Raw genomic sequence first — 288,358 nt, forward strand, 5'->3', positions numbered from 1 at the left:
ATCGCCTAAGCGATATGGATTTTCTGTTAAATAACGTTTAGTATTATATTTTATGTACATCCCTAAAGAACATAAATAAATATCTGTTTTACGAGTATTGAAAAAAAAATGTGCAAACCTGGCCAATGGTTTGTTACTACCCCCATTTCTCTTTTCCCTGTTATTACGCTGGTAAGCAATATATTGTATATACAGTTATTAAATATCTCTAAATAATATTTAATAAATAATTAATCGTTTATAAAACCTAAACATAATAAACAAATACTAGGTCTATACATATGAAACTGGCGTTCTGTATCGGAAGAACAAACATTTTAATTAATCAAAGTATGTACCATTGATATCTATACACTTTTGCCATCTAATTGGTAGTTCAAAAAAACATGCGGATGAGAATAAAAAAAACAGAGTTGAATTTTTTACCTCGCAAGAGTTTATCCAAATTTAGAATAAAATACTGTATTTTTTTATAATTTATTATTACAGTATGTTACATTTTAATTACCTTTTTACATTATTTGTATTGTAAAATTTAAGATAATGTATATTTAATAAATAATAAAAAAGGGATTGCGTACAATGTACACATGTCAGAAGTGAAACTACTTTGTAAATGAATTATTACTAAGGTAAAAGCCCCAATAGATCATGTATGTATGATCACTCCATGTATTTGTATATCTGTATTCACAATGTATACGTGTATAAATAAATAAAGAATCGGCGTTTACTGCACAAGACCTTATGAAACAGAATTGCCATCTAAAGTTCTAATATGTTACTACTAAACGAAAACATAAACCAATAGCATGATTTTTTCTCGATCTCCCTTAAACTCTCTCTCGATGTTTCTCACTTGCTTGATCCTTCTCGCTCCGTGGCTATTTGCTTCAAGCTACGTCCCGTCTATTTGCTAAGCCCTTTCTCACTCACTCTCAATCGGTCTTAATAGCTCTCTCCCTTTTTCTTCGACAAAAACGCTGCACATATTCGTGACGCTAACATTATTATTATTGCGTTTCATACGCAAAAAAATTTACCCTCATGAGCCTAAAGAAGTTTCACATCAAAAATTAAATTTTTAAATATTGTTATAGGACGAAAGTAAAGAAAAAAATAAGAACTTACTGCCGTGGCAGAAGGAAACTACCTCCATTTCTTGAGAGAAGTACGCTGAAATCCTCCAGCTAAATTTAATTATAATTTGGCGGATATCGACCAAAAAGGCCGCAATAGGTTGGGAGTGCTTAATCTCAAGATGAGTTATAGATCTGCCGGATATATTACAAAGGCGCTTTGTAAAAGTTAGATAAAACTTAAATAATTTTTATGTAAGTGGAACGTACTGAAGCAACTCCGGACCATAAAAGTCGTTTTAGAAGTAAGTCGCCTTGACTTACTATTTCTCTTTCACTATTTAGACGCCTATAATAAATATATCTCCATACGGCCGGCCTTAAATAAATAATTGTTTGACTATAAATCCTTATTTATTTTTATATTCAAACTGCTAAAGTAATCATAACAATCAAATATACAGTATTTACAATTTAAATCTTAGATATATAACGATGAAATGTGATATTTTACCATTTCTAGCTTAATTTTAAAACGGTTTATTTATTCATTCAAGCCTTTATAACTTGTACAAATTTCCAATATTATCTTTATTCAAAATTCGACTGAATTTCTACTGATTTCTGCTTCGTCACGAATTATAATTTATTCTGAATATTCGAGACTGGACGAAGCTTGTGAAAGCTGTGTAAAAATATAGATACGATGAATCCATTATGGTTTAAGAGAAAACAACTTGTTTTGTTAAATTTAAGTTAAAATTGCACGTAACGAACTTGCGTGGTGTAAGAAAGTTTAACCTCTATGCAATTAAACTCTAGACCACGTATTTATTGAGAATGAAACTGTATCTGCGACCTTTATATTTAGGAAATTATGTAATTTAGCGAATATTTTAGCTAGTTCATATATTTTAAGCAACAAAAGCATTATCATTTTCCTTGATGTGGCGAGATTTATCCCTTATCATAATTGGTGGTGGAGGGCCTTGGATTGACATGATAGCAGGATTCAGCTACTATTTTAAAAGCTTATGTTTTATATGCGGTAGGTACTTCTGCTTACAACAGAGAACAGAATAATAGTATGACCTTTTATTTACTATACAAATTTAATTTTATGTATAGTTTAGAACAAATTCTTTAAAAATAAAAGATAAATGTTGCGAATTGCAGTTAATATGTACAATGTAAAAACCTAAAAACTAATAGGCATTTCTCCATACAAAGCACTAAAATATTGCCTATATGCAAAACCACTTCACGACTACCAAATCATCCATATAATATCGTTTAATTAATATAAGCAGATAGGAATGAAGGAGGAATTTAGAACAATTTGCATAAACTAGTTGGGATTAAATTATTTGATCATTCATGTCATTCGTGGTGTATTAATTAGTTTGACGATATGGCCGATTGTTAAGCCATATTAATTTGATATAAGTATATCACGTCTACCATAACAGGGGGAAATTGCGATCATTAGGGGAGATTGCGATTTTCATACCCTGAGGTCGTGGGTTCGAATGACGGCTGTGCAAAATGGATTTTGATATTTAGACTTAACACGGTGTCAGTCAGACTAAATACTGGTAAAATATTCATTATTTATTTATTTAAGTGTAAAATCTAACGTGTAACATAGGTGCCACTGAATTATGCATGTATTTACATCCAAATAAAATATTAACACTTATTACTATACTGTATATAAAGTGACCAAAGGTATAAAAGCAATCCGTAGCCAAGTCAATATATTCTTATAAGATTTTTATTATTATTATCATTGTTTTTATATTACGAAATCTAAAACCGTATTTATAGGTGATAATGAAGTATCTTGATATAATAACACATTAATTCTATTTAAAAGCCATCAGGAGTAATAAGCATAAATCTTCTTTGGTCTCATATGCCTTTGAGAAGAATTACCGTAGACTGTTCTCACATCAGTAGAGAATAACAAGTTACAAATGAAATTCTAAGGCGCAATCTCGGTATCATATACCTAGTAATTTAAATTTCAAGTAACAATTTCATTACGACGTAATATTAAACAACTATACGAGTATCTAAGTATATTTCATAGATTCATATTATATATGTTGTAATCTATATAATATAGCAATAGAAGTGAAGAGACTTTTTCAATTTTCTCTAAAATACAACAATTAATAAAATCATTACACATTAACAAAATCACATTTCTACAAACAAAATAATTAAAAGCAGAATGTAAAATGCTATTTATACGAAAATGAATAAAACAATGTAAATATAGCATTAAAATATTAAATGCGGTAACAAATCAACCGGATATTGTCAAATACCAACATCATTTGGAGCCGCTAATTAACATTATTGAATATTTTTGGATAATTTATTAATATAGTGTCTGCGCACGGTCTTGCTTAGGTATTTTAAAGTTTTCGACGTCCAGTATTACATTCGACTCTAAACCTTGAAGTCGATTTCCGGGACGAAAAAATTAACCATATATTAATAAATGTTGGATGTTTCAAGAAAACACGTTTTTACCGAATTCAAGCTATGTATTATTATAAACTTAAACCTTACCGTGTCACTGTGACCACGCACACTGTAAAGCACGCGAAACGTTGGAAGAAATTTAAAATTATGTAAAATAATTATAAGTTTATATATAATAAATATCTTCAAGCCCGTAAAAAACTGTTTTCTTTAAATGTGTAAAAGCTATGTTAACAAAAGACAATACTAAATGTTGAATAGTATAAATATTTTTTCTATAACCCAACCGAATTATTTCTGATTGGTTAAAGCAGCGTTGAGCTTAATGGGCCTGTGACTCAGTGCGTGTGAGGCAGTGCGCTTGGATCATGGCTGTGCTCCAATGGACATTCCATGTGCGTGTTTAACACTCGGTAAATTACGGCAAAGAAATACATCGTGAGGATACAAAAAATATACGGTGTTAACAGGAGGCCGATCACCTACTTGCCTATTAAAATGTTATTATGAAACAGATACAGAAATCTGAGGTCTTGACGTAAAAGATTGTAGCACTGGCTTTTTTAAAAACTAATCGCAGTTTTTTTTAATTTATTAAAATTTCACTTACAGATATAATTGGTGTAAAGGTCTTTTCAAGCAAACATAGTCTTTGTTACGAACTAACTAGTATTTTAGAAGTTTAGTAACATACAAGAATTGTTCATATTCACATCCAAATGAAAGACTAACACTCAAGTTAATTGTCGTGTTTTCTTTGCGACATTTGCAATTCAGATTGCCTCAGACTCAGGATTCATGGTGACGATAGGATGTTTATTATTCAGTAAGATATCAAAGGAGGAAACTGGTTTGTGGCAAAGGGAAGTACCCGTTTTGAATTTTGTTTGCTTTGGAGTGTTAAGACGTACGAGGACCAAATGTTAAGGCATTTTAGAGGATTTTGGGTAAAATAGGTAAAATTTTATAGCCATCTTGATAGAATTTGCACTAGATTGGTGAATAGTTAAACGTGTTTGCTATATAAGAAATATGACTTTACACAGTCTACACACATACACATTAATTAAACATATACATTTTGTTATATTTTAATATATATTTAATTAAATTTTTTAAGAAACATATTCTTAAGAAGTTTGCCACAATTACGCATTTGCAATGGAACATCTCCCCCAAGAGGGACGGTCGAGTCGGAGTAGGGAGGAGATCATAAAAAACGTTGTGACTCATGCGCACGGGCATTACCTTTGTTTAAGTTTGACTGTTTACGTAAAATTAATGAAATGAATTATAGTGAATTAAGTCATCATTGGAGTGTTTAATATTCTACCCTAAGAACTATATCGACTAGCCCTTACAATTTCAACTAGCAAGTATAAAAGTAAAACATGAAATAAAAAAACAAAACTAAATAGAAACTTTAACCTCATTAAGAGCCTGATACACACAATTATGTTAAGTAGGAAGATTGTTGTAAAATATATCCAATAGTCATTGATGTTAGAAATTAATTTTGTTTTGATTAATTAGGTACAGAAGACTTTTAGTTCTAGTAACTCTAGGATCACAAAGAAAGGAAAATTTTGCAACAAGGTCACTATGAGTATTTAAGTTAAATATTTTATACAAATAATTAAGATCAATTGGAGAAGTCACGTCGGATTTTTAGGGTATCTAACTAGAAGTAGTAAGTAGTAGTAGTAATATAAGTCGAAATTAACTATTATAAATGTGTTTATCTATTATGAGTACATATGCAATGTGTAAGATGTGGGGACCCTTTAAACTAAACCTCTGTTAAAAAGACCTGTGTCAGGGATCCCAGCTCTTCCGCCACAAAATTAATTATAAATTTCTTTATAATTAATTTTGTGACTTAATATATATATTTAGTTTAATTACATCTTTTATTTTTGCTCTTGATTTTTTTAACTATTTTCAACACCCAGTGAGTACATGAGTGAGTGTGTGGGTGCAAGTGAGTGAGTGATGAATGAAATGTATTCGGTCTCAGAAGCATCTCCAAACAACTTTTGTTTTGTAAAAAGTTACTGTACTTTGGACGTTTGTAAAATACGTGAAATAAACATGTGCAATTTGGACATTCTATAAATATGGTTTAGTAATGTAGATATAATGGAGAGACTGGGTCTACGGGTTTCAAACAAGAATCTGAGGCAAAGGTCGTAACTGTTAGATGTACCGCGCGCACAGTCCAACTTCGTTAGCGAGGCGCCACTCACGCAAGCGATACACGTAATTAATAAGATTTCTGTCGAGGTAGGTAGGGGGTTAGGTATTTAAATTTAAAATTATCGGTATAGGTATTATGCATAGTAACATAGAAAACATTTTTTTATAGATTTTAATTTGGTTAATCAATATTAGTTACCTTCAAGAATTATAGTGGTCATAAAAAATTTTGATACACTTTTTTTAAATAAGTTTTGTCTTTATATTCAAATTCAAAAATAATTTATTCAATAACACAATGTATAATTATGAACGCCAATAAAGAAATACATATTAAATGTATTGTATTGTCTTGTAATCTATCTCTCAAATCAAGGGCGTAGAACGGACGAGAAGAAATGGCAATAAACTCTTTTTAATCGCCAAGTTTTTTGTTTTACAAAATGTTTGTAACCAGCTGCAACCATAAAACCATGTTCCACGTGATATCTTAAGTAATTAGCAATAATCAACTAAGATTTGTCCTCTATCAGCAGTAGGCATGGTGAAATAGGAGCACGCGCTTATATTCCCGTGGGAACAACACGCAAACTAACTAACATCACCGCATACACGTATTAACTGTAACTATTATATGAGAAATATATAGTAACTTAAGTTTTATGATCTCAGACACGTTTGATCAAATTTTTTCCTTATATTTTTATTATTAGTAATAAAATATACCTTAGCCTTTAATTAGTAATTAAATATAAGTAATTATTTATGGTTATTATTGGTTTAAGAAGTGGGAGGTGGAGTTTAAGAAGAAACATTTTCGCCCAAATTGAATTTCGTCTAATAAAACGATAATAATTTCATATTTCAAAAGAAAAAGTCCCATACAAAAAGTTTATCCAAAAGCATACGTGAGGGAGAATGGAGAAAGTTGGACAACTTTTAACAGGCGTCCGTCAAATTCTAACTCGGGCAAACTGTTGCCCGAGGACTTTTAGTTTATACTTGAGTAATTTTTATTACTTCTTTATGGTATTTTAATCTTGTACTGGATATAAAAATAAATTAACTTCTATTAAATGAAGTCGCTTACAATTACAATCTTTTCGATCCATACTTTCTAAGTGAATACTTTGAATGTATTGCTTATAAACCTTTTTTTAAATACACAAAAATTGATTTTATCCTAGTTTGACAGTCTTGTTACTTTCTGGTTGCTCTATAGCGTTTCGGTTCTCTCATGGTTTCTTGCTCTCTCTCTCTCTCTCTCGCTAAAACCAATTCCGAGGGAGTATCCTATCTAAACACTTGATATGTAGTTTTAGTATTTAAGAATGCATTAGTAATAAATAATTCTTGTTTTTATTAACCGATTATAAACTGAGTAAAAAATACTTACTCCAATAATTTATGCAAAAATAAATGACTTAAGAGTTAAGTACACGTACCGACAAGGCTAACTGTAAAATTCATAATACTATTTTTTATCAAATTCGCTTTATATCTGAAAATACAATCATTAATTAATTATAATTTTACAAAATATTACCAGTACTTGGAAACTTTAAGCAAAGCATACGTGTGCGTACGTAATCTGTGCACACATTTGTGTATTATTGTGCGGGTTGTGGTATTTCAGTGCAGTGGCGAGTCTTAATAGAGATGAGAGCCCAAAGCCAGTTGGTGTATAAGATTCAACTCCTAAAATCTGATAAGTCCCATGTTCAATGATTTAGTTAACAGCCTACTAAATGTATTTGATCTGGTTTGAGTAGCATTTAGTTGGCAAATAAAGCGGTCACTGACTGAAACGCTCGTGTGGCGTCAACTTTCCAACTTCCAATTTAAGTTTCCAAATTAAAGTTGGTCAGTTTTGGTAATTGGTTTAAATACTATTTTCAATTAGAAATATAGAGATTACCAACAATTTTATAAAGATTTTCTTCGTATTAAAGAAACACGCTGTTGTTTGTGCAACGCGAGGTTAATCAAACCCGTGTTAACTAACTTAGGGGTTAATTTAAATCCAAAGATAATCTATGAACTTAAATTTGTCTTCATATATTTAAGAGATTTAAAAAAATATTCTGGAAGGCAGACTTTGTAACTCCACCCGTTTTACCTCTGTCGTTCACAACTAAGCGCCAGATTTTGCCGTGGTGCACTATGTGGAACCAGATACCCACTGCAGTATTTTTAAACCAATTCAACTTACGGTTCTTCAAGAAAAGAGCGCACTAATTTTTAAAACACCGACAACGCACTCGCGAGCCCTCTGCCATTGAGCATCCTGGCCGTTTACTTGTTATTTAAAAGTAATTATTATAATTATAAAAAAATACATATTCACCGGTTGCTATGTAAAGATGTATTTAAAAAAAAATATATTCATTACTATGAGCGAATAAAATACTTGTTCATTGGAGTAGAAACATAATGAGGCATGTCTTAGATATTATTATTATATATTTTTATTATTCCCAGCGAATATTTAATATTATCGGGACTTACTATAACTATTTTATATTAAGAATACAATCCCCTAAAGCAATTGTTCCAATCCGATTTTTATTCGAAGGTTAAGCAGCTTATCAGCAAACTAAATTCAATTTGAAGACGCTTTTTCATTAAAGTTAGATTAGATTATAGTCTTATAATCTTAATAATTTATTCAACACAAACAAAAGACAGTCTAGACGGTAGTAGTCAATAAAGTCAGAGACTTAGACATAAATTAATTGTGGTTGTGTATTCAATAACCAGTGGTTATTATAACTTTATTAATTATTCTGAACTAGCCTTATTTGATTTAAGTACACAAGAGGCTTGTTAGCTTAATAATATTGTGAATTCGAATGAAAGTCTACAGTCAATTTTCAATCAATGTCTATAACGCTAATGGAGAATCCAGCAAGATTACTCTGCAATATAAATGGCCAATTTCAATTCTATATTACATTTTATTGACATCATTCCTTTGTAAGACGACGTTATAATTATTGGAAAAGAAAGGATTTGTTAAATAGTGCTAATTGTGTCTATAATTGGAAATCTATATCAGTTTTACTGAGTAGCACTGCCGTTCTTAGATATTTTTCTTCTATTGACATTTATTTTAAATGCATATTATTTAGTAAAATGATAAAAACGAATCACAGTACACTGGCTGGTAATAGATGAAAGAAGATAACTAAATTCGAAAAACAATTAAGAAAGTGAACAATTTGTGAGCTAAATATAGAAGTATCAGAAAAGGATTATATTACAAACAATATCACGCTTCACAATACTAATAGGATGGAGGTTCTTAATTAATTTGGTTTTATGCGCGTGTAAGCTTTTTACGCTCATAAATTGTCCCTGATAATAATTGTATGTACCTTGTGTCTTACCAACATAATTATTTTATTTTATGAGACATGACGCGGCGTAATAAAGAAAGACGTCGTGCTTTATAAATAGAAGTTGGGGATGGTATAAGTAGCAAGTAAAAATACTCAATAATCATGAATAACAGTAACAGTTAAATCACAGTAAGTGAGGAACAGCAGTCTAAATCTTTTTATAAATAGTTTATTTACAAGAAATTAATTTGACAAGTAAGAAGTGACTTTAAACCCTTTTTAGGTTTTTATAGTTCAAATATGTAATGGATTATATATTTAAGATTTCAACAAGTATTGATATTTTGTACTAGTACTGACTTGTATTGTACTAGCTAAAACACTCAATATAATTTATTACACCAAGATTAAAGCATTGTATTTTATTTTAACTTTTTGGATTATAGTAGACTAGTATACAGATACTATAAGTATACTACCTAGTATTGTCACAGTCACAGTCCCTACATACCTGTGATTTAATATCTAACAAATAAAGGCAAATATTAAGATTACCTAAAGCAATAAAACCGGGACGATATTTTCTATGTTGGTAAAAAATAAACAAATCCGTATTAGGGAGAACATGTTCAAGATTTGTTCAGTAAATCATCTCGTTCCAATTTTAAAAAGTAATCCAGCGGTCGCCTTTTTGAGTCCTTTTATAAGTGCGGATTTCTGTGGGTTAATAAAATGGCATTGAATAAAGAATTTTATATAAAATGGCCACATATTTTAATCATTGCTTTTTAAATATTATTGTATGTATGTGTGAACCAGTACTACAACCTTGGCCTCAGATTTCTGTATCTATTGTATGATTATGTATTTTTCTTAATAGGCAAGTAGTAATCGGCTTTATGTGCCTGACATGCAGTCGACTTTTTTTTTGGTCAAAGCCTTGAATCTTGATGTCATTGTTGCACAGCCATAATTTGAACGCGCGATCCTGAGGATCCAGAGGCACATTAGACTTACACTGTTTTTCTTATATTTCCTTTAAATGTGAGAAGGAAATAGTGTTATTCGATATGAAAAAAGTAATATTTTTATGGAATAATGGCGAAGACAGGTATTTTAATATTGTCCTAACAATTTTATTTTAATAAAAATAAGTTTAGTGGTTTAAAATAAGGAAGTTTTCCCTAGTACACGACCTAAAATTGTTTAAAAAGCGAGAAAACTTCTTCATTAAAGGCTGGGAACGCTGGACGCTAAAATGAATCTCAGCCAGATTGCCAAATAAAAAAGTTATAAAATGCCTTTGCAGGATTGAAAGCTGTATTAATAAATTTCTGTCCTTGAATTATCACTTACTAAATTTTCAATGTGCAGTATTAACAGGTATATTTTATAAAGATTTTCTTGAACGATTTGTTAGCAAAATATTAGCATATATAAATTCAATGATAATTAAATGGTTTTCTAAGATCAAAACAGTAGGTGAGTCTAGAATGCGTATTTAAAAACTTTTATTGGTGTTTAAATTACCTCACATTTTTTTATATATTGTTTAAAAATACGCAAACTTATTGTTTGCTGACAATAAGCAAACGAACAGGAGGCTCACCTGATGTTAGTGACAAAGTACTACCAGTAGTACCAGTGGATACTCTCAATGTCAATGGGCTCGCGAGTGCGTCGCCGGCCTTTTAAGATTTGGTACGCTCTATTCACCAAGGACCCTAAGTCGAATTGGGTCAAAAAATACTTCAGTGGGTAGCGGAAACGTCGTATTCAAAATAATGAAACTAGACTCCTGAACTTCAAACCAGTTTTGCTATCGTTAATTTGATCAGAGTAAATTATTTGCACAAATATAAACTTCTGATGGTAATTTTGAGTTTATACTTGCTTCCTTACTTTAGGCAAAAGTTCGTTACGTTCTCAAAATATGCCTTATAGAGCTATGACGGTACGAACATTACTCTATTATACTTCAACACAACCGTTAAAAAAATGCCTAACTAATTACAATTTTATTGCTTCCTGTCCTATAAAAACAATCTCTCAACTGGACCAATTTCAACCTCTACGTAATATTATTAAGTTATATATACCTATAAGAGGCTGAACTCTAAAATTATTGCCTCAGACAAGATCAGTTCAGATAGAGATCTAACATGTTGTCTGGTTTTAATGTTATTAATTTCTCGATGTTAACACATTCGTTTTTATACACAGAATATCAAATACTAATTAATATACATAGTTTGTGACTACTTATAAGCATAATTTCCAATTCTGACATTGAGAATTCTGTTTCAAAAGAAAACAAACAGCTCAAACGAAACAGAATTGTGTCAGCAAATAGTCCCTTATTTATCAGGATTGGAATTAATTAACGCAACACACGGCTCGGAGACATTTCGGCACCCGCTTTAAATTTATTTCAGTAAGCATTGCTCACTCATAGGCCTAAAAGGGTCTTGTGAAATAAGATTGAGAATCTTTGTATTCACTTGTAACCACTGTTTTATCGTATGGTATGAGTTTTCTCGTATTAAATACAAACGGAAGATACGGGCTAATTTTGAGCAAAATTAGAAACAAATAAGACGTTAATCGGAATAAACGTTAACAAAAATAACGGTAATAGTAATATACCTACACAAGACATGAGTTCCTGGGCAAACTATGCAGTTTTGAATAAATTTTCTTAATTAAATTGGTATATCTTGAATAAAAATATTTTAGTTAATATATTATAATAGTGAGAATAAATAATAAAACATACAAAACATACGCCAATACAGCTATCTAAATAAAATCAATGGCGATAGGTTTGGGACTCAGATTTCTGTATCTGTTTCATGATCGTTTTTTAATCAAATGGACAGGTAGGTGATCAGCTTTCTGTGCCTGACGCACGCCGTCGACTTTTTGGGTCATGATGTTTTCCTTCACCATTCGAGGGAGTGTTAAATGCACACATAGAAAGAAAGTACATTGGTGCACACCCGGGAATCGAACCTACGACTTCAGGGATGAGAATCGCACGCTGAAACCAACACTACAATAAAGATAAAAATAAAGCTATATCAATCTTATATATATATATATTTGAAATCAATAAACATGTTTTGCTTTGCATGTGTGCAGTGTTAATTAATAAAACAATAAGGAATTATAATTTTTCTATATTTTTCGTAGATAATTAAGCCCATGTTCGTAGCAACTCGTTACATAACCAAACGTGTAGAACAAGCTACGGGTATCTAAGTCGTAGAACTACGTAGTACAAGATCTTACAGCATTTAATTCCTGTGCAAGACCATGGATGGCATTTGTTAATATATGGGAAATATATTAGTTTGTATAGTAAATGTTATTAAGTATATTGTAATACAGCAACAACCGGGTTAAGTGTAGCGCTTAAGTTTGACTCTCCCTGGATTTATTTTTTAAATAGGACTGTGGAGCAATGGTATTTCTTGATTTAAAATAAAATTTCTAATGAAATCCCCAACCAAGGAATTAAGCTATATATAAAGAATCAATGAAAATTTAACGTATTTCTTTCGCCAATTCTTGTTAACATTTTGTATTATAGAAAGGATGACATCGTTTTATCAAAGCGAAATGCAAATGCAACCTGTGATTTGTAATACTTAAAGCGCAATTGCTTGCGAAAGTGCAAGCTGAACACTTATCAACTTCCTCTACATAAGGCGACAGTTACAAAGCTTTTGTGTTCACGTGTGAACACTTCTTTACAGTTTACACTAGTTTCAATGTTCAGTCTGCTTCTAGCCATCGCTTGGGATGGTCGCGTTGATGTAATGTTCTTATTGTGAATGCGAAAGTTGCGTGCTTATTTACTTGATCTGTTTTGGATACTATTACGGATGTGTGGAGGAAATAAGGTAAATATAGTGAATTTGTTTAATTAAGGAATTTGAACATTACTTTTATATTAAAATTGTTTGAAATACGTATATTTAAGAAAATAATGTAGTTTACATGTAATATCTGTTGCAACCTTTACGGTACGCTACATGTATTTTTATAACAACCACTATAACCGGTATTAGCATAAACTCAACGCAGTATGGTTTACCTAATAGTCATTTAGAGATACAAAATTGTAAAATAATAACTCTTCAACTATTAATGTACACTATTAAAATGTAAACTTCATTTAAAGCATAAAGGTATGTTGGAATTGAACAGAAATTTCCCTCATTACTTTTACATGTCTCGAAATTATTCCTTCTGACATGTGTAAAGAAGATTGAAGCGTATGTTCTGTTTTCTACTTTCAATATTTTTTTTCTTTTTTGTGTAAAATTTGAGGATTTTTCTTATGTATGAATTATTAATTATATACGTTATGTTATTATGTTTTCAGTTGAATTTACGTTATAGATACGATGTATTTTAAAGTATTTAAAAGCTTTTTAAACGATTTTTCAATTATTAACTATTACTTCAACGTAATGAATAATTATTTTAAATAATAGAAATTTATTATTGGCTTCATACTGAATAAATTGTTTGCCAGAGTGAGTTTTGAGAGTGCTAAAAGCAACTTGGGTGAAGGTCTTCCAGTTCTTGTACCACACATAAATTTTGTGCCTTACTTTTCCAGTCTCTTACTTCTTTGCTATTTCATCTCTCGAATGGAGAAAACGTTAGCAGCCACCAGAACCTACCTCCACCACCCGCCGGAAAGCTATATTTTTTCATTTATTTATTTCAACCGAAGCGCATATAACGCAAAAAATGGTATATAAAGACGAAACCGAACACATTGCAACAGCGTACGAATTCTTCATAGGTCGGCAAAGCTAGCGAGACATAAATGTAAGTATCAATGGCTGGCAGTATCTGTGAGTGTTTATTTTCATTAGATTATATTCATAAAGTGTTCTCGTTTGCACTTCTTTCAAATAATGTATACGAGCTCCCAGCCACATATTTAGCTTCGTTGGTAAATGCACATTAATCATTTGTGTTTAAAAAATATTTAAAGAAGCTTATACTTTTGTACAAATAAAATAAATAACCTACTCATTTTCTTTTACTATAAAATTACATCATTAATAGATATGCAAGCAGACTATATCTATAATAAATTAAATAGGCTGCTTAACATCTATCCGTTTACCGTCTACAATCTAAAAATACGACTAAACGACTGGCTTATAAATACATCCTACGCAATGTTAGTGCTTCTTCTGAGACCTAGTATGTAGTTACACACTTTATTCATTCACTCACTGACTCACTCACTCACACATTTGCACCCACACACTCACTCATGCACTCAAGCATGTTGATAACAGTTGAAAAATCAAAAATAAAAATAAATAAAATAAAAGATGTAATTCAATTATATATTAATATATTTTAAGGAATGTATAATTAAGTTTGTTATGGAAGAGCTGGGAAGCCTGACATAGGTATTTTTTACTTCAAAGGGTTCCCATTATAATCCATATGTACTTAAAATGAATAAACAGATTTTTATTTTTAATCATTTTATTTTTTAATATATAAATTCTGGGGGCGACTCCTGCTCTTAGAATAAAAGTATATATCGCAAGGAAACCATCATGTCTCAGATGGGTTAATCATCTGCTTGTCTTAATGAGTGTGTTTTGCCAATCCATTATTGTTACACGATTATTAACTGCTATATTCAGGCAAAGTCTATTCATTGATATTGAGGGATGGGATAAACAAAATAATATCCATGTTCCGACATGGACAGAATACTCAATATATTATTTCTGAATGCAGTACTTCATGCCAATATCATTTAAGCGAATATGACATTGACATGCCGGTTTGTTGAGCATTTGTGTAAATAATAAATATTAAGCTTAGTTTTTTACTATTTCGATGGTGAGTCAGATTTATATTATTAAACTTACATTAATTAACACATAAAATTTACGTCTTTTTAAGTGGCTTAAGTTAATTATCGTTTTTTTTTTATCGAATCATTTTTATTATTATTAAGAGTGTTTCGAACTTTTTAAGTTCGACAGTATTTTGACTTTCCCAAAAGTTAAATTAATCAATAACTAATTCAATTAGCGAACAAGAAAACATCCTAATGGAGACGAATTGAAAGAATTTTCCGAACAATAGATGTCTCTTTAATTTAACGCCTACAAAAGCCTTCTGTCCCGAGAGAGAAAGAAATTCGCTTTTTTCTCTTACAATAATAATGATTTCCGTGTCCCCAAAAACTTTAGTTCAATTGGACAAATTAGCTCTTTTATTTTTCGAGAAATTGAAGGTGGCTGATTTCTTAATTTTTGCCTTAATAACTACTACTACTAGCAGTTATTTCTAAAATAATTAAAATGAGAAAGATGGGTAAATTTCGTTGATCATAACAATTAATTTACGGCATTTCATATATATTTATAGTAGTAATTTAAAGTATTAACTTAGAATAGGAGACGAATCTTAGCCGTGCATAAAAAAAATGATCTTTGGGATACATTAGGTCTTAGAAGTAAATAAAAGTTTTATAAAGTAGCTTTATTTTGTGAATCAAAATGAGTTTCATGTATGAAAATATTAAGTTTATGTATTTTGATATAAAATTGTGAAAAAATATATTCTACAGTAAGTTATTAGCAAGATAGCTTGTCTATAAATTAAAATTTTTATGTTCATATTAAATATATACACATAAAAATTACGCAAGCCGAATTGCATTTCGAATCTACAGAGACCTTTACGTATTTTGGCATGACTCTAAGGTTTTAAAAAACGAACACAAACTACTCTCAAACACACACACACACCCATTCACATACTCATACTCATGCATTCACGTTTACATAATGTCTTTCATGACATGTGTTTGATTAGTTGCAACAATAAATCTTTACTTAAAAAAATGGTTTAAACATGCAGCATGTATCATGGAATAATTGTTATCTAGTTACCTACCAATTTTTGCCGCGCACAACCGCTATGTGGAACTAGCTGCCCACTAAAGTATTTCCGAATCAATTCGACTTAGGGTGCTTGGTGAAAAGAGCGTACCAATTCTTAAAAGGCCGGTAACGCTGTCGCGATCCCTTTGCCATTGAGAGTGTCCATGGTCGGCGGTATCACTTAATCTCAGGTAAGCCTCCTGCCCGTTTGCCCACTGTACTACTGTACTATAAAAAACCAGGGGCTAGTGATAGACTAGAATAGACTAGAATTTTGTAACAACCATTTTTCTGCCATGATAAAGTTTTATTTTAATTTTACATTTCTTATTTCGCTTATAATGGAACCCGCCATGTGCATTACACCTCATGGATTCTAGTAGTAGATTCTAATACATAAATAAAATAAAGTGTTGTATATCTCCCCTACACAAAAGATAGAATCCGAAGGAAATAAAATAATAGAAACACATTTTACGTCGAAAAACGAAGACAATTCAATAATCTTTTAAGTACGAAACAGTGTAACGGAAAACGATAGTTACAATAGTGACAGAATCCTCCCCTTCATTATTAAATAGGAGGGTAGAGACGCACAGGGTTGTCTAATTAAGTTTAAAGAAAATACATAGTCTTTAAAATAATAATATGTATATACATTGTTACAAAAACGAGTTAATAAATATTTGTGAAAAATTACAAGATAATTTATAATTTTAGATATGCATGTATTGTATTGGAAAAGCTTTTATCATTACCCATCCTTTCGTTTCCATCTTTATTTTTTTATCTTTATTTATTTATTTAAAGAACCAAGAAGGCTACACATAAGAAAAAAATTCTTTGTGTTTGCCTGGAAAAGGTCGATCGAAAGCGATAACGCTGCCCGTTGCCGTCATTATTTAAGTGTTATTATTTTACTAGTTTTGTAATGAAATTAAGAAGTTAAGTAAAATTAATAAATAATGTGTGAACTCAATAATAGGTGCACGTGAACAAACATAATACTTATAATATGCTGGCCTCACTTAGTGGGCAACATTTTGTATTCACAGCACTGATTTTCAGTTAAGACAGAGGGGATACTTGGTCTAGAACATACTAACAAATTATAGCTAAAATAAAATAAACTAAATAAAATAAAATAAAATAAAATAAAGCTAAAATAACTAACTAAAACAGAGATAAGTACAGAAAACTGATCCGTGTTTCTTACAATGTCCTGTCTACTTTCACCGTAAAAGCGAGTGTAAAATGCGCACATATACAAAGTTCATTGGGGCACAGCCGGGATTTGAACTTACGACCTCAGGGATGAGAGTTGCACACTCAAGCAAAGCGCCATCTGTCATATTTGGTTTAAATCTCTAATCAACAAAATGCGTTTTTGCCAGAAAATATATGACTTTGAAATGATTGTGATTTTTTACATTTGTATGTTTAGAAAATCTTTTCAAATTGTGTTAAAACAGAAAATAGATAGATAGAGCAATCAGAGTAATGGCTGTTTGTCTTATATGAGATAAATTTTTCTATTCAATTACGCTGTGTCAACCCTACCATCACAGATTACACTGACGACGCCTTAACTAGATTCTTTTGTGACGCTCGTTCTCTAGTCGTCGGAATCGCATTAGGGGAGTTGCGATTTGTTAAATCACTTATTGGCTCGGTTAGTGTAACATGCGAAGGATTGTAGCAGCCCTTATTTTTCACCCCTCTAAGACGCAATTAAGCGTATTTCAAATTAATAATATTATTTCACAGTATTTCTATGAGGAGATAAAAAAGTGGTTTATTTGTTTTTTTTTAATGTATTTGTTTCTGTATTTCCACATAATTATTTATCTTAAAAGTTACGACTAATGCGATAGATCTACACAATAATACATCGATAATTTTAGAATTAAAATACATTAAAAAATATATCGTATTCAGGTAGTTTCATGGATAACACTTAAAGTGGGATGTGTTTACTATTCATTGGGAGAGTCGTAATTTTCAGGAATTCCTAAAAATAATATTATAAGGAATAAATAAATAATTTATAACAACGAAAACAATATTTCGTTTTTTCTGGTATTTACGAAAGCTTATATGGTTACATTCTGTATTAGAGAATCTGCAATAGCCTGCCCATGACTGCACTACATAGATTAAGTCTTAAAAAAGCCAACGTGGGCGTGGCTATTCCAAACCAATGTAAGCAGTTTCAAAGTATATGAAGTAATCTGTACAATATTCTAATTTCAAAATTTTCTTACATAAGTATTTATAACGAATATTTGGTTAGGCCTGTTAACAGCACAGACGATGAGAACTTGGAGAAACTGATCGTGGTTGGTAACACAGAAGGCCATGATCTCGTGGCCGTTCACCAGCCAGATGGACCGATAAATGAAATACACAGCGTCCTCAAAACTAAACGAATACAATGTTATAAGAGAGGCGCTGGTCAGAAACCGGTGGAAACAGATCCGCTACAGTTGTTTCTAACTACGACGCTCAGACATGATCTACTGACTGAATAGAGAGCCAGCTTGTGGTAGGCTATATTAATAAATTGACAGGAAGTCTTACGAACAAGCCTACAATGCCTTGCCGACGAAGGCACCTATGAAGTATATGTAGTACTGAAAACTATATATATGTACGGAAATTTACAATACATATGGTTTTATGATATACTCAGCTGTAAATTTTTAATACTTTCGTTTTATACAGTCTAGATTTTACAGCTAGCAACATCGCTTTGAAGTTTGCAGCGCGCTATAAAATGGTCTTAATAAAATATCGAAAATATTTCTCCAATTCGAATAGGAAAACTTTAAGAAATCTCTTAACTGGAATTAAACGGAACAACTTTTTCAATACTTTGATATGTATTGTGTTTGATATGTTTGATACAGTCTTGCCTTTATATATATAGAAATAGATATCTTTTTTTACTCTCCTTAACAAACAAATTTTAAATCTACGATAAGTTTTAATAACAAATAAAACAGAACAGTGTTGACCTAGAGGCATCAGGGTGCGGCTCTCATCCCTGAGGTCGTAGGTTCGATCCCGGCTGTTCACCAATGAACTTTCTTTCTATGCATTTAAAATTCACTCGAACTGTAAAGGAAACAGCGTAAGGAAACCGGCTTGCCTTAGACCCAAAAATTCGTCGGCGTATTTCAGGCTTTTTCAGCCATCATATGATGATGAAACAAATACATAAATCTGAGGCCCAGAACTGAAAGAAACGTCACTGATTTTTTTTATTTTTTTATAATACGTATTCTATACAAAAAACTGTTTTAAGATTGAAGAAGATAAATCTATATTAGATGAACATCTACAATACAATTACAAGCCAAATTAGTAAGTGAAGTGTACTAACGTAGATATATTTATATGAGGTCCTTACATATGAAATTGGCGTTTTTCATACTGGCCACTTTGACCTCAAATATCTCCTCTTTGGTTAGGAATTTCAAATTCAAATTTGTACAGCTATTTACTCATGTATTTATGCTTCGATGACCGTCATTCATTTGTTTTTTTTCTCCTGATTGTTTTCTGTTTGCGTCACTCATTTTACAAAATGGAAAACTTAAAGTATTGCATTATTTACGAGTACGAGTGGCACTAGTGCTGCGGAAACGACTCGAAGGGTGAATGATGTGTATGGCGGTCATGTTGAAAAGAAAACACAGTTCGTTTTTGGTTCCAACGTTTTCGTTCTGGAAATTTCGACCTGCAGAACAAGCCCCGTGGACTGCCTGAGACCCAAGTTGATAATGAAGTATTGAAGGCTATTGTGGAAGCGGATCCATCGCAAACCACGTCCGAGTTAGCTGCAGGCGGTGTTAGTGATAAAACTGTTTTAATTCACTTGAAGTAAATTGGGAAGATTAAAAAGCTTGAAAGGAGGGTACCTCACGAATTGACTGAAGCAAACCGGCAAACGCGCGTCGACTGAACCGGCACAATAATAAAGGTATTTTAAACCGAATCATTACCTGTGATAAAAAATGGATTCTTTACGATAATCGGAAGCGCTCAGCGCAATGGTTGGATCCTGGCCAGCCAGCCAAATCCTGCCCCAAGCGAAAATTAACCCCAAATAAGTTACTTGTAAGCGTTTGGTGGACTAGGGCCGGTAATGTTCATTGCAGTTTTCTCAAATCTGGCCAGACTATTACGGCTGATGTCTATTGTCAGTAATTGCAAACCATGATGGAAAAGCTAGCGGCTAAACAACCTAGGCTAGTCAATCGCTCCACGCCACTGCTACTTCGCGACAACGCTAGACCACACACTGCACAACAGACGGCTACCAAATTAGAAGAGCTTCAATTGGAATGTCTAAGACATCATCCGTACTCCCCGGACCTTGCTCCAACAGATTACCTTTTTTTTCGAAATTTGGACAACTTCTTGCAAGGGAAAAAATTTAACTCCGATGGGGCAGTCCAAATCGCCTTCACAGATTTTATTGATTCCCGTCCGACTGTTTTTTTTTAGAAAAGGGATCAATGAACTACCTATGAGATTGCAAAAGTGCATAGAAAACAATGGTTACATACTTTGATTAATTAAATATATTATATTTAAAAATCGACTTTTTGTTCCTCCCATACAAAACGCCAATTTCATATGTAAGGACCTAATATATAAGAAAGTCCTGGCTGCTGCGTCATAATGTCCTAGACAGTGTTCTATCCCATGGAGTGACTATAAAATGTTTTACAATTTATGTATTATATTAAAAATGTTCCAAAAGTTAGATAATAGTTGTATTTCCTCTCCATCTCTCATTGGGAATTGGGATTACAGCGAAGTTTATATCGTATTTTATAAAAGATGGCGCAATTTTCAGTGGCTTTGCGATTGTTCCCACGGGACCTACAGAAGTGCTCAGCTATTGCACTGTTTTATCTTTCAACTTCATATTACATCAGGAAACAATAACGGTTCTAGGTTTTAAAGCAAAATAATATTGTTAATTTAAGTCTAGCATATATTATGTATACCTAGCTAGTATTGGCTTAATGGTTTCAGCGTCCGATTTTTTTGTTGGGAATCTCGCTGTTGATCTTTACAGCTCAGCTCAGGCTTCTTTAGCGAGAGCAGCTCGGCCGGAATACATTGTCTGACACGAGTAGGTTTGAATGACTGCTGTCCAGCAATTTACTTTCTGTTTTTACAGTACAGTGCATGTCAAACACAGAACTCTCACCATCACTTCAATTTCACGATCACTTTTTTTTCTAAGTCACAAGCAGGTGTTAAGCATCATCAAAATACAGAAAAAATTCAACAGGAGGATTTGAATTCAGTTATTCACTTTTCAAAACACTGGTTTAGACTTATTATTTCTACGTTTTTACTTAATTTTATTCAAAATTAATTACAGAGAACAACTTTAAAATGGATGTAATGATAGTCTAAGTATTTCATTTCAATCACAATAATTCCATTAAAAGTCCGTTTCAATTTCAGTCGAATTCTGTTATAACACTCAACGGCTCAAGATTTAGTCAAATTAGGGTCGATGCCTCTTTCTTCACAACGTGCAATTTTCATTTGAATTACCTGAGGCGTACAGTTCAAAGTTGTATGTAAGATGTTTCCGTCTCGAGAAAAATTAAAGCTGGCTTTTGTTGTCCCCGAGTTGTTCGGACTTTTGTGGCCTCAAGATAACATGGGATTCTGACAGACATCTACCGGACATTGTTACAAGTTAGCCGAGTTTAAACTGTTGTAAGAATTTTCCTCCAATGTTTATCTCAACATAATGTAATTTATTTTACTTTGAATTTAAATAATGGCCATATTTTATGAATGTATTTTAATACCTTGGCTAGTTTTTAAAGTAATTAGTATTCACTTATATATGTATATACGTAGATAGGACATATACGTAGGACAATAAATAAATTATTATTATATCAGATCTACGACGAACTTAGTTACATCATTGCCAATTTACTTTTAGTGAGTGAAAAGAAATTTATATATAGAGATGGTAGAGGATAATAATAATAAATATCGTAATACATGAAGGTCGTGCTGCCAGTACCATAAGGTACACTGCCACAGGGACAACTTTTTAAATTCGGATTAATTTTCTAATTATAAATTATTATTACATAATAATATTTATAATTAGATATTATGTAGGCTAAGAATATTATTAATACTGAATGTGTTGTAAATAAAATAATATTATTATAATCTATTTCAATATTTGTGTTGCACTTTCACAACAATATTCTGTGCAAGACTATAATAATGACTTGTTTACTGTATGATAATAGTTTTGTCTCTTTCGATTGACTTAGAGCGTTAAAGAAAAAACAGACATGAAACTTATTACTATGAACATAACCAGGTCAAGTCAGGCTAATGTAAGACAATATGAGACAATAAGCTTGTCTTTTATTTCCTATAAATCCTTTTTATGTAATTATGACAGTAACATGTAGATATGAAACCTTTTCATATCATCTAGGTCACAGTCTGCATCTGAGTATTGTTTTGTAAGGAATCTTCTGCGTCATTAAAAAAGAATAATGCAATTTCTCGTTTGAAACGTCATTCGCAAGATGAGCCTGAATTTTCTTTTACATTGCTTTTTGTGTTATGAGCTTATAGTTTGTGTTACGTAGAAGAAAATATAGTGTTGTGTGTTTTAACTATAAAAGTTGTCTTAACGCACAATTACCAAATATCGTTTTAAATATGTATTTATTTAAAGAAAACACTAAAAAATCATCATAACCTTGGCGACAATCCCAGTTAGATATTATCTGAAATTAGTCTTTGATCAGTTTTATTTTTTAGAAATGTAGATTATCAGCCTGTACCTGACATCTGTCGACCATTTTGATTTTAAGACATACCGGCCGGAACGATACAAAAAATGGATTAAAAAAAGTCTTACTACAGGATTTTAGATAATAATGTCAAGTTATTCTCGAAAAAGTCTTTGCAAATCTCATACTTATTTCGTTGGTATTTTTTATACAGCTAATACTTTTCAACTATGTATTAAGAAAATGTTATTAATGATTTTAAGTTACACCTAGTCTCTATTCTCTTTGTTCCCAAACTAATAGAATTTCTCCAAATCCTTACGGCTGATAATATTGTGTACCTTTCTTCCTGGTAAGAAGATATTATAACGAGGTATGTACTCAGGACTTATTATTCTAGTATAAAATTGTGTATCAACGGCCACCGAACCTTTCTTTGTGGTACACTAAGAAAGAAAGAGATCTCTCAAGAGACTTTCTGTGTTCATTTGATCAGATTTCTTGCTTTGTACCTCAATAAAATACTTATGAGGATTATCTGAGGAGAGGATTGGCTAAACTCACCTTAATGTATACGCAGCTCCATAATTTTTATGTCACACAAAAAATTCACAATTGTTGCGTAGTCATTTCATATTTTTTCTTTGGTATGATTGCCTGAATTACCTTATTAATAACAAATGGCATTTAAAAGGTATTTTAAACTGGAAATGACAATATTAAAGACGGGAAATTAAAAATTACTTACACATTCACTGTAGCAGTATGTTTTAATTTGCTCTAATTTCCTCTAAGGCCCGTCAATTTCGAATTTTATATAATTGACGGCTAATTAAGACCCTGAAATTAAAAGAAACGTAAAACAGAAAATGGTTTTTAATTTGATGAAACAACTTTTTAATTGAGGGGAGGATAATTGAGTGTTTCTTTATGATTTTAACCTGTACTCGGAGTTGTTAATTAAATTAAGTAGTATTGATATATCAAAATAATGATGAAAAATAATTTCCAAATAGTAAATGGCTGATACAAGGACCTGCCTTGTATCACTATGGTGGACTTATGTAACAAATGATTTTTGAATTTACGCACATTACGTATGAAATAATATTACTCACTATTTATCTTTAGTGATGACTAAAGTAAATTGATATATTTTACTCAACTACCTACTTGTCTTAAATGGTATATATTGTGCCAAATAGTTTGCTAAGCAAGATGTTTGAACGGCTTTTCTTAAAGTCACTAGCAATTTTTTTTAATTATAACTAAGGGTTGGTGAGAATGTGAGGGGTGGCAGCGAGAGCCTTGTAGTTGGGCGCAAGTGTTATTATTATTATATTACCCTATATTATTATAATCTATCTTCACCTTATGATGCAGAAAGTATTAAAGGCCGAGAAAGTAACTTGTCCGTTAAAAACATATATAGAAACAAACAAAAAAATATTTTCTTCGTGGAGATTAATTTGGTTTTATGAAGTATAAAATAATTTTGTATTGACTAAAATCAATCATTAAATTTCAACAATTTTCATATTACTAACCGCAATTACAAATTTTCATATCAAGAAAATTAAACAATATTGTGTACCGTTTGTGAAATTGTTTCATTTATTATATCTTATTTAATATAATATTTGACTAAACGTAGACATTCATTTAAACGTATATTACTTGTCGTCTCACGGCGCGTCAAATTATTTCATACACTTTATACGTAAATTCAAAAATGATTTGTTACATAATACATAATGAATTTATTTGCTGGAAATGTTCGTCGAAATTTATTTCTCAATAAGTCATTAAATTAGATGCTTATATATAATCTTAATATATAACTTGATAAGCCAAGTCAAGCAATACTTGCTTGACGAAAATATTGATGGGTATCCTTTGATCGATTAACAGGATTACCTTTATTATAAGAAAAGTGATCTACTTTTTTTAACTTTAGTATAAAATTAGATGTATGTCTTACCATGTGTCACATACGGCTCCCAGACTGGAGCATTATCTCAGAAACATCTTTTAAAGTTGAGAACATGCCAAAGAGGAATATAAAGAAGCATGGTTACACTGAGACATCCCAAAAGAGCAGAGATAATGTTAACGGCCAAAGTAGAGGATAAAATGAAAAAAAGGCAATTGAAATGACTGGACACATGACGAAAAATAGCAGGTTGAAATAGTCAAAATTATTGCAGACTGACTACCAGGATATGGAAAAAAGAAAGACAGAGCAAGAGATGGGCGGACGATTTAAAGAGAAATGAGGCACAAGTTGGACAGGAAGAGCTGAATAAAATAATAGAAAATAATAGAAGAAGCTGGTAAAGAAGACAGGCCTATGTGTCACAAGACACGTTGATCACCAAAACCAGGACAGAATTTTATCTGAAAAGTTAGGTTATAACTAAAACAAATATTTAAACATATTATACTGGGTGTCAGGAATAAAATATTAATCATAATAATAATAAAATTATTTAAAAATAATCTAGAAAGACCTAAAAATGTTATGTTCAATTGAGTTAATAAGACGCCAATTTGCTAAATAAAATATAATTTCAAAGAACGAAGCAATTGATCATTCGGGACATCAAACCCACGCCTTATCGAGTGCAAGACTGGTATGGTAATGAATAAATTTGCGTGGGGAACGATTTGATTGGAGTCAATATTTTCCTTCAAAGAAAAGCCAGGAAAACGCAATTATCGGTTGCTCTCCATCTTCTTTTAATGTACGTGTGGAAATGTATTTTCACAGCGGCTTTTCTGTTTTATTGCCATGAAATATTCTCTGCATTTTTATTTACGTATTATTACGGTCTTCTTTGCGTGGAATAATTAGAACCTTCTAAGGACTGCGCATTGTAGCTACGTGCATCGTATATGAAAAAACATTATTGCACGTTGTGGAGATAATAACGAATTTGTATGTTAACTTTTACTGATAATTTTGCCTCCGTAGGACAGGAGACCTACTATAACATCAGCTTAATGCTGGTTCATGACTAACTACCATATATAATATATATACATAACATAACTGAAACTATATTTCTAAGCGGTGATTACATGACTTTAGTCTCCAAGCAGTCGCAACCAAAACTGCATTACAAAACAACATAAATATACCAATTTTAGAAGGGCATTATTTTATGGCACAACATTAAAAAGTGACAAGTGTTGTCTTTGAGGTGATTTGGGGGTGAGAATGTGAAACAAAAGAGGAAATGATTTGTTTTCGATTCTGATTGGTGATTAGCATCTTCAATACGCGTTGACGTGTTCATTTTTCGTTTTACAGTCTCAATCACCGGTCTTGAATTTCCCTACCGCCTTCTAAGTTGTATTCATTCATTCATTTCATTAAAAAAAGAGTAGCGGAGAGTCTATTGCCAGTTCTTCTTTTCCGTTCTACGCCCTTTATTTGAGAACTGGCAGTAAATGTAAAATTCATAAGTGTACATTGTGTTACTTATATAAATTTGATTGATTCATGATTAATGATTAATTGACTTTAATCATTATCTGAGGAGTATTTTCCATAGGCGCATTTGTATGTAATATTGCTTTGTTAAAAATTTGTTACTGGTTTACTATATTAGTACACGCGTGAACCAAAAACATTATTATGAAAGTAAGTCTTCTTAAATCTCGCCTTCGTCGTTTAATGGGGTATAAAAATAATAGTCACGCGATCAAAGTATTACATCATCCCTAAGTTAAATTGTTAGGGAAAGGACGAAAAGGCTTTGAGAGCATTCTTCAGCGACAAGGGATCATTTGTCAAATAAAAATAATATCCCTTAAAATATTATAAATTTGTATGGAATGTTTAAGGTATATATAATAATTTGATTATTTTAGAATTTTTATTATCTTGTTACGTAAACGTTATATATTTTAACATTTTATTATTTCAAGTTGTTTCATAAGCTGCCATTGTGTCAGGGGTTAAATACAGTTCTCAGTAGGCTTCTTTAAATAGAAGAAACTTGATGAACAACAGTAGAAGTAGTGGTCGTAAGGGGAGGGTGTGCGTCATCTATTTTCGCACGTTGGGATGGCCCGCCAGCGTTTGTGCGCTTCATTTGGTGTATCATTATATCTGGGGTGTAAGCCAGCACCTTGGGGAAATGTGTGGACTGTAACTTTGTAGTTTAACTCGTACTAGTGAATATCAAGAGCATTGCTCTTGGCACATTGTTTTTGGACTTCCGACCGGTTGGACTTCCGACATCCAACTGGCGTGGACCAAAACTGGTGGGCTCAGGGCGTGCCCCCGGTTCAATTTTTGAATCGGTTACGACCGGTGTTGTGTATTTTTATTATTATTATTATTATTATTATTTTTTATATATATACATTTGTAATGCTCTGCATATGGTGGATGGCCTGCTGTCTGCCGGTGGCTGCGATAAGCAGTTTCCGGGTGGGTTTCGACTCTCCATTGGGCAACCTGTTACCTCCTGCGTGTGTCGTTGTCATGTCTAGCGGCATGCTTGTGGCCAGGGGGGCTTGCCTTAATTGGGCAGCCTTGAGAGAAAGGAAAATCTCAATTAAAAAACCCTTAAATTCCCGACATTGGGGCGCCTTGTAGGTTTTGCGCGGTGTCGGTTGCCTGTGTTTACAGGTGGCTGGTGAGTAAAGTCAGTCGCTAGCGGCCATCCCTCGGATACCTCTCATCCTCCGAGTGGTATAAGGGTTACCTAGGTGCAGGGGGCACCACCTGGGTGGACTATGTTTTTCCCCCATTGAAAAAAAATATTATGAAATGACAACAAGAAATAATCTAAAAAACAAAAAAACCAAATCAAAAGAAGATGTTAGTGTGGAGATGCCGTGTGATGCGGCTGAGCAGGAAGCTGGAGTGGCAATGGCGGGCGATCATTTTGTTTTGCCAGCGCCCCCCGGTGATATTATGTTGGAGTGCCCTGAGATGTCGGATTCTTCCACATACTCAGGTGTTGTAGCAAGGGAGTCTTTGACAGGTTCATCGCGGTTTTGGAGCTCCCGGAAGCGTTTCAGAGAAGTCGCTGACACCGATTCAGATATCGCAAGAGAGGCGTCTTCAAAGATAACGCGGCGTAAAGGCAGAGGTCGGCCATCCACTAAGGGCGAGAATGTGGATTCGGTTGCTACTAACAAGTCTGCCAAGTTAAAAGAATCAAGAGCTGAGAAAAAGGCTCGAGAGGAACAAGAGCTTTTAGCATTGGAAATTCAAGCTCGAGAAACACGATGCAGTTTATCTTCTGTCTTGGTATCGGAACAGGGCGAGGATATGTCATTGGATTTAGTAAAGAGGATTGAGGCTAGCCTGGGAGTTGTTGAAAAGGTTGCCACAAAATCGTCCAATATCAAAGGACAATGGGTCCATATGGCAAAAAATGCCATTGCGGACATGCGGAAGGATATTGGGGTACTTGCTCAACGTTCAGTTTCTGAGGAAACTCGATCTCTGCGTGAAGACAACGAGCGCCTTAAAAAGCAAATTGAGATACTCCAGCAGGATATGACGGATCTTCGGAAACATATTGGAGTTAATTCAAAGGAGCCATTGCTTACTCCTTCTCTCCTCGAGGAATTTGAGGCGAATTTGATGCACCGTATCGGGGATAGATTAAATGCGCGGATTGAGAGTCTTGAGCCTAGGCTTAATCCTGCATCTGTATTAAGGCCTTCTCTAGCTGCGGACCGATGCAAGATCGTTAGGCCGCCTAGATTTGAGCCAGATCAATCCCAGAATATTAGGCAGGTGAATAGCAGAGGCTTGGTGCAAGCAGCATCTACTGATTTGCCCCAAGTACCATCCTCTATTTCAAAAAAGAAGAAAAATAAAAGAATTGCAGGAGATGAAATAATGGCCATTGAAAAGGTATCTGCTATTGCCCAGCCCTCGCTTCTGCAATTGGCTTCCAACCTTTCTAAAGAGCATTGGTTGATTGTTGGGAAAGGAAAGAAAAGAAAAAAGAAGAAAAGGGAAAGGTCGGGTGCTGTGTTAGCTCAACCAATAGTAACAGGTTTTCAGGCACCAGTTAAAAAGCCAAGACTGCGTACGCCCCGTACAGCTGCTGTTGTTGTAACTGTTCCGGCGGAAATTCTGAAAAAAGGCGTAACATATGCGGAGGCTATTAAAGAAGCGAAAGGACAGATTAGGCTAGAGGAGTTGGGAATTGAAGCAGTTAGGTTTAGACGTGCCGCAACTGGTGCTGCCATTATACAAGTCACTGTTGAAGGTGGAGGAGGAGAGAAAGCAGATGTTCTGGCTAAAAAATTAAGGGAGTGCTATGGTACGAAGGGTATCCTTGTGTCGAGACCTGTTAAATCTGTTGAAGTAAGAGTATCAAGCTTAGACGATTCTGTTACTGCTGACGAAGTAAAATACGCTGTGTGTAAGAAAGGGGAGTGCTCATCCGATCATGTTAGAGTTGGTGAAGTTCGTCAAGATAAGACGGGTCTCTTTGCGGTGTGGGTGAAATGCCCGGTGGAAGCTGCAAAGAAACTGTCTGAAGGTCGTCTGCTTGTAGGCTGGTCTTCAGCTAGGGTGACGGTGCTGCAACAACGAGAACTAAGGTGCTTCCGCTGTTTGCAAGCTGGTCATGTTGCAGCTCGTTGTACGGCGGAAATAGACCGTAGTAAGTCTTGTTACCGGTGTGGCCAGCCAGGTCATCGTGCGTCTGTTTGTTCATCCAAACCGCAATGTCCTCTGTGTATTGCGGCTGGTAAAACAGCGGATCATCGACTGGGGGGGATCATCGACAGCTTGTACTGCTCCCAGTCAAAAGTTGCCGAGAAGATTCAACACGAAGGTTTCAGTAGAACAATCTTTGTGCAGTGACACGTTCTACGTTGGATCTACGTTTTATTCAATCTAACCTGAACCACTGTGCAAGTGCTCAAGACCTTTTAATTCAGAGTTTGACACAGTGGATCTTTAATATAGGGATTGTTTCAGAATCATACATGGTTCCAGGTAAAAACAACTGGGTCGGTGACCGTGATGGTCTTGTTGCGATTTTTATAAATGATGTCAACTTGCTGTCAGTTGCTTCAACAATGCAGGGTAGAGGTTGTGTTGCTTTAAAAATTGGAAGAATTGCAGTTGTCGGTGCTTATTTTTCCCCTAATAAAACGCTTGCTGAATTTGAAACGTTTTTGTCCGAACTGGGCTGTCTTATTTCATGGTGTCGACCGCTCGATCTTATTGTCGCTGGAGATTTCAATGCTAAATCTACAGTGTGGGGGTCTCCAGTAACTGATGAACGTGGTGACGCTTTGTTGGATTGGCTAGCTGCTCAAAATTTGGTGTCTCTGAATCGGGGTAATGTTCAGACTTGCGTACGTGTGAATGGTGGCTCTATTGTGGACGTTACTTTTTGAAGTCCTGCACTTGCAAGTTATGTTTATAGATGGAGGGTGTTGTCAGATGTTGAAACTTTATCAGACCACAAGTACATTCGCTTTGACATCAATGATTCTTCTGTAAGTATTCCGGGTCCTGCTCCATCTGAGATAGGTCCTAGATGGTCCCGAAAAAATCTAGACAAAGATGCGCTTTTCGAGGTACCGTTAGTAGAAGCTTGGAATCCCAAATCTTCAAATATTACGATTGATTCTGAGGTGGAATGGTTTAGGAACTCACTCACTCGTATCGGTGACGTTGCTATGCCCCGGATCGGTCCCATCTCACCTAAGCAAAGCGTCTATCGGTGGTCATCCGAACTAGCCCAACTATGAGCGGAGTGTGTTAAGGCACGTCGCCAGTACACGCGTTTTAGAAGAAGACATCTCAGTTACCGTGATCAGGACGAAGAGGCAAGTTTATATTCTTCTTATCAAGCAGCAAAAAGGGCTCTTCGGATGGAAATAGCTGAAGCAAAGGATAGGGCATGGAAGGAGCTCCTGAACTCCTTGGATCGTGATATGTGGGGGCGACCATATAATATTGTCATGAGTAAACTCCGTCCCTGGAGGCCGCCGCTAACATCCACAATGGAGCCAACGTTTCTTGAGATGGTTGTTACATGGCTGTTTCCTTGTGATTCTATTCCTTTTATTAATGTCGACTTTGATCGTTCAGAGGATATTTCTGAGGTGTCAGAGGGTGAGTTAGGGGCAGGTATTTTTAAAATTCAAAACAAAAGAACCGCTCCTGGTCCTGATGGATTGCATAGAACGGTTTTGGCCCAATCTCTTAATAATGGTTTATCTAACAGATTTCGAGATCTCCTTTCTGATCTTTTGAGGAACGGCATATTCCCTAGTAGCTGGAAAGTCGGTCAATTGCTTCTTCTTAGGAAGTTCGGGAAACCGGTAGATTCACCTTCGGCGTATCGACCTATTGTTTTACTTCCTGAGGTGGGAAAACTGTTTGAGCGAATAATTGTCTCGCGCCTCGAGAAGCATCTTCTGATCGTTGGTCCAAATCTGTCTGATTCTCAATTCGGTTTTCGGCGTGCTCGCTCTACAATTGATGCCTTAGCTAGGTTAAGGGACTTGTGCGAAGAAACTGTCTCTGGTGGTGGGGTTGTGTTGGCGGTTTCGCTAGATATTGCAAATGCATTCAATACTATTCCCTGGAGAGCGATTATGGACGGTCTCTTTTATCATGGTGTGCCTGTTTACTTACGACATGTAGTGGGAGCTTATCTCTCTGAACGATCGATCATATATCCAAGTCGGGAAGGTTGGAGATGTTATCAGGTTCGATGTGGAGTTCCCCAAGGGTCGGTTCTTGGGCCCCTTTTGTGGAACATTGGATTTGATGCAGTCCTTCGAGGTAGACTGATGCCAGGAGTAGGCTTAATATGTTATGCTGACGATACCCTTGTGACGGCCAAGGGATGTAATTATCAAGAGGCGAGTTTGTTAGCTGCTGCTGGAGTAGAACAAGTAGTGACTCATATAAGGCGACTTGGTCTTCGAGTGGCTTTACAAAAATCTGAAGTCATTTGTTTTGCTAGGAGGTCTCCATCTAGAGGCGCTGAAATAATTGTAGATTGCGTTCATATGGCAGTAAAGTCGACTTTGAAATACCTCGAGTTGGTTCTCGATGCCCGTTGGACTTTCAAAGCTCATTTTGCAGCCCTGGCACCCAAGCTTGAGTCAACTGCAATGGCTTTGGGTCGTATAATGCCAAATATCGGTGGGCCAGGCGAGGGCTGTAGGCTTCTTTATGCTGGTGTAGTACGTGCGAAAGCTCTTTATGGTTGTCCGATATGGGCGGATAAGTTGACATTTTACAACAAAGGTATACTGAGGCGGTCACAGCGTAAAGTTGCCATTAGAATTGCATGGGCATACCGTACAGTATCCTGTGATGCAGCATGTGTCATAGCCGCCACTCCACCTTGGCACTTGGTAGCTCTGGCTTTGGGAGACATTTTTTGGAGAAGAGCTGAAGCCAGGAGTGGTGGTTTTGACCCACCTCTGGAGGTAGTCAAGGTGTGGAAGAAGGAGTATCGCCGCTTAATTTTGCAAGAATGGAGGGAAGAGTTAAGTGAATGCCGGTTTGGTTTACATACCGTTGATCTTATTCGTCCCTTTTTGAAACACTGGGTGGACCGACGGTGGGGATCGCTTTCCTATCGGCTCGTGCAGGTTCTCTTTGGCCATGGATGCTTCGGAAGTTATCTGCATCGAATCGTTGGAAGAGAGGCGACACCCGCTTGTCATCATTGTGACTGTTTAGATGATACGGTGAGGCATACAGTGGAGGAGTGTCCGGCTTGGGACTACTTTCGCTCGGTGCTTGCTGATAGCATTGATGGCAATCTGTCGCTTCCACTAATTATTCAAAGAATGGTAGAAGCTGACAATGACGGTCCTTGGAATGCCTTCAAGGCTTTTTGTGAGGCCGTCATGAGTCAGAAAGAGAATGCGGAGCGTCAGCGTGAAAATGATTCAGATGCTCCGCCAGTAAGGAAACGACGACCGGGGCAGCGACGCCGTGTTTTCGCACGTCTGCCCTAAGTTAAGATTTGGAAGATTTGTGTGTGAGAGGAGTCATGTGGCATTGTGGCATTCGCGTTTGGCGGGGGTAAGGATAGGGCTCAGCTGTTACCTGCCGTCGCCCTTTGGCGAGCTGAAGTCATCCGTCAGGTTTTAGTGGGTAGGGTTTATTAAGTCTGACTCCCACATAATCCCTGCTGGTGTAAAATACCGTAGGGATATGCGTAAAAGCATTTCCTGACGAAAAAAAAAAAAAAAGGGGTTAAATACTCGATCAAATTAAATTTCAAATTGTTAAGGAGGGTTTTATAGCCCTAGTTCATAATAAACCTCAAAAATTATTTTATTCATATAGCTAAGCAAGTACGCTTATGAACAGAAAAAATGTTAAATTGATTCTAAATTTACATTTACCACCAGTTCGCAAGTCAAGGGCGTAGAGCGAGCAAGATCAACTGGCAAGAAATTTTCCGTCGCTCTTATTAATCGCTAAGTTTTTAGTCATACAAATTGTTTGGACTGGAGCTAATCAATCCCTTCAATCAAGGATTAGGATCATTAAAATAATTGTCAAATTTATAAAAATACATTATTGATTAATTATGGTAAGCTGAGCTTCACAAACCTCACATTATGTCCGACATCCGTGGTACGGATTTCATATCACACTTTTGAGCTTGTGCAATCGAATCCAACACGTTTTCTTTTCTACACGCAGTTATTTGGAATAGAGCAGTTTTGACCCAGTGGCTTCAGCGTGCGTCTCTCATGCCTGTGGTCGTAGTTTCGATCCCCGGTTGTGCACCAATGGACTATCTATGTACGCATTTAATAATCGCTCGAACGGTAAATGAAAACATCGTTAGGAAAACGGCTTCCCTTAAGCCCATAAAGTCATTCATTCACTCACAGTTCATTTCAACAAGTTAGATTTCGTAAATCGTGCTGTTATGATTTCACCAAGTAACATATTAATATGAAAAGTTGAAATAAATTAACATAAAATAGTTATAGTCGGTATTTGCTTGTTACATTCAACAATTATTTAATAGAGTTATTAAAATAAATCCAACAAAAAATAAAATCCATTTTATGAAATGATTTTGCGATACGCAAAATTAATTGAACGTGTCCCGAATGAGGAGACTCTGAGGCAGACAGTTTTTAATAAAATGTCGGTTTCAATTTATACGACATTTTTAAATATCGCTTAATAAGAATGCTTTGTAACGGAGATTTATTAAATGTTTAATAATGCCGCTTAGTATTTTTTTCTTGTGTATTATTTAATGTTGAAATTCATAATCCATATCAGATAGATATGACATATGTACTGCCATCCTTATTAGAGAATGGGTAAGTACTGTATAAGACAGAGTCGGACTTCTTTGTATAATTTGAACGCTTTGGATTTGTTTCCGTACAGAAGAGCAGAATAGAAGAACATTGGAAAATTGACGATAAAATTATACAATATAAAATGTTCATGCATTTCGTAACTGTGTAAAACTAAGGATAATCAACCAATTCGACTTTGGGTCCTTTAAGAAAAGAGCGTACCAATTCTTAAAAGGCCGACAACGCAGTCGCGAGCCCTGGCAATGAGAGTGTCCATGGGTGGCGGTATCACTTAACATCAGGTGAGCCTCTTGCCCGATTGCCCCTGTTCGATAAAAAAATCAAGCTACTTAAACACAAAATTTATTTTTGTGTTAATATCTTAATGAAGTCACATTTATATTTAATTTGTACAGACTACTATGACATACATTGACTGTAAAGGGGCACGGGATCAGCTAATAGTTGATCTATCTGACCTTTGTTAGATTATAAAATTTACTATAGTTGAGTTTGTCGTGTTCATATTGTTACGAGCTAAAGGATTGGATAGAAAAGTAGATCCGTAAATCTCTTCAAGGGTTTATTTTTAAATAAATCATCTTTAAAAGAAATTGTATCTCCTAAACAACGAAAAATTGTAGAACACAAGTGGGGATTATACTCTTTTTTGGTACACTCTCTATATCATTGGGAATAATCTTTAACGATGTCCGAGAGCTTTCTAGACAGGAGTGGTACTGAGTAGCTGTTCTACTATCCTTATCGCACAATTCTAGAACGTACAAATGCACATCGCTCCGTTCAATTCGAATAGCGTTCTATAATGTTCACTGAGGCTTCGAAAAGGTTCCGATCTTCCCTCTCTTTCCGCGTATCAGTCCTTCTTTATTTCATACCAAGAAAGCTCACTCTAGAATATTCCTTTATCTTTATAGTCATGAAAACCGTTTACCTGAAAACTTTAACATTCGACTAAATTTGCACTGGAGGCTTTTTCATCTGGAATGTCTCTATGACATGGCTGGCTGTCCTCCTGGCCATAAATCATATTTAAGCTTGCTGAAAACGTATCTGACTTTTGGAAAAATCGACAAACGTTTCGATCAACCCATTTTCGTAACAATATGGTTATAATATATGGTTAATTTTAATACAGTTTATATGATAGGGGTGAACGGGCAAGAGGCTTATCTGATATTAAGTGATACCGCCGCCCATGGACACTCTCAACGCCAGTGATTCGCGAGTGCGTTTCCGAATTAAGAAGAAATCTTTTTATTAATTACTTAAGATCAGAGAGAAAAAACTGGGCATTTAAAATGAGTGGCGGTGAGTTTATTGCCAGTTCTTCTCTTCCGTTCTCCCTTGATTTGAGAACTAGCATTAAATGTAAAATGGGAAGCATTTCATATACATTTCCTTCTTTGACGTTCATACGTGTACATTGTGTTACCTATATGAATTTATGAGTTTGAATTATATTAATAGAATTCTTCTTAATTCCGTTTCGTTGTTTTTTGTTAATTTACCAACAAAATACGACCACGAAGAATTCATTTTCTATTACAATATCTATTAGATTTGAGGTATTACGTACGTTACCTTATTCTGTAATAATTTTCAAAGACGTCTTAACCGCGTTTATAACTTATGAAGTGCACCGAGAAAATTCAAACTAACACCCGTAAGTTTCAAAGAAAAGACGTACATCGCTCTGTAAAGTTGGCTCGTAAAACATACGAGGTCGCCTTTTGATAGCGCATTTACATCTGAATCATAAAAGTTGTTTAGTGATATAACTTGACTCAAGACAGATTTCTCTCGATATATAATAAGGTTAAAAGAAGTAAAAACATAAATAATATTAGATGAGAGGAGTATTAAAAACATAAAATATCATCACATCACACCATTATCGTACGCTGTCATTACATTACAGTCCATCTGCCAAAAAACTTCGCAGGCGTACATGAAATGGGTCCACTACTACTACGTAATTCCCGGATCTCAGAAGCGCTCCGATATCTTTACTAATAATATAAAGAGGAAACATTTGTGTTTTGTATATATGTTTGTAATGTTTTCACACAAAAAAAATATTTTACTATTAGAAAGCTGCATTTGCACTGACTGTCATAGGCTATATTACATTTTTAAAAAAGTTCTACCCATATTATAAAGTTCTACAAAAATTCCCTAATATTCTAGAACAAATTTGTACGTTTTGACAAAGAATTAGTCTCGCTATTCAAAGGGTTAACGCTGCCAGTATCTTCTGAACCTTGCCGAAAGGGACTCCTTTTAATATTTCGTTATTATATAATATTTTAAGGTTAGAGCAGTGTTGGCCTAGTGGCTTCAGCGTGCGATGCTCATCCCTGAGATCGTAGGTTCGATCCCCCGGGGTGCACCAATGGATTTTCTTCTATGTGCGCATTTAACATCAGCTCGAACGGTGAAGAAAAACATCGTGAGGAAACCGGCCTGTGTTAAAACCAAAAAGTGGACGGCGTGCGTCTGGCACAGAAGGCTCATTACCTATTATTGACAAATGATGATGAGACAGATACATCAATCTGAGGCCCAGACCTAAGTAGGTTGTAGCGCCATTGATTTTTATATATTTTAAGGTTAGTTATTGTATTTTGTTATATTAATTTATGTTAGCAGTATTATGTTATTTTTATTTTATTTAGAATAAAAAAAATGTATATCTATGCTATTTGGTATAATTTATTAATACTTAAGTGCATTTTGGGGTCGATAATATGTAATATCTTTAAAAAAGGATTAAAATATAACATTTACCAAGTTGAATCCGTTTAACTCAGAAATGCTTTCAAAAACCCGAGCCCTGTCAGGTTTCAGTCGAATAGAATTCGTAGCTTACCAGCTTAATCCGATCTTCGAACTGCAATCGACGTGCCATATCGGATGGAAGGTTTTCTAGGAAATTCTTTAAAGACTAATAGTTTTCGGGTATTAAAACGCTACAGCATGGGTACATATGTGTATTTAGGGGGAAATTTATAGTAAGTGGTGGTCCAAGGCTATTGCAGCGTGGATTAGAAATTTTGGAAACAAAATGCTGTCTGAATGAAAAGTAAAATGCTGAGCGATGAAGCGAGAAAATTTTTGTTACATTATATCGACTATTTGAAGCCGGCCGCATCAGACTGTGTGTCTGTCTGCCTGTACTCGATAATATCAAAAGCTACCAAATGGATTTTTGTACTGTTTTCACCAATAATGTGAACCAATATCGCTTGCCCCGGCGAACAAAGTCGCAAAAAAAGAAAAAAATACTATTATTACTAGGATACTAAGTACATTACATTTATAATTGTATATATAAATGAAAGCTCATTTCTTTCCTACTCTACGATTTATGCAATGTTGTTATGTATTTAGTGTAAATAAATAAATATATATTACAGGAAATCATCTAAAAAGCAAAAGCGTTTATGATTGTTTCAATGTTATAAACATTGAATAAGAGAGAAGAACGAATGTTAAAACACAATAATATCTTATCACTCCTTTCGCGAAAATATTATGACCTTGGAGAAACAGGGATGCATTATTGCCACTGCGTTTTTAACTGCAGCATTAAAATATAAAAAAAATATGTTTATTATTGAACACAAGATACAAGTATCACTTATGCAAAGAAGACAGAGGATGTAGGCCGAGAGAAAAAGTCAGCGTAAAAAGCTCTCGGTACTCTTTTAAAATATCAAATAAAACTTATTTTAAAACAAATATCGCAAATAATTTGGAGTAGCCTATCTAGCACTAGTCCCAGGCCATTTTATCAACTAGATAATCGATAACTTTGTAGTAAGGCTTTTTAGCCACAGCTTTTCTTTAATGCATTCCTTAAATTTATTAAAAGGCAGAGATAAAAGAGCCACTGGGATTTTATTAAAGAAGAGTATCCCTTTTCCCAAGAAATAATGACTAACTTTAGATAGTCAAGTACGGGGAAATTGCAGCCTGCGTTTGTTCCGAATATTAACGCGTATGTTCTATTGTAGTAAACTTATCACTATTTTTGTAAACATACATAATATTTTCATAATATAAATTTCCTACATTTTAAATTTCCTCTACCTTTACAGCTATGTAGTAGAATTACAATCTAAGCTAAAACTATCTTTATGGTTGTTGCAATTGTAGGGTAGGTAAAATTAGATAAACGAGTATTACTAGCATTTTGCACAAAATACTATCCGTAGAAGAAATTCCTCGTGTTTTTTATAGTAAAATATCAATCAAAACCCAAAGAAGTCAAAAGTGAGAAAAAAAGTCGTATTAGTGCTTTACAACTTTGTTCCCTGAGACATACAATATATATATACACATAGTAAAAATTTAATTAAACCAATATTGTTAAAAACATCACAAAAACTCTCGCAAGTCTCTGGGGAATTTAATTTTAATCATCTACTTCGAATACTTTCCATTTATTTATAATTATAAATATTTTTAGTAAGTAACATTGATACAAAAATTTCTTAATGAATTGTAGCTTTTCGATTCAACGTGTTGTTACGCAACGCCGTCAACTATTAAATAGTTGTTAATTTAAAGATCTAGAAATATTGTCATATGCAATAAACACCTGTATTAACGGTTTTGAAATATGAAGATTCTTCTAAATTATAGAGACAACGGAAGCTAATACTTTTCGTTCCAACATAATATATTACATTTAATAATAATAACTGAATTTGTCTATTAAATAGTCTTTAATTTGAACATTTTTTTAATATTGTCATATGAAATAAACAACTGTATTAACGATTTTGAACTAATTTGACTTTGATGTTGTTACTTTATTTACTCAGATTGCAAGAAGGCTCACAAGTGTGTTGCTTGTAGGAATTGGTACGCTCTTGTCTTGAAATACCCTAAGTCGAATTGGTTCAAAAATACTTCAGTTACTTAATTAAATATTTTCAATACTTCCGATATATTGAAAAGTTATTGTAAATTAATGTTATTTTAAATGCTGTTTAAGCGTCTGTTGATATTGATTAATAATAATTTAATTCATCATGAGTAAAATAAAGTTTTACAATTACATTTGTAAGTTATTCTGTGTATTATGCTGGTTATGCATCGCTCCAATCGAGAATCAGTCTATATGATTTTATAAACGATTCGGATCAGTAGTAAAATACGGATACGATATCTTAAGCTCTGGTTATTTGACCTCTATATGAGGTAATCAATACATAATATACGTTATTCTCTTATCTATGTATATTAAGTACTATTCAAAGAAGCACAAATTTAACACGCATTTTATAGTTAGTTATTGTAAAAGTAATCATGTAGTAGTTGAATTAATTATTTATACACACAATGTGAATCCAACACTTCGTATAATTATAGATTAAAGCTTCTCAGAAAGACACTAGATTTTACCTTTGTCCGCATTGCGATCGTAAACGCTGGCTATAAAAGGACATTTTAAGTTATTCAATTTCAAGCTTTCCCGTTAACCTGTTACTCCTGAAAAGTAATTTAACAAATTACGCTCCTTCAAGAACGTATCGTCACAGTCTACAAGTAAATTCAAGCCTAGTTTGTGCAGTCTGGAAACTATTTCTATAATTAATATTGAATCTGATGAAATGGTTTTAATTTGATTTGACTGCCAAATTTGGTTTAAAAAATAACTATGAACACGACCGGGTTCCATTAACAAAATGTTTTCAGATATTCATACTGGCGTGCAGTTTGCGGAATAAATTAATTCTCGAAATAGGCTCGTTTTAATGGCTCAGTTTTATAAAAGTTATTCCGACTCCGTCGCCATGGAAAGTGTTCAGTGTAATAACTCAATTAAATATGGATTATATATACATTCGTTTTTAAATTTATGTATACTACAACCTCTCCCCCAGCAACAATATAAACATACAAAAATGCAATCAAGAATGAGAAAAACACTTGTCTGCGTTTTCGCCTAATTTACTGATATATACTTCTTTTCTGACAAACAAGAAAATAAACTAAGAGTATGTCAGAATAGTATCGAAAGGTGTGTTCTAGGTCTGAAATTGAAATATAGGGTAAAACTAGAAGAAATGTCCTTTGACATGACAAAGTTTAAAAATGTTGTTACTTCTAGTAAAAGTAAAAGATTGAAATGAAAATGGACAGGACACATTATGAGAGAAGATAAAGATAAATGGACGAAGAAAGTGACGGAATGGCTTTTTCGCTATAACAAAAGAAAACGAGGAAGACAAATAAAAAGATGGGAAGATGATGTGCTGAGGGTAGCTCGTCCTATGTGGATGCGTAAAGCTAGAACCAGAGAAGAGTGGAAGTCCTTAGAGGAGGCCTATGTCCAAGGACAAGCTGTTTAAAGAAAACCAACCGGCTTGCCGATTAATTATCAGTACAATTTTTTTATTTTTTATTTTAGTATTATTATTTTTTGTATTTCACGTTTCTTTTGTACTATGTGTGAAAAACTACAGCAATAAAGGCTTTTTACTATTTATAATTATTATACTTCTTTTCTATCTTAATTTTGTTGTTTGTTTTAAGTCTCGTAACTCGGTATTTATTAAAACATACTTTCAATAAAAAATATGTCATATATTGAAAGTATTACTTTTAATAATAACATGTGTTTAAAATTTTCATCACTAAAGCCTTATTTAAAGGAGATTTACGAAACAAACCCACAAAGGCTCGTAACAATAATAATTCATAGCTTAAAAAACTTGTCTCAGGATGTTAAAACTGTATTTCAGGAGCCTATGATTTCCCAATTACTATGTCTCCTACATTAAAAACTTTTAATTATCATTTAATAATAAAGAATATAAATAAATATTTTGTTTATAGACAATGAGGGAATCGAGTAATGCAATTAAATGTAATTTAATTAATTAATTAAGTTTATAATACGCCAAGTTAATATAAATTCATATATTGCATATAATTAAGCAGATTTTTCATAGTTAATTGCTTCTGTCAGTACGCGGTTGCACTTATGAGCTAAAATTGCTACGCGTTGGAATATGCTGCTTTAAAAAATCTGTAAAAAAAGTGCTGGAAACGTGTAGTCTAGTTCTTCTAGACTATTTCTAGAACCAATAGTAGAGCAGAAGTTTCGTTATATCTAAGTTTGCGTTGAAAAATTATTGTGTTAAAAACTTTCCTAATATAATATTTTTCTATACGGGTCAAACGTCTAAGCTGACAGGACTCGGATCTCACTCTAAGCAACTTTACAAGATTAGGATTTTTAAAAGCATTCCTGTGTGCGTGTCTGTCAACGTGGATTTAGTGCTTCACTGTTTTAAAGCTCTCACAATTTTGTTGGCAATGTTAAATTTAAAATTCTTATACTATTTTCGACGTTCAAAAATGTTCTGTTATAAATATTTATATTAATATTGTGTGGCTTATGGTGCGTTAAAATAAAACGTGTTTAACCGCGAAAAGTGTTTCATTTAAGTGTCATTTAAATCCATTATTGTTGGAGTTTGAATATGTAAATAATGGTAGTCAACACTTGTCACATGTTAAGAAAAAGTTTTAGTTTAGAATATTGGAATATCTGTTTAGATTTTATATAAAAATATTGTTTTCTGTTACTTGTTAGGACTTCTCTATTATACGCGGTAGATGTAACATTTTAGTGATATTAAACCTAAATTATTGTGAATATTTAAAAGTGTGTAATGTTACTAATATATATATTAAAAATGAAGAGAGTGTTTTTAAAATAGCCCCCTCGCCTCCAGAGCTCAGTCCCAAATTTAGAAACCTCCAACAATTATTATTGGTATTTTTTTAAATTGTTACTTTAATAATGCCTTATCATCAGCGTAACAATCACATACTTTAAGTTAAAGGTAGGTTGAATCTGAAGCTAATAGGTGGCAAACGGGCGGGAGGCTCACCTGATGTTAAGTGATACACACACAGCTAAAAGGCTCGCAAGGCGTGGCCTTTTCATTATTATTAAGGCAACCACTTACTACTTAAGATAATAACTTATTAATTTACGGAAAAACAATTGTGAAGATAAAAACATGTTGAATAAAATTATAAAAAGGATAAAAGAAATTGGCAGATGATGGAAAATGAAAAGCAGATTTAGCTCAGTCGCTAGATGGCAGTAAAAAGGATTAAATACTAATATAATAATGTAAAAAAGACCACAGTCAAGCCACCAGTACAATATATAAAACCATTAAAGCCCAATAATAAAACTTACTCAAATATTCACACGCTTATTGAGTTAGTGGAATGAATTAAAATATAGTCCATGTAAACTATTTTAATATTCAGTTTTATTTAACAGCCTTTAATGCACCGAGTGAGCTTATTTTATAGAGCTTTGTATAAACTGCTCTATTTACGGAAGCACTGAAGTTGTATGGTATTACAGTAATTTACTTTGTAAAGCTTTTATTATAATTTTTTTATGTCTTTTTGTAATACAAAATATATTTGCACTGAACTTGTTTTAGTTCATTTCAGAAAATATAAAATACGATATGATAAGCAAGCGTCCTCCTAAAACACGCGTGCTTTGTTGACTATTTATAGAAGAATCAATCAATATATTTCAATGAATATTAGTGGAAAATAAACTTAGTATTTGCGGGAGCTATCCTGCGTATGATGGCCACCAAGTAAGAGAATTATATAGAATTATTAAAGTTAGTTTCATTAATTATTCTTTTGCAATGCATGTTTCAGACGGATTAAATTGTGTTTGTTATTTTTTGAGAATTTTATATTATATTGGAATTAACGTTTATGTCTTACCATGTCCTTTTTATTTAATTTACTTTAACAATAATATATTATTATTATTTTATAAAAATACTAAAACATTTATTTTACACTTTCTATAAGAAGTTAGTAGATTAAATGCTTTACCTAATTCCTTTTAAGAGCTCCTGAAGGAGACATCATACTTAAGCGAAGTGCTGTAGTTAAAAATGAATAACAATTAAAGCAATTATCGTTAAACAAACTACATGCTGTAATTTTCTTCAAGTTTTAAGCAAAAAGTTTACTGGCCTAGTTATATCAATTACTTCCAGTCTACTTTCGACATTTAGATGTTTGAAGTTGACTTGTGTATACAATATTGGTATGGTGGACTGGTGTATACGATAAACAAAAATTCTTAAACAGATATAAATTAACTCATTCTATTTAGCACATTAATATAAATTAAAAATAATCTAATCAATTTACCAGTTATTAAATCTGTAAATAAAATAAAGCTTAGGTACTGAAGATTTACAAAGCCTTGAACTTGTTACAGATATCTTATTTTTACGAATCAGTCAGGAACAATCATTGTTCCTTGTTTTATAGAACAGACTAGTGGACACTATTAATAGCGCGAGTGCGATGCTGGCTTTTTAATAATTGGTATGCTCTGTTCGTAAAGTCAAATTGGTTCTGAGATACTCCAGCTAGTAGCTGGTGCCACTTAGTGGTGGTGCGAGGCAAAAACTGCCTTAAAAACACTTAGTTATTGAACAATTGTTGATTATGATTAAAGATTAGAAAAAATTGTGAAGCGTTGAAGAAGGTTCTTGCAGTTACGTTGCTTTGAAAAACGAACCGAGGGTGTGAAAATGTTAAGTGAGACGAAACGACAGCACGTTCTGTTTGATTGTGAACTGTCAATAGAATCTCTCGTCCAATAAGCACGAACAAGCGTTATGATACCTCATGATATTATGTCCATTTGTCCCATTACAATCACATACATTTCCCTTATTTGACTCGGACCTTTCCCCTGTTTGCTGGAGAGCCTTAATATTTTGGCACGATCAGACAAAGCCATACTTATTCTTTCTGGAGTTAGCCATGGGTTTGTCTGCAGCGTTATAAATTACAACTTCACATGCTAAACACATTTATTATGTATTTTGAATAAGCTTATAAATGAGTGAACACTAATTAAATCTTTATAGTTCTTTATATAATTAAATTTCGCATTAGAATTGAAAGTTAGTCCTGTCACTCCTAAATAAAAGTAGCAGAACAAAAGAGTCAGGCAAACTTAGAGCTAATACAAAAGGAAGCCCAATATAACATTTCTGTTAATGTTCGTGTTAACAAACTACGCTCGACTTTGGTAATTGTTTTATTCGCAAAAGTTTCCGTTCAATATAAAACTGTGAAACACCTTACTAGGAACTGAGTCTGTGCTGATGGAAAAACTTGGCTGGATCGGGTGTCCATAAGATACCTACAAACTATATAATTCCTCAAGTTTACTGTATAGTTCTGATATTTTTCCCATTTTTAGGCAGTTTTTGCCGTATACAACGAACACGTGAAACCAGATGCCTACTTAAGTACTGAACCAATTCAACTTGGGTCCTTCAAGAAAATAATTCTTAAAAGGCCGGCAACGCACGCGAGCCCTTTGACATTGGGAGTGTCCATGGGCGGTATCAATTAACATCAGGTGAGCCTCTTGCCCGTTTCCCCCTTGTTCTATAAAAATAAATATTGAAAAATATATATCGTCTTCTTCAGCAGCAATCTTCATTCATGAAGATCGTGTTAGTGGCGCCTCACAATTATAAAATATACAGGACAGGAAAGAAAAATTTACTGCTAAAGAGCTTCTCCAAAACAGTTATTAATCCAAGTAGCGGATAGCTATGTCCTCTGTAAGATTTACTACGAAACAAAAGTAGTTTATAGACAGAATTAGCTAGTTATCTGTATTCATAATTCATTCATTGAGACTTAATGGTTGAACACAATGCTAGACTACTCCTGTATAATTATTCAATAAGATTTCTGTGTAAAAAATAACTTAGAAGATATACTATACGGATGATGAAACATTGTGGGTAACATCAACATTGTCAACATCGGGCTTTGAGCAAGGACCTCAAGCATCCCATTCCAACTAGTACTTCATAAATGTACGCGTATGATAATATTTATTAAAATATTTTAATGAAAGATATAACTGGGTTTTGAGAGATGTACGTTTATTGCCTGCGGGCATTCTTCTATTTATTTAACATCAGACGTTGTTTTAGGAATTTGTAACAGCGTTCATGTCATTTAATTTACTCTAATGTATTCGGAATTTTAATATCTTTTTGTTTGAGTCACAGTCACTGTGACTCAGCATCCTATGTATGGATAAAAACAAAATGAATCGACATGATTTTCTTGGATGTATTCAAGTGGATTCAAGAATATTTAGATATAAAGTTTTTTTTATTTAGTTACATGTCTACAGGACAACGTCAGTCGGGTCTGCTAGTAAGCTATAACAATATAGTTAGCTATTTGGCAGGTGCTGCAGACGTATTCATCTATATATATTTATTTTATTTATTTACACTTCGTTACACTACAATATACAAAAAAAAGATATATAAATATCTATATTGATATTATGATGCATATTTCCCTTGGTCACGGACCGGTTTCGCTAATTCTTTGTTTGTTGTGTTTGTTTATTTGAAAGTTCTTATCAAAGGAAAAAATAAAAAAATTGCGCGGAAAATTATAAAATTTAAGAATACTTAACCACCGTATTAAGTAATCATGACTTTTGTTACGATAGCAATTTTTTTTTCAGTGCAAAGCGCTTTTAAAATTCAAACTTTTTTCATGTAACCTTTGACCAAACATTGACAGAATGCGTGCCATGTAAGAAAAATGAATATCGTTTAAAACAAATGCTGCGATCGGATTTATTTATTCATAAAATACATATAAAATAATTACAGTCACTAATTGATTGTATCATTAATCTTGAAAATCCATGTTTTTTCACATGGCGGCCAGTTATATGTCGCCAGAAAAACAAACAAATAATGTTGTATGTCATAAAGCATTTTTAGTTAATTATTCCAATTCGAAATCAATATTTATAGTTAAGACAGGACAACGTCTGTCGGGTCCACTAGTTAATTCAATAAAATTTAATATTATGATCTATCAACTTACCACTGTCATGTGTGTTATTATTTATTATTTTATTATTGTGTAACACACAAGACACTGACAGTGACATTTATAACAACATAACATGTGTATGTACAAATAAGTAGTATCATAGCTGTCGAAAATAATGTGATGATTATTAATACATGGTTACCCTACATAACGAGAATGTTAGTTTACAAATAAAGTAGTAGAAAGACTCCGTTTTATCAAATTCATTTTATCCATTACACGGGTCCGCGGCTCTTTGTGGTGAAGTTAGAGGCCATTTGAATACAATCATAATGGACTAGTTTGTTTGCTTTGTATTGAAGAGGCAACGTCATTGCTTTCATGATATATTGGGACGTATATTACACTGTTATTTTCGGAAAGGATACCATTGAAAATACTTCACTTACACAAGTAGTTGCTAAGGGTCTAAAAGGATACTTAAGCTTGCTACGTCAAAGCTTTGCTACGGTGCTTGCTACGATTTTCGTAGCATCACACGACGCATACATCATATTATTTACTAATAACAGTCCAGTGGTCTTCAAAGGGTCTTGGACTAAGATTGAACCTTTTTTAATTTATAGAATAAATCTTTTATAGAATAAATGGACGGCTTATTTTTGGGCTTAAAATAGACCGGTTTATTTTCACAGAAATAATACATTTGGGGAAAAATGAACGATTTCAGAGTTAATTAATATAGACCTTAACGTTCTTCCTTAGAGTTCTTAACAAATATATAAGCTGGATATAATGTTTGCAAACAAGTTTAGGCATATATAACGATTATATAAGCGTATAGAGATTAGTACACTACATTTTATTAAGCATGAAAAAAAAGTGAAGCCGACATTTTCTATATCCTAAAATTAACAACCAGGCGTAGTAAGCCGATCATCTACTTGCCTATGAAATATAATTATCAAATATTCAAATACAGTGCCGCTGGATCATTAAATCACTAAATATGATAAAAAATAAATTTAAAATTGCGTTGTTTTGTTTCAGGTACATTTAGACCTTCGTATATTATATGATCTACTTAAAAAGCAGGTAAATTATATAGGTTTATTTTTCTACATTCTAGAGAAAATGTATACCTTAATGTGTATACGTGAAAAAACCAGAGCACTTTCAATCTGGAAAATGATTCAAAATTGAATAAAATACGAATTTCCGTCACCTGCGCCTCACTTATACTGGTTTATGTCCACTTCCTTTGAGCTTACCCTTGGGACCGTCCGGACTGGGCAATTTCACAGATTGTACGTTTATTTTGATAATTAAACTAGGCTCTGCTCGGCAGTAGGAACAGATCAAAGGATGTCGTTTAAGACAGTTGGTCACTTGATCCCAAAATTTGTTATAAATACTATCTACTTTTATATTACAAAAGCAAAAAGAATTAATTATTTAAAATAACTTTTTTTGTCAATTTTCGAATCAAATATTAAATATAAACTTTATTTCATAAAACTGTCACAATTAAACATGATTAAATCCATTTAAATATATTTACCATAATATAAAGTTCATAAATTATTCTTCTATTTATTCATTTGTTTAAGCTTAAAAGCTTTCAACTTAAATAATATAGAACTGACAAAACGAACCGTTAACCTTGTAAAACATTAGAAACGTATGCAGGCCACTTGATATCATGTCAGTGCGCTTGTGAGGTCATGGCAATTTATCACCGGTTTTATGACAAATTAAACAAGATTTGTCGACGCAAAGCGATAGATTTGGATAAGAGGATTCTATTGTGACCCAGCTTTACACTGGGACTTGTATATGAATTTGGTTATAAAAAGACATACATATAAAATATGTATATTTTATTTTTTAAGTCTGATTCATTGATTGCCCCTCTATTGGATAATGCGTCTGTTTGAGCATTACCCAATATGCTTTAAGTATTGTCTTATATCTCGTATATCCACAACTAAAATTTACTTGTATTGCAAGTAAACAAATATGTTAAAAAATCAACGACTAATTTAAATCTAAATAAACGTAAAGAATTGTATTTTAAATTTAAATAACAGGTTTAAATAAATTAAGGTAGCCTAAATTAAGATTGATATGGTATGTTTTAAAAAAACATAGGGAAGAAATAATCAATAAATAATAATTAAATACATCTAAGTTGACTTATTTGGGTGTATTGAGTGGTATATAAGTCAGGGTACGTACTCGAGGGTGTGAGAGGGGTGTGCTTATAATGCAGGTTTATTTAGCACTATAGATATCTCAATACAAGAAGTATTTGCATAAAGCGTATTCCGCTTAAACAATTCGTAGTCATTGCATGGAACGTGAATGTGCAAAGCATGACTACGAGTCTGGTAACAGGTATACAGGTACAAGGATGTAGTAGCACTATATCGTATTGTTTTCGAGATTTTTTTAGAGACTAGACTATCAATTTTGAAATCAGAATTTCATCTAAATGCTATTATGCCTATTACTCTAGCTTTCCACAAATAAATAAAAATATTATATATTCATATTCACCTATGTGTGAAAATGAAAATTAAGTTTTTTCCCATAATATGTTTAAAAGTTTACTTTACTCACCAATTTCAAACTCGATAGAAGTGTAAAGTTGAAACATTTAAAAATCCTAAAATTTAAAATGTCGAATCTACCCACTGATAAAAACTAGTTTAAATGCAAATCGTTTAGGAGGAACAAAAGAAAATGGCAACGTAAAAAGAGGAAGTTTTTAAAGCCGTCTAAATTAAAGTCTTCGTGAAAAGACGTATTGATAAAACCTTATATCAGATAAGCGGCTTTTTTACTCGTGTGATACTGTAATGTTTAGGGGTTTTTCATCTAATCCGAGAATAATGTCATTCAACTAGGGTGACATGAAAAGCGACACCTTTGACCGGATCCTCGACTAATATTACTTAATATAATTTATTACATCTAACCTGACAGCTACAGCAGTGTTGGCCTACTGGTTTCAGCGTGCGACTCTAATCCCTGAGGTCGTAGGTTTGACTCCGGCTGTGCACCAATGAACTTTCTGTCTAAGTGCGCATTTACCATTCTAACGGTAGAAGAAAACATCGCGAGGAAACCGGCTTGCTTGACAAATGATCTTATAGGAGATATAAAAATCTGAAAAACAGTGCTAAAAATAGTGTAGCGCCATTGGTAATAATAACAATAACATCTAAGCACAAAGGTATTTAGATATTCTAAAAGAAATATATACAATATTTATAAGTAAAGGTAATGTTTATAATAACTTAATGAACTGTTTTATAATGAAAACATCTTTGGATATATAACGCCATTAAATTTATAGGTGTTTATGATAAGGTAGGTACAGAGTTTAGACAAAACTTATAACTGGGTGCTGTGAAACTTGTCTTGGACAGTTTTCTCAGAAAATGTCGGAGCAGTTGAAGCACGCCCCAGTTCTAAGCTTTTACTGAAAATCCGAAAACAACAAACTTATACTGAAATGGTTTAAAACCGCTAACAATTATATAAGTGTTTGTCTGTCTGTTTTTGTTACGATTATGCTATTTTCTTTCCGACTTTACAGAAGACATTCTCAATTTCATACAAAAGTTTATATAGCTTCGGCCCGATAGATAAAAACATTTCTCATCTGCATTCCAATACCTCTATTTATCTTATGGATAAATTATAAAACGTTTTTTGATAATATTCCAATAAATTCATTTTATTTGGAACGTGGTATGAAGTTGTCCCCGTTAAATTAGTACGGGAATATTTGAAAGTCAGCCAAAACCAAGTCAGAATTTTAGACAAAATTATCATTGTAACAATGAACTTTACTGACAATTAATTAAGTAGGCAATTCATTTTTATTTTCGATTATAAGTGTAGATAATATACATTATATCCTAATATTACATACAAAGATTGTGTTTTGATTTGGAAGCTATGTAAATCGTATTCAAGATGGAGGATCAGTTACGTAAACATATAAAAGTTCGCGTTTATGTTCGATAAAGTTAATAAAAATAAACTTAACGACGGATGGGACGGATTCTCCTTTCTAGTGGGAGTGAAATGCTGTTGCGAAACCATAACGAAAGCCCGCGAACTGGTGTGACACAGAACACTACTCTCGAAGTTTCCAGCATGTAAGCTCGCTGAGAAGTTTTGCATCTTAATTTCTAGCTTTCTCGCTCATCGGAGCAAGAAGGTCGTTATCGACGGTGCATGGTCCAACCTTTAACCCGTTAATGGACAAGGACACATCCTACATCTGACCCTATTTTGCATATCAATGATATATTCCAACTTAGCATATTTTCTATCCAGACGTCAGCACTAGGGATACTCTTTATACTGGCTGGGCAGGTATGTCTTGGGCAGTTGTCGCAGGGAGCAAACTTGTGTCTGAAGTTGAAACTCTGCTACGTGGAGTCTCGAACCGGGTTAGACTAAATCTATTTCAATTGAACCCGAAGAAGATACAAGTTTCCGCGTTTTCCACTAAAAAACACTCCTCTTTTCGAAGACACCCTTTAAAGCCTCAGGTAGCATCGGAATACTGGGCGTTGACATGTCGAATGACGTTCAGTTGAATAGCAAATAAATAAGTAAACAAATACATTAAAATTAAATTTAAATTTTTCGAGTGTTTTTATTTTAAATAACCAGTTAAATATAACTGAAGTAAAAACACACAAATTACGCAGTACTAAATGCATAGAATACTGTCACTAATTACTTTCTTTTACGCGTACTTTACACAGTACTTTATCACTTATCTTCCGTATTCGCACGTTTATCTCTTCGATGTTAATCATAATCGTACTCGGAACTGAATGGACTTTAAAAAAAATAGAATCTCGATGTTGGCCTGAGAGCCTTGAAAGCTCAGCTGGGGCTGTTTTGGCGACCGTAGTTCAGCTAGAGTAGGATTTTTTCGGAGCTAAGCTTGGACCGTCGCGGGGCAGTCTATCCCCTGGGTGGAAGGTCATTTTAGATAGTTAGCGAAGTCCGAAGTAAAAGCCTTCCCTGATGAAGGCGCTTTTTACCCTAATTTATGCTTTGCCGTATGTTAATTTTACAGTAGCATCCGGATCCTTCAGAACCTCCTACAAGGCCTTTTCTGTCGGGAAGGGGTAATAAATGATGCTTTTGCTGTTTGTGTTTAGCCTTATCGAAGTGGCATGCGGACCCCAACTGATCCATTGGGCCATGGTAGGGAGCTCCAGATTGTGGTTGAGATTGACATTCCTCCCGTAGAAAGGCGCCCCGATTGACTCGTTGCGCTTCTGTCCGCTTATATCTCCCTGGAAATATTATCGTGAACGATATTCGAGAATATTCTGGTCGGGGGTGTATAGTGATTTATCCTTCTCATTGTATTTTTCATACATAATTTCGTCCTTGTCGTATGGAATTTAAGAATCAGTCTTGCTTCGAGTAGTTACTTATGTTTCCTCTCTTTCGCGCTAGAATGTCATCAAATGTTCATCAAAGAGGTATAACCAGTTCTGAAAACGTCCAAATTCGGGATTTCCTGAAATTTTACCATGTGACTACAGCCGCCTGAAAATTAGGGTAACTTAATACAACTTCCAATATTCTGGTATGCAATCGAGCCATTCTTGGAACGGCCGTAAATCACAGACTGCTGAAAACGTCTCTAAGCTGTAGGAAAATCAAGAAACATTTGAGTCAACCTGTCTTCGTAACAATACATTTACATTACATTTCCAAAAAAAAGAGAAGAAACAAAAACTTTAACTTGTTAAGATTGATCAACCCTTTACCGAACATATCAAGCTCTGTATAAGTAAATTGATTTTCAATTTTTCTTTAGTTTACTGTAGTTTGGCGAAGTCTTCATAATTTAAATATATTTCTAATTAAGTGATTCGTTTTCTATGTATATAGAACAAAGTCCAGTGGAGTTATTTGTAACTCGAGAACTGCTTGATTCAAGGTTTATTTTTCATTGGATTCGTCTTTCGAACAAAAAAATATATTAAAATATCGGAATTGCTCCGACATTATCTCAACTGTATACACAAGAAATACGACGACAACTACACCAAATTACAAATACAAATAATTATATTAATTCAGACAATCAGACAGAATATTGTCAGAAAACTTTAATATGATAAAATATCCTTATGAGGCATAGTAATAGACTATATAAGATAATGTACGATCAATTGAATGCGGATGAATACGCAGAACTGACGCTGAGAGATGTCAAATAAAAGTAACTAGTGAAATAAGCAATATACGTATATGTATACAATATACGTAAAATCCGCAAACAAAGTTACTCTACCAAGAATCTTTCTTGATGTATGGAATAACTTTAAAACTCAAAGTATGAATACATTTCTTATTCTTTATGTGTTTGATATTCCTATTCTTTACTGTTTGCAATGTTTTTGATTATGTTTAAAGAATACATGAAAGGATTTGTAGAATATTATTATTATATTAGTATGAATATTTCTGTTGTACTTAAAAATGAACCAATTGGACTATATCAATTATCAATTCATCTTAAATCCAGTTTAGTCAATTAAACAATAATACAATTAAATAGTTTCAGTCCTTTAAAATATTACTTAAACTTCACCACTATATGTGTAATGAATTAGTTATTTTCATGCCGATCACTAGACGGCGATTATTGCAGTTACAACAGGGTATTATTGTTATTCCTAGCGGATTGTATATACTGGTGACTGTTTCTCTAAGTATTCTATTCACAGGAGATTCCCTTGCGCTAGTTGCGGGAAATCCTATTCTCGTCTCGTAAGAGCGGAGCTGTTAAGGCCCTTAAAGCCAACAGCAAAATTCCATTAAAAAAAGAACTACAAAACTACATTCAAATAATCACACAATAAATCCGCGGTTCTTGCCAATACAACCCGTCCTTTGCTGCGAGATTATAATACAAAAAAAAATTATCGATTTTCTGAGGTATTGAATTATGCCAATGAAAATATAATCTTATATAAAACTAACTTATTATTATAATAATATGACATATAAGCTTTTGTTACACTTATTTTTCTGATTTTATTATTGACTTTTCTACTTTTACGTATTTTATATTAATTATTTTGCAGAAATGCCCTCACTGTCCAAGGGTAAGCTCATGATAGTTACACGTGAGACCACGCCCTAGCTTTAACATTTATTAAAATGTAAAAAAAAATCTGTTGTTATTCAGTTGTAATCAGCATTTGAATAACAATAATACTGATTAAAAGAAGAACACAATAATACTCACACAGCAGGTAACATCGTTTAATTTCCATATTTTCTTTGCCATTTCTAAAAGTAATTTCATAATAAGTTAAAAACTTTAATCGGACTTAACAATTTATACAAAAACACTATTAAATTCGTAAGCTACACTAAAAATTTCATAAGAAGCACTGGAAATTCAGGAACACACCGGAACTGCTTAATGCAAACAGAAGGAATCTTTATTAAGTTTTGCGATTCAGGACAAAGAGGTGAATGTAAATTCGTGTAGTGTTAAAGATATAGGTCAAAGAAACTCCGAGTTGAGGATACAGAAGAACGCATAAATTATATTTTATACTAAGTTTTGGAATTAAGTAGTGTTTTAAGTTCGAAGCGTGGAGCTTAGAAAGCGCGCTTTTCATGATTTTGAATTATTATAATTACTTAGTTTTTTGCGTGTTTGTGTTAATATATTTTTGTTCGAATTTACAACAGAAGGTCGTTTTATATATTATTACGTGAGTACTTTATATTTTAATTGAGCTTGTTGTTTATCTAATAAATGTGTTTAAGAACAAAGTTATATGTAAATTTTAGCGATGTTTTTTGCGACCAATCACTTTAACATTGTGACTTTGTTAAACAGTCTATATTATTTTAAATTCAGAGAATATAAAAAGTATATGAATTTTAATCTCGTGGTCCTGTAACACTACAGGACCTCTGTCGGGACCTTAACAAATTAAACTTTAAAAAAATTAAATCTAAACCATTCTCGAATCCACTTGAACAAATAAAGATTATTTATAATTATGTATAATAATTACTAACACACGCACAAGGGATTTTTATATAAATATTTAAGTTAAGTTAATGCAAAAGATATATATATATAATATCATAGTCCCATTTTGATTCCCGCATTTTAGCGAGATAATCGATTTGGCTTGGTACGAAAGGATAGCTGCAATATTTCAGTTATAATTTTATTTTAGTTCCTAATATGTTTAATAATATATTCAAAATTATATTACATACTATGCCTGTCAACTTGTTAAACAGCTATGTCAGCTTCTCAACAGTACTCAAGTCGTCAATAAGCCTAATGGAAAATGAATCTTCGGAGATTTAAGCTACTTGAAGTGATGGACTATTTTGTGACACTAAATATAGAACTTTTCAATCTTCTTAAAGCTCAGATAGAATCTAAGATTAATAAATATTGAGAAGATTAACAATTGTCTAACGAATTACGAGTTAGCACTGACTTCCAAAATTTGTTTAATAAGATCATTGTGCCCATTTATATTAAATAACTAATGAACACCTCAAAAACTCAATTACCTCCGATTTTGTCCCCTTTGGAGCAGACTCTTGGGCCGTGGGGTTCTAGTGCACAGGCGCTCATTAAAGATTTAAGTTGGTGCGTGGTAGATAGTACCACTGACCCCAGAGCTGGTGCGTTTCTCGCTCAACGAATAAGTATCGCAAAACAGCGGGGAAATGCTGCCAGCGTTAGAGGTACACTCCCAGATGGACCAAACTTTTCAAATTTGTTTTAATTTTATTAATTTTTAATTATTTTTATTATAACTTTGTAGGTAAAAATCATCGTAAATACTGTATATTTGATTGTTATGTTTAGGTTTTATTTAAATAAAATTCCCACTTTATACATTTTAATCTTTTACAAATACAAAGTTGATACAAAAAAAAAAAAATTGTTGTAAATGCTAGGTCTAAAATCAGAAATATCTTCCAAATTCCTTCTACAAAAACCAACCTAGAAGTCCAAGCGATTCGGTTTGAGAGAAAGCATTGTTAGGTGCCTATCTGGAACTTAATTCGCTGTTTTGCTAATGTTTTTTTGTATTATATTTTTAAATTGTATTTTTTTTTAATTTTTAATGTATTTTTTAAAACACTTGTATGCAGTATATTAAGAACAATGTATGGTGTGGTAAGATTTAATAAAATAAATAAATGCTTTTTACTGAATTTGGGCAAGGGTTTTTGTATAGTGTAATTTCCGAAAAAAGGATAAATAAGCAGTGTAATAAGAATTACTTTTTGAGAGAATCGAGAACATTTTCACCTTTAACTATGTTTTTGTAAGCACTAATCAACCATAGAGGTTCACGTGGTACAAAAACTCAATATTAAAGTGGAGATTGTTATTGGTAGTAGAGTACCGGTGCTCTACAGTACTCTATGGTATCAATTACATTATGACGCGGACTGTGCATATAGGTCGAGAAAACTAGGAACACGTCCAAGCTTAAGGGTTGATTGTAGGACTGCACTCGACTTAAACAAAACTTTACATTTTCTAAAGCTTTTTAAATTCTTTGCTTACATTTTAAAAATATTTTACGTGAACGGCTGAATGGCGGAGATGTAAATTGGAGATAATACAGGTTTTATTTCTTTTTAAGATAACTAATTGTTGTATTACTTTAATAATATTCAAATTCAAAATCACTTATTCATATATTTAACATAATGTGTAACACTTATGAACTTCAAAAACAGAAATGTTATTTTTACTGCCAGTTCTCAAATCAAGGGCGTCGAACAGAAGAGAAGAACTGATAATAAACTCTCCGCCACTCTTTAATCGCCAAGTTTTTATTTTACACAACGATTGTAAGCTGCAACCATTACACCATGTTCCACATGATATCTTAAGTAATTAATAATAATAAAATAAATTAAAAACAACGATTTGTCCTTTATCGCTGATAGCAAAAGGCAAAAGGCATGATGAAATTCCTATTTATGCTATGCGTGCTCTTACACGCACTTACATTCTCGTGGGAACAACACGCAAATATGTAGTCGAAATAACTAATATCACCGCATACACGAATTCAAGTATGACCAGTCACCACATGTAGCACCCGTTCACGAGTATTACGCATGGCCAGCCATCGTCCCCTCGCCATATTTTAGGGAGAGAGACAATATCTACTAATACATCTTTGGACTACATATATATTATTAATATATTTATGATGAATTCCATTGCATAAGCCCATTTACTGCAACGTTAGTTGTGGTTAAGATTTTACCTCTTCTGGTCGTGCGTTTTCAGCCCGGTCCACGAACTTTTATTGCTATGTTCTAAATCAACTTAAATCGAAATAAAAATCGATGAAATTAAAAAAAAAAAAAAAAAGTAAATTTTTCTATACATTTAAAAAAAAATTTAAAATCACAGCAAAACCATTTTAGAGCTATGTTTAGAGACTTAAATTGTTAAATTAAAGTGACAATCGTAAGTATATGAAATATCCATAAATCAGGCATTTTCAATTGAATGAAGAACCGAGTCACTCTCGTTCGTGCGATATAATCGTTCACTCCAATCAATTCGTTTGAATGATAAATGATGCTCCGAGGATCTGAGACACTTTTTTAATTGCGTACGCAAATTTTACTGGCATTTAAATTCTTTTTTTCATCGGATTTTTACTAAGAAATTTTCTGGTACATTGTATATTGATCATTTTTGTTTTTGTTCATATTTAGTGCTTGAATAATTCATTCAGTCACTCCACTGGCTCTGCGATACGAAAAGTGTCTCGGTCACAAGTTTTTCAGGAAGCACCGACAACGGGTGTCTTATACCACTCGCCAATTTGCTGGCTTTCAGCTGCAGCTAGTCCTCCTCTATTCTGTCGAAAGCTACATATGAGTATATATTTTTAAATGTAATCTCAAAGAAGCGGTTGTATATTGTTTGCATTACTACCTCGGACGGCGAGGCAGAATACGAAATTTAACCCATATAGACATAGACATAATATTTATTACTAACAAAACACACACACAGAAAAACATAAAATAACAATAATAAAAATATAAAAATAATAGAGAGATAACAATTTTTTAAAGAAAAAGGTTTAACTGTGTAATGCGTGTGTGATGTGGTTGTAATTGGCCCTGGCTCAGTATTTTCACGTCGATGTCCGTCTTTCTACAACTGAGCGTTGTTTAAGGCAGTTTTTGCCGCGTACCACTACTATACACCTACCCTCCAAACTTATTCGACTTAGGGTCTTTCAAGAAAAGAGCGTACCGCTCACGTACGATAGCACACTCGCGAGTCCTCTGTTGTTGAGAATGTCCATGGCCATTATGTATTTAGCTACTAGCAGGGACTAGCTCAGTATAAAGTACTCATGAACCATCATAATTCAGTAAGAAACTAGTATTTTTGTAGTTAAATTAATATATTCTATAGATTTTATAACAAAGGATCAATGCAGCCACAAAATGTCGCCACACAGCGCACGTGTAGCATACAGAACAATATAAAACTTATATAAAATGCAGTTACCGCGAATTGTATTGTTCAAAATATTTCACACTATTGTGTGGAATACTAATGTATGGGAGACTTTCATTATGATGTTTCTATTGAGAATTGAGGAAAATATTACTGCAAAACTTACATCTTATGCGCTTAACGCTGGGACTATTTAAATGTTCCAGTCAGCATTGCTTGGTGAACGCCCAGGGTCAGTTATTTAAGTTTGAAGTATGAGACAATAATTGTTTCGAATTGGTAGGTAATCTCCAACTTAGGAGCAGGCACTAACCAAACTCACTCATCGTAGATTTGATTTGACCTGTGTCTGTGATGCTTGAATTAAAAACAATAAATATGTCTTTATCCATCACTATAAATTTAATGGCAGTTTCAGGACAGTATTGGATTCAGCGTGTAACGATCATCCCTGAGGTCACTCTTTCTAAGTGTATTTAACATTCACTCGAACGCTGAAGGAAAACATTGCCATAGACCCAAAAAGTCGACGGCGTGTCTCACAGGCACAGGAGGCTGATCGCTGACTTGCCTATTAGATTGAAAAAAGATCATGAAACAGATGCAGAAATCTGAGGCCCAGACCTAAAAAGGTTGTAGTGCCACTGTTTTTTTTTTAAATATAATGGTTGACTCTAATTTAAAACATAACACAATATCGATACAAAAAAATCATCTCTAACTTTTGCCTAATTTCGGTTTTATTCACTCATGGCGAGTATTGTGGAGCCAAAACATAATTGAATTAGAGCACATTTAGTTGGCTGAGTGCTACTCGATTTTATTAAATATTGTATATTTTACGAGATTTAAATAATTAAATAAAAAGCACGTTGTTCCGCCAAATACTGTACCGTCCGTCTCACCTCACGCTTTTGATTTGGATTTTATAATACTATTACCAATTGTATTTGCCAGGGGAATTTTTAGAATGCTCTAAAAATAACACTTAGCACCCCAAGATCTATCAGTTTCATGAATTTATAATTAAGGAAATACAAACTAACTATTGCTATATGTGTATGTTTTTTTTTACTTTTTCTCGATCTACTCACCTGCAACATAATTGCATATACATATCCAGGTATCTTTTTTATATTTTACCTTCGGTAATATTATTATTTACAATATATATATATATGTTCTGGGTTTGTACCTATTACTGACGAATGTTTTTGTAAGGCAACGATAAACTCAACCGACACTTTCTAAGAAGCGTCTTCTATCAGAGAGAAAACATTATTTCGTAAATACATATTTGTAATTTCAGAAATATTGATGATCTAAATTATTTTAACTCGCTCGATGGTCACATTTTTAATTGACTCCTTCGTTCCACTTGGATTGTGTTTTTTATATTACCTTTTTTGCCAATTACATTTGTTAGTACTTTCGTACTCAATTTTATAACTTTTTAGTGTTTGAAAAAATAAAAAAAGACAGAGGGTTTAGGCTGAGAGAAGAAGTCGATGTAAAAAAAACTCTCTCTACTCTTTTAAAATAGCAAATCATTGTACAAAATGGGAACACTTATTTTAAAACAAATATCGCAAATTTATTAGATGTAGCCTGTCTAGCACTAGTCCCAGGCCCTTTTATCAACTAGATTATCGTTAACTTTATAGTAAGCCTTTTTACACAGTTTTGACTATTGACTATATGACTATTGTAAAGCAATGTATCAGAAGGTTATCAGTCTAACCTCTCTTATTGTTTCCAAATTCTCCATATCCTTTCTAAGGATATATCGAGAATGGGTTCGTACTCAGGACTTATTATCTCAGTATAAAATTGTGTATCGACAGCCACAGAAGCGTTATTTGTGGTAGAAATCCTGTTCATACTAAAATCAATCGGTAATGTTAGAAAACCAGTTGTTATACAAATCTATAACTTATTTACTAGACAATAAGTACCAATACTTTGTTTAAAATCAAATACAATATGACATATACATATTGTTTAAAAATGAAATTGATATATTCAGTTGAATTTATTGACCTGGAAGAGCATTATTAATAGCAGAAATAGTTCACTGCGGTTCATTTGCGGTTTGAAAGTGTATTATTTTAATGAATTCCGATACTTACATTGATAATTTAAAACCTTGGGTAAGTGCAATTAGTTTAAGTGACAGAAGTGACCTGTTTATTGGCAGTATGTGTAAAATATTTGTATGGACATTTTTATTTTACATATTTTTAGTATATAAGTAGGAGAATTGTATTTTTATTATTTAAATAAGGTTTTTTATTAATTTATTTATACGTTCTAAAACAACGTGTGTAAAATTAAACAAGAAATTACGACATCACACATACACATCACATATATTAGAACATAGCTAGCAAGGGAAACAAAATTACAGGCAACTTTTTTTTATTTTAAAAAACAAAAAACTGAAACTAATTTATATTGAGAGCATGATAAACAAAGTAACGGTAAGTTGGATGATTCACATATGATATCATTAATATTAGTAATTTAGTCTGAGAATTGATTAATTATCGTGATTCATGTGCACTTTTTACTTTTTGTTTTTCATGTATCCTTTTTTAGTACAGATGTTTTTTTTTCCTGTTTAGTTTTGTCTTAATAACTAAATAAATAATGTGTAATATGTATTTTTGCACTTCTTGCCTACCTTATCTAATTTAATACATATTTTTTTCTTTTCTCACAGTGGTTGCCTGGAAATGATCGCTAGAAAGCGATAAGGCCGCCAGTTGCCCTCCTTTAAATTTAATTATGTTCACTTTTTATATTATGTGCAACGAAGTATTTATATATAAATAAGTCGTAAGAGCGAAATAGAAGATTCACTGGACCATTAAAAGAGGCAGGTAAGCGAGCCGTAGGTATGTATATATGTATTAATTTAATCAAATTACTAAAAAACTAAATGAGAATTTTACCAGTGTTGTATGTATGTTTGTGGACTCAGTTTCCGCACCGTGCGTACTACTGTTGTATATTAAACCCACTTCCTGGCACTAGCACTTCTATAAAATTGCATACGCTAGTTTAAGTTACTAAAATATCATATTTAATTAATTATAGACCCTTTTTTTAATGAGTTGAAAATACGCTTACGCAGGCCCGTACCTAGTTTGACATTGGGCTGGGTTTACACTCAAAGGGTCTACATTCAGAGGGACAGCAAGACCCTACTCACTAAACACCTCAGCCCTCCACATCCTTAAGATGGCCCCTCCAGATTAAAATAATCGATTTCTTCTCTTCGTTGTTAATTTTATTCATACGTTTTGACAAAATATTGATCTTAAATCTATGGAGACTATTGAAATATAAGCAGGGAAACCTTCATACTTATTTATCAATAGAAAACGTCTAAATGGTATCAAACTACGATTTAAACGTTATTGAATTACGCGATAAGCTATCCTCTTAACAAATAATTTGAAAGGGAAAATTCCGTCTAATAAATCGTTATCGTTATTATAGATATTGTATGGGATCCAAACTTTAACAAAAGTATTAATGAAATTTGTCTCAATATTTGCGTTTTGTCCGTTATTTCAATGTCCTCTTGAAGATAATTTTGGATTTAACATGATTTCATTATCAAATTTTACAAATTCATTTTGAGAAACTTCATTAAATTTCAACAGTAGAAATAATTTTTGCACGTGTTTTCAAAATAATTAAAATAACCAGTGGCGGTACCTTTTAGGCCAGGGATTCAGATTCAGAGGCGAGTAGGTAGACCTCTGGTGGTGCCTGCCATCATCGACGTCGACTTCCTCACGATGATTTCCTTAGCCAAACCACACGTGTTAAATGTGCAGGTAGAAGGCACTTTGTTGCTCAGCCAAGATTCGAACCTATAACCAGCGATGAGAGTTGCATTCTCAAACCACTAGTCCACTAGCGTAAGCATCCTATGTAGGGCTTTGGAAACAGATCGTAAATCAATTGACTTGTACCAAGTTCCGGCTCAGAAAAATGAACAAAAATCGATTTTAATATTATTATACACCCTTTGACCGGATATCCGGATATTTTATCTGAAACAATGTTGTAAACCCAGGTCACCACTGAAACTGTTAATTCTATTTCACGAGTTTACCGAACAATTGAAACGAAACAAAACGTCAAAGAGTAGTTTGAAACGGAATTAAGTAACACGTATGTAGGGTGACCATAATCTGTTATTAGTAAATGTTAATATTAAACTATGTCAGTTATAATTTACTTTGTTATTACATTATATAACCGATCGCATGATTAATGCATGAAACAAATTAGGATTTTCTTTTACCCTCAGGACTCTTTCAGGTTCAGTAATCTTAATATAATGTCTCATCACACTTTTATGCCAATTCGATGCAATAATTATTTATTGAAGCCTACCTGAACCACTAAGCTAAGGGAACAGTTCGGAACTCCTTGTACTAACTTATGGAATAAATAAATTTATGGAAATACATTTTTTACATTATTTTTTCATATAAAATTGTATGTATGTCAAATACACCGGGCGTGTTCTACACTAAAATGATATAAGATTAATATTATTACTAAAATATCAATGTAAAATTGTTAAACTATATTACATAACGAAACAAACCATAAACTATCTTGTTATCTGTGACACATACATAGCAGTATGTGATCACGCATACTCTTACAGACTCATACTAAAGATTAATTGAAATAATACATGGTAACGCAAGCAACTGCTCCCTACCTCACCCATGAATACTGTTAGTAATATTATTAGCTATGTAGATGGGGCGTACCTCGCGAGACGCGTAATATAAATAAGTTTATTTTAGGTACAATTATCTTTTTAGTGTTTTAGAGTAGCGTTGGTCTAGTGGCTTCAGCTTGCAAAATTCCATACCGGCTGTGCACCAATGCACTTTCTTTCTATGTGTTATATAGGGTGTCTCAGTAAGAGTGCACTTAATTTATTGTTTTTTTATTTTTATTTTTTTAATATTCGCTCGAACGGGTAGAACAACATCGTGATAATACCGGCTTGTCTTAGACCCAAAAAGCCGCCGGCGTCTGTCAGACTTAGGAGGCAGATCACCTACTAGTCTATTAGATTGAGGAATGATCATGAAACAGTCATTATATATGTGTATATATATATATATTCTGTTATTACATATCTGTGTATTACAGAATTTTAGTAAGAAACATACAATACAAGAAAACAAGAAGAGTATACAAGAAAATATAAGAGAAAGAAAAACGTCCCTGAACGCTATGGCATAAAAAAGTAATATAAAATACATGGTAACACTACACGCATAGAGATGAGTGTGATATTTGAAGGTAGAAACAGAGCGAGTAGGACTGAGAATATTCAATACTCAATAAATTGTCTGAGGAAAACGTTTGTGCTTATTTATGCTTAATAATGAAAGCACTGTACTGAAAGCGTAGGTGTAAATTAGTAAATAAATAAATAATCAAAATATGAGTACATAATTTGTTAATTTTTTTACTAAAATTCAGATTATTACATTATTTTTGTCAGTTAAAAAATATTTAAATAACTTGTTACGATATTCAGTTAAGTTGTTACGTATCAGATATAATAAATAATACTTTTTAGTCCACGTGGATGAGTTATGTTAAAAAAAAACAACGTACGTAAGACTAGTAATTCGGTCATAGCCATGTTTATGACGGATTTTAGTGGTAAAATTAATTATGAAACGTATTTATTTTTATAAATTTATTTGTTTTCATTCGAGAATTACATGAAAAATTTAATTATTTCTCTTTTAAGTCTCTTTCTTAATTCAGATTTATAAAAATTATTAGGTAACACCTCAATTGCACATCGCGCAAGGTTAGTGGCAGTGGGCTCTAGGGAAGTCGCTCATGGCTGTCAACAATGATGTGCATTATCATTCGCCAATCACAGGCAACCTTTTGGACCCTGAATCACTTCGCATTGCCATCAACCCTCGCTTAGGAGTGCCCATATGTACACCCTGTGGCTTTGAAGTTAGTACCCTTGATTTAGTTCCCTTTGGAGTAGAGACTCTTGGGTCGTGGTCAAATGCACAGGGGCTAATTCAATAAATTATTTTATTTTTAAGCTATTAAGTAAGCGCTTGGTAGTACCGGTGGCCACGGAGCTGGTGTTTTCCTCACTCATTAAATAAGTACTCACTCACTCAATCGCAATACAGTGAGGAAATGCTACCAGCATTAAAGGTACACTGCCACAGGTACCAAGCTTTAAAAACTTTGTTTTAGTTTTCTATTTGTCAGTTTTTAATTATTATTATTACACATATATTTGATTTGAAATAAATATTTTTTTAAAAATGATGTTCAAGTCTAAACATTTAGCTTAAAACTCTTAGGTTTAACAATAACGTTTATAAAAATCACAGTAGTAGGTTCATTGTCTATAAATAGGTAACTAGACCAGAACGCAATATTTGAAGACTCAAGTTTATGCAAAGCTTAAAACCCATTTCGATCAATGGCTATTGTTACCGGCACTCCATGAAATACCTTGGACAGCTGTTGTCGACGTTACACAACTGTGAATTAGCTTTAACGTTCCACGCTTAAACTATTTAGGTTTTAGAAATTACTGAGACATTCGTCGTAAGGGATTTTGCGGCCTTTGTTTGATTTCGGTCAGCCATGAACTTCGTTTATACTTCAGCCTTTATTATAGTTCAAAGACAATAAAACCGTCGTTTGTCACACACACATCAAAGCAAATAATTCCTTTTTTATATTAGTAGAATATCAGCATTATTATTTAGAATTACATTTACTAACATTTCCATTTTAAAAGGCCAGATGGCCATATGTGTATGGCAATATTAGTGAGCTCACAAATCAGCAGGACGGTCATAGTAATCAAAATCAGTAGGCGCACCGCGTATCTTAAGCAACTAAAATACGGTGAGTACTCTTAAATTTAAGTTGTAGCCTTACTGGGTATATTTATCTCAGTTAGTAACATAACAGATATAAAACAGTGATAAGACGAAAAATATATATAAATTGGATCAAAAGAATTCACTAATCCTATTTAGAGTAACACAGAAATACTCTTACGAAATATGTAACCGAGAAACACTAAATTTTCTTTGTGGCAAAATAAAGAACTTTGGCTTTGATGTCACTGATGTGAGAGTTTTGTGTTTTATGTTGTGCAGTTAATAGTCTTTGGTTAGCAAGTCGTGTCAAATAAATAGTTTTAATAAACATACTATATTTCAAGTGAATACTATCAGTGTCAGCTCTGTTTAACTACACTGAAGGAATTGTGGATATTGGCGTTATAGAGAGTTGTCGTGAAATGCATAGAAAAACATCAGAATAAGAAAAAGTTTCTATTGCGCGTATCAGTAACAAATTTTCATCAATACACAGTGATTTTGTTTTACAAGCCATTTTTACAATTTGAAAAATATGATAACGTATAGATAATCCATGACTTCTACTTTTAGTCATGGTCAACAACAGTCTACATGGGCAAGAAATCTCAATTTGTAAACAAAAGAAATCTTGTAGAATTATAATCGAACGTACGGTTTCGTTATACGTCTATTACAATTTATAAGAGCAGTGTAGGCCTAGTAGCTGCAGCGTGTGACTCTCATCCCTGAGGTTGTAGGTCCGTTCGGTCGTAGGATAGAGTCCCGGCTGTGCACCAATGGACTTCCTATCTATGCGCAACTGCAGGCTGATCACCTACATGCCTATTAGATTGACAAATAATCATTATTTAGATACTTAAATTTGAGGCGCAGATCTAAAAAGGTTGTAGAGCCTCTGTGTTATTTTGTGTTTGAAGTGAATGTTCTTTATCGGCGTTGGAAAAAAAACTACCGTCACATTTTTGGGTTACGCGTCACATATTTTCCGTTACGTGCCATATTTTTCTTGTCTCTACCACGGTTGATTCGAAGAGATTCGAAGCCATTAATAACAAAAATATATAATAACGATAACAATGTTAGTAAAAAATCTATTACAATTAATGAAATTCTGTAATAATCTTAGTAGTAATAAGGTATCTATGATAATAAAATCGTTTTGTTAAACTTTATTTAACCAATTTCTGTAAAGTTGCATATAGCAGATCATTTTTGGAAAGATAAGATTATAAAGAAGTTTCACTTCTTACGTATGTACACTAGTACACGCACAAATTTTTATCTTTTAGACAAACGTCATATTTTTTTTAGGACTTATAGATATATAAAATGTGACATGCCTCTTGTGTGGAGCACTATCCTGATATATTTTATAAATGGACTTGTCGAGTCGTGAAGTAGATGTTTGCTTGATTATTTATAGAAAGAAATGAAGAATATATTCAAATATCTTAACAATATTTGTGCTTTACTGGCGAATCAATAAGGAAGATGGCTTGGATTTTATTTATCGATGCGCTTAAGTATTTCTTAACCCTCTTTGGAGGTTGTTTTTCCATACAGCACCCACAAGCAATAAACCGAACTCAAATAAAATTAACTCGTTCAGCCCAAAATGCGCTTAACATTTTATTATTCGCTCACAAAGATCGCGATTCAGCCGCTTTATTGTGGCAATAAATTATAACGTATCACGGTTTTATGTCTCTCTTAACGCGTTAAGACAATGTCCCATATAGGGTTGTCAATTTTGAAAATATTCATAATACACAAAAGCTACTTGGTATGATTATTGTAATTCAATAGTACATACTCGTTAATATAATCAATACGATAACATTAATTTTTTTTTATATCATTAATGTAAACGTTTAAAGTATATTTTTGGGTACTAGGTTTTATAAAATATAATTAACGGACTCCAAATGTATTAAGCGATCTTATTAGTTCTTTGGTGACAAAAAAAAATTCACGTCCAATTTATAAGTATACTTTAAATTTGAAGTCGGGTTAAATGTAAAATTATTTTCTGGTCACCCTAGCCATAAGAATTATCGCACTCCTGTCTTGCTCAAGTTGGGCAGTAAAAGTGTGTTGGCATGTAAACATGAGGAGGTAGTTCATTGTTATGTCATACTTCCTAGATAAAGTGAATATATATAAAATATACTATAGAAAACAGTGAATATAATATGATAATGAGTGAAACATTCTATGTTTTGGTTTGCCCCTATAGGGATACAAATGTTTTAAACAGAGACAGGACGACTTACTTGGAATGATTCTTAGATCTGTTATAGATGTAAGATGCATTTTTATTCTTTGAAAATAAAATAATATTTCAAATACACCTACACGGCCGAGGGTCATAATTATAAATAAATCATTTTAATGCGTTATTCTGTTTAAAGAAGTGTTTACGTATATCTATATATGTATATTTTTGTTCACTTTGCTTTACAGGTTTTTAAATGAAATAATATATATTTTTTGTAATATTGTAATTTGTTAGCAAAATTTTACGACTTTAATCTACAAAAAAAACAGATGAAAAACATGACTTCGATTTTAGAATAGAACTGATATTTCTTTTATTAATATTTAGAAAAAAAAATATTGCTTATTACTGATAATCTAAAATAGCATAGTGGTGTAAAACATTATATATTGTAATATGCTTCATACTAAAATGTTTCATCTTTTTACAAAGTTATATACATTGTAATAAACATATAATGTGGACGTATTGATGGCACAAATCTTTTTCGAAGACAAACGATCTCTATAAAATAATAAATGTCGCTTTTATTGCCATTTCGGCAAGTTCACATCTAATGGACGTTAATGTGTATAATGGCCGAATAATTGGTGATTCAGATCAATTTTGTTCGTACTAGTTACTGATATATATGAAGTCAGTAAGTTGAACCTGTATATTTAAGGTATTGTAAGAATTGGATAGACGTGGAATCGACTAACGGTGGGGGTCTTACCTGATACGACCTCTAACTATTGAAAGTAAGAGTGTACTCCTCCCTCAAAGGCCGGCAACGCACCCACTAAAAATGGGTGTCCATGGGCTGCGATGACTATTTTTTGGGGTGTCCCGTGTGCTCGTTTGGCCCCTTTTATATAATAAAAAGGATATATTGTTTATATAGGTATGCATGTTTATACATTTGTCAGAATATGCACTCTGAAGAATGCTCCGTAGAACTACGCATTTTCGATCATTTTCCTTCTGCCTGAGTTGTGTAGCTGTGATGTGGGCTGGGATGACCCCAGGTGCCGCACTCCATGATTTGGTTCGTCGTTCCTTATAAAACAGCAAACGAGTGGAACTTGCCCCCTTATATCTTATATACCCCTACGCAGTATGATATGGGTACATTCAAGCGGCGATAGACGTGTCATCCATTAGGCCACATCTCACTTAACATCAGGTGGGTTTGTGGCCAAACGGTTATGTGTTAAATAACAAATTAATAAAATTATTATCTTGTGTACAAGTCGAGTTTTCATCGCAGTCGCTTCAGTAGTTTTAAAATTATATTATTATATTCACGGTTTTGTTCGGGGTACGCGGATGGTTATATGAACCTTGCCTGCATCCTGCATTATTCGAAGTCCTCCTTGTCAGACTAAACTTTGTAGTGTTGCTTACTTGACCATCGGCAAATATGTATCAAGAAGTTAATCCTAAAGTTCATTGGCAATAAAACCAATTTTTTTAATAGGAGGCAAATGGGCAGCAGGCTCACCGCATGGTATGTGATACCCGCCCATGGGCACTCATATTGTCAGAAGGCCCGCAGCGTCTCAAAAATATCAGTTTCAAATCTGTTGTGTACATATTTAAAATTGTACTTAATTAGCATGATCTGTGCCTGTACATACACCGTCGACTTTTCCAGTTTCCTCACGATGTTAAATGCGGACATTGAAAGTGCATTGGTACTCAACCTAGGAATGAGAGGCCAACGCTGCTTTTGCCTATAAAATACTAAGACATATCTCTTTGCACAATCATAGTTTTTACAAAAACTTGCATCAATTACTAACAGTTATATCAACAGCGTTCATGTCTCTTGCCAATTGAATGCATCCGTCACAGATGACGTCACAAAACGAGCACGGCCAATAATGACACGGTTCATTGACCCCAGTCCTTTGTCCGTCGGTACTGCGACAATTGCATTTGCGCTTCTATAAGTTTCAGTAACGAATTTTGTAGTATTCTGAATTTTAGAAATCTCAATGGCAATGGCAGTAATACTAAGTGTATTACTGCCATTGAGATTTCTTAAAGATAACAATGACACAAACTTTGCTTTCTTTCAACTGTCAAGTCAAATTATGTATACGAACAAATGAGAAGTTTAGTCAAAGCGGTCCATTAGGCTGGTTTATTTTTAAATTAGAAGGTTTGTATTTTTACTATAATACTGCCTCTTTAGAATATATAAATATATCGGGTCAACACATTATATATAAAAGCACTTCATAATATTTGTAAATATTTAGTTAAAATCGCTTAAATAACGTATCAAAATTAAACTCTAAATAGAACATGCATTTGGTGACGCTAAAGTTTCCTAAGCCTGTTTTCACACGATACATCCTCTATTTAATGAAAATAAAGTTTAAACTTTAAGCTCATACAGTTAGGAGTTACCGCAGCTCAATGCTTTGAAATTTTATCTGAGCTTGTAGCAACTTTTAATATGCTAGTTATATTGTTAGTACACGGTAATCTCTTAGAAACTAGAGCTTGTAGTAAATTAGAAACGTATAATGACCGAGATTGAAAATTTCCCTTTAAAATATTATTTTTATTTAGAAAAAGGTTTAATATTTGCTTAAAATCTTTTATTGTTTCTATATACCCACATTTGTCAAAGGACTCCTCCAACTGGCGGCTTTTTTTCTGGCAACTATGTTTTTTTTTCTTGTAAAACAAAATTATCATGGTCATGTGTCCTTAATGTCAAACTTCTGCTATAATTTGATAAAAATATAAATAAATAAATCAGTGGCACTTTGTAGGTTCAGACCTTCGATTTCTGTATCTGTTTCATGATCATTTGTCAATTTAATAGGCATGTAAGTGATCAGCCTCCTGTGCTTTTACATTCCGACGACCTTTTGAGTCTAAGACAAGCGGATTTCCTCACGATGTTTTCCTTCACCGTTCAAAGGAAAATATTTTATATGTTGCAGTTGCATAACTATGTAAAACAACATAATGGTCAGGAAATAGTTTACCGGTACTTACCATAGAAGTACGACAATCAAAAAACTTAGAGCTTACAAAAGCTTCAAAGCTTTGTTTGCTATCGGTGACTGTTGCAGTAATTGTAGCCTTCGGTTTAAACACATCACAATAGACTTAAACACCTTTTAGGAAAATGGGACGCATTATTTATGTTCAAGTTATGATTAAAAACTAGATGTATTAGTTAGTAGATTAAACTGTTAAATATAAAAAGCTCACAATTGTTTAAAAAATCAAGCTTATTTAAACAATTGTGAGCCATCACGCCTAGCAGATTATTTTATATAGTTAATATGGACAAAATATTGTTTATTACCGCAATTAAATATGGCATAATCATGAGCATTTCTCATTCTTCTTCTTCATTCATTCATCTTCATTTGAAACTCTGTATATAGCGGATTCATTTTTTATCCCCACTAAGCGCTTCAATCTAGGGTTTTACGGTCCGCTAAACAGAATGGCTAGAATGTGCAAACTGCTGCAGGGCCCGAACGATCTGCATATTCTTCGGACCGCCCATCCGATTATAGAAAGAACATTCTGTTCTCACCCTCTTAGATTCCTTTAGGAGCGTATGTTTCGTGACCACCCAATGACCCCTTTAAAGATTAAACGCAAATGTTTTTTTTATAGTTTTATTATTCTTTTTTTTTATTTGTGAAGCTCCAAGATATACTATCTTTGGATGCCATTAAAAATCATTTATGCTGGTGACTGCAACTTGAAGCTGAGCTAAACTCGTTAATTGGCTAATGTTTTTGAGTTTTCGAATTTTTATTTTTGTGTTTGTTGCTTACCTATTAGTGTTATCAAGTATGAATACAAATACAGTGTAAACTTCATGTAACGTACCACGACTTAAAGAAATGATACACGCTACATAGCATTATACTCACTATAAACAACGACACCAATGAAATACTTAAAAATATTTTTTAGAAATTGGGATTTTTCACGAATATACCTCAATATCGTAAGATATTAATAAAATAAGTTAAAAAATACAACATAGTACTGGTACAGTAAAATACGTCAAACAAAAATAACACACTATACGCAATCAGTTCAGTTAAGAATTGTATTGTATGTAACTACTAACACTAGCCTGAAATAAACTTTTTCTTTTTTTTAATACAGATTTCTTCTTTTTTATTAACGACAACACTTTGTGACATCAAAATACGCACCGTCCCATGAGTATCGATACAGAGTTTACATTGTATTCTATGGTTATTAAGCAAATTATGTACTGCAAAACACTGCACACATAGTATATACGAACGGTACGAACTGTCTGATACAATTCCAAACACATTCCTCGAATCACTATCAAAATTGCATTTAGAACATCAATGTACACGAGTATATAAGGTCGTGACATTTGATCTAATTTATATATTTTATATGTAAATTGAGTTATATCTCGTGGCTACCCAATGAAACTTGCTTGTATACTTGCGCTTATCGAATGTACTTTTGCATTTTTCCTACAGAGGACCTAAATCAGAAAGAGCTTCTCTACATTGTCCCAATGGATTTAGCAATTTTAATAGTTTGCAATACTCAATTGTCGACAATGAACTTTTGAATTTTAACAAAAATTGGAGCATTTGAGTAAGTTAATGCTTACAATAAATTTATATTTAATTTATTTGAAAAAATATATTGCAAAAATGTTATAGTGGTATAATCTAAAGTACGCATATTTGGCCACACATATTGGCGTAAATGAAATTTTACATAGAAGTTACATGGATGTAACATATGTCGTTTGCATAATTAATTAAAAATCTTTATAATAAGAAATTTTATTTTGTCAAATTTATCAAAGCCATAAAAAGACAAAGTAATTTTAAACCAGCTACTTCTTATTCAAAGAAGCGTCTTAAATAATCAATTACCAACGTATGCTGTACAAGGCTCAAATACAACCTCATCTCTGGGCTGGTGCTCCCAAATACCAGCTTCTTCCTTTTGAACAAATTCAGCAATCAATGTGACAATCTTCAACATATTATCGGCTTGATTCTCTCTCTCTACGCAGAGACATTGCGTCTCTGTGCTTTTTCTTCAAAGTGTACTGTGAGTGTCAAGAAGAATTTTTTGGGTTGATCCCTCCTGCCTCGTTTCAACACCGCACGAGACGTATCAATGCAAAATTTCATCAACATCACCTTGACGGCTGGAAGTCTTCTACAGTCCGTTGCGAACTAGCAAACTGTAGAATCGACTCCTTGGAATCGACTGTCTTCCATGTGAGATAAGACCTACAACTAATCGATGTAAGATTATACTCCTCCCTCAAAGGCCGGCAACGCACCCACTAGAAATACACATTCCTTGGGTGCGATCACCACACTTTATGGGCGTCCCATAGGCTCGTTTGCCTTTGTATTATATAAATATATATAAAATGCTAGTTAACTACGTAATTTTTATATATATTTCTAATAATACTTCTTTATTAAAAGTTATTAAGAGGTTAATAAATTGAATTTAAAAATTATATTCGTAGTTAAGTTTTAATCTACACTTCATTATATTTTTTTTTCGTTAAGACAAAAATCCTGCTAAAGCTTTATCCTTAATAACTTAAGCAAGCGTTAATCGACAACGAAAATATTAAAATCTTTAATACAAAGAGAGAAGCAGTAATTTTATACTTAATACAAGAGCATAAGGTCGAAATTTAATGTTATACTTTAAATATTTAATTAAATTTTCTCTTATTATTTTCAGACAAAATGGATTGATATAGCATAAGTATATTTTAGGTTTAGCTATACGTTTTTTATAACTTAAATTATTCCACTAAAGTTAATTCTGTTACGAAATTATTTTCTGAAAACATTTATAAGCTAACGTAGATATGTCAAGGCTATTTTGGATAAAATACGGGTCAAATTTGTAAAAATTACTTACCAATATAACTTTATAGAACAACGGTCGTTTTTTAAATTAATATTTACGTTGATTTTTTTCCGCGAATATGATTATAATCTACTTGCCAAAGTCAAACATATGCATAATGTCTGCTAAAAATTGCTCAAGGGTTAAAAATACCAATAAGATTCCTTATATAGCGCACGCATCTACAAAACAAGTCCACTTTTTAAAGTGTTATCTGATATGTTGTAACCTAATTCTGGCTTCATAGATTTAGTTTTATTTGTATGTCTGTTTTATATTCACTGTATAAGTAATTTAAAAAAATATTTTTTTAAATTTTACTACTAATTATGTGTGCGTAGTCAGATCACAAGATATAAATGTTCTGGAGTCACATTGCATACAAAGAACGCCTCGATAATTGTGCGTATATATCTTTACAGACATGTTAAAGTCGCGCCTGTTGCTGGATCATGCTACAAAAAATCAATATATAAACTATGAACAATACATCTGAAGTTATACATTTGAACACGCTCCAGTGTTAGCCTAAAAATATATTGTATTACACTAGGACTGCGTTGGTACTCTGTAACTTCTTATAAATTTGGGCTTTAGTACCGTGCGCTCTCAAATTTCATATAACGCTATGCTTTGTATCCAAAAATGCGGCAGTTCAGGGAAAACCTTTGTAAAGATTCAACATTTATTGAACAAATCTGTTACTTACATAACATAAATTTATTCTCATTGGGGTAATAGATATAAATACGTTATCTCTTCAGAGATCTCGTTATACTCTAGATACTCCTAAGAGATCTTGAGATACAAACAGATGCGGTACTTTCACGGATTTGTCGAGTGCTATTTATTGAAAGGAAATGAATCAACGAGCAATTGATAGAGAAGATGTACTCGTTATATTTCTTCAAAGATTTGTAATTTTAAATGTGTAAAGGCTACTGAAACACACATAAATCCTTTTCAATAATATAACTTTGTTAAGTATAGATTTAATATGTAATAATTAACATTTATTAATATGTTAAGTTCACTTAAAGAATATTTCGTTTATAGTTGTTATATGTAATGAAACGTTATGGGTTATTAGGCAAAGTAAACTAAATGAAATTTCGGGAGTTTGGGTGTCTACCTTAGTCTACCTTATTAGCTAAAATATGACCCTTAAACTAAATAAAATCCCATAAAGTTCACCAGTACGATAATAATTTCAGATTAAGTTAACCCATTTTAATGAACGAATCTCCGGTAGTTGTGACATCTTATACTTATTCATAATAAGCCAGTGGCGTTACCACCCAAATTGGAACGTGGCCTAAATTGCGTCCGATCACTGAAAGTGATCAGCCTTCTTTTTCATTTCATGTCTTCTGTGAAACAGGTCAGGAAGATTTTTAGTTTTAAGACGGTTTTCTCACGATTGTTGCCTTTACCGTAGGAGAGCTAATTGCGCGTTGAAAGACAATTTCACTTGCACACTGCTGTGATCCGAACGCATGATCTCAAGGATGAGGTTAGCACACTTAATCCACTAGGCCAACACTCTTTTGAATTAGGTATGAATGAAACAAAGAAGTCAATCATACCTAATTCAAAATAATATACCCTTTTCTAAATAAAAAAAATTCCGTCTAATGAACTTGAAATCAACGGGATAGATCTGATAGATTGCGTCAATCAGTCGTCGAAACGAGGCGAAATAATAATATCCAGTGACGTCACAGGCTATCTCAAACGACGGATTGGGGTAATTTGTCTGTCTGTATCTACTGACCTGCTTTACTTTTTATGTGATTTGGAGATATTCCATTTGAGTAGACTTTGGACGATTTTAAGAGATACTTCATTCGAGAGTTTCAAAATGTTTAGTGCTTGGACCATTTGAAAACAAATGAACGTGACAGGTTCTTGAACTATTTGTTGTATGTTTATTTATTTATTCACATTTTGTTAATTTATTTAAGAATATATAATACATAAATACACGGTGGATTCTTGTCGTATCTTTACAGGTTCAGGGTTAGACAAAGTGTTGCCTGTGCTTGTAGCAATACAGCTGAAAAGACGGTGTTACGTGTTCTGACCGACAGTCCAATGTATGGTGTATGTTCTAATGTCGTAACTAAACAAGCTATGGGCATAAAAGTAACAGAGACGATTTTAAGGGAAATAATGTTCATTATTAGGTTAAGAGGCATCTTCTTGGAATTTGCTGTAACAGTCATAAAAAAAGTTGTTAATAGAAATGGAAAGTAGTGTTTAATCATCCGGGTTATCATTACCAGACGTAAGCTATTTAACACCTCCGACGACTATCTAGTCGGGGAATTATCTAGAATTGTATATATATATACATACAAATTATAAGGCAACGGCTTTATCGCTAAGCGATCTCTTCCAAGGGAAAAAACTAAACTAAAGAAGAAATATAATGGATAAAATGCAAGAAGTGCATAACCAAATACCCAAAATATAATAATACATTAAACAATGTGTGTGTGTACTAGTGTACACACGTAAGAAGTGAAACTTCTTTATGACCTTATATATGCAACTTTACAGAAAATGGTAAAATAAAGTTTAACAAAAGGCTTTTATTATCATAGACATGAATACAATTATTTCATTTTACCTTATTACTACTAAGATTATTACAGAATTTCATTAATTCTAATGGAATTGTTACTATCATTGTTATCGTTATTATATATTTTTGTTATTAATGGCTTCGAATCTCTTCGAATAAATCGTTGTAGAGACAAAAATATTATGGCGCGTAGCGGCAAAATGTGACGCGTAACCATAAAATGTGACGGTATTTTTTTTACAACGCCGATAAAGAAGTTTCACTTCAAAAATACTTTTATGTAGTTCATTTTCTCTCTTCTTTCTTTCTACATCTATGTAAGGATGGATCAATGGACAGTAGATTATATAACATTATGCATAATCAATTTACGAACTTCGACGAAACCACTGCGGTTGGATTCGACTCGACTTCCATGATTTACATGGAAATTGAGTCTGAATATATGCATAACGCCTTTATTTCAGTGCAATAAAGTTGAATATCGAGTGGTTATGCAGTGTCAATTATGGAGATGATATAGGTCTTATGCTAGTGGCATAAAGTTTAGAGTTGTATTTAGACTGTTCTAATGCTGACCCGGCAATAAACGCGTGGCTCTGTGGTTTTGAGCTTTGACAAATTGTATGATATACAAACAACACACGTTAGTTGGGTTAATTAGAATATTACAATTTGGTAATGAGGTCCTGCTATGTAGAAGGGAAGAGACTCTAAGAAAAAGTACTTATTAATTTGGTTTAAACAATCGTAATAGAGTTTGTAAATCTAAGGCACCTGTAGTGAACTGAATTCTAAAAGGACTAAAAGGTTCTGTTCGTCATAATTTTTCGAAAAATAAAAGTCCTAAAGTTTTTGTTTACTCGAGTATATTTGATAAAACTTCTTAAAGGGATCCGACGCGTCCTTTTTTAATTAATTATTAGGTCCTAATTAAATTGGGAGGAACAAAAAGCAGGGTTATAAAAAAATATATATTTTATAAACCAAGTATGATCCTTTACTAAAAAAATACATTCAGATGGGAATCAATAAAATCTTTGGGGACGGTGTCGACTGCCCCATTTGACTTGAATTTTTTACCTTGCAATTTTACGGAGCAATTTACTTGGATCTGCTTCTATAAAATAAGAGATATTTCCAGAAAGAAATCGTTTGAACCAATAACGCACTGTGTTTTCTTTTACGACACAGGCGCCATTAATCATTAATCATTAAATCATTAATCCTTCAAACCGTTTCTGCAGCACTGGTGCCACGGTGGAACTCGTACTCGTAAATAACGCGATATTTCATGATTTCCATTTTATAGAATGACGTAAAGAAAAAAAAAATTAAAACGGGAAACTGAAATGAATCATGGTTTGAATTTGGAACTCCTATAATAGGGAAAATTTTCTGAATCTAAGACATGCCAGTTTCTTGCCACTCATTTTTCTTTACTGTACTATACTGGGGTTCGTACTTTTGACCTCATAGATCACAATATACCGTTGGAATCACTACGATAAATAAATATCCTATCATGCGCTATCAAAGTTATTCCGACCGAATTATATTTACAACTTTAAGACTTTTCGGACAGGCTCTCGACAAAAGGGCTCGTAGGAGACCCTGACACGTCTTAACGGATCAGGATGTTTCAATCAAAGCCACACGTGCAAAGCAAATTCAGACTAGGGTATAAAACCGCCTTTGCCGTGGAAGACGTGGTTCCTTGCTTCCTACCTCGCTCACTCTAGTGAGCTTCCGTAAATGCCATTGAGGCGATTTATCAGTGACCACTCCGTGATGGCCCAAGCAGGAGTCTGAGTCTCACAGAAGACGCCCTTGCTAGTCAAGATAAAAGCCCATTCCAAAAAAAAAAACGTACTGAAGTGGTTACACTGACACACACTTTTTTCTCTTTTCTCCACACACAAAAAGGCGATACTGCACATAGCTTTAAAGCACAAAAAATTAAGAAATATGTTGTTATCATTACATCTGTTTATGCTATATGAAAATACTAAATAATTCATAATATTATCACATAGCATAATCTTGTATGATAGCACTGTATATCAAGCATATTACTTAAGACTGAGGGCACTTCAAAGGCTTGCAAACAGTGGCTTGATCAAACATCTATAGAGCCTTTGATAACACTAATATGTAATGGAAAGCAAAGTGATATATGAACAACAAGAAGGTATATATGTAAAATGCATGCTGTTAAATGTTTTTTTTATTTAAAGTTTTTAGTGTAAACATATATTTTTTTGGTAGTTATTTGACGGCACGTAACTCTTCAATACATAATGGAAGTACTCTTAATTAATAATTATTACCAGTTTTCGATAACAAGAGAATAATAAAAAGAACAGAAAAGGAAACCTTTCGGTCTACTGAACCGAAGCATAAATCTTATGTAATCAAACACTAACTGGAGTTAATTGAATTTAAATCGTTATATCATAGTTCCTACAAAATATATAATAATAAAGGCAAAATTTTTGATTTATTTCTGATACTAGGTCCATATGCATTCAATTACATTTACTTTTCAATAATCTATGTTAGTTACACTATATCGTTAGTTGTAAGATTTAGGTTTATAAATATGTTTTTGTTATGTAGGATAATCGGTGTGGTTACGATCTATTTATTTGACTTTTATTGTACGAAATATATGTATAAATTCAAATAAGCAATTGAGAAATGAATCAGCAAAAATTTTGCTCTAAAAGTCAGTGAAACTGATATCATTATAAACTTTGCAAAAATTGTTTACGGAATAACTTTCAACATTTCGGATAACTGCAAATAAACTTATTTTTGAACTACATAGTTTCAAACGTGTTTTGAGCTTTGATAAGTCACACGCCAACTGGGCATCACAAAATCGTTATCCGAATCGTATAACCATCACAAAATCGTACTCATAACATTTGTTAATTCAAAACCGTATAAAACATAAAGCTATACACAGTCAAGTTGAAGGAGCTGACCCTGGAAAGAGTATAACACGTTCATTTATCCGTATTGCGATGAATGTTGTTTAATTGCAACATGCAATCTATATCTTTTACCCAAAACTCGAAATAGTATATTTCTTTACAAGTGCGCAAGCTTGTCATTGCAAAGAGTTCCGACAAATGTCTACCCGAGTTGACAGTCGAAACTAGTTGCAATGACAGTTCCGCACCTGTACTGAACAACTATTTTTAATACAGTTGCGAAAAAATTAGGCAATTGAATAAAACTATTCGCTTTTTTTCTCTTCTCTCCACTCTCCTAGATATGTCTCCGACTTTTTGACTTTTCCGGTAAAATGTTCTCCGAAGGATTTTGTGCAATTATACTGAGTTCGGGTGGTGTTAATTGAAATAAAATATCGTCGAAATTACTCATTTTGTGCAACAAACAACTAAACTCGCAATAACATTTTACGGCGCCAACCGTAAAATGCGATTTTTTTTGTTTTCTTCACCCATTCTGGGTAAGCAAAGGGAACTATGCCTGTAAGTCTTCAATATAATTTTTTTATTGATATGAAACGAAAATGAAATTTAATGAGATGAAATGAAATGAAACCTAACCTAACTCATTAAATCTGATATTGAAACAAATTAGTAGCTTCTTTTTAGAAATAGTTGCATGAATCATAAAAACTTCGTGTTTGGTTTTTTCTTTTTAATAGTCATTGTTTTGACAGGGGGGAAAGAAAACGCCCGAGTGTGAAAAAGGTAAAGAAAAAGCTCGAGTATGTAATATCTTCCTGCAATCCACTGTATTTAAAAAATAATTCCACGTGAAGGATAGTTCTGAGGTCAGGCGTTGTAGCTACACATGTAATTCTTTTATGACAATGAAAAACTGTTCAACTGAATTTGGAATTTGGCGTGTATAATATAATATATATGTTCATAACTTTTCCGTCTATGGACTAATGATCCACAACTGATAAACAATTGATCCAAATGATCTGGCTCAGCTGCGACATGATCTCATAGAAAGGGTCTTGTAATACGACGGATGGTTCAGGTCCTTTAGGGACCTATATTACGCGATATGCGAAATTAAATCAGAAAGGTAATGGATACTCTACAGGCTTCGGGTCGCTCAATCAAGAAGTAATATCTTATGTTAAAATAGTATCTTATAAATTGTCTTTATTTTACTATCAGAAAAATGAATAGCAGTTGACAAATGATAGTGTTCGGTTGATCTATAAATATTGACTATATGGAAAGTTTCCATAAATGAAAAAAAAATCTATACTTCTGCCCCATCTGAGGGACATATAAGCGTAGGTCAAGTAAATTATGTTATGAATAAAAGCATCACTCTCTACTGCTGGGTTGATAAAACGATTCAATTTCCAATCCAGACTCCAGGATTTGTGTAAGGTTAGGTAATTTTCATACCTACTATTAATTCCTTTCTCGGAGCATAAAAAATACATTTCTAAATGACGGGAAGGCCAGGTTCTGGAAGGATTTGTTGCAAAGGAAAAGTAGGTTTAATGTTATAATTATTAATTTATTTTATGCAATTGAAATTGTTCTAATGACCAAATGCAATATTTAGCAATGTAGAAATTCTTTGCAAGTCAAAGAATAAGCAACATTTTGTTGTTTTAAAGACTTCTTTACAATAATGTAAATATTTCCAACACACAAATATACAAATTCAATAATTAATTTATATAATATACAGTATTTACACTTCTCTTAACCCACATAGTAATAATAAAGATAATTCAAACTTAAATAATTTATGGTGTTAAAGGTACACTGCCACAGGGACCAAACTTTTAAAATTTGTTTTAATTGTATTTGTAATAATTAATTATTTAATTAAAAATGTATAAATATGAAACTAAAACAAACTTAAAAACTGTACTTTTAATGTTGGTAGCATCTTTGCTGTATTGCGATACTTTTCGCTGAGCTAGGAAAACACCAGCTACTATCTACTAGCAGACAACTTAAATCTTTAATTAGCGCCTGAGCAGTGAGCACATTATTATTACTATGTAGAATAATAACATTGTAAATACTGTATATAATAGTTCATATTATATAATGCACTGAAAGGAATCAGCGGCCATCTTTATTTATTGACATGTTCATTTTAAAACATTCCATTTGGATTTTATAAAGGATATTTATTTTTCTATAGTCATTCCGAGGCTTTCTAAGAATTAGATTATTATGATTTCTAAGAAATCCATTTCGTATTTGACCTTTACGTGTTAATGGAAGTACAATATACATGTTTGTTATATAAGTCTATTTCTAGTACAACTGATTTAAAGCAAACCTTTTGTCAGTTCACTGGACAGACTATTAAAGAGGTCCGTGATGTGTAGTTATGTCTTTAAAAATCAAGTGTAATAGGAAATTTTATAACAGATCCATCTAGTAAAAGAATAAGGAACTATTGACCCATTTATCAAATTATTCTTCCATAAGAAACACGATGTATGTATTGTTTATGTTTCGATAAACTAATGCTGGAGCTTAAACCTTACAAGACTTCTTTAGTTAAACTGTCAATTTTAACTATTATTATTTTTTCGGGCTTACTAACTGTTGTGGTCTCTGGCAGAATGACCATCGCTGTGCAATACGTCTTTCACATCTCATAATAATACCTTATTCCGTTTTTTCTTTCCATATTTGTTGTTATTTTGACTTTAATTATTATTAGTTTGTGTGTTACATTAATAAATGTAAATGTTTATTTTTTAAAGCTATGCTTAAGATTCGCTTTAACCGATGATCCGAAAAACACAAGCTATGACTCCCTTATGTTCTCGTTCATATATATGTAGTATTACATCATCATAGATATCTCAAGTCGCTTTTCCCTTTATCCTATAAAATATATTTAATAAATGTCGGTGGCTGAGTTATATTTAGTATTGTTTGATTCTATCAATTTTAAATCCAATATAGCTAGAAAGCTAGTTCCATAATTTTATATTATTGGAAATACATATACTCGATATATTATTAAATTAGTAGAATTAATTACAGATTGTCTACTTTGATTAGGGCTTTGTGAGTGTAATATAATACGAAGTCAGTATGAAAACGTATTTTACATTATGAATGGCTGTTACTAGCTGATAATAATCAGTAACAAGTTTATAGATATTTAGTATTTATTATTGCTAGGTAACGAGCGATTTAAGCATTGGTAGAACATTCGGAATTGGTATATCAATCGTTAATGCCTTAGTAACCGTTAACATGTAATGATTGAGTTTGAGTTCTTTCTCAGGCGTATGATTTTAAATCATCAATATTTCAGTTTTTGACAAGTTTGTGGACTTAGCGGTTGAATAACAATAAAAAAAATTATTAGGCACTAAACCATATAATAAACCATATAAATTTTGTTGGATACATCTTAATTATATGCCACGTTTAAGTAGCCAGCGTGTGCTTTAACAGGAAAAAATATGCCATATTATTTATTTATATATTAACATGAGTAAAAATGTAATAAATTAGATAAGATAGGCAAGAAATGCAAAAATACATATTAAACATAGTTATTAAGACAAAACTAAACCGGAACAAAAACAAATTAAACTGAAAAAAGGATACATGAAAAACAAAAAGTAAAAATTTCACATGAATCACGATAATTAAAGATATAATATTATTACAAATAATATATTTAAAATTATAAGATTATTACTTGGTTCTACGGAGATTCTCGTGTGAGAGTCTATAATACTTGAATGTATCACCTTGTTAATACAAGGTGAGCAAGTAATAAACTAACGATAACCCCGGCATTAGGGATTGATACCAGCATTTGCATAATACAAATTAATGATAGACTTAGTTGTATTTGCATAAACTTGGTGTTAAGGCCTATGCCGTTTGGAGAATAAACATTTTTTTAACAAATAAATACACGAATTATTTACATTAATTTATATATTCATTTGGCAATCGTGGTCAGGAGTTTGATTTTAATGTATTAGTTGCATAAAACATAGAAATTTTAAACATTAAGAAGAGATTTATATTTGTGTCTTAACACGAGAAATATTAGATATAAATTCACGAGTACCTTATTTATAATAACGTTTTTATTATATTCTTTATTTTCAGGTGCAAATTATTTGAGGTATATAAATAAATACGTACGTTCATACGTACACACCAACTAAGGCCTATCGCCATCTTGTTTCACGCCAGCTCGCTGTATTCAATAGGATTGCAAGTTCTAACTATGGTAACACAATGTTTTGTGTTGGCATAAAGTTATAATACAGAAATTGTTCGAAATACATAATTTCAATTTAATTTTTTTTATGAGGGTGATCGTCACATTTATTAGTTGAGTCATTGTTGATATTTACTCGGGTTACGTTAGACACATTTTTATTTTGATATGTACCTTTTTGTTAATTATAATTGATAATAGTTACGTCCACTATTTATAATGTTATAGTGAGTGTTTAGTGCGTTTTTGAGAACTATTGTGAGGCAAAGTATTAGCATCAGTCTAACCTCTCTTTGATCCCAAACTAATAGAATTTCTCAAAATCCTTACGGATGATAATATTGTGTGTCTTTATTCCAGGACTTATTATTCTAGTATAAGATTGTGTATCGGCGGCCATCGAACCGTTCTTTGTGGTACAGAAATAGTAGTTCATCAACATAGTAATAATAAAAATAAAATTAAAACAAATTTAAAATGTTAGGTTTTGTGGCAGTATTGTACCTTTAACGCTGGCAGCATTTCCTCGCTGTACTGCGATACTTATTCGTCCAAAGGTAGAAAACAATCAACTAAGTTTCATCATCATCAACATTTTAAGTTTATTACTTTTTAGCATTATATAAATACAGTTTTATAATTAACTATATGCAATCACTGCTAGCATCATATCATATGATTATGACCAATGTAATTTAGTTCATTGCGATATCAAACGCACCGTTATCGCTTAGAAGGCTTGGTACTGAAGTCGACGTTATTTCTGCGTTGATTAATATTTCGTTTAATTATGCTGGGTATAAACTGTTATGACTGCCTGAAAGCAGTTTTAATTACCGGCATTGGTATTGATAGTAGTGTTGGACAGTGGCTTTAGCGTCCACCTTTCAAACCTGTGCTCATCTCGAAGGACGCTGGAGTGTCACCCCTTCTTTGACATCCGAGTCTTCTCTCACTTCTTTGTGATTTGAAGCGTTGTTTCTTGTAAAAACAGCAGAGGAGTGAACCTCCTTGACCCCTTCCATCTTCCCTTATCATGGGTTTATCTAAGCGGCGGCTAAATAGGCGTCTCCTAGACTGGCTTGCCCAGCAATTGGCTGCATCACTTAACATCAGGAGGAGTTGTGGCCAAATATTAGGTGTGTGGCACAGAAACTTAATTACCTAGTAGCATATTAGAATCATAATCACGAAAGAGATGTAAAAATCAGAGGCTAAAACCAAGGGTGTAACTCCTTACTGGTTTTTTTTTGCTTCAGCAACTTCTTAAAGAAAATACACCAAATTACTATGAAAATAATGCTATGAGAGTAATTACATTACATTTATGTTTGTGCAAAGTGCTGAACTAGAAGCAGGAAACGAGACGTTTGTGTGAGTCCTTGCACTCGACTTTAACAAAGACTTAAGCTGGAACTTTCTTGTTTATTGAATGCTTGGCTCTTGTTAATTAAATTTAATATACAATATGTATATTCATAATTGACCCGCTTGGTCATATTCGTGTTGTTGGGATTCAGACAGTTTTAATTCCGGTAATTTGACTTCTTTATAAGATATTGTAATGACGTCTTTAAAATTTTAAAACAATTTTAACGTAATTTTTACAAACAAGATGTGTAGACCGACCATCAAAATACTGCAAACATCTCAAAGCAATGTTTGATTAAGAACTTAATTTTCAGTAACTTCCGAGTCCTATTGGTTGAATAGTTCTATCGTTGCCACGTCGCAGCAGTCGTACTTAATTAATTATCGAATATAAACTTTTAAGTGGTACATTTCACCTATGCTTATCTTCCAGGAGAAGATGCTAGTACTTGTTCAACTACAGTTATCTTTTACAATTTTAAGCAATGGTAAAGAAGCCACATTTCTCCTTACAATACTACAATTTTAATGCATTTGTTTACGTAGTTTTCAGATATATTAGATTAAAATGGACACTATTGGACGTTATCATTTAGATAAGATTCAAATGTTCAGAACTTATTAAAGAAAAATATTGAGTTTGCAAATAAATTTTCAAGTTAAAAATAGTTAGTTTGTAGAGTTATATTAACTATTGGCGAGTCAGTATGGCCTTATACGTTTGATACAACGTCTACAAGAAAGCATTTTCAACTTCTCTGAAAGTTCTCGGTGTATAGGCTACCATCGAAACAAACCAATCAATTTCAATACATTCACTAAATACGCGTAATTCCTTACACAATAAATCATTTTCCCAATGGAGATGGATCGCAATTTTCCGAATAATGACTTTGATGTCGACTACAGAAAATTTAAGTATCAATGTTGTTATTTTATAAAACTTCATTTCATTTCTGTTGGAAATTATATTATGAATTCTGTAACATACATAGAACATTGGTGTCCGTTTGACATATGGAGATGTTTTAATGTCATCGTGATCTAATTGCCTAATAGGAATAGTCAAAGTCAGGTAGTCAACTGTATACAGGCATCTGAATGATGAATCTGCTATGGACTTTGTTGGGTGTAGTGTTAGGTATATACCTAGGGTAGGTTCGTAGTTTCGATGCCTGGCTGTGCAGCAATAAACTTTCTTTCTATGTTCACCTTTAACATTCGCTTGAACTGTAAAGGATAACATCGTGAGGAAACCGGCTTGCCTTAGACCGAAAACGTGTCAGGCACAGGAGGCTGATCATCTTTTTGCGTATTAGATTAACAAATGATCATGAAACAGATACGGAAATCTGGGGCGCAGACCTAAAAAAGATTGTAGTGACACTGATTTTATATACTGAGGGTAGCCATAGTATTAAAATTCCTCAATCGTACAATCTTCTTGGAAGCCAAAATGAAGTGATCACAAGTTCAAGATAAAGGGTTTATATAAGATTCTGAAAATTCAAACTATATTTTACACGACAAAGATAAAATTTATAATCCTTTTTAAAAATGCAGAAAATGCGAAGACGTTTCAATTTCAGTTCAACTTTGTTATTAGCTACATTCAGCAGCTGAAGATTTAGTCAAATTAGGGTCGATTCAAGAAATTCTGCTTTGTACGCAAACTTAGACTTTATGACTCGGTAGTAAGATTCATAATAGGGAAAAAGTAGAAATGTTTCCATGTCGCGGAAATATGAGACGTTGAGTTTTGTTGGCTCTGCGCTTCGTCCGTTTCCGCTGACCCCAAGACCTTTTAAACATAGAATATCAACAAAAGACAATAATAAACACACTAATTGCTTTCCTAAGATTTAATATAATGTACATATAATTGCAAATTGATCGTGATAGTGAGTTTAGTGTATTTAGCGATCATTTTGTTCATGGAAACTCAAACGAATTATATGTTTGACAAAACTTTTGTATTATGATACGTTGCTTTGAAAGTTTAAGGCTATTCCTAGCCATGATAAAAAAAATTTAATACTAAGAATAAATGATACTATCTAGTCAATATATTCTTGAAGCCATGTTGTATCTTCAAAAAAATACAAATGATTTTAAAACAATTGGTGACGTTTAATAATTCTCGAAACAGAACTAATCTAAGAGTACGTCCAGAAGATAAACCACACCTTGTCTGGAAATTGTATCTGGTTTTTAAATTTGTATTTGTTTTTGAGATTGATTTGCTCCAGTTGAAATACTTATTGCTCTGTCTTACAAACATTTTTATGACTACGAACTTGGCGATTAAAAAGAGTGGCGGAGAGTTTTTTTTGCCAGTTTTTTTCGCCCGCTCTACGCCCTTGACGAACTGGTAGTAAATGTAAATTTAGAATTTAACATCTTTTCTGTTGACGTTCATAAGTGTACTTGGTTACCTATATGAATATAGATGTTTTGGGTTTGGGTTGAATTCGCATACAATAATTATTATTGAAAAACTTAAATATGTTGTCCAACACTACATATCCATATATATTAATCAGGCATTGACATACAACGTATACATATAATAAAAACCCTCAAGATATTTTTCAATAATGTAATATTTTGTATATTGAACGAATCTATAGTTTGTATTTAAAAGTTGCATCCAGTTAATGTCAAAATAAAAATAAAGCTGTTAATCAATCAAATGGTTTTTTGTTTTAAAAAGAATAGTAATGTGTTAGAATTTTAGCTGAAATTCAGGCAGATTCAGCTGTCAATCTGGTGCTGAGCTGTGGTTTGACGTTTCAGATTGACCGATGCCTCGGGCCAGACGCTAGATTAATGAAGGAAATACAGTGGCTGTTACGAATTCTGATCCCTTATAGATTGACGGTTCATATATTCCAATAAGAGATGTTAAGATTTGTATCGCAGAACAAGATTGTTAACATATAAAAATAATCAGGCTTGCACATAATACACTTAATTGAACTTAACTGTTTAAAATATTAATAAAGATTATTTGATTTTCTTATTTGGTGATTACGTCAACAGTTACTATTTACTTTTATAGAATAGAACATATGCGCAATGTTGATACTCGGAACAAACACAGGCTACTAAAGTTAGTAGTACCCGTACTAGACTATCTAAAGTTAGTAATTCTTTTTTGGGAAAATGGAAAATTCTTCTTTAATAAAATCCTAGAGGCTCTTTTACCTCTGTTTTTAATAAATTTAAGAATTGTAGTAAAGAAAAGCTGTTTGAAAAGGCTTACTACAAAGTTAAAGATTATCTCATTGGTAAATGGGCCTGGGACTAGTGCTAGACAGGCAACTTTTAATTAATTTTCTATATATATTTAAAATAAGTGTTGCTTGATGATTTGCTATTTACGAGTACCGAGAGTTTTTTACGCCGGCTTTTTCTCTCGGCCTTCATCCACTGTCTTATTTGCCGATGAGTAGGGATGTCTATCTATTCAAATTTATTGTCATTTAAGGAACTAACATAGTTATGGTATTTATCGGAATCGACATCAACTACAATTTATACGTAGAACTTCCAGCCGTATCATTGACGTTCTTAAGCAGAGCGCTTTGAATTTCATTCAAGAACCAAGAATTTATTGAACCATTTCTCACTCGCAAGTATTTCCCAATCGAATACAGAGGAGCCTTCAAGAAGCGTATAGTTAAAGCCTGGCAGAACAAGCGTTTTTCCTCTCTCCTACAAAAACTGCTAAAAACTAACCCTGACGGACGTTTTAGAATACAACCAGTTCATCTAGGTCACAACTTATATTGTTTTATGCAAGGAAAGTTCTCTAGTCTGCCTCATTAAAACGAAATAACAGTTTCTCGACACTTTGTGCTGACCTTTGCTTATTTATTAAGATTTCTTAAAGTAAAATCTCGTATATTTTTACACTATTTTTACAGTACTATAAAGATATTAAAATTTATTATGTAATCTATATTAGAACTGTAATAGTTGTACATAAAGGTCGCTTATATATTTTTTGTAGGAGAACACAAAGAATAGCAGAGTGTTAACTCCTTTGTCAACTTATTTTCGGACTTGGATAGATCAGATTTATGGAGATCTAAATATAGATATTGGATTCTTTATAGTTCATTCGTGTAATGTTCAAATAATTTTTGTTTGGTACCAACTTTTTTTGAAATACCAGCGGAATGCGGAATGCCAGTTTAGGAGTACTACAAAATAAACTCTATTTCTATATTTACACTCCACAGATAATAAATCTAAAAAGCAGGGATACCAGATGTCAATATTATAAAATTAATCATTTTAAGATTATGCCATATAATCGCAGCAATAGATGGCGTTAATATGGCACGAACTTTTATGATTTACTTACATTCGTCAACTTAACAAAAAATATAAAAATAATGTTATTTTTAAAATAATAAATTTATTTTTTTCTAACGAAAAACACAATCTTGTCTTACACGAGACTAACAATAATGCAAATCTAATTTTAAAAATCACACACCTAATTAACAAACACCGTACGAGCGGTTTTAATTCAAAATTTCATCAACATCACCTTATGGCTGGAAGTATTCCACGGTCCGCTTCACAAGACACTTTCTTTTGCAAACTAGCAAAATGTGTAATAGCCCGGTGGGTATTCTCTTGGAGTTTCGACATCCAATTGTTTAAAGATACAGAATACTCCTCCCTCAAAGGCTGGAAAAGCACCTATTAAAATAATTGTCCATTGGCTGCGGTAACTGCCCTTTAGGGCGTCCCGTAGGCTCGTTTATATATTCTATATACTATACTATTAAAATATCATGAAGGAAGAAATTAAATAGGAAAAACAAGTTAAATGTATATAATGCGAAATATCATCGTCACATAGCAACTAATTACCGGCTATGGGTTGAATTATTGTCTATTTAATGAATATTCTAAAATAGCTTTCACTACCTTCTACAAAATGCTAAATAATTGAAGACTTGTCTTAGTATTCGAGTCCTCATTAATAAATGTAGAATAAATTCTCAAACGAGTTTCTGAAGTCGATTATAAATTGCTTGAGATTTGTCTGGATGAAGTTCAGCATAGTTTCGAAGGATAAAAATTACAAAAGAACGGACAAGGGTCTAGAAATCGTTAATTATATTGTACACTTCGGTTTTTCTATAGTTACATAAAAAAATTCTACTTCAGTATGAAAATTATAAAATCAGTTACATAGTTTCATACATAGACGAAATAGATTTTTGTTTAGTTCACAGATTTTCGTAATCCCATATATTTAATAAAAGATTTATTACTTTTGCAAGAATAGAAAAATTTATTCATACAAATTCTTAAAAAATAATACTTAAAGAATTTAGCCTCTTGTGTTGCTAGATTACATTCCTAAATATCTTTTATACGTTTCATATCTCATTCGTTGAGACTTTTTAGAAGCATTTCCATGCAAACGTAATAACAATGCTTTTGTCTTTGTAGTATAATATAATTAATGTTTATAGTGTACGGCGAGCAGTGTTGGCCAAGTGGCTTCAGCGTGCGACTCTCATTCCTGAGGTCGTAGGTTCGATCCCCGGCTGTGCACATTTAACATTCTCTCAAACGGTGAAGGAAAACATCGTGATGAAACTGGCTGGCCTGAGACCCTAAAAGTCGACGGCCTGATCACCTTTTTTTATATCTGAGGTGGAAATGCATTTGCGCATCCCCTGTCCTCAAAGGTTGCAGGGGTATGTGGGACTCGACCCATGCCAAAATCTCTGCTATTCAGAGACAATGGTGAACAATACCCACTAAAACCACCTCGAGTTGTTCTACAAAGCCGCGTTACAGAGGCTCCGGGGTCGCTGTCGCATTCTACGGGGACTTCAACAGCATGTTACACTCAAAAACCTCCGTTGCAGTACATACTACATAGGAGGTAGGAGATGGGCATATCCTCTTATATTTACTCCGCTACTCTGCTGTCTCCTTCTGTAGCATAACATGCTTACAGAAGGATACCACTGCATTCCATACCTCGTCACTGCCGACCATTTTATCTACAACACAAGGCAAAGCAAGGTTACTACCCAACTCAAAACAAATATTATGATGTAGCTGAGACCACTGCGGACAATCCTCCAACGTTTGCTGTGCAGTGTCATCACTTGCGCCACACTCCAAGCAGCTCGGTGTTGGGTCCCGCTGCATGAAGGCTGATCACCTACTTACCTATTAGATTAACAATTAAACATGTATCAGACACAGAAATCTGAGACCCAGACATAAAAAGGTTGTAGTGTCACTGATTTATTGACGTGTACATTACTGTATTTAATTCCTTAATATTAGTTCACACACAATGGTAATATAATCTTTTTAAAGCGATTTGTACTAAATAAATCTTTCTTTGTATCGTCGAAAAATCATTTGAAACAAAATAATATATAATCTGAAATGGGGTGATAGGGCAGGTAATGATAGGTGGAAGTTACCCCATAGTATTATTGTTTTAACATAAACAACATTACTGAAGAATCAATTGTTTTTATTTATTTTCATAAAGAAATTTATTAAGATATATATATGTATATATATATCTGTGTGAAATGTCTTGTTACCAACATATTAGTAGGTTTAGTTTCAATTGTAGTACAAAAACGATTCACAAAAATATTGTTATGAAATGTTAATCGTGAACGATTAATAATCAAATAAATCAATCAAATGCGTAGGAAACGCAAGAATGGTCGCTCGACAGACGTGGTTGGGCTGATGAACACGTAAAAACGGAAACTGAAACCTATATTGAGGCTAAAGGCAAATCATACTATGTATGAAATGATATCTAAAAATTGTAAGACCGGAATAATCGTTGCATAATCAAATCAAATTCTATCAAAAAAAAAAAATCTATTATAGTCTACAAACTTTTCAGCCCACTTAATAAAAAGAGGCATTGTCCCTATATATTTTTTAAAATCACCATTCACAATTATCTTCACAACAATATTATACATGTAAACGCATGCAAAAAATAAATTATATTTTTTATTATTTTTATGGTCCTTTTCACGGATTTCAGGATCTGTTTCGTAACTGTTTTTCATTATACAAGTCACTTACAACACTGTCAACCTCCTGTGCCTGAGATACGCCGTTGATTTTTTGGCTATAAAGCATTTAGATTTCCTGGTTACGTATATATTTTCCTACACCGTTCGATTGCTAAATATAGACAGAAAGTCTATTGGTTAATAATATAAACGCTTTTAGTGTCTGATTGAATTGAAGAATATCACTTCAATATGTATTAAATTGTACTTTTTTTTTCAGATAACTTGTTTAAAATGAGCCTGTCTTTGTCACACAAGCTACTACAGTTCTAAGGTATGTTGTATAGCTCGTAAAATTTATATATTTAAACACAAATTTGGAAACTTTTCTATGGAATTTTACAAATTTCTAGGATTTTATAAACTAGTGAACTGGGAAATCGTCTGCCACAACTTTAAGTTTTTCAAGACTTCTTTGGAAATAACGACAAAGTAGTATTCTCTTCGAATGCTATAGTTCTTCCAAGTTCGATGGCCAAAGCGGTATCTAAACGGTATATAGTAGTAAGGGACATACGTGGAGAAAAAAAATATTAATTCAATTTTTATTTGATTATCGAAACTGAAATCTACAAAAAAAACGTATTTTATTTATTTTTAAACTTCATCGTTATAGTTATCAGTTGAGCGAGTTCAGTTCGTGGTAACCATATTTTTATAGAGAGCACGGTGCGTTGGATTCGCACTTCGAATAAACACGAAACTTTGCAGCGTGCATGACTAAAAAAGCAGGCAAATTTTCAGTTAATATTAACTGGTGCATTTAAATAAATAACCGACTCGTTTTCCTGGTTATTACCTGATTTTGGTGATCTATAAAAACCTAAAGACAAGTGGCCAAAATTTCCATCTTTCACCTGAATAAGATAAACGGATGACGGTAAAAAGGATTTCGGTAAAGCATACTTTTTACATGTATGTAAATATTGCCATAACCGAAAAGTTTAGCCCTTAACTTTCTCTTTATCTTTAAAATACAATCAAAACGACATTCCAAAAATATAAAATTATACAACAAATTTATAATGCCGCTTTATCGGTACACGATTTATCAACTCTTTAATTATTTAATTTTTCAATTGCTTCGGTGAACCATAACATTTTTTAACAAATTGCATTCAATTTATATATAAATAATTCCTCCAGATCATCCGTAATGGAATTAATGTAACATAATACCTATCTATCACTTTTCTAAAGCCAATTATAGTATTTTGTTTCCTTATCCCAGACTTGGATTAGATCGATCACAATTGGATTACCAATAAGCCGATACATTTGTTTTCATTTATATGTTGTAATCAACCATGGTCCGTTGGTATAGCTCTCAAAATAATAAGTGGCAATATTACATTTTTATATTCAAAGTAACGAAACTAAAATGTATATAAAACTTGTAATAAAATAAATGAAGCGCTAAAAAATCGTAAATAGTTTGATCCCTTACTGGTAACGCTAAGTGAGGAAAGCACTTCTGGACACCTAACAGAAACTAAATGAAATATTTTAAAACAGCCTGTGTCAAGGGCTAAATTTAATAATGGATACTTGGTAGTCCTTAAAATATGAAGGCCGAGGGCAGTCAAATCATTATTCAGACTGGCCCCTTATAGATAGACTACACAAGCACAAGCGTCTTTACAGAGACAGAAGTACACTCCGTTTAAATCATGGCCAATCCCCAGTTCGTTTTCTCCTTTAAATTCATTAAAACTTGCAATTCTCGATATACCTTATATTTTATCAATACATAAGCCGCAGACCTCATGTTCAATAGTTTCACCACCAACGTTAATGAACTAATCTAAAAAATTCCATCACAAACTTAAACAGCAGATTTTAAAACTACCAAGATTCCTGTAAAGTTTAACGATCAGTCATGCAGAAATTTCATTGATAGTTTATAAGTCCGCGAAACTTGAGAATTCTTTCTGAGAATTGTGTTATTATTTTATGCTAATTCTAAAACATAATAATTTTTTTATATACTTGATTTTCTTGTGGCTTGGAATAACAGAGCAACAGAGGAATATCCTGGTGGCTAATAAAAGGCAACGATATAATGAGGTTAAATAATTGTTTTATTTTTAAAAGATTGGCCATCTGCGGTGCATACCAGTTTTGTTACGATGTTTTCTTTCACCATACGAGCAAGTCGGGACTTCAACGCACGCTTAGAGTTGAAAATACTTAACCTCTAACACGGATCAATATAAAAGTATATCGATTTTAGCATAATGCGTTATACAAAGATTCTCAAACCCTTTATGTAAATATTATTTGCCCAGCTTTTCCAATTCTATACCGAGTAATACAATTTAACCAAAGTGTCTACCTACTATCGTTGTATTACTCAAAATATTGACTAATTATATACTAATACCTTAACCTTTTTGAACCACTTCCGAAATGCAAAAATATATCACGTCATAATATGTTGTATTCGAAACTTCTAAAAAGTGGAGCATCGACGGCTGTGTCTCACCAAACGTGTATAGAAGTTTATGAAGCACGTCGCCGTTGGAAACTTTGAAACTGCCCCTAAATATACGCCACGGCTGTCCAAAAGAATCTGTTTATAACAAATCTAACTGGCCAATTTATAAAACATTAAAAATAAGTAATATTTACATTTGTAATACCGTTACTAAACTTGATTATTTTGTTATTAAAAGATTTATAATTGTATTAACGCAGTCTGATTATAACTCGTGTCACTGATAACTGACATATATCAACTATAACATTACAATTAGACAGAAATACATTTCAATATACAAGCCCATGCGTTTAATAACTGTGCACTTTGGGCGAAGTTTTTATTTTCTTAATTTAGTCGTAACTTCTCGGGATTTGGTATTGTCAGTCTTTAAATAAAGGAGATCAAATCGTTGATTTTAATATATACGAGATTCGCTTTACTTACTGTAGTTACACATATATTCTATTCTTTTAGTGCCTCTCCATTACTGGAGGTTCACCGTCAGTCTCTTGTCTTGTCCTGTACCAGATGATGCAACTCTTCGCAATAATGGTCCCCTCCATAACGTTGCATAGCCATGATTTCTTTATTCTACTAGCATGTCGTTTACCGTGGATTTTTTTACCCATTATAGTTAGTTGAAAGAGACGGTAGCGGTGATGGCGCAACACGTGGTCCACTTACTTATTACTAAATTAGTCTCTATTCATTTAACATTAATCATAACAATTAAAACGTGTAACTACAACTATTTCATCTCTTAGTTGAATTTTTTTAATAAAATGTACGTGGGTAACGCTAAAAATGTTTAGAACTGGCCAGTTAGAACATTGCTAATGATTTTTTTTTTTTAATTTCAAATTTAGAACTCTTTCGTAACCTAATATCGTTTATTGCATTCATTTGTGATTTGTTTTTGTAAATTGGTGGCAAATCTAAAACTCTTGTTACACTTGAAAATGAACCTAATTCGAGAAAATTTTCAGTCAATGATTTATTATGACTTTCGTTTCGTTGTTGTTGAGTAAGCCTTGTGGGCTTACTCACAAACAACAAAGCTATGATAGGCTGCGATTAGCATTTCTTAATGAAGCCCCATCTCGTTCCACTATTTCCACTGTTTAAGGAGTTTAAGCGTGGACGTAGCAATCTTAATGATGATCCGAAGAGCGACTACTGAAAATAACGAAGGAAAAACGGGTGACCTATCAGCTGATACGGGCAAGCCTAGAAATTGGTATGAGTCAAGTTCAAAAATATTACACGAACATTTAGGTGTTAGGACACCTTCGCATGGACTTTTATCGCTAAATGTTAGATAAGTTCAACAGTGGTGACTCAAATACTATATTTGACATTCTCACAGGTGATGAAAGCTCTCAAGGATATATTGCTACAAACCCGAAACCAAAAGACAATCAGCTCAGTGGGTGTTTATTATCGAGGTTTGGCTAACTAAGGTAAAGAAAGGAAGAAGTCAAGAAAAAAAGTTGATTGCCTCATTCTTTAGTCGAATAGGTCATTTCACGACAACGACAGTTGTGCTAGAAGATGGAAGGACAGTTACTGTAGACGGGTATGTCAATCGCTGTTTGCCTGTTGTATCGGAAAAAAATCGACAGCAGCGGCCTCGAAGCAGGATCCTTCTTCACCATGACAATGCTTCAGCGCAATCCGCAAAACCTATGATTGACTATGGCAGGTGTCGAGATAATCAGTCATCCGGCATACAGATGACCTGACCTGGCACCTTGTGACTTTCATTTATTCCCAAGAGCTAAAGATAAAATTCGAGGTATTCGCTTTACGAGCCCTGAAGATGCAGTGAAAGCATACAAAACGCCTAGAAGAGACCCCTAAGGAAGAATGGGCCCACTACTTTTCTCAGTGGTTCCATCAAATGCAACGATGTGTAGAGAGGAACGGAGATTACATAGAAAAACAATAAAAGTATTGGCAACTTTCTACATTAAGCCGATTTTCTAAACATTTTCAGTGTTACCTAGGTATAACTAAAGTTAATACTTTTATTCAAGTGTCCAGTGTAACATTTTCCTCTTGAGCCTAATTTAAACAGATTGTGTAGACTGTATAATGTTCTAAACTCTGATAAAACTGTTAATGTGAACTCCTCATTGTTCGTAAACTTACACGGCCCGCTGTAAGGAGCGTAACTTTTTTTAATGACTTTTGTTATACAAATAGAGTTCCAGGAGATTTTTCAAATTCTATTGAATGTTTTAGTTCCCAAGTAACTGTTTTGAATGTATTTTTAATGTTATTTTTATAAAATATCCGATTTAGAATTCAAACAATTATGACATGTAATAAATGGTGAAATAATTATTCCACCGTAGCGTTTATCGTCTGCACAGCGATTTCCTTGACGAAAACACTTAAAGTTTGAACGACGAAATTATATTGAGTTTGAATGTCTGTTTGATCTACTTTTATGATAACTTTAATGTCTATTAGCTGAAAGGACGTGGAAATTATTTGTTGAAATGTTTGTAGACTTAAGCTTCACTTGGATTATGATGATTAATTGCGAGCTAATTATTAACTCCGAGCAGTAATTTATTTTCTTACTTATTTTACTGTGCGTCTTGGTATGGCTCGTAATAAAATACTTAGGTGACTGATATTCATAAGAGGTCTCCGGAGACCGGTCCTGTGTCCTTTATTAATGAATAGTTGTAAAATTACCTAGTCCAGTCATAAGCTCTGTTCCAAATGAATTAATGCATTTTTTTTTAAATGAAGTAATGTAATATTATTAAAATGTGTACCTACTATATTTATTAAAGTAAAAAATATTATATTCGAAATAGCCACCTTTGGCTTTTATACCGGCCTTTAATTTGTTTGGCCACGAATTTACGCACTGTTACCGACAGGAATTTCGCCACTGCTTGCTCAAAATTCGTCGTAACCCCATTAGGCAGCCAATATTTTATCGTGAGAAATAACGATTCCCGCTAGGACTCTGTCGTGTATTATAAAACAAGACCCCGAAGCTTTGTGCTTATCGTCGATATATAGGACATGCCCTTAATCAATCTTTACAATTAAAGAGAGTGGATCGATCGTCTTTCTTGCTACGGACCCAGAATTCAAAACCATAAGTGAGCACTGGTGGCAACGGATTCTTACAGTACATAACAAGCTTAGTATTCTTTCTGATAAGACGCAATATAAAATATTATATAAGGCCAAAGTAGCAGCGCTTTGCTATTTACATAATAAAATAAACAAATAAAAATATCTTATCAGTCAGTTAATCTTTACAGTGCAATTGCCGAGGCATACCAGAAGGTTATCATTGGATACTTGTGTGTTAAATGACATATAACTATAAAAAGACAAACAATCTAACGTGATGACTTTTTTTGTGTTAGATCAATAAATTTAATTATCAACTGAAATCTTTACCTTTTCACCGAATTAACCAAAAAAGGTTAAATATTTTATTTCTCATTCGTATTCGATTCATACGCAAATTTTTATCGCATATTTCACAATTTTTATTTATCATTTTGAGATTTTTTTTACGTGATAGAATCACTAACACACTATTAAAGTTTTTGAAGCTTAGTTTAGTTTTCAGAATCAATTGTCGATTTCAATTTATATTATTATAAAAGTCAAGAAAAGAACGTACCAATTCTTAAAAATCCGCAAACTCACTTATGAGCCTTCTGGCAATGCAAGTGTCCATGGGCGGCAGTATCACTTAGCATCTGGTAAGCCTCCTACCTGTTTGCCCCCTATAACTTAAAAATGTAAATAGTATAGTAGTTATAAGATCTCATACCTATTAAAAACATAACTTAAAACAAATCAGTAATTCCTTGCCCAAAATAAGCCATAATTTTTTTAACATTTTAGCATTACAATTTTGATTTTTGCCTATATTTTAAACTATTTTCTATAATTAACTTTAACGATTAAGTTTCTGAAAATACACGAAGGAAATAAACTATAGGTTCCGTCAGAAGAAATATTGGAACGAGTCCAAAACGGTGATTGTTGAATTTCATGTTGTGGTCTTAAGTTTACAAAGTTTATTAAAAAGATTTGTGATACCCTTTTAATATATAAAGTTTTTTTAATGATTTATAATAATAAAACAGGGTCACAACAGCGCTACGGATGTTGCCGCTATTGATGGCCTATTAAGGAGGTTAATACATTTTTTTAACAAGTATGCCTAATACACGTGGTCGGCAAAAAAACTTCTTTCCCGATTAAAAGGCGGTTTATCGACGTTTTTCTTTACCGTATGAACGAAAAGCAAAATACCATCTGTATCACCTCGATTTACGTCGTTTTACAACTATGTAGAACTAGCTGCCCACTAAAGTATGTCTGAACGAATTAGACTTAAAGTCCTTCAAGAATAGAGCGTACCAATTCTTAAATGGCTGGTAACGCACTTGCGTTTGGTAATGTGAGTGTCTATGGGCGGCGTATTATCAGATGAGCCTCCTGCCCGTTTGCTTCCTATTACTTTAAAAAAACATATATCATTAATATAAAACTCCAGTATTGCCCGATTTAGAAAGTTAAATACCAAAGTATCGAGAATACTAGTACTCAGTTTTGAAAGGACAAACGTACAGTTGATACAGGAGACGATTTGTATGACTCAAGATACGTTGATGATTTTTAGCTTCACTCAACAGGAAAAAGTGATATAGATCGATATAATATTCTATATATAACGCTCATTTATTTACATGAGAAAATTAATATGTATTTACAAACGAGATACACGTCACCATCAGCCGTCCCAGTCTACTAGGTTCACTCTGACAATCTTCTCTTGTCTTTAATGCCCTTTTGAATATGTTAAACGCGCTAATATTGCGAATTTTAGACGGTAATTAATTAAATAATTGCACACCCTCATACTTAATAGAGTCCTTCAAATAATTTGTACGCAGCTTCGGCAAGATAAGCAAACTCGTCGACGAGTATGGCATTTTGTGGTGCGTTTGATTTTTCTAAATTATAAGCTACTATGTACAGAGTTATTTTTTTTTAAATAAAGATATAGGTGCTATAAACATACAGTTGCTTACTTGTCATAATTTTGGTATCTTGTTCGATTAAAAATTTAATTAAAAGAAAAATTGTGTCTAAATAGTACTTTTATTAATTTATTATTAAATACAATCTATATAAAGATCGATTTAACGTATAACTTCTAAACTAACTATTCGAAATTAATTCTTTTACGGTTTCTTTAAGATGACGTCAGGTCTTAAACGCAGTCAGCATTGCTATATTGAATTTACACTGTGAAAGGCAACCTCATAATGCACTCTTTCATTTATATAAGTTTCCCAGGTACAAATTAACCCTTTTCATCTGTTAAAACTTAACAATGTTTCCATTCCCTTGAGCACTTTGTGATTTTGAAATTGTTATTTATGAATAAAATTTAATCTGCTTTTATTCAAATGTACACATTATAATAATATAATATGTATGTGTATGTAACTAATATTAATTTCTGTCTTTGTTTTGGAATTTATATTATTTTCATAATTGATATTGCTTTGTTTTAATGTTGATGCTCCCGTGATGGATACTTATCTGTTTACTAGGAAATTATTAAGAATCGTAATTCAATACTAACAATAGCATGGTTACGTCTTTTAAAAAATCTGAGGTAATGTTGATTGTTTATGTATAAGGAATTTATTTAATTTAAATATAGCCTTAGCCCCGTCTCACCTTCCTCGGACAATCAAAAATGCTGGGGTGGCCGCAGAGCAAGCGATAAATATTTCCCCTAACTTTGATTTTGTAGTGGTTCATGTGTAGTGTAGTTCAGTAGATAGTTCCGGCGACCCCAGAGTTGGTGCTTTCCTTAACGAATGAGTATTGCAATACCGCTAGAAAATACTGTTAGTGTTAAAGGTACCAAACTTGAATAAGTTTAGTAAAGAAATTGAATAATTGCTTTTTAATCTGAAATTTAAATTGTAATGGTTTGGTCATTTAACATGGTACCTGGACAGCAGAAGGACGTTAAATACAGCATAATGGAAGGGAACACCCAGGAAAAGAAAAGTGGGCAGGCCAAAAAGACGGTCAGCTGATGACTTAATAGAAATAGCAGGAAAATACTGGCAGACTATTGACATACATAGAGCTATCTGGAAGGGTTGGAGAAGGCCCTTTCCCCAAGAGGGGTTCATATCCATTATCCAAATGTATTATTATGTTAAGCTGCTAATAATAAACTCAAATTTTCATTATTCTCCATAGATACATGAATTATGTTGTCTAACAATAATCTAAAGATTTTCGAAAGCCATTCAGCGCAATAATAGTTGAAAACTAGCATTTGAGTGAACTTGTTAAGTCGTCGATAGTGATCGTTCAGTTCTAATCTCGTTCATTTGCCTCATTCACTCATTAATTTGGTTCAGTCGTTCAATTAGTGATGCTCAATTAAAATATCTGCAAACTTGTTTACATTGATGCATATAGGTTTTCTACTTAATCTGTTATAGTTATTTATAAAATGATATAGAATCTACTCTCACTTTCTTCAGTCGATAATTCATGTCTGTCGTGCTTAGAAAGGGAATATCAGACAATTTGTTGCGGTTACTGTCCAGCATCTCTCTTGTAACAGTGTATAGTGTAGTACATCTTTCACTTCACCGTAAAAGTATGTTATAATGGCGGACATAGAAAATTCCTATCTACTAGTAGATATTGGCTAATATAGGTCTTTAAAAAAAGAACGTTGTAAAAAGTGCAAAACATTGATGAAGCCTGTAAAACCATTTTACGGGTATTGCTGGACGGAAAAAAGCTCGCGAATTGTTTTGTTAAAATATATTTCGACGTGTTTCTTTGACCGCGAACATGACGCGTTTTGCCAATGCTGGACTATGTGAAGCATTCATTTTTATAGACAGAAATTTGATTGTTGTTTTACAAAATACAATTTGTGTTGGAGTAATTTTTTAACACTCTCTCAACCCTGAGGTCCTAATCGAATCACAGTTGGCGTGTTCCTTTGTGCGCAATTTCACTTGCTTCTACGATGTAGGGCATCATAAGTAAACCGGCATTTCTTAAAGGCCAGAGGTATGTGTCAGACACAGAGGGCTGAGAACAAAAAACATACATTTGTACTAGTCATGACCTAAACTTGTTGTTTCAATCAGTGTAAAACTAAATAGACCTCGTCGATAGAAGTAAAAGAAAATGTATTTGAAATTATACAATAATAGAAATATAGTTCTTCTTTAACTATATTATCTTGTTCTTTAACTTACATACTAAGTATTTTATTTATTGAGAAAAATTGCAGCTTATACATAACTTAATTAATAATATTTTTTTACGCTATTAAACAAATCTTTATAAATAATTAAGTACTTATTAATTAAATGGATTAGTAACGATAAAATTATTTAAATCCAACTATCTTCGTAGTATATATCTATCAAATAAAAAATAAACTAACTTAGATAAGTTGAGGAATACTTAGGGTAGTATAACATTTATAAAACTTATGATACACTATTTCCACTGAGGAACTCAGATGTTAGAGCCTCCTTGCCGACACCACACTTGAGGCAAACAGGTCAATAGAAACGCTCTTTAAAGTATTTTTTAAAAATAATATTTTGTCACTCTAATTAAAATCTCTAAAAATAGCCTGCCTTACGACAAAGACCTCTAATTATTTTTCAGTTTTGGCGTTCTCTACCGGTGTAAATCCACATTGGACCCGCTACCTTTTTTATATCGTCTTCCCATTGATTTATCTGCCTGATAGACGAAATTAAATAATTTGCTGTTCATTCTCTTGCTAACACGCATCCGGATTCCATACCTTAAATGATATAAAAAATGTAAATCACCTGATGTCGGTAGGCTTGATTCATGAAATATTATTATCGAGTTAAATGACAACAAGAACGGATTTACAGGAAAATCGCACGGTTTGTAAAAGGAAAATGGGAAGATTTTTAAAAACTTTTATTCTTAAAAGCTTCCTGTAATCGAAATGACGTAATGAATGAGTGCGGACTTAAAATTTATTTGAAATAGTTTAACAGACTAATATCATATAAAAATCACTAACTTTCATTGTGTATATTGTTTTGACTGACGTTTTACGTTAAAATCTAAATATATTAATTGTTTTTAGACACTTTTTAACACTTATGGACATACGAAAACGATGCGATACGACTTAGGTACCTTAATCTCTATTGTCACATCCGTCAAATCGTCTTTATAGTGAAATACATTTGTATGACAATATTAAATAATACCCAAATCGTCCCCAACCGTTAAAACATCATACAAAGATGAATTTAAGTAATGTGACATTTTGCCGGGATCATAAAGTATTTAACGCGACGTGAGGGTTAAATTTCCGGGGTACATCCGACCGTTCTGACCTCTGGGCACTCCAGTGTCCCTTGAAACGACATAAAACCAGCAGTAAAAACGAAAATTAAACGATTTATTTGGGACTTTTGTAGAGATATTTAGTAGGCTTTCATACTCATTCGTTTGAATGTCAACGCTACAAGCAAAAACTTTTGGCGTAGATAGTTTTGTTGCTATTTAGCTTTTCCGAACATATAAGTGAAAAGCCTTACACTTAGACTCATCAACTTTCCTCGCTTATTGTTCCATCAACTCTTTACTAATTTTTTCTTTGTGAAAGAGAAATATTGTATTTATAATACATCTATAGCTTGGCAGGCTACACATACACGACATATATCTGGATTAAGATTTAATTTTCAATTTAAGGCATAAATAAAATGTGCCGTGGCGTACGATTAATTAGAAAAATACCGAATTAATAATGTACTTCATTAACAGTATATCAATTAGGCAATTTAATAAGCAGATACAAAAACCTTGTGAAATAAAATCAAAATCCACTAAATAAAACGTGGAGTACACACAGTAACACATGGGTGATAATATTGATCATAGCGACAATTGTCGCCGACACAAAGTCCAAACACAGCTAACACGTATGAAATATTGTCTACACTTGTTTATATTGGCTATTTGTCTCCCCCGACCTGGGAATATTAGCTTTGTTACGATCTGTTCTGCGCTGATTTATGTTGATGATTTAATATAGTATCTCGTTTTGAATTTAGAATTACAATCTAGCCAAATGGTTTTCATACGATACCACTAATATAAAGATCCTGGACTACGAAATATACCTAGTCCAGCCAGAGTTCTGTTACAAATGAATGCATGTAAACAATGAAGTAATGTAATATTATTACTATTTATACCTAAATATTTATTAAAGTTTCAGCAAAAAATATTCTATTCGAAATGGCCACCTTTGGCTGGCGTACAGGCTATACAGGCTTTTAATCTGTTGGCCTGAATGTACGGATTTACAGACTGTTTCCAAGGGCAATTTCACCACTTCTTACTCCAAAGATTTTTTAAGCAGTTGTTTAGAGCAGGCTATGTCCTCCAAAACTGACCATAATTTGAAGTCTAAAGGTGTAAGCTTAGAGGTTTCAATAAGCACCAAGCTTCAGGTCTTGTTTTATAATATGCAACAGAGTCCTAACGGCAATCTTAATTTCTCGCAATAAGATTTTTGCTTCCTCATAGTGATTTGACAAATTCTGGCTTTAATAGCATTAATAGCCTTTGTAGTTCTAACACCATGTGACCTCACCGATCTTTTCTGGTCTTCAACAAACAAACTGTTTTTGTATCTGTTAATAGTACGATATACGAACATACGTCTGAACCAAGCTTTTGAAGTGATATGACCGACGGCTCCATACCCACTTTGTGCAAAGAGATCACTGTAATCCTATTTTCTTTAACACCCCATTTTATATTGTAATTTGATAATGAACAGGAAAATGTATGAGAAATTAATTTTAAAATTATATACGTGTTCCAAATTCAAAATAAGTTGAAAGAAGAAAAGTTTTTATGTAACAGTATTTATGGACAGACTAGTTATAATACTAAAATAAACAAATGCATCCGTTCTTCCGTGCCACGTTAGGAAGTCACGTCACCATTTGGTATATATGTCCAAAATATACGCTTATTTTTTTTTTTATACACAACATCGACTTAGACATAATATTTATTATGGTGTGTGATGTACCACAGTGATGGTCATCCTCCCAGAGATCACAACAGTTCGTTTGCGCCTCAAACGCAAAACAATGAAAATATGTAATAATAATAATATTCAAAAAATAATAAAATAACTACAAAAGATTAAAACGCCTAAATTATTAAATTTGAGCTACATTGCATTTAGGTAGAATAAAAATTGCATTCTCGACATATGACGTTATTACTGGAAAATTGAGGCGAGGAAGATAAACAAGTGGCAGATTTTGGGCGAAAGCTTTCACTCCTTCGGAAGCGATTTCTAGTGTTAAACATCGGAATGATATTAATTTAATCTAAAGTACTGGAATAAAAGGTTTTTTTATTATATTTATATGACAATAATAAACATTTATATGAACAAAGAGAAAATTCATTTTAACTGGAATATAATTAATGTTCACAACACATCAATACTTTCTAAATTAAATTTAAATACTAGAAGGGTCGCGTCCCTGAAACTACAATATTGAGTAAAATTCGATTCAAAAATTTCTTATCTTTCATTTGATTCATATACTTTCAGAGTCTTACAGCAAACAAACATAGTTGGCGTATATTTTTTCTTCCCACGCCCCACTTGTCCCTCACTTGAGCTCGTATTTTTCTCGTATTATATCTCAGTTTTGCTCCGAGAGGAGCGTAAGAGCCCTAGAGGTAACAGTCGGCCGACATTGCTTTAGATTTAGTTTGTTTTACGTGATTCTTTTCGCGTTTCCTATTTCCTCTATTAAAAATACTTATAATATATTACTTACATTTAGAAGAAGATATCGTTTATTTGTGCTATGGTCACTTGACTATTAAACTCCAAGTCCGAGTTCTCCTTATTTACGACTCACTTCAACAGCTGTGAAGCTTAGACAATTAAAGAAGATACCCGCCAGTGCTTAGAAGAATTTGATGTGTTGTGCTTCCATATGAAGCATGCGACGAAGATCCCTAATGAGATGAATCTTAGTTAAGTTGAAATGTCGCAAAAACTTATGCAGAACATTCAACAGTGGAACGTAGTGTACCTGGGCCACGCGTCCACATGACCGCTACCTGGTCGAAGGAAAAATCATCGCTTACGTTACGTTACGGAATGGACGGGTATTACAACGGCGGAAGAGTTGCTGCATCTTGGTCAGGACAAGACACGTTTCAAGAGACTGAAGGCAACCTCCAGTAATGGAGAGGCAAAAAGATTTTTTATTTAAACACGTTACATCTTAAAACTATATATTTTATAAAAACATACTCGTAATGTGGACTGTGCAAACAAGACTGATAGATTCGTCGGAGAATACTTTAAGTTGTACACCTTTTTTTAATTCTATGACATTACACATTTATGCGTATGTGTGTAACACATCTATTATATTATACACAAGCAAGGTGGCAAGGGAAAAAATAAAGAAGCAACCACAAAAAAAAAACAATATAACAACTAAATATAAACTTAAACATCATTGTTGGATGATTGTTGTAAAATATATCAATATTATCATCATTGTTAGTAATCTAGTTGTTAGAGCGAGATATTCACTGTACCATTAGAACTCTAGTTTTAATTAAAATACAAATGATTGTAATAAACGTTATTGTTTCGTTGTTGTATTGATTTTAAACCTTAATTTACTACATTCTGTTCTAAACAAAATAGGCCAATTGATTGATAATGGTAATCGAGTGTTATATATTTTTTGAGGCTATTAAACCTTAAATGTCTATTGATACTATAATAATAATAATTTCTTTATTTCTCCCATATAACACTTGCAACAAAAAATAAGATTACAGTTAAGAATGTATTGCGAGACTGGTTTCCATGTTAGGTAAGAACCTGTGATATTGATAACCAGGCTTCCACTTCACAGCAAAGTCATACTAAGTCGTAGTAACAGCCCAGAAAACAGAATGATAGCTGAGAAAAATTAGAAAAATATGGGATCATACAAACGCTAATGTTTTGTGAATAACAGCGAATGTTGCTTAAAAACAGTGTCTAAGATAACTAATAAGCTATGCTGTCGAACTGTTAGTAAAGAGCTGTTTTTATAACGTTCCACAGTCGGGAAACGAAAGGAAGAGACAAAGAGGTTTTAGGAACTGCTCGTTGGTCTGGGTCAAGCTACGGGAGTGAGGTTGAGAAAGTATATGTTATCGGCAATGTTGTGGTTTTTGTGCCTTAGTTTTTTATTGTAAGATCATCAGCATGGTAAATTACATTATTAACACATACAAAATGCTTAAAAATTTAAAATAATCAGTGGCGCTAAACACTTTTTAGGTCTGGGTCTCAGATTTCTGTATTAGTTTCATGTTAATTTGTCAATCTAATAGGCAAGTAGGCTATCAGCCTTCTGTCCCTGAAGCGCGCCGTCGACTTTTAACCTGGTTTCCTCCCGCTGTTTTCATTCACTGTTCGAGAATGCGCACGGAGAATGAAAGTCCATTGGTGCACAGCCGAGGATCGAACTTACGAAGTAAGGGATGAGAGTCACACGCTTTAGTCACTAGACCAACGCTGCTCACAACATGCTTAAAGTGTCAGTATATGACATTAACTTTTAGCTAGCAGTAATGAAAGGCTTAGCTAGTTTCATATATATATATATATATAATATATATATATATAATATATATATATATATATTTATATATATATATATTCCGTTTTCTATACATTTATTAAATCACCTTAACAATTTCTTTAAATATATTTTCAAACAGCACTTAAATGTAAAACTTTCTATATTAAGTTTGAATTAGTTTATCGGCACCGGGTTAAAAATTTCCTTTTTCCCGAGAATTTGCACCTTGAGTTTCAGCAGCGAGTTTTTATTTCTCTATGATTGAGTGCGGAGAAAATTGGAACACGGAACGTCTTGAAATTTTATATGCTCTTATTTAAGTTCTTCATAATATTATGTATAAATTAGCGGATCCGAGAAACGTTGTTCTGTGCACACGTCTTAGATTTAAAAAATGTATAATAATGTAAATCATTCTCCACTCCACTTGAACACACAAAAAATCATCATAATATGTCTAGCCGAAGAAGATTTATATATATATATATACCAGCTGTTTATTTGCTGTACAGATAAATAACCTAGATACCCTCTGCAACGCTGCTGGGCGGATTTGTAAATCTAAACCATCCAGGGTGACCAATCGCATACAAAAAAAAAATTTAATTCAGTCCACACACGTACAGTAGAATTATATAAAGGTATGAGGTCTAATTAATAATTGACTTGATTTAAAGTCACTGTCAAAAAATCGTGTTTAATTTTTTTCGATTACGAATGTCGAATTCCTGTTAAGTATATAAACTCTAATTGATTACACTATTTACGTTTTGATGTTTCAATTATCTTACAACTGTCTTGGTCAGAGTTTCGCTGATTGAACCACGTCTATATTAGCGATTCTTAAAGAATATTTATTTCAATTTAAAGAAAAGCTAAAAAAATTATACACACAATTGTGCGAAATGCAACCTCAAATACCGCTTTGTGAGAGGCTCTCAAGCAAATGAGACTCTTTTCAGCTCCCCCTGTACAAGCTGACTGATATGTAAGCTGCCAAGGATGTGTTGTCAAGTGGCCTAAAACCCCAGACGTCTATTGAATAGTGTTTTACGTGTTGGAAAATATTTGTTTAAAAAGTACGTCGACTGAGGGCTAGTCGTTTCATTTACATGTTTGAAGTATTCTAGAATATTGTAGCTTGGTTTAGTCACCTAATTAAAAATAAATAAATATAAATGAACGCTCGAATATAAGAGTATTTAATTATATATTTAAAGAGATAGCAACATCAGAGATATAAAACATTCGTTTTTACCTAAAAATATTATGTTAGAATTTAATCAATGAAGATTCAATGAATAAACCTTTATAAATTTGTTTTAATTTTCTTTTTATTTATTTTAATATTACTATGTAAGTTAAGAAAATTGTAAGTACTGTATATTTAATGGTTATATTTTGCCTTATAATTAAATAAGCCGGTGTCGATATTCCCAACTCTTCCACGCCGTACATAAAGATAAATTTTAAAAGAATCAACAATTTTAATGACGAAAGTCTCTATTTTCCATTTAATTGATGCTTTTATTATGTTTGTATGTTTGAGTTTGCCTTCAAAGTTATCGTATTAAAATTACTAATTCAGAGAGGCGATCATAAAACAAAAACAACTCACCCTAATTTAGATATAAGCTACACTTTCCGTTATAATTTAATTTTGCCGACACGACCGGAATGAAAGATGTATTTTACAAGAAACGGTAAACATCAAGATTAGGGCAATAAAACGAGGATGTTTTCCATTTCCCTCATAATCCGAGAGAAAATATACAAATCACAATCAGAATCATGAACAATTTTCATGAAATAAATAGGCTATTTCCTTTTGTTAAACGAATATTTTTCAGTCCAAACAAGTCATTATTGCATATCACATTTAGATAAATGTGTTGTTTATATTTGTTGATGACTTCTACAGCTTAGTAGGACACTAAAAGATTTATCTTGAAATATTTTTTTTATCTAAAAGTAAAAAATATTGTGATTACATTTCTATACCTGATCAATGATTTAGTGATAACATATGCTGATGTATATCTGAAGCCCTATTATCAGGTTATGATTCAGTTACCTTCGTCTAATACAACGTTCGTTTAACGTTGATCAGAAGAATCGCGATTATTTTTTATAGAACATGGGGCTAACTCGCTGCCCATGGACACTCTCAATGCCAGAGGGCTCGCGATTCCGTATTAAGTGGTATTGAAAATATTGCTTTATACAGAATTCACCAGGTCTTTAAAATAGGAGAAGACTCCTCGTGGTGAGCCTATCTGATTGCCTACCTTAAACCACTGATCATACCCGTAGGGCTCCGTTTGTTGCAGCCTTTTAGTATTTTGGTACAGCTGTAGGGCTAAGGTATCCGTAGTGTTGCTAGTTTCTTAGTTCTCACGTTCTCGTGGTTTAGTTATCTAGTGTATATACACAAACTAAATATACTATGCAGATAATCCTCACACTTATTACATATAAATTTAAATACACACTTCACAGTCCATCTTTGCAAATTTGCTAGGCCTATCTGTCTCAAGATCCATATAACATATATATATATAGTTCCCCTTCGTAAATCGGATCTGTCACCTTAAGAGGAGATTACAACTACGCCTTAACTAGATTCTTTTGTGAAGTTTTTGCTTAAATTGCAATAGGGGACGTGCTAATTTGTCAAATGCAATGCTTCATTCCCTTTTGTAGTTCACGGAGTCTATTCAATGCGTATAACTCTATAGAGACTTATATTAATTTATTTTTCCTATTATTGTTGATATTAATTCAACCTATCTAGCAATGGATATGTTTAAGTGCATAGCTTCAAACAGGGGCTTACAAAAGGTGAAACAGCTTGTACAGTAATCACTTTTATAAAGCATTTTCATATTATAATACGAAAGTTTATCAACATCACCTTGAGTCCCATGGTCCGTTTCATAAGGCATTTTCTTTTGTGAACTAGAGAACTGTGGAATGGACTCCTGGTGGGGTCATCACTGAGAAATTCGACCTCCAAAATCTTCGAAATTCGAGCGTACCTCCCTGAAAGGCCGGCAACGCATCCACTAAAAATGGGTGTCTATGAGCTGCGATGACTGCCCTTTTTGGGTGTCCAGCTGCCTGCTGGACACCTGGGGACGTTTGCCCCTCGAAATATAAAAAAACGCGACTTTAGTTCCTTACATTACACGTTTATTCCCCCATATAACGCGGGGATTTCACAAGTTAAATTTCTGCACTGTGATATTTAAAATGATTTACTTGTATTTCGCTTACAGTTTCCGTCCTTCCGTCCAGACGATTGACCACCACGCGTCGGCCCTAGCCGAGGACGCTCATGCACTAGTATAGGAAAACAGCTATCCCGGTTGAGCTACGCTCACCAAAACAGCCCGAGCTGAGCTGTAAAGGCCCTTAAAGCCAACACCGAGTACACTTATTCCGTTCAAAACATAGTTTTATATTCAATTTATAAATAACTTTTAACGAGAAAAGTTAAACGTGAATCATTTGTACATTTTTAAATCGAGTCATACTAGTGCGGTATGCGAAAATACTCCTACAACGCGTTTCCTATGGAACCAATCTATCGTGTTAAAGAAGGGATTACTTTTTTTTATTAAACTAGGGGCAAACGGGCAGGACGCTCACCTGATGTTAAGTGATACCGTCGCCCACGGACACTCTCAATGCCAAAGGGCTTGCGAGTGCGTTGCCAAACTGTTTGTATGGAAACATAGTTACATTTGCAATTTCTTCAAGTGGGGTGTATTTTTATGTATGGTACATTAATTACATAATAACCACTTAAAAATAAATAGCCTGTTTAACCGACAAACTAAGTAGCAGTGACCAATCAATAGAAATAAGAAATATTGTTATTTAATACTTTTTAATGCATTTAACAATTTTATATTAGAATATTTATTTCAATAGTAGTATAACTAATGCGTAGCACACAGTGTTCATTGTTCTATCGAATTGTGTTGTTTGGATGATAGGGATCTTACGATGAAAGTGCATAATTTTAATTATTGTGACGTGTTCGTCTGTAAAGTAAAAAAATAAAATAATTATATTTATTATTATTTTTAAATACTTTTTTTTATTTATTTAAGTATTCCTACAGCTACTCATTAAACAATATTCAAACAATTACATTATACACAAAAACACATTCAAACATAAAAATAAAGCACAATTTTACCTATTTATACAAAAATTTAACAAAGTACAAATCCATACTAAATTCTAAATCATAATTTCTAAGATTCATTGATCGTTATAATAAATATTTAATGTAAAGGAATAATAACAAAGCCATTATTAATAAAAGGTACTAGAGTTTATGTTTAGTCACTTAATATGATCTAAAAATTTAAGAAATTCATAGTAGACATTCCAATATTGTTTTACATCAGTTCCACTGTTTAAAAATACTTAAATCTAAATGTTTTAAAACAATTTCCCAATCCGTCCATTTTAGACAATCAGGAATTCACCTGCCAACTAAGGTTGTTATTTTAATATGCGACTGTATGTTATATATGTCGGAAATATCATGATATAACCCGTAGCTATGTTAATACAACTCTATCAATTATCTGTGGTTCAACTAATCTCTCGCGTGCAGCCTCAAAACCCATATTATCTGTAATTGACATTTCATTAGGAAATAACATTCAATCTATTACTACTCTGAGTAAGAATGTCATCAATTTCAACACGCATCTTTCAAGGGGAAGGTAATCTTTAAAGGCAAAGTGCCTTTATAGCGTTGGCGAATATTTGGACCATAGATTTGACAACGATTGTAAATAATTTAACCTTGACATTATTTTTAGTTCTTAATAAGACATTGTAAAAAATTATATGACATTTGCATGCCTATTTATATATGGCTGTGTGCCATTTGCAGTTGTGCGTATATTTGTGATTGATCGATCTTACCACTGTACCACTATCTTGGCAAATAAACGATTATTATTATTATTAATAATTCACGAGACGATACCTTTTACTTTTTAGACTTTTTAGACTGAAAGAGGAAAACCTCTACAAAAATGTAAACAAGGGTAAATATATAACGGTGTACTTGTAACGCCATTAAGGATGTCTCAATAGAAAGAATGGAAATTACAATCCAAAATCATATTTTTGAAATCTGTATAATGCCAAATGCTTTGGCACTGTCTAATCAGTACAGGGATATGCTAGCATACTGGCAAAGAAGCATACTGAGAATGAGAAAATTAGATAAGCAAAGAAACACAGGCATAAGAGTTCGAAAAGGTGTGACAGATATTCTCACTAAGATAGACATATGCTACAGAACTCCCATGAAAAATATTGACGGAATGGTACCCTAGAGACGGAAAACAAAGAAGAGGCCGACGACGCAAAGATGAGAAGATAAAATTAACAGCAGGCTTGAAGAAGAGTCGCAAAAGATAGATAACAGTAGATTGGGTTAGAGGAGGCATTTGCCAAGAGGCACAACGAACTCCAAGATATACTGTTGTGAAAATATAATAAAGATCACAGTTTCGAAATATAAAGGCTATATTATTTATTATTATTATTAAATGCATCCGCATGCATCGGAGATGTTAATTATGTAATTATTTCAAAAAAAATAACCCCTTAATGTAAGCTTTAGTTAATCTTCATTATGGCGTATTAGACGCTGTGCGCGAGAACTAGAGTTGCAGTTACGTGAACCAATATTCGTGTCGCAGACAGGTTAACAGTCTTATTAATATATAAAAATAATGTTAACACTGTAGGATCTCAAATAGTACACCACAATGGAAACAGCCGCACATATTGTAATAATTAGAATTGCAGTATATTTTTAAATAGGCTATCTACTATGCTTGTCCTACTATATAAAAGTTATGTAATTTGTAATGAATGAAAATATATTATTAAATACACCTAGCCTTTTTATTGTTTTGACGAGTTGAATAAACGTGCTCTCAGCTTATGAAAAAGATAAAAACAAAATACGCAGTCAAATTCAAAGTTAAATATAACTTGGCCAAATCCTCTTGAATCCTCACAATAAATCACTTACCTCACCCAATAAGCCGACACTCGACTGTTTATAATTCAACGAGTTTCATATAGACGATTTCCTATATTTTTCAGAAAATGTTCAATAACTCTTAATGCAGCTTTTACAAGCTTATGTTTGATTTTTTTAAATATATCAATATCCAAGTTTGCTACAAACTTTTTATAAATGATATCGGCACGTGACTGACTAATTTTATTACATCATATACTAGTAGGTTCTTTTAAAAAAAGGGACAAGTGGAAGAATTTGGTCAGGCCTTCACTCCGTCGGAGTTTGAGTACTTGGAAAAACATATCTGACATGAACTTAGTGTATCTTAGTGTAAAGGCTATTCACTATGTGTACTGGAATAAAGGCTATTTTTATTCTTATTTTTCATTTTATACTAGTAGGTAGGCTCATAGTGAAATATCTACAAATTCACAGCACGAACACATGACTCGATAGTTTTTCACAGTCTAGTTTCTTCTATCGATAACATTTTGGTGAATGTATCAGAATTTCACCATCACATTTACAACACTGGAGATCCAAGCGAAGCTCCATTCTGAGGGCTTCTTATTCGCTCTGAATGGAACTTCCTCATAACAACTCTTTCCGGATGACTATTTAAAATGGTGCTAATTAGGAAAACAACAAATCCTAAAGCACTGTTTTACTTTCTTACGGGTATTAAAGAAGACACAAATATAAAGTTGACACAGAGACGCGATTCGTAGTTATTTTGTAAGTTTTCCATTGTTTCAAAGTCACTGTACACTATAAAGGGATTCCCTTTATATCCCCAATCAGGTGCTTGATTGTAATCCGGAAGGTAAATGGAAGCGTGGCCATCCCAGTAAAACCTTGCGTCGTACAGTTGCAGACCAGTCAAAACGAACCGGGAAGACTTGGATCGAGGTGAAATACGAGGCTCAAGACCGAACGCGATAAAGACTCATTGAGGGCGCCCTTTTTCCCATCTAGGGGTTATAAGACATGTTTGTACACTATTTCTTTAAAAAATGCCTGTTTTTACTAGTGGTTTCCCGTCCTTTTTGGTATATTTTAATGTCAATGGTATCAATTTGACTTTGTGCAAATAATAAGAATCACTTTGATCGGCAATAATGTTCAAAGGTTAAACCGCTTGTCTTATCCTAAGAACAAATTAATCTCTTCCTTTTAATCACGAAAATTTTCTAAAATAAATTAAAACCATTAAGGACTTATTTCTCTTGGATATCCTTTGAGAATATACGTATTTCGTTGATTATTTTATAAGAAAATTGTTTAAATGGGTGATATATAAAATAACACACCGTACGCAGTGTTGGAGATGATTCTGAGACCTTATATGTAGTTACACGTTTAATTCATTCACTCATTGTGTTATTGTGTGCCTCTATTTAAATACTCACTTTACAGACCAAGTTCTTAAAGATCATTCGAAACCTAATAATACTTTCTTCAATAAGTTACCTGTATTAAAGGCTATTTACACAACTACATTAAAGAAATACATTATGTAAAGTTACACCTCAATGAATTAGAAATAAGCATTAGTTTCTTGAACATCAAAGAGTCCTCATCTTGTTTAAGCTCGAATCTCGCCAGTCAGTTTCTACCGGAGTATATAACTGTCATGTTTTATTATGTTAGTTAGAAGTATGTTTACAGGATACAATGCAACATTCTCAACTAGTTTTGAAATCATGTATTTGTTTATTTGATATTAACATTTTCGCCTTGTCGTTTGTCAAATTCATACCGACTGATTTTAGATACGGATGTATCCTTGACCATCAAGAAATATTTTATAAAAAATGTTACGCCGTTATTCAAAGACTTATTCTGTTCAAAGAGACACATTAGTATGTCTCTTTTTATTGTGCGAAGCGATATCAAGAAAACAATTCTACAATTCTATTAATATTATAGGACAATTTTTGAATATCATCTAGTAAATAAATTGCATGGATATGTGGAATGTTAGCTGTATGCAATTGACACTGGTATGATTTACGATTTTAACCTTTTGCATTGAGCACTGAACGCTTTCGAAATCGTCTAGTGACTAAAAAATTGTTTGAAATATTAACTAATATAAACGAAGGTAAGGATTGTTGTAGCACCATCGGCAAGCTTAAGGTGTCCCCTTCATAAAATTCTGTATCCTTCTAACTAATCTTTCTAATCGTTTCAAGGTTATATTGAGTTCAATTTTAGTTAGAGTATTTTATGTTAATCAGACAGTGGGACAGTGGGACAGTGTTGGCAGCTTCTAACAAGCTTCACTGATAAAACTGATAATCTTCGCCTTTTTTATATAAAATAGGGGACTAAAGGGCAGGAATTTCACCTGATGCGTTCCTCTACCGCTCATGAACGTTCACATAACCAGAAGGCTACCAAATGCGTTGCTTGCGTTTTAGTAATCGGTACCCTCGGTTGTTGAATGAATTTTTATTTACAGTCATGCTACAAACAAATTATATCTAAGAAAGATAATGGACGTGAACTGAACCCTGTGTAATTTAAAATAAATTATATTATTGATTACTACGCACATAAAAATACGTTTTGGGAGATCATTAACACTCATCATCAAAATTGCTTAGGTGATTTCCTGTAATTTCACCGCTTTCATGTCGGTTAAATCCAAAGAAAGGCATATGTGGGGGTTTGAAAACATAAATATGTTTGTGTATATTACGTAGTTTTTATAATTTTCTCTCTTGCTTTTTAAAAACATATAGAGTTTGAGAAAATATAATAATGTGTGCAACTTATGAATTAATTTGTGTTTGATATTCGAACCCTCAATCAATAAACTTATATCATATGATACCAATAACATATACTAGGTGAATTAAGCAACTGTATTGAGTTCGATGGGGTATTAATTATCTCAAAGCATCCAGATTCAAAGTTCACCCTCAGTCAGCTTAAAGCTTCCGTAAGGGATGGTCGTGTGATATGTATATTTATATTGATAAAGTTTTTATTGCCGCTTCAGGATCGCATTTATGTGCTTTTCAGTTTATAGGGTGTGAATTTATATAGTGTGTGGATGTGTTGGAATTATTATTTGGAGAATTGTATAGGTAAATCATATTTATTTTATTTGTTATTGTTATTAGAAGTAATTAAATCGAGTACTTTTTGTTGGTATAGATATTAATATTTTATCTGATTTGTTTTGTGAGTCTCTTTTATTGTTATATTTTTTATCTCATTATACTTGTTATATATGAATCATTTGCGTTAACATAGCAATTCTTAAAATAATATGACTAAAAATGGTAATTCAAGCTTTTTCAAATTATTTTTTGAAATGAAAGCAATTTAAGGATGGAGAATAAATACCAAAGAAAATCTACAATAGTTTTATCTTTCACTTTTGTGTTCTCATGAAATTCTACTTCAATTGGACTAATTACCGCTTTATAAATGAAACTCGAAAGAGGTAAGCGTTCCTTTCTTTCGTTAAAGGCCATTGAAACTTATTTCTTAAAGTGATTCGTAAAAACTTGAACGTGAACTTCCTTATACATAACATTTGACGTAGTTTTGTTTGGCGACAGCAAAATAATTTCATTTGAGTTCCGACTCGGGATAGGCCCGTACAATTGCCCATGGGTAAAAATATATTTTTGTGGATAATAATCACATATCTGCGTGATAGGCAAAAATAAAAAGAACTCTCAAGTTCCTTTTAATTTATTTATTATTTAGTAAAATGAGTTATAGTATTAGTTTTAATCTATGTCATGATTTATAATGGCTAATTGCTTTGACTTAATATGAAGAATGTAATTTTAGTATTAAATATATTGACGATCTGAAATTAAATACAAAACAATTAAGCTGCATTAATTAGCATCATATAATATTAATTTAATTATATAATATGAATGATATCAAATAACTTTTAACTATTATTTCTACGTATATTCTATACCAAATGCCTTACTGAAACATTCTAGTCTAACAAGATTAATCCGACGAAGCTCAATATTTCTTTATTAAAACCATAACTTTGCATCATCTTAAAGAATTAATATCGCTCCGCTCTAATATTATCTTAAAATTTTCAAATGTATCTCGGAAAATGGCTAAATTACTAAAGTTAGGTAATTTCTTGTGAAAGCAATTTTTGTTGTTAGGGATAATAAGGACCATAATTCAGTGGTGTCATGCGTAGTGAATACTGGGTATTCTGAAAGATTTAACCGATTTTATCGAAAGATTACCACAGTACACTTCGTATAGATATGCTGTATGATAGAGGACAAAACTTTTTTTTAAATTTAATTCATTTTATTATTATTATTTACTTAAGATGTCATATGGAACATGCTTGCAGCTCCTTAAAAACGTCGTGAAAAACAAAAAACTTGGCGATTAAAAAGAGTGGCGGAGAGTTTATTGCCAGTTCTTCTCTTCCGTTCTACGCCCTTGATTTGAGAACTGGCAGTAAATGTAAACTTAAAAGCATATTTTACGTATTTCTTTATTGACGTTCATAAGTGTACATTGTATTACGTATATGAATAAATGATTTTGAAATTGAATATGCGAAATAGCATACCATAAAGTCCGGTTTTTTCGAACCTATTACTCGAGAACGGCTGTACTGATTTTCATTGATTCATCTTCGTCCCGAATAGAATAACTAAAATCATTTGAAGAATGACCAAAAAAAGAATGTCAAATATTAATGCGTATATTTAAAAAAATATTTTGTACAAACTCGGGAAAATATAACTACTGAAATATACAATCATTTTCATTTATTTTTGTGTTATTATCTTAAAAAAGTAGTGAACTTAATATTTATTATGTAATTGTTGTATTACTTTCTTAATACCATACATTAAGTTCAACTAATCTGTAAGTACGTATATACCTTAACACGACATTTATTGACTGTTACACGGTACGAAAATCACCGGATCACATAGCACTATTATAAATATTTTATTATAAACAAACATTTTTGTATTGAAGTGCTTCACAATCTTGTAACGGGTTTTAAAAGTGTCAGAATAACAAGTATTTATTGTACAAAATGTTATTTACATAAATGCGAAATCATTTGAATTTTTAATAAAACTAGTAACTAGGATCACATAACAGTTATCACACATTAGTATCAAAACCATTTGGCCATGGAACCAATATAAGTAAAAAAATTAATTGTTTTTGGGCATTCCTCAAATTATTCCATTATTATGTAACAGAAGGCAAATGGACAGGAGACTCATCTAATATTGAGTGATGCCGCCGCACATGGACACTCACATTGCCAGAAGGCTAGCAAGTGCGTTGCCGGCCTTTTAAAGAAATAGTATGCTCTTTTCTTGAAAGATCTTAAGTTAAATTGGTTCAGAAATACTTGAAATACGGAAGCTGGCTTCACATAGTGGTGGTACGGCAAAAATTCCTCTTCTTTTTAATAAGGTTTCCTGTATATTTGAGCTACCTAGTTTGTTTTGTAACATAAAAGCTTTTTCATCTGATAGTTTTGATTCAATCAGGATTAACAACTCAACTAATAACACTGCGATTTTTAAAATGCATGTGTACAACAAAGAGGTAACGTTTCAAAGTATCCCTGGATATGAAAGCTAGAATATAATTTTAATACGGGAAAAGTATGCAGCAAGACGTTTCAATTTCAGCAAAATTTTATTCAGAAGCTAAAGATTTAGTCAAATTAGGGTCGGTTCAAGAAAAGTACTATATCCTTACTTCCTATTTTCGTTTTAAAATAGTTAAAATAAGGTTCAAAGTCCCATAACAATGAATGTCAACTGTTTCCGAGTAAGGGAATTATGAAAGTTACGAATAGGTATTGTTGCCGCTCGTCCATTCTTAACCCTTTACGTCTTTTGTGAAAGTATGTCTCAGTTTTTATTCAAAAAGTATACCATTATTATATATTCGAATTATAGTATTATATAATCGAACTACAGACAAACACCCAATAAACATAATTATAGATAATAGCTGCTAAGATATGAAGTACCTAGGCTCGAATCTTGGCATGCAATGCGTACTTCGAGTACCTAGAATTACAGATGGGCTGAAAAGTAGGCTGACATAGAAAACATCTTTTTTTTTATAGATTTTGATTTCATTGTTTAATATAGCCTTCGACAGTGATACAACGATTATAGAAGTCACACGGTTTTTGACCCTTGTATTAATAATGCGTTATTCCACCAATAAATTGGCTTAATTGGTCTTTTAAAAGGTATAAAAGAAGGCTACTTATACAAAAATGATCAACAAAACATGAGGCGTCATGTAATGGCACCTAAATTTAAGGCACCCCGCGATAATAGTAAAAAATAGCCTTTATTCGAGTATTACACTACAATAAACTAAGTTCATGTTATTATGTTTTACACTAGTACTGGACTTCCGATGGAGTCGGTCTCCTCCAACTTCTTTCACTTGTCTCTATTCCTCGCTATCCCTTAGTCCATCTTCCCGTATGTATGCGTTGCTGCTAGTTATTTCGACTATGTATTTGTTATTATTATTATATTGTATCTTGTTCGCACAAGAATGTAAGTGCGTGCTCCTATTTCACCATGCCTCCTGCTCATACAGGATCTTTGACAATCTGAGACAAATCTTTTTTTATTATTTTTTTATTTGTACATGGTGTAATGGTTGTAGCTAAAAAATTGTGCGAATAAAAAGGTGGCGGAAAGTTTATTGCTTGCTAGTTTATTGTTTATATTAGTTCTTCTCTTCCGTTCTACGCCCTTGATTTGAGAACTGGTAGTTAATTTAAAATTGGAAGCATTTCATGTATATTTCATTGTTTAACGTTCATAAGTGTACATTGTGTGACCTATATGAATAAATTATTTTTGACTTTGACTTAGAATTTAGCTTTGTTGTAGCTTATTAGAATAATATTCATCATCCGTATTTCATATTTCAATCATGGTTTAAGCATTATCGAACTAATTTTCTCAGTTAATAAATTGTTTGATGTGTCTTGTAACTAGATAAGTATCTAGTCAATGTTAATCAATGATTAACGTTTTGTTTGTCTTTCTGTGTTTTAATTATAAATCGGTGACCGGCAAACTCACCGTCAGAAATGTACGCTACCGACAATTATGTAATGCCGTGTTACGGATTGGCTGAACTTTTATTTACTACTTAATAAGATTATTATCAACACAACACAACAATAATTATTTGGTTTATATTTAAGTAGCGTGATATATTTTCTATCGTTTGCATAAAATAAAACAAATTTTTGACATCCAATATAATATAATAGTACATATTTAATCATATATCAAAATATTATAAATATGAAAGTGTGTTATATTTACAGTCAATAATTGACGATATAAATTACCTTTTAAAAAATACTAGAACAAGGTACCTACCATTTAAAACCTTAAAAAATATAATAAAATAACTAAAATATATTATTAACAGGGGTCTCTTTAGGCAAGGTTCCGATGATACGGGCAGCGTTCCCCCTTTGAAGAGCTAGACTAATTCTTTAGGCGAGGTAGCTGCTGTAATATATATATATAAATACACTACATATTTAAATACGTTCTTCAAGTTGAGCGTAAACTTTTGTAGATTTTATCTTGGATTATCATTTAAAACAGGTACCGCAAACGGGCAGGAGGCTCACATGATGTTAAGGGCTCGCGAGAGCGTTGCCGGTCTTTTAAGAATTGCTACGCTCTTTTCTTGAAGGACCCTAAGTTGAATTGGTTCAGAAATTACAGTGAGATGGTTTTGTACAGTGGTGTGATGTGCGGCAAAAACTGCCTTGAAAACGCTCAGTTGTGGAAAGACGGAAGTTGAGGCGATACGGGTGGTGTTTCGTAGTATTGACGTCCGATGATGAAACTCAGCTGCAGGTACTATTCAGAACAACTCCTTTGAACACTCTCCCTGGTAAATGCGGTAGAAGATGAAGTGTGAACCCTTATCGCTCGGAAAAATATTGGTCAACGATTCGAACCGTTCTTCATTGAATAATGTAAGTGGAAGGAGCTGGTACCGGGGAGCTCCAGCTGAACAATACTTTCTGAGGGACTGAATTTTCGTTTTATACAGTTGCAAGCGATGACCCGGGTGAAGTACCATCTTGCCTTTCTAAGCACACCAAGCTTCTTGGAGGCTAATTTAGCCTTTCCCTCCAAATGATGTCGTACAAAGGTATTGATATCCCACGCCAGTCTTTACTTCTTCTAGATATTTTCTATAATGTAATGATTATTGACAATAAATAAATCCTATATCAAACTAAAACTTCCTAACTCCAATCTTGTAAAAGTTAACAAATATTTGTACCAAGCTGAAGATATAAGCGCATTCTTAAACAAACATTCTCTTTTCAGGTTCTATACACGTATATGTTAAAAGTTGTTGCACTCGTCTCGAGTTAGTACTCGGATCGAATTTCTTGCAGTTTCATTGTGTTAGTATTGGTATGCTTTGCACAAGAAAAAGCATGTTGTACTCAATTGTGTAACCTCAAAAGTATGTGAGTTTTGCAGTAAATGGTTTATATAAACCATCAAAAAAAATTATACCTTTCTCAATCTTTCAACTGTGAGGTCACCAATGGATTATCATTTATGAGCATGCTTTTCAATTATAAGAAGAAATTGCTTCACGTATGTAAATAAATATTATTTTGATTTTATAAATTAGTGACTAGTTTGCTGAAGACTGACCGTGACAGCATCGCCCACGTCTCAGATACAAAATGCCAAGTTGCACGAGGACTCAAAAGGTTTAATTAATAAAACCCAAAAATAAGAGTTATAACAGAGCTACAATTCTTTCTTATTCTTCGATGAAATTAGATTTGAAATATGATTCCACAGATTAGGTTTATAGATGGCTTCGGGTGACTTATAAAGGTGATTAAAAAGGAATGGGGATTTAAGACTATATCGTCATATCAGGATGATTGCTGAATTATAACTTTAAGATTTTCTGATGCAGGCAATATTGAGTCATATTGGGCGGTGTGGTGTGGCCAATCATTAACATATATGTTCATAATACCTACTTGGTCCCTACGTTATATATATTTCTGACTACCATCTTTTATTTGTGAAATTTTGAGTAATACCAACTTATATCTTAAATTGAAGAAAAAAAATTGTAAAAACATATGCTTAAGTTTATAACTTTGTTTTCACTTGATTAAATTAGTGTTTTTATATAAAACAGTCCTCCTGCCCGCTTGACCCTAGCTCACCAGATGTGAAGAGGTCGTTGCCGGCCTTTTAAGAATTGTTAATTGGCCCTTTAATGATAAATTGCTGATATGTTTTAAATAGATGAACATTAATTATAACAAATTTTGTATAAATATAATATTATTCACTTTTTAGCTTTTAATAGATATTAATAATTATCGGGTCATGAATTTTTTTTAAACTAATTTTTATCATTAATTACATTATTCGTAATAATATTAAAAGATAATTCCAAACACTATAGCAACTTTTTGCAACTCAAATTGCCTGAATCCCGTCATTGATATTGACATTTGACGTTTAATTTCTCCAATCGAAGCTATTGTCAATACATTGTTATACAATTGAAAATTTTAATTACATGAGTTTAACAATCACAAACTACTGTGTCGGATGGACACTAATTTTATAACATACATATATATTTCCCTTTTTCGCGGATGCTGTTGTTTTTACGAAGTCTTCTTTGCAGTTTTCTAGATATGCATTATTGCATTTATCAAACAGGAAGTACTCATTAGCACTTATAAATATTTAAAAATTCGGTTAAATTTCACCGATTTAATGAAAAACTCTTCTCTTTTCAAAATACTATAAATTTGGGCCTGACAATGTTGGACTAAATGTTTGAAAGCGTTCTGATATTTAAGTATAACCATCGTGAAATTTCCTCTTTTCTTAGGGATATGATCTATACCCCTAAAAAATGTATGTGGCATCAAACCCTTTAGCATCCCAACTCGTAAGACGTTCAGCCCAGCTCACTGCGCACAGTTGACAGAAGGTTTCATTTCTAACAGGTATTTCTGTTTCTTTGTAATAATATTTATAGGCAATGTGGCCTACAAAACAACTCATCTTGGGGCTTTAGTGCACCGTAGCTAATTAAGTTTTAAAGTATAATATAATTCAATGCGTGAAATCACCAGAAACTTTGAATTATAACAATAATGTAATATATATATTGGTAGTTAGTACCGGTTACCTCAAAGCTAGTGCTTTCTTCGCTCAAGGAATAAGTATTGCAATAGAGTGAGGAAATGCTGCTAGAGTTAAAGCTACACTGCCACACTGGACTAAACTATAAAAAAAAATTAACTTACCTTTTATTAATTTTTAATTATTTTTATTATTACTATGTAGGTTAAGAAAATTGTAAATACTGTATATTTTTATTGTTACGTTTATTTTCATGAATAAATGTTATAAATATATTAGTTTTATGTATTTTTTAGCATTGTGTTTATGGCTCTTAAGATTAACTTTTAGTCTAAAAAATATATGTTGGTAAGTCTACATTTTATCCGTACTTTTTTTTAAATTCTATAATATTTTGTACCCTTAGTATTTATTTTTGCTTACTAAGGTTGCCAGGAAGAGATAGCTTGTCAGCGATAAGGTTGCCCGTTGCGTCCTTAATTAATGTTATCTATAGTACCTAATATGCCATGCAACAAAGTGTTGATAAAAAAATATAAATAATATATTCACGTATATCTGTTTTATTATGAAAACGAAGAATGCGTAAATTCATATTAATTCTGATCGAGTAATTTCTGTTTAAAAATTGTATACCATTTATAAGCGTTATTATGATAACATTTTCCATAATAAAGACGACAAATATACAACACTCACTTTATCAATACTACTTTGAACTTGTAATGAATAAATTTGCGCCTCAATAGCTCCCTCAATATCAGAATTGAATATATTTTTCTCGCTAGAAATATGGAGAGGAATTCATCGAATACAGACTGATACACGACTTTTTGTTGAATAAGAAATAATGATAAAGTTAATTTGCTTATTACGTTAAAATACTTTTGGTTTGAAATGTAATTTCTCAAAAAATTACAAGCACGAACAATTTACGAATAGTAAATAAACCTTTTCCTTCGTTCGGCTTGAAGCGTCGGACGCTTAACCCTATTGCATTTTACCTATTTTTGATTTTAACTTGTATTTTGTTACAAGTTGTTATAATTTTTTTTTCAAATTTTATTATGAAGTTATGTGTAAAATTAAAAAACTAATATGAATAAAATTAAATTAAATGAAGACGTACTTATATATAGATAGAAACAATGAAAACTTTGTATCCGTTTAAAAACTTGTATTTACATAGACAAGGATCTTATAGTAAGATTACTACTATGCATATAACACTTAATAGACCAATCATGATAAGCTATAAAATAAGGCTCTTTGCTTCTTATAGAAAATAAGTTCCTGAACGATATGTGAATTCCTCTCAGATGAATGCGATAAGATGTTATATATACCACAAATATATTTCACAACTCCACACAATACTGAGAAACGCTTCAAGATTAGATGTTTTAAAAGCATTCCTGTGTGAGTGTCGCTATCAGGGGATTTAAGCATATACCCCGTCTATATATACGACTCGCTAAGATTCGGTAAATGCACGTACGTAGCGGAACTATATAATATTTTTAATTTATCATAAGAGCAGGGTTGGCCTAGTGGCTTCAGTATGCGACTCACAAGTCTGAGGTAGTGCGCTCAATTTCCAAAGTTCTGCGCAATAAATTCCTGCTTGTGCGCAATTAATAGCCAAAAATTGAGAGCATGTGTGTCACGAGTCTTTGAAATAAAATTGTACAGTCACGGGATTATTATTATTATTATTATATTTGTTATTTATATTGATTGAATTAAGTTAAATACGAATTACAACATTTAACACAAGCGCTGATCTCCGTATCCTCTTAGCATTATACAGATACAATTTGACAGAAAGTGATTAAATATTTAAGATAATTTAGATAATACTGATTAAGGTTATAGATAAAGGCGATAGTGTATACAATACTTCCTAATATTTTGGCATTGGTTTGAGGTGGTAAAAAATAAAAATAATAAACTTGGTGTTTTGCGGGTTGAAATTGTTAAATCCTCTATTTGTGGCTTGGAAGACGCGGGTCTTTTGACATAATGCAATTTTGCATAAAATAGTTGACATTTACCAAATCACTTCAATTTGAGTCACGCGAGTTCACCGCAGTGAAATATGTCGTCTTTTTGTCTAAGCTCTTCTGTGTAAATTAGAATAAATTGAACAATATATCCTTAGTCCATTTAGTTAAAGAAGAAAAGCGTCACTCTCGACTTACATTTGTTCCTAATGTGTATAACCATAGACGGACGAGGCTAGAGGACTCCAGTCCAGTGGCGGTACACATACCATGTTTATGGCAATTTTTTATAGGCAAGTAGGCGATGATCTCACGACCGTGTTGTTCCCACCTGATACATTCACAGTGCGTGCTCCTATTTAACCATGCTTACTGCTGATAGAGGACAAATCTTTGTTTTTATTTTATTATAATTTATTGACTTTTAATTACTTAAGAAGTCACGTGGAACATGGTGTAACGCAGCTCCTTTACAAACATTTTGTAAAACATAAACTTGGCGATTAAAAGGAGTGGCGGAGAGTTTATTGCCATTCGTCCGTTCTACGCCCTTAATTCGAGAACTGGCAGTAAATATATTATTTCTTTATTGACGTAAATAATAAGTATATTGCGTACTATGTTTTCACACAATTATTCAGTAATTTATTTATTAACCCTTCGTTGCATACAGAAATATAATACAATTGACATAATTAAATGAAATGGCAGGCAATTAGCGGCCTTATCACTTCCTATCGATCTCTTCCAGGCAACCACTGTGAGAAGAAAACAATTAAATTAGATAAGGTAAGACCAAACTAAAACAGGAACAAAAAAATATGTGCGTGTACTAGTGTACGCACATAAGAAGTGAAACTTCTTTATGACCTTATTTTTTGAAAAATCTAATATCTACTATATGCAACTTTACAGAAATTGGTTAAATAAAGTTAAATTAGATAAAGTCTATGTAAAGGCTTTTATTATCATAGACATTAATGTCTTCGAATCAACCGCGGTAAGGACAAGAAAAAGATGGACTGTACTCACTGTAAGTACTGGACTTACAGGCCTATATGAAGCGGTCCATAATGGTTGAATTTATTCATAACAGTCATGCTAAAAACAAATATGTCCTTTTTAAAGTATAAATATATGTTAACATAACTTTATTTGGTAATTAGCTACCTAATCTTAAGTGTCATCGCTGGTCGGTTAAAATCTTTTACATTTTAAAATATTATAAGAGCCATTATGTTTTAGAATATACTATATGTTGTCAAGCTATAAGCTAATTAGATGCTTCGTACTTGAGCGTTCGTAGCTCGTTTGTAATAGAATAGCAATTAAATTGCGTTTCATCGGACAGACTTCATCTATTTTCATATACGTTACATGCTTTATACATTAATAATAATTCATGCAGTTACGGTAAAGATCGTAATGATTGAATTTTCAAAACCAATTATGAGATATGATCTATTTAAAAAAATATATCTAATACGTAGACGTGATCCACTAAGATATTTTTAGACTTGAAAAAATATGCGTGGTTAAACACGTCTTAGAAACTGCCATTCTGTCACTTTCCGAAGGTTTTGTTTGCAAGTTCCACGTTGTTCTCTCAATATCCGTAGCGCTAATGTCGCAACAAACACTCATTATTGTGAACAGGATCGCTGTCGGTATTGCTATTGAAGGATATTTAGAAGTAAACAGAGCACTTGGCTCGATTTGAAAAAGTGGTTTATCGAGGCAGGTTATATCAATCAAATATAAATCTTCTCATGTATATTTTTCTCTTAAATAAATACAATAATAACTTCTTATAATGTCAGCGAGTTGTAACTTTATAATATGCATATTTGGGGACTCGAATCTTTGAAAGCTTCGAGCTGGGAACGAACTTGTGCATCGACTTGAATTAGTTTGTAAGTGTAGAGTTTTATCAAAATAATTCCGCCCATTAGTGGGTTCAGTGGTTCTTTACAAACTTACATTTGTATACAATGTTTTGCAAGTTGGGTAAACTTTGAAATTGGACTTGGTGGTACTGTTAATTGTTAACATAATGTTTTTGTCGGGTATGCAATAACTTAATGACTCTAATGCTGAGCTGTAAAGACTGGTTTGAATGAAAATGTTGTATAAAAGTTTGGTTTGATTTCACGTTGAACGTTTCAACCTTGTAACCCTATATCTTTATTTTAGTAATAAGTCTCAGTTTCTATCTTTCACTATATAATATTTAAGCAACGTCCGTCCAGTAAGTTACAATTAGATTAAAGCGTTGAATGAGATTTAGGTCAGGCGCAATACCAGCAAAAACAATGTAACTTATTTTTTTAAGTGAAATTTGTTTATCGTCGTTGGAAAAAAATTTACAGTCACATTTTTCCGTTACACCCCATCTTTTTCTCGTCCCTACCATGCTTGATTCGAAGAGATTATAAGCCATTAATAACAAAAATATATATTAACGATAAGAATTATAGTAATAGTTGTAATTCTAATGAATTTCTGTAATAATCTTAGTAGTAATAATTGTATTATTTGAATTCATATCTATGATAATAAAAGCCTTTTGTTAAACTTTATCTAATTTAACTTTATTTAACCAATTTCTGTAAAGTTGCATATATATAGTAGATCAATTTTCGTAAAAAAAGTTTCACTTCTTACATGTGTACACTACACCCATAATTTTTTTTTTAATTTTGAATACCTTCTCAGAGTTGGTTGGTATCCTTTAACAATATTAAACAATAGAACTTATTTTTATCTCTTGTCTCTGTTTTTTGTTTTTTTTTTATATATATACTGAGCAAATCCCATTATTTTTTATTGTAAAGTTCATTCAAGGTAAAGTAGAATGAACGTGACAGCAACTTGACATTATGTTCTAAATTCAAAGTGGATAACGATGACGTCAAGCAAATTGAAACAAGGAGGCAATTTATCCGCTCCCGACGTTAAATCAGCCCGAGCAATTCTATTTACAGATATGTGATTTTGTGTCACTGATGTGGTTACTTTGGGGTATATTTGAAATTTTTGGAAATAAACGATATTAATACCATTCACAATTAAATACGTGTTAACAGTAGTTGGACATTCTAGTTGTGTATAGTGATCCCAGCGAATAAGTTTTGCAAAACAGCGAGGATATGCTGGCAGCGTTAAAAGTGCATTGCCATAAGCACCAAAATATTAATTTATTTGAATCGTTTATTTATCTAGTATTTATATATAGTTTGATAATTTATATTATTATTATAACTGCTTAGGTTATATTGTAATTACACTATTGTGTGTTATAAATGTAATTTTTTTAATTATTAATTTACTTTCAACTACTTCAGATGTTTTGCGGAATATGGTCTAATGGTTGCAGCTCCTTACAAACATTGTGTAAAACAAAAAAACTTGGCCATAAAAAAGAGTGGTTTGGTGAGTTTATTACCAATTCTTCTCCCGTCTACGCTCTTGATTTGAGAACTGGTATTAAATGTTATATTAGAAATAATTTAACGTTTAAAATTTGTTTCTTTATTGACATTCATAAGTGTACAGTGTATTACCTAAATGAATAAATCTTTTTGATTTTTTGTAAAATGTATGTAAGTTTAAAGAAATCTCAAAGTGTTTTCTTCAAGGATTTATTTTAGACAGCTTAAGACAATACTTAATACACTGATTTCAGTGCGCCTTATTAAGTTAAAGTTATTGTTAAGTGCTCAGAATACCGTGGAATGCGAATGATACCAATACATCGATTCTGAGCCAACTCCGCATACAAACTCGCCTGTCTACCTACAGCGAATCTTATGTTATTTCGGCCATATAAAGCGCAGAGGCGATGAGAACTTGGAGAAACTGATCGTGGTTTGTATCACAGAAGGATCTCGTGGCCGTTTACCAACCAGATGGCCCGATCAAGTGAAAGACTCATTGCCCACAAAACTGTACACTGTCATAAGAGAGGCGCTGGAAAGAAACCGGTGGAAACACATAGTCCGCTCTAGATGCGTCGTTGCTGACCACGGCGCCCAGACATGAGTTGCCGATTAAAGAGAGAGAGATCGTTAAGTTTAGGTTGGCTAGTGAAAGACCCTCTTTAATATGAAATTTTATTTAACGATACCGGTAAATTACTCTAAGTACAGCTATAAAAATAATACGCCCTTATTTATAAGACCGCAATTAGTATTATTGCAACGCTAAACTAAAAGTCACTTTTGTTACTTTCCGACAACTTTTATTTACGCTATGATAAAAGGGATATCTGTGACTTGGTAAAACTAGTGAAACTAGTAAAATTAACTTAATATTTTATTTTTAATATAAACGCGCCATTTTCCCGAAGGGCTATTCCGACACGGATACGTATGTCCACGGCCCTGACATACCACTCTCGTTTCAGCCACTTTATTGACACTCACTATGTATGCCTTTTTTGAATCGTTAACCTGCTGTAGGCCAGAATGGGCGTTTTCCCGCGACTAGCGCAAAGGTGTCTTATTTACCCTAATCTGATTTAGACTTTTTATTGCCGCTCGGGCGCCTTTTAATTTGTCATTAGCTATTGTGATTGGATCACTCGGATCCTATAGGACATGTCGGGGAAATTATGTATGCTTTTACGGATTTGGGTACGTTTTACTCATCCCTTCTCTAGCACCTCTTGGATTGTCCAGGTACGACAAGGCCTACCCAACCCGATTTTATCATCCAATGTTGCCTTGTATATTCTACTTCTGAACCGCTTCTCACTCATCCGTTCTACATAGCCAAACTACCAATTCCATTCGTATCCTTGTCATTATATCCCCTTCTCACCTACACTGCTCTCATATCGCCCTATTACTTATCTTATCACGCAATGCTATAAAAGATAAATACAAAAGACTTCTTAAAGCGCTCAATTCCACGGTATTCATTCGCCTCTGATTATTTCTATGCCACATCACACACACAAAATTCACTATCGTATGTTAAGGTCGGGATAAGCCCTTTATTATGTACGGCCAGTCGAGTCTCGTTTGATAAACATTCTATTTGAGAATATTAATATTATAATAATAACAGTATAGATACATTGCATTAACGGAAACAGGAGGAAAAATAAAATAAAATAGGAACCAAGCGGTCTTATTGCTAAAAACACTTGATAGCTACACAAATAAACGTCAATATTAAAAAGATTCTCCGTTCCACTCTCTTCCACTGTCAGTCTTCTTTATTACCCTAATATTTTTAAACGATTATTTATTACACTTTGTATACATACTAAACACAGCTAATTTCCCCAACATACATAAATGTATACCACACCGTTTGGTTAGCATATATCCTCGGTAAACCTACGGAGGCTGGAGTAATCACGAGATTTACTTTATCTTCGTAATTTAATTTCTCCTTCGTTGATTTAGTCTTTCATTGATTTGCATGGAAATTAACTTTTAGATATGCAGAAATGTCAGCTTCATTTGGAGAACGACTTCGATAAAACTAAAGATGTTTTATTAAATATATATTGGATCTTAAACCAAGCAGGTCACAGCAAACCAAGAATAGTATTGATAGGACTAAGTGTTAAGTACGACTTTCGTATGTCAAAAATGTGTTGGATTTTGGCTTGTTTTCTTGGCGTGTTTATTTTGAGTAGTCAAAAGTACCAAAGATCTGATTGTTTTATTTTATATTTATATGATTGTGATATACGGAATATTTTCACTAAAATTTCAAAAGTAAGTACTGTTAGAATTATATTACGGTCAATGTTTTTGGAGCCTAAACAAATCAAATATTTTTAATTAAAGCATCAGAATCATTACCAAAGAAAATAATGCGAGGCGAAATACTGACCTACAATTTCCTTTCTAAAACGTTTGATATTAAAATGAGATCACGTTTTAACTGTACATAATAAGCGAGTATTATAGTATTGTCTTTTGTTAACATAGCTTTTTAAATTTCTTTACGAAACTAATTGAATAACTAATGTCATGATTCAACAATAAATTTATTGTTGATGAAATTTATTGCTTATTCTCGTTTCATAGTATTTTCAAGGACAATTGTTATATCTTTTTATATATAATTCTGTGTGTATCTCACTGAACTCCACTTAAACGGCTGGGTCGATTTGAATGATTTTGTATGCGTTTGGGTGGCACCTTGGACGGTTTAGATTCTCAAATCCCGAGATGGCGTCTGATGGACTCTGCCCTGTAATCGGTACTTTCATACTTTGTTTAATATCCTAATCGCTTGAAATATCATGTCAGGTAGTTTAATATAAATAATCCTTTGGTTTTGGATTCAAACTACCTATATCTAAGATGTATCGTTTTAAATTACACAACAGTGAGAACTTTACTGAAACTTTTCATAGTAACAAAAATATTTAACTAATTAAGTTCATGTTGCAACTAAAACAAAACATACTTTATTCTAATCTGACACATATTACCTCATATTGTGCTTACGGGATGACTCGAATAATCTCCACATAATCTGAACAAAGTAATTTAATCTCTATGTATCTGTACATAAGGTTATATTTTACGTCCGATTTGTAGGTATGAGATGGCTTGTTCTGTTTTGCTTCAGACTACGAATTAAACAGTTAGAGTGTGGTGTAAGTAATTTCAGGTCTTAAATTTTTTTTGACAATCTGAAATCGTAATACTAAACAGGCTTATATTTTCTTCTGCAAGAATTACATATCACAATTCTACCATTTTAAAAGTTGGCAAATTCGTGAGCTAAATTTGTGGGAGACGAATTTAATATCAAGTTAGTATTTCAGAGTACTGTTTGGCCTTAAGCGGGTGACGGGCGGTGCAACTCTGAGGTCGTGCTGTCGAATCGAGGCTGCTCCAGTAGAATTTTTATTCTATGTGCATAATCGGTGCTTGTGATGAAGACACTGGCATACATCTAACCTAAAAAGCATTTCGAAGTCAAAGTCTGATTTATTCATATAGGTAACACTTATGAACGTCAAAAAAAGAAATATACATTAAATGCTTCTAATTTTACATTAACTACCAGTTCTCAAATCAAGGTTAGAACGGAAGAGAAGAACCGGCAATAAACTCTCCGCCACTCGTTTTGACAGACAAAAAAGGATCAAAGAAAGGTACGCAATGCTCACCAAGATCTATGTAGCGCCAGTTCTATATTATTTCTTTTGGCTATTAAAAGTATAGTTTTATTTATAAACAAATACAATAATGCTCTTGTAGCTTGTACCACTCAATGTGAACTGGCTTTAGAGAAGGCTGTGCGATTTCACAGATTGCTCCACAGTTTAAGGTGTTATAGTAACCTTAAGTATATTTGCTGTGTGGCATCGATAGGAATTGGAACATCTATTAAGGATAAACCCAGCTCAGAAATAATTAGTTATATAGTAGTCTCATTAGTACATCAACCGTGTGTCTAAGTTAAACGCTAGACTTCGTTTGTTTGAAATGTGGCGATTATGGGCCATACTAAAATATTGTTACCGTAACAACAAGTGATCTGCTAAATACGTAACAAGTATGTGAGTTTTGTTCGATTCATTTGGTAGATAAACAACAATTACAAACCTTAATGTCAGTAAAATATACCCAAAATAGTTGCTCAATGTCCTAATTAAGACTTGGATGAAGGCGAAACCAACCCGGAAGACGTCTACTTTGGCTTTATTGGAAGAACTCGAGACGGCTTACAGTTTAAGTTATATAGTATGCTAAAATACGTTTCCATTTTTTAATAATTAATATAGTCGGATTTTTTTTAAATATTTTTGCAATAATAGGTACATCCGTTTGGATGATAACGTTTGAATGGATGAATAATAGTGAGTTATTACTAGGAAATTATACAATAGTGGTCTAGATTTAATACGTACTACAAACAAAGCCTTTTGTGTAAAGTACTGATTTTTCTACAAATTCAGGTAGACCAGTGCTTTTTGTTTTATTTAATAACTAAATATTTAAATTTGTTTTATATAATAAGTAAGCGTTATTACTAGTACGTATAAAATCAGATAACAGAAATGATTAGGGGATAATGTATGGCCGTATTGCTAACATCCATCTCCATAATTCTAGTAAGAATAAGATTTTTAATGTGGATTTTATTGAAATTAAATAAAAAAATATGTATTCTTCTTATAGCTAGTGTTAAAGCAAAAGATAAGCTTCTGAACTGAAAATAATTTCACGAAAATTTAATATTACGTTCCACAACAAAATTTAAAAGTGAAAAATAGTTTAAAAGGAATCCTCGCGGATGGAGAAGTGTCGTGAACAAAGGGTGTAATGCAAATTCGTATACAAGGTGTACGCCAAAGAAACTGCTAGAGAAAATTGTTTTACATAATAAAGGGGTTAAAATAATCCGTATTTTTTGTAACAGTTAAGTTGAGTTAAACATTCTAAGTTGAATTTTATTGTAAAGGTTTGGGATTTGATAATGTTAAATGAAGGACGAAGCGATTGTGCGTTTGGACGCATTGTGAATAGTCAACAATATTTATATTAATTTGCCTGCTTAAATAAATTTATTTTATTTTGCCAGACAATCATAAGTCCATATGGTTATTATTGTGTTCGGTATAATATTGTCCTAAATATTATATATTATAGACAAATGCGCGTTGGTATAAAAACAATGACATCTACCTTTTCACCACCCCTTCGGAACAAAAAAGACCCGAATGAGGCCCGGACGTATACAAAAGAATCCGGATGATTTAATCACAGTAACAATATAGCCAACAATATAGTAAAATCCGCACGAGCGGCAAATAATAATAGCCAAAAACAGATTAAGGTAAAAATCCGCCTTCATCCGGAAGGTCGTGGAACTTTACTTCGTACTTCCCTCACTCCAGTTAGCTTCTGTCCTGCCCTTCAGGCGATTGACCACTCCGCGACGGCCCAAGCCGAGACACGAGTCACGGGAAAAACGCCCATTCAGGCCAAGCTACGCTCGCCAAAACAGCCCGGGCTGAGCTGTAAAGGCCAACAGCGAGATTCCTTACATAAAAAAAACCTTTTCCCCTCGGCGTGTAAGGCACAGCGCTTTTTAAGGCATTTTATGCCGCGAATCTCTTTGCCACTACAGGCATATCTAAATCCATGGGCGGCGATTAGCAAATTATTTAAAGTGACTCGCCTGATATTTTATCTCCTGTCTCATAAAAACATCCGTATTGACGAATTACTTATTACGTTCATTTGACTAATCACAATCAAACGAAATATTGTCTTTAGACTTTTTGACAGTGCGGCCGATATTATTGTCTGGTCTTGGCAACGTTTTACAAGCGTACACAGCGGAAACTCTTGATATATTAACGTTATAGAAATGTTCAGTTTTAAACATACTGTGTGGGTCATAAAATGGAACAAGTACAAATAATAACAACTTTACTAGCTTCTACGGTGAAGGCACATCGTGAGGAGACCAGTATGCTTTACAAATATTGACGGTCTGGTACCGGAGGCTGCTCATCTACACCTATAGACAATATATGCAATAAATATATCAAAGAAACAGATCAGACCTAAGATTAAGGCACATATAAGGGTGTAGCGTTATTATTGTGTGTGTTGTCTGGAAGAGATCCCTCGAAAGCAGTAAGGCCGCCAGTTGCCCTCCTTTTATTTAATTATTTTAATTTTACTACGTTGATATTGGAAATGGAACGTGGTAATAAATAAATATTATTTTATTTTTCATGTAGTAGCGTATAATAAGGTGTATTTTAACTTTAATTATTTTTTGTATAGTACTTATTTTTACCTACCTTCATTCTATATTCCATATCTAAAACCCATCATTATTATTACGAGCCATTGATTACTCACTAATAAAATATATGACGATATTTTAATTAAATAATATTCATCTCATTAAATAAATGCTAGTCATTTGTATATGATAATGTATGTGATAATTCTATATGTCATCTTTGTAAATATATGATAATGACTGCCTTCAATAGCATTCTAGTGTAAAGTTATCACACAAAACGTTCTTTATTCTTTACTGTAAACTTAATCTAGTTTAATTTTTGTTATTGCTATTGGGTCATCTAAATACATGCATCCGTTTTATACAATGTTAGGACATACACAAAAAGTTTATGAAAAACAAATGTATAATTTTACTGAAAAATAAAATGCAAACCTGTCTTTGAAATAACACGAGAAGAAAACATTGTCGAAAACGATAATTTAATTTAAAAAAAAAATATTTTCATGAGATACATGTTACCTAGTCTCTAAATTTTTGATTATAATTCAAATTACATTTTCTAGCAAAAAAATCTATTCTAAAAATCCTAAATAATTATTTGCTACTATGTAGCAGAAATTCGCCTTCATACAACAGCATAAACAAGTAAAAACCAGTACGATAAAGTTTTGAATTATTCTATTGATGACATTTCTCGTTAACAAATGTGGACATATAAGTAACATCCAAAATTGCAGTAACAGATGTTCCACCATCTAATTCAATGAATTTCATACGTGAACAGTGGAACTGGGTAACAATTTCCATTCAATTTACATACGTTTTAGAAATTCCAAATGAGAGCCTCGGTTAATTGAAACATAACAACCACAACTAGCTCTAAATCTAAAATGTATTTATATACCAATTCAGATTTGGTTGGCAATATTGAATGTTATTTACAAGTATTAATTGGTTATTCGCTGAATGAAAATCATAGCACTGTAAACGTGTACGTCAGAATTGAATCATAGAAAATTATAAGGAAATGGAAACGTGATGCAAAATTTTATAAATATAAGCCTAAAAGAATTCAATTGTTCAAAACCTAATAAGTTAACGTACTCTATAACTTTACTAATATTAGTAATATTCATTTGGATACTATGTGGATTTAAGAAGCGTCTTCTATATTTACCCTTTATTGAAAAAGGTATAAAATAAAGGTCGGTTTCTCTTGTAAAGACACCCGTAAGGTACGATAAAATATTGATTTTAAATAATATATTTTGATTACAATAATAAAAGATATATATTAATACGTTATGTATCTTTATCAACTGAATTTTCCAGAAATTTAAGCCATTAATACATAAAATGTAAAAGTATTACCTAGTAAATATTTTACGCCGTAATTAAACCGTTTCAATATCATATGAAATTGATAGCCATCGTTGACACAATAATTTTGTTCGTTTAAAATAATATCAACAATAAAATGTCCAGCTCAATGTTGACTGTGCACTATAGTACAATCAAATACAGGCGTAAAACTGTTTGTGATATTTCATGGTCCAGCGATATAGTATTTGATACTTTTATTAAGATATTTATTTTTAAAAATGACACGTTAATAAAAAAGTCTTTGATAGTATGTTTTTTTTTATATAGAACCGTCGGCAAACGGGTAGGAGTCTCGCCTGATGTTATGTGATACCGCCGCCTATGGAAACTGTCGATACCAGAGGGCTCGCTTGTTTAATGCCGGCCTTTTAAGAATACCCCAGTGAGCAGCTCCACATAGTTGTGGTGCGTGGCATAAATTGCCTAAAACCGCTCAATAGTATTTATACGTATAGTTTTAAAAACCAGTAACAATGTCAATTGATGCGTTCTTAAATCGAAAGATCAGATGTTAAGAAATCAAATTGATTCTTTTATTAACTGGATTAAGTCGCGCTAGTTTTGCTAGAGTGAATTCTAACGTGAGTGTTTCTCTCATAAATATGGCCACTGTCAAAATCTTAAGAGTTAAACCTCGCGAATAATTCACGTACCGTCGAGCGCACTTTAATTAGAACCGTTTTTTCTGGGCAAAATCTTTAGGCCATATCGTAATATGGAATAATCATAGAATCATACAAAATAAACTTGTCTCAACTAACTAAAAATTAAGTCATATGATAAGAACATCATCACAATAATTAGTTAACGTATTTATAATTGTTGTCAAACGTATGGGCCAAATAAATTTAATCATCTTCCCCTTGAAAGCATTACACGGCAGAGATCTATAACTTCTAGGCAGCTGATTAAATAGTTTAATAGCCATGGGCGTAGCAATTGTTTGTTTACATCGTGGTGGAGTATGCAGGCACCTTCAGCCGTGTTGGATTCCTCGGTATATATACAAGAAAGTTTCTTGAAATGTTTGGAAAAATATTGGATGCTTCGTTATAGTTAAAACTGCTTCAAGGATATGTAAACTCGGGAGTGTTAAAATATCGAGTTCATAAAAAATACATTTTTACTGAGTAATAAAAACTTTATTCACAGCTACCGAATTCAAAGCACTCGCAAGCCCTGTGGCATTGTGAGTGTCCATGGTTGGTCAAGGTTCTATAAAATAATAAATAAACATAAATTATGATAAAACTACTATAATGGATATAAACGCAAATTTGACTAATTATTTACAAAACATACATAAATGTCAGTGAGGAACTGTCTTATCATCTACTAGTACGAAACGAAAGTAGGACTACAGTGTCAAACGAAAATTTTTATTTTACAAAAATCTAATTCAAGCTCGTACTGATTATTATTCTATATAATAAGACAATTATCAACTTTAAACGTAACATTTAATTAAACTTAACTGTATTTTGTTTTCATTTCTTATCTAAAGTAGGTCACAAATTCAAAGTTATAATCTGAAATGTTAATGAATATCGTCTCTGAATTAATGAAGTAGACTTGTCATTTAACATAATATTAATTCAAAATTATTGTTTATACAGAGTTCGTCAATTTGCAAATGCTAGGTTTATATTTCTACTCAATCTCCGTGAACAGTTACTGTTTGCACGAACAAATTTCGTGTTAGTGCTTTTGTGTTGACACATACTGTATAAAACTGTATGTTTTTTTAATTTTTATATATTCACACAACTAAAAAGAAAAGAAAAAAATATTTATAAAACAATAAAAAGCAAATCTCACGGATTCGTTAATGACGATGCAATACGAAAGAAAAAGAAATACTTGAATAACACAAGTCACAATTGATCAGGATAGGATATGGTTACGAAATGTTTATGCAGAAGAGTTTTAAAAGATGTTAGGTAGCGACTCACGACTTAATGGTGAAGAGCCTACATCAATTGCCTAAGAAGGATGAGCTGTGGGATGGAATTTCTAATAAACATCTATTGGTTATTAGGACCTGAGAACCTTGAAACGATACTTAAATAAGAGGCAGTTTATGTATGTATTGTACGTATTATAAAAGTAATCAGAGTACGAGGTCTTTGCGGTGATGAAAGATAAGATATAAAATAATATAGAGTTAAAAATTTGAAAACAATCTTCAGTAAACTGAGTGTTTTAAGCTATCATATAATACATCTAGGTATATTAGATATGTACATTAAACCTAGAGATGGGCTAAGATGGCCGTCTTACTTTGCAAAAATCATGATTTGTTATGACGTGACATATCATTACAGACAATAATACCAAGCATTCGCTACCAGCACACTTTGATATTAATAATCAGCCTTATTACAAAACGTGATTATTTTTACGTTTTACTTTTTTGTATTATTTTATTTATATTTACATAGCCTTTGGGAAAATATATAATTTGATTTTTGAGGGGTCAGACGACGCAGGCAACCGAAAATTTAATCATGAGGACGTGTTAAAAACATCATGAGTAAAAACTAGGGTAAAATAAATATAAGATAAATATGTGACGTAATATATAATACGCTCTATATGCATATTGGTCATACGGTAAAGGAAAACATCGCGAGGAAATCGTGTAAGACATGTCGATTTCCTCAGACTAAAAAGAAAAACGCGTGTCAGGTACAGATGGAACTTCCTTGCCAATATAAAAATCAGTAAAGCATACATAAATAACGTTTCTTTCTACTGGGTAATTATCACACACAAAAAATAATTACAACTTTTAGCCATTATTGCTTAAACCTTACATAATGAGCTTAGACGTACAAAATTTATAAAATCTTCATCCAATCAATCATTCTTTTATTATTTCTCGGGGAAAATTAATTACGAGATGAATGATTTGTGTTGAAAAATTGTTTCGCAAAAATCCATTCACTGTATTCACGAGTTTATTTCGATTGCGGGATTTTTAAATGCTTTATTATTGGATATTGATGGTACGCGGTCCTGAAAAAAGTGTTAAATTTTTTAAAAGTTACACTTGTTTTGCGGGCTGTATTGGGTCGGACAGTTTATTTAGTCGGTTTAATTTTTAGGTTATTCATCTATTGCATTCTTATATAACCATATGTATGAAAGAAACCGGTTGGTGAACGTGTTCATCTAAGGTAGATTCATAAGACATTAAGAATGAGCCACTAGACTTCACAGAATCTGGATGATACAACTGTGTTTCTTGGAATCACCATGGATTCAAAACTTCAGTGGTACCCTCATATTAACAGATTGGCGAAAAGACTTACTAATAAAAAACTAATTTGCTCACTAACTCTCTAAGAGATAAATTGGATAAGTAAGGATGTCTGCGCTACAAATGTAATGGCGTGGAATAAGTGATACCTGTATCTTATATTCCATACTAAACATATTTTATTTTCTAATTAATCGTACAGTGTACAGTTTTTAAAGTTAAAATTAAGCCTTAATAGTCAACTATTACACAATTATGTGCGTTTTTTAAATCGTTCTACTTTTGCATTTTCAATTCAAGGGCTAGAAGGGACGAGCAGAACTGGAAAGAAACTGCGCCATTCTTTTCAATCGCCAATAAATTTTTGGATGAATCATAATAATACAAACAAAAAAACGTTTAGCCTTTATTATCAATATGCAGGAGAACAATATAGCACACATATACTATACAGCATATTTTAGCACTGACGCTGAAGGCACATATATATACGCATAGATTATAGGTTAATAATATCCAGTACTAATGCTTATTGACAATCGACTGCAATATAAAAAAAAAATTAAAATATCTAAAATATAATAAAAATATATTCATTTCCAAAACACAAATATATTATAGTATTAATATTCTTAACCTACATTATAATCATAATAATAAAAAAATCATAAATAGAAAATTAAAACAAATGTAAACAGTTTGGTCCCTGTGGCAATGTACCTTTGACGCTGGCAGCATTTCCTCGCTGTATTGCGATAGTTATTCGAAGAGCGAAGCAAGCACCAGCTCTGGGGTTACCGGGACTATCTACCAGGCGCCAACTTAAATAAAAGTTTATTTATTTATAAGTTCTAAACCAATGTGTACGTAGAAATTATACTAGAAAATATGACAACACAATTTTACATACATACACATCAATTATATTAGAACATCATAAGCTGGCAAGGGAAAAATATCAACAAGCAACCACAAAATAATTATTTAAAAAGTAATAATACTAGTACTGATGCTTAATGAAAACTTATAGATAAAGAAGTATGTCGGTGAAAAGACTTTTATATCGATATAACTAGCTGCCCCCTCGAATTTCGTTTGTCCTTTAGGCCTAGCTTACCTTTTTAGTTACATCCTTAATGCCTAGCCTACCTTTACTACAAAGGTATACGTAAAGCCGTACTTACCAACATGGAACATTTTGTTATGCTACTCCAAAGACTTTTCGGTTTTCCGAAATGAAACCATTTTAGGTTTTTTTTGAATAACCTACTACAACTATATAAACCTCAGAGTTCAATTGATAACTTTTTAATTAACAAATGAAATATAGCGGTTGATAGAGAATGGGTGAAAAGTGAGGGTTGTATGTGAGTGATTCTCACCAAATTTTAGGTTATTTATGACATTCCCCTAACATTATGTACTAACGTCCAAATAAGCATATAGCAATATAGCATTGACATTAAGCCGAGACTCAGACGAAAGTTGTAAATGTACTAATATGGTTGAATTTAATACACCTGAGCGAAGCTTCGCGAAACCGAGCTGTTAAGGAATTTCGTGAGTTACATCATACGTAAAATACGTAAACCATAAATGAGATCTTATTTGAATATTCGAAACATGTTTTTGTAGTATAAGTTACGAATACTTATAATATGTTACTAAATTTCATTTAGGCACCTGCTGTAAGTAGTTTTATTGGACATTCCCTTGTATTAAAAATCCTTCTAGTAAATTAGGTTAGACTTAAATTACTTATAGGTCTTAAATTAGGCTAGATCGTAATGTTCCATGATGTCTTAGAAAAGTTCTACACGTGTAAAGAGCTAAAGAGCTGGCAACACACTGGTAAGCATCCTGATGATGCATGGGCGGCGTTGAGCCTTCTATGACTGTACAGGTGCGTTTCTTTCAATGTATCTTAATATGGGTGTGGTCCCTCGGGGCCTTAATATAAAACGTCACCTAATAAAAACTAGGACATATTTTTGTTTCCATGGTTACCAGTTACTTTACAAAAACGTTATAGACATTCTTATCATTCCGCGTTTGCTAATAGGATGACTATGTTTCCCTACAAGATTATTACTCATATTTAAAGAAAAATACATTTCTGATGGGATTCGAACGTTTAAATAGAGACCAATACTTATTATGCTGACTCTAGTCTTATAACGACTATCACTACAAATGTCTTCCTTGTGCAAAAATTTCATTTAAATTGAAATAAAGCTAATTTTAACTTGCGAATTTCCAGTCAAGGGTTTACGATCATTTTGTAAACAAAATTCATTAAAGGGCTATAAACAGGGGCTTAACCTCAAACGATACAATTTTACAGCTCTGATGAAATTTCTAACAATAGGATGGAAATCACTTGAATGAGTAACGTTTGTTCTAGATTGCACCATTTTATCGTAGTATAACTAAGATAAACTTAGTACAACTAACTAAAACGGCAACCGAACAAGAATAAATTTACGGAGATTTAAAGGAGAGTATGTTCTGACTAGAAGTAGAAATATATATTTATTTTCTATTGATGCAGTATCTAATACAATAGAAAACATTCATATAAAAATTAAACTAAAAATATAATATAAGCAAATCAAGAAAACACATTACCTAAACCTCTTTATAACTAATATAAGTAATGTAATTCTAAATCTATTTATAAGTAATGCATTCTTGTGAATTCAGCCATTGTTGCAACTAAATATCCGTCTCACATCTAATAATATTCAGAGTGCGCAAGACACGCGTGAATGTAGCCTGAGTGAGTAAATTTCTACGCGCTTGAGGCATTGCAAGCAATTGCGACCGCTTACCTAGCCGAGTGTAATCATTCAATTCTATCAGCCTCTTGACCATGATGGCTATCGATACTGAGAGATATTTAAGGCAGTTTTGCATACCTATGTAGAACCATTGAACTATGACCTTTCCGCACTTCCGATGCTGCTGGAAACGTGATTGTCCATAGGTATCTCTACTAACAACAAATTTTAACGTTTATAAAAGGAAGCTTACAAACGTGAAGATTATATTTTAATACAAATGGTTCTCGGTTCTTTAACATAACGACACCGTTGTCATATGATTATTTATATACAATATATTTAACGATCGCTGAAATTCTTAGCATATTTTTGTTTTGCATTAAAATCTAAATAATGAAATAATCCCTAGAAAATTTATTTAAAAAAATCAGCTGTGCCATCTTTATGTGCCTGATATACTATTATAGCTTGGCTTGCTTACAATACAATGATTAGATCTGTATTGCAAGCATTTTCTGTACGAAACGTTTTCAGAATTTTACAGATTCTATTGAATAGTATTTTCTCGATACGAATCTGTTTTTCTGGTTGCCATATTACTATATTTCCATTCCTTAGGGAAATATATAAATTTCGAATACTTCCCTAACTTTCCAGCGACATATTTTAGAAAAAACAATTTGTATACCCAAGATAATTCACAAATTATTTTTCTTTCTGGAAAAATAGCTTAGGGATTCTTTGTCTGTTGATAATATGTATTATTTTCAAATCCAGGGCTAATGTTTATTTAATATTTGTTATTAATGTTCTAAATAAGAATAGCATAATAATATTCCATATAGTCACTTTTTTCTTTTGCATAGTCTCAAAATAGAAAACTGCATCTAAAATGGACAATTTTACAACACAAGGAATTAGAAACAAAATTATAGATATATATATATATGTATATATATATATATTCCATATTATTAGCGTAATTTATAACGTTTTTAAGATATATTTATGGATATACATGAAGGATATATATGCCTTTCTCGAAGAGGTAGACAGGGACCAGTTCATGCACTTCTATTACATTCACTAAGCATGCTCATATATGGGTACTTTTAACTTGCCCATTCCTCTTAGCATTTCATTCCTCTTAGGTTCAGCCAACTAGACTTCATTTTAGGTTACTTTGTATATCCTAATTCTTAACCGCAACTCATTCATCAGACCACAGATCACCCGTTCCGATTACTTGCTACGATCCCAACATACCTCACTCAGTTTATCCACTTTGGTTTCACCATACACGCTCGTCAGTTATGAGTATTTTAGACGTTATATAGATTAGAGAAAACAACATAGTGCGGTGCATGCAGACAGAATAAATATCGAAATTATGAGGATTTTAGTAAAGTCGGTTGTAATGAAAAAACTGATAGCATGGCAAAGGGACTGATGCCAACAATTTCATATAACTTTGATATATACATGTACTGTAACAATAGTTATCTTTTTAATTTACGTAAATTACGCTCATAGTCCAAAGATATTTTAATTGTTAACGTTTGACCTTCAAGCTCGACCGAGTTTCTTATTAACGAAGATAAATCGTCGAACAAATTGATTTTTAATTGGCCATCAACAAGAACATTGTTGTTTCATTATTTATTGTTATAACGACTTTGATTAATGACAAAAGCGAAATTGAAAATTGGTTTGTTTAAAAGTTTTTATTTAAATCTTGACAAAATACTGTTAGACAAATTATTTTGTTATACATCTGCCAATCAAACAAGTATAAAGCGTAATCATAGTAGGTTATTCATTTATCTGTAACGGATTAAGATTAAAGATTAATCTGGCATCTACTTACTTCCAGTGGGATCACGAAAAAGAAGTTGACAACATACGTAACCAGGTTAGAGCACACGCTAAAATGACTTTAGAGAATAGTAGAAAATTAATTGATATATCTTTTGGCGTTTATGATATTTATGAATTAGACTGATTTAAGAAAGCATAAGGTTTTAAATACTTTATTAGATTAAGATCTTATTTTCGACATCTTCACTAAATGAGTTAAGTAACTGAAAACTATTAGCCAACGACTGAATTACTTATATTCCCTATCATTTTGTAAAGCTTCCAATTCATTAATTTTATTTTTGAAACATTATTTTATGTAGTCGTGAAATAATACTACAAAATAACACTTTTTCATACAAAATATCAAAACACTAAAACTACGGTCGCTTAGATTAACATATTGCTGCATATAGACGCCTACAACACAGGTTACTAATCAGCTTAAGCAGTAGGTACACTCTTGTCTTAAGGTGCTGCTATTCTTATGTGTATTGGGTACTGATATCTTGACTCGCAGCTGAAATTACGATGATATTAAAGTGATAACTAAGGATTAAGATAAATACATAAAAATATTGTTTATTATACCAATTATTCATAGCTGTACTATAAATTTTAGGTTAAAGTTGACGTAATATATATTTCGTTAGTTAGTCAAAGTTTTGAAATAACTTCTCTAGCGTAAAATTGAATTTCACCAAAATTGTAATTTAAATCTTAATTTTGCAGATTCTAAAGTTTGCTTAAATCAGTTATCAGATTCAAAGTTGTAAGTCTTTCTGTTTTCTTTATTTACACTTTTTATTCTGAAACGGAAGAGTCTTGCGAGTTTGTATAAGTAATCTTACAGCTAAACGTATTTATATTATAAAATAAAACGCCAATACACATAGCCAAAACAGAATACATTGATAAAAAAAGAATACAAAAGAGTACACAATAGATAAAAAGAACTGAAATTGTTCGTACGACTAAAAAAAAGTCAAAGTTACTTTAACAATTCTTAACCGTAGCCAATAGATATGTAACTTCTTAATAATTCTCTTTTGACTACGGATGAAGACAAAATATAATTTCTTGTCTCTAAATTAACAAACCATAATCTTTTGTACGGTTCCTGGTTCATCGGAGAGCTTTAAATGATAGAGGATTTTATTTTACTTTATACTAAATACTCGCCTACAACAATAGAATACGAACGAACGAATACAGTTGAAGAGACTGTCTATATCTGGCACTCACTCGGGGCGTAATTCCGACAATTTTGGAAATCGCCACCCCTATAAAACTAAGAAAGCATAATTGACCAAGAGAACTGCTGAACTATCTATTTAGATTAATTCGTAAATTATCTATTTGATAACAGTAACAAGCACGCAATTATACTTAATAAAAATCTGCGGAAACACTTCTAATTTCGAATCGATCCCTCAGCGCCCATTTTGTAAAGTGACAACATTGCTACCAAAACCGACGATATCATTACAATCTTATTTACATAATCATCTAAACAGCGTAAGCAAACTTAAACCGTCCTACACCAAAGATAAGGCTCAAATTAAACCAATAAACGTAATTTTCAGGCTATATTTAGACATTCGAAGCTTCAAAATGATCAGTAATTACTTTATCAAGGCCGCTCTTGGATTGTAATCTTAAGGGATTTGTGTGAAACGGATTTCTACTTAATATACAGTTCAAACTGAAGTTATTCTCTGGAGTGTAGTTTAAAGGACAATATTAGTTTAAAATTTTCTTAGCCAATAAGTATTCTTAGAAGGAATTAGTCCTGTTTCTATAATTATTTTTCATAACAGCACAAACATTGTTTTGACATTTATACAAATCCTATAATAAAGGAAATGTTTGGATATTTATTACGAATATTTTTTGTACCATTCAAATACTTCTATAATTATTGAGAAAATATTTAACAAAATAATCGGGCCGCTAATTATAAATAAGACGTTTATCGCAAACCTTTTTTTTTCAATACAACATTTTACGTGTATGAATGACAAGGTATTTTTGTAATATTTATACTAGAAGATACTAAAAACTTTTAAAGAAAAAAATCACACACTTTTATTAGCTTACGAAGTTGATTGAGAGAGTTTGCTTCATGTAACAGGTTATATTAGTCTGGTACTATATTATCTAGCTTACAATACAACACAAGCATTTTATAATGATTGAAATAATATCGAATGCTGTAATACTTCAAATGTACAGTATATTAGCATCACCCGTTCTCTACACCGAAATGTTTAGACCCCGGCTGATGTTTGGATTAATATACAACACGCTTGAACAATGAAGGAAAGCGTTTGAGAAAATATCTCTTACATCCTAAAATTTACGTGAATTACTCACATAAAATATGTTTGTAAAATTTTAACAACATGCAGAAATGTAAGCTGTGATGTTCGGCCTGAGTTACTGATTATTATTGATAAACAAAAACAATAGGATCTGCTTATAAATCAAATAATGTATAAACTCTTGTTAACCAGGACTTAATTAAGTTTAACTTTGAGGTTACCCAAATTTCTATGGTTTAGTTTTATGAAAAAAATTTAACAGTGTTTCTTTACTTGTTGCAACATTAGATGAGACAGTCGTAAGCTTGTTTAACTTGTATTAAAGCGTTCTATGGGTTGGGTTTGTGGTAACATTTAAGTAACTAAACTTTAAGACTAATTTTCTGAAACTTGAAATTACGATACAAATTCATTTTTTTTTCATATCGCGAAAACAATTAATTTTTTGGACTTTCAAATTCAATTCTTATATTATTTAAATAATCTAGCTTTACTGAGATATTATCCAATGAAATAATTTGTTTTATAAAACACGATTAAATTAAAATGGCCTTTATTCGAGTACTATAATAAGGATTACAATAAGGTTAGTTATAATTATACGACCGCCGACGGAGTAAAGATCTCCTTCAAACCCTTCCATGTGTTCTTATCGCTATTATTTTCTAATCTTTCCCCGCTATCGTCTCTTCGTATTTGTATTCATTTGTGTCAACTGTGCGTAGTAATATAGAATCAGTCTGGGAATAAATATAATCATAGGTATACTTAAATGTAAGTAAAGTTATTTAATAATCAAAATTAAATGTGTTTCGTGAAACTAACAGTAGTTAAATTGTATTCCAAATGCAAGTTTCTCAAGCAAGGTAAGCTTTCATAGCAACGGTGAAAATCGGGTTTCAAAGTTCTCCTAAGCTTTATTTCTAAATACCGTCAACAATGAAAGGTTTAGCCTTATCGTTATTAAAAATTATATTTAAATACTTATCTAGCAAGAGGCTAGAATTATCATAATAGTAAACCCGTATTCAGACTGCATCAGGCTGAAAAGAGAAAAATAAGAGCTAATATCTCACAGTATTGGAAATTGTTAATTGCGCCTATAGAAATAGTTCTTAGCCACAGTGCGAACCCGCAGCCAGTAGTTGAAAAATATCGGCTAAACTATAAAGTAAACAATCTTATTGGAATATTCTACTTACGCACCCCGTGAATATGTATATATATATCAATACCTTTTCTTACTGACTTTATTCTACTATTTTTTTTAATTTTAAATATCCGAATATTGTGTGTGTAAAATATCTCGTAGATTAAAAATGATTGATAGTTACGGTTTTTTTATTTTACTTTTCTTTTATTTACAATAGTTAAGAGGCAAATACAACGGTAGAAAAACTTTGAAAATCGGTCATGCCGTTCTCGAGTTACAAGTGTTGAATAAATTCGACTTCGTTCTATATTATGTTTTTTTAAGTAATGAGGCAAACGGGCTGGAGGCTTGCCTGATGTTAAGTGATTCCGGCCATGGACACTCCCATTTCCAGAAGGCTCGCAAGTGCGTTGCTGATCTATAAAAGTTATATATTCTACTTCCACATGTATTAAGTTTTTCTCTTGTTTCTAGTTCTTTATGTTATCAGAGATTTGTAGTGAATGCTGTATTAACATCAGTAAGTCGTTGCCCAGATTTTCAAGTAGCATAGCTGTGCACATTAGCATACTACGGTTTTATAATTAAATCGTTTTGAATGTACTTTATTCTCGTGCTTTATTTAGTTTTATATGCATTAATTTGAGTTTCTAACTGTAAAGCGTGCATGGCGTTTGACATAACATTGACAGAATGCGTGCTGCAAATATAGTCAAAGAGGATGTAAGAAAAATGAATATCGTTTAAAACAAATGCTTCGTTCGGAGTTATTATATTGATAAAATACATATAAAATAATTACAGTCGCTAATCGATTGGGACATTAATCTAGAAAATCCATGTTTATCACTTATCCAGTTATATGTCGCCTGTTCCCGTGTCGGAATACCAACAGAACTATTTATATACGCGCCAGAAAAACAAACAAAGAATGTTGTATCATAGAGCATAAGAATAATAAACACTTTGTTTCTGAAATATTTTTTTAAGTTATACTTCTTTTGGTGCGTTAGGGAAAAAGAAAAAGGTGCTAACTTCTATGTCAACATTATATAATAAAAAATGTCCATTTCTTTAATTATCTTGAAATATTTTTTAACTAGATAATGCATTATAATAAAACTTTCAAGGTATTAAATACCTTTTTTTCTATTGTTAGTGTCGCGTTTTCTACAAACTAGAAGAATACAATTTTTGAATATATTTTTATCTTGTTACGTCAAAGAAGTATAACTTCTAGCGCGTGTACATAAGTACACACACACATGTTTTTTATAGTTAATTATACCAATTCGAAATAAATGTAGTTATCGCTTCCATGTATATAGATTTTAAAGAGAAATTGTGTCGACCCCGAAACTGACTAACCTAGGCAATCTATTCTCAAAATAACCTCTCATATGATAAATGACATCCATTCAAACTGTTATAAACAACGAGACAAGCCATTTATTCGGTCACAATTTCCTCTGTGCTATAAACATAGTCTTAACATTAGTTTCATTGCTTTATGATCCGTAAACTAAACATATGTATGGATCAATTTATTTTCAACTTTAAAGAATGAAATAAATGCACTTGGTGCCATGAAATGAAACACGATATAGTCGTATGGGTTCGCCATTTTTGGACATTATTCGTTACAAACTCGCTTATAATTGAATAGTCAATAATAATATTTATAAATTCAAAAATATCTGTCCAGTTGTTTAGGAGTTTTATTACGAACATATGCACAGAATATATATATATATATATATATATATATATATATATATATATATATATATATACAACTAATATATATATATATATATATATATTAGTTGTATATTTGCTGTATAGATAAATAAGATACCGACTGCAGCGCCATAAGCCGGGAAGAGGTGCTTTGCCCTTGCCTTCTTATATGTATAAATCTTCTGTAAGCGTGTATGTCACTGAACACCTCTTAATCGGCTGGACCGATTTGAATGTTTTTTTTGTATGCGTTTAGGTGGCGCCCTGGATGGTTTAGATTCACAAATCTTCCCGGCTTATGGCGCTGCAGTCGGTATCTTATTTATCTATACAGCAAATATACAACTAATATATATATATATATATATTAGTTGTATATATATATATATATATATATATATTAGTTGTATATTTGCTGTATAGATAAATAAGATACCGACTGCAGCGCCATAAGCCGGGAAGATTTGTGAATCTAAACCATCCAGGGCGCCACCTAAACGCATACAAAAAAAACATTCAAATCGGTCCAGCCGATTAAGAGGTGTTCAGTGACATACACGCTTACAGAAGATTTATACATATAAGAAGGCAAGGGCAAAGCATTAATTTTTGTATTTGAATAATTTTGAGTATACGCTAAGGAGTAATTCCTACCTATAATATTTAAACAAAGTAATAACTTTTTGTTAATGGTCAGCGCTTTTATCGATCTTAAAAAGCCTAGATGGCGTAACTTAATTCTGTAGATTAATTTAAAGAAGAAACCTTGTATAACAAACATAAGGCACTGCCCACAAAATTTAAGAAAAAATTGTAAGAAGTGTTGCCTATAACTATTATTAATTATTTACTATTTATTTATTTACTTAGAGTACCTAACGACAGATAACGTTGCGTAAATTATCGCATTTCGTTGTAAAAATACGGTACAATTAAAATAATTAAATTAAAAAGAACATCTCGGGCGGTCTTGAAGTTTTCTGTGAACTGTGAGGAAAAAATAATAATTAAATAAAGTAAGAGCAAGAAATGCAAAACTGCATAATCTGTACAATTACTTAAACATAAATAATTGAACAACACAATGCAATTAAAACAAATGTTGACAATGAAAAGAATAATAATTTGGATGTCAAGTCAAAAAAACAAGTTCAACTATATACTTAACAAAAAAAAATATATCCTCCCAGTATTAAAACTGTACAATTCTTTTTAAAATCTAAACCAAAACCCTCCATTTCACCCGGATCTCTACCTGAGATCAACCATTCAAAGTGATTGTTAGTAGCAACCTCCGGAATTCCGGCTTATCTCCTATAGTTTTAGATAAAATGTAGGCTATATTTTAGGCTGTGAGTGGTTTATATGCTTGGAGCGTGACCAAACCACGAACGTGTTTCTCACCTAGCTTTGTTTGGTAACAATACAATTATATGAAATAGAAATGAAGGTAGTTTTAGTCGCTTTTAAATAAATAAATATATATATATATATGTATATATATATATATATATATTAGCGCTTTAAACTAACAAATGGTTAAGATTTTATTGGGTATCTAACATATTATATAATTATTTGAAGACCATTGACACTTAATTAAAGATTTAAGTTAAAGCCTGGTAGATAGTACCGGTAACCAGAGCTGGTGTTTTCTCGCTCAACGTATAAGTATCGCAATACAGCGAGGAAATGCTGCCAGCGTTAAAGGTACACTGCCAGAAGGACCAAACTTTTCAAATTGGTTTTAATTTTATTAATTTTTAATTATTTTTATTATAACTATGTAGGTTAAAATCATTGTAAATACTGTATATTTGATTGTTAGGTTATTTTAGGTAGGACCGAACTTTTTAAATTTGATTTAATTTTACTGTATATTTGACTGAGTAATACAAATTGTTTTTTTTTATTAAAATATATTAACAAATTAACAAAAGTGGAAAGAGCGAAAAATCATTTACAATTATTACATTAATACTCTTTGTGTTAGTTGGCTCCCATGATAGGTTGTTGGGTTCAATGCCTAAATAATATGGTATTTGAAGTGCTATTTTTTCGTGGGGCAATGCGTTGCGCATACCCCGCGGCACGGTTGCCTGGTGGTGAAGGGTTATGTGGGATTCACTGCAGTGCATACCCACTAAAACCCCACGGCGCTATAGGCAATCGCCCGAGGCAGGACACGGTAACAGCGTAGTCTTGTCCGCATCTCACCACGCGATCAGCCCTTAAAATCATAGTTCTCTATGGCCACGAATAATGTGGCATGGATGGGTCATCCTCCCATGATTGGTTGTTGGGTTCAATAATGAAATTATATCGAATTTGATGTGCTGAACTAATCTGTAGGTTAGTTTCAATACGTTCATAAAAAAATATTTTACTCTTAACTAAGTTAATATACCATCCGTATCACCTCGACGGCCGTCGTTCCACAACTGAGCGTTTTCTAAGGCGGTTTTTGCCACGCATCACCACTATGTGGAACCAGCTGCCCACTGAAGTATTTCCGAACCAATTCGATTTAGGGTCCTTCAAGAAAAGAGCGTACCAATTCTTGAAAGGCCGGCAACGCACTTGCCAGCCTTCTGGCAATGTGCGTGTCCATGGGCGGCGGAATCACTTAACATCAGGTGAGCCAGGAGGCTAAGTGATGTTAAGTGAGTAAGTTATGAGAATTTACATAAAAAAAAGTTAAAATTATTTCCAAAGTTTATTTAACACAAGGTTCTGTCAACTCGACATATGTATTCTTTTCTACTAAATAACTAAAAAAAATTCGTCGTTAAAAAGATCAGACTAAGCCGAATTAAGTCACGTACGCTTCCCAAGATAACTTTTAGGAGATACATTACAATATATAATAACAATATATAAATAATCGGTTATGTAATCATTACCTATTTCCTTTAAAACTAATATTTTCTAGTAATAATGACATTAGAACGGTAACCGGAGCAGAATGGATCAAAGGACAACTCAACATTGTGACATTGAGAGAAGGACTTTATCAAAATAGAAGTGGTAATATTAGTAAACAATATAAAAAAATTCCCTAGACAGTACTGCAGTACATAAAGGCTTATTTTATTATAAAATATGCAAAGATAAATCCGCTCAGGTTTACTTCACAAAGTCACAATTAATACCAAGTACCAGGATAGGATGACGCGCCAGGAGCTCACACAAGTTTGTATGCAGTTCAGTCTTCAAAGCGAGAACTAGTCGAGTGAGCGCATCTATATTTATGAACTGGGAATTTATAAGGAACCAAGAGTAAGATATCTATCAGTTACTTGAGGCGTTCTTTTAAACGTTCACTTTAGTATTTTTCACAAGGTATTTAAGGCTTTTAAATTTTAAATTAAGAAGGAAAATACGTAAAAATATCAGTATCAGTAATACAGAATCAATCAATCAAAATGAGTATGTGTCCTAAATTGAGTCTTTGTAGACGCACATATTTCAATTATTTAAGCATATTCTCCTACTAGCGACACAGTTTTTGTTCTACGACCAACTCCAACATGCTACTGATCAAAGCAACAAAATCTTTTATTCTGATGGGAGACTTCAACGCAGCAAAAAAATGAAGAACGCATTATAGGTCATTATTGTTATCTCAAAACAGAGAGAGATGGAGCCAATTGGAGGAGGCCTATACTCAATAAGAAAAAAAATATAAAAATATATTTTATGTGTGTGTATATGTTTGTAAACTTTTCAAGGAATAAATGAGGCTTAATTATTGTTATTATCAGTAATCTCTGTCTCAATTTGATTTTTTTTTTAATAGTGTATCAGCTTTCTGAGCCAGTCTTACACACAGTGTTTGAGAGAATGCCGGTTTCCCCACGATGTTTTTCTTCGCCGTACCAGCGAATATTAAAGATAATTAGTGCACGACCGGGGTTTAAATCTAAGGAATGAGTCGCATGCTGAAGCCATCCAATCCACTTACATGTCCTATAAAATATTTTTACTATCTTCTATCCAAGATGTATCTAAAATGCGAAACGTTTATAAATTAACTTACATTAATATACGCAATAACCAGTCGTATTACATTCGATTAAGGTCGCTAATTGAATAAACTTTTCATGTTGTGATGCGTTCTCATATTACAGCTTATGCGGCAAACTCACTTAGTGAAATGAGAGAAAATATCCAAAGTGTATCAACTTAATACTATAATATAACATTTTGAGAAATGAAATTAGTATTTCGGTTCTAGAAGTAGCCATCTAAAAACTAGTCAACGACTCTGGTTCTAGTATAAGTATATGGAAATCAATAGTATGTTAGGCTAATTTAATAATTATTGAATTGTACTATAACAGGTCTGTTATAATTGATGTATATACATTACACCAAACAAGAAATTAATTATAAATATACGTATTTAAAGTGTTTTTTTGTATAAATTGGAATATTATTACTAAGAAATATATTAAGTGTTAAATATATGTATATACTAGACATAAAAAACTAATATGAATATGGGTATGACGATCTTAATTTGCTTGTTTTTGGAAGTCATGGTATAGTGAGATATCCTTAAAAGTAAAAATAATAGCTGTCTCAATGAATAAGCTATAATATTGTTACGAGCTAGGGGATCGGATAGAAAATGCCGTAGATATCTTCAAGTGTTTATTTTTAAATAAATCAGAGAGGAATTTATAAACACGAAATACTCGCAGAAATGCACTTATTACACACACAAAATACAGTAACTAATTACTTTAATTACACGCACTTCACACAGTACTTTATCACTTGTCTTCACTTTATTTGCATTTTATCGCTTCGACGACGAAAAATCTTAATTCCAGAACGTCCGTACTCTTTGTCTGTTTCGCACAGTGCTCCGAGATCCGTCCTTGTCGTACGGCGTTCTAGAGTGCTCAGTCTAGCTTTGAGAAGGTTCCTATCTTCCCTCTGTCTCGCGTATCATTCCGTCCTTGTCCCACACCTAGGATATTCGGTCTAGAATATTCCTTCATCAAAGGTGTATAACTAGGCTTGAAAACGCCTGAAAACGGGTCTCCTGAAAACTGCATCACTCAACTATTCATGTTGTGATAGTACCTGAAACAATGTTTCTGCCTCCTAAAAAGCTCTCTAAGTAGAAAAATCTAGAAACATTGCAGTCGACCAGTCTTCGTAACAATATGTACGCCTGTCTCACGTTTGTGCTCATGTTCCTGGTAACAGATTGTGTAGGAGTTACAATAAACTGTGATGAACACATACTCGGTGGACATTTTCAGCAACTCCATGGAGACCATTCCCCGAGTCAATTTAGTCCTTGCTGAGTATATTGTCTTTATTGCTTAATTGTATATACAGTGTATATTGCATGTGACTTCTTTAATACAAAGATTCCCCACGTGAGTTATGTGCTTGCGGGCTACATGTTTGTGGATCTAGTTAGCGCTGCGCCTTCTTAGTTCTCATGTTATTTTCATAAGTATCTGATTGTGTACCATGTGTGATGGTTTGAGAGCAAAATTAAAATAAAATATATTTATTACGTATTTTTTAAATTTTTAGATATTTTTCAGCATAAAAAGTATGAATTACTCGTAAGGGCTCTATAAAAGTTAAAGGAAATTCCAATTACAAGCAATCTACTAAGCAAAGTTTAAAATTAAAAAAAAATGTTAATTTGGCAGTAAAAATTGTTGGACGTGATTAGTTTTTCCCTTTATGCAATATATTTGAGATTAATAATAAGCCCTGATGATCATTTGAGCCCTTTTAAATTAACTTAAACTAGATTAGTAAAATACAGTTTTTTATACATTAGATGCAGTGTGAAAATTAGATCTCAACATAAAAGGAACGAGTTAGGCAAAACCTTTTTAGAGTTCAATAAGAAACTTTCAATGAAAAGTACTAATAGCATTTCCTTGTCCAGCGACACGTAAAAACTTATTTCTTTGCTGTACACAATATATAGTTATGTTCACCTGTGGATGACCGCACGGAAAACTTACTAAATCCATTTTCCAACTTTGACGAAGGTACTCTTTTCTTTCGAAGTTCTTAATAAAATTCCTTTGTTTTTCTTTAATTTACTTTTCAACTTTGGCATATGTCAGTTTATATATTCAGAAATATCTTTGAAGACATATTAACTATACCTTTGTCAGGCGCAAAAGCTAATAATAATTTCAATTATTACGTTACAAAGAACGCAAACTTGCTACGGCGTAGGTCTAATTCGTAGCAAATTCATATGAACTTCGAAGCTTCAGTATCTAAATCCAAAGACCATTTGCTTCGTAGTAAGTTAAATAAAGTTTGTGTAATTATTTAATTATTAAATGAGTGTAATTTTAGTTTCACTAAGATTAATTTTGTTTTATATTATAGTTTACTATGACCTATTTCAAATTCTTTGTCTTAACATCGTCCAGTCTAGGCTTGGGATAAAAACGTATTCGCTTGAGGTTTAGACGCTCTTTGTGAGCTCAAGTGTCCTTCAGATGACGGTGACATGTCGACATTGCGAGTGCTGCTTTTGAGATAAATTGAGCTTTTTCTATTCATTTTTAAAGTGTTGTTTAGTTTTTTTTAATACAAGTTTTCATAAGTTATAATAAGGTTTATAATTTTATTTATAAATTTAACCTAATACATTATTTAATATAAATTATCAACTAAACTAGTACTTATACTCAGTGCATACGGTGGCCCTTTTGGATAAGTGAATACCCAAATTGTTTAATCTAAACATTTGATACAGATGTATTTTGCATAAGCGTTTGATTCTTAGTCGAAATAAAACATAAAGTAGAAACGAGTTAAAAACTATCAGTAAAACATGTAGCCCTATATCTTTACAAGTGCCTATTTTTAATCAACTGTTTTACTTCATAGTCCTTACCAGCACTTTAAAAAAGCGTTAAGCCAAAATTGAACAATTAATAGATAAATATAATATTTTTAAAATATGTTATACTTGATCGGTTAGGTGCGAAAAAGTGAACTGTATGTGGATAAGAGGGCAACAGTGAAAATTCTGAAGAAAGGAACAAAGCGTTTGGAACCGACCGTCTATTCAAGCACACAACCCTTTAAAATGTAGCTAAAGATTTTTTATATCGAAGGACATATTACACAAAATGTATTGTTATACAAAAATACTAGTCCTACATTACCTTAAAATAATTTCCAACACACTAACTATAACTATTTCAAATATTCATCATCACAAAATACTCATAGATCAAATTAACACATAAACTGTCATGAAGATAAATTCAGCAATAAAAACCGCTAAAACTACTGTCGTTATTGTATTTGATAGCGAATTGTAGTTAAATGTAACAAACATTTTTATGAGAAAACTTTTTACGGCGACATGACAATTGTATAATGTATCTTTTTATGTGATCCCCGATGTTATTTATGATCGTATAGGTTTATAAGGTTTGTATATTTGACAGACAGAGCCGAGATGAAATTTATGTTTACAGTCAGATGGTGTACTGAATTGTTTATGATTTCTTATGTTTGTGGTTGAGATATGTATCATATACCTTGTTCAATTTTTGGGTTTATAATTCATTTCTAAGTATTTCTTTGTATTGTATTTATCCTTTTACCGTAAGTTTCACTGTAATAAGACACATACATTTTGAATTAATAAATGATTGCGTTATCTGCACCAAGAAATGTTACAGACCGAGCACTACTGATGGGAAGTTTACGTTAGTGGGATTGTCTCAGACCTCTCGAGCAGGCTCACAACTATAATTTAATGTCAAAGAACTACGCTTTTCGCTGATAAATCTGTTTGAACAAACAAGCAATAGCAAAGGATTAGTTTTACAATGCGATGCGTTATTATGTATGAATTTTATTTTCATGTTTGTGAAAACCTTATTTAACACCAAACCAACCCTAATATTATATTTACGTAACATGCAAAACGTTCTTAAATGACAAGACAGGGTGATAAATATCCTTATATTGTTCTCACACCACTGATTTCAGAGAAAATCGGGTTTTATTTAATGCAAAGAAATATAGTTCTTGGCTTTCAGGATCAGAGATGGAATTCCTTTGAGGAAATAATATTTTTTACCTATATCCCGTTACTCTATTTTGTTTTGGTTTTTACGGGTGCTTAAATATTCACAAGAATTCAGTTGTGAATTTATTGGTGTTGTTACATGACTTCGACATAGTTATGAAATAATTTGTTTGGAGTATCGCCAGACTTTAAAACGACGTGTATCTTTATAAAAGAAAACGATATTTTAAATAATGATAATATTTCACAAAGGCATTTTTTAGCTTGTTCACTATCTTTTTATTATTACAATTACTTGGCGTTTCAATCGTCAACTTAACACTAAGTCTTAACTAAGCGAATATCAAACGGATATTAAGTTATACTAAAATATAATATATACTATATATATTATATACTCTTTAATCTACCAAACATTTAAGATATGTCCTAGAAATTGAGAAAGGCTATGGAAGTTTATTTAGTATACAGAATAGTTATGTGAATACAAATAAAGAGGGAGTGAAAAAATGTTGCAGACCAAAACTCCTGGAATTCTTTGAAAACATTAACCAATTTGAATAAATCAATGTTTTGTTATGAAATCACAAATTATCATAAACAAATGAAAACATTCTATTTGATTATTTAAATTAAAAAAACCAAAGTATACCAAAACCTGTTTTATTTGCATCGAAACATATTTTTTGTCATAAAATGAAAGCAATATTTTTTGGGAAAAGTTTTCCTATATATCATACAACGTTGAACTTCGGAAATAATTTTCCTAAAATAACTTTTTCCTGTGGCCTCGTCATCGTTGTTCAATGGTCACATTAGCCGGCTCACTTCACAACAGGGTTAACTTAGATAATACTTAGGGATATCGTGTTTAACATTATTCACAGTTCCGGCAACGCCCACCTTAACGAACTTTGACTTCAGGTACGTTACTTCAAGGCGGTGAGGTATGATATAATTGCATCTCCTTAAAACGAAAACTTGTTGATTTAAAAGAGTGACCGTTGTTTTATTGAATTAGAAGCATTTAATTAAATAATTTTATTAATTTTTAATAAATAATTATTTGATAATTAAGTTGATGACTATAAAGTTATTAGAACTGTATCTAAGATACGGTATTATGAATCATAATTTTTATACTTTAAGTTTTCTCTGCTTCAATTTGATTTGCATGTTCCAAAAACTTTGTTTGAATTTCCAGTTTTATGTTTTATGCATTTTGTGACGATGTAGAAAAATTACATTCACAGTTTTTAAACTTTGGTTGTTACAAAATTATTTGCTAGCCATTACCGTAAAGTTACTTTTCTACTGCTTTTAATTATGGTTTTATTGTATATTATTGCCCAAATAGGAACTTATTTACTGAATTTAGTGAAACTGAGAGCTAATATATTAAATATCATACGATAATCAATCAATTATCAATTAGATGAATTGATTAAAATCATGTTGCATGTGCATGTGTGCATGCTTGTGAATATATATTGGAAGAGATTTATTACAATGATTTTAAAGAGTTAGCAATATTTCCTACCATCTAATTTACACAAATAAAATCCTAAGTTGTCAATAGAATTAGAAATAAAACCTAGTTATTTAAATGCGAATAAAAAGCCTTTACACGATTTCAAATACTTCTAACTTTCGTCGTCCGTTTCCTTTTTCCGACGACTTTGCAGGCAAGTGGAGCGGTTAGTTTGAGATTTCCACATCTTTGTGTGCATTGTTTGGTGTGAGGGCCCTTGCTCTCGCATCAAACTACCGTCAAGCTTTAAAAATTCGTTTTTTGTCGAATATTTTTCGCTTAAAAAACGATGCTCTTCTGTCTCGCCTACTTGATTTTGTTTGACAGTCTCTGTCAATTCGATTTTATTTTCATTTGGGAATTCACCGGGAAATAGTATGAGAAAGTATCGGCGCGTTTAGTTTCGTACAGAAAACTTTTTTATTGCGCTTTTGTTTTTTTCTTGTTACAAAAAAATAACAGATTAAAAAAAAGAATATTCCATAAACCTCACATCATATTTTATTTTTATAAGCGGGAAAAGTATGTGTCATAAAGTAACAAACGTAGTCGAAAAGGAAAAAGGTACGCAATAAGGAAAAACAAAAAGTACAAGATTACAATTTGTTGGGGCTAATGGGAGTCATAACACAATCGGTCGCCTGGAGTTTTCAAAACAGACTAAGATACTGTGAATCTTTTTCTATTTTTTTGAAATTATGTTTTTGGTTTGAGCTAATAAAACATATGACTAGCACCGTCTTTGGCGGATATTTAAGGAACATTTTTTACTTCACTTGACGTAACACCAATCGTAAATTTTGTGAACAGCATCTTAATAAAGACGTTATAGTTTTTTCCTATTAATAGAAATAGGTTATTGTTCACGATTATGTTGAAATGCCTCTTTTTTAATGAAATTGGTAAAAGTATGTTCATTTGATGTTAAAAAAATATTTCCTGCGTGGTAACGAAGTCATATTTATTGTAATATAATAAAAGAAATTTAATTAGCTCTTAAACTAAAGCAAACAGAGATAGCAATACATTCCCTATAAAAAGAAAAAGACAGCAATATGACTCCGGAAAGTAATATTGTTAGAATATGGGAGTCGGTAAGTGGGGAGATATTACCCAGAACGGGAAAACTTCTGTTTATGGATCTGACTGTCTATAATCGTTATTAGAGTGTGGGTTCTACACCTTGACGCTATTCCAGTACTTTGATACTTTAAAAACAAAAACGTTTTTACATTAGAAGTAGCTTTCGACACGAATTTGAAAATATAATAATAACAACAACTGACCACTGAAATATTTCCGAACAAATTTCACTTTCGGACTTAATCCTTAAAAGGCCGACAACACACTGGCGAGCCTTCTGGCATTGTGCGTGTCCCCATGGACATGCAACGGTAGCAACGTCAGATAAGCCTGATAGCCTCCTATTACATAAAAAAAGACAATTCAGCCGTTGATTTTTATGAACTTAGCATTATATCAGTTTAAAACGTTGTATACATAATTTAAGTTTGTTTCATCAGGCAAGGCTCCCATTTTTGTCCATCTGCCAAACGCAAGTGAATTTAAACCATAATGCTATAGAAAGAGGGTACATTATTATGTGACAATACATTTCGGTTGCTCGATACAACAAATCCCCGTAATATCGGGAAGGAAGTAATCAGTGATCACAATAATATTATCATAAAGATAATCACCGATAATAATCACTGTACATAAACATCAAACTTATTAGACAAATAAATAAATATCTTCTACTGTACGTGTGTATGTCACAGAACCGCTTTTAAATGGCTGGAGCGATTTGAATTTTTTTTTGTATGACTTTGGGTGGCACCTGTATGGTTTAGATTCACAAATCAGCCCTGTAGATGGCGCTGCAGTCGGTATCTAGGTTATTTATCTATATTTCAAACAAACACATATATATATATATGTGTGTCTTCTGTGCATATGTTCGTCAATAAACTTCTAGACGGCTGTATATATTTTACCTAAATATTAAAAATAACAAAAAATACTCGCCCTAAACTTTGTTCGAAAAGAATATTTAAAAAACTCAATAGAACAGTAAAATTTTAAATTTGGAACGGGATTTAGACCAGAAGGATCTCCAATAACGAAAGCCAACTTACACTGGCCTCAAACCCATTAAACTTTACTTTCGGCCAAAAGACAATTTTATAGACACCGCGAGGGGTCGTTAATTAATTATCTTTGTGTCTTGGCAACAATAATTGTGTCAGGAAAAACTTTTTAATCGCAATAATTTCTCTGTTTCGGAAATTCTTTTACGAGTTATATTGTTTGCGAAGTCTACAAGTTCATTCAATAAATTGTGTTTTCTTTTATTGTCTCAATTTTTGTAAATGATTTATGGAATAGTTGTTGGTTAATTTTACCTAAGATTTTTGACAAACATACAGAAGGAAAATGGTTATTCTTTACATATTTATGGATCTGTCTAAATTCAAGAACAGAACTATGGACTTATATTTAAGATTTTTTAATAAAAACAAATTTAAAATTTTGTTGCCTGTGGCAGTATACCTTTAACGTTGGCAGCATTTCCTTACCGTATTGCGATACTTATTCAATGACCGAGGAAAGCACCAGCTCTGGAGTCACCGGTACTATCTACCAGGCGCCAACTTAAATTTTTAATTAGCGCATGTGCTGTTGAACGCTTTCATTTTTATTATAACTACGTACGTTAAGAAAATTGCGAATACAATTTTGAATGTTATGTTTAGGTGTTAATAAACGAACGGTTTTTTAATAAACAACCATGTTTTTGACATCTACAGACAAAAAAAAGATATTTTATTAGAGATTAAAAGAGCTGTGAACTCAACTAGCGAATCAAGGCAATGCATCATTTTGTGTTAACACTCGCTCGCACGGTCACGAATATGGTAACATGTCTAATACTAAAAGTTGATGACGTCTATTTGGCACAGAAAGCAAATGGAATACAGAAACTTTAGACCAAGATCATGAAGTCGCCGCTTTTTTATACAGACTACAACAGATAAAGTTTAAGATTCATGAAGATTTAAACATATTCTTGGAAACGTTACATAATATATTTATAAGTTTTACTGATCTTGTAGCATATCTATAAGATATATCTAAGGAACCGAAACCCATCAACTTTTTCGTAGAAAAATTATAGAGCTTAACCGTGATCGAAGTAGGCAATTTCCTTACCTTTAGGCGTACACCTTTCGCAGTCACATCATCTAAAAAAGTACATTTATCTTTTAGGTCATTTTCTGTAAAAAGGTACAAACATTACAGAATAAATAACTGTTTACTGTTTTCAAATTGCGTTTAAACATGTAACCTACTAGCGGACCGTGATGTTGTTCTGTACACACGGTCAAAAAAAATATCTAATAATGTAAATCATTCTCGCATCCACTTGAACATACCAAAAATCTCATCGAAATCTGACCAGGCGTTAAGGAGTTTAATTCAAACACACGTACAGACATTTATATATACACTAGCTGTTTACACTATTTACAGCACCATCTGCTGGGTTGATTTGTGAATCTAAACCTTCCAGGGCGCCACCCAAACGTATACGTTTAAGAGGAGTTCACATTACACATGTACATTAATTGTATATTGTATATAAAGATATATAAAAGCAATTGAACCTATATTAATGGGCAGTGTCCTAAGTAGGAATAAGGTATATTCATATCATCTTCTTGATATATAATTTAAGTAATACTAACGAAACGAAAGCCTCAGTTATAGTGAATTATTACTTTATTTCAATATGATTACATACGGTTTAAACTGATAACCTTCTTTAAGGAATTACTTTTTCATTACCCATATAACGCAAAATGTATGGCCAAAATAATGCAGGTTAAACCCCGTGTTGGGCGACTCATACATATTTAGATTAGAAATGAGTATTGCCCTTTTAATTAATCATGATTTGTTTCTTTATAACGCTACTACAATATGACAATCATTATATATATAATAAGGATTTAAATTTTTGTTTCAGATAACTTTGGAGATCTTTAAGAAGACTTATTAGGTAGGTTGAACTCAAATTATTTAATTAATAAGTCATAAACCACTAAATAAATTAAAAGCTGGATGTTTTGATTTATTTAAATATATATAACCGAGTCTGTGGGTAAGCTGGCAACAGCTGGTTAACGTACAAAGTTTGTAGCTTACTTTTCACTCACTTTAACAGTTTCATTAATAAAAATACTCGCCCATTGACCTAACTATTGTTTACCACTGATATATTATAAGTCTGAACAAATCGTCAGCAGTGGATCATAAAGAAATCGCAAAAACTCCGTTCTGCAGTATCGTACTTGGCTATAGTCCAACAATCCTGCCACGTTCGCTGGAACCAATTTTTATATTAGACTCGTCTATCGGTCTAATGGTTATAATCCATTTATTGGACACGGTCCTTAAATATCAAGTTTCTATAAGTTTTATTAAAGATTTGCGATGAAATGTTCTTCATTTTATTCGTTTATTGTACTCTGCACTTTGGATTATTGCTAATGACTTTGCTTGGAGGTTACAAAATAAAACATATTCTGAGCATTTCAAAACTATTTATGTCTGGACAAGACATATATATCGTGTGTAAGATAACGAATTGTATTAGTTTGCAATGTTTGTTTTAATAAAAATTATTACGTTTTTAATTTTTTGTTTTTTTATTAAAGAACATTAGACAAACGTGCAGGCGGGCCCACCTGATGTTAAGTGATAATAAATAGTTATAGGTCAGCCGCCCATGGACACTCTCAATGCTCGCGAGTGCGTGTCCGGCCTTTTAAGGAGTGGTAAGCTATATTTTTAAAGGTCCCTTAATCGAATTATTTCGGAAATACTTCAGTAGGCATCTGGTATAGCTGGCCATATAGTGGAGCCGTGGAGGTCTAGGCGATGCGGGTGGATATTTGTATTCTGCCTCGACGTCCGATGATGAAACTGACCTGCGGGTATTAATCCGAACAACTCCTCTGAAGAGTCTCCACTCTTTTGTCTATAAACTTTTGTGCTTCACTCTAGTTATCGTCATAATATTTTATTATCAGTATTGCTGGTGACAGCAACTTAAAATAAAATTGTATTTTGGATTGGTTGCTTTAATCTATTTTTCTAATATGTTATATTCAATAGTACAATTAACAATGATTTAAAAACGTACGATGAAGCACTTGGTCCATTCTGATTTGTTAAAGAATTGCATTTTTCATAATTTATTAGAAGAACTGTATATTTCGCGGTAAGAAATACAAAGTGAAATGAAACATCATGCTAGAGTTAACTCGTCGTGCTAATCTCATTAAGCTCACACATCAAAGAAACGAAGGCTTTTAGGAAAGCTTTGTCCTACTTCCAGTTCCTAAATTAAATTATGAAATGAGGATACAATTGTGGTACTTTCATTTATTTTGACTGTAATTCTTAATTACATATAACTCATGTATATTTTTGTGTATAAAATTTACACATGGGAGCAGTGAAACCTTCAAAAAGAGACGAATGTAATTTTAATTTCGTATATTAATAAATTATTAATTTTGATAAAAACTAAATTATTAAAATTTGAAACGAAGCAGCGACTGTAAAAAGAGACAGACACATAAATTTATAAGATTTAACATGTTAGATAGGAAGCATTATACAGTGTATTTTATGAATTTTAAATTACAGTGTATTTGATCATTTTCTGAAAGAAAGTGTTTTTTTACGCGATTATACAATGCATTTTTAGAATCCATTCGCAATATTAAAGCCGTACCTTCAGATCATAGGTATGCACCACTGCGTGCGTTTTTAGCACTTGCTAGTAACGGAAAGTATATCGTAAGGAAATATTAGGGAATGTCTTAGACCAAAACATCGACATGTAACTGGGGATAAACCTGATTCAATAACTGCGTTTAAAAAAAAACGTTTGATAAACAGATGCTATTCGAGGCCCTGACTTATAAGGCATTAAAGCACCATTAGATTAGAGAAATTACATTATCTAATCTTTCTATTGCATTTACATTTAATAATAATATTAATAATAAATAAAATCATTGGCGCTGCAACCTTTTTAGGTCTAGTCCTCAGATTTCTGTATCTGTTTCATGATCATTTGTAAAGTAAATACATTTATATTTAATTTATTAAATAAATATGTCCACTGTGTCGACGTATCAAGCTTCTATAAACAAACTTCAAAATTTTACACTTAAAATTGAAACGTTTATATTCCTAAGAGGGTAAACTCTCTGAAAACTCAGAGGTAATTGCAAAATTGAAAGTCCAAACTGAAGATAATACTTCCCAGGATAATTAAACAACTTAAGTTTAAGCTGTATTATTGCGAAAATTGCTGTATTATTTTATAATAATAATAATAAAAATTTTGTTAGTGCATAGTTTTGTTGCTTGTTTTTGCTGTTTTCGAACGCTAAAGGTACCATAATATAATCGTCTTATGTTAAAGAATGTTCGCTTGTTATTTGCCTTTTGTATTACTTTGAACATATAAATAAAAGTCTTATCATATTGTACCGTTTGCCAAAGGTGTCTTATCTCTTTCCCTCACAAAGTGAACACAATTTCACAGATAAAGAAGAAATAGTACTTTAGTTAATGGAGTCTAATTAAACTGATTTGATATTATTGACGATTAATAATATTTATACGTATAAACAGCATTATCAATTACCAATCAAAATGTATGAAATTATTTAATAACTTAAGATCCTTAAAATGTGGAGAAGACACTTCTATTGACTCGGTGTTCGAATATTCTTTTGACTTTACTGCAGGTAATTGTTTCGTTTTGTAAGTTATGTGTAGTACTTGAAAACACCGGACATAATATTGTTAATGTTTTTAAATAATCTTCCACCACTTTATAGCTAGTTTAGCTAGTTAGTACTTTAGAAACTAAAACTAACATACATGAGTGTCATTAATTGAAAATAAAATTTGTTTTAACACTTTTTTATCGTTTCAACACTTTGTAATGAAGTAAAAATCCTATTCCGATTTGATGATCACCAGATTTTTAATCTTCGATAATACTTCGAATATAACCACGCCGTATTACCGAGAGCTTAGATCACAGACTAGATAGACTATATCCGGATGTCAATAGCCTTCTCTGATAGCCTCAAAGCCTGTTACAATGAAAATACCCCACATATCGACAAAGAAACGCCTTATTGTATTTTAATGAATTTATTCTTGTAGCTTTAATATAATTAATATTCTAGTCATTGTTTTTAATATTTTGAACATGTAACTTTGACGTAATCGAAATAAATGATTTGACTTTTGACTTCATAAAGTAATTTATTAGTATTGTAACAAAATCGAGTAGAGAACACGTCATATTCATAAAGAAGCCTAATTAAGTTCTTATAACAACATTTGTGACGTCATATTCTCTTATAAAATTAAATGCATACACGTTGTTCTAACACTTATAAGTAAATTTATAAATATGTACAATTTTTTTTTCTATTTGACCTTAAATATGTTAGCTACATTTGAGCTGTCTGGTTTGTTTCTAAAAGATTTTCACGATTAGAAGGATTACATTACACATTTTAAATTAGCATAAATATTAACGAAATATACTGCTTCTTACTAACAAATAATAGTTATAAATCCACCACCGTAAATTAGTAAAATACACGTGTCTTATAGGTCAAAATAATAAACATTTGTTTAAAATTAAATTTGGCTTTGGGTAAAATTACATTCTCGTAAAGTGTTCGCTCCAAATAGCATGATTATTTTGAAATTACGTCAAACATCAGCCCGTAGATTTAAGTCTGGATGCAGAGCTTCGGCAAATTGATTGGTATATTATTAAATTAATTGAATTGATCTACAATAACAAACCACAATTCGAGTCAGCAGACCTTATTTATATTTCTCTTGTATTTTGTTTTGAAGTGAAACTTCTTTATCGGCGTTGGAAATAAATGTACCGTCACATTTTTCGGTTACACGCCATCTTTTTCTTGTCCCCTACCTACTTGGATTCGAATTCGGAGCCATTAATAACAAAAATATATACTAACGATAACAATTCTATCACAATTAATGAAATTATATAATAATCTTAGTAGTAATAAGGTAAAATGAAATAATTGTATTATTTGTATTCATGTCTATGATAATAAAAGCCCTTTGTTAAACTTTATCTAGCCAATTTCTGTAAAGTCGCATATAGTAGAATTTTTTTTCGAAAAATAAGGTCATAAAGAAATTTCACTGCTTACGTGTGTGCACTAGTACACGCACACATTTTTATTATTTTTTATTATTACAATCCTAAAGTGGATAAAAGCTATATCACACGTATGCAATGTTACCTCGTAATTTAATAAAACTAAAGCCTTTGACCTTGGATTAAATATAATTCGATTGCTCCTCATTACAATCGTTTACCGATAAACCGGTATAATCGCATTTATATTCAGACGGCGTATCGGTACCGACAATATAAATCGATATTTATCTGTTTACCGCCTCTACGAAAAATAAATTTTTATAGCTTCATTCGTGTTAAGGGTGATCGTGATATTTCGCAGTTATGATTTCGATTCTTATGAATTACAATTTGTCTTTGGGCCATTTTACTTATCGTGAACGAACTTGTGGGTATCGTTTGTGATCCCGATTTGAGTATTGAGATTAAACAACTAACATTAAATATTACAATATAACCGTAGTAAATTAACCACATATAGCTTTAGCGTGAGATTCTTATCCTTGAAGTCGAAGGTTCGATCCCCGGCTATGCATATACACTTTCTGTATATGCGCATTTAACATTCGCTCGAACTGTGAAGAAAACATCGTGAAAAACCGGCTTGCTTCAGACCCAAAACGTCGGCAGCGTGTGTCTGGCACAGGGGGGATCACCTACAACCACTTCTAAATTTTCATGAAATTGGTACAGAAATCTGAGACCCATACTTATTTACTTTAACAAAATAAAAAAATAAATCAAGGCATTCTTTAAAGCTAACTGTTTTTATTTAAGTTAAAAAGAAATTGGTATCAAGCAACAACGAAGTTATATATTACAGATCATAAGTTTTTTCGTATTACGATAAAGGAAATTAGTTCAGAATAACAGAACAATATTACACCAGATGTTCCTTTTTGTCTTGTGTTTTGCTCGTTGGCAGCAGCATCGCAGGTTTTCTTCCATTATATATTATACACTGATCAAAATGAATTAATGTTATTTATATTTAAAGATGAGAAAGAAAATAAATTATTATAACTTATTCATTATAATCATGCACATATTTTATACATACAGTGTAAACTCGATATAACGTCGAAATCACTCGGTTTTGGTTGGTTTAGCTTATATTCTACATAGCATTACATTCATCCTCAACAACAATTATATAATAAAAAGTACTTTCTAGTTGCCGAAATTAGTTTAAGCTGTGTTCTTTTGTCGTTTTATTGTCCTAGCACGTAATAAATTCGACACTTGACATCATACGTATCGAACTTTTTAAGAAATCAGTTTTTTTTGTTAATAATTGGGATTGCTGGCACGTGCTTTAACACGAAGATGCCACACTATCTTAATAAAATACAAAAGTCGTCAGGTGTAAATAACAGGCTATACGCAATAGCGTTCAAATAAGAATTGTTTTTTTTTTTATGTAAAATACTAATATGAAATAAACTTTTTCTTTTTCTAATAAAGATTATTCTTATTTCCATATAACGACAACTATTTGTAACGTCAAAGTATGCACAGTCATTTAAGTGTCGTTATATAAAGCTTACACTGATTATGAATGTTTGAAATTGAAAAGAATAACGTCATTATTAGATATCACAAATAAAATGTTATTATTACAAAACTCCATGAACGATATAATGTAATGATTTTTGGAAACATTTCTTCCGTATTCAATCCCCTAGTAAAAACCCCAGTGTGACATCATTACTCTTACTTTCTGTACTAAGCACATCCACTCAAAAACTCAAAAGGTTCTATCGGCAAATATATTACCATACTAAGAAAAAATATTTCGCCATCTGGGAATAAATGGCTAGAAAATACTCCCCGGGGCCTAGACGCCGTAGTAGGGTTGTCAGATTAATGTAATCCCCCATGGTCTTTTCCATAAATATTTAGCAATGTACTGTCCTATATGTGCACTAATGCATATCTTGTTTATTTTTGTAAAAAAATAGACTTATCTTTTGTTAGGAGACATTTAAAAATAAATATTTACATTTGTTAGGCTACACAAGTTATAAACTCAAGTGTGTTAAGCAAACTGGTGTTATAATTTCCATTATTGATCTACCTCCGTGACTGAAGGCAAAATATTCTCGGTATAGTATACTTTCTCGACCTTCAACTTTATCAACGAAAAAGTTTCTATTAGAAACTAAAGATTTAACACCAAACAATGCGTCAAATTTTCCGCAAAATTTTAAAGCAAAATAGAACTGGTAACCCTGCCACCTTGGGAGCTGATTGAATTTCTGTTCCGCATGATTTAGTGACAATAAATACGGATCGACGGACCGCCGACGAAGCGACTCTCCTATGATCAATTTGAGACGGCATGATCGGAATTTTATACCAACTTTACAAAAATTTCCTTTGCCTTGGTGTAATCGAAAAGCGATTTTTATAAAATTTTATCATAAACTTTGATATAAGTGAACACTGTTCACGTTCTACCTTATTTAACTTTTGATGTTACATTTTTAATTGGACATATACTGTTTAATAATTATTCATAAATAAAATCAATGCCTTCGAAATTCTTTGATTATGAAATCCATTATATTATAAAGAAATGAATATCTAAAGTGTCAGCGTTGCGGTATTCATATATTTGTAGTGAATTATGCAGAAAAATAAGCTTTCATTGCAAGATTTCATATTTGTTTATTTGGCTCTTACCACACCCGCCTACACCACAGGTCCTAACAAACTAATGAGAATAATAGAAAAAAAATATATTCTAATGAAATATAAATATATTAAACTATTTTGAATAATCGAAAATATGTAATTATACCAATAAACATTAACTATAAATGATTTTTTTTGTGTATCTTGCGTTTCCAATAGACATATCGTTTACAACATCGCTTGTCAGAAGTTCTCTGTATGTTTCTATCAGTTGCCTATTTTAAAAGTTAATTATTTTTGGAAATACATCTATTTTTAGCTTAGTTTATGTTTGTTTCGACTTAGTTGATAAAAGTTCCGTCAAGTCAACGCTCGGCACAGTGACAAGTATTTATAGACAAACATAGTATACACATATAAAACAATTAAAGTTACAAAAACTAAACGAAAAACGCTTTCTTCGGAAAGGACGGACAAATGATGGGAATAATGGGATGCATTTATATTTTCAAAAGGGTTAGGGCAGTCAATCTCATTGTGAAATATTTTAAATGCAAACGATAAAATAATTAATTTTCCACGATTCTCCAATGACAACATCTTAAACAATTTTTCGAAATGCCACTGGAGGATAATTCTTTTCCTGCTTTCAGCTTTTTATAGTTTTAATGTCATATGTAAAGGATTATAATTTTAGTCAAGTCTCGCCTATTATTTTCTTTATAATAAATAAATGTATAAGTAGTACAACTTGAAAGACAAAACACAACTAAACAAGAACTCATATCAGTATAAATTCCTCAAGCACCTAAATAAAAGTGGAACGCACCGAAACCCTTGGCATCTTTCCGTCCGGCCGCTGCCAACTAACTGCGAAATGTTCCAAGTGATCATGCTACGAAATCCATCAAAATTTCAAACATTTGTTTTACTTTAACCGTATTACTTTGAAAGACACACATCGTTAAATTTAAAATATGAGCTTTGGAACTTTTGTTTCGATGTTACGAATGGCACTTATCTACAAAATAGAAACATATACATCGTTTGTAATGAATGTAACCAGTAGAATTCGCGGGTAAATTTGTATCTGTGTGTACTTATTATATATTTTTATAATTTTGATTACAGTAAAAAATTCTAACAGCAAGGCTTTTCTTCTGTATCGACGTTAACTGTTTTTGATATATAGATTAGGTTTACTTCCGCACCGTTCTGCGTTGTTTCATAACATCTGATGCCCGAAAAAAGTAACAAAATTGTCTAATGATGCACAATATTAAATGTAATCATTTTGAATAAAGGATAAATAGGTAGTTATAAAAGTATATTATTATTGCCATAATAAAAAAAGGACAAGTAGGTGCATCTAAACTATCTGAAATACACGTAAAGTATACTAAACAAAGACAAAAAAACGTATACATGTCTTAGTCTATAGATACAATTATAAGATTTTTTAGATCTACTAAAACAGGTTTGAATAATAGTAGAAAAAATAATTGCTTGTAGGCCTTCCTGTTTTGGTAAATGTAAACTTAAAATTATAAATTATTATTGTAATTTTTCTCAATAATTATATACGACGGAATTCTTTACTTATTTTCAATTGTGTTATTGTGATGTTAACTTATCCTTATAATCTTAAAACCAGACAAAAATATATTTTACGTCTGGGCCTCAGATTTTCGTATGTGTTTCATGATCATTTGTTGATCTAATAGGCAAGTAGGTGATAGGTGATAATAGGCCTTCTGTGCCTGACGCTCGCCGACGACTTTTTGGGTTTAAGGCAAGCCAGTTTCTACACGATGTTTTCCTTCACTGCTCCAGCGAATGTTAAAAGCGCACGTAGAAATAAAGCGCATTGGTTCACAGCCGGGGATAGAAACTACAACCTCAGGGATGAGAGTCGCACGCTGAAGCCACTAGCCCAACACTGTTCCTTAATTCAGAAGGAAAGAAGACACGGCTTTATATTGATAAGGAGTTAAGGACCGTTAAATTGCGTTTTAATTTTATACTTTATAAATATTGTTTTATATAAAGCAATAAAGTGTATATGTGTATATATATATATATATATATATATATATATATAAAGTTTGTTTAGTTTACAAATCATTTTTTGTTTCGATTTTAATTAAATATATGTAGATCTTTGTGGCTAAAATGTAGCGCTAGTTGATTTCGCTGGCGGTTTTTGGCGAGAAGTTCAAACAAATGAAACAAGCTTAAAGCTAGGTGTCAACTGTATTTAATAGAGTACAACATGATCTTATTAGTAACATAAAATTAGGTGTTGCGACGCTGGACTAATAAAAAACTGTTATAGACTAATCTATGTATTCATAAAACTAAGTGAACTTCTGTTACCTTTAACGAATATAAGTGATGTCAACCTATTATACATTCTCGGAAATTAAAATATTATATTACAATTACTGAATGTATGAAAAACTGTAGGACTGATTTATGACTACCAAAACTGACATTTTACAGTTTATTGCCATCAAGTGTAAGATGGTTGTTAACATTTCCTTTGCGCTTTTTATTATTTTATTTTTTTATATTAGTTCAAAAGAATATAACAATTTGCGAGTCTTCCATAGAGGAATTCATTTATAACTATTCTCCAATAGATTTCACTTTCGGTCATTGCGTTCTCTTCATATGAAGGCATAATCACCATAACCATCATTTGGGTCGGGCTATAGCAAATGTTTGGCACGTGACATGACCCCCAGTGCCAGGCTCGTGTAACGTGACCACATCATGACGGCCGCGCGTGATGGCTTGACGTTGCACTGGTTCGAATTGCCGGCATAAAATAACGTTTGAGCCACGAGCGACGCGAGAATCGATTTCATTGATGTACGCAATTTCATATAGAATGTGTTTTGAATTGTGATTTTTTTATAACATACGTTATTAAGCAATTAAAAAATGGGATCAAAAATATATTTTTGGGTTAGAAATGTTAGTTAGTGGCTATGATATTCATTTTTATTAAAAAAAATGTAATTTGTTACTTCTACTTATTAAGTCATGAGTATACCATTAAGGGCATCTAGCAAGACTGTCTGGCAATTGATGGACGATAAGGGCGACCCGGTGGGTCAATTGGAAAACAAAACAGAAGAAGACCGCTTAACAGAAAAGCGGATGGCATTACTAAAATAGCTGGCTCGAGCTGGATGCAACTCAGCCAAGACCGATATACTTAATATAAAGATCCTTAGATGAGGCAGAAGGGTTCTTGCAAAGTTATTAAGAAATAGATATAACTTAATATAGATAAAACATGGTAAAAAAAGGAGAGTAATTTATTTTCTTAAAAATTTAATAACTTTACATTACAGTTTACATAATTTAAAATTTTTCGACGTTTCGCGTGCTTTACAGCGTGCGTGGTCGCGGTGACTGAAGACTAAAGGCGTTGAATGTCAAAAAGTATCACAGCTGTAGAGAAAGTATATTTTGTATCTGTATTTATTTCCCCGGAGTTGATATGGACTAAAAGATGAAGGGTTTTTGCAGAAATTACTCACGGAAGAAATAAAAATATTTTTATTGTCAGTCTAACTAGTAGGTATTGTCAGTCGCCATTGAGTCACACCACTAGATGGCGTGTGATACAGAGACAATCGAACCTAACCAAAATCAAATTCAAAGGAAGAATTGACACAAGTTTGCGCGTTTTCCGCGAAAAAAATACCCTTTGTCGCTACTCCTCTTTTCGAAAACACTCTTCTTGAAGCCACAGCCAGCATCGGAATACTTGGCGTTGACATATCGAACGACGTTCAGTTTCGCGGTCATTTGGAGGGAAAGGCTAAATTAGCCTCCAAAAAGCTTGGTGTGCTCAGCAAGGCGAGACGGTACTTCACTCCGGGCCACCGCTTGCAACTCTATAAAGCGCAAATACGGCCCCACATGGAATACTGTTCTCACCTCTGGGCGGGGGCTCCCCAGTACCAGCTCCTTCCACTTGACCGTATCCAACGAAGAGCGGTTCGAATCGTCGATGACCAATCCCTCTCCGAGCGGCTCGATCCTTTGGCGTTGCGTAGAGATGTGGGGTCACTCTGCATCTTCTACCGCATTTACCATGGAGAGTGTTCAGAGGAGTTGTTCGGATTAATACCTGCAGCTGAGTTTCAGCTTCGGACGTCGAGGCAAAATACAAAATTCCACCCGTATCACCTCGACGTCCGACGTTCCACGACTGAGCGTTTCTCAAGGCAATTTTTGCCGCGCACCACCGCTATGTGGAACCAGCTGCCCACTGAAGTATTTCCGAACCAATTCGACTTAGGGTCCTTCAAGAAAAGAGCGTACAAATTCTTAAAAGGCCGGCAACGCACTCGCGAGCCCTCTGGCATTGAGAGTGTCCATGGGCGGCGGTATCACTTAACATCAGGTGAGCCTCCTGCCCGTTTGCCCCCTATTTTATAAAAAAAAAAAAAAAAAAAAAAAAAAAAAAGTCACCTTTAAAAAAATGTAAAAGTACGAAAATTAATTTGTTAATTTTGAATTGTAATAAAAGAAATAACCTTAGTGCTATTCTGTATTTATTTTAATATTATTTTTGTTACAGAGACTTAGACATTAGATATATAATAATTATTACAACTTGTAAGTCAATCTTACCTTATGATGTATGGTTTGACTTTTATACTTTATCTAAAACGCTCGGCTCATAATCGCCACAGCTTTGCTCTTAGAGTTCCAGTTCGTGGCCCGAGATTTAGAGTTATAGTTGGGCTCTCAAATGGGTGATAGAGTAATAGCAGTAATGCTCTGATTACGCTTCGTTTATTTTAATCGGTTATTTACGTTTATGGCACTATTGGGGTTTTAATCTAAAACAATAGAATATTCATAAAGAGTTAATTGTGTCAAGAAATGCGATCGGGTACCGTAAGTTTTTGGAGTAAACCTGTAAATTATTTATTATAATTGGTATTCACAAATTTCTTAAAAAAATATTTAATGGGTAAGAAAAGAGTAATTGACTTTACTTTGATACCTCTGTATGTATATGTCAATCTTCAAAACTACCAAACTAGTTAATCTATATACTTTTAAATTTGGCTTGATTCGGAGCAGTTGTGTAATACAAAAAAAAACTTGGCTATTAAAAAGAGTGGCGGAGAATTTATTGTCAGTTCTTCTCTTCCGTTCTACGGATTGATTTGAAAACTGGCAGTAAATGTAAAATTAAAAGCATTTAATGTATATTTATTTTTTATTGACGTTCATAAGTGTACATTGTGTTACCTATATGAATAAATGATTTTTGACTTTGACTTTGAAAGTTTTGTGTTTAATGAAATTTTATTTCAGGGGAAAAGTTGTGGCATTAAGGTTATTTAATAATTTATAACAAGCTATTTTTAAACATTGTGAAATATGTGATGCATATGACCCTAAACGCACTAGCACTAGTCACTAATTAGACGACTGCGCGGAACATTTTGTTCATTGTTATAATCGCAATAACATTTTTAAAACTTTAATAATACTAAACAATAAAATGAATTGTTACTCCTTTGTACATACTAGAAGCTTCTCTAAGTATAATAGCTTTTTTATGTAACGGGGGCTCATCTGATATTAAGTGTTATCGCTGCCCATAGACACATAGCTAAAGGGCTCGCAAATGCCGCCCTTTAATACCTGTACGGGATAAAACAATGTTCCCTATAAAATAATGGTTATACATATTTGTAATACACGACACATACATTGTGCTGTCTTGATTCAGAATGTTTTCTCTACACTTACCTATTTCCACGCAATCAAGTTACACAGCTAATATTAGAAAAAAAACATAAAAATAAAGAAATATCTAAGATCATATTTTTATTATTAAGAGAACTAATATTAGTTATTGGAAAACTCTCGATACTAGGATTAATAGGATATCAATTATATAAGTATCAATCAAGACTGGCAAAATATATATTTTTCCTACGACATAAACGAGCGAACTTATGATTGATTGGATTATACCACGAAGATGATAAAATTCTTTTATAACTATAACTTAAATTTAATTAATGAATATATTTTATATTATACTATACAGAATATTCTGTTTCTTAAGCTATAGTAATATTAAAAATATTTAAAAACAAAAGAAAATTAAAACAAATTCTAAAAGTTTGATCTCTGTGGCAGTGTACCTTTAACGTTGGCAGCATTTCCTCGATGTATTGCGATATTGGTTGAGCGAGGAAAGCATCAGCTTTGGGGTGCTTATTTGGGGGACTATCTACCAGCCGCCAACAGCCAACTTAAATCTTTAATTTCAACTATATTTTGTATGTTTAAACTAATGAATTGAATGCCGATTGGTGAATCTTAACGAATCAAGTATTTTTTTCAATACACACATATTTTTTTGCTGTGCATGACATGCCCGATTCCTAATGATATATTTTCTTCGCCGTTCTAGCAATTTAATGTAAAACCAACGATTAATTTAATATCTTACATAAGGACTAAATTGAATACTTAGTTAAATACTCATAAATTTTATTTGAATTCTGCCAAAGAAATAGTAATTACAATTTCATATTGGTTTTATCTGAAGTTTTCAATAATTAATATCGCTTTGTGCGACTGTAGGCGAGACCGCTCGAATAATTGGGCTTTTATATTGTGTTTTAAATGACAATATTATTACTTTCCGATTAAACGATCGAGTTTATCTCCAATACCTTTTACATACGAATAATTTTACATTTCAATATTTCTTTTATGTTAATTCAGATCCTCTGTAAAGTTATCATAATAATGTCTTTATCGTGTTCTGTTTAGATTTTATCTATTTCTTTATTGTTTATTATTAATACACTTATATATTAATTAATTTAAATATTTAACTTATAGCTATCTATATATATATATATATATATATATATATATATATATTTTACCCAAAAAGTGGCCATACAAAGCGCAAGTTCGGAACTAACTAAAATGGCCACACCATCACTCAGTGTAACAGTTTGGGAAACATAGGATCGCGTTAGCTTTCTACCAAGAGTCCATGTGACTTGACTTTGCTATTGCCTCACACATTATCCTGTCATCGGTTTAAGTTGCCAATTTCTTGCGCCCCAATCGGCGGAACGTGAGCTTAGCATAAAGCGCAATGCGCCGATTACTCAGGTGTTGCAGATCTATATGCTTTCCCACGCTAATAGTATACGTTACTACGGTTCTCAACCGATGAGCATGCAGTCCACGTATGTCCCACCTGCACTAAGCTCCACCCAATTATGCACTGCCCCCTGAGATTATTTTAGCTATTTCCATCGGAAATTACGAGTGTATTATTTGTACTGTATCCCTTCAATGTTTCGACACTTAATGAGCTTCGGTACCCTGCTATTCCCTACAAGGTAGTGACTACATCATCAAAGCCTTTAAGCCGAAGTTACGACAATTTTCTCTGGCCTATTTATTATCTCTTTAGTGCAGTGTTGGCCTAGTGGCTTCTGCGTGCGATTCTCATCCCTGAGGTCGTAGGTTCGATCCCCAGCCGTTCACCACTGGATTTTCTTTCTATGTGCGCATTTAACATTAGCTCGAACGGCAAAGGAAACATCGTGAGAAAACCGGCTTGCCATAGACCCAAAAACAGTGTGTGTCAGGCACAGAAGGCTAAACACCTACTTGCCTATTCAATTCACAAACGATCATGAAACAGATACTGAAATCTGAGGCCCAGACCAAAAAAGGTTGTAGCGCCACTGATTTATATTTTTTTTATTTTATTTATTATCTCTTACGTAGCGTCACTTTTAATGTTCTGTCGAGAGAAGAGATAGAACCGCTCTGTACGTTTTAGCTTCGCCTTCTACTTCAATTAAGCGACCAACAGTAGCTGCCCATCTGATATTTGTATGACTGACTAATGACCAGATCAGATAACCCTATACTTTGTCTTATTTTTGGTACTACCCTGTTCTGGCTTCTAGTAACCGGTGCGCTTGTACGTCTATCTTATCAATTATTGCTTTCAGTACTCGATGGGACGATTTGGTATGAGTGTGTTACTTTGGCTACGATGTTCATACATCGAAAAATGGTATATTTGACAACAGACAAGACGCTATCATTGATATGCATACTTAAATTTATGTTTGAAATAATATTTGTGTATATAATATTATAAACAATTACAAAGAAAAATCAGTTTACGTAATAAAATTCAATTTTTATGAAACGCTTATATAAAATTCATTGAATAAACCGACAACTTTACACCAGGGACTGAAATGGCATCCTAATTCTCTTAAAGGGCAAGATTCGCTTCGGATTTGCAAATAAAGTAATTTTAAATGTGTATTTTGAAATGTAAGCACGTAGGAGTGTTATTTTAAATGATAGTATTAATTTAAATGAAGACTGCAATTGCGAAATTATATAATTTTAAGAAGTTTTATAAGCATCATAATTTGTTGTTCAATGTGCAATGGTTAAAGGAGTTGTATAACCCTTGCTTTCAAAAAGAACGATCGAAACAGACCCAGAATATCTTCCTCTGAATTCCGGAGTCACCGGAGCCCGTTGATTTACAACTGTACAATAAATTTAAAAAAAATAACATGTCAATTAAATATATATATGTAATCATGCTACATACGCATAATTAGTATATACAACTTCCTTAGACTATAATGTGATAATAAAAATTATTAAAAATAAAATTGAAACAAATTTAAAAAGTTTGGTCCCTATGGCAGAAGCTTTAACGCATTTCCTCGCTATATTGCGATAGTTATTCGATGAGGCAGAATAGCAATAGTTCTGGGGTTACCGTTACTGTCTACCAGGCGCCAACTTAAATCTTTAATTAGCGCCTGTGCACTTGAACCCCACGGCCCAAGAGGCTCTACTCCAAAGGGAACAAAATCGAAGTTGGAGGAAAGACTCTTATAGTTGTGCCGTTTATTATTAACTGCCTGCTCTGTGGCCGCCCTAGCTTGTCAATCGAATTGATGGATACTAAAGTCGAAATTAGGTTACTGATTATATACTAAAAGTGAAATATACTGAGAGTAAAAAAACTGTTATTTGAATATACCTTTTTTATTGACGTCTAAACATTGTGAAACTAACCACAACAGTTAAGAAATTATGCGTCACTCTGTTTTGTTGTAAATGTGAATATAAGTGAATTATGCATTTAGCGTGTGGGGTATAAAACTAAATTAGTCCAATCTCTTTGAATCAAAGTACTTTACTTCTATTTTGAAAGAAATCAATTTGTGTAAGCTGTTATGAATGTTTTATTATCATGAATAATCTTGTTAAGATTTACATGAATTATGTTAACCACATGTTATGGATTCTAACGCAGCCAGGATGCTTTGCGAGTGCGTTCTATTACGAGTTGGGCTAGAGATGCAACAATCAGTTATCAAACCAAGTTCGTTGAAGGGACATTCACAACCAATCTATTAGATTAAAATACCACATTCTATAGACACGTGTCGATATACAAGTGTTGTGACACTTGAAAAAATACAAGTGAAACTCCTTATAGAATGGAGGAGAATGGGCAGTAGGCTGGAACTCTTAAGTTCTGCCATAAGGCAAGGGTTTGATCGTACGCTGCTATAACCCTTGGTCCGGGCTTCAGGTTTTATCATCTATTTTTTTTAAATATCCATTTATAGCCAAGTAGATTCACCAGTCACTATCAGTTATGCGTCTTGGTTTCTTTAACGTACGAACGTTCAAACTTCCTTGGGCGTTAAATACGTCAGGGAAACAGTCCGTTGGTTTCGGGGTTCAAATGCAAAGGGCTGAGAATCTTGCCAAAGCCTTTGCTAACACAGTTCTTGTAATGTATATAATATAAATAATGTTTAATCTCATTAAGAAGTGAAATCAAAGTATTCAACGTAACATTAAACAAATTAATTGTCGTTTTATGTGATTAAGATTTCACATATCCGCGGAAAAGAGCACGACGAAATTTTATTTGACAGGGATTTTACAGGGACGTATTTTTGATTATATTTTCGGGGTCCGAAACTTATTCATTACGTTACTTACTTCATAATACAGCAAATATTACAAATTATAAGTCGTAAGCAAACACATTAAGTAACTATTTATTAGTTATAAAGATTGTTTCACGAAAAATAACAGGCTTGACTATAAATATAACTTAAAACTAAATGTTAAAGGTTAAAAGATTAAGCTTGATTCATTCAACGTTTTTTTGCAAGATAAGATAAGATAGTTATGTTACAAAAAAAGATAGATTAATTATAATTGCGTCCATAGCCTCTCAGCATAGACTTTAAAGGATTCGCCAAGAAAAGAAAAAAATTAAGAAGGGATTTCAAGGATAATATAGTTTTATTTATTTATTCATTTAGGAAACAAATGTTTCTTATGTTAAATTTTCGGAAGAGTATAAGCTGTAGATGTGGGCTCCCAAAAATTTGAAATCGTTTTTAAAATAGAAAGAAGTTTTAAGGTTAAACAGTATGGAATAAAGAGATGGAGATTGTGAGCTGTCGCTGACGAATGGGTAACCAACCTCGCCGCTTACGCAGACACATGGTCACACTTAGTAACACAATCGAAAGAAATTGTGTGTTAAATAATGAACACGCAGGTAAGAACAGTACGTTCCTGTAAACAACCTCATTAAGTACATTGAATCACAGGGTTGTCCTCGTATAAGCCTCAAAGGGATTAGCAGATGTGTTAACGTTGTTCAATTATTTAAAAGGATTTGGAGGTACTGTGTTTAACTATGCAATTTTTAATAAAAAAGTTTTTAGTTCACATTAAATAAATTCTATAAGAAATTCCTGTAGGCTTAGCGAGCCCTAGGAAAACGAAAAATTATGTTCTCTGAAGCAATTTTTGCATAAAGATATCGACACCGTATTAAATCTGTAACATTTAACAAAACAAAATGAAAGTCTTTATTATATAGAGATATAAGAAACTTAAAAAAAGTATATTTTATAAAATAATGAGTAACTGTTAGCTCCATCTTGCATTTACAACGCACGACGATATACAATAAAAATACAATTGATAAGTAACGGGCACACAAATCTAGCAAATTACTGCAAAAGTTAGTTTTTGTAAAAGCCCTTAAACGCTTTCGGTGGTCACTGAAAAGTAGTCGAAACGGTTTTCTTAAGCGTGTGGGACTCACAAAAATTGTATTGTAACAATTATTGTATTATATATTAAGAAATATCAGAAGTGAACTTATCGCAATACCCTTTACTGACTTGACTTTCCCTGTAGAATATTTAAGAAAGAAACGTTTTTATCCCTTATAATGTTCAATTTGATTTATAGTAATGTATTTATGAATCGACACCGCTATTATTTATTGTCAGCATAGGAAGCTTTCATAATGGTCTGAAATAGTTCAGATTTTGCTGTTTAGACAAAATGCATAACAATTAAACAATCTTATAAATATATGTGACGGAGTGACATTGATAAGACGAAAGGAAGGTGGATTAGACAAAAATACGAGAAAGCATGAATCTTAACAAAAACGTGCCGATAAATCATTTAAAAATAATGTCGGAATGGTGATTAATGCAATCAGAACACCGTCATTTTTTTGACGCTAACGTTTTTGGCATCAACCATATTCATATTCATCATTGACCGTATTCAACGATGAGCGATTCGAATCGTCGATGACCAATCTCTCTCCGAGCGGCTTGATCCTTTGGCGTTGCATAGAGATGTGGGGTCAGTCTGCATCTACCATGGAGAGTGTTCAGAGGAGTTGTTCGGATTAATATCTGCAGCTGAGTTTCATCATCGGACGTCGTGGCAGAACACAAAATTCCACCCGTATCACCTCAACGTCGGTCGTTCCACGACTGAGCGTTTTTCAAGGCAATTATTGCCGCGCACCACTGCTATGTGGAACCAGCTGCACACTGAAGTATTTCCGAACTAATTCGACTTAGGGTGCTTCAAGAAAAGAGCGTACCTATTCTTAAAAGGCCGCAACGCACTCGCGACCCCTCTGCCATTGAGAGTGTCCATGGGCGACGGTATCACTTAACAACAGTTGAGCCTCATTCCCGTTTGCCCCCTGTTCTATAAAAAAAACCGTTTAGTTTCAATATTAGAGTCAATTTATTTATTTATAGGTAACTAAAGGTTTCTGCTTGTTTCGACAGCTTCATATAGCTGAGGGCCAATCAACCAGTGCCTGTATTAATAACAACAACAACAAGACTCGTGACATTTCGTGTACTTGTTCCACGACCGAACCCGAATAAACTTCAGAATTAAACGGCAGTCCTAGGAACGTATATCAAAGATTACTTTAATATTGTTTGGCTTTAGGTTTGAACTTATTACTTTTAATAATAATAATAACTATGGAGTCACTATTCTTATTGCCCATTGAACAGTCGCTAATTTATAGATCTAGCAACATTGACAAATCAAATGATCCACAAATATTAACGGTGTTAACCTAATATCACTTTGATGTTATTAAATTGTAATGACAATGGCAGCTCACACTAGTCCGACATTAACAATAATGACTATGAAATTACTATCTATAATTTTTCAATATTCCTGTGTTAGTTAGTTTCTGACATAATTTTAAACAAAACTGGACAAGAAGATGCCAAAATTGTTTTATGCGCGTCTATTTTGCCAGACTTCTTGGAGTTGAAAACCCCTTAGTAACTATTATTTTAAAGCAGAGGCAAATATATTGTATTTTTTTTGTAACCAAAATTCTCCTAGCTTTTCATATAACTTTCCACTAGGGACAATTATTTTCAAATATGTTATATTATTTTACTTCCCCTACTGATTTAACATATCCGTCCATAGCCATTATAATTTTAATCCGTTATTTTATACTTAACATTGTAATTGCTACCCATTTCTCTAATTTTTTCTTTAAATTATTTTTCAGATAGGTATAGTTAAGAAAAGAGTCTGTATACGAGCGATATTGTTGTTCAAACATTTTTTTTATGAAAAGGACGGAGAAGGATGTAACTAGTATTAGTAACATATTGAAATGTATACGTCACCGGAATATTACAAAATCCGCAAGTTTATTTTATTGGTTGTTATATTCCGGTGAAACATATATTTATGGGAGAAATAATATAAAACGACAATCGGTGTATATTTTGTAGAAAAATCAATAAGCTACAAGTTGCTTTGGTCAGCAAACCTTTTGACAAGACCTCATCATGTATTTTGACATTAAACTAATGGTAACGTATGATTATCTTTGTAACCAAGATAATAAAGGATACACACTTACTACATAGCGTAATATATATAATCTCGTCTTAATGAAGATTAACGAGAATAAAATATTGTGAAATTAATAGAGATTACAGATATTTGTAAATAGGATACAGCATATTAGACATTCTAATTTAAAACGTGAATTTATTTTAATACGTGAAAAAATGTTAAACAGAGATAATACCGCCTACCTTACTAGTACCTTATTTGCCTCAGGTAACCCTACCTAGATGTAATTGTTAAGAATCATATCTTTCTTTAAAAAACTGGTCATCAAAAGTTCCACTGGTTTTTTAATAGTTTCTATAAAAATCAGATTTGATAGCTAGTTGAATCAATTACGACAGGCATTCTAGATATAGAAACCGGACATATCTGGGTAATATTTTTACCTTCAAAAGACGAATGGTTGAGTACTGAGATATATTACGTGAAATCTTTTGTAGAAAGGATAAACTTTTGTGACCCGCTTTCCAGCATATTGTCCTTCAATAGCTTTTTAGTTTAAAAACTTTAACATAAATGGTATATAAAAACCAGTGGGGTTACAGCCATTGATCTTGGCGTCTGATTTCTGTACGATATTATTTTTCTAACCTTCTGTGCCTAACACACGCGCTGTTTGGGGTCTAAGACATAAAGAATACTAGCCTCCTCCGAGCTTGGTGTGCTCACTGCTCAGCAAGGCGAGGTGGTACTTCACTCCAGACACCTCTGGGTAGCTTACCAATTCTTCCTCCTTCCTTCTGCTTGGTCGTATTCAACGAAGAGCGTTTTGAGTCGACGATGACCAGTCACTTTCCGAGTGGCTTGGCCCTTGGCGTTCCGTAGAGAGGTGGGATCTCTCTGTATCTTCTACCGCATTCACTATGGAGCATGTTAAGAAGGGTTCTTCGGAAAACCTAAAGCTGAGTTTCAGCATCGGACGTTAAGGCAGAATACAAAATACCATCCAAACCACCTCAACGTCTACTGTTCACAGCTGAGTGTTTCCACCACAACAGTTTTTATGAAGAGTGATTCAAATCGTTGGGTGAGCGCTTCGTCGCCTAATAAAAGATAACGACCATAAAAACGGATGCAAGTCATTACAATTATAAGTATTTTAGTTATTTAGCTATAATCATGGTACAATAATTAACATTAAAACATCTCTTTACACCGTGCAAAGTAAAGGCATCAAACGTAGTGTTTCAGATGGAGGGAATATGTAAGATTCTTACTTTGGCTTAGGGTTTTATCATCTGAACGTGAATTTACGTTAAAATCAATATTCAACGAATTCAATAGGCCTTATTGTTTAGGCTGGTCAGTAGCAGAACCCGTAACCCAATTCTGAAAGCGCTTTGAAATTCAAATTTAGAAACGCACAGGCATATCAAAGCTTATCTGTACGACCACACATAATTTTACGATACACTGTATGCATATATTAAAGAGAGATTTTTTAACGACACAAAAGAGGATAATTTGAACGCGTAATAAAAGTTAAAGTCAAAGGTCAAAAATCATTTATTCATATAGGTCACACAATGTACACTTATGAACGTCAAAAAAAAGAAATATACATTAAATGCTTCTAATTTAACATTTACTGCCAGTTCTCAAATCAAGGGCGTAGAACGGAAGAGAAGAACTGGCAATAAACTCTCCGCCACTCTTTTTAATCGCCAAGTTTTTTTTGTATTACACAACGTTTGTAAGTTTAACACCACACACAATCATAACACCATGTTCCGATAATATAGGTATTATAGAATTTTAAGTCTGATTGCACCATTAAAACGCTATCCATCTGTATATTTTCATCACAGCGTAAACACAGTTTGTTAGATAGAGAAAATAATAGTTTTTATTTTAATTTATTTAGACTTTTTTATATTTTTAATAAAACGCATAAAGAAATAATTCAAATAAAAACATGATTAAATATTATTTATTGTATTTTAAAGTCAAAATATTTATAAGGAATGCATGCATGCATAATCCAATGCATTTACGATAAAAGATGCATTCTTCACACTCACATTTATTTAATGTTGACAAAGTATTATCATAATTATTTTGATGCGTAGAAGTGAAGTACTAATTATACGTTCGATGTTATCAATAACTAACTATCCCAATACATAATTCTATCAAGTGAATGCACGTACTAAAATCGTTACGGTTATTTATTATCAGCCAAATTTTGTTGAAAATATTTCGAATTAAAAATAAGGCCTTTTATGAAAGCCTGATTCTGATGAAGGTGTCTGATGAGATTGACCAACTGCTGACGCGGCTCATGGTTTCATATTTTAACAACCAAAGGTGCGGCTGACTGCTGCTTAAGGTGTTTGTAGTGTATGTTATGTTATCTCTGTATATACAAATCAATGCCTATTTCCCTTGGTCACGGCATCACGCGTGAACGGCTGGACCAATTTCACTAATTTCCTTTTTTGTGTTGCGCGGAAATTTAAGAATACTTAACCACCATATTAAGTAAGCCTGACTTTTGTTACGATAGCATTTTTTTAGTGCATAGCGCTTTTAAGATTCAAACTTTTTTCACGTAACCATTTAACATAACGGTCCGCAAGTAATTTTATAAATATTGCTCTGTCTTAATCATTTCTCACTACCTCAGTAGCAGTAGCGAAGACTCATTGAAGACTTTAATTGTCGTGACGAGCCTGTCCAATAGCTTGTAGATAATCCCACCACCATGGACCTATAATCCTACCCGTAGGGCTCCATGAAAATAATAATTAGAATAATTTTAAGCTAGTCTACAAAACTGTATAAAGACGGTTTACATAAACTATTTAAAAAAATATATTCTTCGTTTGTATTCGTCGTTTAGTAGTGAGTGTTCTTCCTATTTCTTTGAAAACCACGATCTTATTTCCCCGAGGGCATTGAAAGTTCTAGTTAGCTTTATAATACAAGACTTGTACTGAGACTCATTAATCTGGTTCATATAAGAAATCGCAGTTTAGAAGAGTAAGCATTACTAAAAAAAACAATCAAATACTAATAATAATTTATAGTTGTAGTTAAAATTTGAGTAATAACCAGGTATATCTTAATGACTATTATAATAAAGTTGGCAGTTAGATTAAGACAATAGAGAATGATTTAAAATATCTACCTCGAAAGGAGTAACAGATTTGAAATGACGGGGTAACGTCCCGTCATTTAAAATTAAAATTAGATAACGCAATAGCAAGCTTTTCCACAATTATACAAAAACTGTTTGAATCATTTCAATTATTGTTACTATAAATAATATATAAATTGAAATTAGATATTCATACGTATTATATAGTCTTTGGGTTGCGTCTGTGTGTTAGAGAGCTATAAACTGAAAACCTACTGAATGGATTGCGGTTTTGGTTTGTTGGATAGGTTTATTTTTAAAGAAGTTGCCAAAATACTCGAAATCCACGCGGGAAGTTAGTATCATATATCGGGAGAAATGTAGTTTATATATTATTAATCCATTTAATATAGTACGATTATATCTCATGTATTCTAGTTTATCCAAAAATATACTACATTATAACCAATTTCAATACAAAATTCATAATTATTCAGATGCTAATTTGACTAATTCTACACTAATACAAATGAATTTTGATTTCAATATAAATTATTTATTGACCAATATATTTTCGCACAACCAATATATTTTCCTTTGTTCCAGATATATTAAAATGGAGCTGCGAATAATTGGTATCCTATACATAATTGTCATTATGGCTTTAGTCAATGAAATGTCGGCCGTCCAACCCAGGGACAACACTAAACGACGAACGAAAGAAAAGGGAGGATTTCAAAAGAACATCTGTGATATCACTGATAGGGACTCAAAAGTGCACTGCTACTGTGAAAACACGAGAGAACCAAGGAACGCAACAAAAGCCGAGTGCTGGGTGTTCAATGGAGGTATTCCCAGGGATGACCTCATCTGGCAAAGTTTCGCGTCACAACCAACTTTGGAAACTTTGTCTTTCAACATCCGCGTTGACGGCGCGTTAGGCTACGTGCCAACCAAAGCTCTCCAGTACTTACAGAAACTTCGATCCATAAACATAAAGTATGGAAACATAGTTGACATCGCCCCCCTCGCATTTGCAAACCTAACTAACCTGAAAGAAGTATCGTTGTCTCAGAACCAAATCGAAACCCTGCAACCATTTGCTTTTGCTCACTTACCCAATATCACAGTTATAAATTTGGAGGAAAATACGATACTCGAAATTGGAAAAGATTTTTTCGTTGATCTCCCTAAGCTACAAAAGCTAGTTCTGACGAAAAACAATATTACAACGATTAGCAACGGGGCTTTCCAGCACACGTTCAACCTTTTGGAATTGGACCTGAATAAAAACAGCATATTCCATCTAAACCGTCACACGTTTGATGGATTGGCGAACTTGCGGAAATTGGATCTGAGGAAGAATCGTATTTACAATTTGACAGAATTCACGTTCGCTGAATTGTGGAATTTACAAGAGTTACTTTTGGGGAAGAATGAAATAAAGTATATATCTGCGAGGGCATTTGACGGTCTGTCCCAGCTGCGGAAGTTATCCCTTGACGACAATAAACTGGCCGCTATACCCCCGGGCTTGTTTGAAGGAGTGCGAGGCCTTAGCTCCCTCGATCTGCGTTCGAATGAGCTCCACGCGTTAACTTTCGACAATATAAAGCCCATATTGGATAATTTGAAACCTCTAAACAGCAATTTGCTACTTGAAGGTAATGAATATTTAGTATCACCTCACATATTCTGTAATGAGTTTCTATAACATTTTGAATGTTTAACGAGAAGAAATTGAGATACCGCTAAACTTTAATAAAGTTTGAACTTTCGTACGTTTACGATCCTTCGGGGCATTTTAATTCATTGATATCTTTGTAACTCTTTAGGTAATAAAATCTCAATTTCTCACGTTCCATTGTACTAATATAATTTATATTTGTTATGCAATCGTTGAGGAAAATCAAGAAACGAATAAATTTAAAAGCGATAATATTATTACTGGTACATATATATAAAGTTTTATATAAAATGACTTCTTTTCTATTTTATTGACTGAATAAAATTAGGAAGGCAATTTTAATTCGATAAATTAAGGCGATGGCTTATTATAAACATTTAAAAAATTGCAACATGCAGTTAAATAAATAAAAATGTGTTTATTCATTTTAATTACATATGCATTACAATGTTTAAGATTTGGGAACCCTTTTAAGTAAAAAAATACCCGTGTTCTCAGCTCTTCCATAACAAACTTAATTATACATTCCTTAAAATATATTTATCTATAATTTAATTACATCTTTTATTTTGTTTTATTTATTTTTGTCTTTAATATTTCAACTGTTATCAACAAGCCTGAGTGTATGAGTGAGTGTGAGGGTGTAAATGTGTGAGTGAGTGAGTCAGCGAATGAATGAATAAATTGTGTAACTACGTACTAGGTCTTAGAAGCAGCTCTAACACTGCGTAGGGTGTGTTCATACACACGGTCATGCGAGTAGAAATCAAACAGTATTTTTAATTTATTATATCTGATATAGACTGCTGCTAGCTGTTACAAATATTTACTACAAAATCCAATTTTCAAAGCTTCTTTACAACCCAAATATAATTCTCATTACGTACCGTTTAACATGGATTGTTATAAATGTTGTCAAAGTTATCTTTAGACTCTCGAGGGCGGCTAAACTTTTCAACATTGTCTTCTAAACATTTGTCATCTCTGCGTGATAAAGAATGCCAGAAAAACTTTGTTGAAATATTGAGGCCGTAATGTTGTTTGGGAAGTTAGATCATATTTCAAACAACTCAATGGTTAGAGATTATTGGCGTACAAATTAGATTCAAAGATAAAAAAACATCATTCCTATTTACTATAAGTTCTTTGTAAAATAAATGCTCTAATCCACACTATTTTATGTAATTCATAAAATCAGTATGGGATTTGTGGAACTTGAATTCAAAATAAATTCAATTGAGTTTTGTACGCTATTTCAATGCAACGAATCTAATTAGTTTTTAATTCTGCTTACAGAGAACAACTTCGTCTGTGACTGCAGGCTGAAATGGATGCATTCATTACGAAACGAGACAAAAAGTCAAAGCACTAAAGATTCTCTCGATGGCGTGACCTGCAAAATGGATCCACCAATAGTCAGCTCGGCGTATAACAAAATGGACGATAAAATTAATTACATCCAGGACACGGCGAAACAAAACACGACAGATGAAATCTCAAAGAAGGGCGTGAAACGAAACGTTTTGAAAATTCCCACTGAAACATTACCGTGTCGCAAAGAAACTATTAAAACAACAGAAACACCGTTTATCGTGGACCCAGTTATACCAATTCAGAATGAAATGAAAACTTTCGGATTTCATGAAATGAATTCAGCCTGTGGAGTTTCGCTCCCAACTCTGTTGCTATGGGCCGCGTCTTTTGTTTTCTTTTTTACTTAGAGTGTCTATACCGTGAAATTATACTAGAATATTACTAAACCTTCAGTATAAACACCATAGGATCATCATGATATATGAGATATAGACTTTTAGCATAATCCTATGTAAATATTTGTCGTGAAACTGTATATAAAAATTAACCAGGTTTTTGTTCAACTGAAAAATTGAATTAGCAATTAATTAAGTTTAATTTGGGAGTTTAAATTTTTCAAGTAGATCATTAAAAACATAAATGTACATAAAAACCGAATATTAATATAATATTTATTGTAACGTTTGTCAATATTCATAAGTTAAGTAAATGTTTTTCCGACAATTTTTTATTGATATTTGACCTAATTTGAGTTAGTGTCCCATAAACCCAAGATGGGGTAGACGACGTCCACAGTGATTCTCCATCACGTTGAAATACGAGACTAAAGACCTAACGGGATGGGAACTCACTTAAAAAAAATCTAGTGTCATTATCATTGGTATTTACGACTTAAATTACATCAAAGAAGTTGCCTGAAGTGTGTGGAAGTATTGTAAAATATTATTACTTATATTATTATTTTTGCCTTTTAGTAAAGCTAGTGTCATAAGGGAGCTTATTAAATAAGATTCAAAAAATCTAGTCACACATATTTCATTTTTTAATAAAGTTCGGTAAATTTCATTTGAAATGTGCACGATGTAAAAAATTTATTCATTTTTTATTTCACTTATAATTGTTTATTGTAATTCATAAGAGTATTTGTAATGGTTTTAAGTCCACTTCAAAAACCTCAAAATTTTTCCTTCAGAAAAATTATCTACTATATACAACTTTACAGAAATTGGTTAAATTATGTAAAGTTTAACAAATGGCTTTTATTATCACTTGTATTCATGTCTATACATGAATACAAGTAATACAATTATTTAATTTTACCTTATTACTACTAAGATTATTACAGAATTTCATGAATTATTATCTTAAACACTCGATGTTATAACTTATAATGTTTTACATTTCGTACTTAATGTTTGACTATGTTGTATGAAAAATTTTGACAAAGCGTTTTTTGTATAAAATAAATGTGTACAATTTCTAAGCGTTGATTCATTTTACCTTTTACAACTTGAAACTCTAAAGAAGCAAGGGTTTTACCATTTTATAACATACTAGCAATGCCTCACGAACTTGTGGTAGTGGAAAGTCTACTAAGTCGGACTATAGATATATTTTGGTTATCGGAAAAGTTTTATTTTACATTTTAATTACTTTCTTCCAATTTTACTTTACAACTAATATATATTTAATACATTTTTAAATTTGCAACATAATGTACTTAGAATGTCCGACATAAGTAAATTTAAACATAGTACATGTAGAGTTACAGGTATTGAAAAATTCTTGATTTCAAGTAGGTAATGAAATATTTTTTTAATCAGTCCCGGAATTTTAAGCTTGACATTACAAATTGTTAGGAATAAAAACATACATTGAAAATGCAAAACTTTCTTCTATAATGTTAGAGAAGAGATTTATTTGTATAATTTCCCGTTCCTATACACAACATTTGATGTAGTTTTGTTCTGTGGCAGAAAAATAATTTCATGTTTTGGAGTTTCTACTCGGGATAGGCTAACATACTATTATGCTAGTATACCAATTGCCCATGCGTAATAGATTATTTTATTAGATATTGATACATTCTATAATTATTTACAACTGTTATTATGCTAGTATGAATAGATTCCATAGGCACGCGATGATATATTTTTTATGGTTAATTTTTTCACAGCTTGCATTGTTTGCATTATTGCATTTTTAGTCAAGAGCTGTATTTTTTTGAAAATGTTATATGTACTATATCATTTAGTTTTGTAAGTATGAAAATGGTGTACCTCTTCCACGCAACCACTGTGAATTTTGTTTTAAAATTAGATAAGAACTGCAAAAAATATAATACACTAGCGGACCCGACAGACGTTTTCCTGTTTAACTAATTAACTAAATATGCTTTATGATAAACAACATTCTGTTTTGTTTTTCCAGTCGCTCCAGTTCACATATATAAATAGTTTTGTTGGTATTCCAATACGGGAACAGGCGACATGTAACTGGCCACGTGAAAACATGGATTTCCAAGATTAATTAAAAGCGCTATGCACTGAATTAAAAAAGATGTGCTAGCGTAACAAAACATATGATGGTGGTTAAGTATTTCTAATTTTCCGCGCAATTATCTTATTATTTTCTTTCATAAGAACCTTCTCCTGACAAACACAACAAAAAAATAATTAGCGAAGTCAGTCCAGCCGTTCACGAGTGATGCCGTGACTAAGGCAAAAAAGGGATTCATTTTTATATATATAGATATAGTTATTACGACAAAACTAAAACAACAAGAAAAAACTAAACTTTAAAAGGACTTATGAAAAAAAAGTGCACATTAATCACGATAATTTTAGATCAGTTTCACATCAGTTTCTTCAAAAGTTAGGAATACCATGTGGATAGGTAATGTTTCTTTAGTAGATTTAAAGGAAGATAGAGAAGGAGCTAAGCGAATAGGGACGGAAAGTGAATTCCATAGCCTCACTGCAGAGACCTTAAAGTGTTATTTAATATGAATTCTACTTATGAAAAAAGTACATAATACCTGTGATACCGTGCCCGTTGTTTAATTATGATGCAACATATACTTAATCTTAATCTAGGAAATAAAATTTATAGATTTTCCTGTTGGCAGGATCGCCCTAGAAAAAAATGTTTCGGTAACGCTGGTGGTTGCGTGCTATACACAAAATTCAGAAAATTTGGAATATTAAACACACGACTTTTATTCCTTCATAAAAATAATATTTTATTATAATATAAAAAGTGAACAGTATTTTCCCAGTGGATTCAGCGTAGGAATTTCATCCCTAATGATGAACATTCGAATCCCAGCTGTGTATTCCAATTTCCATCTATATACGCTTTTTTTACTCGTTCAAATGGAAAACGCCTTGACACAAAAATACGACGGCATGTCAGTCACTGAAAGGTCCTGCTAAAAACATATTATTACGAATTATAAACTTAATTTAAAACCAAAGCTAAGACAAACGGTAGCCATCTTAGACCAAGAACATGTAGCCTCACCCCAAGTGGTTTCTTGTATTCTTTATTACAACATACAAATCTCTAATATATATAGCGTTAGATGTAATGGGATATGGTTTAATTAAAATTAAGGTAAATAAATTTTATCTAAAGCTGAGGATTATAGATACTTGGCGTGAGAGAGACTTACAGTTAATTCGTTTGCTATCTGAGATCTTAGCCAATAAAATAAAGCTGATTGAGAATGAATGGACCAACTTAAGCAGGATTAAATCGCAAAATGTAGTAACATGAATTTATACTTTATTTATTCATACGACTACTAGTTATATACTTCCTTTGGAATCTGAATTGATGTTTATATTTAGGTTTTTTCCCGACTACAGTCTTTCCTTAAGGCTAATAAAGGTATATTCTAAATAAATATTTATAAATAAATATGTGTGTTCAAGCTGTCCACGCGAACTTCGTTTCTCTTACTGTGATTTTACTTAACTTACTAAACAGTACATACCAACATGGAACATTTTGCTACCCCAGAGACTGTTCGGTTTTCCGAAATGAAAACTTATTAGATTTTTCTGTGATTATTTCTCTATATAAACCTTAGAGTTCAAGTCATATATATCTAATTAACAAATTAAATGTAGGGGTTGATAGTAGAAGGGTGAAAATTAAGGGACACGTTGTATCTTAAAAAAAATTATCAAAAAAAAATATGGCGTGGATACCCCTTATCAGTTAGGGGTTTGAAATATAGATAGTAGCCAATTCTAAGACTTACTGTGACACGAGAATTTTATATATTAGATAATTATGTATGTTATTTAAAGAATCATCATACTTGTTTCCTCGATATGTCATTCTTGAGTTTCCTTATTAATAATCATATTTACACCTGTTAAAATCTCAAAATATAAATGATTAAATATGGCCTTAAACTGCCCATATTAAATAAGATAAATCGTTAGTGATAGAGACGTTAGTATGTACCGTCACTCAGAACTTGTGGTAACTGAAAATTATTAGGATAAATTGTAATCCATGAAATGTGGTAACAAAGTCTAGCCAAGTAGTAATTAACCTTCCGTAGTTTTTGGCTTCAAATTTAGGGCGTACAAAAAGTTTTGGGTGACCTACTTGCCAATAAAAAGCACAAAAATTTCCGATTAACATAGTTGAACTGTAAGTAACCATTTCGGTTACTCAATTAATAATTTTTTTTTAAATAGGAAAGTGGGCAAACGGGAGGTTCATCTGATGATTTTTTTTTTATTAATTTATAACCCTCTACTCCCCTGCCATATTGTCCAGGGACTTTTTATACCACATTTTTTCCAAAAATAAAAACAATATACATTTAATTAATTCTACTAGTTCGCGAATGGCAGGCGTCGCGAAATACGCCCCGGCTGCATCGGTAATATTTTTATTTACAATATTCATGGGCGAGCCGGGGCGCAATTCCTCGCGAGATCCGCTCTTTCGGTTTTGTTTGCCTCCTTTAAATATTTAATAATTTTTTCGCAGAACCGTACCAGGCACGTTCTGTGCTTTATTAACATGTCCTGTAGGCCGCCACGGTCTACAGTCATCTGCATTTGTTGCTCCAGGTCGTGCCTGGACGATGCGAATATAGGGCAGTGTAAAAGCATATGTTCCACTGTTTGCTCTTCATCACTGCAGGCACATGTTGGGCTTATCCTAATTTTAAACCTATGCAGGTAATATGCAAAGGCTCCGTGCCCTGTAAGAATTTGCGCCATCATCTGATGATTAGTGAACCCACCCATGGTCACTCATAATGCCAGTGGGCTCGCGATGCCGGCCTTTAAGAATTGGTTCGCTATTTTCTTCAAGGACCCCTTGTTCCAGTGAAAAACATATGTTACTTTCTTCCCTTCTTGGTCAAGACCTTGCATGATTTACTTAGGGTGTATTTTATGCTGAAAAACATTAGTCAGTACCTAAATAACCCAGTGGTGTAGTCTTGACTTAGGTGTGTGTTTGTATTCTAGATAATAATTTCTTGATTAAGGACTAGAGTATCGTTTTTATTATTTATCCTTAATGAAGTTGTAATTTTAAAGTTTATTTCCAAAGCAACATTTCAGTTATTCAAAATTATTAATTATCAAAAGGAGATATAATCTCCTATATAGTCTCTCAGCCACGCAGTAATTCGCAAAAAATGGTTTATACTTTTATTTCTTGATAAATCAAATAGAAATGTGATTTGCCCGTCTACGCAGTTTTTGTACACACTTATGGACTGTCAAAAAAATTAAATGTCACGTCAAACCAAGGGCGTAGAACAAACGACATCTGGCAAGAAACTCAACGTGTCAAGTATTTTCTTTGCAAGCGAATATTGGATAATGATTCAATAAAATATATTGTATTTAATAAAATAAAGCTCATAAAGGAGTATTTTTTTATTTGGATATAGTTTATTTTTTTGTATTATTACTAACTAGATTTTTTTTAATATTACTCTAATCCCCTTTTTATATCTCCCAAATTTTGACAAAAAAGATACAATATATAAATTACAATAAACTAGTTCATGAATGGTGAGATACGCCCCGGCTACATATAATACATATATTACAGCGATTGTTTTAAATGCATGCAGAACGAACTATATTACAAGTAACAAGCTGTCGAGTTGCAAAGCCAGACACACCAACTGACTAAACTTCTTTGGACAGTGTTTAATGTGGTTTTATTAGACTTGTATTACCAAAGTTTAGTCTAGGCATTATTGAATATAATTTGAAATCTAGCTTTCAAGTATTTCATATTTTCAGTTCTAAACACACCAAGTGGAAGTAGGCTGGTCTATTTGACTCAAAACTCATCACAAAATCATGTACTGAACTTGATGATGTATTTATAGACATAGATCGTTTCTGCTCATTACAAAATATTTGTAAAAGTGTAATAATATCTGTTTTAATATCAGACAAACAGGACATGTGGTATCCTTTGAAACATTCAGGTTCAACATTCAAATTGTTTCAAAGCAGTTAGTTGACGTCATCATAACGATATCTTATCGAAATTATATCTAAACGCGCCATCTCAAAACAGAAAAGCACATTTCCTTAATTTTATTTCAACAATATTTCACCCCGTTCAAATTAATCTTTTCAATTTCCATTGAGATAACGTATCAGGGCCTAAACAATAATGAGGACATTCGTAATCCATTCGAACGGAAACCAAAGTCAACTTGAACGAAATTTATTAGATGGGCTTAATGAGATTGGAACATTACAATCGTATAAAGATTTAGAATTACATCGTTATAGAAAGAAAATATTAGCAAATTATTATTAAGTGAGTAGTAACTCGGAGTCATGGATTTAAAATGCCATAGAAAACAATCAGCATTTTTATGGTGGTAATGTACTGTGTTTCTGTTAGGCGAGGGCTAATTAAATATTTCAAACAACACTGTGTTTACTTTCATACTTTAATTAATAATATAATAAATGGTGATCCCGCTAGAATAAGTTAAGTATCAAGTGAAAAATATTTTTGACAGTATGTGTTCTACATGGCTCGACGGGTCCTTTTTAAGAATTTACCACTTGTAATTTTGTTTCTAAATGTTTGATGACACAATTAGGTAGACATACATGTCTGTTATATATAAAATTATCAAAAACCTTTTTAAGTAAAAAATAAACTTAAAGATTACTCGTTCTCTTCCTTGTTTGCTTATTAAATTATCAACACCTACATTATATAACTACAATCACTGCGAGTCGTCATACTCGTACTCTGATGCGTGCTAATGATATTTCGAGCCTTCAGGCCATTCGAGAGACGAGATCCTCCCTTTAGGTTGAACCAGCTGCCCACCAGAAGTATTTCCGAACCAATTCGACTCAGTGTCCTTCAAGAAAAGAGCGTACCAATTCTTAAAACCGGCAACGCACTCGCGAGCCCTCTAGCATTGAGATTGTCCATGGGCGGCGGTATAACTTAACATCATATGAGCTTCCTGCCCGTTTGCCCCCTGTTCTATAAAAAAAAACTGTTCATCATCCGTCCTTCACAAAACCTTTTGCCATTCTCGTAGAACCATCATCGGTTCTAATGCTACTATTTTTAGGATGTAACAGTTTTGGAAATTGTTATATTAATTAAAATTTAAATCCAATATTTCTAGTTTCAGATAATTATATTATATATTAATAGTTATTCAGTTTTATATTGTATTTGCCTGTTACATAGCAAATAATTTGGTATTAATATTTTTGTTTGATTCTAGTCGAAAGCTTTTATGATAATGCACGTTGGAAAACCTTTCTTTTGAATAAATTTTATAAATATTAACAAATTTGTGTTTATGTATAAAACCGGTCATATGTAGAAATTTTTTCTCATACAAGGATTACGGGACCTCACAACTTCATTTGCCCGAGATTAAGGTCAACAGATACAGTTATTAAGAAGGAAACTTAATGTGGTTTTTACGACTTTATATCTTATTTTCAATATTATTCAAATAATATTTACTAAGCATCTCGAAACACGATATGCAATGAAAGATATTTTTTACATTTGAAAAGAAAGGTTAGTATTCATTTTTAAGGAACTTATAATTTTTGTTATATTCATGAAATAAATTGGTATATTTATTTATTAAGAAACTAAAACAAATGAACATCAGAAATAATTTTAAAGGTCAATTTCATTTTATAGTACATATCCATTAATCCTTTAAATAAAACATTTGTTAGCTTCTAATATTAATTTAATTAAATTCTAAACATTTCTATGAAACATATTCTTAAGAATCTTGCTACAAGTGCGCATGTGCAATAGTTAGTCATTTGACTCGTTCGGTTGTTTACGAGTTGTTACGAATTGACTCGACCATTTTCCCGAAGTGGGATGGTCGAGTCGGAGGAGGGAGTTGTGATTATAAAAGAGGTTGTGACACATGCGCACGGGCCTTTTCTTCGAACAAGTTTGAACTTATACAGTTCACGTAAAATCAGTGAAGTAAATTATAGTGAATTAAGTCATCATTAAAGTGTTTAATTTCCTACCCTAAGAACTAAATCAACTACCGCTAACACATTTGGTTTTTAATTGAATTTACATTATCGATTAGTTCTATTAGGATGTTATATAATAATTAATATAAAATAATAAAATCTTTAACAAAGTCCATAACCAATACATATTGTTTTATGTTTTAATAGCGAATGAACAAGGACACAGGAACTACACACAAAGTACGATAAATAGATTTTAAGTTTAAATATATCCCATCTTTTGTCTAATTAAAATATCTATCTGGCAATCTTCCTATAGAATATCCAATTGGTTAGACTGATTCTAGGAAAACAATAACGAGTAGTGGTAAAACCGTTTCGGATAGGACATGTAATAAATGGCTTTACGCGTTCCCATTACGAGATTATTAATAGTTTTACTGCATTTATATACGATTGGGCATGTTCCGTTTTTGCGTCGGGGTAAATTTTTTCAAAGCCTTCAGTACTTAGAGGTAATATAGCGTTCTAATAGTGAGTTTTTATATGGAACAGTGGGTAAACGGGTAGGAGACTTACCTAATGTTAAGTGATATATATATAAGCATGGGCGGCGGCCATGGACACTCTCAATGCCAGAGGGCTCGCGAGTGCGGTGCCGGTCTTTTAGTATTGATACGCTCTTTTCTAGAAGGATCCAAGGTCCTCCCGCAGAATACCAAGGTCAGCCTGTGCATACACCACCGAAGTTTTTACAAAATATCTCCGAAAAGTAAAATACATAATATCTCCTCTTTATAATGTTTGTATAGATGAACGATATTCAAGCTAATACATACATAATCCGCATAAGAAACCCGGTTGTTCCCATCTGCAAGCAATTAAATCATAACTGTTCTTGGTCTAAACGAAAATTATTCGAAGCGACGCATAGCTACGAGTGTGCAATCAAGATACGCCGAAAGCTCTCGCGAACCGTTTGAGCTTTGCTTCTACGACTAGTTATGTGACAACGTCGATAAATGTTTCGTTTTTTAACCAAAAACTAAATATGACAGTCATATCACATATAATAATAATAATCATTACTGTAAAAAAATATACATAGCATATATGTGTTAGTTGTGTTATTATACCCAAATACAGGATATATAAAAAGAAATATGTAAAAGTTAAAATTACAGAAGTGTTCTTAAATCCCTTCGTAGATAAGATTTTTTCAAAACTGTGCATTTCTTAAGGCAATATTTTCCATGCAAAACTACGATGTGGAACCAGCCCACTGAAGCTGAGCTTGAGCCTTCTGGCAGTGTGAATGTCTATGTGCGGTATCATTTAACATCAGGTGAGACAATATACAAAATTATGCTTACATTCAACTGAAATAACAAGAAATATACTTACATAGTTATAGATGACATATATATCGAAACATAAACAATTATATTGATCAAGAGTAGACATACACATGGAAGATACAATTACAAGAAAGGTTTAAACGGCGCTTTAAGGCACAAAAAATATCGACATGTCACTAAACGCTTTTAAAAAACAAGCAAATTATATTATTAGTATAGTTCATACATTGACATTGATTAAGTTTTTGTGGAGTCCAACGTTACTGCGTCCAAAACTTACTGTTTAGTGAATTTTAATACCCTTATTAACTAGAATCGGTAACTATTTTGACTTGAGCACTGTCAAGTAAATCGGCATAGACAAAAAATTAAATTCCTTCTAAAGTAATAATAATATTTAATAGTCTGATTGTTACGATACATTTAATTGTATAACTATTATGGTTTTATAAAAAAAATCTGAATTTTATAAATAACGCATCTGCTGGAGGAAAGACAAATGTTCAATTGTTTTCTATTGTATATTCATCTTACATATATATTAAAGAGATTTCATAAATTTTCTTTATTCCAGGATAAATGAAATCAAAATTCATGAGACGTACTATAAACAATTTGTAGCATAAAAGACATTCCGAAGATCAAAGCCTTACTTACCTGTCTGCTGATCAAGGCGTATTTAATGAAGATACGTGATTGAAATTCAATAATCGACAATCTATCGCAACCCTATTTAGTTACCGAGTTACGACACCTCTTTAGATTTCACTATACACCAATTTCGACCTTAAGCTAGTACATTACAGAGCATATTCGTATGAAAATAAGCATGGATTTGTGAACAAGTGTGGTAGATTTGTGTTGGCGAGTGCGAGTGACTGGACTTCAGTATGTAAGGAACTGAATAATTTATCGCTTAAGGTCTGTTTTTTCATCTTTCACAGCAGACACCATACGCTTTGATAACGATGGATCCCTTCGTATTCACGTTGTAAAAGAAAACTGCTTTCTCGACATATATTCCCACTATGGTTTAAAGGTCAAAGCTATAATAATAATGAAAACCTTTTTTAATGTTATTAATTATACTCGTAGATAGAAAATGTGAGATACTAAAAAATTTACACTAAAAATAAATACTAATAATTAATCGGTTGATTTTTGTTGTACAGCTTGTCCTTGGAGGTAGGCCTCCTCTAAGGGCTTCCACTCTTCTCTGTTACTAGCTTTACGCATCCACATAGGGCCAGCTACTCTTCGTACACTTCACACACACTTACATCTTCCCATCTTTTTATTTGTTTTCCTCGTTTTCTTTTGTCATATAGGAAGCCATTTCGTTACTTTCTTCGTCCATATATCTTCATGTTCTCTCATTATGTGTCCTGTCCATTTCCATTTCAATCTTTACCTAGAAGTAACAGCATTTCTAAACTTTGTCATGTCCTTTATTTCTTCTAGTTTTACGTTATCTTTCAATTTAACACCTAGAACACTCCTTTCGATACTATTCTGACATACTCTTAGTTTGTTTCTTGTTTATCAGTGAGTTACCAGGTTTGACATGCGTTTATCAGTAATGCAGTAATAAAGTTCAAAGCTATACGCGCCTAATTGCTGGTTTTAAAATGCTTTTTATTCTTCGTAATATAAAATGTTACAACTTGGAAAGTAGGTAAGGTTCAGGTCACGGCTACATATTTATTAAATAACCTTTTGCTATTTCTCAAACCCTGCATTCGCCGTTGGGATCTTTTCTCATCGGCAGAGATCTCTTCATGGTTATATAATTAATGAGTGGAAACTAGGTATATCACAATTTTTCACAACTATATATAATATTTAGATAGTGCAGGAAGAAGAAGAAGAAGAAGGCTTTCGGGTGTTGGAACAAACTCTAAATTTTACCTACCACCGATTTTTTTTGGAAAAAAATTAATAGCGTTTTTCCAACCAGGGTTACGAACCATGACCTCATGATCTGCATTCCAACATGCTTACAACTAGACCATAGGCAGATATGGTAGACAAGATCGTTTGAATAATAAAAAAAAAACTTATTATAACATGAAGCGGCCTGCGTTTAATGTTCAACTAATATTTTTTGTTAACATGAACCATAAATCCTTGGCCACAGCATTTTGTTATATAATAGGAAGTCAAACGAGCGTACGGGACGCCCATAAGGGGCAGTCATCGCAGCCCATAGACACCCATTTTTAGTCAGTGCGTTGTCGGCCTTTGAGGGAGGAATACACTCCAACTTTGAATAAATGGAGGTCGTATCTCTCCCGGAAACTCTGAACGGGAGTTGATTCCATAGTTCGCTGGTTTGTAAAAGAAAGTGCCCAGTGAAACGGACTCTGGAAGACTTCCAACCATCAAGGTGATGTTGAAACCTCTTTTAGAAAATTACTGAGTATTGTACTTAATTCAGAAGCCAACATGGGCATTTAACTTCACTAACGAGTACCAAAGTTTGCCACAGTGAGGTAAAATCGTTCGCATTTATTTTAATTGTCATTGAAAAAGTTTGAGCGACCCTCTAGAGACCTCTTGAAAAATTGCTATGCATTTGCATTTTGTAATAAACGTTCTATTGAAGTTTCAAAAATAGAACGTGTTTCTAAACCGTGAACTGCTATTGTTTTCACGATGGAGTAATTATTTTTAGAACTAGCTTTTACTATATTTTTGGTCAGGCGCACAAGGCTCCGCTTTTACCACATCCCACATAGAATATTAGTAGCACTGTGGGTTTTTATGGGTGTGCACAATAGCGGTCCCACATAACCTATTAGCACCAAGCATGCTCGCAAAAAAGAAGTAAAAAAATATTTATTTATGTCATTCAAGAGTTGTTCATATACTTTCGAGTATAATAGTATCGAGTTTGAGAGTGGCAGAAAGTGGAATTAAATTTAAATGTACAGGCTAGGCTGTTCGATCAACTGGCTGACCATCTTTCAGGCCGCTAGTTAAACGGCCAGGCTGTTAATTGAACGGCTTATTAAGCTAGTTGGCTATGACATACACACACTCATTGTAATATTAATTGTATATTATAGACTACTTAAATAAAAACATGTGTGCAATTCACACGCATTGGAAGTGAAACAAATTTTCGTTTCAAGATAATGAGATGAATGCAATTCATTTTATTAAGTTTAATATCAATTATTAATTTTGCTCTATATAAACGAGAATTTAACTTTTAACGTGGATGGCCCTGCTCATCTGTCAGGATGGATGGTTTTGGTGCATTGCATTTCGAAAACATCTATATTTTTTATCGTAATCTCTCTTACGGTCCGGAGGAGGAAACGGTTTGGCTGTGCGGTAGATACACAAAACATACACATCCAATTGATTACTTGCTTTTTCTTGGACAACTTAAAATTCATATTGATTAATACCATCATTCGGTAATAAAATCAAGAATTAGCAAGAGATTAAAAGTGATTCAGTGAAAGTGTTTCTAAGGACGTTTCTAACCCTATGAAGCAAGTCATGGTGAATGAACATACGCACAATGGTAATACTCGGAAGCAACGGAGGCTGCAATTTCCCCGTACTTAGACTAGCTAAAGTTAGTAATTCTTTTTTGGGAAAAAGGATACTCTTCTTTAATAAAATTAAAAGGCTATTTTATCTCTGCCTTTTCATAAATTTAAGAAATGTATTAAAGAAAAACTGTGTAAAAAGGCTTACTATAAAGTTAACGATTATCTAGTTGATAAAAGGACTTGGGACTAGTGCTAGACAGGCTAATTCTAATTAATTTGCAATATTTGTTTTAAAATAAGTGTTGCTTGATGATTTGATATTTTAAAAGAGTACCGAGAGTTTTTTACACTGGCTTTTTCTCTAGGCTTACATCCTCTGTCTTCTTTTATGGAATCTTTTGTGGAATAAGTGATACTTGTATCTTATGTTCCATAATAAACATATTTTATTTTTATTTTATGTATTGTGAGGAAAAGTGAGTCAATCTTAGAAAACAAATCGTACCGTAAATAAATGGTACATAAATTATTTAAGGCATATAAAATCTAGTCCGTATAAGGCTTAGTAAGCATACAAGTTTGTTCTATTACGGTTAGGTATATAAAGCAATAATCTCTATTTATCAAGCAACCGTACTCGAAGTGACCACTAACCTATGGTATAAATGAAACAGTAGGTACTCCTCTTAAATATAATATACTCTGGGGATGCGTCTTTCGTGTGCCAAATAACCAGACTCGGCGCGGTTAGGGGTCACAGTTGCCTGCAGTGCCTCGAGCGTGTACAACTTTACTCAGAGAAGCCCCATTTAAGCATGTCTTGCGCACCCTGAATTTCAAGTGAGACGGATATATTTAGTTGCTCAATGACTGAATTCACAAGAAGAAGTGAATTATTTATAAGTTTAAAAAAGTTTTAGATTTTATGTCTTCTTGTAATGTTTACATTATGGTTTAGTTTAATTTTCTATTTATCAAGCAATTTATGCTTCTGATCGAAAATAGTTTCGATCAGAAGCATGACCCCATAATAATAAGCCATAAGTCATTAAGCTGTGAAAGTGTAGCTGTTTCGACATCAGTTAGTGAACGTTTTTTTTGAACCACATAAACTACAGAAGTCTCTTCGCCAATCCGTTAATGTAAGGGATCCGTTAATGAAGTTTTGAATTATGCCCAATAAAGTCTTCCAATTATTAAATATGAAGTACATCAATTTATCTACATATTTATAGTTTTCATGAGACACATTTATTTTTATTTCGGTACTTTAAAGGTTACTTTAAAGGTTGTTACAAAATTATCTCTAAATTGTATGCACTTACTACACTTTTTAATATCAACTGTTTGTTGTATACTGTGCTCCTAGTGACCACTGGAGGGATTGCCAAGTAATGAGATAACTTTCTTATGAGATCTCTGATCCCGGCTAATCTGTGGCACGTGGATGATACCAGTACAAAATAGATTACACGATAGCGACATGTTCGGATTAATGGGGGCTTTACTTCACAGTATTTTATGTAATTATATATATAATAGTTACCATACGGTAAACCTATGACAGACACATTTTTAACCGACTTCTAAAAACTGATCTTTTATCCAACGACGACCTTGGTCTTTTTGGTGGGCATGACAATTTGGCACTGCGTACACATGTACACTCTCTTTGCATCTTCTATCTATCGCATATTATGGGGACAGTTTCGAAAATCATCAGATTAATAACTGCGGCTAAATATTATTAAGGGACGTCAAGATGGAATGCAAAATTCCATCCGTTCCACCTTGACGTCCGTGACCGCTTACGATCGACGCCTTCAAAAGAAGAACGACCAGTACCCTAAAGACCGGCAACGAACTTGCTTCCTGGAATTATGAGTGTTTAAATATAATATAACATTTATATATAACTTTTTTATAAATTTTAGCGTAGTAATCCTGATTTGAAAGCTATTACAAAGGCTTTCCTAAAATTAACAATTACATTGTTATTATATAAATTACAAGAAACAATTTAGTTTCACAAAAAAATTTGTTGATAGAAAAAGAACTCAACCTAACAACTTCTTTATTCATTTCAAAAGATTGGCATGATTTCAAACTCGAATATTAGAAATGTATTCAATTTAAATATATTCAAAAGAAGCAATAACTTGCTTTATTTCAATGGTCGAACAGCAATAAGAGCCGAAAGCGAGACAGTAGCGTAATCACGATTGCAGCACATCGCTTTTATACGAGAACTTAACTCGAATACAACGCGCGTTTGTATTGCTACGCGGTGTGAAATTACCTTATAGTAAACGATACGATGCTACGATATTCTATGATATGAGGTTTAAGAGATCGACACTTGCGAGCCTTCTAGCAATGTGTCATGAGTGGTATGGCTTAATATTTGGTTAGCCAGGTAAGCCCGTTTGCCCCGTTATATAAATAAAGAGTATTAAAATATAGTAAGAACGCTAATTGAAAAAAAAACAGTTCAGCGTATTCCTTTATATCATAATATATTTTCGTTATACATAACATTACTAATTTAAAAAAATATCTTTAGTTAAAAAAACAAGCCAGGGCTACATAAATATCAACATTTAATAAAATCCAATTTAAGTTTATGAAAGCAGACATTTTCTTGAAATAAATTCTAACCATGTTGCCACACTCTCCATAACAGTCATGGGCCGGATTTTTTCAAGGTCATACATATACATTACCAGATCAGACTCAAGGGTTACTTGCTCAAAGCCAATATTGTTCAAACACCGTGCTTAAAGCCTTAACGTGGTATAAAATGTTATACCAAGAATAACCAAAATGTCTACTAATAAACCCGGAATAACTTAAACCTAGTATAACGTAACTGTTCATACTAGCGTTATTCCAGCCGCCATAGTATAAGTCTAACATAACCTAAACTATGACTGACGGATATTTAAAGAAAGCCGTTTAAACAATGTTTTGAGAGGGAACAAGTTCATGGTAGATTACATGGAGTTTCTGGCTATGCTTACACTTCTTATTTATTTACACCACTACTAAATCCGACCACTCATAAAGAAGAAGCATAAAATGATGCCCACATTAAAACTCGCAATAGTATAGAGACATGTTTGGCGTATGGAACAACCGATTAGGGAATTCAGAACATCAACAGAACCAAGATGTATATAGATTTTAAAGTGATTACTAAAGTCTTCACTAGAATGTCTGTCAGTAATTTTAAATTTATATTATATTAGTGTTCTTTTTGAAGGTGCTCATTTTCCAGAGCTTGAAAACTATGCATATCTGCATATAAGGCTTCCCCGAAACTAAAACTATCTTTACTTGCTTTCTGTTACAAATAAGAGAACATAAATACACAACTAAAAAAATTATATGTTTTGATTAAAAAATGTAGTTTTTTGAGATACAGGTACTTGTTAAAATGTGGTTTACATCTCTGTTATTTCGTTCTAAGCCTTCATTTCCTCCTTTTTTTGTTCGTACTTAAATCTTTATTTTCAGTTATGGACAGATAGGGTCGTAATATATTTCTAAATAGCTGCTGTAATCTAACACGAGGAACACATTTAAATTCAACAAAAGCAACATTCATGTTTCTGTTTTACTCGACATTTACAATTCTACATACCTTTACTTCCTTCTTCTAATTAATTCAGCGTTCTCTTTTATTATTATTAAAACTGATTATTATCTGATTGACTTACATTAAACCTGATTATGACTGATTATAATCAAAATAAACAACCACGAGTCAAAATCATAGCAAATGGAAACGTCAAAATGACAGAAACACGGTTATTATAGACAAGTTTCTGTTTTTTTCTTAAATTTATCAATGAAATGACGTTGCCGTCTTCTGCCTAGTGGGGAATTCTTCTGGGGAATAGTTCCCCCATTATGCCATACCAACGTAGTAATGATTTTATAAGTAAGAAATTATGATCTCCTTATTCTAAACATAACTATTCCTAGAGTATAAGGGGTGAATAAGTAAGTTTTTATTTGTACCACTGTTATTGTTTATTTTAGTAGACAAATCGCATTTTTCATCCCTATGCTGACTTTGTAATTATTGGGTAGACAAATTAACCAATATTTTAAAGTAAATTAATTGTATTTTTATGTTTTGTTACAATTCACTTATTATATAAAGAAGTAAACATAATATGTGCATCAAATACAAAGCCGCCAAGCGCACAGCTTACGTACCACCCGGTTACCTGCGTGCACGCATACATTCGCGCGAATCATGCAAAACCAGTTTTCTGTAGGTACGTGCGAGTGATGATAAAATGATATCGATGTAAAGTGTCGATAAAAGTACAATACATTTATATGCTACATACTAACCAACCATTGGGCCAATGAGGTCTATTTTTAATAAGTCGTATAAAAATTAATCGTATCGTGTAAATACCTCGAGGCACAGCTGCGGTTGGAGCGTGTAATACTGGCAGCGCCATCAAAACGTTACAGGCAGATAAGAGCACTCGCGATATCTGTCTATTGTTATCATAATAGAAATGCTTTCACCCACATTCTTCTTCCAAACGTATTAATACCTTGCAATATTGTATTTTTTCGGATTTGAAACGCATATTTGTTTTATTTATAGTCTTCCAATAACCATTTTTACAGTTAGTTTTATTATTAAACAAATTTGACTGATATAGTGTCTAACATTCATGCTGTCTACGATGGATAATTTAGAGCCCGCTTATTTATTATCGCCGCCCATGGACACTCATTGCCAGAAAGCTGGCAAATGCGTTGCTCTGCTTTTAAGAATTTTAATGTTCAAATTCAACTATATAAAGTATGTTAAATGGGAATTAGTATTAGTAGAATTAACATTTTAAACTTATCTTGTCAATTGAAACATTCAATCGCATGGGTTTTATGATGCAGCATTTTTCAGGAACACCTTTAACCTGGTCCTATGATGAAAAAGTATTTCGTATTTTTACAACGCTTTAGAAGGCCATGCTATTTATGCAAGGACATCACAAAGACGACTCCTAAATTAGGTGTTTTTTTATAGAGCAGGGGCAAACGGGCAGGAGGCTCACCTGATGTTAGATGCCACACATGGACACTTTTAACACCAGAGGCTTCGCATATACATTGCCGAGCATTTAAGAATTGGCACGCTCATAATATGTTGAAGGATAGTCGTATTGGTTCGTAAATACATCAACGGTTCAACGTAGCGTTGATGCGAAAATTTCTTCAAAAAACTCTCAGTTTTAAAACATTTTTATTAAAAATTAAAAAAAATATATGCCACTAGACTTTGTATATAAAAAAATTGTTAGTAATAATTTAATTTATATAAGCTGGCGTATTGCCAATATAAAAAGACAAAAGGCTTAATTTATGAGAACACAATTTAATAAATCACGTTGTATTTAACAAAATGAGATTAACCAATTAATTTAGCATTACATTACCTATCAACACAATTTTATTTCATTTTGGTAATTAATATTAATAATTTAGCCGCGATTAAATTATACGTATTACCGCCCTGTGGCATCGCTAATAGCAGTTAATCAATAACAGTGAATTGTTAAATGAATTTTCTGCTTTTTGAAGGAATTGACATCCAATATGTCAAAAAAATTATTTCAAATTATATTTTAAGGATAAGTAGGTGATATTTTTTCATAGAATAGGAGGCAAATGGTTCGAAAGCTCACCTGTTAAATGCTCATGGGTTCCCTTCTGGAATTAAAAGATTGGTACGCTCTTTTCTAGGAGGACGATCAGTCGAATTGGTTCGCAAATACTTCAGTGGGCTAGTTCCACGGTGGTGCGCTGCAGAAACACGAAAAAGAGAAATAATCATATTCATTGTTAAGGGTTATATAATAACATTATATAACGGTGAATATTCATTTACGATATACGATAGCACGCGTGGTGGATTGGGAAACAGCTTTCAATTTTAGATTAGTGGTGCATGTTAATATTGGGAATCTTTTGAAATAAAAGATTAAAATTCACTCAGTAAACGACACAGATTTCTGCCTATAAGTACTTGTCACATTCAATATTTGATTTCATTTTTCTTGTTCTAGTATCAGTGTGCCGAGCGTTGGCAAGCTTATATAAAAAAATAAAAGAAACTGTATTGCTCTTCATGTTATAGGCGATTAAAAACAGTAGCAGAGAAATTATTGCCAGTTCTTCTCTTCTGTCCTACGCCCTTGTTTTGAGAACTGGCAGTAAATGTAACATTAGTAGCATTTCAGATAAATTTCTGTTGTTGACGTTTCCTACATTGTGTTACCTATATGAATAAATGATTTGGAATTTTGTTTTTTTTTTTAAATATAACCAACAGGACCTTAAATTGCATCGTCAAATAATATGCTAATATTTGTTAATAATCTCCATGAATGTCTTCCATAATAAAAATTACCTCATATGCCTTTATTGATATTCAATAAAATCAATAACTTTTCAACAACAAAAAATTTTCAACATTTAAAGAGGGTTATTTTTCGGTTTATTCTTGAGGTTAATTTATCTTAAAGAGCCAGTGTGGAACATTTAATATGTGTATATGTATACGTACGCTTATTACTAAGTCACAAGGCATAGGATTTAGCGATTTCTTGGCATGATAGTACTAGTTGATTGTAACTGTGTGACCAATTTACATGCTGCTAAAGGAAAATATTGTAAGGAAATTTCTTGACCAGAGTGGTGGTATGGTAAAGGTACAGAATAAGATATCCTACTTTACTTGAAACAAAAACTATTATTGCGTCTAAACCAATAATGAAGCTATATTATGTGTTTGATTATTATTTAATTGTTAGTATATTTTGTTAGCCTTAGCCATTTTTTTACCTGTTCCTAATGTGATCACCCTTGGTCTCGGTGCTGGTTTATTTTTATTCATAACCACTGATTAGTTTCTTTCATTTCTATTATGCCCTATCGTCAACCTAGGTATGTCAAAAATGAAATTTATTCTAAAGATTGCATAGTTTCCAGGTAGTTAGTTTACTTCATAGTTAAATTTAGTTAACCTTTAGAAATATTACAACTATAGCTTTATCTGTTTTATAAGTTTAAAAAAGAAAACGGCTTGAAAATCATTTTAGTTTTATAAGTTTGTTACATTCTAGGATATGTACCACAAAAATTGTTGTGTAACGAAAAATTTTTTTTTGAAATTGAAGTATGTTTTTTTAAATTAGATTTTTTTCCCCAAACTTAAAACTTTAACTGGGTTAACTTTGTTTTTGGGTTTTTGTGAAAAATACTCTTTACATGTTTTTTCAAACCCTTACCGGAAGTTGCGAACACGAATACCTTTACACATTGCTTTTGTATCATTTAAAATAAATTATATGAAAAATGCAACGAAAATTTCTTTTTTACTAAACGTCAACTCACTTCCTATTTACGGTTAGCAAGAGTTAAGGTTACTGTAGTGACTGTCATTCTCTCACTCCACCGGCTCTCGACCCAAAAACATACTTTGTCTACGAAACAAAAGCTCCCTGTACTGTGCCACCTCCTCCACTCTGTCAATCCAGCGGTACCCAGACATACTTTCCGTCATTGCAGTTTAAAAAATATTTTTTGTTGTTTTTTTTCGTATTTGTACCAAGCCCCACGCTAGGTAGTTCGAGTCATTAACTCTGTTATGGGATAGCGTACTTTTTCACTTGGTTCGGCTCCTAAGCGATAGTGCTGTTTTCTTTGGATAATAATCAAATAGGCTGTGAAAACTACTTTGTTAAATGCAGGAATCTTGCCCTAATTTCCTTATCTATAAAGTTATAATACTGTTACAATACTAATTTTTAAACGTTCTAACGCAAATATATAAAACCAAAAATGTAGGTAACCGTAAATATTTTAACATTATACAATCTATCTCATATATTATAAACTGTTAATAAATTATGTATCTATTAACATTTATTTACACATTAACACGAGCTCAGAATTAGTTATTCTCTATAAAATACTCATAACCTGGCATGAGTGAGTGACATGGCTCAATACAAAAATATTAATTACATCGATCGTATATTTTTTGTGTATAGTATGTCAATACGCTTATTTAGTAAAACCTCCGATATGGAGCAATTACGACTATAATGTTAGGTATGATTAACTGTTAAAGACTTACAGTCATTTTAAACTACTGCAGCGACAATAATTTACGGAATAACATGTAGAAATATGCTACGCTACTTACCAATTACTACCACTAAACATTCTCATGAACTATAAAATGTTTCCATGGTGAAAATAGTTACCCCGGAGCACTTGGTAATAATCAGTTGGTAACTGACAGTAATTAGTTATTATCACAAATCAGTCGCAAACTGAGCGGAGACATTATCAAAATAAATTCATTAATTTACATTTACTGCCAGTTCTGAAATCAATGACGGACGAGAAGTCATAATAAACTCTCCGTGACTCTAAATCGTCAAGATATTTTGCGACGTGTTTGTAAGCAACCATTACATCATACTCCTCATGACTTGTTAACAGTTCCTTATTGTAATTAAATAATAAGTAAGTAAACCTAATACTAATAAAAAAAATGTGAAGTACTTTAAACACTAATAATCGGTAAGCCGGTTAATTTCTGTTTTACAGCTTGTCCTTGGGCATAGACCTCCTCTAAGAGCTTCTCTTCTCGGTGTCTAGCGTTTTAAGGGCAAACATTCGGGAGGCTAAGCTGATGTTAAGTGATATTGCCATGGACACTCTCAATGGCAGAGTGCTTGCGAGTGCGTTGCCGGCCTTTTAAGAATTGGTTCGCTATTTTCTGGAAGGACTCTAAGGCGAATTGGTTCTGAAATACTTCAGAGGGCAGTTAGTTCCCCATAGCGGTGGTGCGCGGCAAAAAGTGCCTTAAACAACGCACAGGCGTGGAACGGAGGACGTCGTGGTGATACAGGTGGAATTAAGTATTCTGCCTCGACGTCTGATAAAGAAACTCAGCTGCAGGTACTAATTTGAACAACTCCTCTGAACACTCCCCGTGGTAAATGCGGTAGAGGATGCAGAGTTACCCCACATTTACGCGGCCACATAGGGCCAGCTGCTCAACACGTATCTTCTCATCTTTTTATTTGTCTTCCGTGACTTTTGTAATAGTAAGGAAGTCATTCCAACGCTTTTTTTCGTTCATTTATCTTTGTCTTCTCACATAATGTGTGCTGTCCATTTCCATTTCAATCTTTTACTAGATGTAACAGCATTTCCAAATTGTATCATGTCTATTCTAAATCTATCTATGGATAAGTATTTTACAGTAATAAAGCCTTTACAATACTAATGAATTGCTTTCCCTTTTGACATCGATAAATCAGAAATTAACACCAATACAAAACTTATTATTCAACGCGAACTATTGTAATATAAAACGAGCAATAGAATTCATGAGACCTACAGTATAAATAAGTAAATTAGCCGCACCATTTGAGGCCACCCGAGTGACCGCAAACTCTCACGACACTCGGGGTGCTTATAATGAAAGTTAAGGGTCAGCTGTATAATATCCACTATAGAAGGAGATTACGTATAAAATGGGCAATATTACATATACAAATTGACGTTAGGACATACGTATGAACATAAGAATTTGATATGCGAACACATCAGAAGTATAGAATGGAAGAAGATCCAGATATCACTAGAATATCGCGGTGGAAAATGCGAGCTCCAAGTGGCCGATTGGCAAGTAAAGGTAGCGTTCTCTAATTTTCGAGGTCAACGCTCACCGTGAGATACTGTGCCTAGAGTACAATAGTATATACAATTTGGTACATTTTAAAACAAAGGAAAACGAACAGGAGAAAAACACTTAAATATCCCTCTACGGAATGTCACATTTGTGGTGCGAGTTTCGATAGTAATCTTTATTATTTTTATTTTTTATGTGACGGGTAGAGAATGTCTCCAAGCTGATATTGTACCATCATTAACGCCATTGAAATAATTACTTATTTTCCAGTTTATATGAACAGTGCCGAAATTTACCTAATGCATAGTATGTGTGGAAGTTAGCTTCCAGTCAACGAAATTAGGGTCAATGCTGAAAAGTTTATTAAACTTTCAATTCCCTAATCACTAGTTTGCTGAGCGTAGATGTTGCAGCTTTTTATAAAATAATACCCTTAACATAAAGGATTTCTTCTTTCACTCGGCGATGTTATTTTTTTCACTTATCCGGCGACAATTTTTGTGATTTCAGATATTTTTTTTTATTTTTAAAAATTATTTATTTTCGTGACTTGACTTTGTTTTTGGAAAGCCTGTCAGATTAAAATATTATTTGTTTGGTACTGTATTTTAACATTTAGTTACTAGTCATTAGCTTATAATACACATAAACATTTTAGTCATATGCAACTTATTTCTATGTATAATTTGGTTAAAGATATTAATTAATTTATTAAGTCACTTTATTGAATTAATATATATATACAATCAGGTTACATAACTTATTAAAGAGTCAACAGGCGGCCTTATTACTAATAAGCAATCACTTCCAAGCAACCTTAGTAAGGAAAACTGCATACTAAGGATAAAGTGCAAAAAGTGCATAATTTATTTCATAAAATTACAAGTAACAATGTAGACTTATACAATAAAAAAACTTAAAAAAAACCAGCAGCTTCTTAAAGAACTTACAATCATGAATTATACATGCTTAGTTCCAAAATACAATAAAAATAAAATTTCTTACAATAATTACGTCCACCAGAGGTCAAAAAAAAAACCAAGTTCTACTAACTACTTTTATTAATCTTTAATTATCGTGATTCATGCGCTTCCTACTTATGCTTGTTTTTTACTTTTTATTTTTCATGTATACATTTTTTTAGTTTAGTTTTGTCTTAATAACTAACTTGCTTACTTACTTAACCTTATCTAATTTAATAGATTTTTGTTCTCTTCTCACAGTGGTTGCCTGGAAGAGATCGCTCGAAAGCGATAAGGCCGCTAGTTGCCCTCCTTTTAATTCAATTATCTTTACTTTTTGTAATATAATGCAACGAAGTATTAATAAATAAATAATTTACAACTTATGTCAGTATGGCAGCTCGATCTGCGCATGTTTGCTTACTTCAATATTTGTTGGTAAATTAATCCATCCTTTATATAAATAGTCTTGCAGTCTAGATTATATTTTCTAAGTAACTTATGCTAAAGCATCCCAATGTCTTCATTATGCCGTGTATGCACAATTTAATACTGTGGAACCATTGGTATTTAGTATTACTTTTTAATTAAAAGTTAAATAGTTCAAGTTTGAAAGTCGATAAAACGAAAAAGCGGTGTTCAAATCCCAACGGTGCTAAAGAAGTTTTAGTAACAGAACACTTAATAGCAATATTATTTGTATTTGATCATGTCCAACTTCATATAATAATAATCCAATTTCAATTATCTATTTAAAAGATAAACGTTTTTAAAGCGTCCTTGCGTGGTTGAAACGGAGTTGCCGAAATTATAACCTAAACACAAATCACTTAAATCGAATCAGCATTTCAGCAACACAGTATCGTTTAACATCTTATTTCTTATTATAGTAATCACAACATTCACAATCCTACTGGGCGTTCGTGGTGAATTTACATGATAACCTTGAGGACCGTAATTCGATTACTGTTGAAAACAATATTTACAGTTGGCTAAAGGTCAGTGAAGGAATCGTAAATACTGGTCAATATAGCCAAAAAGGAGTTTCTAGAGAATGTGTAAGAAATCTATTTTTTTGTAGCCTCCATTTATTTCCCTTTTTTTTGAAGTGAAACTTCTTTATCGGCGTTGTAAAAAAAATTACCGACACATTTTTCGGTTACGCGTCACATTATTCCGTTAAGCGCCATTTTTTTCTTGTCCCGATCACGGTTGATTCAAAGAGATTTGAAGCCATTAATAACAAAAATATATAATAACGATGATTGTCATCGTTATTGATAGTAATAATTCTATTACAATTAATGAAATTCTGTAGTAATAAGGTAAAATTAAATAATTTTATTATTTGTATTCATGTCTATGATAGTAAAAGCCTTTTGTTAAGCTTTATCTAATTTAACTTTATTTTACCAATTTCTGTAAAGTTGCTCGTACAGTATACACATAAGAAGTGAAACTTCACACTAGTACACGTACACTTTTTTATGTAATAGGAGACAAACGGGCAGATGGGCAGAGGCTCATCAGATGTTAAGTGATACCGCCGCCCATGGACACTCATAATCCCAGAAGGCTCGCAAGTGCGTTGCCGGCCATTTAAGATTTCGTCGTTTATTTAAATTTCCAACACATGTATGTTTGTCATAAGACTTTGCATAAAACGAACCATTTATTTCAGCGGCTGAGCTTGAAACTAAGTTGTACAAACAAAAACAATACCGGAACCAACAAAAATACATGGCTTTTAAATATAAAAACGTGGAATTTGTTTACAACTGAAAATCTAGATCGAGAAATCTGTTTACGTGCTTCCTAAAACGGGCAACTTCCCAGTTCTATCTAAATTAAAAGTCACATACGTTACGGTTAGAACAAAACGTGTGGCCACATTTCACTTAAGAGACAAGACCACTTTATACAACACTATACGACATGTGATCGGAATACGATTATCGTTTTATATAATTTTCCGAAATATATTTCAAAATGATATTCACACGTTAACAGCACGTCAAAGGTTGTCAAGGTGTGGTTTATGTTTTTAACATAAAAAATGTAACTGGTAAACGCTTTTCACTTTAACAATCAATACACATTTATGTGTCATTAAGTTACAAGTCATAAATTAAAACATTGACAAAAAACCAATTAGTTTAATGTTAAAGTTTAACTAAAATATTAAACAATATAACTTATAACAATAGAAAGGTTGTTTAAACCCTGCACGAACTACAGCCCGTGTAATATTAACTCCGTCTTCAGACCCTTCAAAAAAAAGGACGCGTCCATATGTTTTTTAAATATTTTAACTTCTAGAGTAGTGATTCGATAATTCTAATAATAAATAGTAAAATGTTATTAAAATAATAGCATATTTCATTCGACTTAAGTTAACTCACAGCATGTCGTATTAATTACCAACCGTTTTACTACTGAGAATCATTTATCGTTCTACTTAAAAGCGATCCAAAAGTGCGGAGTACAAAGAGTGCGATAAATAAAACCACTTGGAGTGGCTAATTGGAAAGCGGACATATAAATCAGTTCGTGACGTGGTGCCAAGGCACAAAAACAATTGCCACTCTAAATCTGTGGTAGCGGTTGCCAATGCCCACTAGATTTAGACTATCATGCGTCGATTTATAAGTGTGAAATGTTACATAACGATACAATCTATAGAAAAATGTGTGTGTGTACTAGAGTACACACGTAAGAACTTCTTTATGACCTTATTTTTCGAAAAATGGTCTACTATATGCAACTTAACAGAAATTGGTTAAATAAATTTAAATAAGATAAAGTTTAACAAAAGGCTTTTATTATCATAGACATGAACACAAATAATACAATTATTTCATTTTACCTTATTACTTCTAAGATTATTACAGAATTTCATTAATTGTAATAGAATGATTACTATCATTGTTATCGTTATTATATATTTTTGTTACTAATGGCTTCGAATCTCTTCAAATCAAACGTGAATAAGAAAAAGATGGTTCGTAACGGAAAAAAAGGAGTGCCCATTCTTTGGTATGAGTAACAAAGTACTCAGTATAGCGACCAAAAAGTAATGGCAGCGCTGTAAGGGGAAAAAAGGGTTGTTTTGAATCTATATATATAAAAATGAATCCCTATTTCCCATGGTCACGGCATCACGCGTGAAGGGCTGGACCGATTTCGCTAAAAAAAATTGTTGTGTTTGTTATTGTCAGGAGAAAGTTTGTATGAAAGAAAAAAATAAGAAAATTGCGCGGAGAAATTTTAAAAATACTTAACCACCATATTAAGTAATCCTGTCTTTTGTGTTACGATAGCATATTTTTTTTCATTTCATTCAAACATTTTTGACGTAACCTTAATGCGTATTAATATTGACAGAATGCGGCCAGAAAAAAACAAACAAAGAATGTTGTATATCATAAATCATTAGAATAATAAACACTTTGTTTTTGAAATATGTTTTTAGTTAATTATACCACCAGTCTGTCAGATCCGCTAGTATAAAAATTGTCACTATTGTTAGCGTATTTTCTGAAACAAATTATTGGAATTGGATGTTTTGTATGTTTTAGTAAAATTCTGATAAAAAAGGTACAATAATTTTCACAAAATTTCAGCGAGTAGGTTATAGCATGAATAACCTTGAAGAATAATAGAATTAATTTAGGTTTGATTTAGAATTTCACATCTTGGTAAATTTGTAGGCGAATTATCTGTAAGTTTTTGTCAATTACTATCGTGACAATTAACTACAATTAAATTTTATGTATAAAATGTTATAATTTTCGAATTCAATAAAAAAATGTAATTATTGATGAAAAAAACCTATATCAGACAATAATATGGGGGTACCTAATTGAATTTCAAAATAGATAAAAACGCTTGTGTAAGGAAGTGTGTAAATATCCCTAAAGACAGAATATTATGAAGATATTGTATTCTGATTCATTTGTAAAAAATTATTTACGGTACAACCCTTCTGGCAAAGTGGCCACTTAAAACTAAGTAATAAGTTTCTTTATTTATATTACACAGTATTAGGTTACGCGTTTTGTTTATAAGTTCCAATTAACAGTACATTTTTAGTTTACCATAACTCGACGACTGACAGGCTGTAGTACATGTAGTGCGTTATGTTATCCTTATTATATGGCGATTGGCGATATTAGGTCTAGCCCTCAGATTTCTATATCTATCTCGTTATTGTTTGTTTCAAGTAGGTGATCAGCATTCCGAGCCTGACACTCACCTTTTTGGGTCTAAGACATTGCAGTTTCCTCACGATCACAATTCAAGCAAATGTTAAAAGCGCACATAGACAGATAGTTTATCGGTTCACAGACTGGGATCGTACGTGCGACTCTCGAGAATGAGAGTCACCCGCTGAAGCCAGAATTAAAGAATTAAAAAATATATGTTTAATGTTTATCAATTAAATATGTTTTGAACATAGAAATATATACTTTAACATTAAATAATTATATGCATTTATTGAATATTAAAAAAAATCACGGCCCAGTGAACCAGGACCACACAACCAGTTCTTTTAGTACAACAACATAGCAGACAAGCAAATGTATTCCATAGTTCTCGTTGCCTTTGAGTTTAAATTTTAAAAATATTCAAAATTATATCAGACACAAAGTACTATAAGAATCGCTACGTAAACGCCACAGTATCTTTATACCCTTTGACTTGACTTTAAAACAATAAATATTGCATTTATCTGCGCGTTGCATTATGCGCAAAAGAGATATCGCATTCCCGATAGAACGACGATTCTGTACTGGATAAATTATTGATGCTTTTTGTCTTACAATTGTACGTTTTATTTTCTGGTAAAGAATATTTGATAAATCTAGGCTATATACTATAGAAGTTTTTATATTGATATAACTCAACAGTGACAAGACGGTTGAGCAGTGTTGGCCTAGTGGCTCAGCGTGTGACTTTCATCCCTGTGTTCGAAGGTTCGATCACCAGCTGTGCACCGATGGATTTTCTATCTATATTCGCTCAAACGGTGAAGGAAAACATCGTGAGGAAACCGTCTTGCCTAAGACCAAAAAAAAATTCTAATGCTTGCGTCAGGCACAGAAGGCTGATCACCTACTTGCCTATTCGATTAACAAATGATCATGTAACAGATACAGAAATCTGAGGCCAAGTCCTAAAAGAGGTTGTAGCGCCATTGATTATCATTATAACTCAACATTACCTTGATCGATTTTAAAAATATATCAGAATGCAACGTTATTTGCAATTGATAGTCGCATCAAAAGACACTCGTGTCTAGTAAACTATTTCTTTCCTCTTAGAGTTGTGAGTGGAAGTTAACAGTTCTTTAGCATTTAAAACTTACGTGCACAAATAAATTTAACTATATCTACTTTACAACAGAAGAAGTCAACACATGACATAGTTTAAGCTAAAGTTTTATATTTATCACAAACCGTATACCGTGAACCGTACGTGGAAACGTATAGTTAACAAAATATATTCGTTTTCATGAAAAGAAAGGCAATTTTATAATATTAGCATGAATAAATAATAGCAAGTCACTAATACAACGACGAAATAAGTGGACTCACATAATGATAGAAAAGAATATTAGATAAAATATAGACACAAAGGAACAACCAAAACGAATGGTACGGAAAAAAACAAAAATCCAAAACTCGACTCTTATATAGGTCATAGGTTCGAATTCCGGCTGTGCATCAATGTATAGTAAGGTGCAGTAAAACATCGTGAGGAAACTGGTATGCTTTATACTCAAGAAGATGTCGAGAGCGGGTGTCATTCACAGAAGGCTGATACACTTAAAAAAACCAAAGTTTGAAAAACCTGAAGGTTTGAACCTGAAAAAATAGAAGGTTGCGCTGGTTTATTGTATTCATAAAAATATTATTAAAGTGATTGTATATTTTACTTAAAGCTTAAAACGCAAATGTGTCACCTTATATAATACTTAAGTACATAAATGTGTAAAAAGCGTAATTCCAAGGCGTTAGTCAGTAAAAGCTCTGAAATACGAATGCACTTAGCCTGAAATATTTCCTCTACTAAAATAGCTAGTAATGATTAGCAGAACCAGAGAATAATGTTTATTCCTAGTCGAAGTGTTGAACATATTTCTATGAATTTAATCTTGTGAGGAAAGTGAATTTATGCTGCACTTTCAGCTACAAGTGCAAAGATTTTGCAGATTCTTTGAAATCTGTTAAGAATTACGTTTTAGAGAATAGCTACGCTTGCTAATTATATTCTCTTTTAACAACTTTATAGTATTTTATTGCTAAATCCTTGTAGGGATACCTGTATCAGTTTTATGATCATTTATTTTTGAAGTGAAACTTCTTTATCGGCGTTGGAATAAAAATTACCGTCACATTTATCCGTTACGCGCCACAATCTATCACGGTTAATTCGAAGATATTCGACGTCAATTATAACAAAAATAGATAATCACGATAACAATGATAGAAATAATTCTATTACAATTAATGAAATTAAATAATTAAAAAATTGAAATAATTGTATTATTTGTATTAAAGCCTTTTGTTAAACTTTTTTTAACCAATTTCTGTAAAGTTGCATATAGTACATCATTTTTCGAAAAATAAGGTCATAAACACACGCACACATTTTTTCTTAATAGACAAGAAGGTGATCCTTTGCTCTCTCAAGTTAAATGCATATTTGTACTAATTCTGTTTCTAGCTTTTACGGGATCTACTAAAGATAGATTAGGATTATTTATTGCAGTGTGTGGTTGTAATCTTATTCAGGTCTTCATTGGTTCTATGGGTAACTTCTTTAAACCTTTATTGAACTGTGTGTTTGTTGGCAGTTAATAAACGACTCGACTTCGGCTGTTAGTATCGCAGTCAAAACCTATTAAGACATACATCCATTGGCGCTACAACCTATCCATCTTTTCATTTCATTCAGTCATGATTTTTGGAGGCCTACGCTCCAAGTGGCCTGCCCATATCAGTCTGTTACAGAATCTGATTATATATTCATGGTTTATACGGTTTTCTATTTCATGGTTCATTAAATATTGATATATCTTATAGGGTAAGCCTTTTAGGGTAAAATTAATTGTTTCCTTCGTTATGTGAAAACGAGGTACTTACAATTATCTAACCTCAATAAATTTATTGAAAAAAAAAATGAATCTATTTATTTTGTAATGCCCATAGTTATTATTGAATATCATTTTGGTTTTGATGTAACTTGCTGATAATGCTATCAAAAATCTTTTCTATTTTCTTCTGACATATGTTTATAATTACGACCTTGACATTAAAATAGTTTCCTACCATGGTACTATTTCTATATGGAGATGACATCGTATTGCCTCCATACACGTATCAAATATACGTATTACGTACATTTGGTAATATTCAAACTCTAGAAGCAGAAACCAGATTAGTATGGTACATTAGATATACCATGGACGTGTAATTTAAAAGCCATTAGAACCTTAGCCAAATTTTATGAGTCATTAGACTTAGGTCCTAATTGTAACACATTCGTAAATAGTTTTGCCCAGTATTATAATTGCTATATCTTAAAGAGAGCAGCATTGGCCTAGTGGCGTCAGCGTACAAATCTCATCCCTGAACTTCGATCCCCGGCTGTGCACTAATACACTTTCTTTCTATATGCGTATCAAAAAGTCGACGCCATGTGTCATAAGAGGCTGATCAACTACTTGCCTATTAGATTTAGGGAGGACTAGACCTAAAAAGGTTATATCGCCACTGATTTATTTATATCTTCAGTAGTAGTGGTCGACTAGACTAGACTACAAATTATCTACCTAAAGTCGTTTGTGCAAGTTTTCGTCCGTCCACAAACAAAATCGTCTAAAATCGACAGAAAGCATGATTGTGTGAGTGCTTTATAAAAATAATGATTGCGGGTAATCACTATTGATACTGGTATGTAGTCTTTATTGATAGAAAAACCACAGTGCACATTTGTAAATATTTTTTTAATGTTATTTAGACCTTTGATGTTGGATCTAGGTTTGCTGTTATAGGTTAATATAATATACATTTATTTCGATCCATAAAAATACAAACATATTACACCACATAAAAAGGATATAAAATGGTAGTATTGATTCGCAGGCTTGGAAATCTCGGCAGAACAAAAGATCGAGAGGCCGCCCATCGAACAGGTGGACTGAGGAAATCGTAACGGATCTTGACTCCACTAGGACAGATAGGCCAATGCTGGCCATATTGAAAGAAAATGGAGGAGGCCTACAAATAGACCAGATAAAGAGGCTGATGATGACAATGTTGATATACATTTTTATGGTAAAAGCCTCTTCCAAGGCATTCCACAATTGTAGATGCATAAGCTTGCATTATTGGAAAGAGTATGTTTTGTAATAAGTTTTCTAGTCAAACAAACACTCTGATATTAATATAAATATTCTAATTTACTACCTATATTTTTTCTTGACCCCTTTTCGATCCCATACAAGGGTTTGATCCGGCCTATACGATACATATATGATAATATATTCATCGTCTTCGATAATATTTTCTCCAATTCTTTGGATTTATACGACGTCCACTGATTAGGAGAAAATATTATAAAAGATTTAGTAGGTTAGTCTTGATATATTGTGAAACCGCCTTTTAGGTGTAAACAGGCATGGTGTTTGGTTAATAAGGAAACACACCCAAATCAATTAAAAAGAATTACTAGCATAGTGTACAATTACATCACGCAATATTACGTTTTAATGTGATTTCTAACAAAAACTTTGAAATAATTAATTCACGCAGAAATGAGAAATAAACCAAATAATGAGTTAACAAAATATGAGCATCGTTAAAAAGAGACCTTTATAAAAATCCGGGCTATGAACGTTAAAAATACAAAGGGGATGTAATTGTTTTGCGATTAAACAAAAACTCACATTTGCATTACGGTGGCAATTACGGGTAGGTAGGCGTGGTAAGTGGCAATGTATTGTGTTGTTATCCTTGTTTAAAATTCAGGATTATGCTCTTCCGTTACGATGTGTATAATGGATGATACTTTTTAATAAAAAGTTTAGTTTAAACCTGATGAAGTATTAATGCGTTGTTTAATTTTAGAGGAAACATATTTGATAACCTTGGGAGGACTCAAATCTAAGACGCGTGACAGGCACATATATATTAACACAGGCATGTAATCTAAGACCAAGATTAACGATTATAAAGTGTGATAATGAAGCATGGGTTCGATATATATATAGTAGTAGTAGTAGTAGTATATATATTATTTCATTCTAACCCAGAAGACATTATATTACACTTAAAAATGTAAGGCATACCACTTTTGCCCATTAATCTTGCAAATGTAGCTTGAAAGGAAAAACAGACTGTTGTACTCGTAAAACCGGGCCTGCTAATACGAAATATTATATAAGTAACCTTACTTATACTATACATAATATTTCTTTATTTATACTGAGTTTTTAAGTATAATCATCATCATAGAACGTCAAAGCAGAATACAGAATACCATCCGTACCTCGACGTCCGTCGTTCCACAACTGAGTGTTCTTATGGCAGTTTTTGTCATGCACCACCACTATGTGAAACCAGCTGCCTATTTAAGTATTTGCGAATCAATTGGACTTAGTCAATTGGTAATTCAAAAAAGAGCGTACCAATACTTAAACGGCCGGCAACGCATTTGCGAGCCTTCTCGCAGCGTGTGTCCATGAGCGGCGGTATCACTCGACATCCGACGAGCCCGCCCGTTTGCCTCTTATTACATAAAACCTAATACGCAGACATAGTCGCGGGACTACAATATAAATTGAATACGTCCATCGTAAAGCGGGCTTTTAATCCATTTTTCACAGGTAAAAAATATCATGGATTAGTCGGTGGCAGATTAATTAATAAACGGTAAACAATAGGTTGGTCCCACGCGGTGGATAATGGAACAATGGAATTGAATGCATTGAGCACAAATTATACATGTACCTTTATTTTGTTTATCACCCCGCGTTTGTTTTATATGACCACAATTTACTTCCAAATAATATAAAGGCAATATGATGATGTGGAGTCTATCAAGTGATAGGACAAGGTGCGTCGCCATTTATGTTTTATGCGGTAGTATTTTGTTTATTTAATTTGGGAGTAACATATATGTTTTAGTAACTAAGTTTTAGCGAATATTTCATGTATAAAGTTCATGCGTCAGGCACAGAAGGTTGATCGATGACCTATTCGGCTATTAGACTAAAAAAAAATACCACGAATCAGCAACATATATCTGAGGCTTCGAAAAGGTTAAGGCTAAAGGTTGTAGTGCCACTGGGGTCTGTAAAAAACATTTATTATTTATATAATTATTATTAACATTACAGCTGTTATTACATAACAACTTTTTTCAATAATTAAAATTTTATCTTTAAATAGGTACGCGTCAAATATAAAATAACCTACTTACGAGCAAAAGCCCGCGTATTTTACTAAAATTATCTCATTTCGGCATACGTTCATGATAATTTATGATGTCACTTCCTACACCCATTTCTACACGTTACAAGGAAAATCCGGGACCATTAAAGGAAGTAGTTTCCCAAATTAAGACTGTTAATAATCATAAAGTAACCTTTTCCTCATACAAGGGATTTCGTCTGGTACTAAAGGTAAAGATGCATGCGTACTTAAAATTCTAAGCACATTATGGCGATTATTATAGCCTTTTTAGGCACTGACGATACGAATTCAGTGAACGAAAGATGATTCAAGTAGACATAAAAATTATTCTACATATCGAAAAATGATGAGAGTAAATTGTTTCTATTGTTAATTTCGTTTTTTCTATAAACGTGGAATAAGGCGAAAGATAAAATTTTTGAAAAGTATTTTATCTTGTTACGCCAATGAAATATAACTATATATATAACGCGTGTACATAAATACACACACGTTGTTTTTGGAAATATTAATCATTGATAGTTTATTATAATGGAATGTTGTATGTGTGTATCGTTGTATAATAGGCTTTTATTAGGATGACCCATAATCATAAGTTATTTGTTAAATAAAATAAAACTAAATTTCTTATAAGCGCCACAACGAGTGACTCTTTGCATATAGAGTCCATTGACAGAGGTAAAATTTCAGACGCACTCTCTGCCCATTATTCTATAATAACTTTTAAAAATATGTTACGTAATTATTGGAAAGATACCGGACGCAATTCGCCGATAATCAACTTACAACTATGAAGGTATAAACTGCATGCATGCCGCAATTAAACAAACACAATATATTAATGCAATATATGTGTGAAGATAAATTGTGGAAGTCAGAGACTTCTATACTAATTTGGAAGACAGATCAATAATTAAAAATAATTCTTGCCAATTTAATAGTTATTGCTATAAAGTCTTATTTCCCAATTTTCCGATCGATTCAATAGACCGTTCTAATACAAATTATATTTATTTAAAAGTTTGATTAAACGTACTGAGTAACTCACTTACGCTTTTATCTGAGTTACAAATTTATTTATGGACATTCGAAAACTTCCAAAGGTTCTATATAAAGTTCCTACGATTGTCAAAATTTCTCCATATGTTGTACCAAAGTGAGCATATTTTCGTAAATGTCTAAGGGTAATGATATTACCTACGTTTTACTATCGTCAGTTCTGAGAGCCATAAGGTCGAGTATATTATGTGCTCTTTGTAATAATAATAGTGGATACTCTTCATAAAGCTTTTAAGGACAATAAATTAATAGTATTATCTTTTGTTAAAATAGCTTTTACACATTAAGAAAAACAATTTTTGGACGGATTAAAGCTATGTATTATTAAAAACTTATAATTATTTACATAATTCTAAATTTTAATTTTTTTCCGCACGTTTTTTTCGTGACCACGCACGCGATGTAGTAAGTAAGTTTGCACGCGTGTAAGTTTGGTGATATTGCAGAACCTAGTGTAAAAATTGGCGGCTTAAAGTGTGTCGCATGTTTCCTTTTTTTCCTTGTACCCTTGAGTTTTTTGAATGTTACCAATATGTATTAATAATGGTTTAATTTCATTGAAAAATGATTTCAATCGCAATATCAATATCACGTGCAAGAGTTTTTGAACCGGAAATTTTAACGCGTTGTATAAAAGTTTAGCTGCTTACTTGTACAAACAATCACTTGTGTAATTTGAGTGCACGTAACTGTATGAAAAATTGTGTTTAGTGTTTCTTTTTAATACCGAATTTTTTATACTGTATTTGTTCAAATAATTCACATATGAATAAATGGTAGATAATTAGTTGTAATTGATTGTGATTGTATATCGTGATAATGTGTTGTATTATTTTTCTAAGATTTATGTATATAATATTATCCAATACTTTGCTATTATAACTAATAACAACATACCGTCAGATAAACATCAAGTTTTCCATTTATCTTGATTACGTTATTCATAATATGTAGAAAAAATATATTCGTACAGTCATTCCATCCTCATGCCAGATGAATTGTATTTGAAATCTACTAATCCTTTGCATAAATAAATTATGAGCACTTACAGTCTATTACTTCAATTTATTATAAGGATAAATAGAAACAACACAAGATTCCCTAATAAATAAAAATAGCTTGCTCTAGAAATAAAAACTTCCATACTAGGGTTGCTCTCAACGTTATAGGCAGGGGCTTATGAGCCGAAGGTACGCACGCTATTCACAAAATGTCTTTTATGAGACCTTTTTAGAAGAAATAGTGATGGATATCCAAGATATTGGCTAATCTTGTTAAGTGGACGTTTCATATATAATTCAGTTGACTTTGTTTTTAGTAAGAGTTTTTTTTTTTAATTTTTAAAGAAAATATTGAAAATATTCAACATAATTTTCTTATTTATTTTAAATGTAATGATGATCCTTACATTAATTTTTTGCGTAATTTTATCTATTTACCTCACACACATAAATAACACATTTTATTATATAGGTTACATTGTTTAAAATATTATCTAGCCTCGCAACAACTCTGGGTTAAACCTCAGAGATCAGAAGAGAATCAGTTTTCTTCATGGTTTTCTTTTATATGCATGCCAGTGCTCAGCCACACACGTCCATCATCAGATCAAACATATGTTATTTGCCACTTAATTGTCGGTACATAAGGAAGGTTCAAACTTTTAACGATTGAAAACCTTTTTAAAGGCCAACGGTTATCTAAAATATGAAGCATAATAAAATTTTCTTAAATAATTTCTCAAATTTATTTGCCCTTATGAAAATTTCCGTCCATACAATAGACACCTATGCAAGTCAATATGAGATTTAACCAATATTTTTCACGTAGCCCCATTCTGCATATATTCCCATTACGCCCCAGCCAGAGTGGGCTTTGCCTACATTGCAAGTTATTGTGTGACCGGTACAACGCCCAGTTATTAAGAATTAGGGGAGCTTTAGTTTATGTAGTCGCTTTCATAAAGGTAATATTTTTCCTTTGTGAACGGGTTTTTCTTTTTCGTATTTCAACTTACAAAGCACGGGAATGCTTTTATATACAACGAGTAATGAGTTTTTAAGTTACGAGGTAATTTATTTGACAACGATATATATGGATAGCTATATTATATTTATATACAGTGTTAATGTATAACATAATAATGGTTTGAGTGAGGTTATTTTTTTATTTAAGCATAAGGCAGATCTGAAATAATAGATATAAGGAGGACTTCTTTAACATACTTAATTAACAGAGATAACCCTTTCTCGACGATTATGTATGGAGTTAAGAAAAAAAATGAAACAATTGAAGCGGTTGAAGAATTCGTATTATTTTATTGAATAGACACACATCATTCATTGAAATTAAAAATAAAAGAATAAAGTTTCAACATGAATGATAAATGCTAAAGAAATGTAAATAAATAGCGGCTTTTAAACATGATTTTCCTTAGCGCGCAACGGTGTAGACAAGCTACAACTTTTTATATAAAATATTGTAAGTGCGTAGAATGTAGTTAAAAGATAGCATTTTAAAAATATTAAAAAAATATATATGAATTCATTCATGCTGGAGCATTCTTATTTTTTTTTATTTTACTTCGAAGTAAAAAAAATATATGTTTAAATACACATACATACCCAGTACAGAACTTTGAAAAACAAAAAAGGTTTTTTGGGTCTCGCCTGAGTTCCCTGGGTTGAATGCCTTTTTTTTTTTTTCCGTCAGGAAATGCTTTTACGCATATCCCTACGGTATTTTACACCAGCAGGGATTATGTGGGACTCAGACTTAATAAACCCTACCCACTAAAACCTGACGGACCAGCTCGCCAAAGGGCGACGGCAGGTAACAGCTGAGCCCTATCCTTACCCCCGCCAAACGCGAATGCCACAATGCCACATGACTCCTCTCACACACAAATCTACCAAATCTTAACTTAGGGCAGACGTGCGAAAACACGGCGTCGCTGCCCCGGTCGTCGTTTCCTTACTGGCGGAGCATCTGAATCATTTTCACGCTGACGCTCCGCATTCTCTTTCTGACTCATGACGGCCTCACAAAAAGCCTTGAAGGCATTCCAAGGACCGTCATTGTCAGCTTCTACCATTCTTTGAATAATTAGTGGAAGCGACAGATTGCCATCAATGCTATCAGCAAGCACCGAGCGAAAGTAGTCCCAAGCCGGACACTCCTCCACTGTATCATCTAAACAGTTACAATGATGACAAGCGGGTGTCGCCTCTCTTCCAACGATTCGATGCAGATAACTTCCAAAGCATCCATGTCCAGAGAGAACCTGCACGAGCCGATAGGAAAGCGATCCCCACCGTCGGTCCACCCAGTGTTTCAAAAAGGGACGAATAAGATCAACGGTATGTAAACCAAACCGACATTCACTTAACTCTTCCCTCCATTCTTGCAAAATTAAGCGGCGATACTCCTCCTTCCACACCTTGACTACCTCCAGAGGTGGGTCAAAACCACCACTCCTGGCTTCAGCTCTTCTCCAAAAAATGTCTCCCAAAGCCAGAGCTACCAAGTGCCAAGGTGGAGTGGCGGCTATGACACATGCTGCATCACAGGATACTGTACGGTATGCCCTCGCAATTCTAATGGCAACTTTACGCTGTGACCGCCTCAGTATACCTTTGTTGTAAAATGTCAACTTATCCGCCCATATCGGACAACCATAAAGATCTTTCGCACGTACTACACCAGCATAAAGAAGCCTAGTGCAACCCCCGGGGGACTCAATGCGGTGCCAGACGTCATTCATTCAGAATGAATGTGTCCGGCATAGCAGGCGATTTGGAGGGCTCAGGAGGAAATTTTAGTGGGTCGGGTTTCTCCCCTCTGATTAGCAGAGGGATAAGATTTAACCATCCCCACAGTCCCCGCGATGTGCATTTTTACCTCCTTCATAAAAAAAAGGTTTTTTGGATCTAAAGGGCCTTAGCCTAGCGGTCTTTGTATATGGCTGATAAGGTGAGGGGTACTGCTTAAGCGCATTATCACTTCATTAAAAAAAGGTTTTTGATGGGTCTAAGTTGCGTTTGTGATCACGTAAGATTAGGGTAGGTTAAACATGTTTACCTTCTTTCATTCATTTCAAAAATCATGATGTTTTAATTAAATTCTATGGGGTTACAGAGCATGCGTCACGCACTCACTCATCAATTATCACTCGGCAATGGATATGTAGAAAAACATTTGGAACTATTTTAAGGTGTGATTCGAAAAATTCTGGACCCTTCTGAGGAAATCTTAGACTCAAAAAGTAGACAGCGTGTCTCAAGCACATAACTAACCACTTACATAAATTATAAGAAATTAAACGAACAGTAACTGACGGAGACTTCAGCAACTTCAACCCCTAGCTTTGGGCCTATTGGAAACGGCGGACTGCGTGTTTCGCCTGAGAAGGGCAGCCGCAGTTTGATCGTTTGCGAGTTACGGAGGGAAAACAAATTGGATTTGCATTGATAAAAGGCTGATTGCAGAAGTTAAAAAAAAACTATTAGAAAGAAACAAATATTCCTAAAATGGATACAGCAATGGTCCAGACCAATTAAGGTTGTAGCGGTTGTATTTGTATACAATTTTTAAATAACAGAATCAAAAGGCAATGTAATAAAATTAAAACCCCGTAGAGCGTTTAAGTTCCACTGCGGTAAGTACCCACGCACTCGCAATTCCGAAGCAAACAATGCATAAAATTTGCACAGTAATCGCGCAATAAATTGGCGACCGCTTCTCATAATATTTCACCTTGATAAGCGCTACTTAACTCTGTAATTTTCAGTGAATTAAGAGTTATATATGAGATTTATAAGTTTGCTATTTATGTGGTAATATGATAATAATAATAAGCCTTTACTTTACTTTTACGTACGTCCTTACTATAATTTAATTTATAATTGTTTAGTCAAGCCACATTTCATATACTTAATTGAAATTTGTTGTACAGCATGCAAAACATAATTTCTAACTTACAAACAGTACTAATTAATAAAAGCATTTTTTAGAAAAAAAATTTAACGCCAACGAATAAAATCTACCAAGAAACCAAAATTATGACGATTAAACAACTACGTTTATGGAACCTGTATCTAGATTAAAAAATTGTTAAATAACTCTCTCCCTAGTAGCTTATCATATAAAAAATTCAAACATATACTACAAGCAATACTCGTCGAGCGAGTTTGCTTATCTTGCCGAAGCCGCGTACAAATTATTTGAAGAAGTCTATTAAGTATGAGGGTGGGCAATTATTTAATCAATTACCGTCTAAAATTCGCAATATTAGCGCGTTTAACATATTCAAAAGGGCATTATAGATACATGTCACAGTGAATGTAGTAGACTAATATTAGTACGGCTAATGGCGACATGTATCTCGCTCGTATATTGTTTCTCACGAAAATAAAATATTTTTTGTTGTTATGAGAAATGAAGTTTAACATTATACTTTTACATTGAAACACGTTTCTATTTCAATCCTTTAGGTCCAAATCCAAATCCCGTTATTTATCTCTGCACTGTACCACTCTCTGCCATGTACCACCTGCTGGATTCTTTAACTTGATCTATCTACCTTCTAAGTTGCTTCCTTCTTTTTAGTTTTTTGTACCTTAGGCACCAGTTTTCGTTCATCTTGCTATGTGCTCCACCCATTTCCACTTTAGTGTATTTATTTTTCATGTAATATCTCTTACTTTAGCTGTGTTTCTTAAAGCTGTATTCTTTACTTCCTCTAGATCTCCGTATTCAGGAAGCCGCTGCCTTATACGAGATAAAAAGGGGGGTCAGCGCGGAAATACTGAAGGAGGGGAGGGAAAACTGAGGGAAAATTAGAGAAGAGAGTGCAATTCGTAGATCTCCCACACCCGGCGAAACAAATGAAACTTAATTACAAGATGCTCACAAATCCGGAAGAAATCGAAAGACACGGCGGCACACAAATCTATACGGACAGCAGCAAAACAAGTATGGGAGTGGAACATGTGCTTTTACACTGCCCTATATTCGCATCGTCCAGGCACGACCTGGAGCAACAAATGCAGATGACTGTAGACCGTGGCGGCCTACAGGACATGTTAATAAAGCACAGAACGTGCCTGGTACGGTTCTGCGAAAAAATTATTAAATATTTAAAGGAGGCAAACAAAACCGAAAGAGCGGATCTCGCGAGGAATTGCGCCCCGGCTCGCCCATGAATATTGTAAATAAAAATATTACCGATGCAGCCGGGGCGTATTTCGCGACGCCTGCCATTCGCGAACTAGTAGAATTAATTAAATGTATATTGTTTTTATTTTAGGAAAAAATGTGGTATAAAAAGTCCCTGGACAATATGGCAGGGGAGTAGAGGGTTTATCTATTTAAAAAAAAGCTGTATTCTTTATTTTTGTCTATTCTATAAAAAGATAAAGAAATAGGAAATATATTAAGTATTGCAGTTTAAGCTTAGTGACCACGAGTAAGAGTGCGACTTTCACTCAATGAACTGTGTACGGATCCTGGCTATGTGTTATTCACAATATCTCGTACATCTTGATGTCTTATGGTTATTACTATTTCAAAACACAGGAAGCTCAGCTAGGTCTGTGGGGCTCTGCTTAATATTTTTATCAACTACTTTACAAAAGTTTTTATGTATAAATAGCCTTTTAGGGATCACATCTTAGTGACTTTAGTAGAAAATAGACTAACTTTGACGATAATGAAATATCTTCAAGTCAATCAATCGTAATCGCGAATGGCGGGTCCCGTCATACAAACAACTTATTATCTCACTTGCATCAAAATTAACGAGGTCAATGTGATTAAAGATGTAGGTATTCCGGTACTCTTAATTAACTTTCAACCCACTTCACAAATGCAGCGTGTTGGATACCCGCAGTATGCAATAGATCAGTTAAGACTGGGGAGAATCCAGAAACAAAAATGTTTAAGCATTTAAACCGGGGTTTTCTTCTTCTTCCTAGAATGTGTAAGTTAGCCAATAAATTTTGTCCTGAAAGTGACATCACCTCTCTTACTTATAGTTTCGCAGAAATTTCTCCAAAATTTTGCATTATGTTATCGTTTATATTTCTCGCTTTGCTATGATCAGGAATTTGTATATTTTATGTATTCTGTAAAATAAAAAGAAGAAAAAAACGGTTTCATTATTAATTTGTTTCTAAAATAAATCTTTAGTAATAAATAAATCAATTGAAACGAAGGAATTAAAAGTATAAAACCCCACTAAAAAGCTATATTACAGTTTCATATGTAACTTTTCTCCTTTTGATCCTAGAAATAAAAAATCTCACGCATAACGTAATATGCGTTAAAAACCTTCCATCAGATATTTTAGTTTCACTGCAGTAATTATAATTCTAACATAGTGTCATCTCTTAACGAAGAATGAAATTTTAACATCGAGAATATGAAATCACAAACAGCTCAAAACGTGTATGTAATCTTTGATACGTAGCATCAGACGTCTCTAAATTATTCTGTAGACTGCTTGCACTCGCAAAGTACCAAAGCAATCTTCATGTAAATAGGTCATATTACATTTTTCAAAAAACTTGTAATATTTTAATTTTATTTAGATGGTAGTTGTGCATTTAAATCGGCATTAGTTTTAACTTGTATACAACAAAAAACAATTCATTATTTGTATATATAACGAATATATTTAAGCTGTCGAGAAGCTTTATTTAAATTCATTTCATAAATAAAACAAATAAGATAAAAAATTGACAAAAATCGTATTTTGTTTCGATGTTTTTTTTTAAATTCCTTTACAAGCCATAGCGTAAGAAAAAGTTAATACCATATTAACTATATAAAAAGATGATACAGTTTTCAACCCACGTAAGAGTATCCGGAAACCGTCGGGCTAAATTACATAGTATAGTACAAAAGCTTCAAATCACTTTATTTTATCATTAAGTCTTTATCACTATACTACTATTTAAACTAGTTAATTAAGATCGGATCATTAAATACTAAATGCGTTTATAGATGATGCAGATGAAAAAAATCCTAATTTTTTCTATTACATCAATATATTATAAGCGAAATAAGTCACTTTTTATTTTTATCATAGCAATAGCACAAATAGATAGAAAGAGACAAGAAAGAGAGACAGATCTAGTTAAATGGGTTGGGTTACTGACATGTATGATATGTTTTTATATAATACTGGTTTATATTATTATCATTAACGTATATTTATTGAATACTTTAATGCAACATTGCGCAAATTGTGTACAAAGTAATCGTAAAAAAATAATAATAATTAATTAAATCTTTCATAAATTATATAAATACTACGACACTCTACAGAAACCTTCAGGAAAGACAACCTTATCAATAACCACGTATACTTATGTTCTTAGTTTGTTCACATTATAGTTCATAGCGATAAGGATAGATGGCGCTTTGACAAATAGTAACAGATAATAATCAAGTATGGAAGTTTACGTTTTGAAGTAATTTCAATATATATACCAAATGTCTATATCTTGATAAAGGAATACAATTAGATGAAATATATTTATTTTCATTAAAAAAAATCACTGTTATTTTTCGTTCAATTCATGTATTTATAGATTAATTAATTATTTAATTAATAAATTAGATAAAGTACTTTAGACAATAGTTCTAACCTATCCAGTTGTAACAAAAAAATATATAAGAGTCTAAAACTGTCAAAAGCGGTGACAATTGTTAGTCTGATGACATGGACGAGCCATGATAAATTATTATTAGTAATTATTCAGATAGATTAAATATTAATTATATAAAACAACATTTATTTCATATTTCTTTTTCCTAATGGACTTGTAAGGATTTCTCCATTATTTTTTTCTTTATAATTTTCTGTAGACGTTATTCTTTAAGATGTTTTTCTGTTGACGAAGATGTTTTTTCTGATGCTTGTGTACATGCCTTTTAAACACTATTAAATGTATGTTTTCTGTTAGAAAATGTTTAGCTGTAATATTTATAATAATTTTAATACTAGTGGAAACTACAGTATAACTTCCCAGTTAGGGAATAAAATCCCGCGTATTCCGCGCGTTATCTGTATAATATAAAAAAAGGTGAGCTTTCAAGATGTCAGGATTTAGTTTTCCACTAGAACCTTTCGACCAAAGGCTTCAATTTATCTCTGCCACGCTGAAACCTTCTGAAATATAATTTACAATTATTGTTGTTTAATGTTGAAAGATAAATTTTATCGTTAAGCGTTCTTTTGTTGGGTAAATAATACCAAGTTCCATTGTTCATAATCAGCTAAGGTTTAAATTGTGAGAGTACTTAATTCCTTTGTGGTGTTTATCAAGGACTAGTGCTTCACCCAGGCGTCACGTGGGCTTTAGTGATTTTATGTTTTTAAGCGTGAAAATGTTTTTTGTATACCGTTAAAGATATGTTCAACTTCTCCAGCTTGACCTCTGTTGACTGACTGGTCCAGGATCCCCCCACAGCAACCTAAAGCTGTTAAAGTACACATTCCTTTCTTCACATATATAAGAAAGTATTGTTAGACCTAAAAAATATTTTAAGTTTGCATAAGCTTTGCTTGAACAGTGTTGGCCAAGTCGAAAACATCGCGAAACCGGCTTGCCTTACAACCAAAAAGTCGATGGCATGCGTCAAGGACAGCTGATTACCTACTTGCCTATTAGATTAACAAATCAATCTGAGGCCCAGACCTAAAAAGGTTGTAGCGCCATTGTTTTTTTTAGCTTTTCTTGAATCGTCGCTGTATATATGTACCAAAGGCGCCAAGACATACGTCCACACAGAGCTTTGCGTTTTGAACACTCAATTATTATTTTATAGTTTCTTCTGATATGGCAATACTGGGTCTCCTCATTGACTTATCAGTGTCTGTGTAAGAGTTTTTAGAAATTGACTTAAGATACTACTTTTGGAAAAAAAATATTTCTCAGGAAATGATTATTTGCATAAAATATTATAGTTAATATTAATTTCATCACGTATAATAGGATACGTATGGTACAAATTTTAAGAACTTAACTAATTGATATGAGAAGACAAATTTGCATATTTTTGTACCATATACTTGCAATAAATAAATAATTATAATTATTATACTATAATAACGTACCCGACTTGTGAGTGAATCGACTGTTCCGACGGCTTCTGAAAACTCACTAGAAGCGGAAAACAATTCCAAACTTTAATTATAACTTACCCTTGGATAGATTTCAATCTAAATACATACTTAGATTTTCTCATTATTTTCAATTGATCTGATACATAAAAGACACTTCTTTTAAAGACATTTATTTGCAATACGGAATATATTACTATATTTCTACCAACTATCATTAAGTAGTTCTTTCATAATTCAAATATTGAGTCAATATTCCCGAACGCAGCATAAGTTTTGCAAACTTCTGCATGTACAAAACTTTAATCTCGGGAAACTCTTTTCGAATTCAATTCGCTTACTTTGTCCTGTTTATATTTTCTGCTACCTTTGAAGATTTTGATCTAAAAAGTTATGATTTACAAAACATTGGCTAAATTACTGTTTAATTCAGTTGTAAACTTATTGTTTTATGAAAATGCATACAGTGTTTGAAGTCTAATGACACTCCGATGGCTAATGGGACATAGTTTTGCATCTGCATTCATTACAACTAAACTAAACTAAACTAACTTATCTAAACTTAGAGGTCAATCTTCCTGGGACCAATAAATTTTTCGGGTGAACATGATGTATGTGAGGAAGATCTTCATGTCATTTAGCAAATTGGAAAATAAATGCGTGGTATTATTATTATTAGTTTTTGAATGACGATGTATTTTTCTTTTACCATTTTAACGTGAATAAATATAATAATTTAATATATACAAACAACGCCATGCAAAATACGATCCGTATCACCTCGGCGTCCATTGTTCCACAACTGAGCGTTTCTTAAGGACATTTTTGCCGCGCTCCACCACTATGTGAAAGCTGCCAACTGAAGTATTTCTGAATGAATCGGACTATTGTTCCTTCAAAAAAAGAACGTCCCATTTTTAAAAAGGCTGGCAACGCACTTGCGAGCCTTCTGGCAATGTGGGTGTCCACAGACGATTCCTGTTACATACAAAATGACGCTGACTTTAATTCGTTAACGAATTGCTCTTACGTATTGTTGTATTGGTTTGCGTATTGATTGATTATAAAAATACTTCGTTTTAAAGTGAATCTATAAAAACTAAATCCCTAAATGTCTCCAATTAATTGGTGTACTAGTCCGGGCGCAAATTGACAGAGTAACTCCCGCGACGCCGCACTTCAATGATTGCATTTCAATATTCAATATTCAATGGAACACTCAGTTCCTACATTCTACTAAAATTAGTCGCCAATTATTGCTTTTGGTGCCGTGGAAGGTCCTATAGAAATGTATAATTGATTTCTGAAAGGAAATTCGTTCTCTCTGGTTTATTTGGAACTCAAACATGTAATGTAATTGTAAAATAAGTACGTAGTTTGTAATTGTAATATAAATAGTTACCTCTCTAAGTTTTAAAAATCTAACGTAAACATCTCCACTATCTCCAATTTTATGTAATTTTAAATGTCTCATGCACTTTTCAAACCAATTTAGAAAATAATAAATTTAATAATTTAACATCTATAAACTGTTATTAATATAAAAATAGGTCTTAAGATAACTCATCGAGAGTTTACGATTACTATGTCTTTATATTACAGTATATTTCGCCTCTATATTATTTATAAGCCTATTAATATACTGGATATTAATCAAATTCCAATTAAAGTTGTATGAAGTAGGTGTATTGCATTGACAGCAGTAACTTTATCGTCGACGGTTCCGTTCTACAATAGCATCGTTTGAAATTTGCCGAATGGATTGCCAGAAACCTCGCTATTCGCTCACAGGTGATCTCAAAGGGGTATATTCTCATTTATTTGAAAACCATATTTTTTAAACGAGAAATGTAATTTCATTAAAAAAAACTACAGTATAAGTTATATAGTCTGTATCTTTGATTGTTATGTTTAGGTTTTATTTAAATAAATATTTATTTCCGGGTATTTCAACGTCGGATACGAAGATTTTTACATTTCAATCCCCGTTCATTAAAATGATTTCAAGCAACAAAACAGGATTCCTTTTTTGCGATTAGATTAGATAATCTCCTAAGAAAGCCTTCCAATTCTTAAATGTCCAGAAACGCATTCGCGTATCTAAAAGGAGACGCGTTATCATTTGACATAAATTAAGCCTTCCCATTTTCCAAAAAAACAGATAATAATTGTCTGCCTTTAATTGACGGGCACTTTAAGTTATTTTGTGTATACGAGCTAAATTTTACCGAAATATAACATTTTTTGTTTACCGCTTTCGCTAATGAAGTCGTAAAAAGGCGTCCAATAATTTACTCCGACAGCTCACCGACCCAGTTTTGGGATAGCAATGATGGATATTTCTCGTTAAACGTATCTAGACCACTCGCATACCTACCATTATCCGTATCGAAAAAAGTATCCTTAACCTTTCGAGCGTCATTACATTGATAGATGCGTCGGATTGACTTACAATACCACAGTTTTTATAGAGTACTTAGAGATAGAGAGCTTTATTTGAGTTACGCATAAATAATAACTGCTTTCTTTACTCTAAGTTCTAAGGTTGATCTTTAGATTTTGGGATAATTGGTTTATAAAACAAGAACATAAGGCAAACCGGCAGAAGGCTCACCTGATTTTAAGTGACACTGCCGCATGCACACTCAATGCGAAAGAGTTCGCTGCGTTGCCAGCCTTTTAAGAATTGGTACGCTCGTTTCTTGAATGACCCTAAGTCGAATTGGTTCGGAAGTACTTCAGTGGGCAGCTAGTTTCACATAGTGGTGGTGCACGGCAAAAACTGCCTTGAATAACGTTCGGTTGTGGAACGGCGGACGTCGAGGTGACACGGGAAAATTCTGTAGTTCCACCGTAAATATTATTATTATTATTTAAAATTATTTACAATTGTAATAGGAGTAGTGCTTCATATAGCTCGAAAGTAGGTTGTACCTGAGACAGACATTGTAATCCTTACCTTGACCATTTATCTAGTGAAAGGATGCAATCTAAGATACCGATTAAGTCCACTGGAGTCCAAGTCCAACTTTGTTAGCACTATTTCAGAACATCATGTCATATAAATATGTTAAAAATATATGTCTCACGATATGTATATAGATACAAGTTATCTCTGAAGGTAAAAGTATTATCAGTCCACGACAATAAGTTTACAAAAGTTATTGTCACTTTTTGTTTATGGATGGCGTCGGGTGTTTATGGATTTGAAGACTAAATTGAATACAATTTACTTCTGATACCTTCTCATATTCCGTGGAATGGGGTGTATTATTTTATGACGTATATTCATAAGCATTCGCTTTCAATTTTCTGCGACATTTTCCGATATAGAAAATAAGGTTTTCTTTATGAAATATGGGTTTGACATTTCTTAGGTGTTCACAAAACATATGATATGATATTTATTTTCAACACACATAGTATTTACAATATTCTTTATGAACATAGTAACAATGATACTGAATAATAGAAAAATAAAACGAATTCAAAAGTTTCATCCCTGTGACAGTCACTTTAACGCTGGCAGTATTTCCTCGCTCTATTGCGATACTTATTCATTGAGCGAGGAAACCAACAGCTCTGGGGTCACCGGTACTATCTACCAAGCACATTTGAACGGCCGAAGAGTCTCTACTCAAAAGGAAATAAAATCATAGTTGGTATAGGTGTATAGGTACATTAAATTTTATTTAACACATTTATTTAACACAATTAATAGTTTGAATCATCGACGAACAATCCCTTCGGAACGGCTTGATCCCTTTGCGTTGCATAGAGATGTGGGGTCACTCTGCATCTTCTACCGCATTTAAAAGGAAGAGTGTTCAGAAGAGTTGTTCGGATTAATACAATAGGAGAATACGAAGCCCGTATCACCTCGACGTCCGTCGTTCCACATCTGATCGTTTTTTAAGGCAGTTCAGTGGAACCAGCGGCCCACTGAAGTATTTTCCGTTCAACTTAGGGTCTCTCAAAAAAAGGTACCAATTTTTAAAAGGCCGGCAAAGCAGCGAACTCCCTTGCATTGAGTCTCCATGCGGCGGTATCATTTAACATCAGATGAGCCTTCAGCCTATTTGGCCACCGCTCTATAAAAAATACATTTATCAAATATTTTACAAAACATAATTACTTATAAAAATTTAGTCACGATAAATTAATACTTAAAATATCTCATAGAATATCGTGTGCTTTGAGAATAACACTTAAATACCGTTCGCGGAAACTAAGTATAAATTGTGTGGTTAAATTGGATTTCAGTGTAAGTAATTACCTCAGTTGACAGATTTGTGGAAGACACACGTTGTCTGGAACTAACAGGTACAGATGTTACGGGATAATTGATTTGTAGCTTCAAATTCCATGACGTACATTGGTATGACCTATATATTATATTCGATACTGCATATATGTAAAGGGAGAAATGTTAGTATTATTAGTACAGTAATTTAGATCAATATCTAGCTCTATCCGGGACAATTTTTTACTTATATCTTTGTGTGAGAGTATATGTTCGAAATTTTCTTTGTCTGAATCCCGGTATCCTAAGTTGGTTGAGAGCTGCCGCTAAGTGTAAATCAATAAGGGTGGTTTGGTTGATCTCAACGAGCTTTTAGAGAGCTTCAGACTTGGAAAGAGAATCTACTCGAGGGGGACCTTGTTTTGTCAGTATGATTCGGTCAAGCTACGAGTCGTTATCATAAGGATAAAAAAAATCTTATTTTAGTTTTAGAAAAAGCAGTTTGATAAGAGGAGGAGCACAGCCTTCAACATGCGTCCCTGGCAATTTAGTTTTCACACTCAACTTCATCACTTTTGGCATTCACTTACAATTTTTTTAGAAAATGCTGGTTTGGCCCACCCAGGATTTGAAACCTATACGTTATGAAACAATAATACTGATTTAATTACTTGCGTAATAAATGCCTTATAAGTAATAGATAAATCTTTTTTAATAGACAAAATTATGTTAGAATTAATCTTTAAGTTAAATATAATTGTATACATCTTTATTTAGAAGACCCTCGGGCTCTGAAGACAAACAGTTTTATATTGTTTGTTTTATAAAAAAGTAATTTTGATCCATTCACAAAAGTAAATGGGATGGTGTACAATGTTATGTTTAATATATTTAATTATGCCATAAAATTGCTTAACTTTTTCTTAATTTAAGAATTAATTAGTTTTTTGTATTCACCCAACGAATTATTTGCTAAACATATAAATTTTTATATACTTATGTGGTCTGTTAAATTTTTTAAATCTTTTCTATGTGAAACAGCTTATTATTCTCTTTAGAAAAGATTAATAAATAAATGAATCAATCTAAATTTTTCCAACTTATTATTTTTAAATAGATTATACACGCGTTAGTAGGTACACTTCTTTGGCGTAAACGAGATAAAAATCTTTCAAAATGTAACTAATAATAGAAAAAAGGTTCATTCATTGATAGCATTATTATATCACGAAAAAATATTTCTACATAATTAAGGAAATTGACATTTTTCATTTTAAAATGTTGACTATGCTTACTTCAGAGTGTCGGTTTTTTGTGACGGTGTGCGCGCGCATCGTCACTTCAATAGAAGTATAACTTCAATAAATAATATGACATATTTAGAAATAAATAATATCTCAAAAAATATAATCAACATCTTTATATATATTAATCAAGTATTCGCCTCATGTGATTGATTCATATGGCGTATATATGAAAATCTTAGATACAATTTCCGACGAAAATTTAACTTAAGAAAGCCAGCGTTTCTTACATAATAAGCATGTTAAGGAAAAAATCTCGCTATATTCGGCTTCAAGACTTCTTCGCTTTTACGGCACTTTATTAGCGATATTTAAAAATTAGTACTCCAGACGAAAACATGGGGTGTGTTTATTGAATTTCCTAGTAATATATTTGGAATTAAATTAAGCGAAGTCATCAAAATCAGCCGGCGGGCACACAACACCCTCTCAGTTGACTAATTGTTTCGTAATAAGTGAATTATTACAAAATATTTACGTTTCATATAATAGTTAAAATATGGTAGGTGTAAACCGTACGTATACTACTAATATTAGTTAAACGCTGGTAGATCTAATATATGTGTAATTATTAGAGTTCTTGGTTAATGTGATGACATTAGGTAAACTTTTAGAAATTGGTTTCAATTTAAACTAAGTATTAAAAAGCTTTTGTTTTTAAAGAACAAATGGGCAGGAGGCTCACCCATGGACACTAAATGCTAGAAAACTCGCGAGTGCGTTACCGGCCTTTTAAAAAGTGGTACTCTCTTTTCTTGAAGATTACGTTATTTTTATTATTTTACACAATATTAAATCAAAATTATATTTTATTGTTTTACTTTTTCTATAAGTAGGTAATCATATAAACTGGAAGTAGGACTGAATTCTCGGCAAAAACATTTCAAGTTGTGACATACAAAAAATCTATTGCCTCAAGTCCCACTGACATAACTACATGTAGAAGTTGTTATTATTAGAAATCCGCTATAAAATATTCCCTCGGGAAGATGTCCAAGAAGAAATAATTAAAAGAACCTCCATCGATGTATTTGAAAAACTCGACAGGGGTCCTTGAGGTCAAAGTGACTCGTAATTTGCGGTAACATGGGTCCAGATTTATATCTCGATTTTATTCGAACCCCAACTTGTAAGTGGAATAAATCAAATAAGTTAGATTTGGGTTCAAATTAATTAGTACTTGACTAGAATTTAACAGGCCAGGCGACCTTTAGCGTGCGACTCTCATCCCTGTGTTCGTAGGTTAGATCCCCGGCTGTGCACCAATGGACTTTGTTTCTATGTGCGCATTTAACATTCGCTCAAACGGTGAAGGATAACATTGTGAAACCGACTTGCCTTAGAACCAAAAACGTCGACAGCGTGTGTCAAGCACAGAAGGCTGATGACCTACTTACGTATTAGATAATCATAACAAATGATTATGATTATGACCTGAAAAGGTTGTAGCGCCATTGATTTATTTATTTTAGGTGATCAACATATATTAATAAATATTGCAATATGTATGCATTGGGGGCTTTTCTAAGCAATTTTTTTTTTATTTAAGCTGTTATTCATCAACTTATCTGACAATGGTCAAAATCTAAAGGGTCTCAAGAACATGTACTATAGTTTTTTTTTACTCACAGGCTTTACATAGAGTACATCTTAATACGTTGACGCTATAACCCTCAATTGATTCTGGGAAATAAATATAATTTTGTAAAAAAGAAATTTAAGATTTATTATTTATTTTAAGATGCCATCTGCACAGTTAACCATTCATCTCCGAATCATTTAGATTGTTCAGAAATCGCAGGCCCTCATATGCACCGGCTTCATTTGCCATTGTTATTCTACGCTATACTTCGATTGTTAAAGTGCCATTCACGTCAATATTTTCTTTGCCCGTAGAAAAATTCAATCAGGTTTGATAAAGCTTGTGCGATTAATAACTTGCCCAATACTCCTTTTTTTCGAGAACATCATAACACCTGACCAAAGGAAATCAGCTTTGACATAAAAATTACGTATAAGCTTAGTCTCCTCAAAGGATAGTGATCAAAGAAATGTAATATAAAACCAAACCCCATATAATATTGTGGCTACTAATTATTATATAAGCTAATAAACGCAAGAAAATATTGAAAGCATAAAACATTTGAAACGGTCAGTAATATTAAATCAGTTTGGACGAGGGTGTTGTAATTGCGTTATAAGTACTAACTCGCTTGAACAGCGTTCGGAAAATAATTCACTCACGATTTAATTATTAAGCAAATGTAAGCTTTATTAATCTTCGATTACGGTTGGCTTTATTGAATGCTATTGATTAATACTCGCGTGAGGTTTTTGTTACGATTTCAGATATATACAAGTAAACATGTACGTAAATTGTTGATTGTGAATAATTTAAATGAACTGATAATATTTTTAGTACGTACAGTTTTCGTATAACGCGATTTTCGTCCCACTTACAACAATTTCTGTAGTGTGAAATTTATAATGATTTGTCAATTTCATAATTAGTTTTGCGTTTTGCACCTGTTTCAAATGTTTTGTTATAAAATTAAACTAAATAATTTTCATAAATTCGTGTTTCTATTTTTTGAATTGTTCAAAAAAACGGGTTTACGAGACAACTCCTATTCGCCACACACTAAGGTCGTCGCTACATTTTGCAGAAAAATGATCAAAAACGTCGACAAGGTTTTCTGAAATAGCTATTCGTCTCGCTAAGGGATACCTGATTTCACATTCAATTCAATCTAAACCTGCTGAGTAAAGATCACGTATGTACGGACACATAAAATGGTTGTAAAACAAAACGAAATCGGAACTATTTGATACGATACATGCAGAGACTGAATTATTAAACATTCTGCCAAATTACATTTTCTTTTACTGTAAGAAAAATAAATATATCTAGAATCAGGGTTGGCCTAGTGGCTTCAGCGTGCGACTCTCATCTTTGAGATCGTAGGTTCAATTCCCGGCTGTGCACCAATGGACTTTATTACTAAGCTTGCATTTAAGCCATTCGCTCGAACGGTAAAGGGACGGTAACCCAAAACGTGTGTCAGGCACACACGCCATTGATGTTGGAGGAGGAACATCCTGCGCGCAGGCGGCTGATCCAGGTCTATAAGATTGACTATTGATCATAAAATAGATGCAGATCTGAGGCCCAGTCCTAAAAATGTTGCAGCGATTTATTTAATTTATATATAGAATCAAAGTACAACAATACAAACGAAGTGTACCCTCACAAATTTTAATATATTTACTACCTTTGTTTGTATACGAGTGTATGCAATAAATCGAAAGTATACCGACGATCTACAACTAAGTGTTTTAGAAGACTATTGAAGCCGAAAAATTATAACTTATACCACGTTACGAAACACATTTGCATCCACTGTCAACGAAAAGGTTAAATTTTTAGTTATTTTAAAATACATATTTTAATCTAGAAAAAAATAAACGTAATTCAATATTTGAACTTTACTCGGGCTTCCGCTTGTTAATTAAGCGCTGATTAAATCAAACACCGTTTAAGTCTTCTCCACAGACCATAAATTTCACGGACATTAACTGCAGCCACTTAATTAGATAGATCCGAGTACTGCAAGTGAGGACGTTATTTGTCAAAGAATATCTTATCTTACATAGATACGATACGTGCTTTTTTGCCTGTGATTTAAAGATGTAAGCTAAGACTTGTAAGCTTTCCAAATAGTTTCATCGGATATTGGTAAGGATAAGGAGGTTATGAGATTTTTGTTTTATTTCGTATTCTATTTTGTGATTGATGTGCAAAATTTCTCCCATATCGCGTCCAAATTCAGCTGATTTTGGAATGCTCCCTAAAAATTTATAAACACAGGGAACAGGATGGGATTATTATGTGTCCACTCTGCTGTATCACAAGTATACTCTGTTCTAAAATTTACATCCTAAACTTCCCAATCTGTCATCCGATGTCATGAGATACCCACATCCTTTCTTGGCCGGTAAGACCATCGCTGTCATGGATATTAGTATTGCCAGTAAATTAAAATGAACCGTTATATAGTAATAATGAGAAGTCATTCAGGCTAACTTAATAATTTATTGAAATGTCTTAATCAAATGTATACTTGTATATAGAAAATACAATTCTGGGCTTAAATAAATGTGACACAAACTTAGGAACATCTGATATGATAGGTTACCTATACTATTAATATAATATATTTTAAGATACCTAGCAATCAGAAACGTTCGGTAATTAAAACTTTTCCATTTTTATTAAAAATGCAAGGAATAAAAATAAATACAAGATGTATTTAATTGGATTTTTATTAGATGTTGGTAGAAATAGTAAAATTATTTATTGTACCCATCAAGAAATGACAGCAATGTCATCTGACATTTTAAAATGGCGATGGTAGTACCAATTTCAGCCGGCGGCTAAGAAAAGTATGTGTCACTGTACCTGTCTATTTCACGGATTAGTACTAAACATTTTAACGAAATATGAAACCCAGAGATGAGGCAATTTATTCCAATAAAATTTTCCACTACTATCAAACTATAATTTCACGTTGGAACTCAATTACATCGCGAAACAAGCAATTTAATACCAGAACAGCAAAAGTTTAGAATTGTTTCAAGTTTTATTTAGTACATCGTATTGGTATAAGTGAATATTTATGACTTGGGAAGTTTTATGACTGGATTTTCAATTGTATATTTTTGTGGTTTTTGCTTTGGTTATGTCTTTACGACTTCGTTTTATTTCTGTATCCTGAGCCTTTTATTTTGCTTTTAGCCTTTTTTTCTAGTATTGTGAATTGTGTATAGTCGTAAAATTACTATGTTATTTGTCGTTTACGTTAATTGTAAATGTTGAATATACTATAAATCTAATTTAAAACAGCATAATAAGCTTTTTTTTCTTATGGGACAAATTTGATTTTGAATTGAAAGTCTAAGGTGAGTTTATACGGTGCTAACAGGACTTGCGGTTGTGTTGCCGATATTAGAGTGAAATGTAATCTTTTTTTAGTTTAAAAAAAAGTTTAAAAATTAGATCTATCTTATATGTAATCCATATGTCATTAAACTGGAATATAGATAATAATTAAACCAAGATATTTGGTATTAAGGTAAGGTATAAATCAATAACTCTGGTAATTTATTTTAGTTAACGTGATTGTATTTTTCCACGTGATAAAATATTTTGTTATAATTATGATTTTTACCATTTTTAATTATTAAATTATATAGTATTGTCTTTTGTTAAAATAGCTTTTACACATTAAGCAAAACACTTTTCGCGTCATCTTTTAGTCGATATCAAATTCGGGACAATAAATACAGATAAAACAACTTTCTCTGTAGCTGTGATACTTTTGACATTTAACACCATTTGTCTTCAGTCACCGTGACCACGAACGCTGAAAAGCACGCGAAACGTCGGTAAAAAAAATGTAAATAATTATAAGTTTTAATAATAATACATAGCTTTAATCCGTTTAAAAAGTGTTTTTCTTAATATTAAGTTATATTTAAAAGAAATCGAATTGAAATTTGATTTATTAAAATCTGATTTCTATTTCGGGAGGGTTTTCTTTAGTACTTCTTGGCCTGCACAGGTTATGTTCGTAAAAGTATAGAATCTGTAGGTAAGAATTTTTTTAATCTTTGACTGAACATATACACAGCTCCAGGCTGTAATTTGGCGTAAGTAGGTGACAACACGCGAAGATTAGTAACGTTATTGTTATGATAATAACGTTAATTTATAATGCTTAACGTTATAACGGATGAGCGTTGTTGCACATTAGTCAACCCGTAAACGTTATAATTGCAGTGATTTATTATGAGATCTGATGTTTTCAACAGTCAACATAGACATATCTGTGCTTTATATTTTAACTGATATTAATTTTAATAAATTAGCTAACATAAACGTCATTAAATAATTTTAGTCTAGACTAATTTAAGATTTACAAACGTAATAACACATGAATGTATCAAATATCATTACTTACTACGGGACAGTGAGACAATACGTCTATTAAGTAGAAGATAGTAATATTTTATGGAAATAGCTTTCTCGAATATTTAAAATCATACTTAGAATAATTAACTGACTTACCTGACAACTCCTAGACTTTTCTAAATTGTTTATATTGGTATTGGGATATATATTATACCTAGACGAGTAGAATACGAGTGGTGTTCAAAGATCTCAGATTTCGTCTTTAGACGCGCAGCTCGACACGGCATATTTCTTCAAAGTTTGTTTACTTATAAATTAATGTAAATCACTAACAGTAACAGTATGCAAAGTTGTATAGTCCCTAACACGAAAACTGATTTGTACTAAAGTGACATTAATAATAAAATTATAATGAAATATTCTTTATGTATCTCATACATAGAGCACAAATTTTATTTTCTAAAACGGTTACTATACTTGAATTTTAGATTTTCTCACAAAATCATAACACTCATATTGCACACAAAACAATGCCTTAGTGCACAGTCAAGATTTAAAGTCAAAGTCGAAAATCATTTATTCATATAGGTAACACAATGTACACTTATGAACGTAAAAAAAAGAAATATACATTAAATGTTTAATTTACTGCCATTTCTCAAATCAAGGCCGTAGAACGGAAGAGATGGCAATAAACTCTGCGCCACTCTTTTTAATCGCCAAGTTTTTTGTATTTACTCATCGTTTTTAAGGAGCTGCAACCTTTACACCATGTTCCACATGACATCTTAAGTAATCAATAATAATAAAATAAAAACAAAGATTTGTCTCAGATTGTCAAAAATCATCTATCACCCATAGGTTCAGAATCTCTTTGATTTACACATTACACAATTATTTGTCACAAGTTAGTCAGCGCTTTTTACCAAGTAATAGACTTTAAAATCCCAATTTATAAGAATTCATAAAATGGTTCAAAAATTTCCACAATTTAGCACTAAGTATTATCTCAACTTCTTCAGCGCTTCAAAAGTTAATAATACGACCTCAAAGCTTCTCAAATATTTTCTATTAAGAGTTAAAACTTACTTAAAATAAATTGGAAAACTTTTTAAAAGCTATCGATATTGCTTGGAACAATTTACCTTTATTCGGGAGACCATTTAGTCTAAATTGTACTTCAATGAATATACAAAAACCTGACTTATTAAATCGCAAAGTTTAAAGATATTGATTTGTATATACGTATGGATTATCTTCAAGTACGTATAGATTATCTTTAGAACTAACCAGTAATGTTCTTAATAATTTTTAAAAAGTCACTTATTAGAGCAGTGTTGGTTGAGTATTGTGGATGCGTCTAACAGTCCTGGAGTCGCGAGTTAGAATGGAGCTCCAATTTTTATTCAGTTTTACGCAATTTTAATATACTCGTACGGTGATGCATCATGAGGAAACTGAATTCACCATATGCTCTATCAAAAAAAAAATGTGCGCGTACTAGTGTACACACGTAAGAAGTGAAACTTCCTTATGACCTTATTTACGAAATATAATCTACTATATACAACTTTACAAAAATTGGTTAAATTAAGTTAAATTAGATAAAGTTTAACAAAAGGATTTTATTATCATAGTCATAGACATGAATACAAATAATACAATTATTTCATTTTACCTTATTACTACTAAGATTATTACAGAATTTCATTAATTGCAATATAATTATTACTATCATTGTTACCATAATTATATTATTTTTGTTATTAATGGCTTCGAATCTCTTCGAATCAACCATGGTAGGGACAAGAAATAGATAGCTCGTAACGGAAAAATGTGACGCGTAATTCAAAAATGTGACGGTAATTTTTTTTGAAGGTAATGTTAAAAAAACATTATATGTTTACATAACCTTTATTATTAAGTGAAATCTAGCTCCCACAAAAACATGTAAGTAATTTATTCGTTCATCAATAAAGTGGATATTTATCAATTTATTAAACGGAGTGTTCGAAAATATTCCCAGAGAGGTAATTTTTCAGCTTTGTTTACCGAACTGACAATTTATGTGCTCTTCATTACATAAACTATATGTAACAGTGGGGTTAATAAAACTCATATTATTCGTACATGCTAAAGTTAGGACTTGGAGGCCTAATTGCATGGAAAACACTCGCGATAGACTAGGCTGCCGTTGTTAAAGCTATCAAATGTCCATCGATTCCTTTACGTTGAAAACAGATTTACATCACGTTCCTCTGTATTTAATTATAACTATTTCTTTATATTATAAATGTTGGTTATGGTATTCGAGTGTTGATAGATAGGTATACAAAAGAGATTTTCTTTACTAACCAAACTATCTTGTGTGGTATGGGCATATAGTGCTTCTTTCGAAGCTTCCAGCCTAGCATTATATTCTCGGCCAGTTGTCGATCAGTACCGGAACAAACTTGTGTCTGACGACGAAACCTTGCTACGCTGGTTGGACTGGGGTTGACTAAATCTAGTTGTATGGATTAATAGCTGTAGCTGAATTTTATCATTGGACGTCGAGGCAGAATAAATTAATCAGTAAAGTCCATTTCATGCGATATCACATAACATCAGGTGTGAGCCTCCTGGCTGTCTGCCCCTACAAACTCAAACTCAAAATAACTTTATTCATTTAGATAAACAAGTAACTTATGAACGTCAACAGAAAAGACGTTAAGTTGGTTCTAAATTTACATTTACTATCAGTTAGTAGCGAGCAAAAAAATCTTCACTACGCTTTTTAATCACCAAATTTTGAGTCATACAAATAGTTTGAACTGGGGCAAATCCCAAGGATGAGGATCATATAATTATTCGTCAAATTAATAAAAAGGTTTATTGATTAATTTACGTTTAATGAGGGCTTTGAATTTATTTAGTGATAATTCTCTAATTTAGCTAGGGAGTTTATTGTAAAAACGAATACAATTTCCATATAAGGTGGTTTTATTTCTGGAGCCAGGTTGGTCGTACGCTTAGATTAGTTCTCTTTCGAGTATTATACTGGTGAAAGTCACCATTTTTTGTACATACAACAAAGCTTCAAGAATTTATTGACCAGATATATTATCCAATACCTACAGTGTTATAAACCTTGGGTAAGTATTTTAGAATTATACTTTTTAAGTGATGGAAATGATATCAAAAACTATTGGATTAATTTTATAAATTATTTTATTTTTGAAAATACAAGTAATAACATATAGTAATCCTAATAACACAAGTATAGAGTTAACATTTATTAATTTGTTCTTAACCTTTATTACTAAAATCATTATATAAATGGAAACTAAAACAAATTTGAAACAATTGGTCCCCGTAGTGTATCTTTAATGCCGGCAGCATCTCCTCGCTGTATTGCGATGCTCATACGTTGAGCGAGGAAAACACCATCTCCGGGGTCAATGATACTATCTACCAGACGAAAACTTTAAAAATATACATATCACATAATAATTCGATACAATTATAGGACATGCGTTTTATCCAGACCTTACCGTTGACACTAGTCTGTGGCAATTTATTTCAGTTTTTATGTAACGTGAAGTAATTAAACCACACTGTTTACTCGATACTGTTGACGAACTTACACGTGAATCGAATTATAATAAGTGCACTCCAGTGAATTTATTTATTATAATTGGAGGTTATAGATATTTTAATTTACTTATATATATAAAAAAACGGTACGAGATTTTTTGAGTAGATATTGGGTTACATCCCTGAGGACATAGGGTCAAACCCCCGCTGTACATTAATGGACAGTCTATGTACGCATTTACCACTCGGTGGTACGGTAAAGAAAAGCGTCGTGACAAAAACAACACACGCAAAAATTCGATGGCATGACTCAGGCACAAAAGGCTCATGAGGAAATTAAACTTAAAAAGTTTTCTAAGTATTGGAAATAAACATCCTTTATGATTTTTTTAACTCTAGCAATGTTCTACACCTTAGACATATTGGTGACGCACTTGGACAAACTGAGTTAAACTTTTACAGTGGTAAAAATAGAAACTTACTTATTAGAACCTTATATCATCTAAGCATTACTAGTAGGAATAGTTATGCTTAGAATAAGCTTAAATTACGGAGATCATAATTTCTTACTTATAAACTCGTTACTACGTTGGTACAAATATTTCCCCATTATGCCATAGGCACAAGACGGCAACGTCGAAATTCATTGATAAACTTAAGAAAAAACAGAAACTTGTCTCTGATAATCGGGTTTCTGTCAGTTAACAGTTTGACGTTTCCATTCGCTGTGATTTTTATCCGTGGTTGTTAATTTTGTTTATCATTACAAGTTTTAAAAGATTTTAAAATGCCAAAAGAGAACGCTGAATTAATTGAAAGAAGGAAGAATAGGTATGTAGAATTGTGAATGTCGAGTAAATCTGAAACATGAATGTTGATTTTGTTGAATTTTAATTTGTTTCTCGTGTTAGATTACAGCAGCTATTTAGAAATATATTACGACCCTATCTGTCCATAACTAAAAACAAAGTTTTAAGTACGAACACAAAAAAGGAGAAAATGAAGGCTTGGAGCGAAATAACAGAGAAGTAAACCACATTTTAAGAAGTACCTGTATCTCAAAATACTACATTTTTAAATCAAAACATATAATTGTTTTAAGTGTGCATGAACAGAACCTAAATTAATATTCTCTATTAGTTTCGGGGAAGCCTTATATGCAGATATGCATAGTTTTCAAGCTCTGGAAAATGACACCTTCAAAAAGAACACTATAATAAAGATTTAAATTTATAGACAGACATTCTAGTGAAGACTTTAGTAATCACCTAAAAATAAATAGAATAATGTAATAAAAATGTTTTAAAAATAAATATATTTATGTTTTATTTGTTTAAATAACTTAATGGTTAAGAAAACGTAAATCTTGAAAATGAGCATCTTCAAAAGGAACACAAACAAAAAATTAAGAATATGGCCGAGATACACAGCTAAGTAAAGTTAAATTTAAAATTTCAGACGGATATTCTAGTAAAGACTTTAGTAGTCACTTTACAATAAATAGAAAAATGTAATAAAAATGTTTCAAAATTAATAGAACAATGTATTAAAAATGTTTTATATCTTAAAATAACTTAACTGTTAAAGAACTATCAAACTTAAAAGTTTTCTTTAATAAATATGGCTCTCACTGCTGCTCCACACAGCAAGAAAACACACTGTGTTTTAAGATGAGGGTGCTGTTGATGGTGGAGGCAGGGACTCATCATTATCATAAGAGATCATCATCCTCTTTCAATTCAATGGCTATATTGTGCAAGACTGCCAAAGCTACTATATACATCTTGGTGTTTCCTAGAGATGTTCTGGATCGCCTGACAATAAATACCTAAATCGATTGTTCGGCGGCTGGAATAACGCTAGTATAAACAGTTTCGCCGACGATATACTAGGTTTAAGTTATTCTGGGTTTATTAGTAGACATTTTGCTTATTCTTAGGTTATTCTTGGTATAACATTTTATTCCACGTTTATTTGTACCACTGTTAGAGTTTAATAGTAGATTACGCCTGTTGATATTGTGATGAAATAAATAGATGGTCTTTAGGAAAAGACCCACTATATTAAGTCATTCCGAACTGTTAATTTACATTAAAAAACTTATATGCAGGTCTCCATTGCCGAAATACATTTATTATAATAAAATTACATTGATGCTCATAGTAACATATATTATTAGTTTAGTCAGCATTAGTTTTTCTGTTAAAGCATATTATTGTTTTTTTTAATACAAAAATTTCCCTCTCTCTCTCTGTAGTGGTGCGAGACCTATGTACATATACTAAGAAATCTCCGAATATATACTATATCCATTTTTTTTTATTCTTAGGCGTGTGAGGGCCTGTCGTCTTGCCTCTGCTAAGCTCTTGTTGCAGCAAGTGACGAATCTCACAGGAGAAATCTTCCAGTTGCAATCTGAATTTTCTTAATATTTCGGCTAAATGTTCAGTTGTTACCTTTATATGGATTTGTTGCTCCAGATCGCACCTGCTTATTATTGTTGTATGAATGTAGCTTATTATTGTGGAAAATTACAATTATGTAGAGAGCTTATTATTGAAGAAAATTACAATTATGAATAATAGGGACAGATAAAAAACGACTTTTCAATAAAGACTTTGTCAAGCTGATTTGTATAATCAATAAAAACCAGTGGTGCTGCAACCTTTTAGGATGTGAGAAATTCAAATATTGCCTGTTTTGTCGTTTATTAAACATGCATTAACGCTTAATGCTTGATCTCATGTTGTTGGGATTGATTAGAAAATTAACATTTTCTAACATGCTCTATTAGTAGATATGTTATAAAATACTTATTAAAGTTACCTGCTTTGCGTACTTGTGTTAAAGCGTTATTTAGGTAATTTTAATAGTTTTATGTAATAAACTAAATGAAACCATTTGCTACATCCTTTTAGGTCCTGGCCGGAGACTACTCAGTAAGACTTTTTAGGTCCAAGGTATGCCTTTTCGTCACGCTGATTTCGTGACGAAACGGCACGAACGTTCAACACTGCTGTTTTAAGATGTAATTATAATATATTAAAAAAATATAAGAAATATTCTCATTTCCATATTTTAAAACGTGAAAACATTTCAACAAAAATCTAGTTTCAAGACCTGTCCAATAAATATTTCTGTTTGAAGTTTGAAATATTTTACAGCGCTCAAGACGTCATTGTACTTTGAATATCTTTATCGCAGTAGGAAAATTAAAGTTTTTGATTGTATTTGTTAAAAAACAAAATTACTTACGAATTAATCAATTTCAGGGTTCATTAAATTATAACCGCAGCCGACCTGTTCGAGATACGCCATTTGACCTGAATTTTCAATCGCTTATTAATATTTCTGTACACAACCTGTTCTAGTAACTTGGTTGCTAGATTTTATTTAATTAAAGGAACGTATTTTATCCTTTACTTGATTTTATGAATATTTTGGGGATTTTAATTAAATTTTCAAATATGCTTTATTAAAACCACCTGCGTATTCTTTTTGATAAACAATTTCAAATTCTGTTTTCTTTTTTATGCTTGAGTGTTTTATAAGACTGAATTGAAATATAATTCGGAATATCTGGCAGGATTAAAAATCTAAAATTCAAGAAAACAAAATGAATGGATAAAACTATTATTTCTGAAGGTATGTTATCTCTGCGGAGCCGGGGCGAGACGGGACGTCCCCCTCAGCGGTACGTCGAGACTCACCCACGCAAGTTTGTGTGGCATTAGCAATCGATGCGAGAGGCGCTATGATAATAATTAATATACCAAGTTTCCGGACAGATTGCTAGTATTTTATAGTAACATATAGGCATGGTATCAAATCGCCCGGAATCACGATCTTGGAGCGAACTTATTTTTTGGAGAATACCGAACTTATATAAACTCAAACTCAAAATAACTTTATTCATATAAGTAAACAATTACACTTATGAACGTCAACAGAAAAGATTCATCAAGAACATCTGACACCGTAAAACCCGATCAAAAATATATGAGACTAACGCTGGATTCAAAGTGCACAGAGTCTTTCATGGCAGCTAACTATCAGGACTGTGGGGGTTAATGCATACAGTTCAAAACCAACCAATTGGGTCAATTTCTATATGTTAAATCCTCCAATAGTCCTCCTGTTTTGTTTTATCAAACATGTGAATTAATATAATTCATCCAATATCTTGTACTTTCAAAATTGAAAAGCTTAACATCGAGTGCGAGTTACATTCCTAAATAAATCTCGTTGCACCCTTGTCAAGAGATAAGTGGACTTCGTTCCAAATACTTCCAAACGTACGTATCTACGTTGTGATCACGTAAATTTTTCTAATCTCGACTGTACCGACTACTTATTTAGAACTTTAAAAATTTAATTTATTTTCTTAATACTTAGTATTTTATTGGAGAAACAATTTTTACAAAAGAGTAACGTTAACGTAAGTAGAGTTGTATTCCTGTACCCAAAAATCTGTCAGAATGATGTAAACGTGATGATTTTTAAAATCTATAAAATGATTTTTTTTAACTCTATATTATTACGCCTATAAATATGGAATCAACAATACTAGTTGATGAAACATTAGAATTTATTTTGAAAGGGAAAAATGCTTAATAAAAATTCACCTAAAGGGAATATCTGGAATCTTGCAAGCCTTAATTAAAAATAACAATAACGCACAATTTGTTGTGTCCTCTTACGTGCGGAGTGTATTTTGAACTTAAAGACAAAAACAAACCAGCGGCGCTACAACCTTTTTAGGTCTGGGCCTCAGATTTCTGCATCCATTTCATGTTGATTTGTCAATCTAATGGGCAAGTATGTGATCAGCCTCCTGTGCTTGACACACGCCGTCAACATTTTTTTTGTTTCCATACAATGTTTTCCTTTTCCGTTCGAGGGAATGTGTCATACCCACATAGACAGAAACTCCATTGGTGCACAGCCGGGCATCGAACCTATGACCTCAAGAATGACAGTCGCTCGCTGAAGCTACCAGGCCAATACTTATCTATTTTAATATATACTATACGATATGGCGAGATTCCAGAAATGGGAGTGTTATTTCAACATGGTATTTTTACGTATATCTTATATTCATTTTAAAACATTAACAATTCAGCCTATTTACCGAAGAAACAAACGATGTATTCGAGTACATCAAAAGGATTTTCCAGATAAGGGAATGTCGTTTTAAATTCCACTACGTACTGAAACTGGTACAAACTGGTTACAAAGGATCGCGCTTCCCGTCACGGATTAACATGGATATTGAATCAGTGTGCACGAACAACTCTACACTAGATTTACGCTTTTATCTTCAATTGCAAGTTGTCATTATTTTAAGTTGAGAGGGTAAATAGCATCTGCTAACGCTTACAATGCCTCATAGCAAAACGTAGCTACTGTTAGTAGGATACTGATTCTGAGGATATGTGAGGATCTGACTGAGGATCTGTTTAAAACATCTTCTGAATGATGAACGAAATGAATCTTATTTCATACCTTATGTATTTACCGCCAGATTATTTGTATTTGAACTTTATAAAATGTTCAAAATCACCCTCATTTTCATGTTGCTTATCATGAATGTTAAAATCTTAGTGAATGTTGTTATGTGCTTAGTGTAATGAAGACCGTGGTACACTTTAGTATAAGTAACTTAGAGTTTAGATATGATCTAGACTTGTAAGAAAGTGCTGCAGAAGCGGGCTGTTCGTGGTATAAGTTACGGTACGGCATAAGTTTAGGGAATTAAATATTATGACACTATCTGGTCAATATATTATTGAAGCCTTGTTTTATGTACAAAAAAAAAATAAACTATTTTAAAAAAAGGGTGACTTTCACCAGTATAATATGCGAAATAGAACTGATTTGAGTGTACGACCAACCAGGCCACAGAAGAAAAAAAATCAATGGCGCTACAACCTTTCTAGGTCTCAGATTTCTGTATCTGTTTCATGATCATTTTTTTTAGAAGAAGATAAACCACTCCTTATATGGAAATTGTATTCGTTTTCACAACAAACTCCCAAGGGAAATTAGAGAACTATCACTAAATAAATTCAAAGCCCTCGTTAAACGTAAATTAATCAAGAAAGCTTTTTACAAATTTGACGAATACTTTAATGATCCTCATCCTTGGGATTGATTTGCTCCAGTTCAAACAATTTGTATGACTCAATACTTGGCGATTAAAAAGAGTTTCTTGCCAGTTCTTCTTACCCGCTCTACGCCCTTGACTTGCAAACTGCTAGTAAATGTAAATTAACAATTTATTTAACTTCTTTTTGACGTTCACAAGTGTACTTGTTTACCTATATGAATAAAGATATTTTGAGTTTGAGTTTGAAATCAAACAGACGCAGGATCGAGCACACTGTGCAACTAAATTATAACTTTTATTTATTCATTCATTAGAATTTTATTTTTTTAAACCTCCGGCGGCAAAATTATCTATCAATTAAAACTGGACTAGATGGACTAAATATATAACGCCCCTTTCTCCTTTTTTGTTAAGCTAAATAATAAAATATTATAAAACTAAGTGATTATTATAAAAACAATTAATTATAACATTATGGTTTACCAACAACATCCGCCTCCATTTATGGAGCGTGAATGATAAATGTAACCGAAAAGGGTAAAACGATACAGTAAAAAATATGTTTCTACAGTTTAACGAAGACGATCTTTAAGGCTAATGCTACCTGTTTCTAGTTTTTTGATAAATTTTTGTGAACTGTTATGCGGTATGATTTAATTGAAAATTTAGAAGGCCAAGGTTTCAAATAATATTTAGCTATTTATTTTATTACACAAGCTGTGTTGGCTTTGGCATGAGACTCCCATACCTGAGTTCGTAGGTATCCGGCTGTGCTTCAATGGACTTTATATATATATGCGTATTTAACCATCGATACTAAGGTAAAGGAAAACATCGCGAGAAAATCGGCATGCTGAAACCCAAAAAATTCGACAGCGTGTGACTGTCATAGAAGGCTTAACCAATTAGATTCTTTTTTTAAATTAGATTTAGAACTATTGAAATTACCTAAACAACATTTTACTAGAAGGACGCAAGCCAGGCTTTTACTATAGAGCATTCACAAAGGATAATTTTATAAGCAATCCCAAATTCTAGATATCAAGAAGTCTGCTTACAAAACTAGAAAATCGGCCTTATTAACAATTTCCCACACCCTTCAAGAAATAAAGCAAAATCTTCTCAACCAATTTTAGAGCCAGAAATTGGCTTAGGCTTTTCTTTGCTGTTCTTATTAGAACTATGGTGAGGCTTAAGCGGTACCGCGACTCGCTCGGAAGAAAAATAAATTTCCCCAATGGCCTTAAGTAGTCGACGGTGGAACCTGTAAAGATGTTACAGTTTAATAAATTCAGTTGTAAGAGTTCTTGCGATATTTTAATTATTTAAAACAATATAACGAAATTATGACCCGATACAAAATGGGGTTTGGACTCTAGAAATATTTTTTTTTTAAATTATTAGGTTATATGATGATAACGGCGTAGAACAATGCAGTACTTGGTATTTTTCTTTATTAACCTAAATAACAATATTTTTAACATAAATAATTTTTTAACAATTTCACCTATTTCCAGTAAAATAACGTGCTTTTAGCAATGGAAAACTACATAAAATTAAAAGCGTAAAAATAAGACGAAGAACAAAAGTCATAGATGCCTGAAACAGAAGTCGCAATGAGTGGGGCATATAGCAAGATACACAGATAAAAGGTGGACTTTAAAGACAACTTTATGGGAAGGACCAAGGGGAAGAAGGAGAAGAGAGCGCCCCAAAAAAAGGTGGATAGAAGAAATAGAAGCGGTAACAGGAAGCGAATGAAGAAAGAAAGCTATGGACAGATTCGGTTGGAAAAGGAGGGAGGCTGGAGGAGGCTTTTACCCGCAAAGGGGTTCCGATTGACGGTACTGAATTTAGCTATGATATAGGATATGTTGGATAACAAGATAAATAAAGTAATGTAAACAATCTAAGCTGTATATTATCTTTTTTGTCATTGGAACTTAAACTGGCTTTATTATTATTATTAACGTGCTTTTAAAATATCGTTTAAAAATGGTTTATTTAATTAAATTAAAATAAAATAAATATTTTACTTAATAATTGGGCGGCCTCGACAAAGAAGCCTCTACTGATGGCATTAGGCATTTATTAATTAATATCAAGAAAATCTGCATCATTTTATAAACGTTTTTATTATATTTCCACTCTTTATAGTATACTATACTACACTTAAAGTTCTATTATTTACCGAGTCTTTCCTTACAAAGATTAATTTCTGTTGCTATGCTGTAACGGTACTTAATTTTTGATGGTTTCACGGAAGTATAATGTACTTTAATCTGCTTTGATACTCTTATTAAACAAAGTAGTTGTATTTGTAGAACAATAGAAAATAAACTGTTCTGTTTATCGACTTCAAAACGAGGATTCTTTGAGTGAAAAGGCTTCCAAGAAATTGTGCTAAATTACGTAATTTCAGTATTTTCATATGAATGTCATTCATCATTAACTGTATTTGTAGGAATAGCTAATTCAAATCGGTCTTTTTGAATAAGGTATATTACAACTAACGGACTAAGGGACCATCTATTGAAATAAATGTTTGGCCCGTTTTTGTGACATTTACATCCACGCATGTCTTAAGTAGACATTTATAATATATATGCCTATTGATTGTGCATAATCAGCACCAGTCTTTTTTATCTATCATCGAATTTGACTACTTTATTCAACTGAATACTTTCGTATAAGTAGTCTTTCTAAAGAACTATAAACGTATATGCTTTAATTAATAATGGTTAGTTAATTTGGTATCTTATAATTTTAAAAAATGCTTCAAAACTGTGTAGCTTACGCATGCTATAGTGCCACCATTCTCAAGTGAAACTTACTCCCAGAGGAGTGCGAAATCAAAGTGAAACACATAAAAAAGCTTAGCATTACAAACAACTAAAACATGGAAACCCATAAAATATCTGTTCAAAACTCAGCAAAAACCAGACCACAAATTTTTAATATCCATAAAATACTTTTTGTTGAGAATTCCCGCCAATTTACGGGCGCGGTAAAAGTTTCAGTGAGTTACTGATGAAAACAATTACCCGACTAACTACTTCCTGAGGCTTAGCCTTAAGTAGCTTGAAGTTGCTACTCTGAGCTGATTGGAATAGCTATTTCACAGTTCTAGTAATAGAAGTTTTAAGTCTGCAGACTTATCGTTACTATTTCCATTGCATATGCAAAAAAGTTTTTATTGAAGTGGAAGCTGAATTTTTATGAATTTTCTTTTATTTCTTAAATGTATTTAAAAAAAAACATATGATGTTTTAGGATTAGTTTCTGCAGTTTTATTAATTTTATACAAACCAATAAATTATAAGAAGTTATGCTTGAAAATTAGTCAAAAACAAAGCTATTTTCACGTACAGTACATACAAATCTTGAAACCAGATAAATTGTTATGTTTCTATGTAATACATTTTTACATAGTCTATAAAAAACAAAAGCCTTATAGAACTATAAATGGCAAAAGTACTCCGTAATATAACAATTAATGCACAGTTTTCTTTGTTAATTTTAATTTATAGCTTGATATACTATAAACGCATACAAACTTAAGATCCATACAGATCGTTTTCTACGAAAAGTTTATCATAGCGTCGTTGCAACTCATGTTTAATTTTCTACGTGCTGTAATTACTTTTTCCGTTTACATTTATTGAGTCCTTTAACAACTAAAGTGCATTTATATTATCTTCTTTATTCACAATATGAGTAATTCATTTGAGTTTTAGGATATTCTTCTTAAACCAAAGCATATGTCAATTACGCACATAGAAAATTCATTTATATAGCCGACGCCTGAATCTACTTGACAAATATATAAAAGAATTGTACGATACAATTCAAAACACAGCGTTAAAAGAGCGACTTATGATTGCAAGAGTAATAGAGTCATAACTCATAATGCGGGGCCACGTGTGTCGGACATTATGCATTTGAACGTGACAGGATCTGCACACACCGTTAAATCACGTTCTCGCATCGTGGTATTTTTCAAGATGTTCCAAATGTAATATTCAGTGCAGTCAGACCACAATATTATCAACGTTCTGAGAATAGTGTTAAAATGTCTTACTTGGTGGTCGGAATGAGTTAAAATTATATTTTTACTTAGAGTTTTATAATCGGAATGAATGCTAGTATGATTGAGGTAGATGCATAAAATATTATATGATTAATCTAATATGTATACAACATTGTCCTTCGTATACGTGAGTGATATTTAAAAAAAAATACTTACTCATATAAAAGCGTGTTTATTGCATTATATCGAGAATGAGAAGTCGGGATCGATCGCCTACCCGTTGACTAAATGAAGGCAATTAACGTTCTCAACATCCCTAATGCACGAAGACAAGCTGAGGATAGAGTGGTGCGGAGTCAACTTGGGGCTTTTCAATACAGGCATGACCTACAGTAATGAAATTTACTAAAAATAAGAGAGATTACATTATATAATATCGAGGAAAGAAAAATAATTCAAAAATATTAGGATTTTAATAAAAGTTCGTAATATTAAGAATATATATACATATATACATTGTATTCCTTTAAAAAAATGGTGTAAAGTTACAAAATACGTACAGCGGCCTTTGAATAATGCATTTAATCTCTAGAGGGCTCATTAACACATACAATTGAAAATTATGAAGCAAATAAAAACACTGGCTCACGTACAACACAAAGCGAGCGGCAAAAATTTTTCTTTATTACGTATTCTGTCGGAAAACGGCTCTTACTATTAATTTACGACTCACTTTGTTCACATAATACACTTTAATTAAATGCAAAATGTTACAGCGGAAAAATACACTGCATTTATACGTGAAATGATGTCACATGCTCTATGTTATTTTGTATACAATAAAATACTAATTTTATTCATAGACATAATATTGGGCGAGTTCTTTAGTAAGAGTTTTAAGATATAGCGAACTATTACTCCCATCCGTAAGAATCTATTGGATTTTGACAATCAGAAGTAATAATAACAAATACAGACCGAAACGGCCTACAGGACTTGTTAATAAAGCACATGCCGTGCCAGGAACGGTTCTGCGAAAAAAATATTAAATATATAAAGGCGGCAAACACAACTGAAAGAGCGCGTAACACATTCGGGAACTACTTCATTTATTCATATAGGTAACATTGACATTGTATACTTATGAGCGTCAAAAATATACATTATGTATAAAATTATATACAAAATGCTTCTAATTTAACAATTACTGCCTGTTTTCAAACCAAGGGCGTAGAACGGAAGAGAAGAACTGGCAATAAACTCTCCGCCACTCTTTTTAAAAGCCAACTTTTTTTTGTTTTTCACAACGTTTGTAAGGAGCTGCAACCATTATATCATGTTCCACAAGACATCTTAAGTAATAAATAATAATAAAATAAATTAAAAACAAAGATATGTCTCGGATTGTCAAACATCCTCTCTCAGCAGGAAGCATGGTGAAATAGGAGCACGCACTTACATTCTCGTGGAAACAACACGCAAATACATAGTCGAAATAACTAACATCACCGTATACACGAATTCAAGTCTGACCAGTCAGTACAAGTATCACGCATGGCCAGCCATCGGCCCCCTAGTCATACAACCCGATGCATGGACACATTTATTGTAATAATATATTGTATCTTCTATAAGTAAAATTTAGAGACAGTAAAAGTTTCAGAGACAGAAAAAGTCCCTGGACAGAATGGCAGAGAAGAAGAATATTATTAAATAAAAAAAATAAGTAATCTTTACTTCTCTAGTCAAATAGGTTTATCAGTTATAATAAACGAGGTCATAACAAAAAAGAAATAAGAATGTTATATATTATTTGCTTAGTTTAAATAACCAAGCCTGGCATTAAACGATTTTGAATATATATATTTGATACAATAATATATATATATATATATATATATTAATAGCAAAATATTACGAATAATATTATATTACCATAATACATCGATGTAATAAAACTTGAAACAAAGAGTAGTGGCACAAAATATTTCCTATCAAGTCTAGACCGGTCAAACGCCCGTAAAAAATATATCGCTGAAGGCAGGTCCAGCTTGTAATAAATTGGAGGCAGCTTACTTGGTAAAATGTTTGGGGTAACAAATACCTCTGAGATTAAAACATTGATAATATTGTGTACGTTCTAACGGAGAACGGCTACGGCGTAGCGCTACGTAGTTTTGAGCGATTATATTAGGTCCTTACATATGAAATTGGCGTTTTGTATGGGAGGAACAAAAAGTCTAATATTTTTAAATATAATATATTTAATTAATCAAAGTATGAACCATTGTTTTCTATGCACTTTTGCCATCTCATAGGTAGTTCATTGATCCCTTTCCAAAAAAAACAGTCGGACGGGAATCAATAAAATCTGTGAAGGCGATGTGGACTGCCCCATCAGAGTTAAATTTTTTCCCTTGCAAGAAGTTGTCCAAATTTCGAAAAAAATGGTAATCTGTTGGAGCAAGGTCCGGGGAGTACGGAGGATGTCTTAGACATTCCAATTGAAGCTCTTCTAATTTGGTAGCCGTCTGTTGTGCAGTGTGTGGTCTAGCGTTGTCGTGAAGTAGCAGTGGCGTTGAGCGATTGACCAGTCTAAGTTGTTTAGCCGCTAGCTTTTCCATCAACAATTCCATTAACAATAGACATCAGCCGTAATAGTAGTAGTCCACCAAACGCTTACAAGTAACTTTTTTGGGGTTAATTTTCGCTTGGGGCAGGATTTGGCTGGCTGGCCAGGATCCAACCATTGCGCTGAGCGCTTCCGATTATCGTAAAGAATCCATTTTTCATCACAGGTTCGGTTTAAAATGCCTTCATTATTGTGCCGGTTCAGTAATGTAACGCAGCAGTCGACGCGCGTTTGCCGGTTTGCTTCAGTCAATTCGTGAGGTACCCACCTTTCAAGCTTTTTAATCTTCCACAATAGCCTTCAATACTTTATTATCAACTTGTGTCTCAGGCCGTCCACGGGGCTTGTTCTGCAGGTTGAAATTTCCAGAACGAAAACGTTGGAACCAAAAACGAACTGTATTTTTTTTGCAACATGACCGCCATACACATCATTCACCCTTCGAGTCGTTTCCCCACGGTGGAAGTCGTACTCGTAAATAATGCGATACTTTAAGTTTTCCATTTTGTAAAATGAGTGATGCAAACAGAAAAAAACAGAAGAAAAAACAAATGAATGACGGTCATCGAAGCACATTTACATGAGTAAATAGCTGTACAAATTTGAATTTGAAATTCCTAACCAAAGAGGAGGTATTTGAGGTCAAAGTAGCCAGTACGGCAAAACGCCAAATTCATATGTAAGGACCTAATATTAAACTAATATGATTAACTTATATTATTTGAATAAATGTATATATATTTTTTATAAATAAAATATATAAGATACTGTATACCTCTTCCATAGCTCATACGCGAGTCAAAATATCTCAACTGGTCAGATATTTAAAAAAAACTTTATTTAAAAATTACACTTTTATTTATAGATTATACAAAAGTATTTAAAATTAACTAGAGCTTAGTGCTATGTGAATGAATCTCTATGACGGTCAATGCTACATCCTCCCTCGCGAGGGGGATGTTTTGTCCCGTTCGGGGCGTATGCCCCCTTCGGGTGGTGTAGAGGTTCGCGCCCTGCTGATATAGGGCGGTACGGGGGTGGGCATATAGCCCTTGATGGGGGCTGCAGCGCGCGTGGAGACGTGGTCTCTACTCGCTGCGCGCAGCCGATGGGGTGAATGAATCTCTATGACGGTCAATGCTACATCCTCCCTCGCGAGGGGGATGTTTTGTCCCGTTCGGGGCGTATGCCCCCTTCGGGTGGTGTAGAGGTTCGCACCCTGCTGATACAGGGCGGTACGGGCGTGGTCATATAGCATATTGATGGGGGCTGCAGCGCGCGAGGAGACGTGGTCTCTACTCGCTGCGCGCAGCCGATGGGGTGAATGAATCTCTGTCGCGAGTTTCCTACTTATATACTGAGGATGCGACGTCTTCGGGGTAAGATACCGGTGGTCACTGGTGTCATTTCAATAATGCTTCAATGCTCCATTATACTCAATGACTTATTATTTCATTTCAAGGTGTCATTATTAGAAGTTGGTTATCTTTATGAGAGGTGTCAGGATTCTCAAGAATAAGAAACAATATTCTTTTAAAAAGAACTCTTGTGACTTGGGTGGCTTCACTCGCGGATGAAGGATCTTAGTTTTCGGTGTAACAACAATAACTATTTTTAGTAAACATGATCTTTCTCAATGTCACCGATTCCGAAAATATAATATACAGATATTTATCAAGATCATTATTTATAACACTATAATATGTAGTAATAATGAAAATCTAATATTATGTTTATCGTCAACTAGCATACAAATTAAATTCACTGAGTACTTTGGTAATTTAATTTGTGCAATTTGAATAGTTTACAATACGTCAAGTACAATTGAAAACTTCATATTTGCAGTCCTAATTATCCGTTTAAGGTTTTAGAGTGCTAGGCTACTACGGGAGCACAACTAGCTAGACTCAGAGTACATAAAAAAGTTACCACTAATGACAAATTACATAACTACAAGACTGTGCAACTAGCCGATTAGTTCTTTTTTTTATAAAACAGGGCCAAACGGGCCGACCGAAATTCAGTGATACCACCACCTATTGACACTCTCGATACCAGAGGGCTCGCGAGTGCGTTGCCGGCCTTTCGAGAATTGGTATACATATACTCTTTTCTTGAAGGTCCCTAAGTCGAATTGGTTGGGAAATACTTCAGTGGGCAGCTGGTTCCCCATAGTGATGGTACTCAGCAAAGATTGCCTTAATAACGCTCAGTTTTGGAATGATGGACGTCGAGGTGATACGTGTACAATTTCGTAATTAATTTTTTCTCTTTGACTTTTTGACTTCTGCCCCAATTTTTAACATTAATTTTAAAATATTAAACGGTTTTCAAATACCTGTTAAATAAACCTTCTCACTTACCTCATTCTTATTTATAACCTCCTTTTTTAAAGTCGGTTTAAAGTATTAAGCTTCTTTTAATTTACAACACTTCAGTGGACTATAAGTCCCTTAATGGGTTAGTGAACGTCCGTGAGTACGGAAGAGTCTTAAGAGAAAATTAATTACTATCCGTATAAATAACACAAAGGTTGTGCAAGCCAAATAGAATAAAAAACGCACCGTCAAAGAGAAAACGATGTAATTACACCTCATTGTGTGTGGTAGCCAGCGATTGTTCGATACGAGTGATTAAAATAAAATTGTCTTTTAAACACATACTTTTCCAATACAAAATCGACGCTGCACGTGGAAGTTAAAGTTGATTTTCCAAAGACGAAACATTCCACAATGAATTCCTCAACAAGGACGCAGGTTGAACAGCAAATGCAATTAATACAATTGATTAAAATTGTAAGTGGTACATAGTACCAAAAGAGGCTTTTTAAATGCTTTAACGAATGTTGATGTAATTATAAAGTCTTCAATTCAATTAACGTGAAGAGCACAGAAAATAGGTTTGCATCGGGCTTTTAAATACTCCTGAGTGTATTGAATTATTAATATTGTTTCAAGCATATTTTGAATGTTTTACAAGTAATACTAATAATATTTTCGATGGCAGATGGTTAAGAAAGGTCCTCTGCAGGAGCTGAATTGCTTAATTTGTAAGTAATACTTTGTGCCTATTTTAGTATAGTAGTTTTATTCTACGAGTACAGTCTTCATATATAGTTATTAAACTAATGTATTCATAATATTGTTAAGCCTATTTTAAAAGAGAAAGTGTGGAGTTTCTTGACGATTCTTCTCCCCACGAAACCTTTTGGAAGGGGCAACTAGAATCATCTTTTTATTTTTTTTCGTTCAAAAGTGCTATTTTAGGTGTTCTTATTGGAAAAAATGAGTTGACATTAACTTATTGATTGATTGAAAGAAAAGGGAGATGATACCCACCAGAAACCTGGGAAGATAAGACATAATGAAGAAATATTAGAAAATAGGAACTGACTTAGAAATAAGAGGAAGATTTTGGACCTTTTGGAGGACCTTGTTTCCGTCGGAGGTGGTACACCATTTTTAAATATAATAATTACATAAACATAATAACAGTACTCAAATGAAGCCTGTTTTTTTAAATAATAATAATCAAGGGCCGCTAGAACCTAATACGCCACTGCGCACGCGGAAATACAAGCAGTTTCATTTATTCAACACGCATCTGATTTACTATTTATATTCATTTGTATTTTTTGCATTTTAATGTACCTCATGAGGCGGTACTGCAAGGCACAATATTTACGCCGAAAGTTATAGGAATTGCCTATGGTCAGCCTTAACTCAGCAGGCTTTAGAAATGGTATACCTCAGCAAGTGATAGTGAAAGTTGTGAAATAATAAAAATAATTTGTGAAAATTAGGAATTACTTTGCCGGAAACGCACTTGCGAGCCCTCTGGCATTGAGAGTGTCCATGGGCGGCGGTATCACTTAACATTTGGTAAGCCTCCTGCCCGTTTGCCCCCTATTTTATAAAAAAAATAACATAGAAAGTTGATAGATATAGCCTACGTAGTTTAAAATGTACTCTCAAAGATAGTACTTTACTGATTTTTATTTTAAACTTATTAAGGATGTTCAATCTAGTTTATGGAATCAAATATTATTTTGTAATTTACATAATTATTTTAATTGTGTATTCATCTCTTAAATTAAGTTCACTTGAGTTAGTAATGAAATGATTCTACCTTGCTAATGAAACATTGGCTATGTATTTTTATTTTAATAAGGAATATATACTGTGCCTGGGAAACGGATTGATGTTTTAATATAGATCAGTATTGTCAACATTCATATTAAAAAGACGAGTTCTAAAGAGTTGTTTCAATACTCAGCAACTTGAAAGGACATACCAATAATAAAGTACAGAGAATTACCCTCCTTTTTGATAATTTGTATATTTTATTACAAGAAGCTAGTCCTTACGTATATCGTCGATTTATAATCTTGTCTTCATAGTAGGTGCAGGTGATAATATCACAGCTGTGATTTAAACGCAGGACTCAAAGAACCATAACATATTTCTACTGCTCAACGTTAACTATAAAAATATCCTAACACGAATGAATTTCATGTAATAACTGAATTATGAAATTTTATTCATAGAGTATGTTAATGTTATTAATACAGTTGAGTGTTCAAAGGTAAGTATTATCATTTTTATCTTATAACTCCTCTTTATTATAATAGTAATAAAAAAATATGTTTAATTTCCAATCATTACAGAATAATATACAGCTTCAATTTGATATATCAATGTTTTCTCTTATCCTATGTAGGATACATACCTCCTAGCTACATTCAGTACCGGAACTTCTAACTCAAGCATTTACCACCACTCCTATTTATTATACTCCGATTATAATACAAGTATGAAATCATGGAACTGTAAATTTTAATTTATTTAAAATTTTAAATAAATGTCGATTTTTTTATATTAATTGGTGTTGGCGACTTGTAAATATAAATAGATATAGATTATACGTTAATTTTGGCGACTCTATAATTATAAGATAAATAAGAATATTTTTGGCAGGTCATATGTAGAAATTAAGTATGTGTTATAAGTTCTATAATTATAATATGTAAATAATTTAAGTATGAAAAATGGTTAATAAATAAATGAATAAAATGCTTCGCCGAACAAAAGGGTCGCATAGCTCTCGTCGCGGTATACCGGCGCAGATGTTTGTAAGCGCAGCTCTCGTCGCGGTATACTGTTCGAGTACTTAAGCTCGGCGAGATCTACGCAAAATTCTCTTTCCTCTCTCCTCTGACTACGAACTGGGACCCACGAATAATCGGCGAAGCAAGAAACAAGATCAAGGCGCAGTTTCATTTCAAGACAACGTCAAACAATTACGCACTAGCATGGGTGCGTGGGTTAAGGCGGTGCCAGCACTACGTCAAACCGTCTTGACAAAACGTACGAAGTCAATCCCCACCGGTATACAAAACCGCGCCGAGGAAATTTGGTTACTGCACGGGCGTATTCAAACGACATAAACGTAACGACGACTTAAACGTAATATCCCGTGCAGGCCCGAGTACCTGAGGTGTCGTAGGGATTGGCAACAATAGCGGTACGTACGAAGTCAATCCCCACCGGCATTCAAAGCCGCGCCGAGGAACTTTGGTTGCTGCACGGGTGTTTTCAAACGAACACATAAACGTATTATCCCGTGCAGGCTTGAGTCTCTGAGGCGTCGTGGAGGTTGGCATTCAACAAGTGGTCCTTCGAGCCGGATCCTGCAACGATTGTCATCAAGAAGTGAATATTGCGAAAAGAAAATGCCAGTCACAAGGTCACAGAACGGGATGCAGCGAGGGGAATCGACGTTAACTGCTACCTCCGCTACTACGTCCGAAGCCACTCGGATTACAAGCGGAGAGATAACGATAGAGCAGTCCACGTCGACGAGCGCAGCCAGCCAGCCAGATCAAGCATTGACTCTGGCACCAGCGGGTTCCACCCGGCGGGCCGCATCGAGAGCCGTATCCAAAGCCAGCTCAAGAAGACAAGCCGAGGCCAGAGAAGAGCTGGCTCGCTGCGAACTGCGGGAAGCGCAGGCAGCAGCACGCCTGGCCAGAATACGGTTAGAAGCAGCAACGGAAGAGGAAGACTCCGTTATAGAAGATGTCAGTGATAACCATAATGAAAAGGTCGAAAACTGGATGTGCACATCGGCACAAAGGCCAGAAGAATTAGAAACAAAAAGCGACATTCAAGCAATAGCTGACGCAATAAAGGAAGCCATGACGACACATGTAGAGCCGCAACCGAAGTACATTCAAGAGCTGCCAATATTTGAAGGGGACAGCTCCGAATGGACGGCGTTCCGGGTCGTATACGAAGACACGTCTCCGATGTTCACTGGCATTCAGAATATGGCGCGGCTACGTAAAGCGATTAAAGGCAAAGCGAGAGAAAGCATTAAGAGCCTCCTGTACTCAGAAGCAATGCCAGAAGAAGTAATTAACGCTTTCCGCCGAAGATTTGGTAGACCGGACGCGCTGGTGTTAGCTGAACTGGAGAAATTAAAGGCGCTTCCTAGAACGACGGAAAATCCCAGGGACATATGCGTATTCGCTAGCCAAATCAACAATAGCGTGGCCGCCATACAGGGATTGAAGAGACCGCAATACCTCTACTCACCCGAAATCGTGAAACTTATAATAGAGAAGATGCCTCCAATACTTAGATTCAGGTGGTACGATTTCACGGCTGCGAGGGAAGAGGAATCATTCTCTGATATCCAAACAATATGCAACTTCCTCAATTCAGAAGCGGACAAATGCGGCGCATTCGCGGTACTCGAAGACAACAAAAGTGTACGACCGAGCGCAGTGATAAGAAGGCCAGTGAAGCAAGCTACTTATAATGTCGCTGAAAGGAGTAGATCAGAAGAAATCAAGTGCCCAGACTGTGAAGGCACCCATAAACTCAAAGACTGTGAAAGATTCCTGAAGGCGGCAGTCAACGAGAGATGGGAAACAGTTAAGAGGCTTAAGGTCTGCTTCAAGTGCCTCACTGGGAAGCACCGAAAGGAAACATGCCGAAGACCACCGTCCAAGATTTGTCGAAGATGGCACCATAGCTTATTACATGTGACGTCGGAAAGCGAACGATGTCACGATGAGGCAGCGCCCGAGACAGCGACGGTCAACACAATAAGCACACCGAAAGCTATTCTAAAGATGCTTAAGGTGGAGATATATGGACCGGCTGGGAGCAAACAAGTACTGGCGCTGCTAGATGAAGGCTCAACGGTTACACTGCTTGACGAAAACGTGGCTTCGAGCATCGGCATCCAAGGCCCTCGCGAAATCCTTAACATAGAAACTATCGGCGGAGGGCAAATGCAAAATCATAACTCCATGATTTTAAATATCGAAGTGAAAGGGATCAAGCAAAGCGAGAAGTGCATACTCAAACGGGCAAGAACTATCAAGGAGCTCAAATTAACCCCACAACTAGTAGATAAAACCCGACTAAAGAAGTATATTCACTTGCGGGGTTTACTACAAGACGTGTGCTATGAAGCTGAGGCGCCAAAGCTGCTCATTGGCCAAGACAATTGGGAATACATTGTCTCGTTACAAATACGACGTGGGAAGCCAGGGCAGCCAGTGGCGTCACGAACAAAGTTAGGATGGGTTCTTCACGGTTCCGACAGCAGCGGCGTGTCACCAATCAATTATGTGAACACATGTGCACACGCATGCGTCGTCGAAGATACAATAGATCAGCTGGTGAGGGAACATTTTAGTATTGAGTCCTTGGGGGTTCAGCCGAAGAAGCCTTCAACGGATATCGAACAGCGAGCGCTTAAAATATTAGAAAGAACCAGTCGACAATTGGAAGATGGCAGATACGAGGTCGGATTATTGTGGAAAACGGAAGACATACAACTTCCAAACAATTACGCAGCAGCTTTCAACAGATTTCAAGGAATAGAAAAAAAACTGCGTAATGACGCTAAATTAAAAAAATGAATATAGCGCGCAGATAGAGAATCTGTTGAAAAGTAACTACGCTGAAGAAGCACCAGATGACTGCACATCCAACAAAAAGTGGTACCTGCCTCATTTTCCAGTGGTTCACCCCCTTAAAAAGAAGCTGAGAATTGTCTTCGACGCCGCGGCTAAATACAATGGAGTCAGCCTCAACGACGTTCTGCTGTCCGGTCCGGACTTACTGCAGTCAATATTTGGAGTGCTACTTCGCTTCCGTAAAGGTCCCGTAGCGGTAGCGGCCGATATAAAAGAAATGTTTCTGCAGGTGAAAATATCTGCAGAAGATAGAGACAGTCTCAGGTTCCTATGGCGGCAAGACAAGGAAGCGCCAGTGAAGGAATATAGAATGTCATCGGTGATTTTTGGAGCTGCGTCGTCGCCTTGCACCGCGATTTATATAAAAAACAAGAATGCAAAGGCCTTCATACATAAATATCCGGAAGCGGCGCAAGCAATAGAGCGGAATCACTATATGGATGACTATTTGCAAAGTTTCCATAGTATTGACGATTGTAAACGAGTAATGCAGCAAGTCGACTGCATTCACAAGAAGGCGCACTTCGAGCTACGAGGATGGGCGTCGAATAAAAAAGAAATCGTAGATGCCGGCGGCGAACAGGAAGTGCACCTAGGTGAAAACGAAGAAAAGACCCTGGGACTGAGATGGCTGACGTCAGAGGATTGTCTTGGATTTAGAAGCCAATTTAGAAGAATCCCTGACGAGGTGGCACGAGGCATGCAGACTCCAACAAAACGAGAAGTCACGGGAGCTGTGATGTCTACCTTCGACCCACTCGGACTACTGTCACCCAAGGGAAGAAGCTCATCCAAAATATATGGCGCAGTGGTGTCGGATGGGATGACCAAATAACTGAAGACGATACCGAGGCTTGGAAAAGCTACCTAGAGCATATCAGTAGAATACAAGACATCCGGCTGCCGCGATGCATGTCACCATTCTGCACTGAGGGGGAGCTGCATACTTTCACTGACGCGAGCGAGACAGCGTATGCAGCCGCAGTGTACTGGCGAACCGGAGATAAAGGAAAATACTTAATAAACCTCGTCGCAGCCAAGTCGCGAGTAACGCCTTTAAAACCAGTCTCTATGCCGAGACTTGAACTACAGGCAGCTCTGTTAGGTAGTAGACTAGCAGATTCAGTGGCAAGAGAGCTCGACCTACAAGTTACAAAGAAAACCTTTTGGTCGGATTCAAGTGTGGTCCTGTCCTGGATAAAGGCAGATCCCAGAACATTTAAGACCTTCGTAGCGCATCGAATTGCGGAGATAGAGGATCTGACGAATGCACAGGACTGGAGGTGGGTGCCAACAGCGGAGAATCCTGCCGACGATGCAACCAGAAGTCCACCCGAAGAGTTTAATGCGGAACATCGATGGTTCAGGGGTCCAGATTTCCTGTCGAAAGGCGAAACAGAATGGCCAGCTCCACGAAGCTTTAAAAAGGAAAAATGCGAGGAAGACAGAACGACGGAACAGGTCAATACAATTCACCACAGCGAAGTAACACCGGTTCCTGAAAACTGTTCATCATGGACGAAATTGTGGAGATCCACTGCCAGGGTACTACAATTCATCAATCTGTCTAAAGAAAAGAGGCCGTCCAACCACGAACGCTGCAATAAAACTGCAAAAATGAGGCGACACTTCCTTCCATTAGATGAAACGCATCTACTGAGAGCGGAGGAGGTTCTAATCGCCCAGTGTCAGAAACGCAGTTTCGAACAAGATATCAAAAACCTTAAACAAGGGCGCAAGACAGATAATAGAAGCCAATTGAACAGGCTAGATGTCACTATGAAAGACCAATTCATAAGACTTCAAGGCAGAGTAAGGAACGTAGCGGGCGTTGACAACAACTATTTAACGCCCATAGTACTGGATGGCAGGAGCGCTATCGGGCGATTGATTATCAAACACTATCATGAAAAGTTCAACCATGGTAATCAAGCCACGGTAATGAACGAAATCCGCCAAAAATACTGGATGTTGGGTTTGAGATCAGTACTGCACAGTATACAGCAAAACTGCCAACATTGTAAGCTAAAGAAAGGTAAACCAGCGGAGAATCCGGCGGGCGACTTACCTCAAGAAAGACTCCGACATGGTGAGCCCCCCTTCACGTGTACAGAACATATGGTCAACTCCAGACCAATGACCAACCTCGCTGACAATTTAGAAAAGGAGGCGCTAACCCCAAATCACTTCCTCATTGGACGATCCAGTGGAGCTGCGCGCGTAGGGCATTTTCCAGATGCGAAGCTAGTGGGCAGAGAAGATTGGAAGACCGTCCAACGACTCTCTGATCACTTTTGGAGGAGATGGCTGTGAGAGTACTTGCCCACGCTACTGCCCAGGAAAATGACAGGACGACGGGAAGGTGAGCAGCTACAACCAGGCGACGTGGTTCTTATCGTCGACCGCACGCTACCACGATGCACGTGGCCGAGGGGCATTATCAAAACTACGTACCCCGGGCCCGACGGAAGAACCAGGATCATGGACGTCGCAACCAAAGGTGGAGTGCTACGAAGACCATCGTCGAGGATTGTGATCTTGGTGCCTGCGAAGTCGCCGTGCAGGAACGACGGTGCTACGCACGAGGGGGAGAATGTTGGCGACTCGTAAATATAAATAGATATAGATTATACGTTAATTTTGGCGACTCTATAATTATAAGATAAATAAGAATATTTTTGGCAGGTCATATGTAGAAATTAAGTATGTGTTATAAGTTCTATAATTATAATATGTAAATAATTTAAGTATGAAAAATGGTTAATAAATAAATGAATAAAATGCTTCGCCGAACAAAAGGGTCGCATAGCTCTCGTCGCGGTATACCGGCGCAGATGTTTGTAAGCGCAGCTCTCGTCGCGGTATACTGTTCGAGTACTTAAGCTCGGCGAGATCTACGCAAAATTCTCTTTCCTCTCTCCTCTGACTACGAACTGGGACCCACGAATAATCGGCGAAGCAAGAAACAAGATCAAGGCGCAGTTTCATTTCAAGACAACGTCAAACAATTACGCACTAGCATGGGTGCGTGGGTTAAGGCGGTGCCAGCACTACGTCAAACCGTCTTGACAAAACGTACGAAGTCAATCCCCACCGGTATACAAAACCGCGCCGAGGAAATTTGGTTACTGCACGGGCGTATTCAAACGACATAAACGTAACGACGACTTAAACGTAATATCCCGTGCAGGCCCGAGTACCTGAGGTGTCGTAGGGATTGGCAACAATAGCGGTACGTACGAAGTCAATCCCCACCGGCATTCAAAGCCGCGCCGAGGAACTTTGGTTGCTGCACGGGTGTTTTCAAACGAACACATAAACGTATTATCCCGTGCAGGCTTGAGTCTCTGAGGCGTCGTGGAGGTTGGCATTCAACAATTGGGATAGCAGCTCACAAAGGCTTTGTTTTGTAACGATCTTAATAATTTTTTTTGAAAGGTTAAAAACGTATCCAAAACTATATATTATACGATTGTCAAATTGTAAAATATATATTTTTAAATACTATGAAACTTCAGACATTTAAAAGCTAACGCGAAAAAAGCCAATTTCAACTATGAAATCTGTAAAGACTTTATTTGTCAAAGAATTACATCACTAGAAAGTTACCAATAGAAAAACGTGAAATAAATTCAGAAATAAACAAAACAAAACAACACATTTCACGAAATAGTCTTTCGGGAATGAGAGCACTGAGTTGTTTCGGTTACGTAAGAACATAAATTTATCACTAGGAGAAAAACACTACAAAGCCACGCAAAACTTGAATAGGTCGCGAGCTTTCGACCTATATGCGTCTACTCTGAATAAAAACGAATTAACTGGTGACTATTTTTGAAAGCTTGTTCTTGAATAAAATTTATTTTGAGTAAATGCATTTTTTATGAGTTTACGATCCGAAATAATTATTTGCGTAAAACTAAGTAACCAACTAAGTATTTGTACAATAAAATCTAAATTCGTAAATTGTTTTTATTTTAGTATTTGTGTTTTTGACATTGTTATACTTGGTTACAACATCTTAATGTCCTTAAATCTTAATTATTAAAATTATTAATAAAAACATTATTTTTCTTTCACATAAATTATAAATAAAAAAGCCTTTCAATTCTTACTTATAAAACAAGAAGTTAGATTAAGTTAGTTTACTTACATACAATTATTAGTTTTGTTAGTAATTAAGTTTGTATCCTAAATTTATTTGTGTTAGTTTTTCCTTAACTTTGCTTACTATTAAACTATTATTCTTCATTCTGTAAGAACTCCTCTGTAGGTGAAGGCCTCCTCCAAAAATAGCCAGTCCTTTCTAGATTGGGTTACTTGAATCCAGTTATTCCGTTAAGTTCAGGATCCCAGGTTTTACGATTTCTTCTGACACACTAGGCAATCGATCTTTGTTTTTTTTTCGCTTCGGTATCCGTATTTTGAATCTTGTTTTTCTTGCTGGTCCACATTCTAATTTCGTCTCGGTTGATTTCGGGAGTAAGTATTATTTTATTTTTGGCTTCTGTGTTCTTTTTGTCGCGTATTATTTGTTTATCATATTTTATTATTACCGCATTTCCTTTCTCTTTCACAGTTCGTGCCTGTTCTTGGAAATATTTTCTTCTTTCAAGTACATTTTGTGGATAATCTTACTTTATATAAAACTCTGTATTATCAATAAGCTACTCACTTTGAGTATGTTGATTTTTATACCGAGTATGGAAAAAGTGACTTTTATCAGTCTAGGTCTGTCGCCTTTTTTTCCTGTTCTCCTTATTTCTTGTATAGGTCTAAAGAAAAGCGTTCTTTTATAAAGTTGATAATTATTTTTTCTATACTAGCATATGATATTTCTGTTTCTTATAACCCAAAAAAGACGACATTTTTCTTCCTAATTTGTTTTTCAATGAAATATAGTCTTTTTTCTTGATTTTCAAATTTTTCCTTGAGATATTTTATTATTTTAAAAAAGCATTTTATTATATATTTATCATGCAATATTTCAAAATTTTCCTCTAAAATAATGTTTATATTAGGTCTTTACATATGAAATTGGCGTATTTCGTATTGGCTACTTTAATCACGATGTTCTCCTCTTTGGTAAAGAATTCCAAATTCAAATTTGTACAGCTATTTACTCATGTATTTGTGCTTCGATGACCGTCATTCATTTGTTTTTTTCTGTTCGCGTCACTCATTTTACAAAATGGAAAACTTAAAGTATCGCATTATTTACGAGTACGAGTTCCGCCGTGGCACTAGTGCTGCGGAAACGACTCGAATGGTGAATAATGTGTATGGCGGTCATGTTGCAAAAGAAAACACAGTTCGTTTTTGGTTCCAACGTTTTTGTTCTGGAAATTTCGACCTGCAGAACAAGCCCCGTGGACGGCCTGAGACACAAGTTGATAATGAAATATTGAAGGCTATTATGGAAGCGGATCCATCGCAAACCACGTCCGAGTTAGCTGCAGGCTGCGGTGTTAGTGATAAAACTGTTTTAATTCACTTGAAGCAAATTGGGAAGATTAAAAAGCTTGAAAGGTGGGTACCTCACGAATTGACTGAAGCAAACCGGCAAACGCGCGTCGACTGCTGCATTACATTACTGAACCGGCACAATAATGAAGGTATTTTAAACCGAATTACCTGTGATGAAAAATGGATTCTTTACGATAATCGGAAGCGCTCAGCGCAATGGTTGAATCCTGGCGAGCCAGCCAAATCCTGCCCCAAGCGAAAATTAACCCCAAAAAAGTTACTTGTAGGCGTTTGGTGGACTAGTGCCGGTATAGACTATTGCCGTTTTCTCAAATCTGGCCAGACTATTACGGCTGATGTCTAATGTCAGCTATTTCAAACCATGATGGAAAAGCTAGCGGCTAAACAACCTAGGGTGGTCAATCGCTCCACGCCACTGCTACTTCACGACAACGCTAGACCACACACTGCACAACAGACGGCTACCAAATTAGAAGAGCTTCAATTTGAATGTCTAAGACATCCTCCGTACTCCTCGGACTTTTGCTCGTTGTTCCCGTTGCTCCAACAGATTACAACTTTTTTCGAAATTTAGACAACTTCTTGCAAGGGAAAAAATTTAACTCTGATGGGGCATTCCAAATCGCCTTCACAGATTTTATTGATTCCCGTCCGACTGGTTTTTTTTAGTAAAGAGATCAATGAACTACCTATGAGGTGGCAAAAGTGCATAGAAAACAATGGTTCATACTTTGATTAATTAAATATATTATATTTAAAAATATTCGACTTTTTGTTCCTCCCATACAAAACGCCAATTTCATATGTAAGGAACTAATATTTTGGGTAACATGTTCGGTAACTCTTTCTCCGTTTTTTAGGATCGTAACTTTTTACTCGTCGAGTTCCTTTTGGATATTCTTTAGTGCATTCATAACTTCTTCCATATTTGTAAATACTAGAATGATCGACTGGCATTTTGTGGTACTAGTGACGCCGTCTCTTGTCAGACCTATGTAGTACTTACAAAGTTAACCGCCGATTGATCGATACGATCGAAGTTTTACTTGTTGTATAGGTACAGTTACTCTATACTAGATGGCACTTTTGTGTATACGATATTGGTATCTTTTTATAATATCATTTAGTAGAATTGGTTATATATTATTTAGAAGTGCTCACAAATCTATAATTTTTCGGCACTTAAATTGTTCGACACTTTAATTGTTAAATTATCACTTTTGATAAATACCTGTTATGATATTGAATTTTTCACAATTTAGCACCGAGACTCTTTATAAAAGGGTTGTCCACACTGTATGCTAATAGATTATTGATTATTTTTGTTCTTTTTACTGAGTTAGAGTACACAATTATTAATTAATTTTTAATTTTACGATAAATACGGAGCTGATTTTAACGGCGGCACTTCTTGGAGGATAATTATTACGTAACATATGTAATAAAATATTTCGCGATTCGCATGTTTAATACAGGAAGCATCGGCTTGCGTTCACACAATTTATTACCGCCTCCCTGACGTCTGTATGTAAATTATTACTTGGAAGCGAGCAGACGAAACATTTTAATACGAATTTGAAGATAAAATGATTTCACCCATAATTGAAATATAAGTCTCTGTTGAGGGAATTCGCTACAACTACTACAACAACTATTTTTCAATTATATAATTTAATGTTTGTAACTAGCGTACATACATTTTTCTTTTGTTTTATGTATTGAGAATTCATTCAAATTCATTGAATTGATTATTCAACGCTAGATATCAAACGCTTTTGCCGAAACAAGTTTAAAACCATTTTATTTATTTGAGTATGTTTGTTTGATTGGCGTCTTAAAACATTCTTGTTATTTGTCATTTTAAATTTTTATCTTATATTTTTTTATTCCATTAAACTAAGTGTGTACTTAATATGTATTCTAAATTTATTGAAAACTAAACTAAGAGCATAATCTCTCTGTACCTTAAGGAATATATAAATATTATATATTGTATTATATAATACCAAGTCGAAAACCGTTAAGAAAAACACTTTTTGAACGGATTAAAGCTATGTATTATTATTATAACTTATAGTTATTTACATAATTCTAAATTTTAATTTTTTCCCGATGTTTCGCGTACTTTTCAGCGTGCGTGGTTACGGTGACTGAAGACGAAAGGTGTTAAATGTCAAAAGTATTACAGCTGCAGAGAAAGTTGTTTTATCTGTATTTATTGCCCCGAAGTTGGTATCGACTAAAAGATGATCCGTTCAGAAAGTGTTTTTCTTAATGTGTAAAAGCTATTTTAACAAAAGACAATACTATTCGAAAACCGTTGGTAAACATTAAAAAAATAAAAAATTAAACTTCTAAAGTAAACACTAGGTGTAGATTAAAATATAAAAGTAATCAAGCTCAGTCAAAAAAATATGTAACTAACTAGAAGAACTGGCTCTAAACTCTCCGTAACTTTTTAATCGCCAATATTTTTGTTTCACACAATGTCTGTAAGGAGCTACCATTACACCATGTTCTTTGTATCGCCGCATATCAAGTGAAAAACTAATTTAATTTAATAAGTGAAAACCTTGAGCTAGAATTTAAAACAAAAAAAGAATATTCTGTATTGATTCAGATAGAAATTCTAACATAGTTTATATATTTTCTAAGTAAAATGTTGCTACTTTATCCTAACAAAATTTCGTTACCGGTGTCATACACAGTTGTTTATATACAGCTACTTAACTCAGAAATGATTTACGCACGACAAGAGAGGTCCTCACTGAGGGTAAATATGGTAATTTGTTGCTTGCTAACGCTTTTCGCTTACGTTTCTTTTGATTTTATGAACCAGTAATTTATGATGATATACAGCGCATATTGATTGCATGTAACTTTTGGGAATTTGAATATCAGTCTGTTTTTTGTTTTAAATAATATTTATTGAATATTTATCGGCGTTGTAAAAAAATACTGTCACATTTTTCGGTTACGCGTCACATTTTCCCGTTACACGCCATCTTTTTCTTGTCCCTACCACGGTTGATTCGAAGCCATTAATAACAAAAAATATATAGTAATAATTCTATTACAATTGATGAAATTCTGTAATAATCTTAGTAGTAAATATGAAATAATTGTATTATTTGTATTCATGTCTATAATAATTAAAGCCTTTTCTTAAACTTTACCTTATTGAACTTTATTTAATCAATTACTGTAATGTTGCATTTTTCGAAAAATAAGGTCATAAATAAGTTTACAATATTAAATGTACAACAATACGAAATAAAACAAAAATTATAGACGCAACTAAAATGGTGTGAGGCCAGAAATGGCGTTGGGCGGAGAAGAAAGTGCGGTAACCGATGGAGCGAGAGAGTGCTGAACTGGTACCCGCGTCGGCGCTTGGCGGGTAACATAACCGCCGGCGCCGGGATCACACCTACCTGCCTGTTCCACAACAGACACGAGTGGTGGACAGACCGTGACAAGCATATGCAGGTTCCTAAATATTACAGTGTATTTTACCTAATGTTAATAGTAAATTATTTAAATTCAAAATAATCTATGAAAAATCTATGCTCGTAATGAAGTTTTGGAAATAACTTCTTTTTGGTGAAATAAACGAAACGGAATCTGATGTTACGTAATAAACTGTTAAGGCTGATTTTTTTCCTGAGCTGGTGAAATGACTTTGCAAGTGAACTCGACCATTCGTATAATAAACATACTGATTGACTGACGATAGTTAATAGATTGTAGTTTTATTTTGTGAGACAGTAATGTCAGTAAAGCCGTCTGAAGAGTTTCGTGCAGAAAGGGGATAAAAACATAGGAGTGGAATGCCCACCTACTCCACCTAGAGCTAGGCTTAGCAGTGGAAACCGCAGGATCATGTGATGGCAATCCTAGACATCTTATGTGTAATCGGAAGTGTTTTAATTGGTTAAAACTGCTCACTCGAGAGTAGCAGAGAGGATGCCTATATTTTTTCCTCGTAAAATAGTCTAAATATATATTTATCACCATATCATCACAAGGTAGTTCGTAACTTATAACTATAATTTAAATGGTAAGTAAATACCATGGCCGCATCAGTGTAGATGAATTATTTCAAAATAAAAAAACCATAAGTGTCAAAAGTCCCTGATAAACGTGATAAATTTCCAGTTACTATTTACATAAGATTCAATATCAAGCAAAATACTGCTGAGAATAAAATATATCGCATTAGTATTCAGGTAGCTATTTTAAATAAAGGGTTGAGTATGTCCCACGCGTGTTATAGAAGAAATTTTCATAACCTTTTCGGTAAACGCGTACGATATGAATGTCAAAAAGATATTTTTATCTTTGAACAACATGATTGACATTATCCGCTACCTCTACCCAGAGGCAATCTTTAAATTGCGCTGCTTACGCAAACCTTACGCGACATTTCGTACAAACAATTTGTGACCCTAAGTAAGAGTATTACAGCTCATATTGCCTTAACATAATTTCAGACGAGATATTGAATATTCAAATTAAAATACACTTTAGACAACTGCACATACGGCGTAAATTCGAATGCAAGTTTAAATAATTTGTATTCAGCTTATTGAAACATCGAGTTTGAGATAATTCAAAGTACTTGCCTAATCCCGAAACTTAAGCAACGACAGATTTATTGAGAGATTTATTTTCTTGCTTTATCTGTCATTTTAATTCCACTTTCATTGAAGCTTTTATTATTTATTTATGTTGTATAATCCTCACATAAATAACATTTTATTGAGACTTCCATGAAAAATATATACGTACCTTGGCTAGCAATATTAAGGTTTCTTTATCAAGGTCATGTCCGTATGTGGAGTAGCGCAGTCATCATTATGTGGGTTCCTTTATGCAATTAAGTGGGGGGCTAAGCGAATTAAATAATTTAAATAAATTAAAAACAAAGGGCGGCGATTTGTTCATTAAATCTCAACTCTTAAGTCTTGACCATCCCCGCTTAGTTCCCTGCCTTTCAGTCTTCTATAGATCGCACTTCAGAATGCCATCGAACACCACAATCTGATTCCGTCATATCCATTCTATCTCATCTAGAAGCACGCTGGAGCTTCACTCCTCGTTGTTGACATTCCCAATGCTGCACTATGCGATTTGGTTCGTCGTTTCTTATAAAAACAGCAAAGGAGTGGAATTACTTATGCAAGCCAACACATTACCCGGTACAGCAACACATTATTATTAAAAATTGATAATCACTACGACGCTTGTGGACGTTATTATATTTACATAATTTGAACACTTATTTAGTTTTCTCTTGTTAGGGAACTGAGCGCGAGAGGACTGGCATAGTTACTCCAATAATACATGTAATATTCATAATCGAGTGGGGTCCTACCGTCTAGCGAGTCCCGTCCCTACGCTTATGTTGCAGGGAATGAGAAAGTGGAATTTTCGCGTTCTCCATTTTCGTCCCTAATTCCGTTATGCTAAGGCGACGGCTCTTTCATACCAATGTGGACCTTACTCCCATGAAGTTAATGTTGATGCCTATATCTCTCTCTTCTTAGCCTACGGATTTCACCTGCGGATTAGGAGAATGTTAAACGGCGTTCAGGGATGAGCGTGCGTCACAATAAAAATAATTGACTGTACGGCGGATACTGATTAAGATTTGTAAGACGGGAGTCTTTCTTTAATCTTTAACTTCATTAATTAAGAGAGTAGTTCATTTTTTAAGAGAAAAATTATCAATAGATGAGTGATTCAATGACTGATACCTTCGGTCTATTTTTGTTCTTCATCGCTGAAAGTCGTCTTGCTCGAAGATCTCCATGGCAAGGTGTATTCATTAATTCTGTTCAGATTCTAGTTAATCTCAGCCCAGCTATGGGCCCCAGTTGCAGCGATGTCATTAACAAAACCTGTCTATCTGCCATGTAGTCAATAAAAAAACGATTCTCATATTAAGAGTACTCTCTCTCTCTCATAATACTCATCAACTCAACTCTCGTAATATGTACTTTACAATATACAAAGTTTTAAAGACTTATATACTTAATTTATTTCACAGTAATCAAACGTTAGTATTAAAGTCTTATCTATCTTAATTATAAACTTAAATTAATATTTAACTCGAAAATAAAACTTATTTGATTAGCGTCACACGCAACATCCATATACAAAATTCTAAATGTTATGAAATAAGCCGAAATGAAACTCAACTCCTAACTTCGATTAATAGACCCAACACAAGCCTATCAATCGAAGCCAGGATAATTTGTAACAGGAGATTACAGGCAGTAGTGAGTAATATTGAATTCACTTGACAAGCCAAGATTGTAATTGATAACGGCATTGACGTAGCGTATTGATAACGGTCAGATTTGATCACACGGCGGTCCCTGCGTCGAATACAATTAACTATTGCGAGGGGCTAAGAGAAACGCGACCTCTTCTTACAAACTATCGGTTTCATCTGCGAACTTTCCGCTTGCCCAGCGCGTCAAGCCTGATAAGTAGAACTCGATAGGCCACTCAGAAAAGTTTTTAATCATATTCCCAACTAGGCGCATGACTGGAATCCTCAAGTAAACGTGGTCGTTCTAAACAAATCTGTCGATATTTGCAGATGGGGCAAAGAGATCCGGAAATACTTGAACCGAGATAAAACGCAAGGTTCCAGTACTAAATGACCGTCCCTATGGACGCTCTCTACCGTTAAATACGTGTATAATGTGAAATGTGAATATGAAATACTTAAGTGTTTTATTTACAAATGTGATTTAAAAGAATCATTTGAATGAAAAAAGAAAGTTTTAATATAGGTATAACAGTCGCATAACGTATTAATATCTTATTATTAGTAGACCAATACCTGTAGTATACCAGTGACTGTGTAATTCAAATGTTTTGTTGGTCAATACTAAAATGTTTAATAAGTTGCCTTGTACAAAATATAGTCAGAGAAAATGTAGTAAGAGAATACTAGAGAGATGTCATTTATTTTATTAGAATGGTAACACCACGTAAGATCATAGACAATATATATTTTCTAGATAATTCCCCGACTATGTCATCGGAGGTATTAAATAACCTTCGTATATACGTACGTTACGTACGTATACGTTATACATATGTATAACTTAAGCAAATTATATTGATAACCCACATGATTACCGTATACCATTCACAGTTCACAGTTGAACATTATTTCTTTTAAGTTCGTCTCTGCTACTTTTATTCCCATAGCTTGTTCAGTGTTATACCTGTCGTATCCGTACGTTGGACAGTCGTTACGATCATGTAACACCGTCTCTTCAGCTGTATTGTTACAAGGACCGGCAGAACTTTGCCTAACCCTGAACCTGTACCCTCCACCGTGATCTGTCAACATCTGGATACTTAGTATTGTCTTTTGTTAACATAGCTTTTACACATTAAGAAAACACTTTTTAAACGGATTGAAGCTAGGTATTATTATTATAAACTTATAATTATTAACATAATCCACGCACCATCACGCATGCTGTAAATCACGCGAAACGTCGGAAAATTTAAAATTATATAACTAATTATAAGTTTATAAGAATAATACATAGCTTCAATCCGTTTAAAAAGTGTTTTCTTAATCTGGGTAATTAATCCCGTTGGTTTTATTTGTTTAATTATTATAAAAAATTTACAGGTTGTAAATTGTCAATGGGTCAAGAAATTTGTCAGCAGTGGGTTGAATCGTTTGTCGAGTTCAATTGCTCTCTGATGTCCCTGCGTCGGACGTGCGCACCGACTTATTAAAAAAAATCTAAATTTTACAACAACAACGACAACGATAGAGGTATATTAATCGTTTCTAATCTGCGTCATATATTTTCAATGAAAAATGTGTAAACGTATAAGTAACGTAAGAATACATAATTACCCGCAATTTTCGTGGACCCAACAGCTTCTATACACTGCAAAGTACATTGCAGACATTTGACACCGATAACGGAAGCCGAACTGTTTGCTTAAAGCTGTTTATTTGTTGATGGCAAATGCACTGGCTTAATTTAATATACACAATAGGAATGAGCCACATGATTGAGTTGGCTAACCTACAATCCAGTGGAATTTAGGTCAATCAAATTTCAATTTAGTTTCGTGAGCTTTAAAATATTTGACAGTGCTGAAAACAAGATTATGATTTGAGATTAGACTATGGACCTTTATGAGTATATCTATAGAGGTAAAATATATTTAATTGTAAAATACTACCCATGTCATCAGAACACATTATATTCCACTATACACTTAAATTTTTTCCTTAAACTGAGTATATGTGGAGCTGTGAGAATGTCTGTGGTAATTGGAGACTGGGTTGGCTTTTATAATTGTTTTATTCTGCTCATAACATTCTGCGGTGTAATTAAAAATATGAAGCACATCTTCCATCACAGAAGAATATTTTTCTACATTCCATACATTGTGATTCTTCAAATTTAGAAGTGAGACAGTTTGAAGTTCTATATTTGAATTTTTATATTTCTGTTTTTAAATCTAAAGTGTCAGTTTCATATTTTAATTTAATGTTTTTGATTTCAATTAAATGCAAGTCAAATTCATTTTGGAGTTCTGTGTTTTCAACTTTTAAATTTACACAGTTTACATTTCTATATTGTTTTAAAAGTTTCTGTAGCTTTTTAATGTGTTTATTAATTTTAATATATTTTCACATTTTGTTTTTACCTAAACTATTTACATTATGAGTTGGTATATAACATGAATCACCAATTAATTTATTATAATATATAAAGCATTTGTTTGTATATCTTTCACAGTTTGTGAGACTGCATCCAGGTTATAATATGTTGTTGAGCCTCTAATAGCTGTTTTTCAATACTTCTAATGTGCTGCAAAGCAACTTCATACTCATTACCATAACTATCAAGTTTATTTAATTCCTGCTGGAGCATAATATCACAATGAAGTTTAAGTGAATTATTTTATTAAAATAGCAAGGACATTTCTTTTTTCAGCTTCCTGTTGCTTTCCATCACACTTAAGAGTTATTTTTCATTTTCTTCTCTTTCACTTGTTAATTGGGTATATAAATCCCTGCAAGACTGAAATGATGTCAGTGCTTATTTAAGTTTAGACTCTTCTTGCAAAACCAAGCCTCTGCGAGGCAGCATATTGTATACAAGAACTGTTTTCCAAAGTTCAAGCAAATAAGGTATGTATATACGTAACTGTTTTGTGTGAGTGGCGTTTGTAGTATTTATTACCTATCTAGTTTAACTGACTTTAAAGTTTAAATCTAAATATACACAAACACAATGTCGAGTAAATTATGTAGTATTAATTGTCTGGGCAAATATTTTCCTTGTCGATTTTGCTTCCACTAGTTGTCAAACAAAAGGAGACAACCTGTGCCAATGTGTGATGGATGTAGCTCAAATAACTGAGCAGTATTTTGTTATGTTATGTTATGTAATCAGTAAATATAACTTAAATAGAACAAAATACTACCCGGGTTTAACGATTATTTAAACTTCGTTATCGTAGAGCGTTAGGCGTTGAGTTGACAGCCGGTTTTAGTTCCCTGTTTAGCCAAATTCTCGCGACCAAAAACACGGTATAAATATATTATACACAATTCTTATTTTAAACTATATTACCCTAATTTAACTAAAATTAAATTAATTTCCTTATTATTAAACGTAGAAGTGGTGTTCTAACCTCCTACCAGTATTTCCAGTCGCCAGTTAGTATTAGGTTACTATAAAATAGGAAACAAGGAATAAATAAATATCTTAATATATATCGCGTAAGCTTTACAAGCAGTGTTAGTTTTCAGCTTGAGGCTTATCTCTGATGTCGTCAGAAAAAGTACTCTTTGGAATGAGTAAAAAGGTATTGTTACAAGCTAAGGGATTGGATATAAAATGCCATAGATCTCTTCAAGGATTTATTTTTAAATAAATCAACGAGGAATTTAATAACACTTAAAAGACTCGCAGAAATACACTAATTATCACTCACAAAATACTGTCACTAATTACTTTAATTACGCGCACTTAACACAGTCCTTTATCATTTTTCTTCACTATTCGCATTTTATCTCTTCAATGTTATTTGGAATCGCATTCGAAACTGAATTCATGGGTCGCGTTTCGACTCGCTTATCAATCCCTAGTAATAATCTTGAACGATGTTCTAGAACGTTCTAGGCAAGAATGGTATTGACTAGCTAATGTTCTATCCTTATCCTACCATTCTAGAACGTACGCAGTACGCACTCTTTATCCCTCATATAACGCTGCATCTTTGTCTAACGGCGTTCTACAATGTTCTCTATGGCTTCGAGAAGGTTCCGATCTTCCCTCTTTCGCGTATCATTCCGTCCTTGTCTCACACCTAGAAAGTTTACTTTAGAATATTACTTCATCAAAGATGTTAAATCATTCCTGAAAACGGATTTTCTGAAAAAAAACACCACTTGACTCTTGCTCTGAAACAGCCTGATTTTTTTTTCTTTAAGCAAATAACAACTTTCTGAAATGTGATAGAGCCTCTCCTGAAACAGTCATAATCAGCTTGATGATGAAATTGCTAACTTATGTAAATATCGAAAACATTTCAGTCAATCTATCTTCGTAACAGTTTGAATATACATAGGTAGAGGAAAACTTAAGAAGCTTACGTTAGCTTACCAGCTACTATAAAGATTTTTTATTTTTAAATAATAAATAAATATGTTTATATCTATATTTTTTTCCAATAATGTGACTTATATAATTAGTCTTTTATTCTATCTACTAAAGAATCTGGACGCTTAATTCGACCACCGTTAGAACATACGCCACGTATGTTTTGACTCAGTTAACTTCTTATAAATGAAAAGTGTCTAAATATTTTTTGTATCTCACTATAACATTGTAGGTACTGAGCCTAACTTTGTAGGTATACATATTTTGTTGAATTTTTTTTTGTATAGACATAACTCAAAGAGGCAGGATGCTCAACTGATGTTAAGTGATAACGCCCTGTCGCCCATGGACACTCTCAATGCCAGAGGGCTCGCGAGTGCGTTGCCAGCCTTTAAAAAAATAGTACCCTCTTTTCTTAAAGGAGATTTTGATTTTGTTCAGAAATACTTGAGTGGGTAGCTGGTTCCACATAGTAGTGGTGCACGTTAAAAACTGACTTATAAACGCTCAGTTGTGGAACGTACGTCGAGGTGAGGGTGGAATTTCGTATTCTGCCTCTAATTCAGCTGCGGATGTTAATCCGAACCACTTCTCTACTCTAACATTTAGAAGTTATTAGAATGTATTTATGATACCTAGGTAACACTGAAAATGAAAAACGGGTTAATGTAGAAAGTTGCCAATACTTTTATTGTTTTTCGAAGTAATCTCCTTTCCTCTCTACACATCGTCGCATTCGATGGAACCACTGAGAAAAGCAGTAGGCCCATTCTTCCTTTTGTCTTCTAAGGCATTTTCGTACGGTTTCACCGCATCTTCCGGGCTCATAAAGCGAATACTTCGAATTTTATCTTAAGTTCTTGGGAATAAATGAAAGTCGCAGGGCGCCAGGTCAGAACTGTATGGCGGATGACTCATTATCTCGACACCTGCCATAGGCAAGTATTCAACAGTCCGTTTTGCGGAGTGCGCTGAAGCATTGTCGTGGTGAAGGAGGATCCTGCTTCGAGGGGCTGCTGTCGAATATATTTATATTTATTTAACTGGACTCATACCAATACCTGGGCTTACCCGTATCTGCTGATAGGTCACTCTCTTATTTTCCTCTATCATGCGTCGCACAGCACTGATGTTATCTTCATTAGTCACTGTTAAAGGACGTCCCTCACGCGGTTCTTCATTGAGATTTCTACGTTCACGCTTAAACTCGTTATACCAATTATAAACGGTGGCACGAGCTGTGACTTCAATAAGATATGCCAATCGCAGTCGATCCTTTATAGCTTTGTTGTTGAGTAAGCCCACAACGAAAGTCAATAAAGCATTGACCGAAAATTTTCTCGCTTTAGGATCATTTTCACGTATAACAAGAGTTTTAGATTTGCCGTACATTCACAAAAACAAATGACAAATGAATGCAATATACTAAATTAGATTACCAAAGAGTTCTAAAATTGAAATTCAAAAAAGTTTTCATTAGCAATGTTTCTCACTGGCCAGTTTTAAACATTTTCAGTGTTACTCACGTAATAGATATAGTGAACATCTGTTCATGGTGTTTGGTTTAAATTGATCTTTAATAAAACTTTATTCATGATAGAAATATGGTTGTGATAAAATTGTAATTGTATTTTCTAATATTGAAGAGATTCTAAAAAAAATATTAATCAGTTTTTCGATAGTCATATACAGTTTCTATATGATGAAAATGTTGTCAGTTGGAGAACTAAGAAAAGAACCATTTACGTGCGTACGTAAGTTGTTATCCATATTATTCTCTCACTATATGGGTTACCATGATAATTATCCTATATAATATATATTTTAGATTAAAAAAACACGTGTGTGTACTTATGTACATTCGTTAGAAGTTATACTTCTTTGCCGTTACAAGACAAAAT

At 33.0% G+C, this 288,358-nt stretch overlaps 1 protein-coding gene across 2 annotated transcripts; it reads left to right on the top strand.

The window, feature by feature from the left end:
- The first annotated feature begins 12,862 nt into the window (after positions 1 to 12,862).
- Positions 12,863 to 189,318, top strand: LOC123714622 (connectin-like). 2 transcript variants are annotated; one of them, XM_045668972.1, is made up of 5 exons: positions 12,863 to 13,014; positions 91,277 to 91,330; positions 162,417 to 162,449; positions 186,313 to 187,370; positions 188,690 to 189,318. In XM_045668972.1, exons 4-5 carry the CDS (start codon positions 186,323 to 186,325, stop codon positions 189,112 to 189,114), a joined length of 1,473 nt encoding a protein of 490 aa, XP_045524928.1. In that variant the 5' UTR covers positions 12,863 to 13,014; positions 91,277 to 91,330; positions 162,417 to 162,449; positions 186,313 to 186,322; the 3' UTR covers positions 189,115 to 189,318. The 2 variants fall into 2 exon arrangements, with proteins under 2 accessions (XP_045524928.1, XP_045524929.1); XM_045668973.1 differs by lacking the exons at positions 12,863 to 13,014; positions 91,277 to 91,330 and adding an exon at positions 115,401 to 115,449.
- Positions 189,319 to 288,358: the final 99,040 nt, after the last annotated feature.

This window comes from Pieris brassicae, chromosome 9 (assembly GCF_905147105.1).
Source record: "Pieris brassicae chromosome 9, ilPieBrab1.1, whole genome shotgun sequence".
NCBI lineage: Eukaryota > Metazoa > Arthropoda > Insecta > Lepidoptera > Pieridae > Pieris > Pieris brassicae.

Excerpts from the sequence above, each read along its gene's own strand:
- LOC123714622 (XM_045668972.1), top strand. The coding sequence starts at position 186,323 with ATGGAGCTGCGAATAATTGGTATCCTATACATAATTGTCATTATGGCT. Across the intron at positions 187,371-188,689 it reads CAGCAATTTGCTACTTGAAG|AGAACAACTTCGTCTGTGAC; the intron begins GTAATGAATATT and ends TTCTGCTTACAG.